Source organism: Notolabrus celidotus, chromosome 16 (assembly GCF_009762535.1).
Source record: "Notolabrus celidotus isolate fNotCel1 chromosome 16, fNotCel1.pri, whole genome shotgun sequence".
In the NCBI taxonomy this organism is placed as follows: Eukaryota; Metazoa; Chordata; class Actinopteri; order Labriformes; family Labridae; genus Notolabrus; species Notolabrus celidotus.
This window is the reverse complement of record NC_048287.1, coordinates 23,653,868-23,942,225: the sequence shown is the minus strand read 5'-3', so window position 1 is coordinate 23,942,225 and position 288,358 is coordinate 23,653,868. Positions and strand designations below refer to the sequence as shown.

The 288,358-nt window shown below is 40.0% G+C and overlaps 6 protein-coding genes and 1 long non-coding RNA gene across 11 annotated transcripts; 6 read left to right on the top strand and 1 right to left on the bottom strand.

Moving 5' to 3' along the window:
• Positions 1-19,408: 19,408 nt before the first annotated feature.
• angpt1 (angiopoietin 1) lies at positions 19,409-86,455 on the top strand. Its single transcript, XM_034705314.1, has 9 exons — positions 19,409-20,266; positions 48,036-48,191; positions 48,810-48,931; positions 49,964-50,196; positions 56,052-56,179; positions 58,600-58,701; positions 62,507-62,673; positions 80,413-80,543; positions 85,730-86,455. The coding sequence occupies exons 1-9, from the start codon at positions 19,859-19,861 to the stop codon at positions 85,891-85,893; spliced, it is 1,611 nt and encodes a 536-aa protein (XP_034561205.1). The 5' UTR covers positions 19,409-19,858; the 3' UTR covers positions 85,894-86,455.
• Positions 57,936-67,085, bottom strand: LOC117828279. Its single transcript, XR_004634378.1, has 3 exons — positions 67,012-67,085; positions 58,549-58,670; positions 57,936-58,309 (listed from the first exon to the last, which is right to left on the bottom strand). It is a non-coding gene; the product is annotated as an uncharacterized LOC117828279 (long non-coding RNA).
• Positions 86,456-101,829: 15,374 nt separating the features above from the next.
• abrab (actin binding Rho activating protein b) lies at positions 101,830-104,778 on the top strand. Its single transcript, XM_034705493.1, has 2 exons — positions 101,830-102,572; positions 104,295-104,778. The coding sequence occupies exons 1-2, from the start codon at positions 101,830-101,832 to the stop codon at positions 104,776-104,778; spliced, it is 1,227 nt and encodes a 408-aa protein (XP_034561384.1).
• Positions 104,779-108,932: 4,154 nt separating this feature from the next.
• Positions 108,933-113,618, top strand: LOC117827647 (zymogen granule membrane protein 16-like). 2 transcript variants are annotated; one of them, XM_034704276.1, is made up of 7 exons: positions 108,936-109,027; positions 109,137-109,827; positions 110,388-110,520; positions 110,962-111,000; positions 111,099-111,151; positions 111,445-111,571; positions 112,770-113,618. In XM_034704276.1, exons 5-7 carry the CDS (start codon positions 111,100-111,102, stop codon positions 113,089-113,091), a joined length of 501 nt encoding a protein of 166 aa, XP_034560167.1. In that variant the 5' UTR covers positions 108,936-109,027; positions 109,137-109,827; positions 110,388-110,520; positions 110,962-111,000; position 111,099; the 3' UTR covers positions 113,092-113,618. The 2 variants fall into 2 exon arrangements, with proteins under 2 accessions (XP_034560166.1, XP_034560167.1); XM_034704275.1 differs by having other exon boundaries at positions 108,933-109,275.
• Positions 113,619-115,658: 2,040 nt separating this feature from the next.
• Positions 115,659-119,217, top strand: LOC117827648 (zymogen granule membrane protein 16-like). 2 transcript variants are annotated; one of them, XM_034704278.1, is made up of 6 exons: positions 115,659-115,685; positions 116,454-116,590; positions 117,039-117,077; positions 117,176-117,228; positions 117,522-117,642; positions 118,366-119,217. In XM_034704278.1, the coding sequence occupies exons 4-6, from the start codon at positions 117,177-117,179 to the stop codon at positions 118,685-118,687; spliced, it is 495 nt and encodes a 164-aa protein (XP_034560169.1). In that variant the 5' UTR covers positions 115,659-115,685; positions 116,454-116,590; positions 117,039-117,077; position 117,176; the 3' UTR covers positions 118,688-119,217. The 2 variants fall into 2 exon arrangements, with proteins under 2 accessions (XP_034560169.1, XP_034560168.1); XM_034704277.1 differs by lacking the exon at positions 115,659-115,685 and adding an exon at positions 116,108-116,231.
• A 3,938-nt stretch (positions 119,218-123,155) lies between these two features.
• On the top strand, positions 123,156-125,976 carry LOC117828114 (zymogen granule membrane protein 16-like). The gene is made up of 5 exons (XM_034705112.1): positions 123,156-123,498; positions 123,725-123,763; positions 123,862-123,914; positions 124,210-124,336; positions 125,132-125,976. The coding sequence occupies exons 3-5, from the start codon at positions 123,863-123,865 to the stop codon at positions 125,451-125,453; spliced, it is 501 nt and encodes a 166-aa protein (XP_034561003.1). The 5' UTR covers positions 123,156-123,498; positions 123,725-123,763; position 123,862; the 3' UTR covers positions 125,454-125,976.
• Positions 125,977-136,577: 10,601 nt separating this feature from the next.
• On the top strand, positions 136,578-284,905 carry samd12 (sterile alpha motif domain containing 12). 3 transcript variants are annotated; one of them, XM_034705773.1, is made up of 5 exons: positions 136,578-136,759; positions 167,861-168,069; positions 180,922-181,051; positions 198,100-198,240; positions 278,990-284,905. In XM_034705773.1, the coding sequence occupies exons 1-5, from the start codon at positions 136,747-136,749 to the stop codon at positions 279,019-279,021; spliced, it is 525 nt and encodes a 174-aa protein (XP_034561664.1). In that variant the 5' UTR covers positions 136,578-136,746; the 3' UTR covers positions 279,022-284,905. The 3 variants fall into 3 exon arrangements, with proteins under 3 accessions (XP_034561664.1, XP_034561665.1, XP_034561663.1); XM_034705774.1 differs by lacking the exon at positions 278,990-284,905 and adding an exon at positions 220,809-221,002; XM_034705772.1 differs by lacking the exons at positions 136,578-136,759; positions 278,990-284,905 and adding exons at positions 137,457-137,532; positions 200,992-201,134.
• The last annotated feature ends 3,453 nt before the right edge of the window (positions 284,906-288,358 follow it).

Here is a 288,358-nt window from a genome sequence, read left to right as displayed (position 1 = left end):
CATTAGCTAGAGAGACCAATGTCATTTCTTGGATTTCGTATTTTCACAAATTTTGTCTTACTAACAAATATTATCAGCTAAGAAGTGACTATATCATTAGCCAAAAAGTTGCTTAAAGCTAATATCACTATTTGGTTACACAATGAAACAGGTGCTAATTCTCAGGCAAAGTAATGCTAGCTAGGAATTTTCTTATAAACCTTTGTCCCATTTCGCCATTCTTCGAAGTTAAACAATATTTGATAGCCAGTAAGCTACTGATAAACACTAGGTGACTTTAACTTAACTTTTGCAAGAGAAAAATATCATAACTTTTTCTATATAGCTTAATATCAAGGACCCCCAGTGATTGGAACATAACACAATTTTAAAATAGCTTCTAATACTACTAATAATATTAGCATGTAAGTAGTTGAATGCTGATGTTTTCTGTTGTCTTAATGGGTTACAGGTTATCAAATGTTGTTTTGATTCGATTTTTTAAAATTTGACCTTACATTCTCTCAAATTTCCAGTCAGAAGAAAATAGCTGCTCTGCTCTGTGATAAATAGTCATCTTTACAAACACCTACCTTCCTCCTCTTTTGTCTTGACATCTAACAGTGGAATATCAGACCTGGAAAGTGGCATTGACAGTCCAACTCCAAACCTCCTAATACGACCTGGAGCGGCTATCAGTGTGGGCTGATCTCCATGCGTGGAGAGCTTTTCTGGCAACAAAAGCGCAGCATATGAAGGTGTTTAGTACGAAAACATCTCCATCACCGTGGCAAGGCGAAGCAGTGCGGAGGAAGAAAGACAAAATGATCTAACATGTTAAGAGTAGTGATGGTTGGATGTAGTGTTGAAAGGCTGGCTGTTTTTCAATGTCCTGTGTGGCGTCATGTGATGGACACGCTACGGATGATAGAAAAGGTTCTGCCCTTCACATTCGTTGTTGATTATCTCTTTGGAGGGTCTGGGTGGATGCATATGTTCCTTGTTCTCACAGAAATCCTGGAACCTAGCGTTTTTAAGAATTATGAGAGAAGTTGTTTGACCAAGTAACATGATTCTTTGAGGTGTTACAATGTTTTACCAAATATTTTATCAGACAATGGTAACAGTTTCGTGTTTGTAGGTATCTCATACGGAGAAAACACACATTTTAATTGATGAAAACTCAGGCTTAAGAAGAACTAATAGTTTTTCTGTTGTAACTTAAAAGAACTTAATTCAATATGCAGTTAGAACTGGCTTCTTTCATCAAAGCATAACTCTTTTCACCACTCAGAACATCACTGTATGAACAACAGCACCAAAGAAACCCTTTCTCATACACACCCAAAAACCTGGGGTGTGGGACGTCAAAGTTTTCTAATAAAATAACTTCAAAAACACATTTTTATTGCGTATTAAATCATCTTTATCTCTCCACCAAAAGTGACGTTCTCTTCTGTTGGCTTGAAACCATTCAACATCACCCCGCAGAGTTCTGAAGAATATTCCCGATAAAAAAGTCTGAAGTCAGGATCGAGATGATTTAATCCAAACCACACTGTTAAACTCGAAATTATTTGAAAACCAAGATCATTTTAGAATTAATTTTTTAAGATTGGTAAGGAAAGATTGAAATTCATCACTAACAACATTTACAAAAATCGGGTTTTGTGCGAATACTCAATTTGATTTAGAAAAAAACGCTCAATTACATCAGATACATGTCATGAATTAAGTGTCAAGTCTTAAACAATGTATGCTTTGAAGATCATTTATAATTCAGTTGCCTTTGTCATTTTTTTTCTGAAGTGCGTTCTAACCCTGATTTTCAAATAATAAGATGTCTGTTCTGTGTATCAGAGACAGCTAAGTGTGACTTATTCATGTTACCAATGATAAAACAGATGAATGGCTTGTCAGTTTAGACACTAGCAAATATGTCATTTTAAATGTGTATTAATATGAACTGGATTATCAAATCATCTCCTCAAATCATCTCCCCTTTCTCTTGAAGCAGGAGGAAAGACAGAACATTAAAAATGATAAAAGCGCTGGCGATGCACCAAGGGAGAGACAGGAGATACATGATCAGAACAATGCAGGAATTATAATGAGAGATGAGAGATGAGAGAGAGAGAGAGAGAGAGAGAGAGAGAGAGAGATGTATAAGAAACGGCTCGATCTCTCGATCTCTACTTGAGAAAGAGTTTTGGTGATATTTGTCAGTCAAAGTATTTGTCAGACTGAATTTAATAGTATTGTCAATTTCAATAAGGGCTTGTTTTACATGTTTAATTAACTTTTGCCTTTAAGTCGATTCAAATCAAGTCCAATTTATTTATAAAGCTCAGTTAACAAACAGCAGAAGCTGACCAAAGTACATTACAATGCATTAAAGACAACGTAAAAACCAAACAGTTATAAAGAAAAAAGACAAGCAACAAAGAAATCACATCATACAGAAATGCAAAATCAGCTCCCGTCTAAACCATAACAATCAAGGCATTAAAAATTTGTCTTCTTAATTCCTTTTTTTAACTGGCATAAAAGCAGCCATATCGGGATTATGGTAGCAAAATAAAAAAAAAAATGAAAGACTGAATCAGGGATAGGGTGATTTTAATTTCAAATGATTGAAGTCACAAATTTACCCGAAACTTAAGCAGGAAACAAAACCATTACATCCATGGAAAACAGTTGACTTTCTTTTTTTCAGAGATTCTGTTTGCTCTCGATGCAGTTTTAACAGAAATAAACAGGGAACTGACTCCCCCTGCTAAATCCCATGATTTGATTTGATTTGTTTTGAACTGTCTTTTCATACCATGACAGGTTGAGGACAGTTTATACAAGAACACTTAAAAAAAACAAAACAGCTAAAGTAATTAATGCTTCACACTTTAGAAGATCTTTGGAAGTGAATAACTTGTGCCTCACTCTCATAGGGACACTCTTGGGATAGCAAGGAGTGAGCTGCTGCTGTCTGCCAGTCTCATTAAAGTGGGAAGCCCTGCACACCTCCAGGCTCCATCTCTGTCAACTGTCGGACCACTTGAAGCAACAAACACAACCAGAGAGATCTGTAAGTTGGTCAAACCCTGTGGTCACAGGGGTCATGTACCATGTGGTGGTGCTTTTGCTCCCCATTTGCTAAATTAGTTTCCATTTATTTGTACTTGGTAATAGCTGCTTTTGTGCGTGACAAGTTCACAGACACAAACTCAAATAAGCGCTAAGGACCCTCGCTGGTGTGTCCTGGAGGCGAGGCGAGAGGGCGCAATCATTGATTGTGTTTAGTGTTGCCCTGCTGACCCATACAACATAGTGACGTGATGTAAACCATTGGTGCGCTCCTGGCTTTATTTGATGTGACAGACCTCCTGTAAACATATATATAACGCTGCCAGGGTTGCACCACTTCTCCACCTATGTGGATGTATGTAATTTGCTGGCATGAAATTGATCAGGTCAAATTATCAGTCGTGTGCGCACAAATGACTCTGATTTAAAGGCATCAATTTATCAATGGTGACAGTTTCATGGGACATTTGTTTCTGATCAGCAGCGGAGGAATTCACCTCCATGAAGCAGCTCAAGTGTTTCACAGAGTAAAGTGTGCAGGGGGGAGGACAAGAAGGTCTGGTTAGTTGCACCGGCAATGTTTCTGACAGATCAGTGAAACAAAAAGCACCCGAATCACCAGGTGAATATCTGCCAATTTGTAAGAGACATGTTAGACATGCTCTCCTGCTATTTGAGCTCTAATAGGCAGCTAATAGGCCCCACTTTCTGTGAGGTGTTTAAGGTCCTCGCTACACTCTGTCACTCACTCCCTTGACCTCATTGTGTTACTAATGGTTGAGGCAAGCGTCGCCAGACACTGACGCAATGATGCCTCACACGCCGTTTCCAGAGTCAGAGAATCTTAAGAAAAGCTTCTCTGGGTGGAAATTTTCATTCGACACGATTCTTTGTTTTTCTTCTTGTCTTAATAATGCGAGTCGAGACATGTCACCAGTTATCAGAGGTTCCTGTCAGTCTAAGCAAGAGGGGCTATCATCATTAGAGATAGGAGTTGTTTATTTGTTCATATCGCTTTCCCATTACACACAATCCGGCGCAGTTGCTAAATCTGCGCAAGATCAACTCTGCAGCGGGAGACAAAAAAATGAATTGCTTTGGCTCAGTGCGAGTCAACTTTATGAGCGTGCACAGGGATGTGGTCATATCTGTTGGGTGCTGTTTCCCATATGGTTGTCATAAAAAACATGATCTTATAAGCTCAAAACATATCCTCTCAGATTGTATTAAATCAATTTTTGGCACGGGAGCACGTCTGGCACCAGTCAGCAGAAAATCACTTCAGCGCTATCACAGCTTAAGTGTGTGGTCATCAGCTGATGGATGTACAAAGGAAAGAAAAGAAAAGAAAAAAGGAAGAGAAAGATTCAAAATGGTAAAGGCAGTCACAACTTTTGTCCTTAAACATACTGGTGTTGAATGAACCTTTATATTCTGAATAAGTATGCAGGATATGTACGTGTGGGAGCAGATTTTGGTACCAAAAGTGTTCTGGTGTTTGTTGGTAGTCTGAGGGCCTGATTCACAAAAGGATTGCTTTTTTTGCGCCCATGAAACCCGTCCAAATGAGGCAATAAGACATTGCTTAATTCACAAAGCAACTGTCGTGGTCTAGTGCCTGGTTTATACATCTGCGTCTACCCTATGCATCAGTGGCCAACGCAGACGTGAGCACTACATACATGTGCGTCAATGCGTCTGTGTCGCACTGCAGTACTTCGCCGAAACACTGGTGGGCAGTGTGATCTCTATGATAATCGCATCACCTATTTCTGGTCCCACTAAGTTTTCTGCTTGCTTTTTCACAGTGATTCTGAGCATATATTGCAGTTACAAATTTGGAGGAGGTGCTTGTCATGCTTCTACGTAGGAAAAGGGCTAAGCAGACTATGGCGTAGACCAGGGGTTCCCAAAGTCTGGGTTGGGACCCCCTGGGGGGTCGCGAGACACAAATGGGGGGTCGTGAGATGTCTTCCAGGATGTTTTTTTTTTTAGTTATCTAAAAATAGTACATTTTACCCATTATAGTAAAGAATATTGACAAAAATAGTAGCTCAACTTGTAATAAAACCTTGAAAATATAAAGTGTAATGAGTTTTCTGCTTTTCTTTTTGCCAGATGACTCCTAAGTTTAGGGTTAGCGAACAGTTAATTATCAAAAGCATCAGGGAACATATCCAAATGCTCATGTAGGTAGGCCAATTGTCTGTAGACCAGCTAAATAAAGCAACATTACATCACTTTGAGGGACAGTGGGGGTCACGAGTCTTTGGCACCTATATTTTGGGGGTCACGGGCTGAAAAGTTTGGGAACCTCTGGCGTAGACTATGATGTAGGCTACGGCGTAGACTACGGCGTCGGTTCAACGCCGAAGTATAAACCAGGCTTTAGATTGTGAAAGACCTTTGTCAGTGGTAGAGTTGGCCGTCTCTCAGTGAGTAGGTTGTTGGTTCCGTCCCAGCTCCTGCATTCATCATGTTGAAAAGTCCATTGGCAAGACACTGACACCCAAAAAAGCCAGTGGTGTGTGATCGCATGTGAACAGGATTAGTTAATATTGATGGCCACTTTTTATAGCAGCTTCTGCCATCTGTTTATGACTGGGCATGAATTGGTCTATATGAGTATGTTCCTTTAACCATTTACCAAAAACATGTTTGGCATGGCCACCACAAAAAAAAAACTCTTCCATAAGCCATATCTTTGTCAGCCAGTATCCAATGCACTTCAAACTGATGTCCTTTTTGAGGCTGATCAGGCTGAAATTAGAGACGAAACATGATGATATCCAATCTGCTCTAATGATGACAGTCCCAGGTTCAGCTGAGATTTGCCAGAGTTTAGATTTGCCTCAGAGATTTTGTGTCAGAGCCACAACACAGTCTCAAGACAAGAAAAAAAAAGAGGGACACTTTTGTTTAACATTCAGAGGTCAGAACTGTTGTGAGAGGCAATGAGAAAATTAAAGCAAACAATACTTGAAGTACTGCAGGAATGTGTGAATTGATGTGAAAACGAGCACAAAGTCAAAACCAGTGATCACTACGTTGACACTAGACTGTTATTTAACACAGTTTATGTAAGATCCTTCTGTGTGGCAACATTTACTCTTTATATGAACTGAAACGATCAAAGAAACTTGAAGACACTTCCTCGTTTAAAAATATGAAAGTACATACTTCATTCAAAATATTTTCATACTTCATTGCATTCATCACAATCAGTGTAACCTGAGGTAAGTCAATGAGTCTGAGGTGATGACAGTACACTGTGCAGCAGTTCACCTGGCCTGGTGACGACAAACATATTCACTTTGATGACAAGTTTTTTTTTCAACATCAGCATTTTGTTATCTGAAAGACACAGCATAGATGGAGGATTTCTAGTAAGACACTATATGAACTTGTATGAACGTAAAATTCTCCACATCTGATCAAGTAAATTGATAAAAAAGGAAAAAACTACGCGACTAAATTAGCAACCAGAGAGTGAATGAGTTTCTACCACCAACAAAGACTGAGCAGCTGGTTAGTATCAGACCTGCAGAGTGAAAATATAAAAGTCACTTTGTGTTGTCGTCAGGTGATTCAGATACAGCAGACCTGCAGAGGTTGGAAGAAAACACAGGTCATCTTGTGGTTTCGATTAAAAATGAACATGCAAGAGAGTCAGAAATACATATAATTTTAAGTGTTTTCAACATTAACAATGTCTTTCTTTACTGCAACTTATCTCCTGAAATGCTGACTTAATTCTACACAAACATGAACTGTTCTCACAGTTAAAGGTTATTTACACAGCAGATTTTAAAACTGATTTTGCAAACATTTTCACTGTACATTAAACAGACCCAGAAAATCAAACATTGGAATTTATTCAATAAAGTTGATTGATCGTGTATGCAGCCTAGAAAGTTACCGTTTCGATTGAATTTGGAGCAGCAAAGGTTTCCTGGAGCACACTGCTGCACACAGGGATGTTGAGTGGCATGCAGACAGTTTTTGTGCATCTTTTCAGAAAAAGACATATGCAGTGTAAAAACTTGAATATGCAAAATTATTTATTCTAAAAGTAAGAAAGTACATTTTTGAGTCCTAATTATGTTACTTGCGCTTTTCTTCTTTTTTTGAAACTTAACTTCCTCCATTGTGTTTTCCCACCTGTGTTGATTGAGTGTCCCACCCTGAAATCATACTGGTCTTTCTGGAGCTTCGAAAAAAAGATCATCTCAACACAAAATTCTTCAGTAACTAAGTAAACTAGTGACTAGTTGTTGTTTTAATAATGACTGCAGCTTGGTCGCTACTTTCTGGCAATAATCAATCCTTGAGGAAACAAGGGGTAACCAGCAAAATGGTGCTTAAAACACACAATATTTTCATTTAAAAAATATGAAAACATTGTGGCTGCTGTAAGTACAAGTTTGAGCCTATAAATGGCTTATTCTAGTCTTCAGCTGTTGGATAGAGCCTAATGTCTGCAGAATCTAAGAGAAGAGTTTACATGATTCCTTTTTGTTTTCCATTTTGCCTTTTATTAGACCGGACAGCTATACAAAAATATGGGGAGAAGATTGGGGTAGAAATGCATTAAAGAGTTGTGGCTGGGAAACCAATGCTTTGAAGACTGTGGTCTCTGTGTTGAGCGCGGCTGTTCAACCAACTGAGCTAAACCAAAGACATGTTTTCATGAATGCCTGTCCACACTAGAGGTGTTTTTTCATTGTCCACAAGACAACACAGAAACAGTTGAAAACTTCTGCATAAGGAGGGCAGTAGGTAGCAATAATATGTAATCAATCTGTCACGCCAAACACCATAGAAGAACATTGTGCACATGAGCGTCTTCTTTGCATGCAGCAATGTTCTTTAACCTGTGTAGTGAGTGGCAAATTAAAAACCATGAAGCATCATTTATTTATCTGCCCTTGCGCTAAAGCATTATGATGAACAGAGAGGTTTCCTTCTAAACATGCCATCAAACCTAACAGTACAAACAAACAAACAAACAGATAGCCCACCATCTTAGCGCATGCACAATACAAATGAACAACAATTGCAATGTGCAGGCACGTCAATATATCCCAAAACCACAAGAAAACGATGAAACAGAGTTTTCAAAAATCTCCACCTTGGAAGGTGATTTTAAAAACCTCAATTTTCATTGACCTAAACCTCTGTTTACGATAGACTGAAGGCCAAAACACAGAGAAAACACCACATTTTGATAAATATACACATACCTACCACACCAGTTTTGTTTATTCCAGTTAAAAGACCCTCAGTGATGCAATAGTGACAATCATTGAACATTTCAAGTCCAAGAACTAACCCCCTGAGGTGATCCACATGTCGTATGGAATAAGCCACTGAGTATTGCTCAACCAAAAAGCAGATGAGAGTAGACAGTAAACAGATGCAGATGCTTCTGTTTGGGTCTGAGGCCTTGAAAGACTATAACTTTAACATTATGGGTCCCATGAGCTTTAGTGGCCACGTGCACTTGATTTTCATTCCCAGTTACATCACAGTGTATTACAGCTAATGCAGAAGTGTCTTATAATACTCAACACAAATGTTCTTTATTGCAGTGGTTACTGGTAAATTGACTCCACTTATATCATGCTTCTAGTCTAGTATTGTTTAATTACAAAATTACAAAAAACAAGAATGACGAAAGACAACAATTATATGCTGATGATGTATGGGTTTCTGTAGCCAATGCTTAACACCAAAAGCAATAGAAATTGAGTCCGTAGCAAGTATTTTTCTCTTGAACTGAGGTTGTTAGGACTTTATGACTTCCTGTATCATATATGCTACATACAGTTCTGACTCTGCTTGCTACATTCTTTAAACGATGCGTGATTTATTTCACAGACCTTAAGCTGCATTTAGTCACATTTTAAAGCAACCTTAAACCACTTTTCTGGATTTTAATAAATCAAACTGATTCTCTCCTCTGTGTAAGCTGCATTAAGTTTTTATCACGTCATCACTCCCAGATAACACAGGTTTGAAGATGGATGCTGCATCAAGAGCAGTATCATAACAATCCATCTTGTCTCAAGAGTCTGTATATTATGGGATTCCTGACACTGCAAAGACTTTATGAACATTCTTTGGATTTCAGCACACCAAGCGTCCGTCCATTAAGAGATTAGCATTGTGACAGAATGGACAAAACCCTACTCTGTCTGGTGTGTTAGCTGTATCATACTTCATAATTTTCACAAACAGAGCTGTGAGAAGGTTTAGGTGGGGCGGACAGTGAAGCTTACAGGCCTACCGTTGTTCAGCAGGCCTCTTATCATTCCTCAACCTCCATCCTTCATACTGTATGTTACAAGTTAGCTGAGGGGAGTGGGCAGCCTTTTCCCCATTTATCTTGACTTCATAGAAGGCCATGTATCATCCAAGAAGAAAGAGAGTGAGACAAAGACATAAAGGACTGTTACACAAAGGAAGTACATGTGTGAGTCATTGAATGTGATAGGAAACATACAAGACAATAAACCAAGGGCTAGGGGTCTTAGGTGGACGTATTTATTGCTCTCAAATGTATGATCTCATACAACACACACCTTAACACTGACTAATATCTGTTGTTGATTCCACAGGCAGGTTAAGTAAAGAAATAACCGTGCACTGATCTCAGGCGCCCTTTTTTCCCCATGTCAAGAGGACCGACCAGCCCCATTACCACAGAAGAAAATACAAGATGACAAATGGCAGCAAACTGGCTTCACATTAAGATGAAGAGAGCAAACACTGCTTGCCAGGGGTTTAAATTAGCAGACTAAGTAAGAAGATATAGCTCAGCTTACTGCGTCTACTCTAATGTATGACACTGGACAATGTCAGCTATTTGAGGCCTGCAAAAAAGGGGTCTGTATCAGCAACATCTTGATTAATGTCAAACAGTGGTCCAAGTAGTCAGGCTAAGTTAGTTATCGCTAATTAATGCGGCGGATCAGGTTTCGATGTTGGATTATGTTGTTGAGCGCTGACAAACAGAGAGAATTGTACAATGGTCACCATTGGACTCACGGAAATGCGTGTATCTGATTGGGAAGGAAACATGGTGATATCAGCAGTCATCAGCTTGTATCAGGTGTCAGCTTGCTGTTGTCTACAATACTAAACTTTATCTGATGTGGCACTAGGGGATGGAGAATGTATGCAGAGAGTATTAGCTAAAGGTTAAAGAATGCGATGGGCGAGGGCTGTACAGTTTCTGACTAAAACTTGGAAGAGACTTCGAAATTATTAAAACATACAGACACCCCAGACAGAGGAAATAATTTCCACATATGTTCAGATATTTAAGTCCCAAGATTCCTATGAGCTGTACATTTTGTCAAAGTGAGAAAGAACAGCCAGAGAACTATCACAGGTAGGCTATAATTACTTTTCCAAACTGGTGAATCTCCAGAATGATGACACTCTTACTCTATACCTTGCGAATTTTGCCCTTGTTGTAATCTGAGATGTGGATCCTCTGACTTGGAGATCAAGAGAGTACCATATTGCACCTCTACATACATTACTTGACTGCGTAAATGCAGCACATATCAGATTCATGTGTCTGTGTTTGTCTCTTAAAAGCATTTATTTTGTGTGTCCTGCAGAGCTAGACTGTTCAGTGTTTGCTCAGCTCTCCAGATTAGTGACACAACAGAGAGTAGCATTCCCAGAGTACTGTTGCAGATTCTTAAAGTCTAGCCAAACCTCCTGCCGACCTCCGCAACAAGAAAACATGGCAGCAGCAAAGGTCAAATTTGTTTGTACATCTGTTTTCACATGGGTTTGCTTTTGATTGTGAATTGAAAGCAGGGTTCCAGTGACATCACTTTGTTCTGACAAACTTAATCTCAGTGATTTTCTGAAAATTATTTAACCGCACATAAAACAAAGTGCAGTGCATGGTTGGCGTAGTAGTAAGGGGGTACAGAATTGGGAAAAATGCTGATCAAGAGGGATTGATGCAGTGCAGTGCACAATAATTTACAGAAGGTCTCAAGAACAACACACATCAACCCAACTTCTGGAATGGATTATGCCATAATGATGAATTGCTGAAGCACAAAGGGAGGACAAACAGAGACTCGAAACCGCAAAAGTTGTTGGAGGCCCAAACCTGAAATGGACCTGAAACACTCTTATATCTTATTTATTTGTCTTTCTCTGTGTTTCTATTGTAGCTGGTGTTTTGACATTTATTTTTCATGCAACCATGGTTCCATGACCCCAACTGTTTGATCAACACGAGAGCCGTTACCTTGACCATTTAGGCCCCCCTTTTCTTCTTTAGTGTCTTGTTCCCTCTCTGTTTCTCACATTGTTAGACAAGTAATGCAAGTGAGAAAAAAACCCAACAACTTAAAACTGAGAAGTGGAATAAAAGATTTCGCATCACAATGACAGGCGGAAACCTCCTCCTCACTTTTCCGTTCACCTCCGCCTGAACTTGGCCTCATGAGTCGAGGATGGGAGGGATTGAGGTGGAACAAGGATTGGGCATGGCTGCTTTGACAGGAGATAGAGGCCATGCTTAAAGTGAGTACAGACTTGGGAGCTTGGGGGGGTAATGAGGAATGGCAGCCACCTTGTGCTAATGGCTATGCAATGTCACTCTTCTAGTGGTCTCACCCTGATGACATCATTGGTCCAGGCAGGCAAGTGTCACAGTGGGCTGTTTGGGAAATCCATCAAATCATCTGCTGCTGCAGCGGAACCTAGTGCAAGTCACTGCTGATGGCTATTATAAATACACTGTTGGAGGTTTTCCTGTCCGCCATGTCACTAGCTTTTCTGGCTAACAGAGGATAACAAATCAAAGAGACTAAAAGTGTTTTTACAGCACTGTAAAGCTGTCCAAGGGAAGTCTTTTTGCTAATGCCAGGACTCTCAAAATGCTTACACTGACAGTGTTAGCATGCTAATGTAGCAGTTCCGGCATATTCAATGTTAAACATGTAACTTTGACATGCTGTTAGCCTTTTAGCACTTAACAAAAAGTGAATAGGACATTGATTTGACTTAATGAGAATTAGTTATTCAACATGATGAAATTACAAAGGTCCATTACATTTTATCACAAGGGGGACATGTATGGGTGTACCAACGTTTGTGGCAATGCATGAAAAATGTATTCAGAATTTTTTTATCTGGACCAAAGCAGTGAACCTATGAACTGATCAACACTTGTTTCTAACGCTCTGCTAGTAGCACTGACCCAAAGACTGCTATTTCACCCCAATAAGTTGAGATGCTAAAAGCCTGTGAGGAATTCAGGATTTAACCTCTCCAGTCCATCGCCAGAGGAAGTAGCAAAGCAACACTTGTATCTTGCTAGGGTTGTTTTTTTCAATCTTTTCTCAGTTGAATATCCACTTTTAATCTTAATCCAGTTATGTTTGTCTCCACAAGGAAACCCTTTTGAAGCTCAGTTGGGGTAACATTTTCGGAAAGGATTTCAGTAAGGAGGCTCAAAGAATACAGCTTATGGCCATATACACTTAGAGCAAGATTGCTCAAGTGGCTTTAGAGAGTAAGGTATCAGTGTAATTCTTTAACCTCTACACATTCGCCCAGACTACCCTTCACAGAACTGAAATCCACTCAACGTGCATAGAAATGTATAATTCCTCAACTCTCGCCTTTGAGCTGTTGAGTGTGAACAGTGAAGTCATCACTCGGCGAAATGCTAACAAGGCTATTGTGCGTGAGATTAACGTTCCCTTGAGGCCCCAGCAGACTGGACTGTGGATCTTTCAGAGGGGACTCAGAATATGACAGGTCCACCCTGAATTCAAAACAGGAGAATAATACATTGGAGTGACCCACATTAGCACTTGCAAATAGGTCCCTTCGCTGATGACTCAATGGTATAGATGCTGGCAGTGGTTCAGCATTACCATGACACTATGCTTGAGTGGGTGTGTGTGTACACTTTAATCACCATCACCATGACAAACGGTGAAGCTCTGGGGCCAGAGAAAAGGTGCCATCAGTGTTTTGGCAAGGTTATGCAACCGTTTAATCAAATTCAAATTTCCCCAGTTAAAAGAAACAGGCAAACAGTGAGAGTGCTCAAGCCATTCATACAGGTCTGAATGAGTTGCTTAGGTTTGTCTTTGGAGTCTAACGGAACGCTTTTGCCTTTTACATCCAGTGGCAGCTGCATTTATAACCCACTGTGTGTTTTCTTTGTGCCCTGGAAAGAGATAAGGGATAACAGTGCCAAATTTAATATTGTGGGTCACCTTTTTTTCTTCAATAATAAATTACAAAGGTACTATGTGTTTAAGTATATTTTCAAAAAAATCTAAATTTGGTTTTGTATGTTTATGGACTCATTAATCATTAGATTTATAAAACGTATGCATTAAACATTGGTTGAACCAACCAGTATTTCTGGTGATAACTAGCACGGCCTAAATGTCCTTTACCCAAACTCCTCTCATTTGAATTACAGTTATTAGAAAATAGGAACACTATTATATATAACTTTTTCAGGCAGCTATCGAAATCATATTAGGCGTTTAAAGCACACGTCACACAATGAAAGAATGAAGAAGCAAAGTCACAAGTTGGCCAAGTTCCCACATTATGTGATTATTTTAGATCACGTGTCGAAAGCAGTGTCCCTCAGATTGATGTTGAGTTACACAAAATGTCTCAAGTAAAACTAAAAGCTAGATTCCCATGAAAGCCGGCAGCCTCGAGGCCCCCTCACAACAGACGTGACCCGCGCTGTGTTTGAGTGTTACCAGTGAAATGATTGTTGTGTACTTCCTGTGCCTCACATATATCCAATGTACAACCAGATTCAAACAGACAACATGGGACCTCAAGGGTCAGCAAAAACTGTACTCTCATAGTCTTGAAAAACAAGTTTGTTTTCCCAGTCAGAATTCAGATGTGATATTATACCACTTATTTAACAACTGATAGATGTAAACAGCTCATGTTTCCATATAAACTCTGCTTCTCAGTGAAGTTAGGTGAGCCAATGCCTGCAATTCCCAAGTGTTGATTTCAATGTTGAAATGTTGTCTTTTTCAATGGAAAGTACAGCATTTTTTTTCTCTTCCAGTACACTGATCACAAAGAAAACAGGAACTAGTATTACCCCTTCAATTCAATATTCTTTTTTGAACAAGTCCATTAATATCTATAGGAATCTCAGTGACATCTGATGCATCCACAAAACTCCTCTCAGCTGTAATATTTCAGTCCAGAATCTGCCTTGAGTACGCTAAAAAATTGACCCTTTTGCGGTCGATCTTTTTACAGACTGTATAACTGTGCTAGCTTAACCAACAGGCTGCTAACTAGCTAACAGGCTATTTCCTTCAATTCAGTTGCTTAGGTTGATTCTCCAGTAAGCTGGTCATTTTTTTTGGACAAACTCACTGAATAATCAACATATTTATCAGTTATCAGACAAAATGAGCCTCTCCCCTATGGTTACAGGTAGTTTCTATAAGGTTTCTATCCATCCATAAAGAAAACCACTTCCTCGCATAGGACATTGAAGGCATCATCTGTATATTTACAGTTCTACGGATATGCAAGTGAAAACAAGGCATCACGTGTAATAGGTAGATTTAGACAAAAACAGCTTCTCTTATTTCTTGCTAGCTAAAAACACTGTAACTAGCATTTTTTTTCTGTAGCTAGCCAGCAAGTTAGTGCTAGCTCTCCTGATTGGCTGATGTTTCAAGCTGACATATTTAAGTAGGACTTGAGTAGTTGAGTTTTGCACTTTATCGCCGTTAATGAAAGAAGTAGATGATACTGGCGAAAGAATGTTACTCAACCCTTATGTTTTTAGCAAAAATGACAAGATGGCGCAGAGCTTTGGCGTTTATGTGAGTAGTAAGCTAGTTAGCCAGATATCCGGACCATTTGTTTCATCAGTTTCTCTGTGTCTTCTGTTTTGAGTTTTGGAAAGCTTTACCAAATATAACAAACACCAGGACAGTCTGCTTTCTATCAGCTCAAAAACAGTAGCAGTGCCAAACATCTGCTTCTACAAAGAGGCAAAGGAAAAACACATACATGCTACTTCATATCAGGCCTCTGAGTGTTATCAGAAAACCAATGCATTTATGTGAAGTAGTCAAAAAGTGAAATAGTGCTTAGACTTAGAGATTCAACCAGGTTAGACTACCTCAGTAGGTCAGCTAATTAGCTAGACAAGCTAACCTTAGCCGCTATAAGGATAGCCTTTACTGCGTTTACAGTTTGGTCTTGTAATTTTAGCCTCAAAATGTGAGATTAAAGGCATTCAACAATGTAAACCTACTCCGCTCATGTAGACATGATGACTATGATTGAATAATGTTGAGAGACAAGGTTTAGCTAACACCTCCTAGCTGCCCATAGAAATGATGTGTAGCTTTAATTTTGCACTCTCAAGGTTGCCCAAATCGAGGTGTGGATTATCTCCCACTGAGTTTCCTTTGGAAACAGTCACTGGCACCACAGATTTTAGGACACCGGCAAAGTACGTCAACCAAAGACCAGCGCTCCAAGAGATATTTGCACATGCTTTGTGTCTTGGCCAGTCTGAGTTATTCAAGGGGTTTGTTATCTTGGGTCTCGTTCATGCATTCATTCTCACTGCCCCTCGGCTCCCACACAGAGGGCCCTACTTTTTGTAGCCCCCTGCTATCTTTGAATACACACACTCTATCAAACACACACACTCATGCAGGATCATGTAGATATATTTAGTGTGACATGTAGGCATGAGCAGGCAGATAGAGACGGGAGAAACGTGCACCATGCTGCTCATGTGCCTTCCTACCGCGTCGAAGCAAGGGCATGCACTCGAGCACATGCACAGTCACACAGATTTGGATGTTTTGGACTAAAGGGGAATGTTGAAGTCCAGCCAGAATTCAGACAGCTGTGTCTCCCTGAATCAGACATTTTAAAATGGACTGTCCATAACAAGGACTTGACCTTTGACCCAGAGCCTTTCAGCACTGGGTTTCCTCACTCAGCTCTTTCTTCAGGCCTAATGATGAAGACACATTCCTTCTTCCCCTGCTCACACTTGGATATCATTTTTGTTTTCTTGAAAAAATAACAGCACAGGGTGTGTGTATGATAAAGACACATTATACATGTAGTGGAGATATATGGGGTGGATGAAAGACGGAAAATAAATCTTACTTTCTGCTCTCCTTGCAGAATCATAAACCCAGATTGGTTCCGCTTTTCCACTGTAGCCCTTTTTCTAGGCCATAGCGATGGAAAGTTACTATCAAAGTCCTTCAGTCTGATACGATCCTGATGTTTATAGCCTCAGGATGAGAAATCGTTTGTCATTTTTATAACATTATATCCTTTATTCCTAAATCCATCAGTTTTTCACATCAAAGTCTGTTTAAAGGTCAAATGAAGTACAACTGCATACGTGAAAAAATGTCAACAGTCTTGTGTAGTGTAAGAGTTTTTTTAAACATGACAAACCGCCTCAAATGATTCAGCCTTAACACTACCAGTCGGAAAATAAAAAAATGAAGGTGTGCAGTTAACCTGATATCTGTGACTCAACTCTGCTTGAGGTCAGTAATGTTAGCATCTCCTAGCCAAACACCTGTTGATTTGACTGAACTATTGGAAGGACCGGTGTATTATGGGTAAAGTAGGCACTGTGTTGCACTGCCTGTATTGGGGTGTAGATTGTTTAGCCTCTTTGACTCTTGAGGCAGCTTTATAGAACTGAATATGCTGCCTTAATTGAGGTAATTAAGATATTTTGGGGGATATTTTCAGCCTTTATTTAGAGATGGGACAGTGAATAAAGCAGGAAACTAGGAGAGAGAGTGGGGACAGACATGGTAAAGAAAGACAGGTTGGAATCAATCTCAGGTCACCTGCTTTGTGGACTATGCGATTTAACCACAAGACAAAACCGACACCCATAGTTCAGTTTATTTTCAAAAGTTCAGGAAGGAATAGAGACACAAAACAGTCAGTGCTTCAAGAATCCAGCCAATCCAGTGTGGGTTTCCACTCAGTCGTCAGCTGGTCTCTGTCACAACAGCTGCTGTATTTCCACGAATAGTATAAACTCTACAGATTTTAGTTCCCAGAGAAAACTGAGGACAACCACAGAAATGACCAACAAACAGGAACTTACAGAAAAGGGAAAAACCACACAGCCCCAGCGGGATCTATCTATCTCTTAGCTGCAGCAACACCTCGTTTGTATTTACATGTGGGACTGATATCTGTAGATCTGTGCATATGTGGATGATGCATTGAGTGCCTAATGGAAGGAAGGGTATTTCTTCAGGAATGGACAGTACTGATAAATCTGAGTGCATTTGATATCAAACTGACAGAGACAGATTGACAGATTAACATTACTCAGATTCACAGTGTGTTATAACAAGATGAACAACTTCCTCTTAATCAGACAAACTTTCTTGAGGATCATCACAACCAACTGTATTGAAGGAAATGGCTTGTTTGCTAGTTAAAAGCCTGTTGGCTAAGCTAGCACACCTTCATAAAGTCTCTCCAAAATCCACCACTGAAGTTACATTTATTGAACGTACTTGAGGCAGAAAGAGGAGAGGAGTTTCCAAAGCACATCAAATTTCACACCAATAGAAATTAACGGACGTCCAGTTGACTCGCCTACATGACTAGAAACAAGGCATTATCTACCACCATTGCCCTGTCTTTTATCTATGGAACACCGAATGAGTGTTTTTCGGTGGAAGTGTGTCCGTGACTCAATGGGAAGTGTGTGGGAAGTGAACCAGTAGTGTACAGCCTACTGCGGTAGTGATGTGAGATTCCACAATTTTACTGGAGCTTATTTTGTTAAAACGTAAGTAGGGTCAACTAGCATAACACACCTAATCAGTGACTGAAGTTTTGGCGAGTGGCAATGCATTATGGGTAACAAGGGGGTTGATTTTGACAAGGAAAATATTTAATCTAACGAAAAAGCCATATCTCTGCATTTTCTGTGTATCTCTCTTTTTGTATCACTTGTTATTCAGAAATGTTCATACGTTTGATGAACAGGGACTTATTTAACCCTCCTGTTATGTTTATTTCTCAGGAACAGCAATAATGTTCCTGGGTCAATTTGACCCAGGCATATTTAATTATCAAAAAGTGTCAGAACCCAAAAAAAATCCCAATAAACATTTATTTAATCTCATTATTACTAACCATTTAAATAAATATTCAGTGCAATAGTGTTCTTTAATCCACACAGATCATGGTTTAATGAGGATATCTCAGTTGTTTTTAATGAAAATTATTGTTAAAATCAGAAATACTTTATTTATCCCGGGGAGGGGGGGGGGGGGTTCAGTAAAATAAAAAATGTGTGTGTGTGTGTGCGGGGGGGGGGGGGGGGGGGGGGGGGGGTTGGGGTGAAATATGTCACACAGTTGCAAAGAAATAATTAGTATTTGACACTTCTGACCCCTTTTAACCTCTACCTTGACTGCCGGGTCAAGTTGACCCACAAACAGTATCTTTATCCAAAAAATCCAAGGGGGATTGCAAATATGTGAAATCAACTATTTTCATTTTATCTATTCATTTCACCTATTAAGCCAAGCAGAAGAAGTTTCATAACAAAAAAATACTTTTAAGATTTTTTAATTTATTTTTAACTTTTAAAAGGGTCAATTTGACCCGCTACATAAAAGGAGGGTTACGATTTTAAATGACACATTTATCGAACTATAGTAGGAGCTTATTAAAGGTACTGATTTGAGTTTACCTTGAATTAAGTATTGTAAGTACTTGTTGCCATATCAATAAAATAATGTTGAATGTAACATGATAATATAAAGAAACTGACCTCGTAGGTGCTTTGAAGAAATGAGACACTGCAGTTACAAGGAGAAGAAAAGAAAAAGACTTCCTTTACTGTACATGACCTCACTTGCACTGATGCTGCTTTCTTTTCTCAGCAGACTCATAGTTAGGAATTAGACTATAAAACAGTTTAAAGTTTACTTCCCTCCACTTGTAATATAGTGCCTTTCTTTTCACAGAATATAAAGTAGTAGAATAGTAACTTAAGAGTCAATAAAAGAAACACACGCTTAGTTTTTCGTGTCAACACACAGACAGAAAGGCAGGTCAACCACATGATCCGGCAGTCAGAGTGGCTGTAAACCGATCCTCATAGTCTAAGCACATCCTCTGTGCTGGGGTCCCTTTTCTGCCAGGCTCTAACACACACATACACACACACAGACACACACACACATTCAGCCGAGCACACATTCCTCTGCAGGCTCTGCGAGGGGCAGGCGCAGAGTGTGCTTGAAGCTTGGATCTGCTCCTCAGAGTGAGCGTCTCTCTCACTCTCTCCAAGTCGTTAAGTCTGAGAGCGGAGGAGGAAGAGAAGACAGAGAGACCGGGGGAGGTCTGACGACACTGACCCAGCTTTTCCCGGCATCTATTTTAAATGCACAGATTGATAAATGCGAGCGCACAGTCTGCATCTGGCTGTGGTCTCCTGGAGGGACATCAAGACTGAGACCCCGAGCTGTCACTGTGCGAGAGATGTGTGCAACTTATCCTGCCAGGACAAGAACTTGAAGGATACTTTTGGAAAGCTAGCATGTGTATCTATCCATGGTGGGAGTAGAATTCAATGCTGGAGGTCCCTTGTAAGAATGGATGACGCATGCTCTTCACTCGTGGTGTCTGATCCGGCTTTAAAGAGGAGAAGGAGCAACTAAAGACACAACAACTTACCAGACTTCACCTGCAACTTTCACCCAAAGCTGATATGATGCTTTTGTGTAACTTTGGCCGCCGGTTGCTGTCTTTAACAGCACTTCTGGTGATTGTGAGCTGCGGAGGAGGGGAGCAGAGGAGAGGAGCGGACAGCAGCAGCAGCAGCAGCACAGGTGGCGGCAGCAGCAGCAGCAGTAGTGGAGGAAGCAGTAGCAATAATTACAGCAGCAGCAGACGCTTCCATAAGATCCAGCATGGCCAGTGCACCTACACCTTCATCCTACCTGAGGGAGAGGGAGGCAGAGGAGGCTCATGCAGGGAGGCCAAAGCTGGGAGCACACCACAGCAGAACGCCAACTCCCTCCAGAGGGATGCACCACCACCTGAGGCGGACTTCCCCAGCCAGAAGATCCAGCAGCTTGAGCACATTATGGAGAACTATACGCAGTGGCTGCAGAAGGTAAGGAGGGGCTCAGGTGGGTGTGTGCGTTTAACAGCAATGTAACAGAGTTTACCAGAAGTGCTGGAAAACAACCAAAATACTGCTACCAAAGCAGTTTCGCAATGGTTCTGTAGAAAACATACATCTTCTCAGAATGAAGGGGAAACAAAACCAAAGACGTTCCTGTTTCTGAACTTTCAACACATTTGTGATGTCTGAACCAGAAGAGGTATAAACTTTTCACATTGCCTTTCTGATCCATCATTATGCAACATGAAGGGTTGTATTGCATCTGCAACAACTCCGCATGCGACTTGCTTTCATGCACTTTTGGAGTGGTTCACGATGTCCTATATTTGTCGGGGTATTTGTGTTTCAGCGGGTGTGTGGTCTCCCCACCGAGTGTGTGTTTGTGGCTTTCGGGAGAGATAACTTGTTTTGGTTTCTGGATGAGGCTCTCAGACTGGAAACCGCGGCTGTGTTTGCTGTTTTCTAACAGCCGACACGTTGTTTGTCAGGGTGTTTGTCAGGGTGTTTGTCAGACGGAGGGTTTATGTGCTTTAGGAGTTGAGAGTTTGTTTTCCTCTTGGGTGATGCTGTGTGACTGGTTTCTAACTGGGATATCACGAGAGGGACAAAAATTTCCTTGACAGTTTGATTACACAAGGATCTCCTTTATTAGAAAACATATCTTCACACTCATAATCGCAGGAATTATTGGATTAACTGAAATACATGGATGCCAGTTTTCTTTCTCCCTATTACTTTGACAAGACTTAGAAACACTGTATATTCTCTTATGCTCTTATGTAACTGTGTGCATTATCTGAATTGAACTTTTCCCAACAGCTGTCTTATTTTAAACCCTCATCTCTGCAAGTCCGGTCTCCGTCTGCAGCCCCATGCTGCAATCACATCTTATGTCTTCACTTCATTCTCTCTGTTGTTTCCTGTGTAAACTACCCTTTGAGTAAATTCCACACACATGTCCATTTGAGTTGCGCCGAGCGTCGGTCATAGAGCAGAGGTAGTTACATGTCAGTCACCCCGTGTTCTCCAGTGAGCTGTCTCTTTAATGGCAGGAAGTCAGGGAGAGCCCCCCAGAGACCCTCAGAGGAGGAACAGACAGAGACAGAGAATGCTCCCTTTATTTATTCTAGGCAAAGACATGTGAGTAGAACTTAGAGAATCTAAACTCAAATATAAGGACGATGTCTGTAACCTGTGATTCCTCAGTTAAATTAAAGAAATATTTTTTATTGACCTGATATGTTGTAAAAATAACTCCTTTTTAATTGCCCTGAGACAACTAAATTAAGATTTATTTATAGAACAAGTGAGGTGTTTACTATGTTCAAATATGGTTCTCCTGTAGTGTTAATGATGGCTGATATGCTTTGGCAGGCGCTCTGCTTTCCTAAGCTTTGAGTCTTTGTGTCTCCACAGAGAGCCAGACTATCTCTCTGAAACGAACACATGAATTAAATAAACAAACTTCCAAATTCAGCTTTCCTGCTCCTCCACTGCTCCACAATATTGAGCTTCTAAACGGAGATTAGCAGGACTGATCTGTGATGAAATGCTCAAAGCTTGTGGTTTGTTTTTTTCCACAAATGAAATGAGTGCACAGATAACACCTGATGGATTTGATGGATTACAGTGGAACAGGGGGATTAATCAAGCCTGAGCTTCATCAATACACCCTGAAGTCGATTCATTAGCGTCTCCTCCCGAAAACGTCTGGGCTGCTGCGCTGTGTGCCTGCTTCTCATTTCCGCTCTGAAAGTAAACTTTTCACTCCTCAGGTTGGGGGAAATGGTCATTTCTCATCAATTAACCAGGCGTTGGTCACGGCGTGCTACAGTTAGATGTTGATGGAGTTTGTAATTAGAGAGGTGTAGGGTGGAGGCCTCTCCACCCAGCTGCAGATTCAGATACTCTATCATAACCAAAGTGGAGATAGAAACAAGTCCATTATAGAGCTGTCTGTATATTTTCACAGTGTATCGATAAATGATTTTGGTTCGTAAAATGTGGAAACATATTTAAAAGTTTTGCAAAGCACATCATTTCTCAGTTCAGCAAAGAAACCAAAACCTGACAACTATTCATCTACAGACTAAAGAGACAACAAAAAGCTGGAAATCCTTGAATTTCTGTAACAACTTCCCGTTTTTTCAAAAAACATGACAGAAACTGTAAACGGAATAGTTGGCATTAATTCAGTCTGAGTAGTTAATCGATTAATCACAGTGTTCAAAGTATTTGAATCACTTCTTCTCTAGCACAATCCAAAACCTGAAAACGGTCCATGTTTTGATTTAAAAGCAAAGAAAAACTTCAAATTCTTGAATTTCCGCACCAACCAAATGTTTATTCTTAAAAATGGCTGAAATGATTAATCGATTACCAAAATAGTCGGCAATTAATAATGTTTGAATGATTAATCGAGTTTTCTCAAAGTCTTCCAATTTCTTCTACTTTGAAACCAAGAATCCTAAACCTGAGTTTCTGGAACAACCAGATGCTTCCCCCAAAAATGACTGAAACGATTAATCCATTATCAGAAATGCTGTGATTAGTTGTTTTTGTACTGATTCATCGATTAATCGCAAATCTTGGAATTACCTATTCTTTCCAATGAAGAGTAGAAAACCTGAAAATGATGCATCTGCTGCCTTCAAAGAAAAATAGAGTTTCACATCCTGCAATGTCAGGCACAACCAAATGCCTCCTCCAAAACTGATCAGAATGATCTACCAATTATCAATTAGTCTATGGATTGATTAATCGACTGATTGTTGCAGCTATGGCCTGAATCCAGATGAAGGCATTTCCAATTGGTATTTTGACTTTAAATGACTGAATATGACAAATGTCAGGTCCTAATTAGACTCTGTAACACTGACTTAATCACATTCAGGGAAGGAATGTGCTGTTCGTGGAAGGCGTCTAAGTTTAGGACATGGCGTACTGCTAATTTGCATCACAGACTTATGCGACAGAAAAAGTAATAAGCAGGGAAAAATCTCCCTCTCTTTTGGCATTAGATTATCCATGTTTCAGAATGCAAACCATGCATCTTTACTGATGAGTTTCCCTTTTCACAAGTCTATAAACCTGTGTGTGTTTCTGTTAGACCCCCAAAGCGATCCACGTGTCAAGAAAGGCCAGGGGTGAAATAACACCAGCTTTATCTTTGCTCACTGGACCTCATCCGTCTGTGATAGTACGAGTGATACTATGAAAACAGTGCGGCAGCGTTCATAGACTGAAAGTTTGACTAATGAGACCTCTGGAATGACTTTCTCCTCAGGTTTGAAAGGGGGACTCATGGAAACATCTGCCATTGCCACTGACACTATCATACTTCTTTCTGACATGTTTTGCGGTTACTGATTTAATTGACAGAATCCACAATTAGTTCATGTCAAGGTTAGTGGATAATGTTTTCAAGAAAAGTCAGTTAAATTGGTTGTAAGCCATTGACGAGTAGACTACAGAAAAACACAAATAGGCAAGTATAAGATTAGCACAAGAAAGGAATTGCTGTGGTCATTTTAGTTGGGACACTTGAACATACAGTGATAATTTGTCTAATTGCACAGCATCGGGGGAACATCAGGATGCAGTTAACATTTTTCATTGGACAGAAGATTAAGTGTTCTAGCAGTCTATCTGTCTCAATCACACCAGTGTTTTTTACTGCTTGTCCAAGCAGGAGCGCTCACCCTGATGAAAGAGAGGTTCTGAGCAGACTGAGCCAGATAGCGGCCCTGTGGCTCGGCACATAGTCTACTGTGGGGGGTGAACACAGAGTGATGCAGCAAACAGCTGTTGGGGAAGCATTTAAAGTCAGATCTTTCCTTCCTTGACCGAGGGTAGAGTATATGGACCCTGATAACATTCCTGACCAGTCAAAGGTGGCGTGTGTTTGTCCAAGGATTACTACCCTGGGCTGCCTGCAAGGCGAGGAGCCTTGGACAAGTTTGGCTCTGACCTTAAAGAGGAAATACCGACAGAAACAAGCTGCTTTACACATTACGCAATATTTACATTAAACCTTTTGATGTTCAGCATCTCTTCTTATAGAACGTGTATGGTACTTTAAAAAAAGACAAGGCTGAGAACTGGAAAACAAAACACCAATACTTTTGTAATTTGGGGTGCCCCAAATCTTTATTGGTAGTATCAGTCTAAAATTGCAGACACTGCATAAGAATGTTAAATTTGTTTGTGATGACCGGATTTTGGTATTGGAAGTATTGCAGTTTGGTTCGAGTACCGTCCATGAGTGTCTCAGAAGGCATTGGCTATACAGAAAAATGTGGAGATCAAAGGGGCAAAACACAATCCAACATAGTGAAAGAAATCCATCGGCTAACTTGTAATGACAATCAAACTCTAATGAATGTCTTTACACTGATATCTGCATTCCAGTGCAACAAACAGTTTGCTCTGAGATGCCATCTCTTAACTCCAACTCTTGTTCTTGTTTCCCAAGTTGCTAGTTGGACTGACGCAAGTCAATGTATGGACAGGGAAGTCTGGCTACACTGGAAGCACAGAAGAGTTCATTCCTCCTAGAGCCTCCAGCTTTGTTAAATGGTAGCTGATGGATTCCATGATTGGAGAAAAATCTAAACTTAAATCATATGTAAATTTAATCAATGTGGGAGGTCTTAGATTTTGAAATAACTTTGTCAAACATTGAAAGTTTGGCGTGCCGAATATGCAAAGTGAGGTCTACAACACTCAACATTGCCAAACCAACCAATTACAGGAAAACATGTAATGAAACAGAGTAAACTTGTTGGCTAAGGGCATTCATTGCTGAATATGACATATCTCAAAATGTATGTTAAGGTGTGATGCAACCTTTGCCAAACCCTGAAAGCTCTAAACATTGCCAAAAGTGTATTACACTTTTTAGAAAATGTGAAGAAACCATACAGAAGCCTCCTTTGTCTCAAAAGCAAGTCAATGCGAAAGTTTAAATAAACTGCTGTTTCTCGAGTGTCCACTTGAGGCTGGCTCCAAAAGTCCAGGAGACCCCCTTGACACGCATTAAAATGCCCATTTTTACAGCAAAATGTAACAAGTTTACAGCCTGATACAAAAAAATGGTTTTGATCTTTAAAGCTTATTTATTTCTTACTATTTTACACACTTTGATGGCGGTGAATTTTTCATATAACTCAGATTAAAGCTAAGAATTTCGCTAATTAGGGGTGTGCTTGATCTGACTGACGTGTGCATGTTGTACCGGTTTCTCGGGTAGCTTAAGGTCTGCCTCAGCGCCACCTTTTTGCTGGTATTGAGATTGATCAAAAGTTCGGTTGAGTCAGTATTTCCAATATGGTGACCACCATTGTGGGCCTCATCATGCCACTTCAGAAATCAATGGGTGACGTCAATGAGACTGTGTCCAGCAAACAGTTTCCCAATATGTGGCCGGTGCTTAAAGAGTACTAAGTAACTAGTATTCAGATCGGGTTTTTTTACATTTGTTTTAGTACTAATTTCACTAGCTGCTTGACTTTTGGTACTCTCAGGGGAAATGAGGATAATTTGGTTGTCGTAAATACTATATGAATGGATGGGTTATTCAAGATGAAGGAATGGTTGCATTGAGTTAAATGTAGTTAAAGTGCCCATCTCACAGCCTACTCTGAGAATATTCATCCTACTTCTCTAATATGTCAAGGAAAATACAAATTTGGCACAGAAAGAAGTTAAGCTAGCCAAATTGTGTCTCTGCTCTTGGGAGTGAAGTAATAACTCTTCTCCTTTCCCTCCTGGTGGAGACAGTAGAGAGTGGTTGAGAGCAGCGTTTCTTGAGAAAGGCGGTGTGTGCCAAACTAAGCTGCTCAACAAGGGGAGGAGGAAAAACTATCTGCGTTGTCTTATCCCTGTGAAATTCTCATCATTCTGCCTCTCTATGAACATTACTGTTCAGCACAAACAGTGGTTTGACCAGATACAGCAGCATGTGGGCAGCAGCTTGTTTCGTTTACATGCTGGGAGTTCATACGAGAATGGGTGAATATGTTTCTCTACTTAGCTCTATCAGAGGGCCACACAGCATGCATTCAGATCCAAGAAGAAACCTATCTATTTTAGGGGGTGACCGCTTCTATGAGAGTTTATTTTTCACTGATAAAGTGGGCCAAAACTAACAATCATACGATGTAGAAAGGCTAAGAAATGCCCAGAGGGATAAAAAGCGCTTCCTTCCTGACCCCAAAACTTGTAAAAAGGAAACCGTGGAAATTGCTTAAGGACACTACAATAACAGCTTCCAGAGGAGTTGTCTTGGTAGCACTTTCACTACGACTGAAGTGGAAAGGAAACAGAGCTTTCTACTAAGCATGCCCTGGGAATAAAGGAAAACATTATGGCCGTGCCACAATATTTCCAAATGGATGTGAAAAAAAATGGATCCCAACATTGTTAATGTTTCAGATTTTCAGGAAATGGAGCATTTAGTAGTTTTGTCACACTCAATATGGAAAGACTCTTTGTTTTGAGACCGCCCTTTTACCAGAAATCATATTTCAATGCAACCAGTGGCTCTAAATGTGCTAGGGAGTTTTGATATTGGCCAGACAGATATTGTACACCTTTGTACCTTTATAACTCAATAAATTAAGATGTATTTCTTGGTTATTTCCATGTGTGTCTTGAATCTGTCTAGTTTATCTTACGGCAGCCATAACTCAAGTATGTGCTTTCTTTTCCATCACTCATTTTAGAAAATCACTCTCTGGTGGGAACTTTATACTAGATTTATTTTGTTTTAATTACAAGTTGATTCACTTGGCTAAATGGAATTCAGAATTTATGGTATTCCTTCTGAAAACATTGTTGCTAGTTCGTAGTTTGGCACCCGCTGATGCATGTGTGGTATAAATCGAGGACTTCCCATGATAGGTTTATGTTTCCATGTGCCCTCGAGTATATTTAGTTCCATAATGGTGCAAATTTTTCTTCATTAGGTTGTCGTAGGGTTTATAAATGATTGTGCTCTGCAACGTGTCAATCAGGCAGGAAAGTCATTGGTTGAAGTGTACAGAAAGTTTTGTGGGAAAAACAAGCAAAACTTTAACATTTTTATAACCTACTGACTGGTAACAACAGTAGCAATTATTCATTTATAGTCTTACATGTGACTCCCTTTTTTATATGAGTCTGATAATAACTCTTCTTTTGGCTTTGTTTTTGGTCTCCTCCACCTCTAGTTGCCCCATTACATTAACAAGCTAGCTACTAGCTTTTTTGCCATCTTTTTTGGTTCAGGTCAGCAGGCTAATGATGAGGCTAATGCTTTCACAACTGTAGACTGTTTGCCTTCATTGGATTTAGATGATACATTGATTAATTTTTCCCTTGGGGCATTTGTACTGTCCCTACTTCATTACGGCACAGCCTCTTTTTCCCACACTGCAGGTTATGTATACTGCTTGCACTTGCATTGTGGGAAGCCAACACAAAGACGCCGACTAACATTAGCCAACTACCTATCAACAAAAGTAGTAATGGGTTTACTTGGAGCAGCAAGGAGGTCGAATACAGATGAGCATATTTCTCAAATGTTGGACACCGATCACAAAAATACAGAAGTTTACAGACTAGTGAGACAGTGAATGAACGAGAGGGGCCCCGCTCTGCCAAGAAGGGCAAGAAACTCATACAGCTTGAATGTACAAGACCAACTTGTGAAAGGGAAGGTGCTAGCGATGAAAAGAACAAAATTCCCTGGTTCAAGAGTTCTCAGAACTAAACCAGTTGTAGAACCAGGAGATGTTGTCAAGTCCTAGCACCAGCTCTTCTACTGATGTCGATTGGATAGAGACAGTGAGTAATGTTAGCCTATGGCTATCACTGGAGTGTGATGAGTCAAGCAGCTTCCAATTGCTGGATTGATTGGGTTCTGAGAGCAAACAAACCACCCTAGGGTTTGGAAGCAAGTTCAGACCACCTAGGTGATCTCAACTTGCTTGTTTGTTGTAGCTCTGCATCGGCTGTGTTCACATACGTCCAAACGACCAATTCTGAAATGCCCCCAGTTACTGAACAGCTTCTCATAATAATCTAGGTGTGAAAACACCTGAAAGTTACCAGCTAAAAATCCAAAATAATCAGCTGAAAGATGCTAAAATACTCAACAGAGCTCAAGTTCTCTGCAGAGTTACCTTATTCATTTTTGGTTCAATGTTAGAAGCGTTTTTTTTTTTGTTGTTGTCTCATTTGATCCATATATTCCTAAAAATTTAAGTTAAGGAAGCTTTAGTAGATCACGAAATAGGCTGCACTGCTGCTTAGATACTACAGTGGTTTCCAGATGTATAGTTTTCCATGGATTTAAAAATGTTCCATTTAAAACGGCTGAAACAAGAGCTTAAGCTGTTTAAAAGAGAAATGTAAATATTACTCTGGGCAGGCAAGGAGCAGTCATTAGTACTGAGAACGTAAGTTATGGTCAGAAGAGTTGCCAAAGGCCCAAGGTTCATGGTTGTATCACAGCCACTGTTAAGGCTGAGTGATTATCAGCTAAATATGAGATAGTACTAGCTTGGAGAGAGCCAAACATCGAACATTATGGTCAATCTGAGCAATCTGAGTGGGCAAGTAATGCATTGTTATCACAGTCTGCAGCCAATCACAACTATGTTTGAACAGTTGCAGAATCAGCTGTTATCTTGGGTGTATTTTTGTTCTATAATGAGTTTTGATAAACAGAACAGATGATAATATTACTCACCCATATCTGCAGCAATTTATTTCCCTGCACATTTCAGGTTCATGCAGGCTGTGCGCTGTAAATCAAGTTTTGATGGAGGTTGAGGGAACTTAATCGGGCCTTCAGAAAAAAATTCTTTGTTCTACAATTTGGACCGCAGGACGCCTACACTGCGTGACTTTACATTTATGTGTCAGTTAATTTTTTACAACTGCTTTATTTCCAGTAAAAGATAGCATTGAGAAAACATGCGTGTCTTGTAGTGCTGATTCTGGCAGGGAGCAGGAGAATGAAAAACGAATACAAAGCAAGTTTTAATGCTCTCGCTACACGCCTCATTTTATGTTCTCCTAAATATGAAGTTAAGTCGTTTGATCCTTTCGTATCTGACAGCTATAAATCCCAAAGTTAATTCTGTAATGTTTAAGAAATGGGGAGATAATTCCCAGAGCCTCCCCACATGCTGCCTCTGAGCCTCAGCTCTCCCTGCAGTGTCTCTTCGATTCTCCCCTACGGATGTTGCTCTTTGAGAGGATGTCTTTGTCTGTCAACGCCGGGGAGCCTTCCAGAGGTTCAGGAGGACAGAGCCGCTTCACCTTCTCTGGAGTTCCGCCCTGCAGGTCGAGTGTTACTATGGTTTTAGATTGAAGAAACAAAAAGAATCACAAAGGGATTGTTGAAAGATATACTGAAATTTAAAGTGAAGGGCCTGCAGAATCATTTAGTTGTGGGAGATGGGAAGCAAACAAAGGTGAAAGGAGAGAAAGAGGAAGGTAAAGACAGAGTGGGAGATACTGGGCGGAAGATAAACAGTTTCTCTCCCTCGCTGCGTGGGCCAAATAAATCTTCACATGACTAATGGTTGGCTCCATTGTTTTTGTTTTGTTCTTCTAGCGGTGGGATGGAAGCCACTTGTTCTTAAGGCCGCCACGTCACATCCAGGAATTACCTCACTTGTTTATCTAATCTCTTTTTCATCCTTTAGAGTGGGCGAATATGTTATAAAGTATTAACTTTCAATTTAAACCCACATATCTTGCTGGTAGGCAGTCTGATTACATCCTGTCTCTGTTGTGTGTGGGTGGTTGGGGATAATTCATTGCTTTAGGCCTCTGTTTGTCTTCTAAGACACACATGCTTAACTTCACGCATATTAAGACAGAAAATATAGACGCACATGCATGCCCAGATATAGTGCACCAACAAATCAGCATCAATGTTTTGAAAACAGACACTTAATCTGGTCCAGTGAAGTGTTTAGCTGCTCTGGGATCAGAGCCAGGATTCTCACATTCTTTGTAATACCAGGACTGGACTTGGCACAAGGTCTATAAACCTGAAGGAGAGACTCAGTGAGGTGATAAAAAACAAAACATAGTACAGTAAAGGTCAGAAAGCCTCATAAAATCGTTCACACTGTTGACCTTTTGCCACTTTTATTTGCCCTGGTGACAACTATTAGTAATGTTATGGCAGTTGATGGATAACACCTGCTACGCACTGTGTTCACCTGTTTTTGCATGCTTCTTTTTGTATTACAAGTTGTAACATCCCAATACTAGAATCCCTTTAAAAGATGTCACTATCAAAGAAAATAAATTCTACTCTCAGGGGCTTTGAATGTTGTTTTAAGTAGATGCACAAAAACGAGCTGTTGCAGTTTTATTTTGACAAAAACTTTCATTCATCTTCTTGCATTTGTTTGGCTAATATGTTGGCACACTGTCGCTTATATAGACATCTACATTTTTTATGTAGCAGCAATGTAAGCATTCATTTTGCATATTTGTTTTTTTAATTTGAATCTGTATCCAACAGTTATAGCCTTTTGGCTCAGTTTTGGTCAACTCCAGGCAATATTTGTGTCTCTTTAAAGCTCCTGTGAGGAGTGTATTGCTTATTATAAAACAAACTGAAATTTACAAGAACACATTTGTTTGACCCACAAAACCATACGAGGCCATCAGCAACAAGATGACACCTTCCATAGTGTAATTTTGAATGCCTGTAAGCACTGCGATAGGCTTGGTGTCAGATCAGAGGCCTTAAAGTACACTGAAGAGATGTCTCTTTTGTCTTTTCTTCCCACAGCAAATATTCACAGCAAGTAATACATTTGACTGTAACCATAAAGCAGGAAGAGGTTGTTTTTCTCAGACACTGCTACTGTAGATTAGCAAAGAGATAAGAGGTGTCACGTCATCAGCTGGGGGCGCAAAAGTTTACACAAATGGAAAGTTCCTCTCAGGAGCAAGAATAAATGTTTGACTATGTTCTCTAGCTTGTTGCTAACTGTGTCTATATGCTGATCATTGCTGGATAGATAGCGTCCATGGGTTTGGATGATAGCTTTTGCTAAGGTTTTTTGCTTAGCCAAAAAAAGATGCTAACTTTGGGGTTGCTGAGAAACAGACTGAACCAAAACAGTTAAATCAAAGACGAGGAGTGTAAATAGGTCCAAAATCCCAAATTGCTCAGTAGACCAGAGGGGTGACTGGGGGTCAGTTGTAATAATCGTTTGAGTTTTTCATAAACCAACCTCTTTAACCAACACCCAATCATTGGACTCATCATAAATAAATATACCAATCATCACTTTGAGGATCAGTATCCACACCAGTTTTGATTCGGTTCCTTACATAGTAAATCTATCAGACCTGTACATAGCGTACTTTGTGCAGCATTAATGACTATGAGCATAAAAAGTGTGCAATGCATATCCCTGGTGTTGGATTCAAATGTCTCTGTTACATAATAAATATACAATTTTCCCATATAGGTTTAAAGAACACCCTACGTTAAAACAGTGTGTTTATATTGTTGTGCTTGGCTTTTAGTACTTGCATCAAGCTGATCTGTACAGGGGCAAACTGTACACTGTAAATGACAGAACCAGTTACACATGACGGGGGCAAGTAATATTAAGCCAGTGATTATGTGGTTGTAGTATGTTGACCTTAAATGTATTCATTACAAGAAAAGCAATGCAAGCATTTTCCTTGCCTGGAGTCATTTCACTTATAGCAGTAATATGTGCGGCCTTGGCTACCACAGGCCAACAGGAGGAAGTTATGGAGGCAATTCTCCACTCAGACTGTCTGTTGGGTAGATTCAGACTACTGTACATTCAAAGAATGACCTCTGAACGTGTGTGTTTTGGATGCTTATTATTGAATGGTTTAGTTTTAATACCAAGCCTTCACCGAATGTATGTATTTGCATCAAAGCTCCAGACAGAGTAGGACTAAAATGTGCCTCTGTACTGTGACCTAACAGGACCTCACTCATAAATCCGTCATTGTCAAACAGATGGATGTGGTTGTCTTGGTCTGGGTTTACAACCAAAGTACAAATTGTCCCCAATGTTTATTTAAAACAACATTTTTGCAGTGCTTCTGACCTGGCGAGACCAATCATTGGGGAATGCGCATGGTTCCTCTATATATGTGTGCAGATGAATCTTTGTCACACTAAAGTCCATTTCTGAATATTTGTCTGTGCATCACATTGTTTGACGTACACAGGAGTCTGTGTTTGGATGAAGAGATCTTGAGCTTAACTGATCGCCTGTAAAGGATCAAATGTTTCTTCTCTGGATGTAGACAGTCATGAGGTGAAGCATGGACAGGAAAAAGGCTCTCACATTTTCTCAGTGACTGTCAAACAGCTCCACAACTGAGATGACTTATTTATGTAGGCTAACCCCTGATGTAGCCTCTCCCTGGTTCCCTTAAAGGTGACATATCATGCAAAATCGACTTTTTAATGGTTCTCTACCTGAAATATGTTTCCCTGGCATGTCTACAAACCCCCTGAGAATGAAAAAAATCCATTCTGCCCCTGTTTTGATTTCTCCACCTTTCTATAAATGTGTGTGAAACGAGCCGTTTCAGACTTCCGTGTTTTTGTTACGTCACAACAATATCCGGTCTATCACGGAGTCAGAGCTCGGAGCTTGTTCAGCCCATAGACTGTATAAAATACAACTCAACCCCTACTCCGTTTTTCATTACCTGCACACATGTGCTAACAAGGAGCTTAGGAGAGAGGCATGCTAGTTGTAGGCTGTCTTCATAAACACAAAGGTCGGTTTTACTCCCCACATCTGCAGATTTGAAGATCTTGTGGATGATTTTTATTTATCATGGAAAAGTGCTAGCGCTAGTAAGCATAGCCACATAGCTACATGTCGTAGCTGTAGCTGTGTACCAAGACACACGTCGACATACTGACAAATAAAACAAGTAACACAGAATCTGTGACCAATCCTTCAGAAAGGTCCTGCTGCCTCTCTGGCAGAGGTCGGTTTTACTCCCCAGGCCTGTAGATTTGAAGATCTAGTGGATAATTTTTATTTATCATGGATAAGTGCTAGCACTAGTTAGCATAGCCACATAGCTACATGTTCGTAGCTGTGTACCAAGACACACGTTGACATACTGACAAATAAAACAACAAGAAACACTAAATCTGTGACCAATCGTTCAGAAAGGTCCTGCTACAGGCGCCTCTCCGTCAGGATCAGATTCTGGATCAAATTCAGAGGGTTGAAGTAGCGTGGTCTGTGAGCAGCTGTGTATATTCAGCCAATATGTAAACATTAGATCAACGTGCTGGAGAGCCAAGGCCACATCCACTTCCTGAGGGGGCGTGGTCAGAGGGAATACAGACCGTCCTGAACAGGGCTGAAGAAGAGGGCTTTTCAGGCATGCCAAAATCTGATTTCAAAGTGTTTTTTTGAGCATAAACTTTAAAGACATGTTTTGGGGACCTCTTAGACCAATATATATTGATGAAAAAAGCGTGATATGTCACCTTTAACAGATAGCCGTTTGTGATTGCTGCTTTGAATATTATTGTTTCTGAGGCCCACATATAAAAAAACAAAACAATTTGTTGAAGTAAACCGACAGCAGAATTGCATGACTTTAGTGTCACCCATGTCATGTGTCTGACAACCCCTGTCGTCTCATTTCGCCACTTGCTGACAATAAACACTTTTAAACATCCAAATTTATGTATGAGGTTTGGTCCTGGTTTACTCTGATGCAAAACAAACTGTTAAAACGTCCAAGCTAATGCTAACCATGGTCTTTCTTACAATTGCTTACACTTCCAGGGTTTGAGACTCATTCCATTCCACTTCATTCCATCTTAAGTGATGCATGATGTCCAGAAAATGACAAGACCCATCACTGACAGTTATGTCAACTCGGACAAAACCAACTCTGAACAAGGTCCAGGCAAATACTGGAAACAGACCGCACATTTTCAGTAACATAAATATTCAACAGCAAAGCTGAATTTTTGCTTTAATCAATGACACTTGAACATGATGTCAAAGTATACAGGTCAGATACCTGCAAACTGAAGACATGTCAAAAAAGTATCTCTTTCAGGTCCATGTAGAAGCTATTCTTGAGCTTTTACCAAACACATGATCTTGACCACTCTGCTAAGTTGCCGTAGAAGTGCAAATGTTCACATTTCCATTTTACACTTCGGGCACTGTGAGGACTTTTTGTTTATGTTGGCCTCACAGATGAATTTCAAAGCTCATTCTTATTCTTGGAAGCAGCTGTTGACTAATAAAAAAATCTCACCCTAAGGTCCATTTTTTTATACAACTACTGCTATTTAAATTACTGAAGCCAACATAGCAGACTTCAGAGCAAAGGAACAACATTTTATTCAACAAAAACTCAAGAACAAGACAATGCAATGGAAAAAAAGCAGCATTTTCATCACATGCTACCCCTCAGATACACCGCAGTAAAGTGTGACTGAGTAAGACAGTTTGTGTTGGGTGGAAATGACTTTGATCTTAAGCATTGCTAATGTTGCGGTAGAAATTCCTGTTCAATGTGCAAATCTGTTTTGCTTTCTTGTCTGAACATAATAATAGCAGCTTAGTGTAGCTGTGTTTGATTATTTGATCCATCCCCTGCCTTTGACTGTGTTTATACACAGCTCTTTTGCACTTCAGCCTCAATGATGCAAAAATAAACAGAAACCTGGGCACATGAAAGGCCAGAGACAGTACATACAGTGCACTTTGTGTGCTCAATGCTTGTCTAAATTATTCTCCCCTCCTTCCTTTTGTTTATTTACGATAGTGGTAAAAAGTACACTTCTTTTTTCCCTCTCAAGTTAAGACTGCAGATTTTCTGGGGAAAGGACTGGTAAAAGTGAATTTACTGACTCAACTTATTTTCTGAAGTAAAAGTGAAAAGGCACATAGACTGTATAATTAATCGACGTAGTATCCGTAATGTCACCCATGGCTTCTGAAGCCCTGTTTTAAAGCCGATCGTTGGCAGAAGCCATAATGGAAATGTTGAACTCAACCTAACTTCTGTCAAGCTAGTGTGAGGTAGAGAGGCGGGCTTTGAGCCTCCTAGCCAACAGCTACAGTGTTTCCGCCTGTCAATCAAGTCAGCTGTGCCTCTCGTTCTGGAAAACTTGAACATCTTGTAGTGTGTGCCAATCAAGAAATGAGCTATTTAGACTAAACACATTTTTTTTGTACCAGGCTGTAAACATGTTTATTTCTGTTGTGAAGATCGGCTTTTTTGAATGGGTGTGTATGTGGTTTCCAGTACTTCCGGAGCAAGCCTCAAGTGGACACTCGAGAAACTGCAGTTTTTAACACTTCCGCATTGGATACAATTCTCACGGCCGGAGGTTGACAATTGGTTTGGCACAATATTACTCACAACTAGGGATGTCCTGACTAATTTCCCCCTCATTTAAACTTACATTCAAATTCTGACTAGCTAACCGGTTTAACTGTAAAAAGAAAAGTCAAAACTGAGCACAAATGACTTAACATGGCTAAACTCAGGATTGCAGACTCTGAGGGTAAACAACAACAAACTAGTTTTCAGGGTGTGAGCTAGCACCACCATCTTTCAGTCTTCCTTGCAGGTTAACCTCCACATGTGTGCCTGTGCTGGTTATGCTTTGCTCCAGTCTTTCTATCCTCTAATCAGTCCCTCCAGGAAGTTGCGATTTTCGCGATTGCAACTATCAACGCAAATTCAACCAATCACGGCCTTGCAATTTTATACAATCACCGCAACTTTCCCGCAAATTTGACCAATTACCTTAACCTCAGCCCCTGAAGGTCATCGGTTTTGTCATCAATTTCACTTCCTTGGAACATAAACGTAAGTCCTCACTTGATCGGCACTTTTCAACAGCAAAACACGCACGGAGAACGGGTGAAAAGCGAGGACAGCTGGCAGGACAAGTGATGATGACAACGTTGTTATTTATAGATACTAGAGTTATTATTTGAGGGGCTCAGTGTTAGCTTGGTCTCTACCTGCAGCAGGTGTGCTTTATGAACCAGCTCTCCCTCCTCCATGCATCTGTCTCATCTTCATTGATGATTTTTACCCCCCGGTGTGCGTACGTGACAAAGACACAACCGGGGGACGTCTGTTTACTATTTGAGGTTTGACGTTGTTGCCGCCATTACCGTAAAAAGCTCTGCGTCTACAGCTTGATTTATTCCCATTTGTTGATACATCAGACACTTTTAGTAAGTTTTGATAAACTCCTTGTTGAAAGATGCAGATGCATTTCAGAGTGCCGTGAACTGACTGTTTGTCCTTTGCGCCTGTTACTGCAGGTGCATTCAAGGACCGTCGAAAATGTGCAATACAGTCCTTTCGTGGCATTTTTCTGTGAATCAAGAGAATCCAAATACAGTCACAGTGGCCACATCAAGAATGTTTTCTAAAAACAACTGTAATTAAATGTATTTACTTGCCCCTGAGATGTTATTGGGGGAAAAAAAAAAAAAACGCAACTTTCACCGCAACTTTTTCAAAAAGCTGTCGCAAAATCAGGCTTTTTGGGCCGCAACAATCACAAAAAAACCCTGTGAAATCCTGGAGGGACTGTCTAATGAAAGAACTATATACAATCACAACAATGGGCTCAGTTAGCTCAGTGGTTAAAGTATGGGCCCCATACAGAGTTTTTTTAACAAGGCGCATGGGTTCAAATCGGACCCACAGTCAATGTCATCCCCTACTCTCTTCCCATTTCTTCTTTTTAGACTTCATAGCTACAAGGAAGCCCTCTTCTTTGCTTCCCCTCACTGCTTTGTAAGCACCTTCTTCCAAAAAAAGCAGCTCTAAAGTCCTACCATAAACAATGCAGAGTTTACCAACATCAATTTCTATTTTCTTTCTCTCGTTAGTTGGACACCTGGTCTTCCTGCACATCTTTGTTGATTAAATGAAATGACAGTTCAGTCATTTAGGCCCATATACATTTACATACGCACACACTGTACACTGTGTTAATATATCACCACACTTAAGAGTGCCTCACACAGTCAAGTGTTTTGATTTATGGCTAAGTTCGTGTTCGCCACCAGTAAAAGCAACAGTGGGAGAGCAGAAAAAGACTTGTAAGTAACATAATCCGTACCCGATGTGATAGCGTCAGTCTGTCTTCGGTGATAGAAGCAAAGCAAAGCCGAGATTGTAGGAGAGAAAGGGGGGTAAAGAAAAAACACAGAGAGATAGAGAGATACAAAGAGCGGCAAAGTGAGAAAAGCGTATCAACGTGTGGTGATAGTAACCCAGGATGACTACAGCAATGGTTTATAAACTCTGGAGACCTTGCTTAATGGGATGTTAGGATGTAAGATAAACACAAATGTGACGTTGAAGGAAACAGCCTCTGTCATTAAACATCCATTCATTTTGATTAGAAGAGACACCCAGCTTGAGAGATAGTGATGCTGGCACACGAACTGGAACGCTAAACTTTTTTTTTCTCGCTTATAGGTTTAACATACAACAGTCATGGCTGAGCTTAAAACAACACATGTCCTGTTGCATCTATTTCTGCTGCTTTCTGGCAAAGGAATCCCCCGCTGTGATGTAGAGAGGGCACACTGGAATGCTATCTCAAATATTTGGATGCAAAGGCCTCCTCCGTGGGATGCTGGGTTTGTGGGATCCCTGTGTGCCTCTATAAAAGGGGCAGACTGACATTGCTAGTATTATTAGCACAAAAAAGCCATCAACAGGGACATTTCAGCATTTTTCTTATCCTCATGTTGGACAACTTAATAACTAAAGACTGCCCCTCTGCTGGTACTCACTGTTCAAGACCCCTCGCAGGTCCGTGTTTGTTTGGTTGTTTGGTTTCCGTCATGGATTCCCATGTCTTGGATGAATGAAAGTACTTCCTCTCCCATATGGTCAGCTACGCATAATTAATTGGTAATTTCCAGGCTCATTTTGATATTAGAGAGCAGGACTGTAAGTGGAGAGTTTTGAAAATACACTTTCATGTGTTAGTTGTGCTCTGCGGTATTTATTTTCATTTAACTTAGAAGGAAACCACTTGACGTTGTGATTGTTGTATCTACTTGAGGTATTGGTCAAACATGAAAGAAACTTATGGCAGTGTTCAAGCAAAGGTGGTCTGGGATGGAGTCTAAAGGGTTGTTACATTCTGTGTTGGTGGGGCACTGCACCATTTAGCTCCCACGTTTGACTGTATGAAGAAAATCAGACCATTTCACTGGAGTTAACATTTAGCTTTGATGCTATGTTACAAGAATACTGATAAACTACATCATGTTTTTTATAACTGCAAAAATGCCATTACATTTTATGATAGCTGCATTAACACTATGAACTAAAAGCTGAATATGTTTGATATCTAACCTGCAAACAGCTGTCGGTTTTAAGGTTTAAAACATATTGTTTTGAATCTTTTTAGGTATTTCTTCTACCAGATTAAGTTAATGATGATGCTAACTAATACTCTGTTGAATTAATTATGTACTAACTAGTTGACAGCTTTAAATACCTCGGAGTAACATTGGACAATCAACTCACTTTCAACCAGCACACCAGTGACATTCAAAAAAGGAGCCATCAAAGACTGTCAGCCATCCATAAACTGAAAGGACTCTATGTTGCCCCCCGTCTCCCTCTGCTGCTATCAAAGCATGACTCAATCCATCCTCCTGTACTGCTCTTATATGTTAAAAACAAGGCCAAACTCACACACATAACTACCACAGCTTCTAAAATCATCGGTCTCCCCACACCAAACCTCACAGACTTAGACAACAGGACCATCATACGCATCGCAACCCCAATAGAACAGGACATCACACATCCACTAAACACCCACCTCATCCCACTCCCCCTCAGGACGCAGGTACAGAGCACTGAGGTGCAGAAGGGCTCGCCTCGGCAAGAGCCTGATCCCTATTGTTATAGCGAGCCTGAACAAAAGGCCTTGCTGAATGACACAACTCTGTCTGAGTGTTGATGTCTTGGTGGACAGTTTGTTGAGCCTACAGTGTATGTTCTATGTTTGTCTATGTCTGTGGAGATGCAGAAAGGTGCTGTGGAAAAGAATTTCCCCAAGGGGACAATACAGTCTAAAGTCTAAAGTCATTAGCTGTTGGTTAGCACAGTCAGCTGTTGACTGCTATCCAGCTATAGGCCAACTCAAGATCCCCCAATCCTTGCCGTTTGAGAAACTCAGCAAATATGTGTTGTTAGAACTTGTAAAATCGAATAATTCTGCTTTTTATTCTGGACAATGGAGCACACTCTTGTGTAAAATACCTTTCGAATACAGCTTTGTTTACATTTTTAACTTGTTGGTTTTGGAGAAAATATAAATGAAACTCTCACTCTAACTTGAGTTATATGTGAAACTACTGGAATCAGGTCCTGTCTAGACCTATTCTGAAAATTAATTTCCGGAATGAATTTTGATAGTAAAAACAAGCAAGTGCCCTCACCGCTGTACCAGTATCTATAAAAGAAAAGCAAACATTTCTGTTGGATCTGCTCATGGAAGCTCCAGAGAGGTAAAGAACTAGAGTTCAAGGCAAAGTATTTTTCTCAAACTCTCACTTTTGATACAAAGAGAAAGTTGCTTCTATTAATAACGAAATGTCAAAACATAATTTGCAAACCTCTTTTACTTTTCAGATAAATTGCCATTTATCTTTCATAGATCAGACATAAAAAACTCTCTGATTCATCTTTCTCGGATACTTGTCATCAATCTTCGACAGTATTTCCTGTAGACATAACACTGTCAAACTGTTGATTTAGAAGTTCTCTGAAGTTAAAGGCTACATTCATGTAGTAAGATTTTTATTAGTGACTATATGTTAGTCTCAGTCAGAAAAAGGACAAATGGGAAATTTGTGCCTGAGGGTAAAAGTTATCTTTATAACAGCAAAAGCAAATCGCCAGATTAAATGTTTTGAAATATATTATTTATTCTCCCAAAGGAAATTTAAAAAAACATCTGATTAAGTGTCTTTTCAATTCTCAGGGCTTTATTCTTGGTAATTTGACCTTATCTTAAAAAAAAACCCTAAAACTTCCAATTTGACTCAACTATAACCGCATTTCTGTCAATTTCTGTTTCAAAATCATGACTTGGAACCACATTCTTCAAGATTTACTCACACTTTCTAGGAACCAAGCCTTGTTATTTCAGTGTGGCTTACTATTGTTGTTCTCAGTGTAAATTGGCCAGTTACAAAGCTCATTAGTCATTTGAAAATTCATCACATCAGAGTTTTATGGTCATGCTTTCCACTATTTTTCACAATGTATGTTTATTTTAAATGCTTGACACTTATTAATTATTTAAAAGTTTCTGTGCCGTCACTAGTATTTGACAGAATGTGGAAAATCAATTTGTTTAATCAGCAAATGAATGTTTGAAGTTCTTAATTGCTTTTCCAAAGAAACAACCAACAAATCAACCAACCTAAAAAACCCAACTATTGGTCAGTTGCTCTCATTTGGTCTCTCTTGTTGACAGTCGAATGTGACAGGAAACCTTCTAAGGAGGAAACCTTCTAAGGGTGGATAAAAAAAGTTGGCCTCAGAACCCGTCAAATGTTTTTGGACATCACCAAGATAGCCTGATGATTTGCCCAGTGATTAATTCAGAAGAACACTTAGTTTGTTTGTTCAAGTTTGCGCACAAATGTCTTATGTCCTTGGAAGTGCACCATCCAAAAGTCTCAAAGAAATCAGAGAGACAAACGTTATAAAGAAGACAGCATAAAGTAGAGCAAACAGATGACTATTAGAGGACTGAGAGCTGGCAGTAATTTTTTCTCAGAAGGCAGATCAACAGTATTTCAGATAAGATAAAACTTTATTCATCCTGGGGGGGGGGATTTGGAACGAAATTTGTACGGAGCAAAAGAATATTATAAAACCACCCATCCCACTTCTCACAAATTTGGTCACTTATATATTTAATTACATGAACTGTGCTACTTTTATAACTACAGAAAACATATTTCTTTTAGATAAGCCTTTTATAATTTCCAGTACATTTAATTTTCAACATGTCTAATCTGTTTGATATCACTGTTGCTATCTTCCTTTGTTTTTTTATTCTTGTTTTAAACTGTCTGATTCAAAAAGTAGGAGTAATGAAATGTTATAATCCTTGTTGAAGCATTTAGAGCACTTGAACTTAAAGGACCTCTGCCAAAGCTGTATGCTTAACGCAAATAGACGACATCCTTATCAGTTGCTATTCTAAACATAGATATTACATTTCCTTTTTGCGTAGCTGACATTTTGTCTTGTAATAAAGCATTCATATTGCTGAATAAAGTTCAGGTTTGAGTGCAAACTTCCACGAACATACAAAAGAGGACAGCCTCTTTCGTTAGCTTCAACTATGACAGCAGGATTCCATACAGGGATGGATGTTAAAGATACGAACATAGGTAATTACAAAACCTGTAAACATACTTTATTTTATTTTAAAGCTAGTTAATAATAGAGGAATGCCTTAAAAGGTCCTCTCTTAAAGTGATGTCATGCTGTAAGAAGTAAGCTAGTAGGATCAGATAGACATGGTTACGAATGCAGCTGACGTTAGCCCAGATAACTACACCTTTAATCTGCTCCTTACACTCTGTCTCTTGTTGTGATTGTTTTTTTTATAAAGTGGTTTAGCCTCAGAATGAAAGGAACTTAACTAAGACTAAAACTAAACTTAATTTAACTTGTTTAATGCTTCCTTACATTAAAGATTCCAACATTTACCAGCAAGTCAACCCTGGAGTGCCTATCTTGGATAGCTCAATTGTGATAGTAACACACTCTGTTTGGGGGAAACAAATACCCTGTTTCATTTTCAAGTTTTTGTTATTTTTGTTCCTCTTTCCTAATATTTTCGTCTGTCTGTTGGCCACTGTCTCTCAGTTTTGACATTCTAAAGAAATGTGGCAGCAATTGAGTAAAAGCCTGGATGTTGGCCACCGGGGCTAATGTCACAGAGGTCAACTGTGAGTTGTTACTCACCTAATCTTGACAGAGTGTAAGACGGAGAGCCTTAGAACTGTTTTCAGTTGGATTTAACAATAAACCAGCCATCTAGACTGAGTAAGACATTCCCATCCCTTCAGTGAAGAATGGCAGAGCAGTGAGTCTGCGTAACACCTCCTAAAGCCCTACAAGGGTGAGTTATTAGCTCAGGTTACAAAGAGGGGTGTCAAATTCACCTTTCATTGATGGTGGGCGATAAGAAGGTGTAAGTGTATTAGCTGGTGGCGGTCCCAAAGCTTTTTATACACCAGGAGGTGCTGATTTGGGGGGATGGGTCACTGTGGGTAACAGCCTCCCATGCTCCAGTCCATTAATGTGGACAGAAATGGGTCCTGGCCTGAGCGTAAGGGATGCATCCCAGAAGTCAGGCTGCCCTGGTAATACCTCAGAGATAAGCAGAGATGAGACAGAGCTCCAACAGTAAGTGTTTTATACAATCCAGACCCACCATTTTCAAACTCTACAGTCTCTCTCAGTGATACCACTGCTGCTGTTTGGAGAAGATCAAGACCTCCTTTTGGACTGGCTAAAAGGGAAATGTCAGAAAAGTGGTAAACATGTTCTGTAATCAGCAACAATGATAGCAGGGAGTATCATCATGAAGGATTATCCTGTTTCTGGCTCTCAAGTTGTGACAATTTAGAAACTCCAGCATGATAATGTTCAAAATCAATCTCGGCTGATGGGTTTTGTGCCTTTTTGTCTGTGATGCTTTCCATGAAATTCATTTGGAGACCTAAACACTTGAAGTTGTCTTCTTCTCTTAAAACCTGCATCCTGCTTTACAAGCATGTGTGCAGCTTTTTCTTTCTGTGTCCTGGACAGCCCAAAGCTGTTTGTTCAGTGATCATTAGTCAATTGTACCTCATTAACCGTCAAAAGGACTAGTCTGTAATTGAAGTAGGCTACATTGCTAAGTGTGTGTGTGTGGACAGTTCAGGTAGTAAAGGCAGCATCATTAGTAAAATCACAGGAAGTCCACAAACTCTGCTGGATGCAACCACCTTTTAAACCTTTATGTCTCAGTGTAAAGTGGCACTGAGGGCAACATAAACTTGTGTTTATGTGACTCTTACTGAGCAAGCAGTGATTTTGTAAAACCAAAGGCGGGGTAAAGGGGTTTCTAAAAGCAGAGACAGGTATTACTGCACCAACTGGAATGTCTCTAACAGAGATCTAGCATTATATTGATGAACAAGGGTTTCATTTAAATTCCTTTGTTTCTGATGTGTTTAACGTGCAAGTGCTGAAGGTAGGTGATAAAGTTAGTTTTTTAAGTAAGACTGAAAATCTTAAAGAAGTAACACTTTCTTTTTTGAATGTAAAAGTCTGATTTAGAAGCAATAAAAGTCCCCATTCCTGTCTCAGTGCGTACATGGCCTCTGCAGCTATACAGCCTTATTCGGTCTGGTTCCAACTGCGGCTTATGGTGGCTTAAGTTGGCAAAGTAAGGGTAAATATTGTTGTATAACTGACACTGCTGACTCTGTGACTGTTTTTCTCTTGTTATACTTGGTATTTGGCATTATGTCAAATGTTTTACTTGCAGCCACTGTGACTGCTGTGCAGCAAACCTTAAAGCCCCACTTGAAAGATGTCGACGGTACGACTTTGTTAAGTTTGAAACCATGTTTTGACTTTTCTGCATATTGTTTGAATCTAATAAGACACTAGAATGGTTGGAACTGTAGCTAGACTGCTCTTTTTTTGTTTAACCCCAGGTTGGTGGGCTTCATGTAAAAGCTTACCATAAAGCCTTTAAGCCAAGTTTACTGGTCTGAAACCTGTTTCTTGTCAATTTCCCATTTGTGAGAAGATTTTTACAAGTGTCAGTATCTGACCTTTCTGTAGCCCTTTGACTCTACCTGTTGATGTCTCCCTGCACTGAAAATGGGCAATAAAATGTGACCACTTGATCAACTAAAATGGTCAAGTTACAAATGGTTGCTGACAATAGTAACTGTTGGTAGTCACCACCTGGAAGGCGCTGCATGTAACTGGAATTGAGGTTAGAGACCATCCAAATAACCCAACACCCACACAGACTTATTTTACTGCTTCTCGAGTGGTGATTTTACATGATTGGGCGTGTTTGTGTAATCTTGTTTCTCCTTGGTACTTTCCATTTATGACCCCCACCAGGTCCAGTCATGAGTCAGCCACATTCCCTGAGAGACCAACCATAGAGTGATTACTTGGTGTAGATTTCCTTCCTCCATCTGTCCTGTTGATACCTTTTCTCCCAAGGTGACTCCATCTGTCCTCAAAGAGTGGACACAATAATCTCAGCAAAGGATTTAACTGTGGTGTAAAGCCGCGGTTGTACGAGGTTCAAAGCGGTGAAATTTGAAGCTTTCAGCCCACACCTCAAATGATGTAGAAACAACCCACACCATCCACAGATTTCAGAGACTTTACATCTCTAGATGGACTGAAACACATTCATATTCTATGCTTCATTATCAGGCAGAGTGATCCATCATTACTCAAGCTCTTTGGACTCCAGACTCACTGTTTTCTTTCCAAATCCTAGGGCCAGACCATTGGAGGTTGTGTGGAAAGTGACACTTATATCAGCTTTATGTAGTTCATAGTCAGGGGAAGCTGTATTATGCCTGAATTCTGGCCTGAAAAAATGATACGTTTCACTTTAATACTGTGGCCAAGAAAGGATATTGCAATGAGAAACTAATTCAACTTGGCAGATCTGTGCAAATGGCTCGAATCCGATTTTTTTCTGTTGCAAAGAGATCAATCTATGATATGACTGTTTTATTAGCTATCGAGCAAGGATTGATTGAAATGTCCTGATTAACATTTCCTTTACCAGAAATATTGCTTTTCTTGGACAGCAAGTTAATACTATACGAGAAATATCCAGCATGTGACCTAGCCAAGATTGTGCCATCTGGAACTATATGAACTTATGAAAAAGGTCTGAAATCATTATAGAAGCTGTGTCCAATTTCACCCACTACTCGCTATAATGCAGTTGCGGCAACATAGATGCTATGTATTTTGCACTTGTTTTATCAGCTTTGCTACACAGCTCTCCACCATTTGTAATCCCTGCTGTTTATATGTTTATTGCACCTTGCGTCCGCATCTGTTTGTTTTTGAGGATATGCACAGCCGACAAATCCAACTGATGCTAGGCATGGCAGCCATCGTGCAATTGCATACCCATAGTTAACATCAAGTATATCACCTAAGACCGTTTCTGTACTAGCCTTTAAGCATGCTTGATTTTGCTGTAGAAGTGAGCTTTTTAACATTGGTGTTAATGAGGCTCTTTAGGATTTTTGGAGCCAGCCTCAAGTGGACACTTCAGTTTTTTGCACTTCAGCATTGGGTTAATTTCTCAGCACGAGAGTTTGCCACTTGTTCTCAAGTTGCTAGTTGGATTGTTAACAAAGGCAGGGCATGGAAAGAAAGTCATGGCCGGAAGTCCGACATCGCTAACCCTTGGCTGCAAGTAGCAACCCTAAAAGTTGGTCCTCACTCTCATAGGCATATCATTGTAGGACGACGGCTAGCTGATGGAGTTCAAAATTGACATTTGGTAGAAACAAAGTATTCCACTCATTATTGTAAAAAAAAAAAAAGGAATTTGCAGTTGATGTGAAGTTGCCATCCTATACCTAACTGTGTGCATTGTGGTGGAAGGGGAAAAAAATACAACAACCTAATTAACAATGCAGAGAAAATGACCATTTACAGTCATCAAGATCCAGCCATATTGGAGAGCTTTTAAAAAGGTCAAACACTTTATTGATCCAAGAATATTGAAACCATAAAAAGTTGCTCTTCTTATGGCTATTAGGAATAGCTTTCAACAAGTTTTATCTATGCAGTTCAAGCCTGCTTTTAAAGAAATATGAATGTTGTTGTCACTTCGTTTGGACTGTCAGTGGGGGGAAACAATTGTACATCAGCTAACAAGATAATTGCAGTAATCTGTCACTAAAGAAAGACGGATAGCTGCATTGAGACACTTCTGTCATCAAATGGAATGTTTTGCAACTCACAAAAAAGCTATTTTCTCCACAGACTACTTCCTCAGTCTGTCTTAGCAGTTGATGTTCCTCAGTTCTAGTTCAGGATGGGAACTGTTTGTTAGTAGGGACACTGATATAAGGGATACCATGTAATGTTTGACAGTAATTTGGCATGGCTGATCTGTTCCTGAAACATGGCTGCTACAGTCCATTTATGATCCAAAGCAAAACTCAGGCAATATTTCAAGATCAAGTTGTTGAAAAATCTCCCCTCTAAGGGATAATTGAATCATCTCAGTGTGTGTTCAGACTTTGAACAACCAGATACACAAAACTACAAAATAATACAAAAATCCAATTGAGTCAGATGTATTTATTAAACAAAAGCATAGTTCAGACAATACACAGCCAAGTCTATAAGCAAGAGGACAAAAATAATGTCGAACACTGAACAAAAGGACACAAAGAAACAAGGTGAACAAAACTGCAGCCTGGGTCTCAGTAAGGAAAAAGAAAAGCTTAGAAATAAGTAATTCACTGACATAAACTGCAATACACAGATGTTCCATGTAGTTCATCAATAAAATTAAAAAAAAAAACTGACACAAGCCTTTATCTCCATCTTGTTTTTCGTTTGTAGGTAAAGATGAAAGAGTTCTTTCCAGACAAGCCACAGTGAATATCTGTTCATCTCTGCCTCTACCATCTCAAGCTAACCACCTACATCTGGCAGTGCCTATATTGAATAAACCTATTCTCCACTTGAATGCCACTCAAATGATGGAAAAAATGTTTGTTGTAAAAGTCGGCTGTTGGAATCATAAATAAAGAACAGCTAGAGTTGACAGGGTTGACCTGCTAAACACAGGCTATAAAAACACTGTACATGGCAGTTTTGTGTTGAAAGTTGTCTCCTTAATTCTCTTGTTGCAAGCTTTGGGAGCTGCAAGTCCAGCTTTAGCCGCTTAAGCTAACAAAAATGCTTGGTTTGAATTCATCTCCATTTGTATTTGTATGATACTTTGTTTCTTGATTTAAAAGCTACCCATTGTCAGCGGTAATGATTTTTAAACCGTTTTACTGTTTTTTATAGTGTTTTTGTAAAACACTGAATAATGTAGGTTTGTGTGGGAAGTTGTCTCTTTGATTCTCTTCTAAATGGCTAAGAGAGCTGCAAGTCAAAAAATTCTATCTAACGAAAATGCTTCGTATTTTTAATTACCTAAATTCCCAAAAGTTACATGACAAGTAACCCTTGGACAGTCAGCATTTTACAAGTATAACAGCTAACTAAAGTATTATGAAATACAACTTTAGTGTGGTGCTGAACTCCAATCCAGTCCAATTATAGCAACTTATGCTAATCAAAATTCTAGCTAACGAAAGTTCTTCATCTGTTTAAAGAGTATGGTTAGACATGACAGTTTCTTGACTTATATGAGACCAAAGTTGGCTGACATTCAAGTGTGATGTTACACAGAACTAAATTATAAAAGAGAAGTGTTGGAAGAGTCGTATTTAGATTTGTACCAACTTCAGTTTCATTGACATGTTCAGCTTATGTTCATCAAATGCTGACATTGAATGTAACTCATTCTGATATCCATACAACACCTTTTTACATGATATTTTCCATCTCGATAAATCATGTCCTGTTGCTTTGTTTTTGTGTCCAGATTGAGAACTACATCAAGGAGAGCATGAAGACAGAAATGGCTCAACTGCAGCAGAGCGCCGTCCACAACCACACAGCAGCAATGTTGGAAATGGGCACTAACCTTCTCTCTCAGACAGCTGCTCAGACACGCAAACTAACTGATGTCGAGACACAGGTAAGGCCTCATTACACATAACAAATGTAGATGTGTCTCATTCTGTCTTTCCGTCTTTGTCTTTCTAAAGCGCACACACTTCCACTGAAAGGATCCATCCTATGGGCCATTAACTAAACTATTCCTCCTCCAACTTCCCCTAAAAGGTGAAAGCAAGCTCGCCAAGGACAACACGGATGCTATATAAACTCCTGTCTCTTATTTGAGTTATTTGGCTCGGCTCCCTTTTAGCTTTTATTTGGCGAAGTTTGAGGAGGAGGTGATGGAAAGTTGTGAAGTTAGTGTTGGGTAATTTTTGCTGAAGTACTAAAAGGATAACTGTTTGCAAAGTTAAAAAAAGACAATCATAGCAGAGATTAATATCTGTTAAGTATTTCCATGTGTTGGGTGAACACTTGACAAAAGGAAAACAAAGTTGATGGTTTATATATGCTCAGAATGTTCTGCATGTTGCTTCCTCTAGGAGTCTAAAGTGCCCTAAATGCAGCCCTGTGTTTTTGGTTTCCTTTTCAGGGTTTGGTGCACATGTGTATGAAATTAGCATGCTTTACTGCAGCTAACAAGAGACATAATGTCGTTTAACCATTTTTATACTTTGTGTGTTTCTTACCATGACAGGTCCTGAATCAAACATCCAGGCTGGAGATCCAGCTGCTGGAAAATTCTCTTTCCACTAACAAGCTGGAGAAAGAGTTAATGGTCCAGACCAATGAGATCAGCAAGCTGCATGACAAGAACAGGTAAACAGACACCACTTCAAGCAAACATAACCATAAAACTACAAGACCGTAAACATACTGGAGAAAATAAGACAAAGACAGATTGAAGGAAATAAAGATGATCAACTCACAGAAAGCAGTTTTCACTCTAAGTACTGCTAATGTCTGGGGGGATTGCGTAAATAAAACAAATGCTTGCTACCAGCTCTCATTGACTACCATGTAGCTTGTCCATTTCCAACACAATAATTGGAAATATATACAGCAGCATAGTAAGAAGCCCATATTTTCTGAATCCATGAGGCTATTCTTTCCATGTTGGACCACTTTGCATCAGTTGCAAAACCAGACAATTAAAATGTGGCTTATGGTTACATGTCTCATGTCTCCAAAACTTCTCCTTGACTGTGATTTGTCAAATGAGATCACATTAGATGATGTATTTTTTAAAGGGGTTCGGTCCAGATCTCTTATTGCAGTATCCATGGGGACTTCATGCAATCACTTTGAAAAAAGAGAGAACCATTTGGAGGCATAATCTGTTGTGATTCTGACTTTTTAGATCATTTTGAGACGCACAGAGAATGGATTTTAAGGACAATTTACCTAATCTGCAGCAATTTGGATAAAATTCCATGTTGTATGTGTCTTCTGTGTGCTTCCCCTTTCCTAATTATACAATAGGAGGAATCACAAGAGTAGTTAATGGATTAGATGGTGTCTTATATCTTCTTTCAGGCACTTATATTTTATAGTGCTTGGTGGAAAACAGGAAGTGAAAATGTGTAAAGTGTTCTAGTCTTAATAGATTTGATTTTTAAAATCTGACTCATAAGGCCAGTACCATAAATGAAAAAAGGGTGCATTACATAACGAGTAAATCAACAAAAACTTCAGAACCAAAATTTCAAAACAGTACTCTATCCAGTTAAACCTGTGAAAACAAATCTTTTTCCAATGGATTTGGATGCCCTGAAGGATGATAAAGTATTAAGTATAAACTTCTCTATCTTACATAACAAACTTCTTCTGACCTTCACTCTCTCCCCTCAGCCTCCTGGAGCAGAAAATGCTAGAAATGGAGATGCGACACCGTGAAGAACTGGAGTCGCTGAAGCAGGAGAAGGGGAGTCTACAGACTCTTGTGGGAAGCCAGAGCGGGGTTATCAGGGAGCTGGAAGCTCAGCTGAGCCGCGCCACAGGGAACAGCACAGCCCTGCAGAGACAGCAGCAGGAGATGATGGATACCGTCCATAATCTGCTTAACCTCTGCTCTAAAGATGGAGGTAAGCTACACGGAATCAGTGCTTACATACCGAGAGGTTTGGAGCTTTATCAGCATTTCAAATTGTAAATATGGTCTTACTCAACATCCATCAAGTAAAGGCACATTCTGACAGTTTTCTCTCCTGAGGCGGGAGATGGAGAATTCAAAGTCTATTAGAAGAATAAGCAGATGTTGATCACAGACAATCAGTCAGATCACCTAGCATAGCCGCAAAGACTTAATAGAGTTGGACCAATCAGTGAAACATAACGAAAGGTTTGGATGGTGGCAGAAACAAGAAAGGCATTGTGTTGGGATTCGTTACGTAGCGTTGCGGTATGGTAGGTCACGTTATGTTACATTACGTTACCTTATGTTAAGTTATGTTATGTTATGTTACATTAAGTTATGTTACGTTAAGTTATGTTACGTTTCGTTAAGTTATGTTACGTTAAGTTATGTTACGTTTCATTACGTTTCGTTAACTTATGTTAGGTTAAGTTATGTTACGTTAAGTTACGTTGTTATGTTAAGTTACATTACGTCAAGTTACGTTAAGTTCCGTTACGGTAAAGTGCGATACGATAACATACAATATGATACTTAATTTAATACAGTATGACACGATTCAATATGATACTATTCTATACTAACTCATATGATACAATATGGTACTATACGAAACAATATAATACAATACACTTGAATAAATAAATACAATAAAACAACGGAAACAATGTAAATACCACTTGTTAACAGAGAAGCACATACCAGTGGAAACCATCAACAACATTGAGAATGTTTTACATTATCCACATTGCATTGCAAATTCTGCCATCATTTACATTAACTGACATGTTTGGGATTTGTTTTAATTTTGGTCACTAACACTAAGTGACCATATCCCATTAGCCTCAGCTAGAGGCTACTTTTTGAGAAGTGCAAATTTGCAGATGTTAGCATGCTAACTTTTGTTAAATGAAGATATGATGAACACAGTAAACCTTCTTTGTTCTATGCAATCAGCATTGTCACAAAAAGCAGGTTAGCTAGCTATGGTTTGCATTTAGCCATGTGTACTGCTGTGTTAGTGGTACAGCCTCATGGAGCTGCTAGCATAGCTGTGTAAATCTTAACCCTGTTACCCAATGAAAACCTCAAACCAAATCAAAAACATGCATTGTGTGCTGGCTTGGCCTTGACAGGCAAAGAAAGGTTTATGTTTATGTGTCAGTGGAGGTGAGCAAACACTATAGAATGATCCAAAATTTGTCCGCCCCCACTAGTGACGACCCTTACCCGAGATAAAGCCTGCTGACCCCTGCCAGACCACAATGTGCAGCAGAGGGTTTGTGGATTGGCTGAGTACGACCTGAACTATGAGGCAGCACTCAACTTAGATTACTTACTTCCTGTGGTCTATTGTTACAGATAGAAGATCTTTTATTTTACAATCCTCATGAAATTATGATGACACCACTTCTATAAACTTTACCCCATACTGAGAGACACAGGGATGCGCTGGCTATTAAATTCAGCATCACTGAGAGCAGCGTGAAGAAGGAAACATGGTTCTTATTGTAACCTGGTGTGCCCTTGTTAAAGAAGTTTGGTGCCTCTCGTAAAACAGCATGGTGCATGTCCTTTAGCAACAAATGGTATTCACGCTCTCTAACTTTATAAAGCCTGTGGGCACTGCCGTACTAAAATGTCAAACATGATACTGGTTTTAAAGGAACTTTTTTCCTCTCAGTCAAAACTAGGGATTCCTCTTTTGGCCCTGCGTTTGACCTGAAAGCCTTTCTTGTTCAGAGTGAACTCATTTACCCTTTCTGAGTCATTAACACCACATGCACTGGATCCTCACATTAGCTTTTAATCCCATTGGTCACAGGAGATTTAAAATTAACATCTGTGACAGGGGATTGGTTGCAACTTCATTCCTATTTGTGGACTCCCTGAGGAGATGTTTGGAGACCCCACAGGGGTTCCCTGAGGTTTCCCATCAGACAGGAAACAACAAGGATATGACAGGAAGTAGGAGTTATGAGTGGACAACCCCAACCGATGATTAACATGGGCTCTGCATTTATCATGCTGCTCTCTTTTGTGATTTTAATGTTCCATGTAATGAAGGTCGCAGGCGGCCTCTGCTTGCACTCTTTCTGTTTAGTCTGGATTTGTTTATGTTGCATTAAATTACCGGAGGAGCATTTTGGCCTGAGTGGTCACTGTGTATCATCTTTCCATCTTCATTTGGCAATTAAAGTGTGTCCTGATGCATCACTGATGGCCCTTTATTTTACTATCTTTGTAATCTGGAAAGTTTGATTGAATTAACTAAATATTATCCTTCTCTAGTCTTTATTCCGCCTCTGTTTCTGCTGTTTTCAGTGTCAGTAGGGTCAGTGGAGCACCCTAAAACAGCCCGTCCCCCCTTCTGTGATTGGTGACTGACTTAATGAGAGCTGATAGAAATGGAACGTGGCCGCTGCTGCTCTGTGGTTGGTCTTTTCCTCTTGCATGGTGGCACTGAAGGTTGAGGCTGGCCTGCAGGTCAAAGGTGTGCCCTTTTTTCACCCCAGCCTGAATAAGTCAAACTGTAATAGCTCCTTGGGGAGACCCTGTCCAAAGGAGGTGAGGGAGTTATTAGATCTTACTGCTCATCTGACGCACTGCCCCTGTTTTTCAGTAGTATTTAGAAAAACAGAAGCAGCAGAGCTCTGTTGTTTGAATGTTCGGAGGAGGGCTGTTGTTTGTTTGAGAACAAATAGTAGTTTTCATTTGAGGAATGGGTCACCATTTCTTGGTACTGAGTGGCGTCTGCTGGCATTAGTTACTGTTATGAAAACTGAGCTTTCCTTTAAAACATGGACTGGAATCACTTTTGGCATTGCTTTGGGGAAAAGGACAGACACTTAAAAGAGAGCTTTAGCACTAAATCTCCATTTACCTCCATTTGTCCATATATGGCTTTTCCTAAGTGAGGGTTTCATGCATGTTTTCACCAGCTGAACTGGACTGGTTGAGGTTTTGTGTGATATTTTTTATGTGGCCAGTGCAGCAGTGGAGCTCTTGTTTAGGTTGTAATCATTACCCAAACCTCATTAGGGTGCAATGAGCCACACACTGGTATTAACGGTAATTGACCTCAGCTTTTGGAACCCTGTAAAAGTTCCTGGCTGCAAAATATGACTTTGTTCTACAGTGTTCTATTATCCCACTAAAGGAATAGCATTCATCATTCTTTCAGCCGCCTGCTCTCAGAGAGGGGAATTATAATGGGGAGTTGAATAGCATCAAGCATGCTAAACCAATTCATTAGACATTGCTACGCTATCCAGATCTCGTTTTTAAGTGCTGCACATTATTATTTTTCTGCTTCACCGAGCTGGGGAATGAGTTGACACCTATTGCTGCAACGGCCCTGTAAAGTTCACAGTTATTGGGAGTCACACCAGTGAACCTCCCAGAACTATAGGTACCCCCTCCCCTTTATTTTCACAAGCGGGCTAAAAGAGGGTGTTTGCACTGGACTGTTTAATGTGTTTCTGAGCAATTGAATAGGGCAACTTTGTGAGTTCATTAATTGCATTAAATTACAGGACTGAATCAATCCATGAAGACATTAAGGCTATGGTTCTACGTTAAATCTGTATACACGAGAGTCTCTCACACATTGCACCACAAGTTTCACCATCAATACACCTTTATTCTAACACAGTGCACCCTGAAGCAGTGTAATATTAGCATCCCAATAAGTGATTTCACATCACATTACTGTATTGAAGGAGTGCTAGAGGCATGGCTCACAAACACACAACACTGTTCTGCCCTGCCAGCTCCAGTGCTGCACATCTTCATCAGTCTTTCACATTGCTTCTGGACGACCTTATGCCATTTTCGTGGCACAGATGGAAGCAGCTCTAGTGTGTTTTCTGGCTGATCAGATGATCACCAAATCACTTGACAGTCATCAAGCAGAATGAGGTGTGCTTTGGGGGGATATTGAGTAGACACTGGAATAGACATAGAGATGCTGATTTTAAGGAAGTAAAAAGAAAGGAACCTCTTAATTTTTTCTGGAGCTGTATTCCTTCTTAATAAAAGTACAGCATCCAAAGGGAAATGTAAATCATACAAGAAGTAATGTTCAAAATGTATGTTCTTTACCAACCAGTACATAAAGGATGTCAGTCCATGACTTTCAATATGAATCTTGGGACGCATAAATCCCAAATTTTCACACAGCCCTAATCCTCTTCACATGTTAGGTTATGGCTACACATCAGTGTGGTGAAATATATTGTGGGAATCATTGTATAGTGCTGTGCATCCTTCACAAATGAACAGAACCAGAGAAACTCATTGGATCCTGCACGGAATCACTGAAAATCTCAGCGGCATTAACAGAGTGTTTATAGTCACATGGGAGCAGTGATGTCCATGGCAGTCCATTTAGCTCCATTACTCACTGCCTTTAGTTCTAGTATTTGGGATAATTTGGCAAGGTTACTGATTTATGCAAACACCACGGCCCTGCTGATCTTTTCACATGAACCCCCTACTGAATACGAGTCCCCACTGAACCACAAAATATTTTTCTGTAAATAAATATCGGGACATAAATAATATTTGCAGAGCTGGGCAGCAAGCTGTTCAAGGAAGCCGCTCCTACACTCCGCAGATATTCTTTCTCCACCAATAAGAGATCTCAGAGTTGGTTGTGAAATATACTTCCACACTTTTACAGATGAACACCAGAAAGTTCCCCTCTGAGAGTGATCTCCTTGGCCTCTAAAATGTGCCCTGCTGTCTGCCGGTGTGGGGTAAATTACCGCCTGACAGGCCGGCTCTTTGTTGCATTAGAGTCCGGAGTGTGAGGGCCCACTCTGTCAACCTGTCACAGCAGGAGATTCTTGTCGCTGACACTTAATACTTTGTCAAAATCCTCGGATTGTAAACCTAAAGAAAAAAAATCTGCCTCCTTCCACCGGGAAGTCCTGCACTCATGGACGGGGGATCAAAGCGAAAGGGTGAGGATCGCCTGACACATTTCACTTCTCCCAGACGTCCTCTTTGACTCAACAATCCCAACAATCACAACAACGGTGTGAAAACCGAGATGAACCTCTCTGGAGAGGGTGGAGAGAGAAAAAAAGAAAAGCGGAAGGAATTTCCATCAATATAACAAGGGCTTGGAAGGTAAATAAAACCACTTGTTATAACAGGAACTTGAAATTTATAGCTTGTAGTATTTTGTCCTCAGCCCCTTGCTTGGTTTCAAAATAGTGCCGCCTTAATTATCTGCAGATGGAGATGGATGCAGCTGGTCTGTCAAAGTCTGAAGCCGTCTCTCAGAGCAAGAGATCATCCAGTCCATGAACTGCTTCCCTCCTGATAATAAGTTAGCTGCCCTGAGATTGTATCTGGCCGTTACAAGATACTCACAGTGAGACTTCACTGACAAGCTTCTGCATCAGAGTCCTTTCAAATGTTCCCCTCTGAGATGTTGAGCTCTGAAATATGATCAATTGACCTGTTAAGGATGTGTTCCCAATTTGTGATCTCGTAAAACATTATGGGATCATTATTTCCATATTTGTGGGACGCCAAAGGGTTCATGATGGGTTACCAGTTCTAACAGCATGAAGTATTTTTCCAGTGCTATTCTTATAACTGTATCAGCTGAGCCATGTTAGCTGTTTCCACCTACTTTCACTCTGTATGCTAATTTTTGCTAATTTCCTCCGGGTCCTAAAAACAACTTGTAATTTTCAAGTCTCTAAAAGGCTTTCTTAAAGCTTGAATAAACTTTGTAACCTTTATTTTAATACTATTAAACTGCTTCTATCATTTATTTGTTACCTACAGTTGTGCCAAACAGCACAAAGGTGGCAGATGAAGAGAAGAAGTTCCGTGACTGTGCTGACCTCTACCAGGCCGGCATCAATAAGAATGGAGTCTACACCATCCAGATCAACCCACAGGAGACCAAAAAGGTTAGAAGCCACAACCTTGAAGGCAGCGTTCACTGTAATCTGAAATTATCTACCTTCTTTTTTTAGGTTTTACACGGTTTCACTTTTTTATAAGTTGAGGTGAGACTTTCTAAGTTAGCTAAAAGACCTTGAGCCACTACTAAACACCAGCCACTGATGAGTGTGGACTATGGGTGCTAGCTGCTCCAGGAATAATGAAAGCTGAAAATACACTTGGCAGCTTTATAAGTGCTTCAGTTTAGCCATGGGGATCAGGTGTGAAAGGGTACACTGAGCTGATCGGGATGGTGACAACGTGTGCTTGAGTGTGTGGATGTGTGTAGCTTGACCTCTGCTTGCATTGCAATGATTGGAGCAATGATTCAAAAAGTTATGAGACTGTTGGGATAATAGCAAACAAATGTAATCAATTTATCTCAATTTTTATCTCATCTTTTCTCCTTGGAAAAAGATTTCTGGTTTAGAATTTACCATGAGTGCTTTCTGAGAGCTGATATTGCTGGAAAACTTGCTGTGACCTTTTATTACATCTGTGTGAGAACTTGTCGCTAAAGTTTCAAAAAGACAGTTATCCTAAGAATTCGACATAGCTTTGGTTATGTTGTTTAAATCAGTTTGAAAAGTAAAGCAAATTTTCAATGGACATTTAGATGGATATATTTTGCTGCTATATTGTATCCTGTTTAAAAGACTTAGCTAACAAGCTTAGCTAACTGGCAGCTCCCACTCTGAAAATGAAAGCTAGCTAGCTGTCCTGCTAAAATACTTTTTTTCTTCAATAACACCACATAGCTTTGGTTGTCTTAATTGAACAGAAAATAAAAGTTAAGTTTTTTGTAATTTGACAATTTGGTGGATCCAGTAGATTTTGTCCTTTTAGATAGTTAGCTTAACTAACTGACAGGGCCCATTTTCAGGGCTCTCCAGACTCACATATTGGGCGTGAGACACACACATTTCAATCTGTTCACACGCTCACACGCCACACTTTGTATTTCTCATGCACAATAATTACTAGGACAACGGCCACCAAGTTGCGCTGCTTTTCCTTCAGAAAGAGTTTTCCACGCACCAGCTAATCAAAAAAAAAAGACAGGAATATAGCTACCCAACAGCCAATCCAAAAATGGCATCACTGTATCCGGGTAAATTAATGCAACAAAAGTTACATTCCCAAAAAAAGGATGCACATGCGCAATGCAGACTGACCGCAGATTTGCAGATTAAAAACGAGGTCTTACTGTCCCCCCTGCTGGCAAAATCTCACTCTTAACTGAGTTCAAAACTTGAGAGCCCTGTATTTTAATTTCAGCTTGCAATTACAGCTTGTTTTATTGTGCTGACCATGTAAAGCACTTTGTAACCTGGTTTTGAAAAGTACTCTATAAATAAAATTATTATTATTTGGAAATTTAAGCTAGCTAGCTTTACTAGTCTAAGACAACTTGTTTTTCCAATAGTCCTGAACAGGTTTTTGTAATGTCAGTATGACACAGTTTGATACGTGTCGTTTTTATGAATATGTATATATATATATATATATATATATATATATTATTTGGAGGAACCCGTTATGCTGTCCTGTTTTTTATCATTTTCAAAGGTGAGCTAACTTAGTTAACTAGCTAGCTGGCACTTTTAGAGTGAGGGCGCTCTGTCAGTAAAGCATTAAGGCACAATTTCAGGGCAGTTAAGAAAGTAAGTGATCTAAAAAACTTGAAACACAAAGGATATATTGATTTTCTGACTTTATTAGCATAATGACTTTTAATTTCACATCATTTTTAAAGGTTAACAGGTGTGTGTTTGTGCGTGTGTGTGCCTCTCAGTGAAGCATGAATGATGAGCTGGTCTCGGAGAAAATCATTCTGTCAGGACTCCTTCTTTAATTATACCCAGGTTGTGTTCATGTGTGTTCAGCTGTGTGGGCTGGCTGAGGTGAGAGACCTTCTCTGCTCCACCCTGGGGTCTCCTCCTCAAAACAAAAGAGAAGCACTGCAGATAGAACACCAACCTCACATTATCAGCTTACACACACTGAGGTCCAAGGTTAAGGGCCACATTACGCCCAGGACCTCCTCTTTGATCCTGCAGAAACAAGGCCGTCTGATGAGGAACATCTCCTGGGAGCTGGTGAGGGATAAGGAGACGCTGATTAAGTTTAAGGAGGACACAGATATGTCGCATTCCAGGAGATGATTCATGATAAATGCTGGGAAAAGGAGTGTCCTAAACTAAATGATTGTCCTAATGACCTCTATTGTTTGCTAATGCCGCTGAGAATGACATTAAATTGGAATCTTTTGCTACATCTTCCGAAACTTTTGAAAATTCACAAATACCTTTGGGTGCTATTAGTATTCCATTACCTCTATGCATGTTTTCCCACCCTCCTTTGCTCTCTTGTTTCATTTGTGTAGGTGTACTGTAACATGGAAACAGCCGGCGGTGGATGGACGGTCATCCAGCGCAGAGAAGACGGCAGTGTTGACTTTCAGAGAACATGGAAAGAGTACAAGACGGTGAGACATGAGAAATGTGTGCTGACACTTGCCCTGCATGCACACACTCATTAATATCCATTAAAAGTAAGATGATAATGGCGACAACACATTTGAATCCATTAAGCATTAAATGTGAAGCAAGGCAATGAGCAAAACATGCTGTTTCAAAATACATTTCCATAGGGGGTTTGACAAATTGCTTGCACTTTCTGGCCTTCATAAACATCCTGAAAACTTAGAGAGTGAGATTATCTGATCCAAAATCCTTTGGAATGCTGCAGCCAAATATTTCCCTTCCTAAGAAAGAGCTTTCTCTCGTTTTATCGTACAAGCAATATTGTCAAGGGTGTCTGAAACCTCAGCCGAGGCTTTGTGACATAGTTTTCCTCCCTCCTTTACAACAGGAAATGATTACCACAGTGTAACACAACACATTTGTTTAGTCTCTTTTGCAACGTGCCAGGTGTTGCATCTGTTTGTCATCAAGGAGAGATTTTTGCATGTTTGTAGTGGGAGTGTTAATGTTTTCAGCCCAAATTGTGTTTGGATGGTAAATTGAAATTATTATTTCTGGCTGATGCATTGCTTGTGTTTGCTTTGAAAGTCACCTGTGTATACTTATCTCTATATGTCAGTTTATTATCACATGGACTGTGTTCATTCTGTCCACTGTAATCTGCTTTCTGTTTCCAATTTCATTGTTTCATCTCTCTCCACCTCTCATGATGCACAATATACAAGTAAGGGAAAGGATTTCAAAGACTCTCACGTTAGATAAATAAAAGCACTTAACTGGAAACAGAGGGAGCAGTGAGCGATCGTTTAAAAAAGAACAAAAAGGACAAGGTGAATGAAATACGATTTAAGATATATGAAATATTGCACCAAGGAGACAGATATGGAAGTCTTCCAGCTTTGAACAGGTGTTACAGAGAGCAAGAGGACAACATTTACATGATTATCTAACAGCTCAGATTACTGCTCCTCTCCTTGAACAGACTCAAGGTTGTCAATGTTGTTTTATTGTGTTATTAATATTTTCATGCTTGGTCTCCTGAGGCTTGTGTTCACAGACTTCATGTTTTTCAGAACGTATAAATCTTTCACTGAAAGCTGAGTTTCTTTGTCTGACCATGTAGAGAATTTTGCAACTGAGATAATGAGCAGACAGTGAAATGTGACCTTAAGATTACTTTCACATATCAGACCATATAAAGTTTATAACAACCTTACAAGGAGACCACACATCACAGCAGACCTTAACAATTATATTCTGAAGAGACTCGTATATCCATCTAGCATGGCTTGGTTCAGAACTATTATTTTCCAACTACCCCAAAGTGTAGTTACAGTATAGGGTAGCCAAGGGGACTATTGGAAAACTCAATGACTTGTGTAATTATCATCAATAAACTTGACTTTAATCGTAGTCGGTCATAACACATTTACACCACCTCTTACAGTAAACAGGGTAAAGCAAAGAAGTAAGAGAGAACAAAAAGGTTCAAATATAGTCGTAGTAGTAGTAAAAGAGGCAATTAAGTTGAAACAGTAATAGCACTGTGAGGTAACAAGCTCTGCCACAAGTAATGCATACATTGAGCTTTAAGTATTTTAAAGTGTTAAAAAAAGCAGGTCAACCAGTTGAAATATTTATGGTATCTACACATAGTGAAAAGACAGTTGAAAAGTTAAATGAAAGTGACAAGAACACAGTCGAAATACTGTAGTTACATATGCCTAAATTGAAAATCTGTTTAAATGTTAGCTAAATAAAGAGTCTTACTATGTACATATTAAGTGTTGATAAGTATTAAAACATTAATAACATGTAATAACAGTTGAATTAGTTAGCCAAAAACAGTTGGTAAAACTAGCTAAATCTGTACAAAACAGTCACAAAGATTAACTAAAACCAGTGAGAAAAAAGTTGAAATAGCTAGTTTAAATGTAAAACAAACATTTGAAATAGCTAGCTAAAAGCATTGAAAAAACATTGAAATAGCTAGCTTAAAGCTGTAGAAAACAGTCACAAAGATAAGCAAAAGACAGTAAAAAGCAGTCGAAATAGATAGCTTAAATCAGTGAAAATAGCTAGCTTAAAGCTATGGAAATCAGTCAAAGGACTGCAAGCAATGAAAAACGGTTAAAAAACATAGTTAGCTTAAAGCTGTGATAAAACAAGTTAGCCTAAAGGGACTGGCATGCTGTGTAAGTACTCAGTATAATAAAATCATCAAACATGGATTGGTTTTGGTCACAATGTAGAATTTTGCAGCATTTAGCAGAACTGACATGGTGGAAATGATATATAATAGTTCTAATTAGTGTATATTCACCTGAATACAAAAATAGTGCTGGTTTTGTTAACTTAGAATAAACCCTCTGTATCTACAGAAGGAGTAGTTTCATAAAGGAGGATGAGCTGGGGCGCAATTAAATCTAGAATCTGACCACTAGATATCGTTAAATATTCCTATTTCCACAAACTGTGATTTTAAAGTAATAATAAGTTTTATTGCTGTTGAACTCGTACTTGTGAGCTCATATAATACTGCAGTGAGGGTTAAGATAAAATAGTTGAAAATCACTGTTGTAGTATGTCTCTATGTGCAGCAGTTTCTGATTTACAATGCTCCAGGTTTACAAGTGTTTTTTTTTTTTTTTTGGTTTCAGGCAAAGTGATTCTAGCAAGTGTAACTGAAACGCGAACCAAGCACTCCGTCCAACTATATGACTAACCATCTCCTCATCTTCTCTGAGCTGATAGATGTAGATCAGGTTTGCGTGTGAACGATTGCAAAGCACCGGAACTATACGAAAGAAACCTGTCAACAGATTTTGACTCCAAGCTTTTTAATCCAGCCAGGGTGCTTGAGATAAACCGCGGTCACATTAGGAGGCATTGGCTCGAACTGAAAGTCAGTAAGAGGGGAACATCTCATCAGGAGCGAGATCGATCGTAGAGAAAGAGAGAGAAATAAGGAGAGAAAGCAGTCACTTTCTCTTCCACCCACTCGGCAGGACATGCCTAAGGCCCAAGGAATGCCCCATATTTACTTTCCCTCCTTCCCATTTCTCATCACCACACACGCTCAGCACAAACACAGACTTCACCCTGACTTTGCTTCCCTCCTCCTCCTTCCTCTTCCCCGATCTCAAATGGAGCGGTTCAGACTGTTCTGTCAGAGCTGTAAAGTCATCCCACTTTGTGATATTCCCCTCTGCAATCTGCTGCTCTCGCTGCTGTCAGAAGTACTTTGTCTGTGACCGGGAGCCCACTCTGATCAAATAAAAACACTTGCAGTTGTTTGAAGGAGTGTCTGTGCGTGCAGCACATATTTTAGGAAAGAAGTCTTTAAGTAAAAATGAGTTTAACATGTGTGACTAGAGCGGAAGACAGAAATGGAAAAAGGTGTCAGCTGGTACCACTTAAAGGTATGCTAGTCTAACCACACGAGGGATCAAGCCAAAAGCATGCAAAAAAAATATGAATAAAAACAGCATTTAGAAATGAAAAGCTCTTTTCTTTTTTACTTAGATTTACAGAAAATAAGAATAAAGCCAAGTACCTTGAATAAAAGGAAATCTGCTGCTTCCACAGTCAAATAAACAACCATATTATCTTTTATCAGGGACCATTTGTTCTGATCTGATTCCTGACTAAATCAATAAATAGATTAGAAAATTCTGTCTGGTCCATTTCACAATTCTCTAGTTGTTTAGCTTCTTGGATATGACAGGAAATACCCATGGATAATCTGTAATCTAAGATTACCAAAAAGGATCTCCTCATGTTTATTGTGTTTCCCTCTCTTTGCAGGGTTTTGGGAGCCTCTCTGCAGAGCACTGGTTGGGGAACGAGTATGTCTACCAGCTAACCAGCAATAGGCAGTACGCCCTCCGTGTGGTGCTGACAGACTGGGACGGACACCAGGCTTTCTCATTGTATGACCGTTTCCAGATTGGCAGTGAGAAGCAGAACTACAGGTAAAACAGCCCATATTGGTACAAAAGAGTGGGATAATTGTCTTTTCAGGCCAAGGAACGTACTGACAGCTTTTCATGTTGGCTGGTGAATGTCTTAAAGATTGGATATTTTTCGCAGAATTCATGGTGATTTGAGCTACACTTGCATATTTACGAGGTATCATTATAACACATTTCAAACAAAGGCGATTCAGACACAGAGCAACATTGCAAAGACAGTTAGAATAATGAGTAACAAAAGCATTTGAATATTATAAAAGATAAAATTATGTCATTTTTAAAAAGTGGTGATAGTTGGACTGGAACCTGCTTTTGTCCAGTTGTCAAATTAGCCACTTATGTCCACTTCAAGATGAATCATTGTAACCTTGTCAATCATTAAACCTTGATTCTCACACCAATTTATGTTTGTCACATACTTTGATGGATGAACAAGAACCTCAAAACTAATGACAAACACAGATACACCTCTTTGCTTTGTGCTTAGTGCAAATTAGCTAATGTTAGGATAACATGCTATCAACATCATACTAATGTCATTGAGATCAGGATAGCATGATGTTCGTGTTCTCTTCAAAGCACTGCTGAGCTTCAGTATGGCTTCACATAGCCTCTAGTGTAGGTTTAAAGCATTGACTTTACATACGTGTATACGGATGATGCACTTCTATATCCTCCAATTGTAAAACAGGGAAGCCAGATCACTGCATTAGTGGGGGCTGACATACTGTGTTTGTGACATATTTTGGCACAAAGGCATGCACATGCAAGAGCGATCCGTTACTCTGCTAATGCAAGATCCCATATTTGTCAACAGAGCTGTCAATCATGTCGTCACATTCCCTCGGTTTAGCATCTCCTAAAATTGAACACTCACACATTAATCAGCGTGATGAGAACTAACTGTCATGACAGAGAGCATCTTGGAGAAATTTGTGACATAATTTTCTACTCTGACCCATTTCCCATCTGTTAACATGGAGGAGGCGGGGTTTATGACCTACGCTGCAGCCAGTCACCAGGGAGCTCTAAAGTTTTGCCTGCTCTCTTTGGAACTGTTGTCTCACCCATGTTTTTATTAGTGGCCAGCATGATGTCATTTGGTTTGTGGTTGTTTGGAACTCATGGCATGGCATTTTATAGGTCACATTTATTTCTTTGAAACCTTATGTACCTTGGACTTCCAGTGTAATGTCATATCGTGACAGGTCCCTTTGGTAACCGCTAGTGAATGAAAAGATAGCAATGCCCCAAAGCAGGAACTTCACGCTGACTTTAAAATACAGATAAGTACCAGGAACCTGCTTACTGATGATGAAAAGATATCAATAGATGAAGTGAAGAGATAGACTTCTTGCAACAAGTGGAACAGCAGCCTGTTAGCTTCCAGAAAGGCAGCAGGTTTAAGACACTTCCCAATAGGTTTGATCTTCTGAAACCAAGAGGCTACATCATCCTTTCATCCTCAGTCTGCGGTGTAACACAGAGTCAGCACAGTCTGTGAAGTGAAAGCATCAGACGCTTCAAGCCTCCTGCGACTACACAGGATGTTTCATGAAACAGTATCAAGCGTGGGTCACGTTTTGGCAGCAGTTACTTCACAAGACACAATCTCTGCAGAGCATGGGTAAAACTGAGGGAAACTGAGCAGAGGCCTATAATACATGCTTCAAGTTGTAGTTAAAGCATGTAATATAGCATGAACTGTAATGCAGTCTTTGTGGAAACCTGAACTGATTCAAATAGAAGCATATTTGTTCTATTAGATTTGCTTGAGAAGTAGCAAACATGGCAGACACGCCTTCTGTGTACACATGCTTCTAGCCACTTGTCTGTCTCTTTAGCATTTGTCACCACTGAAGAAAGGAAATAAAGTAAGCAAATAACACTTCAGTCAAAAACAAGATGTTTTTACGTGTGAGTCATAAACACAGCCAAAACTGTGAACCTTCCAGACACATCAATCACTCCATAAAGTTATGTAAGTCTGCGGTGAGGCTTCTCTCACTGCACATTCCCTCTAAACTGAACATATCACTTGTCATCATCTCCTCATCGCAAACTTGACCTTGATTGACGCTTTGTCTTTGTGTCTTGCGGGGGCGAAGGTTTCTATTTTCCTTTGAGGGGGTTAATGATAACAGGCCTCAAACTATGGCAGATGCTTGGCCCTCTCAGATGTGGAAACTACTGCAAATTCCACAGACTTCCAAGCAATTGCTGGCTTCAAGGGAGAAGCTCTGACATCTCCAATTCGGCAGTTTTCACTGGATGACTGGTTCCTTCTGATAAGAGGTCCCTTCAGTTGCGAAATTGCTTGTGTTCAGCTTTGAATGACGAAATGAGGGAAGAGAATCTGATGCCTAAAAGCTTTTACCTCAACCTTTCCGTGCCTTGCACCAAACCACAGAAAACAATATGAGTGTCAAGTGTTTCCCTGCAGCAGGAGGCAGTTTGGCTTGTTGCCATATCTAGTTTTCAAATTGTCTTGCGATGACAGGGGGGTTCACTTTGCAAGGTTTTCATCCTGGTGAGCTTGTACCTTGAGTGAGCTTTGTGGTTTCCTTTGAGGATTTGAGAAACGGATTTTAATTAGTCAGAAAAGATTGAGTTGTGTTTTGTTGAAGATGGAGCAAATGTTCACCTCGTTACCTTTGGTCTTTTTATTCCTAGCTCAGATATTTGAAGGTACACACACTCTTACCCCTTTTCCACCAAGGCAGTTTCAGGGCCGGTTTGTAGCTGGTGCTCAATTGAGAACTAAAAAGGGGTATCTGATTCCTGACTTACTAAACAGATACTTGAAATCTGGCTCATATGTTTTTCAGGTTGGTTATTTCACTGTTTCTTAGTGGAAGGAAATTCTGTGCTAATTTAGTCTTTTCAAATATTTATCACGATCTAAATACTTCTGTAACTATCTTTTACACCTGCATGGTTAAAACTGTCTCCTTTGGAACAATGATACCTAACTTCCCATGCAGACCTTTTGTTCTTCAGAATTAAGGAAACAATAAATGTTTTTGGTCCCGCTGAAGCAGGCGAAAGGGCATCCCCAGCCATTCCAGATGCAGGCTCTTGCTGTGCAGGACATGCTGATCTCTATAAATAGATTTGCTCTTGAAAAATAGTCGTGGTATGATAATCACACATTGCTCTTCTGAGTCCCGTGCCAAAACAAACCAGATGGCCTGGCCTCGGACAAACCAACACTGCCACGCTCTGTTCTTTCTGCTCTGTCACTTTCCTGCTTCGAACTGTCAAACTATCTGTGATCAGTTCTGCAAATCATATACATCACCCTGAAACAAGACAAAGTTTGAACTGATCCAGCTTGTGTTTTGGTTGTTTCTTTTTTTTTCCTGTCATTTGTCTGGATTCTCGGAATGCAGTCTGCGTCAGCTTGAGTACAGTCAATCTGCCTGCTGCTGCACTCTGTCTTAAACACACTATAAAACAAAAGTGCACAAACAAAGCCACAAACAGCAAAGAACCACTTGGAAACCAGGTAGAACGACTGTGTAGTCTAAATCACACGACGCACACGACTCACCATGTATCAAACACAATGCTGAGCACTTTAAGCCAGTTTGTCCTGCTTCCAACTTCTTGGTTTCATATACACACTGAAAAGGAAATTACTCAACTTGCAGAGAGGGAGGGAGGTGTGCAATTATTCCTTTGTGAAATATAGAGTCCTAATCCTAAAGTAATGAAACCATATAGACACAAAACACATTTATTACCAGCGCTCTGAGAGTTTGGACCCGCTATTCCTCTTTATTCAGCCGTCCAAACCCTTGTTGGCTTTGTAAACTATAATGAAAACTTATATCAGGATATTAATCAAATTATTGACAGACAGAATCATATTTTCAAAGTAAAGATATCATGTTAGTGCTCAGGTAGAATTTGAGAGAATGGAATGGAATCTTAAATGATTACGATTTTAATAGAAGCGATTTCATTTTATAGATAGTCTCTAATCTTATTGTCTACATCTCAAAGAAAACTAATTTAAACATCAATAAAATCTAGTTTTTACTTGATGCAATAATGTTGGGAAGGCCTTAATCCATCAAAGTCATTCAGATTAGTTTACTACAGTTTAAAGCCCGGTTAAATACCACTCTTACGATGGAAAATCCTGCCCTTTGGATGTTTCTCTGTGAGTCATTAATGTTTGGGAGAGAACAGTGCCCCATTGTACCAGCTCTATATGTTGTGTCTTAATTTGGGGTGCGAAATCCACATCAAACCGCCAAATTTGGACAATATTTGAATGCACTAAATACAGAAGTTACATCTTAACTAGCAGAGCATAACGTCCATACTAACCTTGTTGCAGAAATGGCTTTTTTTGACGTCCTCTGACCAATCAGTGAAAGGCCCTTTTCTTAATTGTGTGTCTGAAACAGTGCTAACTCCCATGCCTTACTGTCTATACACAAGCTAATGGTTGAAAATAGCATCAGTTAACTGTTAAAATATGACATAGCCTAATGCTAAGATGACAATCAACATCATACACAGATTAGCCATACTTTTAAGACCACTTGCCTAATACTGTGTAGGCCCTGGTCTCAGACCTCTGAAGGTGTGCTGTGGTGTCAAGTACCAAGATGTTAGCTGGAGATCCTTTCAGTCCTATGAGTTGCAAAGTGAGGCCTCCATGGATAGATCTTGGTTGTCCAGCGCATCCCACAGATGCTTGATTGGATTAAGATCTAGGGAATTTGAAGGCTGAGTCATCACTTTGAACTCCTCCAGGCTGAAGTATCCATCTATCGTGCGTAATTTCTAAAGTGCTCCAAAAGAGAGCTTTGAAGTAGAAGCTGATCAGAAGGCCTACAGCCAAATCTACTTGAGCTACATCTGCTCAATGTAAGCTGACATAAGAACTGTTGTTTTAATGTCGAACGAACAAATCCTGTGGACACTATGAGAAATACATTTGGATTGACTGGAGCAGCAAAATTCCCACTGAACCACAACCTCATAATATTGTGAAATGTGCTGTTTTTATTTATTTTTTCTTCATTGTGAGTGAGGTCACCATAATTGCAGAGGTTACTGTCTTTATAAACAGCAGGAAAAGTCCCCTGCCATCATAGTTGAATTAGCTGCTTGGATACAGCATGGGTTGCAGAAAAGAAAATAATAAAATCAAATATAATTTCATGACCTGTGCAAATAGTTTTAATGATAGCCATCAGATCAAAACACTCACTTAATCACCATCATTCATCAAAATGTATTCGCTATAAAAATGGCTTTAGTGTTATGTGTCACCAAGAACAGATGGGTTGTAGTAAATGTTGACTTAAGCAACACAGAGAACACAACAGAAAAGCGCCACAGAAAGCTAAGAGGTCGTTTGAAGAAAATACAGATGGAATGAAAGAAATAAAAATAATGCTGAGTCTGAGGGAAAGTTATTGCTCAGAGTAAAGCAAATTGCACAAAACTGGATTATGTGACTAACAAGACGGAGCCACAAACTAATTTGAATCACACACAATGCCAGCATATTTAAATAGTGTCAGAAAGATAAACACTGATGATTGATGATACTTGAAATAACAGAGGTTTTTTTCTTTTCAATTTACACTGTAGGTGGCTTTGTTCAATTTTCCTAAACACGGTATGTTTGACAGTTTGATGAAGGCTTTGCACCAAATAAATACCACGAGTTATTTTGTTTTCTGACCGAGAAAAAAACATCTGAATTTGTAGAATTCTGAGGTGTACAGTGTTATTGCGAACATTTCATGTGCTATACAAGAAAGGAGGGGCTCTGAGGCAGAGTTGTTATCCCTCAAAGGCTGACTGAACTGAACTATGAAGTATAAGTCGGTATCGTCTTTATAGAGACGTAGCTAACAGTCATGGGTAACAAAAGAAAGTGTCTTAGTAAACAGTAAAGACAGCTGATAATGACCAAAGTACTAAAAAAACTGGGAAGTTGAAATTCCATAATTATAAAGTATATAAGTATATAAAACAGTGTCATCTGCATAGAGACCTACTTGACAAACATGGGCAGCAATAGAAATGTTCTAATAAAAACTAAACGGACCGTTTTAATGGCCACTATATTCAAAGAAATTTCATTTAAACTAACGGAATATTTGCAAGCCTCATGTGGCTTACTAACTGTGACAACCCCCCTCCACCTCCTCCCATAAGAGCTGTTGAGCAAATGTGTGTGTAATCATGGTTTAATGGCAGACTGAGTCATAGGGGTAGGAAACCTTAAGTGGCATTTAGTAAATTTCTTGGTAATAAAACAGTAGTTGATATTGTGACAGACTTGGGACTATAACCAAAGGGGTTATAAAGTCTCATGACAGAAAGGAAAGAAGAGAACAAGACACAGTGACTGATTCTCGTGTTGATAATGTTTGTGAAGAACATTATACTTAGTAGACTGTTCTAAGTTAATTCTGGACCTTTGGTAACTTGGATTTAGGCTGTGAATAAATCTAATATCTAGGGCAATATTGTGATTATGACCCTCAGCCCCTCCAAAGGTTTGATAAACCAGGAAGCGGTGCAGCTGTAACATTGTGGACGGCAAGCAGAAACAAACCTCCTTCAGTAGAAATAACTTCTTAACTTTGAGTTTCAGGTTGAATGACAAGTTCAGCTTCAAAGCCCACTTCAACAGCGATAACTAAATGGATGGCTACAGCTTACAGGCCAATTAATATTGTGAGGACAAGGGTCTGCTTAAATAGTTGGTATCCCATCCTACGACTGCATATTTCATTCACCTTTGAAAGCCACCACTTCACCAAAATACTTGTATGAAGATGAGAAAACCAAACAAGGAGGAGGCTTTAGGACAGACAAACACTTTCATTCTGAAATATATCTGGACAGTTTTTGTCTTTTTTTTTATTGTTGCCATAATAATCAACAAATTAGCATAAAGAAAGCACATTTTTCAAGATTACTCCAGTGTTGATAAGAGTATTAAAAAGTTAAACATATCCCTTTAAGGTACTTGTAGAACAGATAAAAACTAGGTGATTCATTTGTGATGAATCACACATTATTCATGCTATTAATTGTGATTAAATATTTGAATTGATTGACAGCCCTTGGAATATCATATTCAGTTTTGCTGAAGATGTTTTGGGAAATAGTGCTGTACTCAGCTACAGATACCAGTAGTCTGACTGTGATTAATAATGTGCTTTTTGTAAGGTTAAAAGTATAGATTTTATGCTCTACTAGACATGGTCAGTAAGTATTTTTAATGTACCATAAAGTACTAACATGCACACAAGAATGTACTGAAGCACACTCAGATAATCGTCATTTCCAAAGTTTTCTGAGGTTACAGCAGTTAATTATATGCACAGACACATGTTGAGGCTTATGAGGAGAAGTGTTTTCATACTTTCAAAGCCTTTGAGCTGTTAAAAAAAAACATGTTTTTAGTACAAGCCATTACATCTTTATTCAATATTCATTCTTGTTCATTCAGCCAAGTTCTTAAAGCCAGTCATTTCTCTTTATGCTAATGGACCGATTTCCCCGTGGAAAGATCTTTTTTAAGATTCTCTTCATGAGAGGCACTGGTGAAGCTTTGGCCTTTAAAACATTCTGACCTTCTGTTTCCAAGAATTAAACCAAGATAATCTTAGATATCTTGAGTTATGTCTTGAACCTCATCCCTGGAAGCCTAGTGTTCCACAGTTTCAAATGATACAGACATGAATCATCAAAGCTAAAGACTCAAACACACTTACTGGACAGAAAACTAGGATCCACAATAGGATTTGTTGGAAACAAACAACCTGTTGTAGATTTAAACGTTATCTTTTACAAAGCTGTGAACTGGGAATATGTCTTGGTGATTGTGCTGCCATCTCGATTTCAACTGCAGGAAATCTAAAAGTTTGGAATGAAAACGAAACAAATTAGTCATAACTCGCAAACAATTCCAACCCAAGGTCCAACTAGCAGCTCTTTCCAAAGCTTTTAACCAGATTACACGGTATTCATCGGAGGATAAGGTCTGCTCAGTAGGCATGGAGAAAGAGATTTTATATTGAATTCAGATATCAACAGATTCATCCATCGTAACCTAAGAAATGTAATCTGCAGACGAAATCTGCAAAATGATTGAAAGCTGGGAAACAGAAAGACAAAACGTTGTGCTCGATGTCCAAGTCAAGAATGAATTTTCGTGGTTAAATGGGCAGACGTTTTCAAAGAGAAGTGTCCCAAAAACATAATCCCCAATGATCCTATCATCAAAACTAAGACTAACATGCAGATTTCTATCATATAAGTAAAACCTATCTTTCCTGGTTGTCAATTGTCCTCTATTGACAAGACAATCTCTGAAAATGTATAAGATCAAAGTTTGAGGTAACATACCTGGAATACACTCAAGTGAAATTGGTATATCGCATGTTTATGTTTGTACACTGCCAGTTGTGAAACATAGATAGCAAAGTGTCCAGAAATGCTAAACTAAAAGACAGTGTTAGCCAAACTGAGGTTAGCTGGGAAGTTAATAGAGCTCCAAACTGATTAATGGTATCCAATCTACTAACTCATCTATGCGCCAAGAGATTATCGTTGAGGTAGAGGTTGGCATTGAAAGGACTTCATGCAGACATCAATGCCACAATTTGGCTACTGCAGTGGCATGAGCACCTACAGAGAAATCTATTATCTTGTGATTCACTTCCGAATAAGGGGTCATAAGTTTACAGGAAAAACATCATGATAAAGAGTAGTAAAAAGTAAAAATGCTACGTTCTCTCAGTTTATCCTCAAGAGGAGAAAAAGACATTTAAATATTTTTGAATGGGGGTCTGACTGATCTAGGTTGTTCAGAAATCAAAATGCTGATTGGTTTATGCGACACAGCATCAAGCAGACTTGGATGTCAAGTTGACATTTTTGGTTCTAAATGGATATTAGCTGCACTTGCATTAAGACATCTGTCTAAAGACGTAAATAAATCCTCATCAGATTACCACCGATGGGAGCTGACATATCATTGGTGTGTGCACTACCTGCTTTTGCTCTCCACTTGGACAGTTTTTCCTGCATACACTAAATAATAGATTAAAAAAATCCAGACCCCGGGTTCAGATTCTACACATTTATTTAAAATCTGTAAATAGAAATTATTAAGCAGATGACTGTACCATTTACTACAAAGGACATTAAGAAAATCTATAGGCACTATAGCTTACCCATATCCATCTGCACATAATGTTCCCATCAGTGTACTGTCGCTATGGAGCCATATGACACCCAGTGGCAAAAGAGACCAGCCAAGAAGGTCTTAGTTAGCCAGACACCTCTGCAGACTTTGCAGTAGGAAGCGAACCATTGGTCAAGGTGATTAACCTCTGCAACGGGCCAATCAGACTGCAGTTCAGGAAGCTAATGACTGCCAGGTGTGCAACAGCACGCGCTGAATAGGTTGTCGCCCTTCATGTGGAAGATGAAAGAAAACAAGCAGACCAAGCTTTGGTGTGTCAGTCAAGAGATGAAAAGTGACATTTATTTTAAGAAGTGCTGCAGCCACTTTCAGGATAGCCTCAAGAAACATTTTGTGAACATTATAGTGACCGTTTACACCACTTCAGTGTTTTATTGCTGTTGTATTCTTCAAAGAGTCACTTGAACTTTGCACACAGTTACATACATTCCATTAGACACTTTGGTTTAGTGCTTTTCCCCTAACTCCTCCAGGGAGTTTCTTTCATAAAGTTATTGTATGACAGCCATATCCTCTGTTTAATGTCACACAGTGTGATGTGAAATGGGAAGTGTCAGATTTAAGTAAGACTGCAAACAGGCGACATTATTAACAGATCCAGGGCCTGAAGCCAGCCCCAGACTGCTGATCTAACACATCTCTGCTGTGTGTGGGGACAAAGGGACACATTTGATCATCTCTGCTTTTTCAATCAGACACATTTCTACAGATTGAAGGCTTATTTATGTATGCATGAGTTATTGAATTAGCTCATGGGCATTTCCAAGTTATTTTTTAAATCGGGCGTCGTTGGCCTAGCGGTCTAAGTGTGCGCCCCAAATACAGAGGCTGTAGCCCTTGTTGCAGAGGTCGTAGGTTTAATTCCAGCCTCAACCATTTACTGCATGTGCTCCCCCACTCTCTGCTCCCCACATTTCCTGTCTCTCTTTAGCTGTCCTATCTATTAAAGGCAAAAATGCCCTCCAAATTATAATTTTTTAAAACCAATCTTTTTAAATCAAAAACTTCAACGCTAAAAATTTTGTAATGTCAGTAAATATGTTGGAACATGAAGAAGTATGACAAACATTTGCTCTTTTTACTTGTTATTCTATGTCTTTTAATTTATGATTAACCTGTATTTATGGATGCTCACTGCTCGTCATAAACCTGGACACTTGGGCACTCTTGGAAAAGAGACTTGAATTTGCCCTGGTTTAAGACACATTAGCTTAGAAAGCTCTATTAGTTATAAAGTGTAATGCCTCCATTGCCATTTGAGCTCCATTAGGCTTCCCTGATGTCTAACCTGACCCTGCTAAAATCATTTCCCAAAGACAAAGTCTGCAACAATAATACTTTAGAGTGTAGGCTCAACATAAATGAAACAAAACTTACAGCAGACCCTTAGGACGTTATTTAACCCGAATGGCAGCCCCAGGAGTTAAAAAAAACTAAGCCAATGCAAAGTGCAAAAGCTGCAGTTCCTTGAGTGTCCACCTGAGGCTGAAGCCAAGCAGTCCCCTTTAGATCCCATATTAAATGCTAATTTTACAACAGAGGGAAACATGTTAACGACCTAGCTAAAAAAAACAACCTTTGGATAAATCTTGTCGTATCTGTTGATTTATCTGCTTTGATTTTCTCAGGGCTTTAGACATTTGCATAATTAGGGGCAAGCTAACACCAGAGCGTTGGGTGGCTGTTTTCCAGGAGGCTGAATGCCCTCCTCATTTCTACCTCTTTGCCTGAATCCAGGTTGATCAAAAGTTAGTTTGAGTTAGCATTTCCAATATGATGACTGCCATCATTGGGCTTCACAACGTCTCTTCACTTCTGTGTTGGTTGCTTGACTACTCCCATGTTTCATACACACTTTGGGACTATGGGTTGACCCAAATACACTTCACTTTCCCCCAGTGGTATTTGGTCATATGGATACTACTGGTTTTGTTTTCCAAAGCTTTGATCCTTCTTCATCTGAGACACTTCTAGCTCACCCAATACAGTATGTGTGGATGTTTAATAACATTGAGTAATTGCCATTTGAAATTAAACAGGATTGGGTCCAAATAGAAAACCCTGAAAGGACAAATGCCCTGAGGATAAGCATAACAGCAACAGTTTAAAATGGGTGTGACTGTCTGCTGAGGCAGATTAAGTGTATTATTCTAATTGAATTGGAAACAGTTGATTTGAAGACAGGCCTTTTCTTTGTCAAACTCAAACTGAATTTAAATTTTCCTCACTTTTAGCGAAACCAAACACTCTCAGGCTTATGTGATACCACTGTTGGCAAATGGAGAAGCACTTTTACTGCTTTGACTTTCCAAATGTATTGAAGATCAAAAACAAGCCAAGCGTTCCCAGTGGATATTAGTGGAATTAGATGGCTGGACACCAACACCCCTCCCCAGACATGTCATTGAGTACAATGATCCCTCTCGCAGCCCAATATTGTGTTTACTAATGAGCCTTGACCAATCACATTACTAAGTTTCTCTTAAGGGAACAATCAGATTAGCACGCTTTACCAGTTAAATCCCTGACCTAGCTGATGAGCAGATGTCTGTTCCCTGATACATTTCATTAACACAATTAGTAGACGCCATCTCTGTGTGCATCTGTTTCTTCTAAAAATCTAAGAGGCAGGCCTCAGGAAAAGCAAGTCGGTTACTTGAACCATTTTTGGATTACCCCACTTAGCATTTGGAAGGATCCTAACAGGGAGAGTGCACACGTCAGTCAAGTTTTGAACTGTCTGTGTGTAAATATGTGGCTCATGTGGTAAACAAAGCCGCAGACTTTTTTAAGCCGTCTGTCAAAGTGTCATCCTGTAAATCCCTCCTGATGATGTGCTTTGGATGGTTCGTCAGCGCAGCAGACCTGGTAAGAGCCCTGGAGGGTGGAGAGTTACTGTGCAGCGAAGTCTGTTCTTCATCAGAGCACGAGCAGACCTCTTCCTTGACACTGCATGTTTTATTCTCCAAATCAGGAATTAGCAGATAGAAGTCATGCTACCCGTAAGTGAAGCAGGATGTGAGTTACTGTTAACTGGAAAACCTCTCTAAAGACATCTGTCGCTTTGTAGGCAACACGTAATACAACAGCTTGTGAGAAACAGGATGTAGTGTGCATTTTCTTCATTAAAAACAAGTATGGACAATGGTGTTTAGAGTTTCAACACTGATTGAAAGAGTGTGTGAAGATGTTAACTGGTCATCTATGTGTAGACCAAATTGTACTGGGTTGGGCAATACTGATATATTTAATCCTCTGCTAATTTAAAAATACATTCCTATAGTTATTTTTTAGATGAACTATGTTAGCAAGTCTTTGTGTCCCTAGATCATCATGAACAAAATCAATAACATCTTTAACTTAGTATTTCAAGCTTTTGACCAGTACTAGAAGGTGCCAGAAAAGTCATTTACTTAACTAGCTTTCATTTACAGAGTTTATTTGATACGTTTGACTTTTATATAAAACCAGTCAGGAAATACCCTGAAACGTGTACAAGACATTATTGGTAAAGAGATAAGAGCTGCTTTGTCCAGAGGGGGCGCCAAAACCAACATAGACTGCAAGTTCCTCACAGGAGCTTTTAACATAATCAATGTTAATCAATCAATCAATCAATCAATCAATCAATCAATCAATCAATCAATCTTTATTTGTATAGGGCCAAATCACAACAAACGTTATCTGAAGACTTTTACAAACATAGGAAGTAGGGCTGTCAACGAATATTCTAAATTCGAATATATATTCAAATATAAAAAAAAACGGAGATTCGATTGTGAAAATTAATATTCGACTGTGGAAAAAAAACACATCAGCGGCTGCTTTGCGAGTGGGCACACTGCATGACGGGTCAGGGACAGGTCACAGGAGTCACACATGCACAGCGTGAAGCAGATGGCAGAGAGAAATCTTTCCGTCCCCTGATCCTCAGTGCGCTCTGAACGTGTCTTTTTCTCCGCTGGGAACATAGTGAATAAAAAGAGATCGGGCCTCTTCACATGTGGACTGTCTTGTGTTTTTGGCAAATAACCTGTACGGCCTAAGACCCTACATTGACAGTGGACTAAAAGAGCCAGACAATCAGTGACACTGGGATAAAATGCAGTTTTTCCTCTCTTTTTCTATACAAGCGCCAAGAATGTAACTACTTTTTTGTTTTTAACTTTAACTTCAGTTAATGTTAATATTTGCTTGAATCACTGAATGAAGCCTGCCTATATTAGGGGCAAGAGTCGGGACCTTTAATTGCTCGCACAAGTCTTGTTCAGCACTAACTCAGCGCATTACGCACAGAGAGGGGAGGGGGGCTAGCGAGCGAGCGAGATATCTACAGTCTTAAAAGTGTTACGGTATAGACCATTAGGTCATTTACTTGTTTTGTAATGTGTAGGTATGTTTTAGCCATGTTAAATCTGAAATCCCCTTGTATTAGTTTGTCCACCTATTATTGACAGAATGCGCAAATATAGATATTCCAATGGTTCGAACCTATGTTTTTTTTTTAGAGCGAATATTCGATTGTCATTTTGGAGCAATTTTGACAGCCCTAATAGGAGGTCTAGACCACTCTATGTAAAATTATGAACAGAGACCCAACTTCAAGGCAGGATAAGACTCAGTCTGACCCCACCTTAATCCATCATGAGCATTGTACATCGCAGTATTTAGCTAATTACAGTGGCGAGGAAAAACTTCCTTTTAACAGGCAGAAACCTCAGGTAGAACCAGACTCATGTTAGACAGCCATCATGCCTCGACTGAGTTGGGTCTTGAAAGAGGGATAGAGGGGAGTAAAAGAGAGAGGTGATAGTGATGAGACGAGTAGTGGAAGCTGTTGCTGCTGGAGTCCAGCACGTCCTTATCAGCTGGAGTCCAGAACGTCAACAGCAGGAGGATGCCTACGGCAGCTCAGAGGGACCTATGAGGGAGCTCAGGGACTCCAGATAGGTCTATGGTTAGTAACTTTCATCGGGACAGGCAGAGTTAAAGTAAGTGATGGGGGGGGTTTGGGGGAAGGGAGTGAAATAGGATCCCACAATGTACACTAGCTAACATTTTTTGTCAATAACATTTCACCTATCAGTGCAAAATTACCCGGTAGTGCTTTGTCCAGAGGGGTGCCAAAGTTAACACAAACTTGCTTTCAACCTTAAATTAATATGTCATCAAAACTGTGTAAAAATCTTGTCTTTTAGTTACAAGTGGAAGTTGCTGGTTGAAAAAAAGGATCAAACTTGTCTTGGGCATTAGGAATAATCCCTCTTTTGAATAGAAATCAACATTCAAATCAGCCAAAGTTGGTGTTCACTGGTCTTGAACCACTCACAAGAACCCTTTCCTTTATACACATGCAAGAGCTCATGATGCACTCAGAGGATCTTATGCAAACCTACCATGTCCACTGGTCACTTGGTACCTCTTATTAGATACATGACTCACCTTTACATGGCAGGATTACACATATTGGTTTAGTGGCACCATTATTTCCCCACTGTGACCTGCACTCCATTTACACAGCTGTCCAAATACAGAAGTCCGTCACGTTACAGGACTTTCCTTCCTGGGGAGTCCACATGTCTCTAATTTGAGGTGTTCAACCTGATGCCTCTCAGCTTGGAGCTCTGCGAGGCTGGAGGTGCGTAACATCTCCTGAGAAGCAAAAAGTATTGTTCTTGCATTTGTTACTTTCTCATCGGAAAACTCAAACTGGGGTGCATGGTTCACGACACGCCCATGGTCCCCTGTTGTAGAGAAATGTATTCAGGAAATTGCTTCCACTGAGAGACCCATATTTAACAAAAGAGACCTGATTGGCTTGGTAGTGCAGTCATGCTATCAAAATGTGCAATCTCTTCAGCTGGGAGAAAGTGAAAGTGAGGGAGTGTGAGAGAACACAAAGATTAAAAGAATCAAAGAGAAAAAAAAAGCATGTGATGCAGCAGATCAGAGGAAGGTGTGTTCTGTTTCATCGTAGCGGAGCTGTCACACAAATGAAGGAACTGTCAGAGAAATCCCTGATCATACCGCAAATGCGTTCAGCATAGGACTCTCCCAGGAGAGAATCTGCTTCCAAGTAACTTATTAGTTTTCAGTTGTATGTTAAGTGTGGGAAGGAATTCAGCTTGGGAGGGAGAGTTTATCATTCCCATAGACATGCTTGGACAAAAAATATAGCAAGTAAGCCTAATTCTAAGTGAAACATTGGTTGGTGGTTCCAAATTATTCTCTGAAGTGGTTTAGCTGATTATAGTTACACTTTATGTATGCATCTTTGCACTGTATAGCAAAGGCATCCTGCAGCATATCTTTTCATGGTTTCCAGAGGAATATAGTTGCAAAGTTCCTTCCCCTCGATTGAAAATTCATGGAATTTGGCGATGAAATGGCAATGGGAAGACTCGAATTCTTAAAATAGTGTAATGAATTACTCAAACACACATCGTTTTTGATTAAGTTGTCAAAAGAAGTTCCTGTTTCAGAATTAAGGGTGTAGTAGAAACATTTGTACCATTTAACTTTGTGTACACCTGTTATGAACTCTTAACTATGCCTCTCAATATGACCACTTCCAACATGGCTTTCACCTTGGAATGTATCATATATTTAACCAAGAATATTCAGTCATGGGGCGCTGGTGGCCAAGTGGTCTAAGCGCCCCACATACAGAGGCTACAGTCCTCGTTGCAGGGGTCGCCGGTTCGATTCCCGGCCGGTCGACCATTTCCTGCGTGTCTTCCCCCTCTCTCTACTCCCCATATTTTTTGTCTCTCTTCAGCTGTCGTATCAAATAAAGGCAAAAAAGGCCAAAAATATAACTTTAAAAAAAAAAAAAAAGAATATTCAGTCATTTTTTTGTAAATGCTACCCAAAATCAATATTTAAGTTCTTAGAGCTCTTCCAGGTGTTCCTTCTTTGGAAGTATTCCACCTTTATGCATCTAGCTACCTTAGATGTAACTTCTTGGTACAAAATTTGGAACTGCAAGGGTTTACTGAATTTGCATTCACAAGATTTTCCTAAGCTACATAGCATTTCTGACTTTCCGTCGGCCATCTTGGTTTTGAGACATTTATGGTACACTTACAACAGCTGGCCAGTTTTAGGCAAGATTTAGGGCCCGATTTGCCTCCCTCTATTTTGGGGGGCGTGGCCTACTTTAAGTCTTTTCATAACCAACTTTTTTTTTCTAAAAAATCCTCAAGTGTGTGATGTCAATACGACTATTTTACTACATATCAAACATGTTTAATATTTAATATTCCAGGTATGGCCACCTCTGAATAACCAATGAGAAGAGCAAACATCCCTTGGTTACTTCTTTCTTAAATGATAGAGAGACACTCCATGTCAGTGTTTGCGTACCAAAAATACAGAAATTGTAAGTCCAGGAAATAAAAGTCAAGAAAAGTTACAACCATTGTAAAAATGTTGGTAAGACCCAAGTATGGCAACATCTCTTACTTCTTTCTATTTTTTAAGATTTTTTTTCCTGCTTTCTAACCAAATTTTTTAACCAAGTTATTTTGTCCATGAACTTTGATACGTGGTTGCTTTGATGGTTTTGTTTTACCTTTTTAATGTCTTATGGGTGTGGTTTCCGTATTAGTCATTAACTGGTTCCTACGACCCCACGCCCCACGCACACGCTTTTATATTTTCTTTATGTGCCTTGCATGTTTTAATATTCTTGTGTAAAATAAATAGAGATGCCCTTTGTAGACAGGTTCCCCCATTACTTTATAACACAGCTTGGATCTGGTAGACTCTTCCCAGCGTGTACTCTGTAGTTATTTCTTACCTACAGCTTTTATCTCTGGAGACATAAAATACGGACAATCAGGACCATGCATAAAACACATATGGACTAGTGGAAAAAAGCAGTGGCGTGCATGGTTTTATTAAAGGAATGTTACATCAGGATGAGAGAAAAAAACAGCAGGAAGCCCGACTTAAACAGAAGAAGACATGGAGAAGTATTACATACTTGAATACCAGACTTGAGATTTGCTCTTCCTCTCAGCTACGAATGGATGATAGATTAAGCAGGCTGCATATAGCTGTGTTACTGTATATAGCTGTTGCAGGGTTTGTGTGTAATGATTTAGTCTGCTGATGTTGTGTAAAATATTGTACTGTGGCTCTGCAGATGGAAATGTGATTCACTGACATTCCTTACACTACATGCTTCCTCCTCATTCTCTCACTTACCATCTGTAATTTCTTCATATGCTCTCTCTTCCTGTCTTTCTTTCTTTATTGTTTCTTTTATACCCTGCTAATGTTGTTCCAGGTGTTCTTCATGTACTCAATCACAACAAAAATAAATATCTCTCATGAGACATTTCGTGCAGCATGTTATGTCTCCTTGCCGTCTTTATTGCTTGCACTGCTCACTCCACCACACTCCTCTCTGTTTCCTCCTCCTGAAGTGTTTCCATATACTGACTCCCCCATTTTTTCCCTCTTCTGATGTCTTTCAGGCTGTTTCTGAAAAGTCACAGTGGGACTGCCGGCAGACAGAGCAGTCTGGTAATCCATGGGGCAGATTTCAGCACCAAGGACATGGACAATGACAACTGCATGTGCAAATGCGCTCTCATGCTAACTGGTGGTAAGTGCAGCCTAAAGAGACCCAATCCAGTCTTGCCCCTGGTTTAAGAATAATTCTTGTTTGTTTGGGCTTGAGAATTCATTTTGTAGCTTTAAAAAAATCCAAGGCATAATCAAAAAACAAGGAGAGAATGCTACATTGAAGCGTAACAGATCCAGAAATGTGAGCGGCAAGATAATAAGACTTGTGGTAAACTAGCTAATAGTTTAGCTATGTTATGTAAACAGCTTTAAATATGAAGTTAATCAAACATATAGTAGACAATCCCACATAAGACAGAACTACTGTTGGAAAAATAAGCAAAAATTGAAACAGGACATTGGTAAATGAACAGTTATAGATTTTAGGACAGTTAAAGCTGCTGTTTGTAGCCACTTTGGATGCAGCACAACAAAACTGTAAATCTACAATAAATAGTATCACAACCTTTTAAATGGTAAAAAAAAAATGCAGTTCATACAACAAACAATCACATGAGGAACCTCAGTCTAATATCCAAATAACGAGAGCTCTGTTTTTGGTCTCCTCCACCTTTTGGGCACTAAACTTGGCTCTTTAGCTGCTAAGTACTGCACTGTTTTTTGCTTTGCTGTATGTTTTTATATGTTTGTATATGTTTGTCTATCTTTTATACAAAGTCTTTGTAGTTTCAGTTCAGAGTTTTTATACATTGTAAAAAGATTCCAACTCTGTTTAGAGAACAGTGTAGTTTCAGGCTTTAAAACAAAACAATGGGCTGAAAGGAGCTAAAAGGGGTCAAGTCAATTTAGGTTTCTGCAGTGTTGGGAAATATTCTCAGACTGTTCCTCTTAGAAAATGACAACTTAAACATAAAAATAGTTATCAAATCCACTGTTGAGCTCCTGTGAGGAGTTTTTATTATAATTTTTTTTCAAAGTTATGTTTTTGGACATTTTAGCCTTTAATGACAGGACAGTTGAAGAGAGACAGGAAATGTGGGGAGTAGAGAGTAGGGGAAGACATGCAGTAAATGGCCGACTGGCCGGGAATCGAACCGGTGACCTCTGCGACAAGGACTGTAGCCTCTATACATGGGGCACTTAGACTGCTAGGCCACCAGCGCCCCTTGTGAGGAGTTTTTAACTGGTTATAAAACAGGCTGAAATTAAAAGTGGTGCCAAAATTAATTTCAGCCGTGCATAATTGCTCCCAGATCTAAACCACTAACTTGGGGAGTACAATGTTAATATGTTTTGTAGAAATCAAGGGTAAACTACCCAATAAAAGGCCCAGGATGTCATAAACAGACTGACCCTTTTAGCTTTTGTGTCTATATGGCAACTGAAACAACAAAATAAAATACAATAAAACATTTTATGAGAACACGTTCACATGATGTAACCACATGAACTTTCTCTGATTGGCATTATGTCCAACCGCTCAATGTTCGTTGCCCAGTCATTAGTTCAGGTCATTATGATCCCAACCTGCTCTTGCAAGACGTACAATGGGCTAACGTAGCCACTTAAGCGTCTATCTGCACCTATTAGGCCATATTCTGTATCCCCTCCCAGTTGCACTATGGTTGGGAATAAGTACATTGTAAAACTCCCTGGGCGCAGCACCAAGTGTCAGAGATATTTAAAATGACTCTGCTTCTCCTGCTGTGTAAGTGGAGCCCAGTGACCCTCAATGTCACCTCATGGCAGCTCCATTGCTGACCTGGTACTAATCAAGCATTTCTAAGTGCAGATTTGAAATCAGAATTACCTCTTATGTCACTGTGGATGCATTTGGGTTAAAGGGAACTGGCATCTGATCACTGGTCAACACCCCCTGCTCTGCTTGATTCATGTCCTGCCTACGGCCAGCCACAAAAAAAAAAAGGCAAAGGCATGACAACATGTAGCCTGAGTCAAGCTGGTCTGAACCCAGCTCTATGACAGTATATATACAGTATATCATTTGATTTATGCCCTGCATTTACAAGAGCACGGCTGAAATCAAATGATGTAAGTGTCTGGAAGATACAAAAGTGAAATACTTCTCTGCTACATTTATGAGGGAAACTTTATCATGCTGTGTTAAGGATAAAGAGGAGGACCCACACATCCTGTAATGTATATATTTACCCAGCAACGGAACATACAGTAGGGATAAGACACTGACTGTGGGAGGAAGGAGGGATTCCTCAATCATGAAAACAAACTGCACTAGCTGAAGCTTTTTCAAAATGAAGACATCCCTGCTGTTTTTACAAGTGGAGTAAAAACCTCTGGCGTGGAAATAAAGAATACACTGATCGTAAATCCAGAGAGATAGCTGCTGTGTGTGCTTCATGTATACGATTGCCGGCGGTTGTGTGGTCTGTGGTTCATCAAGGGAGGGTTTAGCAAGTTGGACACATGCTGTACTATGCTTGGTGGTTGAGGAGGAAAGGCACTGCCACAGTCAAATAAAGGAGCAGGTCTCAAAATGCGCAACTAGCACGCATCATCACTTAATAGTATCAACAACAGAATTTTACAACCTGCTAGTGGTGGCAACTGTTTCCAAATTGAGAAGACTTTTTCCTAAACAAGTGGCTTACACACATTGAGTTTCACAGTTAAAATTACATACATGTCTTTCTGGTCCACTGGGGGGGCGACAGAAAGGAGCTGACAAGTTGGCATCGGAAACTTGTTTATTTTCATCTCAAGCAGAACTAACGAGTCCTTGTCCAATTTTTACTCTTATTCAACCTCTTTTTTAGCCTACACCAACAATTGAGGGGAAATTTGTTTTTATAGTGGTTTCACTTGACAATATGTCAACATGCTGCTTGCTCACTTGTGTATCTTTAGTTTTGTAGTAGAAAAGTCATGATGGCTGGGTTTATTTTACAGTAAAGTACTGTTTTAGGGCTGCAAAGAGGAGCCGATTTTAGCTGAATTATCTTGACGCTAGCAAACAACAACAATGTCTTGCTGGTGGAGAGTGTTACACACATTTAAGGGCTTTTTCATTCAGATAATTAAAAACTGAAAAACACAAAATCATACAGTTTTATGTGAAACACAGTCAGGGTTTATTAGACACTCTTCATTAGACCATTAGACACATGCGGGCAGAAGGGGCTGTGAGCTGAGCTGCCACTTCTGTTACCTCATGTTTTTTAGAGCCCAGCTTGTTTCAAGGATAGAAATCCTACAGAGCCGGGCTTTACAACAACAATATCTGTAACATCCAATCAATATTGAGTCAGGAGTATACTCATGTCAAATGTCTTTAGCTGACATTTTACATTTTTTGCCATTGGCCAATAGGCTATTTAAGTATTGCATCGGAATCTGTATTTCAACATTGAGCATAGCATTAGTTCAGGCAGGCCATGAAGTCAAGCTCGTCCCACAGAACATCAGGTTATCTTAATGCCAGACCCTATTAGCTGACTGCTCAGCTGGGTACATCTACCATCCAATCAGGAAAGGCAAAATGTTTCTTCTAATTAAACTGTCAACCCACCTCCCCCCCAGCTCCTCCTTTCTGCTGTGTCTGATTTTACCAGTGTCATATGTATGTCACTGCTGGGGGTCTTTGCTGATGCTCTCTGTGCCTTGGCTTTTTATGTATGAATTTGAAAGAGTAGGGAGGTGTGCTCTCCCCACCTCAGGCTTTGGCATTTCACTTAGACACCTGTAAGGCAGGGAGCTCCTAGAACAGAGCCATACCGCCAAATATAACTCAATGCATGAAAATAATTCATTCTTTTATTGAGAGTGGACCTGACTGAACAGTACTTTAGGGGGCTGTCAAACCAAAACAATCTGCTAAAACATGCTAAAAGGGGAATGCTAAGTCGTCACTTCAAATGACCTATTTTCAATGGCCCACAATTGTTTGATCTATTTCTTAACTGACAATTATTGAGTATAACAGCTTTAACCTTTCACAACTTTGGTCCATCTACACAGACCTCAGGTACAATGTCCCTTCTTAAAGAGCACCCAAGCTCCATGATTGATCTTGTTGAATTCCATGTCCCCTAAAAAAAACAGCTTAAAAGTTGGACCAAGTGAACTCACAAACTTGATTCCCACTGGCATCAACATCTTGAAATTATATGATGCTGTTGTGGAAACGCAAAGATCAGTTTTCATGCTATGCTGTCTATGAGTTTTACGATGATGCAGCAATCAATGTGAAATTTATATGTGTGATCCATGCCAGCAACAAGGGCAGCAGATCGCTCCTGATTACAGGGCTCATGAAATGTCATACAGGGGGTGGTAGTGGTGGTGGTGGTGGTATTTTGATGGAGGAAAGAGAGGAGCGCTGCCATGTGTCGCTGAGAAATTGACACATGCCATACCTTGCATATGTTCTAGATCGGAGTGTATCAGTGTGCTCACTAGTTCAGATTGGAGAGTTGACACATAAATAAGATGGAGCAGAAGTTATGTTTGGGAAATCTCAGAGATCTGAATATACAGCATTGCTTTGGAGGGCTTTATTTAGATTTCAGTTTGATGCTTAGTCCTGCCACTCAGTAAAAAAAAGGTTAGTATCATGTTGTAACATGTTATCTTGTAACCTATTAGCCGAAGAAAAGAAAAGAAAATATAGAAGTTCTGGTCAATACATCACTGATTGTACTTTTAATCATTGGCACAAATATAGCGAAATAAGCATAGCATATAAGTTCTAAAGCTTTTGAACCCTTGATAACAAGCCATGGAATTTAAAAACACTTCCAAAAGAAATAGCTAATGTGTGCCTCACATTATAAAATATCATTTCCCTGAGTCTAAGCATATCTACCTTTTCCCTAAATACCAGATATAACTTGAAGGGATTGTGCAATGTGTCACCTTTGGAGCAGAATAAAGTTTCCCACTGTTCTGTCAGCGGGCCTGAGCTACTGTACACGCTCTCTTTGCTTTAAATAGAAAGAGGTATCGAAAGTGTTCTGCAACAGGTACTGGCACGCCAATGAACCCTATGACTGTGACACATTGAGCAGATAGCAGCGTCTGAACCGGTGCCATGGCCCTACTGGAGAGGCCATGGGAAACTTTTAGCCTTTACCAAGGACAAAACGTGTAAATAAGCTGAGTTTACAATACTTCTTAAGCCTTATGTGTTCTTCTTTATCACAATACATGACATGCAATTTAATTAACTGTATCTTATAATGATAATTTCGTAATCTTAACATTGCTCTGTCCTTATTCCTTCCCCAGGTTGGTGGTTTGATGCCTGTGGCCCGTCCAACCTCAATGGCATGTACTTCACCCAAGGACAACACGTAGGGAAGTTGAACGGTATCAAGTGGCACTACTTCAAGGGTCCCAGCTACTCGCTACGAGCCACCGTCATGATGATCCGCCCCTTGGACTTCTCCTAGTCCTTTGAACTCGTGAACTTTTTAGCATCTAAAGTGCTATGTATGTAGCACATTAGAGAGACGCTTCCCATTTTATCCTCGTGTCTCATCTCAATTCGCTGGCCATGGGAGTCGTCCTATAAATCATTTTGTTCAACGTGCTTCTTCCCCAGAGCAACTGTACCGCTGCTGCTGCTGCTGCATTATAACCTTTCCCCTCCATAGACTGACAAACACTCATGCAGGAGGAGGGGGGACGGGGTGGGGAGACGGAGCAATGACAGGATTCTGTCCCAAGGCACATTTATAAACTTCAACTTGTTTGAGGGAGAATGCATTCAGTTGCCTTTTCTCACGCCTGGATTTTTAAGCTTGCTATTTGCCGGCTTGTAACCCCAATTTCCATTTTTCTGGGGAACTGTGTCGTGAAAGTACGGAGAACTTGAGCTCTCAGCAGCGATCAAAGAGGTGCACTGACTCTGAAACTGCAGGACAGAACTTCTCTGGAACAGGAGACTTTTTTTTTTTACTGAAATGTTGCTCCCAGAATGCAGCCCATAATAAATAATCTGATTGTATTAAATGTGTTTCTACTATAATTTTTATTATGCTAACTGTATATCCACAGTATGATGAAAGTGTCTTTTGTACTGTACAGCGTGTACTGAATTTGTCTGCATTATGTTTCAACACTCTCAGTTTAAAGTGACCTTGCAATTGAAGTGATTTGTAATTCTTTAAGGGTCATTTGAAGTATCTGGTGGCAATTACACACGGGCTGTCTTGACAGTGTGATTATTTTTAGAGTTCAAAATGTGAGGTTGTTATTGGATTAGATTTTGGACTGAAGTCTTTTTTTCGCCTTTCGTATTGGCTGAGAAACAGCAAAAACCTGCCAAGGTCTATACTTTGAGTGATCACCTTACTTCTGCAGAATATGAAAAACAAAGATATTAATACAGACACAATTAGTGTTACCAAACAGTTACAGTTCTTTGTTGGGGGGGGGGGGGGGGGGGGGGGGGGGGCATGTGCCTGAAATGGGTAGGGCGTAATTACAGTGATCACGTACTGCATCAATGTCCTTCCATGTTCACAAAGATGTAAATGCTTATATTAAGCGGGAGAACGCCAACAAGGGCAAACGTGCTGGAAAAGCAGATACTGGCTGCAAATTAAGAAAGTTTGCAAATTCAAAAATGCACTCAAAAATCCAAAACATGCACTACTTATAGGTCTGGAGTCCTTCAACATTGCTGGCTTGGTTTGCAGCAATGTTCTGTTGCATTTGTTTTTCAGGGTTTTTGCGTTTCTGACTTTGTAACATATTTTTTTGCAGTGCATTTTCAGCCTTTTGCACCAAATTGTATTGTTTTCTGCATCATTTGTTTTGTATACTTTCGTATTGGATTTTGAACACATTTTTGAATTTGCATCGTTTCTGAATTTGCAGCTCATTTCTCCTGATGGAAATATTTTCAGCTGTTGCATCAGGTTTGCTCTTGTGGGCCACCGAAAGACTGTTGTGTTAAAGGTCCCATATAATGAAGAACACATTTTTCTTACCTATACCTGTATTCTTAAGTCATCCAGCCCAACAACCCTGAGAATGTGGAAGTGAAAATGCCTCTGCTTTCTGTTGCCCACCTACACGACATAGATCGGAAAACAGAGCATCTGCAAGGAGAGTTGAATTGGCTCCTGGAGTGACGATACCCATAGGCATGCATGCAAAACCACTCCCAATCTTTAACCTTAAATTTTAACATACCACTCAGAGACACTCTGTTGCAACCACGGCTGCAACATTCAGATTCTGGATCATATGTGTAGTGTTCTAGCCCAGGTTCTTCTGGAGCGCTCGCTATGTCTGTTTTGGTGTTTTTCTACCTCTGCATCGATGCGCACTGGTCCGTAGTCTCCCTGTCAGAAAAAAATCAGAAAGCCAATCAGCGCAGTGCCTCAATATTAAAGCACTATCATACCATGCATGGGTAACGAAGTTAGAATCTAAGAGGCTGCAGAATCCCCCAAAAGGCTGCAAATTTTCTGAACAAAAAAAACTTGCTTAGAAGACAAACAGGACATGTTGTAAGCGACTAAGAAAACCATTATTTGGATCCTTTAATGAATCTTATTTCTACCCGTAAAGGACATCATAAACCCCTTTTTATCTCAGTTTCATCACATGCTGACCTCTTGCCTTCATATAAAGAGCAGACCATTAACACAAATAACATCCAAACTATTTTTCACAGACATTAACATGACACAGCTTTAATATCCAGCCAGTTTCTGTTTCCCATCAATGCAGATTTAAGAAAAAAAGGAGCTGGGATTTGATGTGAAGCATGAAATTAATGATTCCACCAAGTGATCCGTGTGAACACATATTTCATAACTTCCAGCTTACAACAATAGACTGTACAGTGGAGTATTTACAAAAGGTACATCTGGTGGGAAGATAAAGTATATCTGGAACCTGTAAAACTACAATTGACATGTTTATTAGCATAGTAAAAATTGTATAATTTAAAGTGTGTGTATGTAGAGCAGCTTTCCTGAGGAAAGCTCCTCTTTCTCTCTGTATTTTACTCTGCCAGGAGTACAATGGTGTTTTGAAGTTGAGCATAAAACATGCGAGTTAGGATAATAACCCTGGAGAAATGTGCCTTTGATAACTGTGCTTTTACCTCATTAAATTCCAGATTTGCAGATTTATTTAAACATCTTTTTGTAACATGTGGTAAGTGTTGTGTTGCTAGATTAAATAAAGGAGCATGTGATGCACTAATGTTTTCAATCTGCACTCAGGCTCTACCTTTTTGCGCTAAACTGATGTGATGAAAGATGCAGGTTTTAAGGTCGGGCTTCCAAAAGTTGGCCCTTGTTACGTCTTTCTATAATCCGACATGCTTTAGCTACAAAAAGCTTCCTTTTGTGATATTATCTTGAACATTATATGTGCTGTATGCCATGCAGAAGAGCTTATTGCACACAAAGACATGAGATAAGTCCTACAGATAAAAAGATGTGCTTTCTTTCACCCGGTTTACCAAACCAGATGGTGCAAACATGAAAACTGCCTCTCTGCTCAGGCAGTGTGTAAAGTATTGTCTCGAGTGGTGAATCGCTCGCCCACTTGCTTGGCAATGACAGATTGCAGAAGTGTCAAACGATGCTGTTGGGACCCGTAGTGTCTCTCCATAGTTGACATTCCTGGGCCTAATCAGAGGTTAAACAAATTAGTGCAGCCAGCAAACTGCTGCGCGTCCTTCAGCGCCCGCACTGACCCGACACCCCGCCTGGAATGTGTTCTTTAGAGAGTCTGCAGTGTGAAGAGAGTCCCCACAAGCTGGCGAACACCTATGTGGGTCTTAAGAGCTGTCCTTTGTTGGTGTGAGGATAGGATCTGCCAAGAACCACTTCTAAACTTGGGGTAAAGTTTTGTCTCCAGTGGACTTTCAGGATGTCCAGCAAAGTAGCGTTTCACTTGTCTCTTCCACATATGCACGTACGCACACACGCCGCTAAACTCCTTGCTCCCACAGCCAGGTCGCTCTGCTGAAAACGGATCCTTTCCTGTTAGCTGAGGAAGAGCTAAGGGAGAGCAGGACGATGACACCCACTGGGGGAGGTCGAGGTCTAAGCTCCACACAGACGGACAGTGTTGGACCCCAACCAGATCAGATATGGAGTACAGAGCCTGCAGTATGAACACTCAGGGCTATTGAAACCTCCTGAAGAGGCCACCTGCTCATAGTGAATGAATAAAAACATAGACAGAGGAAGTAAAGGTAAATATAGAACAGCTTTCTCTGGACTCGTCAAATAATCCGCTCAAGCTGTAGAACTTTCAGTGTTCAATGATATTAACTTCAATAAAAACACAGAATAAACTGTCTTGAATGATGCGTTCAAAGCAGGGGTGATTCTAGGATTGGATGTTTAGGGGTGCTGAGCCGGGCAAGATAAATTTCACTGTTTTGAATATTTTAATGCAATTTCATTCCCACATTTATAAAAGAAAAGTATAACACTTTTTTGGAAAGTCTGTGACTAAACCATGAAATCTGATGAAGGCTACTTAAATGCTGAACCACAGCAAAAGAGAAATGGATTGGAATCATAAAAGAAACATATGGTGACCCTCATTTCTGAGGGAAGACAACTAATTTTGATACAGCAGCTCCTCAACATAAACATAAACAGTATGTATGTTTCTTAAGTAAACCAGCCCCCTATAGTGAGAACCAAAAATACCAAAAATATACATTGGAGTTATTTTTTGGACTTTCATTTGAAACGCAATGCACAACATGTAAAACGTGTTGGAGCTGCTGTATTTTTGTTGTTAAATATTACATTTCAACAAAGTACTGTATGGTTTTTAAACTTTTCTAGCTTGTTAAAAAGGTCATACAGTAAAAAAAAAAAATTAAAAATCTCTCCAATTGTAGGAGTGCTGGGATTCAATTGAGAGGTGCTTCAGCACCCCAAAAAAATGGGCTAGAAACGACCCTATGGTTCAAAGTATAAAAAGTTTTATTTTTTTCTCAGAGCTAAAATGTCTAATAATTATGCCACATTTATCAAGAATTAGCGTTTAGCCTGATTTTTATGATTGACTTCACTTTATTAGTTGTTGGTTGGCTTCTCTTTTTGATTAGACCTTTTATCACTTCATTTGTTGTGTCTTTCTGACCCTGTTTTCAGCTTCCCAGTTTCCTCCAGTTAAGATTTTAAAGGCTGTTTGGCTGTCTTTGTTGAAAGTGCTTTAAGCTAGCTGCTAGCATTGTGGGGGAAGATGAAAACAGAGTTTTGGCTTTCTGTGACAGTGACATCATTTTGCTGTTGTTGAAATTAATGACTCTGTCTGAAAAATGTTCATACTTCGGGGAGAAAAAACAAAATTTGGTACTTAAGAAATCAATGCTGGAAGAGAATTGACCACGAATAAAGCAGAAATTTTAGAAACCACAAGAACAGAAGAATTGTGCTAAAACGACCCCAGGGAATTAACTCATAAATGTGTGGGATGTAACTTAAACTGAAATCATTACGGATAATACTGACATCAGTGCATGCAACAACTCACAGGCATTCTTTTTGCTCTTTTACACTCTACTGTGTGGTCTCTGCAGACTTGCTAAGGCATCATTCATCATTTCTCCTTAAAAATGGCAAACTGAGACAATATCTATTTCCAGTGTAGATTATTAAATCTAGAGCAAAGATGAATGCAATCACCAGCTTCTCAAGACACTTCTTTTGTGTTGTCTTCTTGACTTGAATAAAAAAATGTTTCTGTTGGTGTATCAGTTATCAAAGCCACAAATATTTGATCCAACTGTTGAGAGAAAAACCTGAAGATTATTGAGTTTGTGATTAAAAAGCAATCCTGTATTGTGTCATTGTGCTGGTTTTAGCAGGGAGGCCTGTGGTTTAGATAAATAAATGGAGTAGAGTGAGAATGTAAACGTGACTTTAGGTGGGGAATCCCTCATGTAGAAAAATTGAAAGGCAGCTGGGTGTGATTGATGGTCTGTGGGAGTTAAGATGACACTTGGTGTACACAGAGAGTGTAAAGCAAAGAAAAGCTGCAGGCCCCGGCAGGAGCCGTTCAAACTGATAATAACATGAAGGCTTCTCAGTCAGATGAAAAGGTTTTTAAATTGTTGGATGTAAATTAACCATCTCCTTTGGATGTAAGTAAAGTCTGAAATTTGCTAATACGGATCCCAGAGAGGCTTTTAAATTAGCAGACATCCTGAGAAGTTCAGACAAGTGAGCTTCTATTTGCTTTAAACATTCAATGAAGTGTTATTTTATTTGTCCGTTCCAATGCCTATTTTTATATCGGAAAATCAGCAAACGCACACGGGAAATCAGCATGAATGTCAGGATCAGTTGGATGGAAGAATTAACATGCAGGTCCTTTTTTGGCCTTTTCATTTCATAGCTCCGTGTCTATAAGAGTATAAGAGTCGATGTAACAAGTGAGAAGTGTGTGGCCAATTATTGCTCCAGAGGCTGTGCAGCGGTCAGGAGTAATGAAGTGTGATTTCTGACCAACGCGATGCAGGCCAAAAGCAACATGTTTTTATAAGATCTCTGGTAACAAGATCATGTCTCAAAACAAACAGTCCATGTGTCTCACTAACACATTCAATATCGCTATAGCGCAGAGGATCAAGCTTTTAAATCCTGATGGATGCACTTAAAATCAACCTCATTTGTCCTTGTCTCTCAAAGTAAGTCTTTCAATCAAACAACTGGAAGATCCTCTGTTCTGCATCCTCCACACACCAGATCTCAGGAGGTAACAGTGTCAGATCTGGTTCATATTTGGATTTGGGATCTACCGGGGTGAACTAGTTTCTGTACGGTTGAAACGCCGGTCTTGTGGTGTAGCTGTTGGCCCTGTCACCTTACAGGAAGATGGTTTTCAGTCTGAACCTGGTGGCCGGGTGGGGCCTCTCTGTATGAAGCTGAGGTTCTCCTGTGAGTGAAGACTCCAAACTACCTGTGAATAGGGGTGTGAATGTGATTGGGAATGGTTGTCAGTCTCAGATGTGTTTTCTTAAGATTGACTGGCACCTTCTCCAGGGTTTGCCCCACTTTTCGTAAAGTGTCAGTCAGGATCAACTCCAGCCCCCATGGCCGTCTAAGAATCTGTGGTATCTCTAATGAGTGAATAATTTGAAAGTTCTTTGAGTAAAATCTCTCCATGGGATCAAAAAGATTCAGATTGCATTCACGTTTGAGTCTTGCGTACAAGATTTTAACCGATTTGGCCCCATCCCCAATGCGTCAATTTGAAGCGTCAGAGAAGTTTATAAAATCCACAAGAATATCTTTATTGAGGAACTGCTCTGTACTCTTTCGTCACACTGCTTTGGGCAGTCAGCTCTTCTCGGTGAAAGCCACAACTCACTAGAACGCCTCACCAGATGACGCTACAAACTGGAATTTTATGAGCAGCAGCTTGACAGTCACACTGAACAATCTCTTTTCTCAATGTCTTTTTTTAATGCTTTTTTTAATTGTGACCTGCCACGGGACTGCAGATGTACTGGCTTTTGGCTAACTCCAATACTATGCATCAGATGTCAGCATTTATGACATTGGACAGGGTGGCGCCGGTTTAGCCTTGTGGTTAGGACATGCGCCCCATGTACAGAGGCTATGCACAGCCCAGGTTCTACTCCAACCTGGGGCCTCTTTCCAGAATGTCACTTGGCATTCTTTCTGTCCTGGTTTCCTGCTCTTACCTCTGTCCTATCTTCTGTAAATAAAGTCAGAAAAGCCATAAAATATAACTTTATAGATATTTGTTGTAAATGGTCCCTTTACAAATAAAACAAAACAGATACAAAATAAATACAGTGGAAAATAACGTCTGTGTGCACGGTTAAAATCCATTTTTGAAGCCATTTTTGAAGCCATCTTGTGAAGCGTTTACTTCTCAGAAAGCAGTCTTGCAGTTCCTGATGAAAGCACCATTGACTGGAAGTAGAAAAGAAGAAATAATCAAGAATGAAGTTCAAAAGATAAATAATGTAAAGCATGATTTTCAATGTGATGTGTGTAATGTAACATTCCTGAACATGTCTGATCATTTTAACATTTCCCTGTGCTTGTTACTATATTTATTGCATGACCAGAAAAAAATCACATGTAATTTAAATGTTCTTGACTGAAACTAAATTATTTGGCAGCACATTCTGAATCACGGTCAATTACGATAAAATTAGCAGTACTAGTTTTGCTACAGTAGCACCAGATGCAGCATGGTCAAAGAGAAAAGAGGGGTCTTCCATACGAGTTAGCCTGCTCAGTGGTTTTCAAAGTTGGGGCTGCCAGGGGGCGCTAGGGGGGCCACGGAATATTAGAGGGAAGGGAAAAAAAATATTTTATTTTTTTAATAATTTCCTATGCTAAACAAATGTAATATTTATTGAAAAGTGACTAAAAGTAAAAAATACATTCTAAAAGTTTATATTTTGTAACATATTTTGAAGCATTGTCTGTGGGTTTGCAAAGGGGGTCCCTGGCCAGGATCTAGACTGTTGGGGGGCCTTGGCATGGTAAAGTTTGGGAATTCCTGAGCTTGCTTATTAATAGTTCACACAGTATGAACAAGCTAGCAAGGCTTCACAAAGGGGACAACATTAACATTAGCCTCTATCTTTCCTTGGGTTGTGGGGTTGTTAATATTAAGTGTCTCTGTACACTGGCAGAGGGCGCCAGTGAGCCAGTTAAGTGTCAATTTACAGGCTCTTCATTGATAATTGTCAAAGTTATATAGTTACATTAAAAAAATAAAAAAGTTAAAACACAAGAATGATTTACCAATGAACAAACTTTACCCAAAGCAGCAATCATTGTACACATATTCATTACGATTCTTCTATGCTAATTTTCATCCACCGGGACATCTAGGAATTTCATGTCATAGACTTATTATTTTCATATATGGGGCGGCTGTGGCTCAGTGGGTAGAGTCGGTCGTCTATCAGTCTATCAGATTGGCGGTTCAATCCCAGCTCCTGGGGTCACATGCCAAAGTGTCCTTGAGCAAAGGTGTGTGAATGTATACGAATGAGATTAACACTGATGGTCTGTCACTACATAGCAGTCTCTACCATCAGTGAGTGAATGAGTATGAATGGGTGAATGTGATGAGTAGTGTGTCAAAGCGCTTTGAGTAGTCAGACTAGAAAAGCGCTATATAAGTACAAGTCCATTTACCATTTACCATATAATCTATAAATTTGGGGGGGGGGTTCTATAGCATTCTTTCATTTTTGTGACAGAATATCATGAAATTAGACTCATTTATATTGAGTGAGAGTTTGTTTACAAAGGATGGTAGTTCTTCATTTACTTCCAAGATCAGTGTGCAGAAATCAAATAACGTGTCATCTGCATATAACAAAATAATGCATTAATACAGACCTCATGCAGATCATTAATGGATATCAAACTCATGACCTCATCTATACTTTGTGTTAAGCTAGACAGTTTTAGCGTCTTAACACACAAAGCTAACATTATCCTGGCTAGTGCAAAGTATGTTAGCATTTCTTTTGTTAGCATGTACAGTCTCATCTTCATACTCTTAAGGTTATTTCAAGCCATCAGCAGTTATCAGTGACACGATCTCAAACATGAAACAGTCATGTTTCAAGCTCCCTCAACACTCCAAAGACCTCCTCCTTTAACTTTCATCTTTCCTCTTCAGCTTCCATCCTCTTTATCATGTAAAACACTGTCATGAAGCCTGTCACATAAATCCAAAGCAGGGACCTTCAGTTTTCCTTTTAGCCTGTAATGAGTCAGTCTGGGCCCCCGCAGCGCTCTCTGTCATCCTGTCGCTTCCTCTGCAGGGGGCGAGGCTTCCTCCCCGGCCTTCCCTGACCCCTGTATTGAGCTGCAGCTTTAATTTACTGTCTTTCCCATCTTTATTATCAGGGCCAAGTGGCACAGCTAAACAATAACATACAGTGTCCTCGAAAGGAAGTATTAGTGGATTACAACAGGGGGTTTACTCTTCCAGCGCCGGGACAGATTTGTGCGGCTGGCTTTTTTTTTTTTTTTTGCCGAGGTCAGCATTGTAAAATAAGACACTGGATCAAAACTGTGGTTTATTGTGGTTATTTTAGATGATTTGTCAAGAGCCATATGTTTGGCGGTTACTGATGTTTTCGTAAATTAGTGTGGAAATGAAGAGACACGAAATCCATCAAACTCAAGAGACAAGAAGTGAAAAACATCCTCTGAATCCCCCACAACAGATGTTTCATTTAATCTTTTTTATTGTCCTGCAAATAAACTTTGACCGAATTAAAGCTACCGCTGCAGTCAAGATGTCAGCTCTGAACATCTCACATGTCGGGGTCTTGATCTGATTATTGCAACAACAGAATTCCAATTATGCGGAAACTCACCCCCAGCATGAAACAGAGTCGGCATGACATACATAGAGGTCAGAGACACAGCTCGAGAGATGCATTCCTGAACAATTAATGTGCAATAACACGAGCAGCCAAACAAAACAATCGGAGAACGAGCTGTGGAAGGTAAACAAAGTGGCAGGAATAGTGCAGATGTTGATAAGGAGCAGGACACACAGGTGTGTTCTCTCCAGATCTGGACCTCCTCTGCAGTAAGTGGGGTTGAATCTCCTCAGTAACCTTTCATTAAGGAAACGCACCGACTCCCACCTGCTGCCTGTGTGCCTTTTTAGAGACTGGAAGAGAATGAGAAGTGATATCTGCAGACATCGAGCCATTGGAGTAATGACTGCTTTAAAAATAGAAATCAGCAGATGGTAAACAGCATTTTTATGGACTTAATCATCGCTTTGTGCACTCATGGATTCAGTTTTATTGCTTCTTTCTGACAAGTGTTCAGTATTTTGTGCTCGTTTTGCTCCATTTATTTTGCTGTGTAGAATAAAATGCCTCTTTGAGCTCATAAATCCTAATTTATACACTTAAAAATGAAATCATAAAGACTCAGAATGTATATGTATTGATGAATATATCAAATGAGAAAACAGCCGTATTCTCAGCCTAATCATTGCAGAGTGAGGTGAGGAGAATTCTGAGTGCCCCTGTGGAGCATTTAAAGGCTCTAACAGTGAAATGAGAGCAGCCTCTACTGGTAGACTGCCAACCTTACACTTACTCTACATGGCTTTAAAGTACTGAATACTTTCTCTCTCTTTTTAGTCTCACTGAATTAAGCTAGGGATATATGTGTGTAGACAAAAAGTGAAGTCTAATAATGAAAAATATTTTAACCCTTTGATTGCTGACTGCATAAACAAAGTGTTAGGAATTAACCTAACACACTAAGTCACTTTTGAAAACTCACTATTTTAAACCTTTTTATTGAAATTATGGTTTATTACTTTGATCCTTGTTTAATACTTTAGTTGTGTAATAATATTGTATTAATTTATTAATTAACTGTCTTTTTAATTGTTTGTAAAGTGCTTTGTAACTTTTTTTGAAAAGCGCTATATAAAAAAAGTATTATAATAATCATTAGTTTAATTATCCCCTCCGACCTCCACCCCACAATTTATTTATTTATTTATTTATTGCACGTATAAAAGAACAAAACAAACATTGCATGTTCAATAACACGAGCCAAGATATAACAGATACAATTTTAATAATAAAAATGAACAACTAACATAGTATGTGCAGGAGGAGCCAAAAAACCCTAACAGGCTTGTCGAGTGGCCCTCCAAAGAAAACAATCAACACAAAGACAGAGCATCAATGTAGAAACAGATTATCTACATACAAAACAAAAAAGATTAATAAGAGGGAGTAATATTTAAAACAATGAAGAAAAAAAAAGAAGGGAAAGATAAAAAACAAACAAAACACAAAAGAACAGAATATTTATTTATAACTTGGGAAAGTAGGGAGATTATGTGTTTGTAAATATGCATTGAAAATTGTAGCATGTTGCATTACTTAACTCTCCTAATATAAATTGTAAGGTTTGTTTCTTGAATGAGTTGGAATTTGTGTTACTTGTTATATGACCAGGTAAACTGTTCCAAAAGTAAGGGCCTCTGTATCTGATGGAAAACTGAGAAAATGTGGCCCGAAAGAAAGCTGGATGGAGTTTATTTGCAGACCTTGTTTGGTAAAGATGGATCTGAGCGTTAAACTGAAATACATCCTGAAAGCTTACTGGGAGTAAGTTGTAAATGTATTGAAGGACAAAAATATTAATTCAATGCACATAGAGAAAACATTCTGAATGAAATACTCAATAAAAACAATACCTAAGTAGAGGAAACGCCATGATAAGGAAACACCAAGAAATGTTAGAAATTAGAATAGAAAGCTACAATAAGATCATAAAACACTAAGAGATAATCTATAAAAAATCCCCTAGAATCAGATACAAGTTAAATACATAAAAAAATACTATTAAATCAAAATATTAAAGAGACAATAGGAATACAATTAGAGTAATAGAATACTACAATTAATTATAAAAGTCAATAAATAAAGTCACATAAAATAATATAGATTAAACTCAGTTAATAAAAGCAAGACTAAAAGGGTAGGTCTTGAGTTTGCATTTAAATGTGTTTATATTCTATGCAGCCCTCAGATCTTCTTTTCTTATCATTGATTCATGTCAGGTGTTGTGTTATCATCTGTTATCTCAGTGACCTTTTTTCTTTATTTTATTTTTTTGTAGTTTTCCCACGTCTTTCCTGTCATTCCTTTAGGTGTCTTAGGGTTAAGTTATCTTTGGTTGATACCGTTGTACCTCTGTACTTCCTGTGGTCTTCGTCTTGAGTTGGTTTTCAGTGTTTCTTGGTTTACTTTGTAGTATTTTTCTCCCTTTGTGTGAAGTCTAGGCTACTTCCTGTGTTTTCCCTCCTTGAGATTCTGTTACGCCTTAATTGCGTACACCTGTACCTCGTTAGCTCACCTGTGTCTCGTTACTCGTTATGTGTATAAAGTCTCTGTGCTTCCTCCTGTCTATGTCAGAGCATCGTCATCCTTTACCGGTGTGGATGTACTTTTCTGTGACTTAAATGTTTTGTTTGGCTGGTTTCTAAGTACTTTTCTTTGTTTTCCCTATTTGGCTTTTGTTAATTAAATCTTCATAACCTGCATCACTTAGAGACGTACAGCGAGGAGATGTGACAAGCAACTAAATGGCATAAAGAAAATGTATAAAAGTGAGACTATAATCCCCCTAATACACTAGTCCTTCTGTGTATAGTTTAAATAGAGGAGAAAAAATACCTTAAAGTTCTCATCATATGCAAAAAAAAGTTTAATGCAGTGAGCAAATTTGTCCTTGTGGTGGAGCTGTTCCCACAGGCCACACACAGACTTTGTTTGAAAGGCGTCCTGCCCTGATGCCTGATGAGTCACTTCCTCCCTCCCTGACTGGCAGCCAACAGCTGCAACTTCACGTGTGTGTGCCAAGTTCTATATATAAGCAACCCTCCTCTGTAAACACACATAAAAAAATAAAAAAATAAAAATGTTTTATGTGGATTCACATATAAACAGCTGCTAAAGAAGTCATAAACACCTCAGTCAGGGGTCAGTTTCTCACACCAGGGGTCTGGATGTTAACAGTGTTAACGTTGGGGTGCATAGTACTGTCTGTGAATTGTGATCTCACCGCCAGCTGCATTGTAAGATTAAACCACTTCATGCGTCAGCAGGAGAGCCCCCGTCTCCTCCAGGTATCACATTCCTCCCTGGTCAGGAGGTCCATGCTTCTTTTCTCACCTCAGCTTGAGTGTCTCCTTGTATCTGTGACTCTCTGTTCTAGCTGTCCAGAGTCATTTGTACTGACGAAGGCGGGCACACCAAAGAAGTCTGCCTCATGCTGAAGTGTAGTTTGTGATGTTTCTGTGTTAGTTAGGATTAAAAACCTCTGGAGAAGATTTGTGGAAAAACTTCCTCCAAGTTAAAACTTTGCAACCAAAACTTTTGAATTATCTTTGTAAATTAAGACGATGAACACTAAAAACATGAAAAATACACTATTGGGCATGAAAATGACCCTTTCAATACCTTTCTTTTGATATAAAAAGTAGACTGCATCCTTTATGCCACTCAGCCATAACATTGCGAGTGGGTGGGGTAGGTAAAGTAGGAAAATAGGGGTAAACTGTGATGGCTCAACAAATAGGTCAGAGCATCTCTAAAACTGCAGCTTTTAGGTTGTTCCATACTGCAAAAACTCAAAATCTTCCAAAGTGAAATTGTCTCATTTTTAGTCAAAATGTCTTATCCAACTTGATTTAAGATAAATTTACTTAACAAGTAACATTTGAGCAAGATAGAGGGACTTGTTTTAAGAAAATACATCTTAGATATTTTGATAAGTTGAACAATCTTGAAATGATCTTGTTTTGAGTTATAATTTAGAAGAAACAAGGTTTATTTAACATTTCATACATTTTTCAAGCGGAGATCTTATTTGTAGAAGAGGGATAATCTTGATTTAAGACAAACCCTTTACTTGATTTAAGTAACTGCATTTTATTGGAGAATCTATCAGAAAACAGCTCCATTGATAAAAGAAAGAAAGAAAAGTTGTTTATTTTTAAGGGTGGGTTACAGTTTTCAGGCATTGTTTCTTCTAAATCAGATAAAAATATAAATCCTCAAACTACATGCACACAATGAAATACCTACTTTTGAGCATAGCTGGCTTATCCTAAAAAACAACATGACTGAATATTATTATATCCAGCTCACTGTGAGAAGACATTATATCTCAAAATGCTCAAATTAAACTTTGTAATCTTATTTCAAGTACAAGATGGTCTTAAACCTAGAGAAGTGCCGCTATAATACAACTCAAAATTAGGTGAATATATTTCAAATGAAGAAGTTGACATGAAATGTATTAGTGCACAAATATTTTTGTGAGTGAAAAAATACTAAATACTGGTAAAATACTGCTTAAAATAAGTTTTCCCTGATAGTTTTCTAAATATAATGTCTTATTTTAAGAAATCTTACCAAGCAAAGCTTCACTTGTTCTATTGGCAGATTTTTTTGCTTATTTCAAGGTAAAAGTACCTTGAATTAAGTTTTTTTTTTCTTTTGTTTGGAGGGGCATTGTTTCCAGTGCAAGTCTGCAGGGGGCAGTACCAAAACTGTTTGGTGAAGTAGCAACAGGGTCACTGGCAACAAAGCCTCTCTGATTATAGACTGTATAACAAATGGACGTAGTCTCTGTGCTTGAAATACTGACTCAACCTAACTGGTTGATCTAGTATGACACAAAGACGTGGAGTTGAGGCGGGCCCTTTGGCCTCTATGCTAATAGGTAAATAGTCCCCGCCTGTCAGTCAAGTCAGCCATGTCCTTAACTAGGCAAAACTTGTAAGATCGCCTTTTTTGAATGGGTGTGTATGTGGTTTTAAGTGTTTCTGGAAGACCAGCTCGACAAACTGCATATTTTCACATTCCCGCACAGGCGTCCTATTTTAAGACTGAAGGTTGCCACTTGGGTCTGATCCAACAGAAGAGCTACTGGAGCTCAAAAAGCTGAAAAAGTAAATTCAGGTTCTGATGGAAAGGTGAGACAGTTGAAACGTTTTTTGCCGAAGAAACTGCAGAAACAGAATGTGCCTTAAATAAAGACCTATATTCCAGATTTTACGGTACCCAAAGGGAACATCTAAGCATCCACTTTTGCCTCAAACCACAACAACAGGCAGTGATGGGAAGCAAAATAGCATATTTACTATTGTTATGTATTGAAATACACTGATAAGATACTTGTACTTTACTGGGGTATCTCATTTTCTACCTCAACACCACTACCCTCAGAGAAATGCTTTGCAAGTCAAGTTAAGATTGAATGTTTTGGTAGCACTGAAAATGGTAATGCTCAACAAAGCTTGTGGTCACAAATGCTACACTTTAGTGGGAGGTTCCATTATGTCTTGAAAAACAACTGAATGGAGGAAATATCATTTTGTTTTTGGATGATATGTTGATTTTTCCGTATCTGTTGATGCTTTAAAGTTAGTCAAGGATTTTGTACATCAATTTGAATGTCTGTGAACTCTTTATATCTCCACACACCCTAATTAAAGTTATCACCGTCTGCTCCACTGCCCTGTTTACCTCCAGTTACCAGCTCTGTGATGAAACATGAGTCCAGAGGGGTGACCAGTGTCAGGGAAAGACGATCAGCTTGGTAGCCTAGGATGACTCAAATACTTTCCACGGTCATGTTGGGGTTTACTCACCCTAATTTAGAGCGGCAAGCGCTAAGGCAGGACGCAGTCAAGGGAGTGAAAACTACAGGGAAACAAATATTCGTGTTGGGAGAGGCTGAATATGTTGAAGCTAATCTGACAGCTATCAAGGAAAATAGCTTAGTGGGATTAATTGAGCCTATATTGAGACACTAGTACTTATAGTTATGTCTGACAAACAGTCTGGACAAGCCTCCCAAAGGAAACCATCCACCAACAAGAACATCAAGAAGCTCCGCACCATTAGCATGGTGTGCAGCCTGACGAGCAGCTGGCAGCTATGGGTGAGTGAGAACGAGACGAAGCAGGCCAGTGAACCAAGCGGCTGGTCCCCGTCTTCGCTGGGTGGACCAACAGAGGCACCAAGAAAAACATGGGTCCCAAAGAACCCTCCCCAGACTCAGACTCAACCAACAGAAACACCTCAAAACCATGACATCATTTCAGTAGAGGCTCAGAAGACACTTATTCCTGAGAAAGTGACTAACGAGGCTCCAAAGACTAAGGAATTCAAGGACTCAACTGAGCCAACTGTTGCGCCTCACATCAAGGTAAAGCAAGTAGTGAAAACTGTGACCAGTGGGGTTCAGGAGAAAGGTGCAGGCATCGAGCTCCTCACTGAAAAGATCAAGACGGAGTCCCTACCCTCAGACGAGGAGATCGACAGGCTTCTGAAGAAGAAGAACTCGCCCACACGCCGCAGAAAATGCTCCAACATGGTTTCATCTCTGACCAAAAGCTGGAAGCAGGTGGAGAAAACTGGTGTTACAGAGGGCGGTGCACACCTTGGAGCAGATAAAGCGACAGGGGGCATAGAGGAAGCTCAAACATACAGGACATGCATTTCAAAAGAAGAGACAGAAGAAGACTCTGATGTGGCTGTTAAAATTAAAAGACCCTCAGTTCCAGTGTAAGTATGATGGATGAGCCCAATTATGTGTTAGGACAGGAAGTTGCTTTTATCCCATGTGATTTAAAATTGTGGAAAAACAAGACATGGAGTAAGGATGAAACATATCTTGAAAGTCTGATGTACAGCTAAAGACAGATTCCCAAATAGATTGATTTAATGGATGCAGACGAGAGTTGGAAAGAAAACACATTTGATGTTATCTTAAAAGTCCTTTTTATATTGGTATTTTTGCTGTTTACAACACTTCTAAATTGTCTTGTATGCAAGGTTTTGAAATCTGATGCAAAAAACATTGCAAGTTTAGCCCCTGTGGAGGATTTGCAGCCGCTCAGTTTCTAACCTCATTATACATGAAGTGATGTGAGTGTGTAGTGATGTTATGATAATGAGGTGTTGTGCTGATTGGCTGTCTGGATGTTGTCTGTGATGAGAGAGAACAGACCAGTGCAGATGGGTTTAAAGGCTAAAATACAACAAACAAAAAAATGGCGAGTGCACCAGAAGAATCCACACCAGTACACTATGAATATGATCCAGAATCTGACTCCGAACAGCATGTCTCTGAGTGGTACATACACATTTAAGTGCCTCTGGTGTGTGACTTTACGTGGCAGGCCCTCATTGTTGAAGCAGCCCAGAGGTGACAACAAACAAACTGGCACAAACTGTAGCCGGCACATTGTTGTTAAAAAGAAAAAAGAAACAAACACTGTTGTCTTTAGTCCTCTGGAGCTGGGACAGAATATGGACATTTACATTGTTTTTTGCAAACAACAACAGTTGGTGTGTCTGGCACTAACCTTTTGACATATTAACTCTGCAGCCAGCAGCTAAAACACAATAAAGTAGGAGGAGTAGAATCACTCAAGGTGTGGGAAAAGGAGTTTTAAATGCAAGCATATGCATCACTCCTGTCATCTCATCACCACAGGAGCCAATGAAAATCACCTTGTTGAAGCAATGTTTACCAAGTATGAGTTACAGAAACAATGCAGACTGAGTTTCCCTGAGTGAAGCACCCCCAGTTAAACACTAAAAGTTCTAAGTTGAATTCTTACATAGAGTTTGTGGGGGTTTAATGAAACCCGCCTGCCAGACATAAGGCTTTTACTGCTGAAATAGTCATGCCTCCTCCGTCGAATGCAAGACACCACTAGATGGCTACGCTGCCAGTGTACAGCCCGCTGTCTGAATGTAGAGAGACAAGGTCCAAAATATCTGGTGAATAACTTCAATAATGTGGACGAAATTAAATTAATTTTGACTAGGGCATTTTTAAATGTAGGAAATTAACACATCCTTCAAAAATGACAGTTTCTTAGGTTTATTTTGATGTACTTGTCGGAGGTTTGACTGACCCGAAGCCACAGTCTTAGTGAATGAAATCATATTATCCATGCCTTTCCAAATTAATATTCACATTTTGGCTTGATAGTGTCTATTTGACTGCAGTAGGTGCATTATGTCCTGACTAGGGTCCCAGTGTGTGAATAAGTCTTTCATGTAAGGCCTTTAAAATTCAACAGTGCTGCTCATGTCCATTGTCAAACAAAAATTACATTTAAAAATCCCTTTCACCCAAACCATAATATTTTCCTAAATCCAACCGAGTGTCTGAACAGCCTGAATCATTTTCAACTCCCCTTACGAGTTCAAAGGATAAGGCCCGAGTGCTGTGTCTTTCTAACGGTCTGTGATGTTATCATGGGTCTCTCCCAGGTTCAAAAAAGAAGCTGATGACGCCAACAAGATCAACGCCCTCTCCAAGAAATACAGCGCTGTGGGAAACCTCAAGAGCCGCTGGCAGAACTGGGCCTCAGAGCACACCGACAACCAGAAACTCAACCCCTTCAGTGAATACTTCGACTATGATTACTCTATGTCACTCCGCCTCCAGAAGGGCCAGGAGGGATACGGTCGCCCCAAAGAGGGAACCCAGACAGCCGAGAGAGCGAAGCGAGCTGAGCAGCACATTCACCGCGAGATAGACGACATGTGTTACGTTATCAGGATGATGGAAGATCCAGACAGGGATGGAAAGACCCGCGTCACGTTTGGACAGCTGTTTGACAGATACGTGCGCATCTCGGATAAGGTGGTAGGGATCCTGATGAGAGCGAGGAAACATGGGAAGGTGGCATTTGAAGGAGAGATGCTGTGGCAGGGCCAGGATGATGGAGTGATCATTACTCTGCTGGTTTGATGTGAACGTCTGGGTGAAAGGTGAACTCCAAATCCTCTTATAGATACTCGGATGGTACAATGGGACTTGAGATATAGCCTCAGTCATTACAAAGCCGGGCTAAGATGGGGATTTAAAATCACCTGGGTTTTTTTTAGAGGACGCCTTCAGAACAATATCAAAGGAAAGAGGACACCAAAAAAAATGGCGAATGAGCCCAGCTTGACTATTCAAAGTAGGTTTGTTTAGCAAACCCCCAAAATAAAGAGGGTTGAAATAATGATTTTCAGCTGGATTTATTGGGAATGTCAAAATCACCCTAGAGGATGGCGACAAAACACTCACAAACAGGATAAATCTTCCACGGTCCTCTTCCTGCAACAAGGCTCGTTACTGCAAATACTTTCCCTGCAAAGACTTTCCTATCAGGTTAAATACTGGGTTTAACACTAGCTTTCAGCTGTGTAACGTTGGCAGACACTCATCTATTTTCTGTTTTGTTTGTTTCAGGCATTTTTTTTTTGTCTTATTAGATAGGACAGCTAAACAGAGACAGGAAATGTGTGTAGTAGAGAGCGGGGGATGATATACAAAGGATCAAACCAAGAGTCAAACCAGCAACCACTAATAAATGAATCAGCACATGGACAGAGATGCTCACTGGCACCCCCATGTGGCCCTTTGAATACACATGAGGGCTAGGCAAAGACTTCAAGGGGTGCTAACATTTGAACTATTTCACAACATCCTGTATGTTGTCATCAATATTACTGTCAGTAGGAACTGCTCAGACTGCTGCCTCCGTGACCCAATCATGGATAAGCTGAAGAAAATGGATGGATGGATGGATGGATAGAGTAGAAACTACTTTTGTAATAAGGGAAAAAAACCTTCCTCATCACATCAGGAAATTGGACAAGTGTACACACACACACACCTGCCCCATTAACAACTTTTGTAGATGATTCAGTCGTACAAGTCACATCCATGTTCAAAAAGTACAGTACAGCAGAATGTATTACATATTGAGTTTAACAGATCATAGCTAGTCAATCTTTGGCTGCTCAAGCGGCCATTCAGACTCTCTTGCTGCTCCTCCTACACGTCTTTTTGCACTTTCTTTGTGGCTTATGTCAATGAGACACTTGGTGTTAATGTTTTTAAGAGCTGAAGCTTTGCGGTAAAGTGAAGCACAGCAATTCAGACAGGGATTGGGTTTCACTGCCTGAATACCTGCAGCTCAGCACTCATTATACTGTTCCCGGCACAATGCAGAGGAACAGAGCAGACCACAGCACTTTCAGCTCTCCTGGCCTGTTAGACGGAGCCTTTTATGATTAATGTAAAGAGTTAGAATGACTGTCTGGGGGAAAAAGAAAACTTTCCTTCTCACACCGGATATTCCCATGTTAGATTTTTTTCTTTTAATCACACAGCACAAAATCTAGCAGCTATTTTTAGCATTTGACAAATTAAAAGTGAAGGTCATTTTGATGGCATTGTGCTGTAACGCTTACTGAGTGAAACCAAAGTTGTTGGTTGTAGGCCGAGCAAAACAATGTTTTTCTTGCTTTATGACTTTTTTTCTCTGAATGAAAATATATTGAAGCGTGTACTGAATGATGATTGCAGAGCAGAGTGTATGAAGGTGTACATCCAGAATATGAACAAAGAGTTTTAAGTCATTTATCATCCTCATAATAAATCCATAACACTCTTCCCCTGTGACACAACATTTTAACACCAGTGCACTGTCTGGTACATAATAAATTAAAATGAGAGATGGGGAATGGAGCTCTATGATGTTGGATCTCTCTGCTTTATTGTTGCTGCTTTATTTTTCTGACAACTGCTTCAGACACATAGGAATTTCCATAACTGACTCAGTCTCAAGGTTCATACATTAAACAAAACACTGTCAGTTTCAGGTAAATATTTAAAGCCCCAGAAATTATATCAAGTTAAAAAAAATGAACAAGACTTTGCTCCGTAAGTATTGTCAAAATCGCTCCCTGCAGCTGCAGAAAGTGCTGAGGCCCTTCGGGCACAACAGAGATGGGCTTTCTCTTTGACAGTGGTTAAACTGGTGAAACTGGCGTGAACTACCCAGCTGTTCCCAGCTCTAATGTGGTGCTGTCACGCTGACACGTGTGTAAACATTTCCTGTACTTGGTTGGTCTTTCCTAGTTTGACTTGCTGAAAAACCTTTTATTCTCAAGACTTCCTGTGAACTCGGTAGAGTTCTTGACTAAGTTCACGCTACAAAACGTGAAACGTAACAAGTTTTAAATACTTTTTGATAAGTTCTTGGAAGAGTCCTTACATGAACATTCAGGTGTGAAGTAAGCAAGATAACAAAGCTGGTTTCCTTGAGTGAATAAGATTTTGTCTCATTTTCAGTTGAACCTGACGAATGAGCCAGGGTATGATGGTGTGAGCAGCAGCAGCACCACCAGGGAGTTGTGACTCGAGAAGATATGGTGCAGATGGATTGCTTTGTAAAATAAGTAAACAAATAATTAAAAATAAAATTAATGCAGAAAAACAAGAGTCCAGTTTGAGCTATAAATTACATTGACATCACTGAAATGCATGTTTCTGAATGTACAATGCAAGCTCAAGTACTTCTTTACATCACTGCTTAACAAAACAAACACAAACAACACTGGAGTCCAGGTTTCGGAGTCCTGATTCAGGACCTGTGACTAAACTTGTACTCAATCACTGACTGCACTCAGGCCTGGAGTATGGAAAGAATGACTCAGACTTATTAAGGTTAATTTTTTTTTTTAAGTGGCCCCAATAATGTATTAAGTTCCAACACGTGCACTCACCACACATGCTTGGCAACATTTCTGCAGGGTGACGAAAGAGGTGCAAGAATGGTGGGTTTTGCTAACAAAGATTTGAAAGCAGAGTAGATCAACATGTTTGATATGTAAGAGAACCATCAAGGAGATCACAGGGGTAGCCTCAAAAAAATGTATTGTTATATTTTTGGGCTTTTACACCTTAATTCAGAGAGGAGAGGACAGTGGATAGAGGAGGCAACCAGGAGAGCATAGGGGAATGATATGCAGGAAACAAGTGGCAACCTCCAGCCGTGAGAATTGAAGCCAATGCGGGAGTGTTAAAAACTGCAGTTCATCAAGTGTCAACTTGAGGCTGGCTTCGGAAGTACCGGAAACCACATACACACAAATGGCGGGAAATGGTCCACAGGCTGGAATTGGGCCCCGGCCGCCCGCTATATAGGCAACGCAATTCATCCACTAGGCTAAATCCATGCCCATAGCCTCAAACTTTATCAGATATCTGTCCAGGTTGCACACAGAGAGACGCGAAAGTTAGCTCACTTTGACTGTCGATTACATTACTGCTAGCAAACTAACAGTAATGTTAGGAGCTAAAGTGACCCAACCACTGGGACCGCAGGTACTTGACATTATTAGACACCTGGAAGGTTCACATCACTTCAGAAAAGTTGAGTGTGTCTCCCAATTAGGAGTGGTGCAGTGGCATTCATGCACGAGGCACGGTGCTGTAACTTCATTCAAATTTAAATTTCCAGCCACGTATACAGGATCAGTGAGAATCTGATCCAAGGGCCAAGCTAAGAACCAAGCAAGCTAAGAACCAGCTTGCTTTTCTATGGCAAGGGCTGGATCCATCTCTTGCTTCGAGGAAACACTTTTTCACAGAATTTTCAAGTACAATTAAATATATTATTCTGAATAAAGACAGTTTTTTCCCCCTGAAATACACATGGAACAATGGGATCATCTTATGTTCAGGTTCTACACTTTTACATGCCAACAAGACAGTGCCTGAAGTACCAGATTTTTTTTTACTTTTATGCAAACGCCACATGCACATTGCATTTAGGCAGCTGATCCACAGGGAAAACGATAGGACTCGAATGCTTGGGCTGCCAAGTTTGCTTATCAAGAGGAGCATGGAATACTTTTCCATTGATTTCAAAAGAATGAGAGGAAAACATTTAAAATCTAACTCCCGTACTGACGGGAAGAGGAGGATTAACAGTCAGCCAGAGCGTAATGTGTACGAGCGAATCCACAGCGTGCAAGCACAGCACCAATTAATGCTACCTGTCTGGAAAGACTGGTGGTCTGTTTTGAGGGAGGTGATTATCAAATACATTTTGATTCCAGTATTGAATGTGCCGAAAGTTATTAAGCAAGAATTGAATTAGTGAATTATCTTGTGCGCATGAGCTGAAACGCTTGAATCAAACATGTAAATGAAGATGGTACATTCTTTTTTCTGTTCTTTTTAAACACAACAAAGTTCAGAGTTGTGTAATTTTGGCCACAATAACCCTGCCCCCAGCCCCTGACGTAAGCGGTTCTTTCTTCTAGCTCGACGAGGACCTGGTGCCACTCTGGAACTGTTTTCTCTGGCTGAGGGCCAGGTCTTTGGTGGTGGAAACAAAAAGAACTGGTTCCAGATAAAGCACTGGCTCCAAACCAACCCTGGTTCTGACCTTGTAGAAAAAGGGTAAATAAGGACACAGCAGGGACTTAGAACCCAGATGATGGGCACTGGACTCAGACTTAAGTCAGATTCTTCTTTGAAGACTCGACTAGACTTGGACTGAAACTCTGAGGACTCAAGACTCGACTATAACACTAGTCCTAACAAAAAGCTCTGCTGTGGATTTACAACATAGTACAGCTTGCTGTGAAGTTTTCAGGTATCTTGATCCTCTGCATCTGGTTAACTTGACCATGCTTTATGCGCCATCATCACATCACATCTTGAGAACATAATGTGAGACGTCCTTATAGTCGATGCCCATGTGTTGTCTCCTACAGCATCAGGTTAGAATCACATGCAGCATAATTGGGTAGAACCCATCCAGGGACCTCTGCTGACCCCCTTTAGTGTCCAGCATGCACGTCCATCCAGGAAAATGGTCCCTGTGTATGACAGGGTGGTTGGACAGGCCAAACTGTCTAAAGCCTTCCATGCGAGAGCCCTCCTTATTTTAATATGACATTAATATTGACCTTAGAGGTGGATGGTTCAGGAGGATAAACTGGATCAAAGGTGATGACCTCCTTTTTGTTTAGCATTTGGCCATTTGGCCTAGATTAGCTGAATAGCACAAAGTTCATTTCACAGAAACAAACTCCTGAGCAAGAAACTACCACAGTAATGAATGTCTATGTTGTCTGGTCACACTCACAGAGATACAAACCTTCCAATCAGATTGAACAAGTAGCTTATGCTACATTCACATACACCATTCACATAAGAACAGTTTAGACCTATATGCTTTTGATCACAGATAAAACAGATTACACAGGTGAAACTCAGTTTTTATTCCCATTTTAATTGTGCAAGTCATGTCAGGTTGTAAGCTTCATTAGGGCCTAAAGTTTAAAACTGATATAATTCAATTTGTAATCATATTTTATTCAAGATGCGTTCCATAAAAAGAGCTTATATTTTATTTTTATAAGATCATTCTTTACTGACATTGTCATCTCAGCCTGATTGACAGATCCTGACACACCTTTTCATAAATCAAACTGTGACGTGCCAGGAAAACACCTTGTTTACCGATTGCTGACACTGTTTCTCGGATCTCGAATCTCAAATGACAGGTATTGTTTGTGAGTGACCGCCTATGTCCATTACTATAAAGCTGTGATGCTGCATGCAGAGGAACAGATTTGCGCTGCTCACAGAGGGAACTTCAGCCTGGACAACATCACTGAACACTTTGAACCTTGATCTGTGAGTACTAATGCTTGAGCTTGAATAGTTAGAATTTAGAGATAACTACAAGATGTTGTCATACAATAACCTGTGATAATTGGTGTTGTTGTTGTTATTATTATACTTAAAGTGCTTTAAGAATATAAAAAAAGGATTTTTATTTGAGTTTTGAGTATTGAGATATTAAACACACTGACCAAATAATTTTGAAAAAGTATTACATTTTTACAATGATATTTTTATTTCTAACAGTCAAAGCAAATAATTTGTGTTCAGGTTTTTTTATATTTTATGAAAAGAAAGACTGAAAAGTTAATTGAATTAAAAAATAAAAGAAATTAACTACAACTGTAAAGCGTGTGGACAACAACAACAAAAGCATTGGCAATACAAATGATAGTATTTATAATAATAGTAATAATAATGGGGCCTATTTAACAACTGTTTTATCGTTTAAAGGTATTTCTCAGTCACATCCAAGTAACAAGAAAGCACCAGGTAAGAATTGATCCACCTTTCTGCAGGTATAACTCACCGAATAACTGCTGGGTAAATAATAAATCCATCAATGTGCCTCTTTATCTTCTGTTCCACAGAATGCAGTACATTGTCTTGGCCGCTCTGCTCTCCGCCTGTGTGCTGGCTGATGGTAAGTCATGTTTGAGTGTAATGCTGAAGAAGCTGAAAGATATTTTTTGAAGTCCAATGTAAAATTTACAAAAAAGAAAAAACACAAATGTTTGGAGAAAGAGTGAAAGGTACAAGTTCCTCTGTACCATTACACAGCTGTATGTATACTGCACCAATTACATACTGTAGATAACTATTAACTGTAATTAAATGTCAATTTTATTGATGACATTCTGTATCAGAATTAAAAGGTTAGGTCATTTTTCGTGTCTAAATGATAACGACATGTGTTTTCATCTTTTGTGTTCACAGTCCAGCCTCAGTACTACTCCTTCTCCGATGAAGTGGGTTCAGGAAATGGCTTCCCGTACAGTCTGAAAGGACAAGGCAAAATCACAGCTGTCAGAGTGTGGGATGTCTACGGCAACTACATCGCTGCGTAAGTCTCAAACAGATCTTAACTGTACTTACTTTTTCAATCACCATGTTTTTAAGTATTTTTTTTTATTTTGAGGGGGGGTAGCTTGCTCAGGAAGGGAGCTCAGTACAGAACAGTATCCCCTTATATATTGAGTGCACCATTTTTAAACTTCCCTCTGTTATGTCAAGGCTCTGATAACACTTGGTTATGGCCCTGTCACACCTTGACGATTTAGCTAGCGTTTTCCCTACATATCATAATGCCTCTAAAACGCTGACATTCACTGATGTTTTTTTCAATTTTGAGCATATACATAGCATATTCATAACTTATGCTCAACTATAGTCCATTTGTGCAAAGTGTGCAGCAGCGTACTAACACCAACAAGGTGTTTATGACAATGTATACGTTTTGAAGTTAGATGCACTTGCATTGGTGATTAAAAAACGTGTTATTACAAACTCTGCAGTCTCTCTTTGTAAGAACATGATGAGCTGTGGAGAGTGTCAGAGGAGTGAAACCAGCAGGAACAGCCTCTGGACTTTACAAGAAGTTACACTTATTCACTACACTTTCAAAAATTTAACATTTTGAACTTCATTTAATTCAACAAAAGCAGCTTTAATCGTTGAACATCACCAGACTCTGACATGCTCTGACATTCTGTTTCAGAGGCTCCGCTATTTGACACTGAGTGAGGGCTCCAAGGCTTCTCACACTCATACACGCAGACACACAGCTCTACATGTGTGTGATCATGTGTCAACGATCGCATAACTTACCTACAACTTATGGCAGGTGTATGTTGGACGTATGATCCATACACTGCACAACATTTTCGACTTACTCGCCGTACTACGATGTAAACCAGCGTGCTTTAGCGTGCTCTTAACTTATACAAAACTTACCTATAACTTATGCGACGTACACCAGCGTACTTGTTTTGTAAGCCGGCATACGCTGGCTAAATCGTTAAGGTGTGACATTGGGCCATTAAGGTTAGGGAGAAGTTATGGTCTCCGTTAAATACAAAAATCTATTAAAATACTTGAGTATAAACATTAACAGGGTGAACTAAAAACTAAACAAACACTGTTCCCATGCTCAAAGAGTTCAAGAATTCCCTCAGTGCAACAGTTTATCAGTACGCTCTAACAAGTCTGTTATCTTTTTTAAAACAGTGACATAACTTGTTCCCTGTGCTCTGCTTCTTCAGTTTCCAATTCTGCTACGGCTACATCTGGTCTCCAGTTGTTGGTCGCCAATATGGGTTGCCCCAGGAGATGAAGCTGCATGACGATGAATCCATCATCCAGATCTCTGGGAAGTATTCCCACTTCGTGCAGTCAGTGGTGTTCACCACCACCAAGGGCCGCACGCTGCACGCAGGCCAGCCCTCAGGGAAATCCTTCAACATGTATGCCCCCGTCAACAGCATGTCCCAGCTAGTTGCATTCAGCGGACGCTACCAAGGATACATCACCTCTTTCCAAGCTCACTGGGGCATTCCGCCTTCCAACAGCACCGCCTTGTATTGAGAAGGGTAACAGAGGAGTGAGAGCATGTTTGCCTCATCAATTGCTGTCAGCACATTGATGTCACAAAACGTCATGTTCAGATTGTACATGTTGAAAATATCCTTTCTCAGTAAAATAATTGTTCTTTGATCAAAAAAGTATTTTTAAGTTGAGAGAACTTAAATGTTGTTTACTAGAACCCTTTAAAACTTGTGAGGTGTGACTTTAAGCTGCATACTTGGGCAACAATGTGAAGTAACAGAGGGCATTATTTAGTAACTTGTACTGTTTGAAGGATTAGCTCATCCTGAGCTTGTTTTTGTCCTCTTGATTTTTATGTAGGAGCTTTTAGCATAGCAAAAGAAATGCTGTCACATACAAATGATCAAGATATTGATCATATTGATTGTTTTTGATACGTCACTTTAATCCTGATTTCATTTTCTCCTTCCCTTAAGTTGATCTTTTTTCTAATCATTGTTTTGCACTTGTTAGAAATGTCTATGGGAACAGATGTTGAATAAAAATGTTGTTGTTAACTGAAACTACTCGATTTGTCTGTGTTTTTTTTTAACTTTTTATGAATATTTCAGTGGAGGAACATTCATGCTGCTGGCATCAGACCAGGTCACTGAAAGTAGAAAGGTGACATTTGTGAGATAGATAGACATTTGATTGATACTACTTTCATACCCACTAATAGGAATGTCAATTTTAAGTAATATCTGTGATCGATCTTTGGAAATGTTAACTAAAAATCATTAAATAAAATGTAGACGTTTTCCATACCAAAAACAATGCCAAATGCATTTTTTTCCCCAAATTAAATTTTCCTTAGTGACACAATGTATTTAACTGACAGTATTGAATAGCTACGGATCATATTGAGGTGTACAGAATGTTAAAGACGCTAAATATCAACGTGTGGAGCAGGTCTATAAAAATGATCTCTGCAGACATACAGTCATATAAAGTGATGGCAGCAGAAAGCACTGTGGCTCTTCAGATACAACATAGCTGAGCTTTCTCACCAACAGTGGTTAAACTGGTGAAACGGGCATGAAATACCCAGCTGTTCCTGACTTTAGTGTGATGCTGTCACGCTGACACGTACATTAGCATTTACTGTACTTGGTTGATCTTTCCTAGTTTGACTTACCGAACAACCTTTAATAAGACTTCCTGTAAACTCTGTAGAGTTCCTGACTAAGTTCATACTACAAATACTTTCCCTTTGCCTATTTTCTGCATGCAGGTCGTCTAGAGTAGGGGTTCCCAAACTTTTCAGCCTGCGACCGTCAAACCCCCCCCCCACATTTGCTCAAAGTGATTTAATGTGGCTTCATTCAGCTGAAAATCAGCCTACCTATATGAGCTTGTGGCTGTGTTTCCTCTGCTTTTATGAATTAACCTACTGCTACTGATGCTTTTGATAATTAACTGTTCACTAACCCTAAACTTACGAGTCATCTGGCAACAAAGAAAAGCAGAAAACTCATTACTTTTTCTATTTTCAAGGTTTTATTTCAAATGTAGCTACTATTTCTGTAGATATTTTTTACTACAATGGGTAAAATGTACTATTTTTAGATAATTTTAAAAAAGCATTTTTGGGAAGACCTCTCATGACCCACCATTCATGACTTGCAATCCACCAGGGGGTCCCGACCCACAATTTGGGAACCCCTGGTCTAGAGTACCTCTCAGGATTAGTGAGTTTTTCTATTGGAAAAATAAAACACTTAGAATTAAACTGGCCACATTGCAAAAACAAAAGTTACGTGGAAGACTCGATGCACCCAATTTTCATCACTACTCTCTTGCCAATCAGTTATAATCCATTTTAACAATGGACCCGCCATTGTCAAGCAGATCACACATGGTTAGATGTAAACCAAACCATTTGCAAAGAAATTCAAACTTCAGACTTACCGTTTCTCAGCCAGACCATAAAGCAGCACCCTTGTTTCAAAAACCAAACAATATCAACAACTCTGGCAGGCTGGTGGAAATTTCACAAAATCACCAACTTCACTTATGTATCTTTGAGATATCTCAACCATAAATCTAAACAAAGCAAAAGGATGTTCACTCCTTGTAGCTCTAACCATCACCAAAAAAACTATCTTTAATTTATTATTATTTAATGTTGCAATTAAACATACAAAGAGACTCACTCACAAACACACACACACAGAGAGAGAGAGAGAGAGAGAGAGAGAGAGAGAGAGAGAGAGCTTTTTAACTTCCTCAATGCTTAATATTACATTACATTGTTTGTTCCTGCTAGTCACTGTTTTGTCTCCGAAATGTTCACTTGTTGTCTTGTCTTCCACTTTGCTTTGTATATTGTGTACGGTATTGTCATGTCTCTCACCTGTCTCGTATGGTTATGCAACACTTCAATGAAAAAAAGAAAAGAAAAAAGGATCATTGAGTTTCATTTGGTTCTGAGACGTAACAAGTTTTAAATACTTTCTGATAAGTTCCTGGAAGAGTCCTTACATGAAACTTCAGGTGTGAAGTCAGCAAGATAACAAAGCTGGTTTCCTTGAGTGAATAAGATTTTGTCTCATTTTCAGTGTGACCTGACGAATGAGCCGCGGTATGGTGGTGTGAGTAGCTGCAACAGAGAGTTGTGATTGGGGGAGATACGGTGGAGGTGGATTGCTTTGTAAAAAAAAAAAAAAGTAAACTAAGAATAAAAATTAACATTAATACAGAAAAACAAGAGTCCAGCTCGAGCTATAATTAAAAATAATAATAAAACATTTAATTTATGGGCGCCTTTCAGGACACCCAAGGTCACCGTACAAATGTAACAATAATAAAAACACACTTAATATGAAGAAAAGCACTCGATAAAACAAACAATATACAATACGAAAAGAACAATGACTGGAAGGGTGAAATGCAATTTTAAAAAAGGTACATGAGAGGTGTTTACAGAGAGTAGGGTTTTGAGGCGGGATTTGAAATTTGGAAGAGAGTCTGATTTTCCACTGATTTGTTTAGCTGCCATTTCATGCATATCAAATTGCATCAAAGATGTGGTCATGTTGACGCAAAGCCCTCTCAAGGAGGAAAATGTCAAGCATTCACATAAGAACTAGTTTTGACCTATCTGCTTTCGATCACAGATAAAAGAAAAGATTAGACAGGTGAGACTGTTTTTGTTCCCATTTTAATTGTGCAAGCCATGTCAGGTTGTAAGCCTCATTAGGGCTTAAAGTTTAAAACCGACCAGATTAAATTTGTAATCGTATGTTGTTCAATATGTTTCCTGTAAAAAAAGCTTATATTTCATTCTAAAGAAGTTATTTGAAGAACATAGTTTACTGACTGCTGACATTATTTCCTGGATTTCAAATCTCAACTGACAGGTATTGTTCGTGTGTGACCGCCCAGGAATGATCCATACTATAAAAGCAGTAATGCTGCATGCAGAGGAACAGATTTGCGTTGTTCATGGGGGAACTTAAGCCTGGAGAACATCACTGCACACTTTGAACCCTGATCTGTGAGTACTAATGCTTACACTTGAACTTGAATAGTTAGAATTTAAAGATAATTCAATTGTTTTGCATATAATAACCTGTGGTAATTGATGTTGATGATATAATTAAACTTAAAGTGCTTTAAGAATATAAAAAAAGGTTTGATGGATGATATAAAAAAGGATTTTTATTTGAGTTTTTAGTATTCAGACAGTACTGAACATACACACCAAACCATTTTGATTTTTGATTTTTTTCAATGATATTTTTGATTTCTAACAGTCAAAGCAAATCATTTGTGCTCATGTTTTTTTAGGAAAATAAAGAGTATGAAAAAATAATTTAATTCAGAAAAAAGAAATGAACTACAACTGGACAACCACAACAAAAGCATTGGCAATACAAATGATTGTAGCTATAATAATAGTAATAATAATGGGGCCTCATTAACAACTGTTTTATCGTTTAAAGGTGTTTCTCAGTCACATCCAAGTAACAAGAAAGCACCAGGTAAGAATTGATCCACCTTTCTGCAGGTATAACTCACCGAATAACTGCTGGGTAAATAATAAATCCATCAATGTGCCTCTTTATATTCTGTTCCACAGAATGCAGTACATTGTCTTTGCCGCTCTGCTCTCCGCCTGTGTGCTGGCTGATGGTAAGTCATGTTTGAGTGTAATGCTGAATAAGCTGAAGGATGTTTTTTGAAGTCCAATGTGAAATTTACAACAAAAAAAAACACACAAATGTTGGAGAAAGAGTGAAAGGCACAACTTCTTCTGTACCATTACACAGCTGTATGTATACTGCACCAATTACATACTGTAGATAACTATTCACTGTAATTAAATGTCAATTTCATTGATGACATCCTATATCAGAATTAAAAGGTTAGGTCATTTTTCGTGTCTAAATGATAATGACATGTGTTTTCATCTTTTGTGTTCACAGTTCAGCCTCAGTACTACTCCTTCTCCAATGAAGTGGGTACAGGAAGTGGCAGCCCGTACAGTCTGAAAGGACAAGGCAAAATCACAGCTGTCAGAGTGTGGGACAGCAACTACCTCTATGCGTAAGTCTCAAACAGATCTTACCTGTACTTACTTTTTCAATCACCATGTTTTGAAGTATTTTTTTTTTTTGAAGGAGGGGGGGTTAGCTTGCTCAGGAAGGGAGCTTCTTAAACTCTGCTCATTTCACGTCTGACGTGTCATTCACACAATCCCCTTACAAATGTACCCTCCCCATAAGTTGAATATTACACATTTTAGCAAGTTAAAAATGTTGAAACGAGATGAACAGTATCCCCTCATATACTGAGTGCACCTTTTTTAAACTTCCTACTGTTATGTCAAGGTCCTGATAACACTTGGTTAAGGTTAGGGACAAGTTATGATCTGCATTAAATAAAAAAAACAATTAAAATACTTAAGATACAATATTTTTGTGTTATATGTTACAAACAGACATTTTGATCATTTTACATATATTTAATCCTGACAAAACAGCAAAAGTCACAAAGGGACTATTTTCAGCTTTGGATCGATGCATTTTTCACCCAGTTTCTCGGCCCATCTGGACTCGGCAGATGGATGTCCACCACTGGGCGTGGTTAGATTGAATATCTATAGATCAAAACAGTAACAGGGTGAACTAAAAACTAAACAAACACTGTCCCCATGCTTAAAGAGTTCAAGAATTCCCTCAGTGCAACAGTTTATCAGTACGCTCTAACAAGTCTGTTATCTTTTTTAAAACAGTGACATAACTTGTTCCCTGTGCTCTGCTTCTTCAGTTTCCAATTCCGCTATGGCTACATCTGGTCTCCAATTGTTGGTAACAAAGCTGGGTTCGTTCAGGAGATGGAGCTGCATGACGATGAAGCCATCATCCAGATCTCTGGGAAGTATTCCCACTACCTGCAGTCAGTGGTGTTCACCACCACCAAGGGCCGCACGCTGCAGGCAGGCCAGCCCTCAGGGAACTCCTTTAACATGTATGCCCCCGTCAACAGCATGTCCCAGCTAGTTGCACTCACCGGACGCTACCACGGAGGCCTCACCTCTCTCCAAGCTCACTGGGGCCTCCTGCCTTCCAACAGCACCGCCTTGATGTGAGGAGAGAGGGGTAACAGACGAGTAAGAGAATGTTTGCCTCATAAATTGCTGTCAGCACGTTGATGTCACAAAACGTCATGTTCAGATTGTACATGTTGAAAATATCCTTTCTCAGCAAAACGATTGTTCTTTGATCAAAAAAGTATTGTTAAGTTGAGAGAACTTAAATGTTTTTTTACTAGAACCCTTTAAAACTTGTGAGGTGAAACTTTAAGCTGCATACTTGGGCAACAATGTGAAGTAACAGAGGGCATTATTTAGTAACTTGTACTGTTTGAAGGATTCGCTCATCCTGAGCTTGTTTTTGTCCTCTTGATTTTTATGTAGGAGCTTTTAGCATAGCAAAAGAAATGCTGTCACATACAAATGATCAAGATATTGATCATATTGATTGTTTTTGATACGTCACTTTAATCCTGATTTCATTTTCTCCTTCCCTTAAGTTGATCTTTTTTCTAATCATTGTTTTGCACTTGTTAGAAATGTCTATGGGAACAAATGTTGAATATAAATGTTGTTGTTAACTGAAACTGCTCGATGTGTCTGTGTTTTTTAACTTTTTATGAATATTTCAGTGGAGGAACATTCATGCTGCTGGCATCAGACCAGGTCACTGAAAGTAGAAAGGTGACATTTGTGAGATAGATAGACATTTGATTGATACTACTTTCATACCCACTAATAGGAAGGTCAATTTTAAGTAATATCTGTGATCGATCTTTGGAAATGTTAACTAAAAATCATTAAATAAAATGTAGACGTTTTCCATGCCAAAAAAAATGCCAAATGCATTTTTTCCCCCAAATAAAATTTCCCTTAGTGACACAATGTATTTAACTGACAGTATTGAATAGCTACGGATCATATGAACGATGATGAATATCAAACGTGTGGAACAGGTGTATAAATATGATCTCTGCAGACATACAGTCATATAAAGTGATGCCAGCAGAAAGCGCTGTGGCTCTTCAGACACGTCAGAGCTGAGCTTTCTCACCAATAGTGGTTAAACTGGTGAAACGGGCGTAGTTCCCAGCTGTTCCTGACTCTAATGTGGTGCTGTCACGCTGACACGTGTATTTACATTTACTGTAACACTGAGCTGTAACACTGAACAATTATTGATTAATCATTAAAAAAAACAGACATACAGTCATATAAAGTGATGGCAGCAGAAAGCGCTGTAGCTCTTCAGAAACCACAGAGCTGAGCTTTCTCACCAACAGTGTTTAAACTAGGGAAACTGGCATGAACTACCCAGCTGTTCTCGACATAGTGTGATGCTGTCACGCTGACACGTGCGTTAGCATTTACTGTACTTGGTTGATCTTTTCTAGTTCGACTTGCTGAACAACCTTTTATTCTCAAGAATTCCTGTAAACTCGGTAGAGTTCCTGACTAAGATCAAGCAACAAAATACTTTCCCTTTGTCTTCTTTCTGCATGTAGGTCATCTAGAGAACCTCTCAGGATTTGTGAGTTTCATTTGGTACTGAAACATAACAAGTGCTTTAACTTAGTCCAGGTAAAGCACTGGCTCCAAACCAGCCCTGGATCTGACCTTGTAGAAAAAGGGCAAAGGAGGACTCGGCCTGGACTCAGTATCCAGTTAATGGGCACTGGACTCAGACTTAAGTCAGATTCATCTTTGATGACTCGACTCGACTTGGACTGGAACTCTGAGTACTCAAGACTCGACTATAAAACTAGTCCTAACAAAAAAACTCTGCTGTGGATTTACAACATAGTACAGCTTGCTGTAGTATTGAGTTAATATATATTTGAATTTACCCATTGTGGGTCGAGTAAAGGACTTTCTTATCTTTCTTATATGATGAAGCTTCATTTAAAACCATTATTTTTGCAAAGTTAAGGTAAAACATACAGCTTCAAAAGATCCTAAATTAAGAGCTGTTCGGGAGTGGAAAGAGCCGGCTCTTGGCTCTTCTTCGAGAGCCGAGTCAAAAGAGTCGGCTCTCATAAAAGAGCCAAACTTCCCATCACTACAGCAGGGGTGGGGAAAAACATATACAGATTCTCTGCAAGGGAGTCCTACCAACATTATACTCTGCATCTACACAAGGTACACTCTCTGTCAGAGCTTTACAAAATGAGCAGCAGAAGTAAACAGGTGATAACCCTGGCACTCTTCTTTGGAGGAAACAGATATCCCCCCCAAGCAGACATTCACATCAAAAATGGGGAAATACAGCGATCTTCATCTTAAATATACGTCAGGCAAAACTGTCTACAGAAAACATTATAAAGACAGAGCCACTAGGATAGCAGTGACTCCTGTGACAGACATTAAGTCAGCTTTTGAGCAGCTCATGATAAATAGTAAATGGTAAATGGACTTGTACTTTTATATATCTCTTATCCAGTCTTCTGACCACTCATGTCAGGTTGTAAGCCTCATTAGGGCCTGAAGTTTAAAACTGATCAGATTCAATTTTTAATCATATTTTATTCAAGATGTTTCCCTTTAAAAAGAGCATATATTTCATTCTACTAAGTCGATCAGTGATCTGCGCCCATATGTTCTGGACACTCGAGTGAAGAGAGGAACAGAGCTGTCAACTGATCACCACCTGGTGGTGAGTTGGATCAGGTGGTGGGGGAGGATGCCGGACAGACCTGGCACACCTAAACGGATAGTGAGGGTTTACTGGGAACATTTAGCGGAGGACCCTGTCAGGCTGGTTTTCAACTCCCACTTCCGGCATAGCTTTGTCTGCGTCCTGAGGGTGGCGGGGGACATGGAGTTGGAATGGACCCGGTTCCATGCTGCCATTGCCGAGGCGGCTGTCCGGAGCTGTGGGCGCAAGGTTGCTGGTGCTAGTCGTGGTGGTAATCCCCGAACCTGCTGGTGGACACCAGAGGTAAAGGGTGCCGTCAATCTGAAGAAGGGGTCCTACAGGCCGTGGCTGGCTTGTGGGACTCCGGAAGAAGCTGTCAGTTACTGGCGGACCAAGCAATGGCAGTCACAGAAGCAAAAACTCGGACGTTGACTGAGACTGACAAGACTTACCATCAGCCTCAAAGAAATTCTGGCAAACTGTCCCATGGCTCGGAGGTGGGCTCCTTCATCACTGGGGCCGAGGTCGCTGAGGCAGTTAAACAACTCCAGAGCGGCAAGGCCCTGGGGGTGGATGAGATCCGCCCGAGTTCCTCAAGGCTCTGGATGTTGTAGGGCTGTCCTGGTTGAAACTCCTCTTCAACATTGCATGGAAATCGGGGACAGTGCCTCTGGAGTGGCAGACACAGAGTTGGTGGTTCCCCTTTTTAAGAAGGGGGACCAGAGGATGTCTTCCAACTATAGGGGGATCACACTCCTCAGCCTCTCTGGAAAGGTTTATTCCAGGTCCTGGCCGTCGAACACTGGACTAGTTCTATACCCTCGCGAGGGTGCTGGAGGGGGGCATGGGAGTTTGCCCAACCAGTCCACATGTGCTTTGTGGACTTGGAAAAGGCTTATGACCGTGTCCCCCGAGGTATCCTGTGGGGGGTGCTCCGGAATACGGAGTTGATGGCCTGTTGCCATGGGCCATTCAATCTCTGTGTTGTCGGAGCCAGAGTTTGGTTTGCATTGTTGGCAGTAAGTTGAATTCATTCTCAGTTGAGGTTGGACTCCACCAAGGCTGCCCTTTGTCACCGTTTCTGTTCATAACTTTTATGGACAGAATTTCTAGGCGCAGCCAATTGGCGGATGGTGTTGAGTTCGGTCACCTTAGGATTCCATCTCTGCTCTTTGCAGATGATGTGGTCCCATTGGCGTCATCGAGAAGTGACCTCCGGCTCAGACTGGGACAGTTTGCAGCCGAGTGTGAAGCAGAGGGGATGAGGATCAGCACCTCCAAGTCTGAGGCCATTGTGCTCAGTCAGGAAAGGGTGGCTTGCACACTCCTAGTCAGAGGAGAGTCTTTGCCCCAGGTGGAGGAGTTTAAGTATCTCGGGGTCTTGTTCCCAAGTGAAGGGAAGAGGGAGTGCGAGATTGAGAGACGGATCGGGGAAGCGTCGGTAGGGATGCAGACACTGTACCGATCTGTTGTGGTGAAGAGACAGCTGAGCCAGAAGGCAAAGCTTTCGATTTACCGGTCAATCTACATTGCAACCCTCACCTATGGTCACGAGCTGTGGGTAGTGACCGAAAGAACAAGATCGTGAATACAAACGGCCAAAATTAGCTTTCTCTGCAGGGATTCTAGGCTCAGCCTTAGAGATAGGGTCAGGAGCTCAGACATCCGGGAGAGGCTCAAAGTAGGGCTGCTGCTCCTCCGGATCAAGAGGAGCTAGATGAAGTGTTACGGGTATCTGGTCAGGATGCCTCCCGGACGTTTCCCTGGGCAGGTGTTTTGGGCATGTCCGTCTGGGAGGAGGCCACAGGGAAGACCCAGGACATGCTGGTGAGATTATATCTCTCAGCTGGCCCGGGAACGCCTCGGTATCCTCCCAGAAGAGCTGGTGCAAGTGGCCAGGAAGAGGAGTGTCTGGGCTTCCCTGCTGAGACTGCTGGCCCCACGACCCGAACCCAGATAAGCGGAGGAAGATGGAGATGGACATTTCATTCTTAAGAAGTTATTAGAAGAACATTCTTTACTGCTATTGTCATCTCAGCCTGATTGACAGATCCTGACACACCTTTTCATAAAACACACTGTGACGTGCCAGGAAAACACCTTGACTGCTGACACTGTTTCTCGGATCTCGAGTCTAAAATGACCGGTATTGTTTGTGTGTGACCGCCCAGAAACGACTATAAAAGGTGTGATGCTGCATGTAGAGGAACAGATTTGCGCTGAACCCTGATCTGTGAGTACTAATGCTTACACTTTAGCTTGAATAGTTAGAATTTACAGATAACTAAATTGTTTTTTCATATAATAACCTGTGATAATTGATGTTGTTGATATATGGGCACTTAAATTGCTTTAAGAATATAAAAAAGGTTTGATGGAGGATGGCAATACAAATGATTGTAATTATAATAAAAGTAATAATAATGGGGCCTCATTAACAACTGTTTTATCGTTTAAAGGTATTTCTCAGTCACATCCAAGTAACAAGAAAGCACCAGGTAAGAATTGATCCACCTTTCTGCAGGTATAACTCACCGAATAACTGCTGGGTAAATAATAAATCCATCAATGTGCCTCTTTATCTTCTGTTCCACAGAATGCAGTACATTGTCTTGGCCGCTCTGCTCTCCGCCTGTGTGCTGGCTGATGGTAAGTCATGTTTGAGTGTAATGCTGAAGAAGCTGAAAGATATTTTTTGAAGTCCAATGTAAAATTTACAAAAAAGAAAAAACACACAAATGTTTGGAGATAGAGTGAAAGGTACAAGTTCCTCTGTACCATTACACAGCTGTATGTATACTGCACCAATTACATACTGTAGATAACTATTAACTGTAATTAAATGTCAATTTTATTGATGACATTCTGTATCAGAATTAAAAGGTTAGGTCATTTTTCGTGTCTAAATGATAACGACATGTGTTTTCATCTTTTGTGTTCACAGTCCAGCCTCAGTACTACTCCTTCTCCGATGAAGTGGGTTCAGGAAGTGGCAGCCCATACAGTCTGAAAGGACAAGGCAAAATCACAGCTGTCAAAGTGTGGGAGGCTTACGGCAACTACATCTATGGGTAAGTCTCTTAAGATCTTACCTGTACTTACTTTTTCAATCACCATGTTTTGAAGTATTTTTTTTATTTTGAGGGGGGGTAGCTTGCTCAGGAAGGGAGTTCAGTACAGAACAGTATCCCCTCATATATTGAGTGCACCATTTTTAAACTTCCTACTGTTATGTCAAGGCTCTGATAACACTTGGTTATGGCCCTGTCACACCTTGACGATTTAGCCAGCGTTTTCCCGACGTATCAAAACGTTTCTAAAACGCTGACATTCACTGATGTTTTTTCAATTTTGTGCGAATAAATAACATAGTCATAACTTATTCCCAACTATAGTCCATTTGTGCAAAGTGTGCAGCAGCGTAACAACGCCAACAAGGTGTTTATGACAATGTATACGTTTTGAAATTTCAACAAAAGCAGCTTTATTGTTGAACATCACCAGACTCACTCGCCGTACTACGATGTAAATCGGCATGCTTCAGCGTGCTCTTAACTTATACAAAACTTACCTATAACTTATGCGACAAATGCCAGCATACTTGTTTTGTAAGCCGGCATACACTGACTAAATCGTCAAGGTGTGACATTGGGCCATTAAGGTTAGGGAGAAGTTATGGTCTCCAAAAACAATTAAAAGACTTGAGTATAAACATTAACAGGGTGAACTAAAAACTAAACAAACACTGTCCCCATGCTCAAAGAGTTCAAGCATTCCCTCAGTGCAACAGTTTATCAGTACGCTCTAAGAAGTCTGTTATTTGTTGAACAGTGACGTAACTTGTTCCCTGTGCTCTGCTTCTTCAGTTTCCAATTCTGCTACGGCTACATCTGGTCTCCAGTTGTTGGTCGCTATTATGGGTTGCCCCAGGAAATGAAGCTGCATGACGATGAATCCATCATCCAGATCTCTGGGAAGTATTCCCACTACCTGCAGTCAGTGGTGTTCACCACCACCAAGGGCCGCACACTATACGCCGGCCAGCCCTCAGGGAAATCCTTCAACATGTATGCCCCCGAAAACAGCATGTCCCAGCTGTGTGCACTCACCGGACGCCTAAACGGAGGCATCACCTCTCTCCAAGCTCACTGGGGCATTCCGCCTTCCAACAGCACCGCCTTGTATTGAGAAGGGTAACAGAGGAGTGAGAGCATGTTTGCCTCATCAATTGCTGTCAGCATTTGATGTCACAAAACGTCATGTTCAGATTGTACATGTTGAAAATATCCTTTCTCAGTAAAACGATTGTTCTTTGATCAAAAAAGTATTGTTAAGTTGAGAGAACTTAAATGTTGTTTACTAGAACCCTTTAAAACTTGTGAGGTGTGACTTTAAGCTGCATACTTGGGCAACAATGTGAAGTAACAGAGGGCATTATTTAGTAACTTGTACTGTTTGAAGGATTAGCTCATCCTGAGCTTGTTTTTGTCCTCTTGATTTTTATGTAGGAGCTTTTAGCATAGCAAAAGAAATGCTGTCACATACAAATGATCAAGATATTGATCATATTGATTGTTTTTGATACGTCACTTTAATCCTGATTTCATTTTCTCCTTCCCTTAAGTTGATCTTTTTTCTAATCATTGTTTTGCACTTGTTAGAAATATCTATGGGAACAGATGTTGAATAAAAATGTTGTTGTTAACTGAAACTACTCGATTTGTCTGTGTTTTTTTAACTTTTTATGAATATTTCAGTGGAGGAACATTCATGCTGCTGGCATCAGACCAGGTCACTGAAAGTAGAAAGGTGACATTTGTGAGATAGATAGACATTTGATTGATACTACTTTCATACCCACTAATAGGAATGTCAATTTTAAGTAATATCTGTGATCGATCTTTGGAAATGTTAACTAAAAATCATTAAATAAAATGTAGACGTTTTCCATACCAAAAACAATGCCAAATGCAATTTTTTCCCCCAAATTAAATTTTCCTTAGTGACACAATGTATTTAACTGACAGTATTGAATAGCTACGGATCATATTGAGGTGTACAGAATGTTAAACACGCTGAATATCAACCTGTGGAGCAGGTCTTTAAAAATAATCTTTGCAGACATATGGAGTGAAGGCTCAGGCAGAGCCAGCCCTAACACACTTGTTGCCCTAGGCAAGATTTCAACTGGTGTCCCTTGTCTTGTAACCAACTCCACAAATGATCACATCATATATACATACACTTAAAGACAACTGACACACAGTTTTATATTTTACAGGTTTTATTTATTTAAAAAAAATAATTACCTCTAATAGAACATGAATAAATTGGTAATAACACTGATATTTAGCAGGAAAAAACATATGCAATTTCAAAATCCATAATGTAATAGTAGTAGAATTTTTTCAGTCATCATATAACACAATCATTTTCACAGTACAGACACTTTCAACAAAGCAACAGTAATATATTAACTGATGACTGAAAAGGCATAGTCAGAAGCAAACTGCTTATTTAAGCCTAGCCTACATTTTCTATCTAATTAAGCTACCAACTTCCAAAGTGTAAACAAAAAACAAAACAAGTAAATCATGAACACTTCATGACACTAGACTTCAAAAACTTCTCTGAAAAACTTTTTTTTCTTTAACCAAAACTGAATCACAAGCTTTTAAATGTATACTGGCATCATTCTGCATTTTAAGCCCAAATTAAATTATCTTCAAATGTTCTTCCTCACTCATTTAGGGTGCAAGCGGCGGCCCCTATGGATGGCTGGCACCCCTAGCATTGCCTATACAGCCTATGCCACGGGCTGGCCCAGGGCTCAGGTCACAACATGTGGATTTATTGCAACAGGAGAACTGAACTGAAACATATTTCAGAATAACAGTGTCTAGTTTTCTGCCTACTAGTTCTTATTGAGAAAAATAAGTATGTGCATGTGGTCAGCTGTCAGCCAGGAGCGCAACTGGATCATAATCAGTCCAGCGGCAGAGAAAAAAAGCACTTGTGGAGACCTGTCGCACAGCCGCATCCCCAAGCTGACCATCTCCTTCACATTGAAACATGCTTTAAATGTAAAACACCTCCCTGATAGCTGAATGAAATATAAGATCACGTTTGTTCCACGTGATAGAAACTGATAACAAAAATGTGTTCCAGTAAGTTCTTAACAATTAGTTCATTGATACTTGATTTACTGTTTACATCCCTACCCACTAATTATAAAAGTAGAGCAAGGACGTGACTAGCTTGGCCCAGAATGCCAAAACAAAAGGTGTGTTGGTGTTTAGGGCCTGTGTCTATTATTTTCTTTTGCGCTGGCAGCACCCATGACCTACATTAAAGAGCGCTTCTCATCTGCACCTCCACCAATCTAGCTCCACCACACCCTTTTACGTCTCTTTTATCTACCCTTTATTGAGGAACAGTGAAAACAAAATCAGAAACTACAAACTTTGTTGGTTTTGTATAGAAAATAGATGCAGCCAGCACATTGACAGCGTTAGTGGACACAGGCCCTCACATGCTGCAAGAATGACAGAACTATTGATGTTGGTCTGTAATCGAGCATCAAACATTTTGCTTCCATAAATGTATTTGTGGGATTGAGTTAGCATACAGGCATACCTTCCAGTTTCATTGTAGCTATAGCAACTATTTAAAGTGAGAGGCAGTTTTAAAGAGCAGATGTTGGGACAAATGACTCAGAATGTAGCGTGGATTAATGGGCTCCATATGGCTCATTCTTCAGCTATGAAGAAGTGTCTTTGTGGATTGCTACGTTGTGATTTAAGTAAATAATTAAGCATAAACTGGCCAACTTACCAAGTCAAAGATGTGAAAGTAGTTCAGCTAACTACTTTAACATTAAGCACCCTTCAATGGCCGCCCTCATGAATCTGATTCTGTTCTTTTGTTATAATAGCATCACTTCTCTTGATGGTTAAGTTACCTTGTGTTTCTTCTCTTGTGTTCCCTGTTTTATGTTGAACCCTTGCCTCTTGTTCCACCATTGACTTCCTGTTCCCCAGTGTTTCCCCGCTCACCTGATTACCCTAATGAGCCTCACCTGTGTCTCATTATCCCCACTCCTTCTGTGTATTTAGGCCCAGTCTGCCCTCCCTTCTGTTCCAGCTCATCTTGTTCTGTCTTGACAGCGTACCAGCATTCCCTTAAGTGTTTAAGTTTTGGACTTTGATTCAGTCTGTTGATTTGGACACCTCTGCTTGTACTGATTGATTACCCATGCACCTAACCTGATTGTACTGACCCTGATCGTTGCCTGTGAGTTTTATATTTGGGCCTCGTGGTTCAGTCTGACAATATATGACTTGGTAATCAGTGATAATTGTTCAGTAGCTTGTAATACTAGACATTTTGAATAATCAGATACATATCATTACCAATGGTTGATGGACAAACTGCGAGCCATCCTGGACAACCCCTCTCACCCTCTCCATGATGAGCTGTGGCTGATGGGGAGCTCGTTCAGTCAGCGCATCATTCCACCACGGTGCAAGACTGAACGCTTCAGGCACTCCTTTGTGCCCACTGCCATCAGACTGTTGAACAGTAATGGAGGCCACAGACTGCACCATGCTGACCACTGACCCCCCCCCCCCCCCCATGAACAGATCCATAACATCCCTGCTCTGTCTGTCACACTCCATCATCCCATCCTGAACTCTCTCTTGACTGCTGCTGGCATTATAATGTATAATATACTGTATTATATAATTATCTTGCTATATTATATTTTGTTAAATTACATTACTATTCTAAGTACAACTCATGGTCATATTACATACAAATATTCTTCTATTTATTGCTTAATTTGTCATTACCAACCATAATCACACCATGTCAACCTGTCACTACTGAAACATTTTTATTTATTTATTTTTTTTAATACTGCCTGTAATTACTGCTATTTAATTTAAATTCCATTTGTAACATTGTATATATCTAAATTGTATTCTAGCTTTATTTATCTTTTTTATTTTACTTATTTTTTATTTTTTATTTTTATTTTATTTTATTTATTTATTTTTATGTTATTTTGTTTTATTTTTTTGTTTTATTTTTTTATTTTTTTTATTTTGTACTTATTTTTTTAATCTTATTTTGTACTTATTGTACTTATTTTGTACTTATTTTGTACTTATTTTGTACTTATTTTGTACTTATTTTGTACTTATTGAAACTTCTTTCTTGATTGTACTTATGTCTGGGTTGCTGTAACAACTGAATTTCCCCCCCGGGGGATCAATAAAGTAATATCTTATCTTATCTTATCTTATCTTATCTTATCTTATCTTATCTTATCTTATGTCCAATGCACTGTACTGACAGAAAGGTTCTTAGATTGTTTTTTCAAAGTCCAAGCAAAATATTAAAAAAGCCACAACTCGAAGATTAGGACTCCTCTGTTACCAGGAGTTTTTACATTTCTGTTGTGTACAGCACTATCAAGCAACAACAGTTTACTAGATAGATAGATAGATAGATAGATAGATAGATAGATAGATAGATAGATAGATAGATAGATAGATAGATAGATAGATAGATAGATAGATAGATAGATGGATAGATAGATACGACTTTTATTGTTATTGTAAAAAGAAGTACAACAAAACTTTGTTGTTCAGCAGCATTTCTGCACTGCAGCATTGCAATCCGGTAAAAAAAAAAAAACATAATTAAATGATTTATAAAATATTGATATATATAATAATATAAATATATGTACAATTGTCACTATTTAAATATACCGATAGTTATTGTACAGAGTGTGTTAGCAATAAACTGGCAGAGTTCAATGAAATGTATGAATAAATTAATAAATAAATGTATTAAAGAGCTTTAAAAGTCCAAAGTAAGCCAGATTTACACCCTGCCTCCAATTTTTACAATAAGATATACAGGTGGCATGAAAAAAAATACATTTTACACTATATTTTTCAGTTTTTGTAAGTGAATAAACCGCAATATATAGTTTTTCTTATGTTTTATCCATGAGGCCTCTCAACACAGTCAGTTTTTCTTTGTTATGAGTAAAACATAACTCCTTACACTTCTTCTGTACATGCATAATATTCCAATCCAATGGCCCCAACAGGGATTAAGAAAGTGTTTGAACTGAATTGAACAACACTTTTGTATCTCGTCATAAGATTTCTTGGACAAGCTTGAAATTCACCCTTAATTATGCAGCCACCTTCTTAAAGGAGTCTGACATTATTGCTTTAATTCATTAAAAACATTACTTTGAATGACAATAACAAACTTAATTGATGCACTATAATTATGCTCATTTTACAGTTTCCACTCATTCATCAAACCCCTGGCTCATGTCCTCTCTACCTCTCGTTTTGTTGATTACGCTTGCGTAAACTTTTGCCTCAGAACATTTTCGTCTTCAAAGACTCATAATGACGAGCGGTAAGATGAAGATAATCCTCACACATAATTACGGTACTTTCTTCTTGAGTTACTGAAAGAGGAATCAGGAAAAAAACAAACCAGATAGGCTGAACTTACTGGCAGAACAAGGAACAAGACAGAGAAAACACTCACATGTTCATATCAAAACCACGCCTGGGTGACCTGATAGTTTTATGCACGCACCAAAAGTATGTCACAACAAAGAGAAGTCCTCATAGTGTTGTGGACATTAAGAATTTACAAAGCCACAATTAAATTCCCATGTAAACTCTTCTATCATACCTGCAACACCGGTGCTGCATGTCTGTAATCGAAGAGGGTGCAGTGACCTAGCTTGCACTGTATTTTGTCTTCTCATTATTGCATTCACTTACATCCTTCGCATACAGGAAGAAAAGTTGGGTTAGTCTGATAACACACTGAGTAAGCATTAAAACACTCTAATCACAGTGTTTCTACTTTCACCAGTTAGTGAGGGAGACAAGTTGACAGTCCTCTATTAGGATACCAAAAAGGATTTTCAAGTCTTTACTGTAACTGTCAGATGGAGGGGGTGATAATTATGGTAGACACTCTCTAAAAATTAGCCTCTGTTTTGTGCTAGCACCAATAGAAGAAAAATAAACTTAACAGTCACTAAGCTGACAGCATGGAAGTGAGAATTCTTCAGTTGTTTGCAGGCTTTACAGCTTTCCTTTTCTGCCCTGTGGTCACAAACAGAAGCACCAAGCATTGTTTTTGTCTTATTGTTAATCCATTGATGAATGAGAAGCTTATTTAAGAGATAACTGTATAATAATTTACAAGACATCAGAGCTTAGCCAGCTGGCTAGCAGCCTACCCCAGATGTACTTATGTCAAATGGGTTGTTTACCTTTTAGTTGCCCCAAATATGCCTCCACTGAACTCCCATACAGTTCAGTACAAAAACTAATTAACCCTCCTGTTGTGTTTGTTTCTTAGGGACAGCAATAATGTTCCTGGGTCAACTTGACCCGGGGCATATTCAATGATCCAAAAGTGTCAGAACCCAAAAAAATACCAATGCACATTTTTAAAATCTCATTATTAACTCCATTACTAACTACTTAAATCAATATTATGTGCAATGGTGTTATTTAATTCTCACGGATCATGGTTCAATGAGGATAACTCACTTGTTTTTTATGAAAATTCACGTTAGAACTTTTTTTAATGTACATTGGAAAGACCTAAATATAAATACAGTAGTTTTACATTGCTTAGATTTTTGTTTATTTTATTTTAAATTTTGATTTTAGTTTTTTTATGAAGTGATGTTGATAAATTAACAGGAGACACCTCTTCTGTCACATGCTGCCAAAATTTTGATGCTGTATTTAGCTGGTTTGGAAGGCATATATTTCCTAAAATGGAAGGAACCTCTGAATTCCTCTAGCCTTTTCCTCCACTGTGACATTAGGGCCTGGGTTAAAGAGTAGTGGAAGTTGCTCTACCTACTTGTCCCTCACTGTTCCAAGGGCTGACAGCTTGTCTCACTTCGATCCCAACTCCTGCAGTCAAATGGCAAAGTGTCCTTGGGCAAGGAGTTTTCATTTTATAGGTTATTTAGGCTAATTAGGCCAAGCAGAAGAAGTTTCATAGCAAAAAAACACTTAACATTTTTTGGGGGGATTTTGGAGCTTTGAAATGGGTCGATTTGACCTGCAACATAAAAGGGGGGTTAAATTAATAATATATAAGCTGCATTGGATCCTTGAAAATTAGAAGCGATTTGACTGCTCCCTTTGATAGCTTGGATGCTAACAGAGCGGGCTGGAATGGTTGTGCTGCAGATCAAACATTATTAACCCCTAAAAATGCAAGTTTTAACTTTTAAAATTAGGTTTAATTGTCTCACAGATACAAACATAACAAATACCTTAAAACACTTACATTATAAAATAAGTTATTGGGTCATTAAAAGAGATTTGAATAAAATAAACAACAACTGGAAATTACAAGCTCTTGACAAGACAAATTAAAGGGAGAAAAATATACTCAAGCTCATCATACTAATAATAAACATATACAGAGGGCGAACCACCAAGACAACAATGAGAGTCCTTACAGGCAAACCTTGACCCCCATGTTTTTTGAGCTGGAGGTACAGTCCTTTGCTTGGGCCAAGCAGCAACAGCCTGCCTAAACTTTCTCAGCAAAGAATCTAGATGAGAGTTCCAGAAGCAAATGTTGCACATATTTGGGTCCAAATCAGCAAAGAGATAAAATGTATTGTTCTGTTCACAAGGGGCACCAAAATCTACACAATCCAAACATGTATTTCTTTATTGATGCTCTATACTTAAAGAATACTTTGCCTTTATTTTCATAGATTAATCAACCAATTCATGGTTTTCAAAAGGTTATCCTCTGTCATTCCTTTACTGACTCAGCATTTTTTTTTAATCAGTCAAGCTTCAGTGTGTGATGGTAGAAATGGACCAATCTGAATGGCTGCCTGGTAACAAAGTGTGTACCCCAGATATTAATTTTGTGTCCTGTCTTGTTATGTCTTTATTACAAATGCTGTGTCTGAATGTGAAATGTATCTCTATGCAGATGATACTCTTCTGTTTGGTGTTACTGTCTGATCAGCCAGTTTGAAATTACATTTGGTATTATTGACAATGAAACAAATTGTGAGCCACGTTACAAGAATCCAGTTTATCAGCGTTTTCTGAACTACCTGTGACTGTTAGAAATATTAAAAGAACCAAGAAAGTATAAAAGTTCTTCTCATTATGTCTTATGTGAATATAATGCTACACTTGGATGACACCAGAGTCAATCTATCATTTGCCCTCAGGTTTATTACTTCAGATAATAACACTGACCCATGCGTTATCCTGGATGGTTGGACTTCTCAGTCGGACAGACATTATTGCCATTTGTACTTATTTATTTACAGCACCCTTATTGGAGAATTGCCTTCCTCTATCTCATCTTTGCTGCTCTGGCACTGCAGCCCATAATAAACACGCTCCAGTGACTGGTTGATGCCCCAGAAACCCAGAGCCAGAACTGATTCAGGAAAAACTGCATTTGCTGTGAGTGCAGCAAACACAGGGAAAAGTCTGTACCATCAATAAAAAGCAAAATTTTCCTCTTTAACTTATTAGGGTTCTCATTTAGAGCTCTGCCCCTGCTTGTCGTGTCTTTCCCCGATGCTGCACATTTTAAACAGTAGGATTTCTTTTTATTTGCTTCACCCTGTCTGTCGTTTTAATTAACTGTTAACTAGATGTTACTGTAAAAGAGTCTGTGCCCATGCAGCCTAGCTCAGAAGCTTAGAGTTCCATTAACTTGACCAGATTTAATGTACAGGTTCTACAGCTGACTGTAACTTCTTCTATCCTAACATTTTTTCTTGTACAGTTTTGTTGCTGAAGGAGTTTTAAAGATAATTTCCTTGGCCTTGTCATGCCTTTATTGAGAGATAGGACAGTGGATATAACCGGACACAGGGAAGAGAGAGTGGGGAATGATGTGGGAAAGGTTTGGGGCCACAGCGACTGTAGGACTGTAACCTCTGTACATGGACATACGATTTACTGCTGAGCTTGATCCAGTGGCCCTGATGTATGTATTTTATGGTGAGCAGGTGCAGGGTTCTCTATGAGGAGAACACTCATGTAAAGTTAGAATGTTATAAATACCTAGCAACTCAGTCTGAACCATAATGTAATGGGGCGAAGAAGCAGTGACCAGCAGGACAGTGATGTTGTGGTTAGCACTGCCATCTCAGAGAGAGGTTCCTGGTACTAAACCTGATGAAGCGATCCTGTGGAAGAGTCGCACATCGGTGTGATGGTTTGCACTGCTGCTTCATATTAGATATACTCTATGTCAAATTATTAACAAAGACCCAACACCAAGACAGGTTAAGATCCAGTCCCCTTTTACTAACAGGACTCAATCTTATCTTATCTTATCTTAATCCACCATGAGCAGAGCACCTCGCAGTACTTAGCACTTTCTCTGTTGTTGTCATTGAACCCAACTTTTCAGGCTAATAAACAAAATGATAGTTATTTAAACTTTTGATGGGTCATAAGCAAACTGGGTGCGTTGTATTTTTTTTGATAAGGGGTTTTGTTTTCTTATATAATTAGAACTTAGAGCTGGGGTTGGTAGTCTCGGTAGACTAGTATGAATTTGAATGTAGAATGTCCTCAGGACTCGGTCTAACCTCTCCCCCCTACCCCTGGGAGCTCCTCCAAAACGACGCCCCCGCTCACTTGCACGAGCGCCGCTGATTCATGACCATATGATCGTGACTGATTCAAAACTGGTCCTCACCAAAACATTATCATAGTGAAAGTTAAAAACACAAACATGGCTGTTGTTAGTACTCAGAACTGTCAGGCTAGCATTATCCAGTTGTACTGGTGACACAATATCAGGAGAAAAGTCATAACACATATAATACTGTAACAGCTCTACTGTTTGTTAAACGTGTTCAGTGTAGATGCTCTTAATTCCTACAGTGTTGACAGTCAGTGAAGGCATCAGGAGAGGTGTACAGTGTTTGAGATGGAGAGAGGAGAGACAAGAGGAGAAGTTTTTCATTCATTCAAACATTGATTGTTGCTTTGTTGGTTGTGGTGATCACGGCCGACAGTGACCGGCTAGTAAAGCTCAACGTGTTCACAATTCAGCTAGCCATCCGTACTGCGTCCAAACGGACGCTACGATACCTATATATACATTTTCTGTAGGACTTACTAAATGTCATTAATTCTTTTGCTTGTCAGAGCCCCCGTGGTGAGAGCTTTTCAGACACTGATCCGGACTACAGTCCTGAGCAAAGCACCTCATCGGGTCAGAGGGGACAGGCCCGAGGTTGAGCGAGGGGGCAGTCAGTAGAGTCAGGGGAAGCAGAGGCAGGGGACGGGGAGTGCAAATGTACGTGCAGGAGGCGGGCATAACCGCAGTACGGGATTTCATTGGTTTAAAATTTTGAGACCCAAAAACGGTGAATGGTTGGTGTTTTCCCAGGTTTACTCCGGCTGTAGATAACAGCTTTTCTTCACTCTTTTTTAAGAACACATTATGTATTGATTGCCATCGGGACATAAAGATCATTTTAACCAGTATAACAAAAAGTGTATCTAAATCTGACTACCAACCCCAGCTTTAACTTGTCAGAAAAATCAGCACTTGGACATAAATAAGCATTATACTATAATGACAGAAACCATATTTGAAAATAATTATTGGGTGTGTATTTTAACATTCAAATAAGGCTTCTTTTAAAAAAAATTGTGAGTAACGTGCTAAAGCAAAAAAATTAAAGCCTCAAGCGGCGATGAAGGGGCCCTCACACACCTGGAGCCGCCGCCTACGTGAGCCACCGCCACATGTAAACCACCGCCTGATATACTGTAATCCACCACATGATGTGAAAGCAAGATCTGAGAGTATATACTGCCTTAGGTGGTGCAAATGTTCCAAGTTTTTGACTGATATAAGCCAAGATGTGCCTTGTTGGCACTGAAATAGAGAAAAACCCTAGGACGAGTTCTCAAAAGTATGCACTCTTATTCTGGCGTCATTCTTCACATTAAAATCTGTATGTGCGTTGATGCACTGCCTGAAAGTCAGCATCGCCTGGTCTGGCCACCAAAAAGTGTTCTAACCATTCCCGGTCTCCCCTACTTCCAGAACAGGAACCGGATATGGTGAAGGGACCTACTTGATGGCATGAGCTATTACGTCTAAGAAAATGTACAATATCCCCATGCACTCACAATTCAGTGCATTGTTTTTGCTAAGTTGCATTTTAATGTCTAAATTAATTAAACTTGCCGTCTGCCTTCATTTACCAGAAAGCGCTGAGCCTACACTTCCCAGGATCCTTTGAGGCGAGGCAGCAGCTGTGCGCTCCGGCTTGCCCGCAGCAAAGTGATGATAACACGCCAAACAAGGTACAATGAGAGCGCGTTGAGTTTTTTACATTTCGCCTGCTTTCCTATGCGAGTGATGCCCAAATCTGCGGAGTAGCACGATGGCTGTCGAAGGTGAGACGCTTCTCTTTTCTCTTTTCTAACCTGTTCGCGGTGGCATTTCCGTTCATGTCTCGTGGTAAAGGTAACACAGCACATAGTTGCATGATGTAAGGAGGTGTTTTTTTGTTCCATGGCTCAACCCAGACACAGCCGGGTCAGCTGTGAGAGCCTGTGATTGGGTGATGTTGCAGCCTCTGCTTTGTCCGTATCACGTCCACTGTCCTGGTCATCTGTTGTGACACTTGACAATTGAAATGACACCGCTGCCTTGGTAGCCTACATGCTCATAAACCATAAAGATTCGTGTTAACGCGCAACCCTCTTTCTGTGTGTTTGTTGTTGCGGTGCGCGCGTCTGGTCGTGAGCTCTGCGCGTGGAGACGAGACTGGTTAACAGGTCTGCGACTTCTTTTGCACAATCACCCCTGCTATGCCGTGCACTTTGTTTTCTCTGGAGCACACTTGAGCCTGTAGGTGCTGAGATTTGCATCAGGGACTATTCTATGTTAAATTAAGGTAGATTTTCCCACAGATTATTCTATTTCGTGGCGCAACAGTGCACCGTTCGTGCGCTCATCCTGTTCCACGAGATAGCTCAGGTTTAGGCTGCTCATCTGGCAGCAGGTGGAGTGACATGTGGACCGAGAAGTCTCCTCGTGATTGTCAATAAAACACTCAGTGAAGCAGCTCCCTCCGGACGTGACAGTGGCAGGCAGTGACTCGGGATGCTCGGTCAGTCTCCACACCTTATCGGAGGCATCTTGTGGATCCAGAATCCAATGAGAGGTATGTCAAGGAAGGTGAAAGGCGTAGGACTATCTTTTTCTCTCCCTCAAATGCTTTTCATGCTCAGTCCAGGTCAGTTTGTGTTTGCCCGTGCAGGTATGACGAGTATGAGGATGTGGCACTCCTGCATACCTACCTGAGATCAGGTTAAGTATCTCTGACAGCCTTATCAGGACAGCTGATCTGCAACTCTGTCACCTCCTGCTCCTCCTCTGAGATTCATTAAAGTGCACTTTTATTGCGGGGGGCGTCATGTTGTGTTCGCAGTCAATATTCAGATGCTGTGGAATTGATAGGAAAAGAAATGGCTGCACGCAGAGCAGTTTTTGTGTTCCTGCAGCGTGACTTCTCATGTTCTCCCATGTTAACAACTCCAAAAATAGACTCATGTGAAACAGCAGTCTCCTGTTTTGCAAAATGAATTCCTCCCCTTACAGATTTCAGCGCAGGATTTGTATGGAGAACAGGGGCTTGAACACTTTAAATGCAGCACTCATTCTTCTCTCACCAGGCTATAAATCACAGCAGAGAAAGATAAGAAAAATTGTAAGTCTTGCAAGCTTCCCCGGAGCTCTCAAGTCCTCACTCTAACAAAAAAACATCTCTATTTGTGCTCTTTCTGGGCTCAAGAACTGTCTTGTACAAGTTGTTCTCGCCTTGCTTCCAGGTTGTTGTCGCTTTATGTTGCTGTCAGCTGACCTACAGGTGTACATGTGACACCAGCTGTCTCAGAGCTTTAAAAACGTCTTAAATGATACAGCTTAACAACAGCTCTGACACTGCCAGCTTTCCATCATATCTGCCTGTTAAGTTTCATTCATGCATCTCCTGAGATTTGTCACTGAGCAGTAAATTTGGAGTGTTGAAGCTGCCTGCAGATGCACACTTTGTTCCAGAGCTGAACGAGATCTCCGTTATTCAGTTTTATGTATTTCTCATACTGTCTTTTCCATCAAGTAATCAAAAAAAAAACAGGCTGGTGTTGAAAATGTGTCTTCTTGCAAGATAAAATGGTTACAGAGCATTTGTTTGGATTTTTATCCTCTCTGCAACCATTGAAATTCCAAATTATGAGACTTCATCATTTTTATTGCGCAACTCATAATTGTCTCATCCATATCTCACAGCGTTATCGCCTCCTACAACTATAACTGTAGCACACCAGAGACAGTATAATATACATACTATTATACTAAAGAATGTATTCATTTGTATATCTGACAATGACAGAGCCGGTCAATAATGTCAGAATGAATGACAAAAGACGGCAATGCAGAAATCCATGAGCTGTGTGTGTGTGTGTCTGGGGTCGTCCCTCTGACCATGAATAGGCTTTTTATCAATAAAATGGTTCAGAAAATGATAAAACATTACGCAAGACAATAAGCAATTTCATGCAAGTTACAATTATACACCCAAAAAAGTGTCCTAGCCCTTTAAAATTGACATTTTGTGTAAATGATCAGACTAAGTCCAAATTGACTTAAAAGGTAAACCTTTTTCACATGTAGACAAAACATTTTGAGAAAGTGCTTGATTAAATTAGGCATTTAAAAATCGATCAATAACAAAGCTTGTGCCAGAAATCCCATATTCAAACATTTTTTTATCTAAAAATCATGTAAATATATACTTATGTGAATACTCATATTAGCAACTTACTGCATTAACATATATAAACCATAGATGATCAACTGGGCAGTGTAACATTTCAGCAAAAACACATGTGAAAAAGCAAAAGCACGCCAATAACGGGGATTGACAGGACTCCATTCCTAACTCTAATGCTAACCTAGCCTGCTAGCATAAGCATAAGCATATTTTCTTAAGTACAAAACACATTAAAAAATAAACAAAATGAAATTAGGAAAGGAAAATAAATGTTTTGGTGAAATGTATAAGGTGCATCTGCAGCAACCTGTTGCAAAAACAATGCCAGAGTTAGCAACAATGAGGCAACTAACCATAGAGAAATATCGTTGTAAAGGCACAGTGAGGAGTTTTATTTTTTTTACTGGTTTAATGATGCTTCTTCATGACCCAGCTATTTCTTTTTGCTGAATTTCAGAGTCTGTGTTCGGGTTGAATATTCCCCAAAATAAAAGTCATGTCGATATTCAGCACTCACCTGAAGTGTCCATGTTTAGAGCTCCTTTGGTGAAGTTATGCAGTTAGCAGTACGTTGCCAAGCAGGAGGAGTTTTTTTTATTTTCTTTAGATAACTTTCCTTTTACAAAATGTTTAGTCCAAATATTTTGTACTGGACCAGGATTAGCTAAAAGATGTACGATATCCGTTGGAGTAGATGGAGAGACTCTACAACTATAAGGCTTTGCTAGGTAAAAGAGCAAAATGGCAATGAACTGGATTTAAAGTTACTTTTTGAAGACAAAAAAGATCAAATGAATGCAAACTTGTATTATTCTGACACCTATTTTCACTCCAGTGCGCTTATCATAACACCGGGGCTGTGTACTGTTAAACCCGTATGTCTGCTCACCTTTTGTAAGCCAACTAACTGAGTTAGTTTGTCGTTGTTACATTACAGTTGATAATTATATGTAGCTAAATGTCAAAACATTACCTCATTGTTCTGCATTTTACAAAAAAGTTGTTTCAAACAAAGGAAAGTAGTATAAAAAAGATTTGTATTCCATTAGTTTACTTCCACAACAAACCCACCTTTATCTTTACGACAGTGGATGATGGTGCTTATGGGAAATGCAGTCGTCATCCTGGAAAGCGCTGGATTTCATCCAAAGGGCAGAATCAACACAATACGAAAACTCCTCACAGTCTCTTTAGTAAAATAGTACGATGCCATAATTTAAACTTTGAAAAACAGTGTAAGTATTTTGAAGTTTTTTCTGTTCAAATCGATTCACTTTGTCATTTTTATACTCCAATTTTTGAAGCTTAAAGCTCCTGTGAGTAACTTTCAGCTTGTGTTGATTTTGACGCCCCCCGTGGACAAACCTGTATCTCTTTACTGATCTTATCCAGCACATGTGAAAGTGTTTTCTAACAAAAATGCAATCCCACTTTATCGTAACCTTCAAATACTATTCATGAGGAATCCATGCTATGGGAATATGTATAAAAAAGGCTGTTTTTGTAGCGTGCAGATAATCAGTTTGACTGACACCAACCTCAGTCTTCACATTGATGGTCTCATTAGTTTTTGTGGCTCATAAAGAGGCGTCATTTTTTATTTCATTCTGTTTTTTACCCAGCTAAAAACTCCTCATAGGAGCCTTTGAATCTTTTTGCTCTTCGTCTTTGCTGCAAAAGGAAACTCAGCATTGATATACAACTTGTGATCTGACCAGCTCTGGCAGGCATAAGACGACTCGGTGCTCTCACTCGTGATTCACTGACTTGTGTCACTGAGAGACATGAGTTATGAGTCACGTCCCCATCCGCTGAAGCTGCTATAACTAATGTGTCTGCCAGAATTATAGAGGAAAACTACAAAAAAGTGCTCTTCTCAACATTCAAGGTCATATTGAATTTTGCAAGAGCAGCCAAAACATCCAGTGGAGCCTGATACTGTGACTGAAATACAATATACTTTGAAATAGTTTCTCCATGAGGACTGTGATGATAATGCTCTGCCACAGAGAGATTCAAGTAGGATGGGAATCGGGGGTGAAAGCTTAGCTCTCTTACTGGAGCACTGATTTACAAGTTTGAGGCCACTATTACTTCTAAATCTCTCTACATTAATGCAGGGAAATTATTACTTAGAGTTTGTTTCATGAGAAAGTAAACAAGAGCAAACAAAATAGACTACATCAGCCTGTTTTTGTGATCTAGGATTAAATTAATTACCTGGTTGCGTCATGTTTATGATGTTTAGGGTTTTATCACTTTTCCCCAAAAAAACAAAAACATTTCTCCTCTCAACTTCTCAGTTTAAAGGCCAAAACAGGTTTCATTATTAGTCAATGTTTCTCTAAAAGCAAAGATTCAAGTCCAAAAATGACAGTTAATATAGCATCGCTTGGTTGTTTCATCCTAAATATCCCACCAATCCTATACCATCTTAGCTATATCTTGTGACCCTACAGGGTGAAGAACCACTGGGCTACATTTAACTATGTGTAAAATTGTTCAGACTGGGGCCCATGAGTCTATGTTTACACCCTCACAATGTGAGATTGAATACTTTTCCAGTCACTGGGACCACTTTTATCAAAATAAGTGATCAACAGATATTGGTTTTTCAATGGCTGATGCCTATAATTACAGAGCAGGTTGGCTGATTGCCAAAATTTAATGCCAATATACTGTTGTTGTTTTTACCATTTGATAAACAGAAAGAAATGTTACAAATTATGGACGGCAAAATATTTAAAAATCACTTTAAACATTTTTAAAAAGTAACTGTGCACTCCAGCGTTGGCACATTTCCCACAATTCCACAACACTGTAGCTATGCCAGTAGAATGCCGAATGGTGAAATGGACACAAGGGTCCACCAACATTGCTCGACAGCGGCCACACTGTGAGATAATGTATAGTGAACAGACTTTTGCAAGGGGTTGAACTCCCAACACAGTGAGCAGGACCGCTTTTGTTGGGGTCCTGCTCATCATGTTGGAGTTAGATAATCTCTTACTTGGTGCAGCTTTTTTTATGCAAATATAATTAATAGCGAAATAATCAAAGTTTATCATTGAACACAAAGTAGTTATATTTTAACTAATTTTTTAACTTATCAATCAAATACAGTAAACTTGATTGAGTGAAGTAAACTGTTAGATTCAGCTTACTTATATATCGTCATGTAAGCATTTCAAGTATCATCCCGCTTTGTTGTTTCCATCCCCTTCCCTCTCAGATTATTCTCCATAATGGGTTTCATGGCTCACATTATCACCATTCTAAATTTGCCTCTGTAAGCTAAAAAGTCCTCAATCTAATTAAAAGTGCTTTCGTTTATTTTCCCTGTGTGAGAGGCAAAGCTCTCCCCGCGGGTCGGACAAAGCTCACTGCAGCTCCATCGCTTCTTATTTCAGAAGTGACTTTTGAGAGAAATCACAACAAACCCTGCAGAGTCACTGTTTTTCTGTTCCACTGCTCCACAAACCCCTCTAAGACACAGAATATAGGTCAAGTATTTAAGAATTTAGAACACATGAGAAGACAATAAGCTCTTTGAGAAACTCGCACGTTGGAGTGTGCCTCTCTGCATTTGAGCTTTATTTTGGGAGGCACGCTCACTTAGACGTGTGTTAAAAAATTCAGTGCACGAAGACACAAAGCTCCAATTCTGCAGAGCTTTGTGTAGATTTTACTTCAATCCGGACGGTTTAAATTCTACAAAATCTGTGTTAATCTGCATCTTTGACATTCTTTTTCATCTTAATGCATGTCCTAGCATTTTAAATCCAGCCTGGACATGAAATTCTTATAGATACTGTTTTTTTAACCAGTAAAAATTAGGCTTTCTTGACACAGTTCTCTTACCTGCAAGGTGTATGCATGAGGATGCCAGACAGTAAATCTGATGCTCTTTTTCAGCCATTACATCATTAATTAGTGACAGTGTAATCTCTATTTCCAGAATAGGTATTTCTGTGCATGATCTATGTGCTCAAGACTATATTTTATAATATATTGGAAGTGTTTGGTTTGTAGTCCTAATGTTGTCATCAACTAATGTTTAAGTGGGCTTTGGCTGTATACAGGAAAAAGTCAGTATGAGTGTAATCCACTGTAATGTAATCATGGAACGTGGAATTTAGAGATCATCTAACTATGAATTAGCTTCAATGGATGTCTTTAAAAAGATGGCTGCATGCAAGTGCAGATTAAAATATTCTCTTAGATATTAAGTTTCAACACCACCTCAATTTCCGCATCTCAAGTTTCAACCAAGACTGTAAACAGAGGCAATGCATTGTAGGAGTCTTGACTGGAAGTCCATTATTGCTGATTGCTACTGGAAGCCCTAAAAAACTGGCCAGTTTTTAAAGAGGCTTTACCGTCATCAGACAATATCAATGGGCTGTGATTGGTCGAATAGGGGTAAGATATTCACCAAATAGCAAAAGGATTGGGAGTCAAGCACGCAACTAGTGTAACAAGGACTGTTTTTTTTATGTAGCCCCAACCATCGTGACTAAAGGTCAGGGGAAATTATTTGAAAATGGCGATGGAAGAGCAGATTTTAAAACTGTTTTACAAAACTTGACCAATCACAGTATGAGGCGAATTTGAATGAAGGAAAGCTGCTATTGGAGAGTTAGACCTTTGACATTATCGATGCAAGTGCAGAGAAACTACAATGCTTGGCACAAATCCTACAGGCATTCTGAGGTTCAAGTACTCCCAGCTGAAGGTCAGACCAAAGTATTAGATTGATCCTTTGTAGCATACATATTTCAGATGTTAACACACAAACCTTTAGGAGTGTAAGGAAGTATCTGACCATCCAACAAGCAGCGCTGACGGGGCAAACAAAAGTACAGGATGCAAGTAATGGGTTAGAAAAGTAGCTTCTTCATCAATTTCAATGAGAAACACCTCATTTGCAGGGCAGGGTCATGAGGAAAGTTGAGCCTGGCTTAATTTCTTTCACAGCAACATCCAAAGTCATTCATCAAAGCACTCGGCGGGAATGCAATACAAGCAGATTACCTGACTGCATGAATAGTGTAGCATTATGTTAATTCTTCTGTTTACTTTGAAAATGCCAGGACAGGAGGGTGCAAATTATTCTTGCTGTGATAACTTTCCAGAGTTGCCTCAAAGGCATGTTAACTATTGTGCAGCTTTTGCATCTGATGAACCTTCAAACTTGACCCACTGTATTTTGCATCCAATACATGTCGCAACAAACCCCTGCTAACAGAGCTGCAATTTATAACCCAGTGTTTCTTAAGATAATCGGTCTTGAGCCTTGTTCACTCATGCACTGCACTCCTAAAAATGTTTGTTAAATTCCCAAGTAGGCCGTGTGTAAGGACACAAATACCTTGAATGGTCCAGTTTACCTGGATCAGAAAAGGACCTTTCCTTGCAAGCACAAAGGGCAAAGTCCATTTGAAGTCTGATTGAGCTTATGCGTGCACGCAAAGAGTGATAATCCTGAACATTTGGGGCAATGGCATTGGCCACACAAAACATAGCTTTTCTGCTTTTATTGCACAAACGTCCTCATACATTTTTTGGTGACACTAACCCAGAAACAGCCACCAGAGTCCTTCTAATCCTGCATGCTCTACCCACTTTGGACTAAAACATTTTCTCACCCTGTTGGACACAAAGGGAAAGTCTGGGCAACCTCATGATCTGGGGTTTTAGGTGGACAGTTGACGACATAGAGACAAATAGACGTGTAAAGAAGAGATCATCCCTGGGAAATCAGACGAGACAGTTGTGTATATATAGCGTCTAAACCACTAGGTCACCAGCTCGCAGTGTAATTGTCAGTCAGAATGAAATGAAATGCCACTTTTATGACATATTAAGCCAGCTATAAAAAGGGTGAGGACCCCAGGACATTAATGAAGAACTAGATTTTGCTCAAGCACACATACATGTGACAGAATATCGCCAAGAACTGAACCCCATGTCCGACCACCGCAGTGTTTACCCCTGTGGCAGAGGCTGTTCATTTTACTCCCCCTTTCTTTCCACCGTGCGTCAAGCCTCCTTATGTGTCCTGCCCTGCACGGCCTGCATGTGCACCCATTCAGAAAACCCCCTTCAAATCCCTCCCTGGGATCTAGCCCAGGAATAGAATTAGTAGAATAAGCCTGTTTATGTGAGTAGGTGGAACAGGATTACATCTTTTGTCAAGATGATGAGGAGTTACTAAGGTGAGGGAGCATCTTCTTTCCAATCTCACTCAGCAGGATGTGGGATTAAGATACAAGAAGGTGGGGCGACTGTCAAAGGAGAGTGTTGTTGTGTAATCGTCCCTTGGGTGGACCTATAGCCATCTTTGATGTACATCACTAAAGTGCTGCTGCCTGGAACGTGGCATGAGAGCTAAGCAGAAAATAAAAATAGAAAATGAAAATGGGAAAAACGTGGCACCAAGCAAAGAAATGTCAACGTCCAATATAGAAGACGCTGGTCAAAAGACTACAGTAGAGCTGCATCTTCCGTCTTATTCCTGGTGAAAACCAGTCCAAGAAATGTCAGGAGTTCATTCATTACAATTCTATTGGATCTGTCTCTGGCCTGTGATCTTTAGCTGGCTTGGCTTGCATCATGGAGTCTGACTGTCAGCCTGAGAGAAAAGAGTCCAAATGAAAGGTAGAGCCAACGGATTTGTGACGCTCTGGTGGATAGAGCCAACAGACGCTTTGCTCTGCAGCAGCTCTGATCGACTTTCACTTAGTTTAACCAGATTATGTGGGAGTGGACTCTCACATTTACTCTAGCATAAGTAAAATATCAAAGAAGTTTGAACCTGGGACGACAAATCGAGACTGTGGAGTAAGATTTCTAATGTTTGGCTTGTAACAACAATCATCTCCTGTTACTTCTTCCTTGTTTCCTTGTTTTCTATGATACTGAATTAGATGTCAAACAGCTCACACTTTAACTTGTTTTATGATATTTGCTTGTTTAACAAATCTTACATCTAATGTGAACTCAGTATGTTCCTACTTTTGAGCTTTTGAATAACTGATCAAGACATCTGAAGCCTTCCACTGAGGCTAAATAATTCAGTTTCACTATTTCAAAACAAAAACGATAATTTGCTTAACCAAGATTTAATATGTTGATACTTTTGAAATTTTAATCTCTTTTCATTTTCAGTCTACGATGAGATGACACCAAATTCCTAGCTGAACATGAAACAAATAGTAGCCAGTTAGCATTGCGTAGTGCAGAAAGTAGAAAGGAGCTAAACTGATGTTAAAAAGTAGGTGTCTTTCTTTCTTTCTTCTTCATTTTGTTTGCTTTTGCTTCTGTAATTTTTGTTGGGATTACACAGACAGTATTATGAGCTGCTTGGTGAAATATTTTTACTATTCGTACATGACCATGTAGCCTGGTTCTCCAGCTTCCTGTTTCTAGTCTGTTTTTGTTAGTAAAACTAACACGCTGCTGGCATTAGCTCCATATTTACCGCACAGATATGAGATTGTTATAGCATCGTCTCTTCTTATTCTTCATATCAAATTATCATACTACCTAAATTCCTTTTCAACAGTTATTCATCATTATTAACCATAGAACAAAAATACTTGTGTGAACTGACACGGTAGGTGGGTGAAACGTACAGATGCTAGGCAAATAGTAGTCGTTTAAAAAGAAAGTCAAATTCAGACTAATTGATCAATCCAAAGGTAAGAAAACATCTACTGCCATTACATTTGAGCCCAAAACACATGATCACAGTTCCTGCAGGTAAACCGTGTCAAAATTGCGATTACAACGATAACACAGCTAGCACCACCAGCCTTCGGCCCTCCTTACAGGTTGACGTCCACATGTCTATGTTGGTTATTTTCTCGATTAAAATACTACCAAACCACGCCATGCCATGCTATCTGTTCTCTTTGTTTGTTTAGATCCAGGTAGTAAAGCTTTATAGAAATATGGCTATAGCTGTTAGCTGGTGCTATAACCCTGGGTACTGGAGGTTGGCTTAGCTACAGCTCAGACACAACATATGACCGGCATTTCCCGCCAGCAGTTAAAAGAATATGATTAACTTGTTTACTGACTTTAACTCTGGTGCCAATTAGCAAGCGTGACATCATACTAACGTTCAATCAACTAAATACCCAGTCAAATTACTTTGCTGTAGGTTTTAATTGTTCAGCTTCTTTGGATTCAGAGCAGAACAACATTCTCAGATTTATATTAATGGAACCTTACATAAGGAGGAGGTTTTGGGAATTGTAGTTGTTTCAATATTCATATCACACCTGCTCTGACTGTATGAATGTGTCACCGGTAGCCTCAGGATGCAAATGCAATGTCTCAATCTACTTGAACTGTAAGCTGGAAGGAAGTAGTTGAATGAAGGTTTTATGGTGAGAGAGGTGTGGATTTCGGTTGTCTTTGTTTCATGCAAATCCCCTGCTGTACCTGACCTCTGTTCCAGACTCTTTTAATGCACTGCAACATTACTACAGTTGACAGGGTTCTTGCCTGTGTCATCAAACAGGGCAGAACAAACGCAACGTTTCTGTCTCGACCTTCCTGCAAAGTATCGGGCAGATTCCACTCAAAGGAAGAGATAAATACAGCGGCATGTTCCTGTCATTTATCCACCATTGTACACCACTTCCCACCTTTTGTACAGCTCTCCTTTTCTTGATTACAATGACCTTTGTGCTCTTTGGGAATATTCTGCAGCACTTGGCACCCTGTTGTGTACAGAAACTTGGCAACGTGTCAGCTCCAGCTCCCTGTTGACCATGGAGTTCTCTGGGCTGTGTTCTGCTGACTGATTGAAGCAGCAGATCTGAGGCAGTTTGTGTGTCACTGAATGGGCACAGATGGAGGCAGTCAATGTCAGGTGGAGACTGTCATTATGTGGCACGGTGAAGCAGGGCGGCAGAGCTGAGTTTTTTGGTACCTTTTTAGATGGAAAACAAGGAGAATCTATTTTTAGACAGAAACTATGCTTATGTTTTGAAATGTTGAAAATGTTTCATTAATTCAGTGTTTGTACAGAAGTAAAACAAGCTCTCAGGAAGGTGATTTTCTTATATACCCACTTCAGGAAGTGTTCAAGAAAGACAGCAGATAAAATAAGCAGTTTAAAGCAGTTCGCTGGAATTCTTCAATTAGTCTGTGAAGCTGCTAATAACAAAGCTATTTGTTTAGAGAACAATAGAAAAAGGTTTGATGTGCTCAAAGCATCCCAGATGAAATCAGCGTAAAGGCTGCAAACATCAGAAGGCGTCAAAGCTCCTGTGAGTGTAGCGGCTGTGTACTCTCTTACGTTGTGTGATGAACCAGGCATGAACATTCACTTTTGGCACCAGCATGTAATTTATCCAGAGAGTAAAGGAGTACATAAGCTCTGTTGTAGCCACTCCTGCAGAAATAATCTCCAGCATTTACCAAAACACAGAAAGAAACAGTTAAAGCTGGGATTGGTAGTCAGATTTAGATCCACTTTTTGTTATTGGTTAAAATGATCTTTATGTCCCGATGGCAATCAATACTTAATGTGTTCTTAAAAAAGAGTGAAAAAAAGCCGCAATCTACAGCCGGAGTAAACCTGGGAAAACACCAACCAATCCCTGCCTTTAGGAGCCGAAATGTTCCGATCTGCCCGCCTCCTGCGCATACAATTCAAGTTTGTTTGTGTTTTTAACTTTCACTATGATAATGTTTTGGTGTTTTCCTCCAGCTGAGTGAGACATGAGTTGACGTAGTGCAGAACACAAACGATGTGCTGAGGACCGGTTTTGAATCAGTCACCATCATATGGTTGCAAATGAGCGGCGCTCATGCATGTGAGCGGGCGGGGGGGTTGTTTTTGGGGAGGGGTTAGACGGAGCCCTGAGGAAATGCTACATTCAAATTCATGCTAGTTTTCCGTGACTACCAACCCTAACTTTAAGCTAATTCTCAGTTAGTAAGCTGTACCAGGGAGTTCAATGATGGAGCTACAATTTAGTTAAAAAAACATTAGCCATGTGAAATTTCTCTACAACAAATCAATACTCTCACAAAACTGTTTAATATGAAATTCAGTGATTCTTATGATCATACCACACAGAGAGAAACAGCACTTTTGCCAGGAAAACAAACCAGGAACTTATTCTAGCTTATTTTAGCAGAGCTAACTACAAATTAGCTTGCCACAGGTACGGGATACAGAAGACTGGCAGCGATAGATGGGGCTCACCCCTCAAGTCTGCAGGGTCCCCAACAGAGGGTGCTTCTATAACTGTTGGAAAGCTTATAAATAGTATTTACACAATAAGAATAGCAAAATATGGGAAATTAGTGGCAAGTAATGACAATGGACAGCAATTGGAATCATGAAGTTTGAGTTTGCATCTGTTTAGGCGCTCACCTGTGGACAAATCAGCAAAAACTTCTTACCTCATTCTTGTCATGAACATGTGTAAGTAGTGTTTTCTCATCCTGATGTCCTCTAACAGCCAATCATATCACTCACAGGAATCTGTTCTATGGAAGTGTAAAGAAGGCTCTTTCAGTAGCATGCTGTAGCTTACTGTATCCAACAGTGATTATAGGCCTACTAGATATCCATAAAAATGATAAGTCTCATTGCTGATGATCTCTCTTGCATTTGAAGGCCTCACAGAGGTATCAGTGATAATTTCAATCTGTTTCATGACATGCTAAAAATTAATCACAGGAGCTTTAAGTTTGCCTTTAAGATTAATGCTTTAAAATGTAAGCATATCCACAAAAACAGTAGTATGGGTCAATAGTTTAAGATTGAGTGACCAAGTTATTAATCACTGATGTGTCCTCATGTTATGACTAATTGAGTGTCTTATACTAACACTGTGCATTTCTACTGAGCCCTTTAAAAAGACTCGGTGTCAGAGGGCTGAACTGCATGACTCATACTCTGAAAGTTTACTGAAAAGCTGAGTTTATTGCGTCAGTGAGAGAAACAGTTTTGTAAAGGTAGTCAGCAGAGGCTGAATAAAAAGGGCAAGACAGGCAGGCACAAAGTCCACAGAGAGACGCAAAAGGTCACAACAAGTCAGGTGGGCGGGAACCAGACGGGAGGACTTTAAGCAGCATAATGGATGATGGGGATGAAAAGGTGGAGTTATACTTCAGCAAATCTAAATTTCTGGATCAAAGACTCAGACTCAGGGAATCCATTCAGGCTGCAAAGAGTGTATTTCAAATTTGACCTGTAATTCATGGCAGTATGGATGTAACCATATTTTTGTTTGTGCTTTATTTGTGTCTTTTTAACAAGAAAATAATAAGTTATTTATTAATCCCTGAGGGGAAATTGACACGTACATGCTAGGGATGCAACGAAAACCTTTAGCCAAGGGTTCAATACCTGGAGTGGTTTTTGGTCAGACTGATTAAGGGAAGTTAGATGATACACAAACAAAATTTAGAATGTAGGATGTAGGATTTAAAGTTGATAACTTGCAAAAGCTGCTTCATCTTTGCCCTCCATGTGACATTGGTTTGATGTGAAAGGCCTGTAAGCAGTGTTTAGCTGCTGTAGGGAAAAACATATTTCATATACTTAAAATTTCACATTTCATATCATGCACCATGATGTGCAAACCAGATTTTCTATTGCAAATGCAAGCAATGTAAATATTAGAGCCACTTATATAACCAATAATAATACATTTCTTAAAAAAAAATCAAGCACACTATAGCCATTTCATATTTCTCCTATTATGCTGTGCTCATCCACTACACAAACAATACTCTACAAATATGATACACTATACAATTTTATACAGCTTTGTTTTGAATTTTAATCAAATTATGCTAATTATCTCAACCTAACAAAAACAAGAATTTGAAAACTAAAACTTCACAAAATTCTCATCTTAAACATAAGAACTGCTTCCTGTTGGCACTGTCAAAAATGAGGGATTTAAGAAGCGTATCAAAGTATTAAATCCCAGATACATGCTAAAAAACTTTATGGTTTCTCCATCTTTTACTCAGGACCAAAAATCTGCCTTTAAAATTTAAATGAAATAATGATTTGATAATAATTGATATCGACTGATGTGAAAAATGTTATCTTAATAACATCTTTTCCAATATAGCTCAGGTCTAAGATTGAGCAATTTTTATACTTTGCTTGACTCATGTTAAGGACTTCAGCCAATCGGAGAGCCATTATTTGGCCTTTCAGGAATGCTCTTCTTTACAACAACATAAAATCAGTATGTGAATCACTGTTACTTCTACATACTGTATATGCACAACACACTATATAAAATGTGATTGATGATACTATATAATGGGAAACCTTTTAACATATTTTCTGGAAAACATAATTCTGAAAGCAAACAGGGTGCCCGGTTGGTTCCAATTATAGTAGAGGGAATTTGGAGCAGGTACTCATGTGGGTGTGGAGGTCAGGTGATTTTTATTAAGAGACCAAAGGGGCCTTGAGCCACCACAGGACAGTGAGGTAAAGGCAAACTTTGCTGTGACAGTTCAGTTGTTCATTGGCAGAAAAATTATTGAAAACTGTGTGCAAACATGGGACGATTTATCCTCCTAACTATATTTTACAGTTGGCATGAAAATAATAGATGTTAAATCTGTAGCTCTTATTGTTCTGTGCATGCTTTGTAGACATTGTAATTTTTGCTCTCTTAGGAATGCTTTGGTGGAACCATTGTGTGATCCAAGCCAGCAAAGACTATGAACAATAATTGAATTGTAGTTGTTGTTGCAGTCATAATTGGTAATGCAAACTTTACATGAGGCTCAATGTCTTTAAACAAACCATCTTGCTCTATTAAGATCCAAAGAAAGCTTAAACTTTTCCCTCCAGCTGCATTAGCTCATTTTGCGGTCGCCACATTGAGGAAGTTTGTGCCTCTTATCAAATATTTATAGAAGTTACTCAGCTCTAAATTAAGACAGTCTATTTTTGTCATCTCTTTCTACTGTCTGGCTTTGAAGCAGTGCACGTTCACATCTTTGTGCCTGAGATACATGCTTCACTATGAGCCAAAGTGAACAGCAGTTATATTTAGCTCATATGTGTTTGTACCCTAAAGTGGGTCATTTCACTCTTTTTTTTTTTTCTTCCTGGCTCTGCCTCTCGGACTTATTTTGTCTCCCTTTTTTTCATTTCCACTTTCTTTCCTCTTCTACAACTTCTTCTTTTCATCCTCTCTCACTTCATCTCTCATACTTTTTTAAGCCTCCCTTTCTCCCCACAGCTGAGAAATGTTCAAAGCTGAGCCCATCTGTGCCTGCTTGACACCGGACCTACCAATCACAGCTGATGTAGCCGTGGGGTTGGAGAGGGCAGGCTGTGAAGTTTGAGCACTGTTCATGTCTGATAGGATGTCAGGGTAAATTAAGAGCCCTATAGAGAGTTTAACTGGCCAAGTCACTTGCTCCATGACTTTAATTTAATAGTTAGCCAACACTTACTGTCTTATTTAAAGACATATAAGAAAAACTAAAATGTGTAAAAATTAAAATATATATTTAGAAATAGTTTAGAATTTGTATTTTTATTTTTATGGATGCCTCTATCAAATTCCCTCCAATATAAGCAGCAAGTATGCCAGACAGTTGGCAGTCAAATAGGATAAATGATTAGCTCCCTAAAACAATAATTGTTTATTCTCCATTAAAATCACCCTGACAGCAACATTATATATTATTAGTAATGGCCAAAAGCAACTGTTTGAGAGCAGCAAAGAACAGAATTCAGATAAATGATCATGTAACAGTTGCAACAACAATAGTGCAGGGCTAGCAAATAATAATAATATAATGATAATAATCTTTATTTATAGAGCACTTTTCAAAAACTATGTTACAAAGTGCTAAACAATGCCTCAAGGGCATGTGCAAAATAAAGAGCATTTTAAAAAGCCATACAGAAAGTGCAAGTGTCATCACTATTAAAGGGACATGAAATCATAAAAAAATTGAAAACAAAGTAAAAACCAAATAAAAGCAAAATAAAAGCAGGACCCTGTGCAAGACACCTTGATCAAATAAAATCAGGAAATGCTCTTCGATAAAAGTATGGTTTGAGCGATGATTTAAAAGAGAGCACAGAGTCCGCCAACCTAACTTCCTCAGGCAGTTTCTGCACAGCTGAGGGGCTCAGACTGCAAACGCCTTGTCCCCTCTTGTTTTAAGACAAGTTTTTGGGACTGACAATAGCTCTTTGCCCGAGGATCGCAGATTGCACACTGGAGTGTAAGGTGTTAAAAGGTTAGAGTAAAACCAATAAAATCTTAAAATCAATTCTAAAACGTACTGGCAGCCAATGTAGTGAAGCTAAAACAGGCGTGATGTGGTCGTATTTTCTGGTTCTAGATAAAAGCCTGGCAGCTGAGTTCTGTACTATCTACAGTCTGTCGAGGGATTTTTGATTAAGACAAGTAAAAAGGCTGTTACAGTAGTCTAACCGAGTTGATATAAAAGCATGTAGTGTCTTTAAAAGTTAAAAAAGATTGTATGCAAGAGTTTAACATTAGCCAAAGCTAGCTAAAACTGTTTTCCATTAAATCAAGTTTTATCTGTATGAAAACAAAAGCTAGTTAAAAAAAAAACCACTCAAAATGCACTTTCATGATTACAAAAGCATTTATCCAGCTCTTAAGTAGAAACAGTAGATAACGTACTGCAAGCTAAACTGGTGCTGAGATTAGCCTAGCTTGTTTGTAGGTGTTCTGCTTGTTTGCCGTTTAGAAACACTTAAGTTTACTCAGCCAGGTTAGCAAAAAGTATGGTCTTGAAGGACAATGGGTAACATTTGTACACACCACACACACATTTGTAGGTGTAGGGCATTTTGAGCTGAATACTTTTTTGTTTTGTGTGTTAATAAAACCCATTCCAGTGTTTTCAGTGTATTTCAGCCATATGGTGTTTGTACAGAATTTTCCTGAGAGACTACTTTCTCACTGATTACATTAATGCCGGTTAGAGCCATAACATATCTACAGATGTTGTATCTTGTTAGTAATGGATCATTAAATGTATCATTTAAATTATATGACCAGGCTATGATTATGCAGTAGTGTTGAATTTAACCCTTGTTGCACAAGTCTGCAATTAAAGCCTGATTTATTTAGATTTTAAAATCTATAATGGTTCAGATGGATGAATGGCTCAAAATAGTGTATTCTGGGCTGAAAGGAAAATATACTTTTAATTGGGCTTGTTGGTTACTTTTACATTGATATGACCATATAAGGACTGTAACAAGACTGCTTTCTTAATGCAATAAAGTACAGAATTTGTAACATCTTTATGCATTGTGAATTTTTTTTTTATGTGGACAACTTTATCTACTTTCGCGATGATTCTCTGCTATGCATGCTGCAGTATTTAGAATTGAAGGCTGCAATTACATGATGAAACCATTTCTTTGCATCCTGAACACTGTTGTCTTCAAACTAGTCTTTATATGGGTGTGTATGAGCACAGCTTTATGCTGACACAGATAATATCTGTGACCCACATCAGTCTAGTATTATGGACCTACAGAAATGTCAGTCTTATGTAAACACTGGATATTGAGGCGTGTTGCACCTTAAGTCCATTAAAGAAGTGTATTTTAGTAACTCATTCATTAAAGTTTTGCTCTTAAAGACAAGTAAGTAGACCCGCTTAGTGTTTTTTGCTGAATATTTCCTGAGCTCATCTATGCTGTGGCCTTAGAAAAGTTAAAGCTACATGAAATGCCTGAAACTGCAGGTCTATCGTGACTCATGGGTCCTTCAGGGTAACAGGCTGATGCCCTACTTACTCCAGGTTTTGAAACACAAACTGGTAAAGCATGAGCAGCTTGAAGTGGAATACCTGCTTATAGCTTACATAACCATGTGCTCTCATTCCTCTAAAGCAGCAACACCCTCTGTCTGACACTTTAAATTAAAGTGAGGACAGTCACAATGTGTTGTTGACAGAAGTTATAACAAAGCAGGGAGCACTTATTTTACACAGCTGCTCACTCTGATCAGAATAGAATATTAACTTGTGTACTTATACCCTTTGTTTTCAGCTTTGCTTAAACTCTACAAATAATGCTAAGCTGTCATTGAATGGTGCAGTTAAATTTTGACTGCACTTGTGAAGCTGCTCAATAGCCAGTACAAAAAAATAGTAATTAAGGTGGGAAAATAGAGAGCAATAATGCAGACGTATGGGAACATAGGGATGCTAGAAAAATCATGCATATGCTCTGAAAATCGTATGTTTCTAACTGAAAGTGCTATAAATCTTATTTGTTTGTCCATCTCAAGGATTACAACAAAATGTGCCTAATTTTCATGAAACTTCAGGAAATTTTGGACCAGATCAAAGCAATCAGATTGATGGTAGTGAAACATTGGTGTCTCAATAATAGATCTGACTCACTGACAACTTATGTTTCTTTTCTCATGAACATGAACTCATTAACTCTGTTTTTTTTTGACAAAAAGCTGCCATGTTCATGATGTAATAACAGTCTCAGCATTTACAGCCCTGAATGTTTGCTCTTAAGTGATGGTCATAAATGTGTTGGTTTGCACAACAGATTTACTTTTTGAAGGATCTAAATTTTTGTCAGCCAGTCATTTCAATTTTTTTTGGGGTGGGCGGGGCCTTTATTGATAGGACAGCTGAAGAGAGACAGGAAATGTGGGGAATAGAAAGTGGGGGAAGACATGTCACAAATGAATGGGCCTGGAGTCGAATCAGCGACCTTTGCAACAAGGACTATATAGCCTTTGTATACGGGGTGTGCTTAGACCACCAGGCCACTGGCGCCCCATTCAACTAGTTATTTAACAGAACAAAATCATTATAGTTTTGGAAACACGGCGATCGGCAAAACATTAAGACCACCTGCTTTTTATTATGAAGAACCCTTCTCATCAGGGAAGGGTAAAAACAGCCAAGATGTTAGCAGTAAATCCTTGTAGTCCTGGATGCCTCCATGTACTGTACTTGTATACCCAGCACATCCCACATCCTCTGGATTGACTGAGATCTGGAAAATTTGGAGACCAAGTCAACACTTGCACAACACTCACCAGGCCACCGCCTTCTTCCATTGTTCTATATGCCACTTCTGATGCTTACACGCTCGTAGAAGGTGCTCTCACCCCAACCTGTTTGCAGCTGCACAGCCCCATACACAACAAACTGTGTATCTGAACCAGCATGAACATTCTCAGCAGTTTGAGCTCCCATGCACTTCAGCAGGTCCCGCTGCAGGTTAGCAAAGTAGAGGAGGAACGGTGAGGGAAAAGTAGTGAACACAAACACAAGGGTCATCCAACTTTCTATAGCTCTAAGTGTCTGCTTCAAATCTTTTATTGGTAAAAAAAAAAAAAAAAAAAACACATTGTGAAATTAGCCACAATCTGTATTTAAATGAGGAGTGATCTCATTAGCGAATAATCAGAGCAAGATTACAAATCCAAGCAGCCATTTGGTGCCAGCGTTTGGCACTTGTGGCTCACAGTTTTGATAGCAAACATTTGATCACAGCCAAAACACAGTGTGAAGCATATTGAGATGAAACACCCAGCCAAGCTTTGAATTGTGCCCTTTTTAGCAGATAAGTCATTTGTTTCCAACTGAGACTCCATGAGAGACTTTCACTCTGAGTTTAAAAAAGAAAAGAGGAAGGAAAAGATTGTCTCTGCACATCACCTCTTCCTCTTGAATTTAATCTGACTGAGCAGCGAGCTCTTCCTACAGGCTTCTGTCCAAAAAGTCTTCCACTGCAGGCTCTGCTCCTCTCTCTGTCTCTCTCTGCCCTTCAAAGATATTCTAATTAGTACTTTTGTAAGCATTTAACAACGATCTGACTGTGTCCTCTGTCCCCTGCTGATGGAGACACCCTCTCCAGGGTCTTCAGGGGAGACAGTTGACCAGACAGATTCTCCTCCTCACTCTTTCCCACAGTCCTCTCACATTTTGTCTAATTTGTGGTGGAATGACTCAATCAACATCCGGTGTAGATCTGGACAGTTTGGTGACTGTGTTAGGGTAAGAATCTAGCGTACAGGCAGCTTTTCTTGTAGCCTTTATGTTCAGGGTTGTGACTGATTGTGGACGTGTGCAAAGCGTGCAGAAAAGCGTAATAACAAATGTTTGTGACCTGACTGGAGAGAGAAGACAGATGGAGGAAGCTGACCAGCTCTGTGAAAAAATATGTGCAAATCATCCCTCCGCTGCTCTGTTATTTTCAGTGTTGGGACTGATTTGTGATTTGGCTCGGAGCCACTGTTAACATATAAAAAGAGTAACAGCTGCGTGCATGACTGAAATGTCATTTTTGCTGAGATCCTTCCAGTTTCGGTGCCAGACCACCTCTTCAAACTCCTGAGAGCATCTTTTGGCACGGTTGGTTTGGCTTTTTGGAGAATGAACGCACCCACGTCCTTCCTGTCTTGTATACATGCCTATTAGCGGATTGTGACTAGTGCCATTCTGCTAAACACCCTGGAAGCGAAATGTAAAAACAGAAAAAAAGTGAGTAGAGGTCTCATAGCTGCGGCGTGGAGTGGCTCTAATCTCCACAGTCATCTGGCCCAACTTACCCCCGCCTCTGTCTCCAGGCTTTGTTTCTGGGTCATACAGTTGATTCTGTTCACAAACAATTCATTCTGCTCCACTTTGAGAGTCGGCCAAAGAGAAAGAGATCACTACAAGCCTGAGCGCCCACACAGAGCAAACTTCAGTTTTGATTATGGACCCACTACTGGTTTCACTTTGAACCAGCTCAGCCTGTGAAGCTCTGGCTCTGCAGAGTTAGCAGAGAGAAAACAGTGCTTAGCTTCACACATTAGCCTGGCTTGAACCATGCATTTTTCAGCTCACTGGATCTTTGCCATGGGTGCAAATTTATGAGAATATAGGGAGGCATGTCAGCTTAGATAATCTTATATTAGAAGTTCCTCACCTCCTTTATCTCTGTTGAGCCTAAAGTTAAAATAATTCACCTGGTTTGTCCTTTATCTGACTTCCTGATGACTCAGTGCATAAAATACTGAGCAGACATTTGTCTATAACTACAACTAATGTACACAAGAAGTGTGTAGCGAGTGTAGAATTTTGTAGAAAGTTCCTCACAGGAGCTTTAAAGCTTGAAGTTAGGGGCATGACATCAACTCCACATTTTACAAGGGTTGGGTACTATTCCGATTCTGGATCTTCTAATCGATTCCGGTTCTTATTGATTCCTGATTCTGATTCCTTTATTTTTGGAGAGTATAAAAATAATGAATACTAAAAGAGCAAAACTTAGCCTGCCTTTATTGTTTGATTATTTAGGCTTTCAAAAGTGAACTATCAACTGTGACAAGGATTTTTCTTCCTTCATTAAACATTTCTTGTTCTTATCAGGATAGATCAAGGAAATGTACAAATAATTATTTAAATAAATGAAATAAAAATGTAACGTAAAACACATTAGAATATTAACTTATATCATCATACATGATGCATTTTGCATACCTAAATGTTGGAGACTAAATGGTTGCAAAGAGGTGTAATCCCGTCACCACAAATCTTCCACTACACAGAGACTTTCCTCCTCTTTCTCCTCATTCATCTCACCCTTCATCTCTAAAGTGAACAGAGTTTCTGCACAACAAGGACCCCTCATAGGACCCAGTTGGAGGGGAGCTTTGTGAACTCGTATCCAACAAAAAATTATATTTAAAATATTTGTAGACAAGCTTAAACATCGAAGACAGAGTTTCCCTCAAATTTACAGTGTTGAAATTAATGTTATAATGGATGTGCTTTCTCCCTATGCTGTGTCGGGATCTTTTTTTTAGTGAAGCTTGGCCAGACTTAATATTGTTTGTTGCGGTCGGCCATGATCCTCTCCTCGCGACTTTGTTGACAAGTGACGTAATGTTACGGCAACATAGCAGGTCCTGGCAGATGAAAAAAACGTTCCGATAAGAGGGACCAAAATGCACCTGCCTTATCAAATCCACGAATCTAAGAAATTTGGAACAGGTTCCAAATTTCAGGTTCCAAATTTCAGGTTCCAAATTTCAGGTTCCAAATTTCGGTACCCAAGCCTACGTTTTACCCGTATCCAGAATAGCCTGAAATTAGCTGGAGTCAGTATTTGGTGGTACCTGTCCAAGATAAATTTCCCTCAAGGGACAATAAAGTTTATCCTTATCCCTAATTCCGTTTTACCATTTAAAAAACATCTCCAAACTCCGATCATTCATATCCCAAACTGATGCCGAGAAATGAGTCCATTCATTCGTATCAGCCCGGTTAGATTATTGCAACTCACTGTACACAGAGCTATCCAAACACTCCATAGCACGGCTTCAACTCATCCAGAACACAGCAGCTAGAACCCTGACACATACAAGAAAATATGATCATATCACCCCGGTTCTCAAAACACTTCATTGGCTCCCCGTTCAATACAGAATCACTTTCAAAATCCCATTATTAGTCCATAAAGCACTCAATGGTTCAGCTCCCGGGTACATCTGTAACTTGCTCACAGTGTATAACCCAACCAGGATCCTTAGGTCAGCAGGTGAAGGTCTTTTAAATGTACCCAGCGTCAAATCTAGGTCCGGGGAAGGGGCCTTTAGTTACACCCAACATACATCAGACACAGCAATCAAACAAACAGCAACAACTGCTGTTTGTTTGATTGCTGTGTCTGATGTATGTTGGGTGTATCTATTGTTTTCTGTTTTTATTTATTCTATTTGGAAAAAAGTTTGTATGTTTTTAATTCTCCATGTAAAGCACATTGAACTTAGGTGTAATGAAATGTGCTTTATAAATAAAATTGCTATTGCTATTAATTCCAATATGGCCACCACCACCTTTGGCCTTCGTGACGCCACTCCAGAAAACAATGGGTGATGCCTCTGAAACTGTACACATTTTAAATGGGCACTCCTCTAAAAGAGAGAGCATTGAACAACTCATAAAATATTCACTAGCTAAATAGATAGTGGGATAGTGTTCCCGCCTTTCAATCAAGTCAGCTGTGCCTATCATTATGGAAAACTTGTCCTCTTAATATCTTGGAAACTGCTGCATCATGAAAAATTCACCCCTGTACAGTGTGTGCCGAAAGAGAAATGAGCTATTCAGACTAAAGTCATTTTTGTACCAGGCTGTAAACATGTTTATTTCTGCTGTAAAGGCTAACTTTTTTGAATTGGTGTCTATGTGGTTTCCGGTACTTCCAGAGCCAGTTTCAAGTGGGCACAGTTTTTAACACTTCCGCATTGGCTTCAATCATTGCGGCCTGAGGTTGCCGCTTGCTCGTGCAGAGTCTTCTTACGGCTGGTAAAGATGCAGCTGTATTTAATATAGAGGTTAAATGTTTCAGGTATTATATATTCTTCAGCGGTGCACACGTCTTTGAAAGAACAGGATCATGCAATATAAAGCACAATCTTTACATCGCATGCTCCTGCACACACGAATACTGAACACAATGTTCTCATGAGCTGGTAATGGCTCCATGTTCAAAACCATGTACAGTCATTAAGAGAGTTATGTAAGCCTAATCCAATTCTCCATTTATCTCTGTATTAGAGAAGCATTTGGCCATGCAGGCGTGGCGCTCTTCTGTCATTTCAATGGTGCCCCATTCACTCTTCTCCCCTCTCTCCCTCTCCTCTTGTTTCACTGGATCTCATTGAGAGAAAACAGAGAGAGAGGGAGAGAGGGAGAGAGAGGGAGAGAGAGGGAGAGAGAGTGAGAGAGAGAGAGAGAGAGAGAGAGAGAGAGAGAGAGAGAGATCCTCTCTCTCCCCTCGCACGGCGCATGTCAGAGATGAGAGAGGGTAGAATGTAATGCTGCTATTTATAGTAACTGTTGCCGTAAAAAAAAAAAAAAGAGCACTTCTGTATCTCCTAGCCCCCTTCATCCCCTTTGAAGGATGGAAACAGTCCTTCTTGTGTGTTCTGTTCCTAACTTTCCTAACCCCTCTTATCATCTTGTCACCCATCTCTGCTTTTATCCCGTTAGCCTGCTTGTACCATTGTTTAGATGCTTTTAGCAGGGGATGTATTATTTATTGCTCATCCAGTGGTTGTTGCACAGCAAACGTGAATTGAGTCAGGGCAGAGAGAAGAGGAGGAGGAGGAGGAGAGGGGAAGGAGTGAGCTAGGAGGAGAGAAGGGAGGAATAAAGAGGCAGTGAGAGAGAGCGAGGCTTCGTGCTGTGCATCTCAAGTCAGCTTTGTTTTAAACACAGCCCACTCATGTATATTCTGTTTGTGTTTTAAATCAGTATCTGAATAACTGTGTAACACAGATCAACACAGGGCAGTTCTGCAGCTGTGGTGTGTCCCTGATGACACTAATATTGTGCTGTGAGCTGTCCATCTACGATTAAACTCATCACTTTGATCTGATCCTGCTAACTTCTTCATTTGACTCCAGAAAACAGAGTTCCTCTTTCATTTTTCATGCGCTCAGCGCAAAGTACATCTGTTAGAACGTTTTGTACAGAGGTGGAAGGAGTTTTCACATCTTTTATTTAAGTCAAAGACCCAGTTAGACACTCAATTACATGCAAAGTCATGCAGTCAAGTAGAAGAGCAGAAGTATTTTAAGGAAAATGAAGCAGATTTATCCAAATAGATTCACTACCTGATGCAGAGAAATAGTTCCTTTTGACTGAGGTTGTTGTTTTTTAAGGATGCAGCACTGCTTAGGAGGCCTTTACTATCACAGGTGGTCAATATGGAGCTGTTTTATAGCAGCAGAACGACTTTGTCTTTTAGTCCAGAGATTTCCAATCTAACCTGACCCAAGAGAGAGAAGGATGAATTAGGTATGGAATAATAAAAGTTCTACTCCACTGAATTCATTATTTTCTTACATTTTTTATTATTTTGTGAATTATTGGTGGACTTTTTCTTCTTTCAGGCTCAAACAGAATTCAGAGATAGCTGTCTCAGGAGTTCAGAGAGATAAATCTGTCTTTAAGATGGAGCTGCGAACACCTTACAGACATCTAAACTGTGACGCAATCAAGGGGCAACCTCCGGTCTAAAAATATGAGTCCAATGCGGAAGTGTTAAAAGCTGCAGTTCATCGAGGATCCACTTGAGGCTGGCTCCGGAAGTACCGGAAGTCACCCACACAGGAAAGGGAAAAAGACAATCTACAGCAGAAAGAAACATGTTTACAGCCTGGTACAAAAGACGAGTGTAGTCTGGATAGCTCATTTCTCGATGTGCTCTCCCTGTGAGGGGGGGGGGGGGGATTTTTTTCTAACGCTGCAATTTTGAAGATATTGAGATTACGAGTCTTCCAATGAGAGGCCCAGCTGACTGCAGGAACACTGCAGCTGTTGGCTAGGAGGCTCAAACTCAGCCTCTTTACGTCACACTGGCTCGACAGAAGCAATATGGCTGCCGCCGACATTGGCCTCAAAACCGCTCTTCAGAAACAGATGGGTGACGTCACGGATACTACGTCCATATTTTATACAGTCTATGGACCCAATCTGATGCATTTTATTCGACTCTGAAACATTAGCCACAGAATATTTGACCGTCTAGTCTAATTAATAACCATGACATGCATCATATTTTTTTTCATGTGAGACAAAAATGATATGATTTTGTTTCCTTTTCTTTAAATTTATTAAAATAGAAGTATAAACTATCCTATAAGAAAAACCCTGAATATACTATAACCTCATTAAAGCTCCGGTAAGAAGTTTTTAGCTGCTGTTAGCACAGAGCAAACTTAAATTAGAAATCATGTCTCATTAGGACGTAAAGAAACAAACAATTAAGGCCATTAAAATAAATAATCACTTCTGCATAGTTATTTGGAGTGTCTAAAACTACTGATAGGAGTAGTCAAATTTATTACCTGCACCAACCAAAACAGCCCCCCATTTTTTACATCTTTTTTTACTTCCATAGCAAAGTTTTCTAAAGATTAGGTGTGGATGTAAAGTAGGGTGAGATTCCACATTCAGATTTCTAAATTATGTGACCTGCTATTCATCTAGCTTTGACTCGAGTCATCTCTGACAGTGTAAGTGCAGTGAAATGATTTTAAAAGTAGACCTGACACAATTTCAATACACTTCAGAGCAGAGTGAGCGATTCAAGGGCCCGGGGGAAGTGGTTTGCTTGAAGTGTTGTTTTTCTTCCATCGAGTTCCTCTGTGTTGAAAGGTACAGCGTGTCATCGCTGGAAGACATGACCACCCACAGTAACTTGACTCCTGTTTCTGTCATTCTGAGTGACGCCTTAGATGTCCGTATTGTCTTGTTCTAATCACTCTGAACTGTGTCAGAGTTGGTGTAATTGCTCGGCGACAGAAGCCTGACACAATTGGCTGTTTTCCTGGGCTTGTTTGGCCCGCTGGCAATAATTCTGAAATTTTGGTTTGGCAGTTATCATCTTGTAAACCGAGCCAACACCAAATTGTCCGTCAGGGAAATCTGTGACATCCAAATATTTATTTATTGAAAATGATGGGATGCTTTATGTGCCAAAACATGTGCCTCTAAAGAAGTTGTGTTTGTATACTCAGACTTACAGAACACCAGTTCCCTCCAGTACCAGTGTGATAAAAGTGATGCTATCAACTAGAAATGGCTGTAAATTACTGTCCTGTAAAGGATTCCTAATCTCAAAGTAAGCTTAGCATATTAGTCAGCAGCTACATCAGAAACAGCTCGGCTCGTAGTTACTCGACAAGCAGCCTGTCCTAAAGACCTAGCCTTGGGTAAAAACATATTTTTGACCCAACTTTCTTAATTTTTTTATTTTTATGGTTAAAAATTTGAAAACCAAAGAAGCTTTAAAATGTGTGACAAATACTAACATGATGCTAGCATTGACAATCTGTATAGTTTTTTTTTTTGCTACCTGATATATTATTTTCAAATCATCTTTCGTTTATTTAATTAATAAATTTACTTATTTATTTTGTTGTTAGTGAGTGAGTGAGTGAGTGAGTGAGTGAGTGAGTGAGTTAGTGAGTTAGTGAGTTAGTTAGTTAGTTAGTTAGTAGGTTGGTTGGTTGGAAGGTTGGTTGTTAGTTATTTACTTAGTTCTTTCGTTTGATGTTTAGTTAATAAGTTGGTTAGTTAGTTACTTGGTTTGTTTGTTGGTTGATTGCTTAGTATCTTAGTTAGTTAGTTAGTTAGTTGGTTGGTTAGTTAGTTAGTTAGTTAGTTAGTTAGTTAGTTAGTTAGTTAGTTAGTTAGTTAGTTAGTTAGTTAGTTAGTTGGTAGGTTGGTTGTTTAGTTAGTTGATTGTTTTGTTGTAATTAGTTACTTGGTTGGTTGGTTGCTAAATATGTTGGTTGGTTGGTTGGTTGGTTGGCTGTTTAGTTAGTTAGTTAGGTTTTGGTTGTTTACTTAGGTAGTAAGTTGTTTGTTCAGTCAGTTAGTAAGTTGGTGAGTTAGTTAGTTAGTTAGTTTGTTGGTTGGTGGTTTAGTTAATTAGTTATTTCGTTGGTTTGTTGGTTGGTTGTTAGTTAGTGACTTTGTAAGTAAGAAAGTTGGTGGTTGGTATTAAGTTACTTAGTAAGTATGGTAGTTAGTTATACTGGTTAAAACTTAAAATACAGAAGCAGCCTTGATATATGAGATGGGAAAACACTAGATGTTAACATTCTGCTTGCTTTAACTGATTCATTGTTTGCAAGTGAGTTGCTTGTTACCTTTGCCTGATTGTTACTTACAATTAACTCTCCATTATTTCACATCTTTGTTTGAAACATAGAATAAAGAAGCAGCTTAATTTTAGCCTGTTTGATGGGAAAAACTTTAAATGCATAAATTCTTTGCTAGCTTTACAACAGTGTTTGCTAGCATGTGCCTTAAATGAGGACTTCTTTGTCACCCTTAAACAGTAGTTTATATCAGCAGCCATAATCCACACTGTTTTGTCTGGGTTTTTGTTTTTGAAGAAGACAACAAAGAAACGAGTCAATAATTATGCAATTGGTTCAGTCCTTCTACTAGGGAACTTGCTAATACCCGGCAGCAGTGTAGGCTCTATCAGGAAACAATTCTACCTCTTACATGTTCGATCTAACTGCTAAGTGTTTTTCAGAGGCCATTAACATCTGTCAGCATGTCTTAATCCAATTATGTTTTCCTGCAGATCTTCTTCTCTGTTGTCAAGTTCATTCTTGCTCTCCTTTGACTATTAAGCAAAGCCTTTTGAAAACTGCCTCTGTGACCTTTTCAAGCTGCAGCAGTCTCAGGTGTGATGAAAAGAGACTTCAGCTCCCATTCATCACGCATGATCCATGTGTTTTCAGAACAAGAAGGCAGATTGCATGATGACAAATGGCCTATTTCAGTGACACCTCACAACTCACTGCTGGCTGTCGCTTCTGTGCCGCATCACTGCCTGATGAGACTAAAATAGTGCCTCTGCCTGACACTTCCTTTGAAAACAGACTAAATATATAAACTTGGCAGAGGAATTAGGAAGGTAGTACCAAACACTTCTTTATAAGAAGGATTTCAAGCCTTCTGCTGATATGAGACTTTTGTCCTTCATGTGCTGCAGACAGCCTCAGCTGAAACAGAACAACCTGCTCTTGAATTGGAATTGATTTAGTGCATTTAAGGCCTAACTTGATATTCAAGTCGTCTGCCGGAGCTCAGAACGTGACAGACATTTCTCAACATGTGAAGAGTTTTAAATGGGCCTAAGGCTGTTAAATCTCTCATCAGTTCTATTTCCTTGTTTCCTTGTATTGCTGAATTCAAATGAACACAGCAGTAATCGCTTTCGCTGAACAGATGCTTCTCTGTGGCTGAAATGAAACCGGCTGTTGTAGTGCGCAGTTATTAATCTTCAGCTGCAAGATCCCAAGGTCACAAACTCAATTATAGACGTCAAATATTTACTAAATCTATGAAAACGTACTGTTTTTAATTGGTACTTGTGTATTCTGCATTTGGTATTTACCATTTATACATGTTTGATGTAAAGTAAACTGCTTCCCGACTCAGAACTGAATGCTCATTCTGGGCTTCTGGTGAATTTTGAGTTGAGAAAAAAGTCCAAATACTCAAAGTAAAGATAACATGCATACTTCTGGATTCACTACACTAAATCCACTTGATTTGTTGGTGTGGTGTTACTGGACTTTTTTTTTTTTCTCTCATTGCAATACATAAACAAGAATGACAGAATTCCTCACAACCAATAACATGAGAGATGACGTTTTGGGGCAGGGGGGGAGGGGTCTGTTTTCTCTTTGGCAAAAGTATTATTAACATACCTTGACAAAGTGCAGCCAAAATGACACTTTATAATTCCCAAGTTCTGGGCTTAGATGGTGTGTTGTTACCAAAATATCCAATGCTGTGATGTAGCTTCTATAGCGAAGTGCACCCAGCTTTTAATATCGTAATGTCATTGTCCAGGTCCAGTAAAGCATCCCACATCACTCCCGTCCTATTCTCCTTACACTGGCTGCCAATTAAATTCAGAATACAGTTTAATAAGATCCTCATATTAACATACAAAGCAATCCATCATCAAGCACCCTCTTATATCTCCAACCTTCTCCACCTTTACATCCCTAGTAGACCCCTCAGATCCTCAGATCTGGGTCTGCTTGCTGTGCCTCGTGTCAGGCTTAAAACTAAGGGTGACCATGCCTTTGAGCATGTGGCTCCATCTCTCTGGAACAGTCTTCCTCCCCAAGTGAGCTGTGCTGATTCGACTGAAAGTTTTAAAAAGCAGCTTAAGACACATTTGTTTGTCATGGCTTTTCAACCTTCCGTCGTAATTTGATGTCATTCTGTCTGCTTTCTTTACTATCTTGTTTATTGCTCATTGTATTGTCTTGTCGACATTGATTCTCTGTAAAGCACTTTGTGACTATGTCTGTGAAAGGTGCTATACTAAATAAAGTGTACTTACTTACTTACTTATTGTGAGAGAAATTTGCTGTATAGTGTAGGGCATTAAGCTTTTAATATTTTAATATTGTACTGTTCATTTCACTGTGAAGGTAACCATTTTGTTGTATAGTTGTTATGTATTGTTGTGTAGCTGTTTGTATGATGTACTGTTAGTTTTGAACAGAGGCACTGTCTCTGTCACCTGGCCAGGGACAACAGATGTAAATAAGCTAATAGCTAACTCTGGTACAGCTAAATGGCCTGTTGAAATATACAAATAAATACATAATTTTGCAACATCATCAAACCTGCTTAGTACGACAGCTAACATTAGCCACTATCAGCTACTGGTCAAACTAAACCTGGCAAGGCTTCAGTTCTGAACCAGACAACATTTCCTGTCATTGCTCTTGAATCAAACTTCCTGTATGAACAAAGTTACATTTAAGGTTCATGTATGTAATTGGTAGCAGTAAGTTGACTATTCAGCCGTCAATTTGTATCTTTATCTTAATTTGCTGGTTGCATGGTACATGGGTATTGAGTGTTGAATGGTGATTGTGCTTCAATGGCTTACCAACTATGTTTATCTGCTGCCACATAGTGGAAGTTTTCAGTACAGCACTCAGTTCAGGATGAAAGGTGGATAGGAAGTCCTTTCAAGTGTTGAGATTTTACCATTAAAAGTTAAAAAAGAGAGAGTAAGAGTTTTAAAATTCTGGATATAGAAGAGTTTTAAATTAGTCCTACTTTCATCACACGTCCTTTTACACATTTTTCTATGTATTTCGCCTCTTTGTCCATACAGCTGTTCACTCTAACCTGAGCCAGAATGGCATCGACCACCAGCTGTGCCCGGAGGACTTGACGTCCCAGCTGGAGGAAGAGGAGGAGTCAGTGGACGGGGGGGCTGTTCTGCTGGATGATGACAGCCCAACCTACCAGGACATCAGCCCCCCTATGTACCAGCGCCGGTCACCTCCACATCGGTCCGTCTCGGAGTCGGAGCTGTCACGGGTAAGAGTTTTTGTCCAACAAGGAACTAGAAAGTTCAAGTTACAGTTTAATAGAGTGGGAAATGGAGTAAACTATATTGCAGTGCTGTTGAAAGTCATCTGATGCATAACTTTAACTTTTAAATTGTCCAGCTTCAATAGTTTGTCAAAGCACAATCTGATAATTCTCTTAGATGACAGCGTTGCAGTTCTTAACCCTTTTGCCATAAGATAGCCATGCCCTGAATTTAAGTCCTGTTGTTTTACTGCAAATTAAATGATAATTTACAAATCAAACATTATTCTGTTGAAGAAAGACATGGTACAACCAACTGGGATCATAAACTTGTATGGAAATTTAAATACTAGGTGAAAAAATAAACTGAGAAGTTAGCTCTTATTCTCAAAGTCTTCTATTCATCTATATTCATTTTGCAAACAGTGTATGAATCAATCAACCCTATGTATTATTACTAACAAAGACCCAACATCAAGACAGGATAAGATCCAGTCCCATCTTACAGACAGGACTCAGTCTGATCTCATCTTAATCCACCATGAGCAGAGCACTTTGCAGCATTTACCAAGTTACACTGGCAAGGACAAACTTCCTTTAACAGGCAGAAACCTCCAGCAGAACTAGACTCATGTTAGAAAGACATCTGCTGAGACTGAGTTGGGGTTGGAAAGAGGGATAGAGGGAGATTAATGTGGTGAGACAGATAGTAGTAGTTGTAGCAGCTGGAGCAGCAGGCCGTCTACGGCTGCGACTCAGAGGAACTTACGAGACAAGGGAGCTAAGGGACTCCAGAAAGATCTGTGGTTGTTAACTTTAATGGGACAGGGAGAGTTAAAGTAAGTGATAGACGGAGAGAGGGGATCCCAGTGTGTCAGTTGCCCAGGCAGTCTAAGCCTATAGCAGCATAACTAAGACCTGGTCCAAACCTGAGCCAGCCTGAACTATATGTTGTTGCCCCCTACTGGCTACTAGAGGAAATGCTGATTTAAAGCACTTCCACACTGGCCTGACTCTTCACAACAGGTGGTTTACATCCTTAACTCTGAAAGTTAACATGGCAAATTATTCCAATTTAATGTTAGCGTCATTTATCAGCAGTATTCTAGCTTTTCAGTCAAAATACAGCTGTAAGTATATCTTAACAGAGGTGCTAGCCTAGCTGTAGGCACTTTATCATGACTCAATGTTAATCACACCTAAAAGGAAACTCAAATTGAGGACCTGTGATGGTTTTATTGATACTATAACATTATTACTTGTCACTTATTTGATAACAATTGTTGTTGAAAAACTTTAGATAATACTTTGTAAACTGAGTGCCTGTCTCACAAAAAACAAATCAACCACCCACTTCTAGTCTGTGAAATAATCCCCTGTGTTTCACACGTCTGCTTTCCAGAAAAAAAAAGTGAACTGAGTATAAACAAGAAGAGACAGGCTGTTGTTTCAGGCTGTTTCTACTCTTTTTCAGTGATTCTGATGATAGATCAAAGCGCCCATCATCAGCAATGCAGAATAGACTCCTTACTTCCTCTCCAGAAATAGACTGTGTATGGGACAGTGGGAGGAATGATCTCGACTGACACGCACACAGACACACACAAACACAAACACAAACACACACACACACATTCTCACATTCTCTTTTCTCCATGTAAAATCTGTCGTAATCAGCTGTCAATCAAAACAAGTGGAAGCACTTAAAGTCTGACAGAGTCCTCTATGTAAACCCTGGATGAGCTTTTGAAATACCAGACTGACAGGCTGGGGTTCAATTAGAACAAACACACATTGTAAATACACACACACACACACACACACACACAAACACACAAACACACACACACACACACACACACACACACACACACACACACACACACACACACACACACACACACACTGATGCACAGTTAGGGAAATTCAATATGCTCTGTTCTCTCTGTTCTCTCTTCTGTTTGAAGCTGCAGTCGGGGTTGATTTACATAAGAGACCTACAGGATGTTCAGTAGTAAGTGGGATCCTTAAACTAAACTTTCAATCTTAGTGTTTGTCTCTGGATTGTAATTCAGAGAACAAGTTTGTCTCTTTGAGGTAAAATTAAAAAAATCCATAAAGACCGTAATGACTAATGGTAATACAACAGCCACAGGCTGGTTTGTATTTATTACAACTCAGGGTTTTAGCTTAATGTGGAGGAGGATCAGACGGTTTCTATTTACAGATTTAACTGTGTTGAGTTTGAGCAGTTATAAGAACGAGGATTGAGAGCATCTACAACCTCAGTGGTCATATATTTCTATGTATAAAGGAATACTAGAGTTATTTAGATGTAAAGTTAAACATAAACACAAATAACTAACAAACAAACTGCAACATCTAAACACTGGTGTTGGATCTGCACCCAGTGTCTTTCTATTAGTTAACAGTGAAAGCCACAGGTATCACTTTCTGTACTACATAAAAAGGAAATGATAATAATAATAATGAAAAAAACTTGAGATTGAAAAATAGAATAGAATAAGTTGGGTAGAATAGTATATATTGAATAGAATTAAGTAGAATAAAATTGATTTAAAGGAATATAATAGAATAAAATGCAATATAATAAAATATAATATGATAAAAGGTCAAGGAATAAAATAATACAAAACAAAATGGAATAGAAAAAAACATAATGTAATAAAATGGAACTAAGTGGAATTAAATGGAATAGAATAAAATCAAATGGAATAGAAAAGAACATAATATAATAAAATGGAACAGAATATAATATAATGGGATACATTAAAAGGGAATAGAATAGAAAAGATAAGAGGGAATGTTGCGGCTGACTGACGATTTAACCAAACAAAAACCGACACGCTGCGGAAGGCTAAGCACGGGAGTTTACCTGTGACGCGCACTCACAGAAACACACATCCACTTCTAATGCTCGTTAATGCTCTTTATTTCTAACGATGCGCAACTTGAACATTCTGCTTCATACAATACAAGACAGAGTACAGAACGGCAAAACTAATGTGGTGTTAAGCGTAGCGGTCAACAGAAAGTGTCACTCCCGACTCACCCTTCCTCGTTAACAAACCAACAGACTACAGGTGCGTGGAATTATTTGTAACCACCGCGCCCACACCCACAGTGACGTACCCACCACTCAAGTGCCAGCAGAGTGCACACACCCCCCTCACATCAATATACAGCACTTACCAACACGTCACATATAAAACACACACATATGGCTCCTACAGGGAATTTAATGGAATATATTAGAATATAATAAAACCAGAATAAAATGGAATAGAGTAGAATAAAATGTAGTATAATAAAAGGGAATAGAATAGAATGAGATGGAAAAGAAGATAATATAACTAAATGCAATAGAATAAAATGAGAGAATAGAATGAAGTGAAATATATAAAAATAGAATTAGAATAGAATAGAATGAAACTGAATTCATTAGAATAGAATATAAATGGAATAATAACAGAATATAATGAGATGGAAGAGAAGAGAAGGATTTGGGACATTACAGATATAATGATATATAACAATTAAAAAGTAGTGTTTACATTCCTACTCACAAACTTGTAAAGATTTATCTTGCACATTAAGATAAATATTAAACCATGTTTTAAGGTGGATTATTGTAGCCGATAAAGAAACTTTATTCTGTAGAGTATTAAAAAGCTAATTCAGCTAAGATGAGGTCTGCAGGCACATCTGCAACACCAGGGATTTAAATATAAAGGCATTCTGAACAAAACTGAAGAAGTGTTGATCACAATGTTAAATCGTTTTTTTACTCACATGCTGCTGAATCTGATGACATAATATGACTAGTGTTTTATAATGAAACTGTTCATATAGTGGTTTATGATTTAACACACTTTCTCACAGAGTCACTCCTGTTAGGTTATACATCTGTCCTGGTGGTTTTTACATGACCCCTCACCTGGGACTGACGCCAGAACACGCTTCTAATCTGATTTCAGGTAATCAGATCATCAGTGTTTACTTTACAAAGAGATGAATCTGTAATTCTACTTGATTGGATTTTTAGTTCAGCCGAAGCCTCGAATACAACAGGCATTAAAGTGCTCTTTGCTCTCTAGTGATTTCTTTAAACATCCATGGCAAATCATCTAATTTCAGCTGTAATCAATGTCAAGCCCAAGGTGCACATGTCTTATTTGGTGTTAATGCACCCTGCAGTGCATTATAGGTCCTGATGAATCCCAAGGTCAGGCTGTGCTGAGGAGTCTGATGTTCTTTCTTTGATGAGCCTGAGCAAAGTTAACACAGGCGGCTTAATATGAAGGCTTATTAAATTATCCAGCATGGCGTGATATTATGTGTCAGATGATACACACACACACACACACACACACACACACACACACACACACACACACACACACACACACACACACACACGTATCTTGGTTTCATCCCTATTCCTGAATGTAACAGATTAATTAATACAGGGAATATTCATCTCCTGCCAGCTCAGGCCGAGGGAAACGGAGAGAGTGAGCGAAAAAACAGAGGCAGGAAGGGAAAGAGAGTGAGCTGAGAGAAAATAGAGAGAAATAAAAAGGCAGGATTAGAAAAGAGAGAGACAAAGAGGTGGAATGAGAGGAAAGTGAGAGGTACAACAAAAAAGTGCAGGGGAGTGAAAGCAAGGTGGAAAAAAGTAATAGACAATAGAGAAAAGAGATGAAGAGACAGAGTGAGGCAAGGACAGAGAAAAGGGAAGGAAGGAAAATAAGTGAAATGGAGAGAGAGAAAGGGAGACTGGTGCAGGGAATCAGGAGCAAGGGTGGGAGAAGGGAGAGAGCGAGCAAGGAAGGGAGCAGAAGGAGATAGTGGCAGGAATGGAGAAGGTAGCGAGTGAGTGAGAAAGGAAGGAGTGAGAGAGTGCAAGGAATGAAAAAGGGAGAGAGAGACTGAGAAAGGGAGGTGGGAGAGTGAGCGTGGAAGGAAGGAGGCAGTGAAATAAAGGAAGGAAGAAGGGAGCCATAGAATAAGGAGGAGAGAATAGAGAGAATGAGAGAGAGAGCAAAATGGAGGGAGAGGGAGAGTGAGGCAAATAGGGAGGTAAGGAGAGAGGAGGGAGAGAGGTGGGAGAGGGAGAGAGGGAGGAAAGGAGAGAGGCGGGAGAGAGAGTGTTTAGTGCTGAGCTGTTAATTAGCAGTGCGGTGCAGATAGGATGGACGACACAGGGCTTCTTCACTCAAACAGTCTCTCACTCCTTCAACATGACATTAATGACGCTGGTCCTCCTCCTCCTCTCAGCGCTTTTTTCTGTCCAGTCACTCTTAAGAGGAAAAGTGGTTGCAGTGTTTAGTTTGGACACTAGAGGTCAGTGTGTAACAGTGGATCTGACTGATGTGATGCCAGGAATGCAGCGTGATGAAACCTTGTGGTTTATCTGGTATACATAAATGAGGTCTAATTTGAATAGAAAAACATGCAAAGGGTCTCTCACATTTTCAACATCTGTTAAGATTTTACACATATTTCAGTGATGACCAGGTTAAAATTGGGTTTGTTTGACTTTTGCTGATGTAACCTCCAGATAAAAATGTTCAGAAAGTCCCAAAGCTTAAGAGTGAGGTTCCATGAGGAGGTTTCCACTACTGGACTCCTTTCTTCTTTACTGCTGCTAGCCAGACTTTGCATGTTTTGTCTATAACGGAAAGATGAGAGTTATTATTTAAAAGATAGACGACAGGACTTTTCTCCTGTTAGGTTTTTAATTGCAATAAAAAACTATCTTCAAAAACTAAAATATGAAAAAATAAAGCCCTTGATGTTTCTGTATTAATGCGCCATCTACAGGAGTAAACTTAGTGTGATTCTAAGGGCCTTTAGAGTTAGAGTGGTGGGGTCAAAGCTAATGTTATTTCAGGAGGCCCAAAACCCCTGTTTCCATGTGTTCCTTGGAGTACAAGGAGACTTATTCCAAACTTGCATCCTAGTTATAATAATAATAATAATAGTAATAATCTATGTTTCTAGAGCAATTTTCAAAATATGTGTTCCTAAGTGCCTTACAATACATCAAAAGGACATGTGCAACATTATGAATATTTTAAAGGACCATCCAGTTAGTGCATGAACCATTACTATTAAAAGAAAACATAAAAAAATAAAATAAGCAGGACCCTGTGCAAGACACTTCTGATCAAATAAGGAAATCAGGAAATGCTCTTTGTTAAAAGTACATTTTAATTAATGAGTAGTTAAGTAGTTCAAGTTCTCCTCCAATTCAGACGTGACCTCTATCCCCCGCTTTTATTCCTGATGTAAGAATGAATTTCTTCAAGTTTATTGTATCATAGATATAACATAGGATGGTCATCTGAACACTAGTTAAACCCATTTGGCTTTACAAGCTGACCATCAAGCTGATCAAGCTATCATGTAGGAGATAATCCATTTTTAATGTTTTTGGACACCATGAATTTCCTCTCTCTGGAGCATTAACCAGTGGTAATTAAAGGGTTAATCATACGATTGGTTAATATTTAGTTCATTTTTTATTAATACAGTAGTTGATTAAGATATATGTTTTGTAAAAGTAACATTTCATCAATATGACATATTTATATCAGGTTAAAGCAGTGACCGATTTGTCACCCATAAGACCTTCAAGACCTTCATTTGTTAAGGTTTACAGAGGGTTAAACACTCCATTTTATCATAACCAACGCTGTGTTCAAATATTAGCAAACATTGTCTCCTGAAAGAGAAATCACACCTCCAGTCTCTTTGAAATGGTGCCGTCATATATACACAATAGCTGTCCCTTTTCTCTGACTCACTTTGCACTCTGATGCCTCACACTGTCTGCCTTTTTTCAAACATGATTCTACAATGAACCGGGATTGTTTTGAACGAAACAATGTTTCATCCAGGAAACAATACGTCTGCTAATGAAGGCTGCCCGACAGCTGTAATGACTCTGAACAAAAGCTACAGCTCTTTTGCTGTCAAGGACCTTCTGAATATTTGTTCAACCCTTGTTCATATTTTTTGCACCATAAACGAACTCTGCACACTTCTTATTGTGCGGGGAAATATCTGAGGTTAGGGTTCAATTTGGGCTATTTCTGTGAAGTAAACAAGACTCTGGCAAATCTATTTCACATTATAAGGTCTTTATAGCCTGTTGAGAACTAAATACAGGAGATTATTGGAAAAACAATGTCATTATATGTGCTAATTACTGCAGCAGTTAACATTTTTAATTGAGTGTGAAGCCGTTTGACCTCGCAATCAGCCTAACAATCTTGATCCAAAATGAAAATCACGACACATCTCTCCTCGGAAACAAGTCCTCGCTGCCAAATGTGCTCTCTCAGTCACATGGTGTTTGCTCTCGAACGCCTCGCAGTGCTTTTGATTCCCAGTTCTTTTTTGTATTCCAACATTGTTTCCACAAAGGGGCCATGTGATTGCCTCTTGATTAATTTAGCCGAGTGCATTCACATTGGATCTTTAAATGCTTATCAGTGTTGGCGCGATTACATGCTTCATTATGTAAGTAATAGTTTTCCACTGTGAGCCGTGAATGTGTGTGTGGATGTTTATTCCCTACTCTGCTTCATGCTTTGGTAGTGCAGTTTTTTTTTTGCTCCCTCTGGGTTTTATTCCTCATCTTTTTAATTTTTGAGGTCGCCCTTGCTCTGTTGCTAAGGTAACATGGAGAATACTGGGCTTTCAGTTATCAATTAAAGCCAAGGACAACGGTACTACACTGAATTGGCACACGTGATGATTGTATTGTGAGTATGTGCGCTCATCTTTGTGTGTTTTGTTGGGGTTACGTATGTGTATATGCGCCTGTTTCCAGACGTATCCCTCTTGGAAATAAACCGGGCTTCTCCTCTCAGCCCCTCCGCTGTCACTCAAATCTCTAATTGGCCCAGAGTCTGTTGAACGCAGCTCTTTGAGCGTGATTCTACTCCTGTTTTCTTCCCTCTGCTATTTTCTTCTCCTTCACCCTTTGGCTTCGTTTGGCAGGAAGGCACCAGCTCACCTATTGTTCCGGATCCGGGGGAACACAGCTACGGGCTAAATCAGTGGCGAATGTAAAACACAGATGGTCATTGACTCACAAATGGGTTCATGAAAAAATGAGAGTCCACTCTGGATCTTATCTTTCCTCCTCTCCCTTGTTATTTCTCTGCTTCATCTGTCAGTCCAGCCTCCTCTCCTACTACTCCTCTTCCTAACACTCTTTCTCCAGCCAGGCCTCCCATCCTCTCTGCTTCTCTTGCTCTCTTTCGTCGCCTCGGGCTCCCAGTCGGGGTTAATTAGCATTGAGCTGAGCTGTGTTTAATGGTTAATGTGGTTTTGCGATACCTCACCCTTCCTCTCCCTGCAGATTCAGGCTGCCAAGCTATCACATTAAGAGCCTCGCCTACCTGCCTATACCTGCGTGCTTTGGCCGTCTGTCACTTCTCCTACCTGCCGAGGATACACACCACATGCCAAAAAACCAGCATCTTCACCCCCCTCCAATTCCTCCTCTCTCACCACCAGGATGGTAGATGTAAAGTGAGTGGGATGGAGAGAGCCAGGTAGTGCCATATAATAAGAGCAGGAGATGGTGAAGATGAGATGTGAAGAGAGGAAGTGAGAAAGACAATGTGATAGATCTGACAGGGACCGGGCGAGATTGAATACGGGGGAGAGATGAGAGATGATGGTTGTGGAGGGGGAGGAAGGAGAGAGAAGGAGGCAAAGCAGAAGGAATGAAATCCTGCCAGTACCTGTTTATGCCTTCTCTCGCTCTTTCTTTCGCTCTCTCTCTCTCTCTCTCTCTCTCTCTGTGTGTGGTTGGAGAGGTAGAGGAGGCCTCCATTGCTATGCCGAACCACACGGCAGCCAGAGAGGAGAGCAGCGGGCTGGAGTGGAGGGGAGTGGATGTGAAATTTTAATCACCTCTCTCTGTTTGTAATTTTAGGAGCCCCTCAATCAGAATCAAAAGCACTGCCAGCACTTTCAAGAGGGATACTTTGGCAGGAGACTGCTCTGCCTGCAGCTCAAGGATTTAAAGCAGGCTGGCGTCTACAACCATAGTATAGTGAAATGCAGAGATCTGCATGTTTGAATATGACACAGGAAGGTAGCTGGCTGAATTTTGTTGATTTGCCAAGTCCAGGCTGTTTCTATTTATTTTTATTTTTATACATTTTTGCACAACTACAAATTCCTTACCTCTATAAAACTTTAAAGAACCAAAGTTGTTGATGAGTACAAGTTGGATAGACAGTTCCTGTGCTACTTTCTTTAAGTTTCAGGTAAAGTTACTGTCATTTTGACATAAGTTTGGATATGAAACTGCTATTGTAGTCTTTGACCCGGTCTAGTTAAGTCTGCTCCCATAGTTTTATTCAGCTAGAGATAAAGCTAGCTGTAGCTCAGCTCCCAGCCAACAAAAGTGCCAACAATCGGTATAAGTGAGATATGGATATGGATATGAAACTGATATTGCAGTCTTTTTATCCCAGTCAAGTTAAGACTATAAGTCTGCTCCCATAGTTGTATTCAGCAAGTGAGATAAAGCTAGCTGCAACTCAGCTCCCAGCCCCCAAAGTGCCAACAAGGAGTGTAAGAAAGAAAATAACAGCTGTGGAACTACTTATTTAGTCTTATTTATATTGATTTTAGTTTATCATTGAATGGCTGTCACTGTTTAATTCAACTAGCGTTATTAAGTTAGCAGCAGCTCAGCTCCCTGCCCCTAGAGTGCAAAGAAAGAGTATTGAAGAGACGATGATTGCTACCATGAAACAGCTTGTTTAGTCTGTTTTACAGGTTTGAGATACTCCTAGTATAAATCTGCTACAGTTGTATTTAACTAGTAATATAAATTTAGTAGCAGCTCAGCTCCCAGTCCCCAAAGTGACAACAAGGCAGGTTAAAAATAAAATATTTGCTTTTGTGAAACTGCTTATTTAGTCTAATATTTATTGATTTTAGTCAATCCGTGAATTCATCAGCTGTCAAAGTTTAATTCAATCCTTGGTATAAAGTTAGCAGCAGCTCAGCTCCCAGCCCCAACGTGCCAACAAAGAGTGTTAGAAATAAAGTAATTGCTTCTGTGAAACTGCTTATTTAGTCCAATGTTTAGTGATTTTAGTCAATCCGTGAATGATTTTGCTGTCAATGTTTAATTCAACTCATGATATAAAGTTAGCGGTAGCTCAGCTCCCAGCCCCCAAAGTGGAAAACAAAAGTGCTGTAGAGACAAGAATTGCTACCATGAAACTGATTGTTTATTCTTTTTTACAAGTTTGAGATAAACCTAGAATAAATCTGCTCCAGCTATTTAATTAGTTATATAAAGTTAGCAGCAGCTCAGCTCCCAGCCCCCAAAGTGGAAACCAAACTGCCGGAGAGACCATATGCTACAGTGAAACTGTTTGTTTAGTATGTTTGAGATAATCCAACAATAAATCTGCTCCCACAGTTTTGTTTAACTTATAATGTAAAGCTAGCAGCAGCTCAGCTCTCAGCCCCCAGAGTGTCAGCAAAAAGGGTCAGAAAAGAAAAAATTGCTTAAGTGAAAATTTTTGAAATTTCCTGGTGATACTTTTCAGATGAATCAGCTTTTGCTAAAAAGCAGCAACTCAGCTTGCGGCCCATCCTGGAGAAACATTTATTCTGAATGAGAAAGTGATTGTTTTTCCATTTTTACTTGTTTAGTTGAGTAAAATGGAGGCTGGTCACACATATCAGGGTGTTATGACACATCTGGGGCATTTTGACCTGGCAAGTGTACATGCGAAGAAGTAACAAAAACATACATCCTCAAGGCAGGTATCGTAAGATGTATTTTTCAACACCTTTGCACTTAAATCCCAAGAGAGGCACAGAGTTTTGACCTGCTGCCACATATTGTAAGGGTTTGCATGAGTGTATAGTTACAATGCAAGAATCTCTCTCTTGTGCTACCATCTTTTTGCCATTATTCTGTTTCCTCAGAGGCCTCCGAGTTGAGCTCTGTGGGTTCCACAGACAGCAATATTGTATTTGTAAGTTTGAAACTCTGCAAATAAACTCAACCACCATGTACTAGTGTTAGCAGTACTGCAGAGCTGCAAGAAAAAGTGGTACAACAAATCCTGCTGCAGAAATACCACTGATATAAGGTTGAGGTTGATTTCCCTGAAAGTTCTTTGCGTCAATTAAACAGCCCGAAGGTAACGTTGAAGAAACCACAACAAATCGAGTAAACCTGAGAAGATAACTCGGTCAACGCAGCATCATTCTTAGCCAGATTGGAGCATGCTCACTTCAGCCAGAGGCAATATGGTGTTGTAGTCATGTTGAATAATCAAAATCTCAGCATGGGCCTTAGAAATTCTGGTTCCAGGCATTAGTTTCCTTGTGCAAAGTGACAGATTTCAGAGTGCATTCCTTTTCTTTAACTATTGTCTAATAATAAAAACTACAAATCACTAAACCCAGAAAACAAATCACTCACAACAGTAGCTGTCAACCAGCCTCCAGTAAAGGCAGAAGTCCACTCTTGTCTTGTTTCTGTCATGTTTTTATGTTTTGTTGTTTTGCACCAGTGGCTCTGAGCAGTTAAAGGTGAGCAACCTGTCAATAAAAGCTGCTATAAATAATGCAAGAAACTTTCAATGAAGGGCTTTTTTTTCCCACAGAGGAAAATTAGTACAACGTGTTTGTCAGCCTCTGGTGAAAAAAGAGAAGAACTGAAAGCAAACAAAAACATTAACTCGGTATAATTACTCCCAAACTGCCAGGATGCTGGGTCGTCAATTTACACGTTATGGTTACACAAGACTGTTGGTGATTCAAACTGCTTTTAAAAACAGGTTGATATTTCCCTCTTTCACAATATCTGCAGCAAACATAAACACGCTACGCTCATTATCATTCCTCCTCTTTTATTGGGCGTTTTTAAGACCTGCATATTGATGTGTGAAATCAAATAGAGCCAATTTTTTACAATTAAGCAGGCGCAGAAGTTTGTGATAAGTTGAAGAATTGGAATACGCAGAATTTATCAAAACATTCAGTCTTTCAAGTGTTTGATGGTATAAGTTACTCATCACTGACCTAACTGACTTTGACTTCTGTGTCTCCTTACTTTAAAACATTAATACTTTATTGATCTTTAAGAGAGTGTCACACAGCAGGTGGTTAATATTATATGACTAAATCAGTCAGCTGGAAGGTGTCTCATGAGTGCACCATGACCAGTCCTGAATGAGCACACATCCTCTGATAGAAAAGTGAAAGGACTTGTGCATCAGTAGTGCTTTCAAGTAAGGGTTAATGTATGATTAGCAGGTGGTTATGGGAAATAGAATCCTGACAGGGTGAGACGAGACCCTGACACTTCTTGCGTTTCCCATAACCACCTGCTAATCATACATTATTCTGCTTATTATACGGCTACTAACTTAAGATACAAACACGTTAGCAAAATACATTGAATATAAGATTTCTTTATTGATAAGTCCCAGTAATACCATGGCAGTTTGCGTTCCATGGCGATGGATTCTTTTCTGCCCGTTTTCATCGATTTAACATTAAACTGCCCTCATCCAGCTGTGGGATCAGGTTGACACTGGTGTTGCTCATGTTAGTGAAAGTTAATAACAGTTGTCAAGGGGTTCTGACCAAATAGAATCAAGCAGCTTACACAGTTGGAAGGTCAGTAAGAGAGTCCGTTAATAAGCTTTAACAATACATGTACATGCATGTCAAATTATAAACAAAAGCAAGCTTTTAAAATATGAGAGTTATTTAGTATTTGTTTTAGCAATATAAGTTTCTGAACTTGAATGTTTCGGTGTCTCTCAGCCAGGATACGTGAAGCTGTCCAAACCTGTGGCTCTGTGGACCCAACAGGACGTGTGTAAATGGCTGAAGAAGCACTGTCCCAACCAGCACCAGATCTACAGCGACTCCTTCAAACAGCACGACATCACAGGTACTGTTATACACTTACTACTACTGCAAAGACATATAAAGTGGCTTTCATGAAAGATGGTCTGCCACATGTTGCTTTCTCTGCAGTCAAACTGTTTGTTTTTATCCAGCATTAAAATAGGGAATGCGTCCCAGTTTTTGTACCCTGGTTTTGATCTCAATGAGGACACACTATGTACATTGAGAAAACGGGGTATTCATGTTTCAGTATGCTTGCATGATCACGACCATATCCAGCTTTCAAGTTTGCAGCAGCGTCTTTCTTTTGATCTCAGTCTCTGTGCTCTCCATGAACAGGAAATGAACACGCTATAGGATCCTGATTTCGAGAGTACTCCATGTAGTACATCCATAATTTGTGTCAGCATATATTGTCTTTAGATGAAAACTCAACCCATTTTTTGTGCAGCAGCTGTCGTAAGGGAATTAGAGACTGATGCTGCGCTTCGTCATAAATGGGAAATAAGATTTTCATCCATTGGACTACAGCTTGGAAGACTTTGATGTGACACTCTGGCTTTCACCATTTTGATCTTTATGGAGCTTGTTCGGTCTTTCTTAGTTGGCATGTTGCTGTAGCAGTGACCTGTCAGTCACAGCAAGCCACACTCTAAATCAGTGGTTCCCAAACTTTGTCTGCGGGGCTCCCCGTTTGTGGGTGAAAATATTTCCATGCGCCCCACAGTTTGGGAAGCACTGCCCTAAATGATCCCCTGTTTTGTTGCCTAGTTTACTCTAAATGGGACCATCACTTTCAACATAGACCTCAAGCTGTATCAGGAGATGTTATACTGGAAATAGAGACCTTAAACTCATTGGGAAATTCTTCACCAATGTAATAATCAAGTGAGAGGTGGAGTCATATTCTTGGCCTAAACTGAAGCACTGAACACTCATGAGTCTGAAGACATTAATAGCGAATCTCTGAGGGCTTGAGGTGGTATAAAAAAGAAGAACGGGACTCAAGCATGACTTCTGGTGTTGCCTGGAAACAAGATGAACCACATGGTGTTAAGAAAAGCTGACCTTAAGTTTGTATTTTTTCTGACTTTCTTTACAGTACTCAAATTTTAGCAGATTATTAAAAATCAGAAAGGTAATAATCCAACTCCTTTGCTCCATGCTTGCTTTGTTTACAATTAACATTTGAACATTTGTTTACATTTGGTCAGGGCTTTACTTACTTTTTTACATCTCCAAGTTTGTGCTAGTCCAAAAGGAAAGTCTGCGCCCTCACACACTTGATTATGTGGAACAGTGCTAAGCCTTCAAAACACCCCCTGGAAATGCACCTACAAGTCCATGAGTCTGTGATGGACTGGGATTGGGCGTTCTTCTTCTTTTGCATCCTGTTGAGTTGCCCCCTGCTGGTCATAAGAAAGAATGCAAAGCATCTCACCACTCCTTGAACGCAGTCTGTGTAACAGTCATGTTCATATCTCACAGTGTTCACAGGAGCTTGGCACTGACCTGAAATGTTGCATCTCTCTGAACAAAACAACCTTTTTGAATCCAGTTTAAAGTAGAAACTTATAACATCAGGCGTCCTCTCCTCCTCAGCTCTCTGCTGCTTTAGTCATTTCTCATCCTGATGAAGCCGGATCTCATTTATAACATTCCAGGTGCGCTCTGCACCCACTGCCTGCCACCTGCAGCCCCGCCACCCGGCCTACCCGTCTGTCCATCCCTCCCTTCCCACTGTCAACTGTTACCCCTGACAACAGTTACCACGTCAATCATTCCCCTAACAAGGCTCCTCAAGGTCACCCGGGCGCTAATGACACTCTGACTGGCATGGTAACAGACGAGCATTAATTGCAGCACTCTCTGACTCTCAGAGCACGACTGATCACATTAATATGTTTGTTTGTTGTCTGTGGAGGACCTCCTCCACTCGGCGGCTGGTCGGGATGAATCGCTCGGCGGTCATGATGAGCGGCGTGATGACTCATGCTCCCTGTTTTACCCTCTGATGTATTTTGACTGTTTTATATGTTTGCACAGAGGGTTTTTTAGATTTAGCATCCTCTGCTTAATGGCCTGAAAATATGAATCTTGCAGCTCTGCAGTTCAAGTTGCACATACATCACATCAGCGGCAGCATAGAGGTCCAGGAGATTACCCACAGTTCATTGCATGCTCTCTGAACTGAACCCACATTAGGATCCATCTTCTTTTTTTATGATTCATATCTAATAACCACTTTTCACAGTTTGGCAGTCAGAGCACTCAGCAATGTACAAGTCTGGAACTCAGCTCACATAAAAGTAAAGTCTAATAAAAAATAAACAGTCAAAGACAATATATGACTTAAAATGTTAATACATGTCTTCAACACTGTTAAATTAATAAGAAAAATGTCAATTAAAAAAAAGTAATAACGAAATATAACAAAGTCACCAAAAGCACTGAAAAGGTGGAATAAGTATGACAAAAAAATTAGGTCTCAAGGATGTATAAAACTTGACATTATTGAAATGTAGTTGTAATATTACATAAATAAAAAAATTAATTCACAAGAATTAAGTCATCAGGGAAAAAGTTATAAATTTACACGGAAATTTTTTTAAGAAAAAGTGAAGAATTAAGCAATAAATCTGAGAACAAAGCTGAAAAATGAATGAGTAAAAAAATTGAGAATTAGCAAGAACATGGTCATACATTTACAAGATACAATGTCCAACTATTTCAAAATAAAGCCGTTAGATTATGAGAAAAAAAGTCTAAAATTTGTAAGATAAAGCTGTACATTCCCAAGAAAAGAAGTTTTACATTTCCAAGAATGATAAAAAAAAAATTAAATTGAAAGAATAAATCTTAAAATGTACCCAGAAGAAAAATCTTAATTATCAAGAATAAAGTCATACATGTAAAAGAAAAAAAAGAAAACATTTGCTAAATAAAGTTGTGAATTGACCAGAAAAAAGTTGAAATTTGTTTACTTTTTCCTCATTTATGCCTTTATGCTTGCAACTTTACATTTATTAAGATATACATTTACCCAGAAAGAACTTGCAAAAAATAAAGGAATAAATGTGTGAGAAAAAAGTCATAAATTTGACAGAATAAACCTTTAAAATGTCCAGAAAAAAGTTGTAAATGTACAAGATCAAAGTTATAAATTCTCAAGATTTAATTTGTTAATCAACCAGCTTAAAGTTATGACTGAATGAGAATGTTTTATTACACATTTATCAAACTCTAAATGAGGAGCATTAATCATCCTGTGAAGTCATTTTCTACAGCTGAGGACAAGCAGGCACTTCAGAATAGTCTCAGCTCCTTTCATATCCTTTTGGATTGCTGATACTTCTGATGATGAGGAGCTGCTGACAGATTGAGAATTTAATTATGAATAGCAGAATAGAATAGTATACTAAAGTACAACACGACAACATGCTCCACTTCCATCATTGTAGTGCAGGCAGCTGGCTGCTCTTCTGATCTTATAGCCTTCAAAGAAACATACGATACATACATATGATATTCTGACTTTTTTTCTCATAGATTTTATTTTTGTAATATTACCAGTATATTCTCAGATTTATGACTTCACTGTTATTTAATTTTTCTTTTATTTAAGGATCAGTTAAAGCAATGCTGCTGTACTAATTATATATTGCATTTAGTGATTATCGGTCAGGATTTCTGGTACAGTAATAGATAATTTGAAGTTAGAATTTAGTTTAAATACAGAAAATGGACTTTCGTGCTTTTTGTGCATACAGTGTTTGCTATTATAGAAGTACCTAAATAATGTCAGTGCAGTTATCCTCTCATTTATCCGGTTGTTTGTTCTCAAGAGCTCCATATATTAAGATTAATAAACTTATATTAATCTTACTTTAAATTACATCATCACTGCCGTTCTAACGAGCCTGATTCATTCAGTTAGCGCCTGTAAATAGATTATGTTCTCTCTTGTTAGTCTTTCTGTGATTAAACCATGAGAACTTAGCTTCTTAATGGTGAATTAACTTAACGACCTGTGTTTGTTATTACAGTTTAATTATTTTTACAGGATCAAGAGAGGGAAGGGTTAACCAAATATGCATGCGCATACATTACACACACACACAAACACACGCACACACACACACACTTTTCCTGCTGGCTCAATTAGGCGATAATGACATGCGCAAAACCTGCGAGTAATTCAGTTTGTCTTCACATCGAGCATTAATTAACAGAAGCCAATTAAAACGGGCCGAGCCACAGCGATTGGGCTCACAAGGCAATTTGCATCCCAATCAATCTTTGAAATATTATGCAGATATTTTCAGTTCCTACAGCCTATTAGAATAAACAAGCGGGGAAACAAATGATGAATGGAATAATGTAGTGAAACAATCATGCAAAGACAAACAAACAGTGAATATGAATACCTTTATAAGTGCGTGCATGAGAATATCTATTTGTTCAGTGTGCTTGTCACTAGAGCTCTGAACTTTAAAGACTGGTAATGTGTGTGTGTTTGTGTGTGTGTATGTCTGTGTGTGCATGAATAGGCCTGATTTTATTCTCCAGACCATAGCGTGTCTTTACAGTATTTTCCGTCCGATCCATCCATAACACAGAACACTCCAGCCTCTTTTTCGCCTGCCAGCGGTACTCAATCTCACTTGTCTGTGCGATGTAGTCATCCCTTCATAAAGTAGCAAATCAATAAACGGTCTCTATTCCAGATCATAATTCAAACAGGCGTTTGTGTCCTCCCCCCATTGACATAAAACAGCAGCGAGGGAAATGCATTTTTACTGCGTTTCAGGCCCGCTGCAACATTTTTAATGCAGAATGACTTCAGTATGCAGCAGCTGCCTCCCTGCGAGGCTCCTGAAACCTCAGCCAAAGAAATCAATGTTTCCCATCCTCCCTTCTGCTGAAAGTGCCAAGAAAGCCTTACACTCCCTCAATCCTCACCTCCCACCCCCAGCAGAGACAGCGCCCAATTTGACTTTAACACCCAGCTGCCATTAAAAATGCATTAAAGCATATTAGGGCATAATTAGATATTAGTCCCTAATCCGTTGTAATTACAAGGACGGAGCTCTTTTTGTGGGAGAATACCACGGCGAGATAAATTAGTCAAACACACAATTTCCGATACCTTAGATGTAATCAGTGCACGAGATGTGGTGACATTGGTAATCAAAGCAAGAGGGTGGAGGAGAGGAGGGACAAAAAGGGTGAGTCACTATTAAGTTATATTTTCTGTCAGACAAGGGCATTGCATCACAACGTGGGAATGCAGACGCTCTCCAAAGGCTCACAAAGAGTGAATTAGACGCAGCTGTAGAGGCTGGCTGCAGGGGTGGGTTTACAAATTTCTGAACTGGTAAAAATGTCTCACATTTTGAGTTTGACTACTGGCAACAATAAACTGCTCAGTATTAACAGCTGCATTATTTATTCAGTATCCATTCAAAGCACAGACCCTGAATCCACAGCTGGCTGCTGCTGTGTGAAGGTTCAATAAGCTTCCACTTGGTAATCAGAAGTAGAGGTTGACCATAATGATTCTTTAAAAAAAAATACTGTAAGCCTTGTGGTAAAGTCGGCTGCCCATGTAACGAGGCGCTGGGGTTTGATTCCAGCCTGCTGCCCCTTACTCGCAAGTCATTCCCATCTTCTCTCTCCTGGTTTTCTGCTCCATCTACCATCCTGTCCTCTCAAAATACAGATGTAAAAGCCAAAAAATATAACTTAAAAATAAAAAAAAGATACAAATACTGTAAAGTTTGGTGGATGAGACATACATTTTTTTATCTACAGTAAAAATTGGGATCCGCCCTTTAATCTAGCGGACTAGTATACCACTATAAAATGCAGAGAGGTTTTTTATTGTCATAGTATTTCATGTTGCTCAAAGAAGCCAGTGAGCGCTTTGTTTGCAAAGCATGCTGGGATATGTAGTAATGCACACCAGTGCGGTGGCGCCACTTTTGAACAACTTGTCTCCTTCTTTAGGTCATAATCATGCATTTAAAGAAAACCAATTTACTATTTTGTAAATAAATCTAGCGCAGCACTGGCTAGTGGAGGTGGGACGGCCTAATTCATCCAGATCCATGTCTGATCCATCTCCGACCTGTCACAGCACCAGATCTGATAGGTTTCTATTCTAGTAAATGTGTTAACTTCAACTAGATCCACTCTGTTGTGTTCTGGCTCCGTCTCTGTCTCTGATTCGGCAGGTCGGAGCCCTCGGATATACGAAAAAGTTCTAATTTTGCTGGATGTCAGAGCTCAACACATAAATCTCAGCAGATTAAGGGGAACAGGAAGTCAAGCACCGAGCAAAATTAGATAATTCCGTTTACTTTTCAGAATAAAGTCTGTGTTATCGCCAGATCGTATTTCATTTAACTACAACAACAAACTGTCATATTGAGAGGAGCCAGGCTTGGAGTCAACAGGGCAGAGGTTTTCAGAGGCCAATAAAGACAACATGGATGAGGAGAATAGTCGGATAATCACTGATTCAATAATTAGCGCAGGAAAACCTTGGTCACATGACTCCAGCTGTACGGCGGTCCTGCTCCGTGCTGCGTTCTGAAACGCAGTCGGTGAGTGTTGATGGATGAGAGTGGACAAGGATCTGGTGGAAGTCTGATGTAACACGAGTCATACGAGGGGGTCCACTTTCAAACTGGGCTGAGCTCAACTGCAGTAGAGGTAGCTTGCAGGATCGCAAACTCGAAAAAGATGCACAGAAACTACAAGTTATTCAAAGCAGAGGCAGTAGACATGCTATTTTTAAATCACCAATAGCATTGGTAACTCCATTTATGCTCTTCAAAATAAGTTGTCATATTGGTGCATGTTGTTTCACAGATACACAATCACTGATACACCTGTGAAAGACCAATATCAGCTAGTAATATAATTCGATTTGCACTTAAAATATCGCTCTATCAATGTAAGAACATGAAACAAGTCCTCTGCCTACATTGTGTGAGGACATTCAAAAAGAAACTGGAAGTTAGGTCACCGTAAGATATAGTGGAGGCATTAGTGGAAGGTGAATTGTGACCTGAGCATGAAGAACACCACTCCTATCATCAATCGATCTGACTGTTTTCCCTCACACAGGAATACTCAGCTAAATGAATAACCAGCCTCATCAAATGTATTGATATACGGTGGCCTTAGTGTGAATAATTAATAGCCTGTAATATTAGCGGTTTAATGAGGGGTGGCCTGTATCGAGCAGCTCACACTAAACCACTCCGTCTCTCTTTTAAATGCCCTCCTGTCCACGGATCCATCTTTTCTTTCCACTTTAAAAATAACAGTGGCGTGTCACTCGCCGTGTCTCTCGCTGTGGACAAAATGTATTTTTGATGAGCGGCAGAATGAAATGAAATGTGACAAACTCTATTTTAAAAGCAGACAAGGACCTAGCAACAGGCCTAAACAGCACTAGAGTGATGAGGGAATGTATTGTGCAGGCTCCACAGACTGCTGTCATAAAAGCGCTGCTGTGTAATAGAGGAACAGGCGTGTAGTAAACGAGTGGAAGGGACTAACATGGCTGCACATCAACTTTGGAGGCACATAACAGCTCCACTGGCGGCCATCGTTTTGTGTAATTTCCAAAAGTAAATTTGAACTGCTCGTGGATGATGAGAGTTAGATGTTTGGGGGACGGTTTTGATCCACACACAGAATGAATTGTGGGTAATGATGCCAGTGGCAAGATGGTTATAAAGCAATGGGTAATATAAACTTAATTATTGTCCTGCCAATTGCATGTTTTGAAAATGCAGTCCATATTGAGGGTTTGGAAATTAATCTTCAGAGACTGAGTGACAAGGAAGTACACATTCTTTCTTGGTTTGATACTTTAATTCTGTATGAATTTAATCCTAAATATCTCATTTTCTTCTCTCCTCTCTTTGCCTTTGTAATCATATTAAAAAAGAAAAAAAAGACTCAAAAAAAGGAGAAAAATGGCCTCTTGATATTCAAGTCATCACTGCTCACGTCCCCTGTTAGCCCGCTGTAATGATCATAGCAGGAAAATTAGAGATTCAGCCAGAGACGACTCATCTCATCACCACTTGGAGGCCATGTGATTACTGTCTCGATTACAGTAATCTTCTCACACCGTGCTGAGTACGTCCCACTCGCCTTTCACCAGCAAGACTTCAGCTGTTGCTCTCCAGATAAGAAAGAGTGAGACCAGGCAACGCTCTGTGAGGAGTCCACTTTGCAGTTTTACTCGTTACAGCACAGAGACTCTTTTTAAGTGTGGCACATCTCTCAAAAAATGCAGGATGTGACCGCCTGCAAGACAATTATCCATGTCCAGATTGCACTCAGAGCTCAAGCTGTATGTGTTCATTAAGATGATATACAGGTAGAGTTTTTATGACTTAGTAAAAGCTAGATGATGGAGTTGAAATCGATTGCATGTCTGAGAAAATTAATCGAGCTGTGTCACTTTAAATATGTCAGCTTGGGTTGGGGACAGAAAGACTGAGTTTTAAATGCAAAGCATGTAGCAAACGGGATGAATCTCACAAATAGTGGTTTTTTTAGGGCTGTCAAAAACAGTTTAAAAATGTTGAAGACTTCAACTTTTAATAACCTTTTTTGTATTCCATTATTTTGCATTTCGAAACAGTTTTAAGTCCTTATTCACTGTGAAAAGTAATTCTAACCAGTGTCTTGATTTTTGAATCGAATGAATGCAATGGTGACCTTGTTGTATTGTTCAGATAAATGCTGCTCTGTTCCACCTGTGTAAATCTACCATGTAAAGCAACTACCAATGTCTTTGTGTTCTCATTCACCCGTGACGAAAACTCAACACATCCAGCTGTCTTCATAACGACCTCACAATACCACTTTGACTCAAGAAAGTGACTTAACTCCATGTCAGTCATTAATACTAATTCCCCGACATAAGAGTCCCAGAGAGCTGTCTGCAGGTTGTTAGCTGCGGCTAACCAACAGCGGTGCTGGATAATGATCAGCAAACTGAAATAGATCAGTAGTGGTTAAATCAGCATGAGGCTACCGCTGCTGTGACAAGTACAGGAGTGAGGTGGCTTATTATCTGTGTGTGGGTGTGTTTTCGTGTGTCTCCCTTTCCCTTTCTGGCTGGCTGGTCTGGTTTAATTACGGAGACTGCACCCCGTTCTCTGTAGGATCATAACTGGCCTCCTCTGCTTCAGTCAGGAAATAGCATTAGCATTGGATCACAGGTGCTGAGCGGCTGCAGTAGCCCTTTAGCTGCAGGGCTACAAGCAACTCTGTGACCGTGACAATCAGTTACAATTTACTTTAAGGACTTCAAGCTGAGTGATATCACAGTGAAGACTGCCCAGTGCAGCTACAGTCTGTGATTTACTGTCGTTAGCTAGTTCAATCCAAAGCTGTTAGCCTTTTTTTCACTCTTGAGGGAAATCCTAGCGCACATGGCTGAAAAAGTATACTCACTACTCAGAGCTTCAGCACTCACAGCACTTGTTATTCTGTGCTTGACAGAGTGTAGTGCAGGTTTGGAGTGCAGTTGGCCAAATGTAGCTTGGTGACATTCGTCCCCAGAGGACACACATATGGGCGCACAGCTGCGCGGGAGATTTGAGAAATATGTGTGAGTGGTGTGGGAGATTTACCTGAGGATATGCAGTCATAGAATACATTCTTGCACTGTAGCACTAGCTTTCAGAGCAGCTGCCAAAACATGTCAGGGCCAAAAAGTGGGATTTTTTTAAATGAGAGGGAGAGGAAGGTTAATTTGCTGCCATTGTGCTCCTGTCTCTACCCCTAATTAGCATAGCTTTTTAGCTCCATGGGGAAACAAAGTGGTCTCCTGCAGGATAAGTGACATTTCGGTATTTTAATGTGCAAATGGGACCAGTTGGCAAAATTTCACCAGTGTACACATGCTGTTATATTGGACTGGCCTGCACATGATTTCGTATTTGTTTACAAAGGCACTTAAAGCCATTAATCAAAGCGGGGAGTTGACATGCACGCCTATAGCTGTAGATTAATCTGCTTCAGCCCAACCCTGCAGCTCATCCAACACTCATTAATTTAATGTCAGGGGACACTGTGTTCATATGTGTACTCACATCGCTGCATTTGTAAAACATGTGTTGACATGAGTGCCAACATTTGGTTTGTGTATCATATGGCAGATCACATTTTTCAAGTCGCAACAAAATGCAGTTGCAACATGATCATCAATCCTGATATGTCGGTCCCCTTTGTGCCAACAAAACAGCTCTGAGCCATTTATGCCTGGACTCTGCCAGACCTCCAAGGGTATCCTGTCATACATGGCACCAAGATATGAACAGTAGATTTTTTTCACCCTGATGTAAGCTTACTGGTTGTCCTTCCTAGGATCACTTTGTGACAGTAGTGACTGCTATGCGGATTACACTGTACCCTACCCTACCATACCTTATCCTACCCTACCATACCATACCATACACTACCCTGCCATACCTTACACTACTCTACCATACCTTACACTACCCATCCCTACCTTACACTACCCCAGCATATCCTGCCATACCTTACACTACCCTACCATACCGTACACTATCTTACCATACCCTATACTACCCCACCATAACCTACCATACAATACCATACCTTAAGGCTGATTTATACTTCTGCGTTGAATCGACAGCGTAGCCTACGCCGGGGATCCGCGTAGCTCCTGTACCTATGCAGAGGCCTATTCACGTAGCTGACGTGCTCCTCCTTCAAAATGTAACTACACGTAGGATCAACGTGGATCGCAAGCCCTGTGATTGGTCCGCTCAGCGGCTTGTATTTCCCGCATTTACAGCACTTCTGGGATCCCGGACATCGGCCACACATCGGCCGTGTATTTCCTCTCCTCCTCTCTATTCTTCATGTAATCATGTCTGTATGATAAACAGCAACATGTATCTGCTGTAGATTAACATAACACCCTCTGAATCGCTGTGGAAAAGTAAACAGGAATTGTAGCAGGGCCGGAAGCAGGCGACCGGCTATCAGAGAGACCGCACTGCCCTCAAGCGTTTCAGCGGAGAGTTGCTGCGTGAGACGGACACATCGACGCACAAGTATGTGGTGCTCATGTCCGCATCATCCCCTGCTGCGTAGGGGAGACGCAGAAGTATAAATCAGCCTTTACACTACCCTACCATACAATACCATACCCTACACTACCCCACCATACCCTGCCATACCTTACACTTCTGTACCTTAAATACAACAATGAACCAGTAGCCAACCATAATTCCTAGTGAACAAACACTATCAAGTTACCTCCATGTGTTATGAGTTCTTTTAAAACTAGTGAATACAAAAAAGACCTGATATCAATTTCCACAAACTACTGAACAATCAAACAACTGTGAACCAATCTTTCTAACTCAAGTACTGGTGAAAAATATTTGGCCAAAAATTGAAACACATTTTCAGCTATAAATAGAAGAAAGAGGGAGCATTGAATAGAAAATAATAACAGAAAGACAGGCAGGTGTCTGAGAAGAGATTGAAAATGTAATCCTTTTAGTACTCTGTCATAAAAAAACTGCAGTGATAGGAGAACAGATAGAGTTAAGTGGATGGACTAAAAAGTCGTTGTTGCCTTCAAAGACAGTGATTGTACAAATGTTCAGAGCTAGATATCTACCTCAACAACCCTGCTGTGTCACTGTGTAAGTGTTTGAAATGTGTGTTTTGGGTCAAGAGTTAATGATTATCTGCCAAGTCTTCTTTCTGTGTTGAACTGGAAGAATAAACTAAAGTCATGCTCTATCACAGGGCTGGAATCTCCGTGAATTTACCACATAGCACTACACTAAGCTGACACAAGGTTAAGTTTGTACCACAACATAGGCAGGCCATTTGTGTTGCATGTACAGCTGATTCACTATTTTCTATCTCATCCAGAAACTCTGCTTCTCTCCAGGCATCCCGCCTTCTCTTACCTCATTTACTTCCTCTTCACCAATTTACTCTTGTCCTCGTCCTTCTCTTCCTCCCCCACCACTCTTCATGGCCATGCTACACTGCTCAGTGTATTAATTGTGGTTTGAAAAAATCCCCAGCTGAGGCATGCTGGGATTGTCGAAGCCAATGGCTCAGAACTGCAGGGCAGGCGAGTGAAAGCTTGGACTTTTTTCAGAAGCTGTTCCACCCTGCTGATACTGCCTGGCCGACCGGAAGGAGAGGAGCGTTGGCAGCCAGCAGCGTGAACTGGCAGTTTGTTCGCAGTCGTCGGCGTGCTCATATTCCAGGCATCAGCAGTACTGCCACTGCCTACATTAATACACTTTAAACTGTGTGAGGAAATCAGGAGGGATCTATTAAAATCACTACATGAACACATCTTTTTTTAGAATACAAACTCTTTTTTAAAACCGCATTCGGATGATGCCTTCAGATGTCAATGACCCTATAAGCGTAATTGCTGTTTACCATTCAGTACATAAAATAACACATTATTTTGAAGGTCTCAGAGATGCAAGCTGCAGAACAGTGTTTGGGGTGATAGGCTTTCTTAATATGCTGAGGGTATGATGACATAGTGCTCATAAGTACACTAGGTAGGAGGCTGCTGCTAGCATTAGGCTAACTTAGCCTAACTTAAAAGCGTTAGAAAAGGAAAAGGCTCCTGTCAAAAACAGCTTCTGTCATCCTGTTTTCAAGCTCTGTGTCCTGAGTCCCAACATAAATCTATAAAAAACTGATATGTCCCAGATTTGAATAATCCCGGCCACTGTTTAACCAAGTGAAATACCAAAACAGTGCGCCATGCTTGCTACACTGATTTGTTCACATGTCAATCAATGTTGTTGCCAAGGCTGTTTCCATTTAAAGTTATATTTTTTGGGGGCTTTTTGCCTTTATTTGATAGGATAGTGAAGAGAGACAGGAAATGTGGGGAGCAGAGAGGGGGGAAGACATGCAGGAAATGGTCGACCAGCCGGGAATCGAACCGGCAACCCCTGCGACGAGGGCTATAGCCTCTATATGTGGGGCGCTTAGACTGCTAGGCCACCAGCACCCCGGCTGTTTCCATTTTAACCAATTATAAAACATCCCTAATGTACTGCCAGTCAAAGCTCAATGCTAATTTGTCTGTTCTGTGTGAGTCCATCTCAGCGTGCGGCTATTGCTTAGCTAGTCCGGCTTATAATGCTAACATAACCTGCTGCGTAATGGCAGATAGGCTAGCTGTCAGCATTTCCAAAAAATCTCCAGGAGAGTAACAGCCCCCATTCAAAAAGTACCATGCAACGACTGTGCTGTTTTGCACGCTGCAAGTGTCCATTTTTAGTCACCCATGGTGTAGCAAGCCAACATACAAAGCCATATTAAGATGAGCAAACACAAATGGTGGGTGTAGGCTTGAAAGTGTGACCTAACTCAGTGAGGTAAACTTTGACGGGATGCTCACGAGGGCATCTTTGCCGACAACCTTGTGAAGCACAACAACAGCTTTCATCCAGTGGACCGTACAGTGGGAAGCATTTTACGTGTGCTAAGGCTATTGCAACCAACTTCACGGCCCTTATGCTTTTAAGTTGCAGAAGGCAGATCATGGGAGACACGGTTTCTCATCTGCTGAGGAACTTTCTTTCCTGTTACCAATTGTACCCTGAGCTCATACATGTGGGTTTGAAAATATGGAGTCCTGGAGTCTCAGCTGGTTGCCTAGATTTTGGCACTGCCTATTTTTTAACTTGAGGGATAGTAGGAGGCAGATTTTCTATGATTTTAACAGAACACCAGTTTCTGTTTACGTTCTTTATCCCAAGCTAAGCTAACAAGCTGCTGGAGCTACCTTCTTAGTTAGCCCAGAGGGATGACATTGGTGATTAGCTTTGGCAGGAAAGCTAGAGAACAAAATGTGTTTCATAAATAATATGGTGTCTCATTTCTGTGAATGGTATTTGTTTGGCACAAGAGGTCTGATATATGTTACACCTCTCTTGGTTACAGTTTAGTGACAAAATTAGCTTTTTCTCTATTGCAGGTTAATATGTGGTATTTGGATGGTCTTTGTTTTAACTTCCCAGACCAACACAGGCAAGATTAAGCATATAATTATGTTATATTATTGGTTTTCATTTTTCTACACAGATATCGATGAGGTCTGTGAGACTACAAACAATGAAAAGGTGTCTAAAATACAAGATTTAGAGAAAAAATCTTGTCTGCATCAACAGTTGAATGCATCACAAATAAAGTCCTTCCATGCTCATAGATGGTGAGTGCACCATGAGTGTATTTCCCGGTCTGAGTGCTGTGTTGTATCTCTTGTATCTCTTGTATCTGCCGTTATTTAAGATCGACATCACTGAAGCAGAGAAAAAGTGATCCTCTGTTGCCATGCCAATCTATCTTTGGTTACAGAACACGGTGCCAAGTGATAGTTGGTCAATATTTATAGTCTCATAACGGCGTGCTTTATGTGCACAGGTTTTTCTTCCACCAATTTATACATCTCCCTCTTCTCCCTGAATCCCCGCCCTCCGCCCCGCCTTTGATTCATCAGTCCACTTTCTCTTTCCACCTCGCTAATCTTTGTCTTCCCATCTTCCACATTTAATATGCTCCTCTCACTTTGAAGCGTTTATGGCTCTACTTAGCTCCCCAGTGTTTATGTAATGGGTACTTCCAGCAGCCATTTTGTGATGAAGCATCTTAACTATGTTTGGCATTTTAGCCCCATCTGGCCTTCGCACTAAGCGGAGAGCTGCTTTTGTTAAGACAGGGAGAAAATTGGCCTAACACAGTCGACATTTTACCACCAACACTTAAGGGTGCTTAGTTTTCCCAACTACATCCCTCTGTGATGTGGTGGCAAAGTGACAGCGAGGCTCTGGATGTCCTAACGATGTGGGATAGATCATGAAAACAAGTAATGAAAAATGAAATGATAAAGTCCGCCTTAGTTTCTGTTGCTGCTTTGAGAAAGAAGAACTCAGTATGAAGAAACTCAGACGTGGAAACTAGAGAAAGTCTCTCCTTCCCAATTCTCAAAGCCAATGTTGGTACCAGCAGATAAAAGGGGTTTACATAATACTGTGTATATATTGGTATACATTTTGCAAACTTTGACTTACATTTCAGTCTCTTCTACCACCATACTGCTGTTTGATATTATCACATGCTAATTGGCTACCGTATCAAATCTTTTCATTGAATCACATACTTACACCAATGACATCATTGGCACCTATCATGCATTGTCTGTCTCATTAAATATTAATACTGACATCTGTATTAACATAGCTATCTTCTCTGATGGACAACATGTCACACCCCCTCCAGGAGACCATAACAACAGTAAGTAGCTTGATGAGTGACAGACTTCTTCACCCGCGGTGTATCACAGAGAGATACTGCAGGTCTTTTCTTCCTGCAGTGGTCAGACTATAATCAATATTATATATATATATATATATATATATATATATATATATATATATATATATATATATATATATAACTGCTAACTCAATAAATAGAAGTATATGGGATCATAAGGCTAATCGTAATGATTAAAACTCTTGCTAATTTTGTCTCAAGCCTGGAAAAGACAATGAGATAGTCTCTTTAAGTAATGTTCATTTTTAATTTTATGTCATTTAAATTGTCTTCTACTGTGTCTTGACAATGAATGAACATGCGGTGGTCTCTGACCCTGGACCCTGCCACAATAATAAAATAGAAACTTCAAACTTAAAATTGTGGAATAGATTGTGTCATATTGATAGTACAGATGCTAACACAGAACATGTCTTGGAACACACTCATTTTGGTGAGCTTTGAACTGCTCACACTCAGGGAGGATTCCAGGCTTCTGAAAGAGTTGAGATCTGTGTTTTTTCAGCAGCTGAAGTCAGGTTTACGGCACCTAGCACGCATTCAGCACGCCTTATGTTGATAGCAGCTCTGATGTAGTTATCTTTGCTGATGAAGCCAGCTTTTGTGAACATTTGAAGGAGTTTTATGAGCGAATCAAGACAGAATCTAACCAGCATTAAAACGTGTGGTTTATATAGAGATATAGTGTTTTGAGAATGAAAAATAATTCACATTTGGTGCTGTTGGATTACTGTTTCTTTAATCGCCTTAGCCCTTTTAGTTTAGAGGATGTTAAAACCATGTTACGTACATCTGTTACTCTAACTTATATTTGATAACTTGAACCATCTGACAATAATCCTAAATATATGTGATAGACGGAGGAGAAGGATGTGACGGACTAGCATCGGTGAAATCCTTGGATGTAAATTATTTTCAATCTAGTCGTAAATCATATGTGTTCGCTACAATGCTCTGTAAATAACCTGAAATACTGAAAAATAAAAGGGCTATAAAACAAGCAAATAGAATGTGATGGACAAACTCTCATGAGCCTATCAGGACTAATCTTTCAGCTCTCAGCCAATCACAGCCTGTTTCTTCGCCCATTCACTGTAAGCCAAAGGGGCAGAGTCGGGCACTTGGGGTTTGACCTAATGCCTTGTAATTACCCTGAATTATCATCCTATCTGCTTACAGCCCCTCATGTTACAGAAGCACTCATAACAAGCGTTTACACTATACTCTCCTCTCATTGTAGAAGCTGAAATCCCCCCTCATAGAAACTGATTGGATGATTAAATTATGGATTTTATACAAGGATTTGCAATTAGGGAAGGCGCTGTGAGGGATTCAAGAGAGATACAGTCCTCCTATTTATGTAAAATGTGTGCGGTATTTGAGAATAATATGCTTCAAATTAAACTGAGCTGAGCTTGATGGAATATTTCAGACACTCACAAAATAGACAAAGACTCTGGAAACAATTTGTTTTTATGTCAGAATCAGTGTTGTCACCGTAAAAAGCTCTCTGGTGTGAGCACACAATGAATGATTTGTGCAGCGTCCATATTTGTTTGTGCGTGTTCCTCCTTTCACATAAATGCTTAATCTGTACCCTTTTAGAGTGTCTCCAGCTGTGCATATTGAATTGTCAGCGGCTTCCTGCTCCTCCTGGCCCTTAACCTTTACCCTTTGTTTACTGTTCAGGGCGGGCTCTGATGAGATTGACAGACCGAAAGCTGGAGCGAATGGGGATCATGCAGGAAGCCCAGAGGCAGCACATCCTGCAGCAGGTCCTCCAGCTCCGCGTCCGGGAGGAAGTCAGGACCCTCCAACTCCTCACACAAGGTAGACTCTTCCGCACCCAGCTCTTCTTCCTTCAAACTCAAAAACAAACATAAAAACACACCACTCACAATACACTAAAACGCCCCATAAAGCACAGGATACATTGCAGTTTGATAACAGCGCAGGTTTTTTACAACACACGCTGTATCTGTGTCTCTCCCGGGGAAAGATTTTTCATGAGTAAGTCAGCTTCTCACACTCTGTTAAATATTCATTTCATTTACAGTGCAGCATTTATGTCCATGCCATCTGTAGCCATGGTAATCACTGCATGTTTTAAGGCTTGCAGGAAGTGATGAATCAAAAATGATTACGCAACAACAAAAGGCGCATGCACATTTTCCTCTCTGGTATCTTTTGGTTGTAGAGTGATCACAGGCTGCTCTAAGGCCTAGACATAACACTACAGTTTAGCAGTGAAATCAAGTTAGTCTAATAGAAATGCTACAATCAAAGCAACCACAAAGGATGATAACTTAGCACTAACTTACCTGTGCAGTTAAACTTTGATGAATTTAGACATGCACATTTTGCTCAATGTAACTCGGGGAATCCACAGGATGCGTGTGCGCCGCGTTACGGCTGCGACACGGCTCTGCTCCGTCCCGGGGCTTTCGCCCTGGTCCATAGGATGCGTGTTTGGAGCGGCGCGCACTCCGGAGCAGGAAACTCAAGATCCCTCGAGAACTCCAAAACGCGCGAGAACAACACAGTATAAACTTTTCCTCGTCCATGGTGTCGGATATCTTTTGAGACTGACGTCTGGCCCGATGCCACAGGTTATGACGTAATGTTGAAGAAGTGGTGAAATTTACGATCTTGTGTTTGCACATGGTGTTTATATTGAAAGTGAGCGGATGTTGCATACGATCCTCGTGCCTGACTTCCGGGATAGTTCGATCATTTCTGTGTCGATTGACGCGTGCTGGGCGCGGGGAGCGGCGAAAATAGACTCCCCGCGTATCTCTGGCAGAGCGGCGCGGCGGAACGCTCCAGAGACGGAGCTGAGACGCGCCGCAGCGCGCCCTGTGGACTCTAGAGCATTGACTTGAATGGGAACCTATTTGCTGCGACGTGCGCGGCGCAGCCGTAACGTAACGCGACGCATCCTGTGGATCTTGGGCTTAAGCCATTATAACAGAGCTGTTCCTTCTGGAAGAAAGGGTTGAAAAAAGGGGGTTTCAACTTTTATATATTCTCCAAGAGCAGTGGTTCCCAAAGTGGGGGTCGCGAGACACTGAGAGGGGGGTCGCAAGATGCCTTCCAAAAAAAATAAAAATTTGAATGATCTAAAGTTGCATATTTTATGAATTAATAATTATAGCTACATTTTAGATTTACCATGTAAACAAAAAAATTATCTATTTTATTCTTTACTTTGTTGCCACATGAACCCTGTGGAAATTATACTGCTTGTAGCCTTTTTGAAAATACAAAGACATATGTACGCTATATACAAATACGCAACATTTAACGGGGGGTCTCCGGTCTCTGGCACTGTAAATTTGTGGGTCACGGACGAAAATGTTGGGGTTACCATTAGTGGGCAAGCTAACAGGTTTCTAACAGCTAGTTTGAAACATCAGCTGCTCTTAGCACCTTACGCATCCAATCAGAAAACAGCAAGCTGTGCATTCTACATACTTAAACTGCTTCAGCCTCCCTTCTCAATCAATCAATCAATCTTTATTTGTATAGCGCCAAATCGCAACAAACGTTATCTCAAGACGCTTTTACAAACATAGGAGGTCTAGACCACACTATGTCAAATTATGAACAGAGACCCAACTTCAAGACAGGGTAAGACTCAGTCTGACCCCACCTTAATCCATCATGAGCATTGCACATCGCAGTATTTAGCTAGTTACAGTGGTGAGGAAAAACTTCCTTTTAACGGGCAGAAACCTCAGGCAGAACCAGACTCATGTTAGACAGCCATCATGCCTCAACTGAGTTGGGTCTGGAAAGACAGATAGAGGGGAGTAAGAGAGAGAGGTGATAGTGATGAGACGAGTCGTAGAAGCTGTTGCCGCTGGAGTGCGGCACGTCCGTATCAGCTGGAGTCCAGATCGTCCACAGCAGGAGGACGTCTACGGCAGCTCAGAGGAATCTACGAGACAATGGAGCTCAGGGACTCCAGAAAGGTCCATGGCTTCTCTTGCTGCTTACTCTGCAAACAACTTCACAACCCACCTCCACTCCAGCTCCTCTTGTCTGCTGTGTCTCATTTTACCATTGTCATAAGTATCATCACTGATGCTCGCTCTGTTCTGTACCTTGGTGTCTTTGCTGCTGCTCTCCCCACCACAGGCTTTGGCATTCCATGTAGGCATGTGGAAGGGCAGGGAGCTCCTAGAACAGAGTCATACCACCAAATATAACTTAATACATGCAAATCATTCTTTGACAAGAGAGGTCCTGATTTACAGCATAAATATATAAAATATATTATAAATACAAACTGAACATTCTGCATGTTCATGTATTTTACCCATCAACCAAATTTAGCCTCTCACTAAGACATATGTAAGCTCCAACAGCTTTCACCTTCACACCCTTTACATATCTTTTGTTTCTTTCAGATTTGAGTTCCTTCCTTACACATGTTTCCTGTTACAACAGGAACCATCATCATCCTTCATTTATCAGAAAGCCCATACCAACCACAACATCCCATCCTGTTGTTTTCCATCCTCTCCTCGTTCTCTCCTTCTCACCTTGCGACTGTCAGCTTCATCGTCTCCTTCTCAGCAGTTCTAGCAGCCACCCTCCTCCTTCTCCTCCTCCCTCTCTTCCTCCTCCTTCATCACAGCTACCAGCAGTGCTCCACATCAGCACCATCAGCACCGGCCTGCCCACAGACTCTCAAACAGGGCTTTTGCCGCAGGGGCTGAGAAACAAATTCTGGGGATTTTTCTCACTCCGGGAAATTCTTGGAAAACATTTGGAGAGTAATAAAGAAGACTCCAAACCCCTGCCGATGTTTCAGTCCCCTAGCATGTGGTGAAATAGTAGACAGAGTTTAGCTGAGTGATGACACTTTGCTGAAGGCTACTCTCTCCTCCTGTCCTCTACCTCCTCGTGCTTTCTGTCTAGTCTTCTCCCCTCTCTCCTCTCCCCCTTGTATCCTCCCCTCTTCCCCTCCTCATATTGATGACATGAGAAGAGACAGTCAGACAGCGTCGGCTCTGACTGGCCACTGGCTGTCTGGAAAGCCTTTTTGGGCCCCGGGGAGAAAGGACAGATGGACAGAAAATACAGATTTTGGTGGATGCAGGGTTTAAAAATGGAGGAGAGAAGGAACGGAGGAGTAAAGTGTCTTTTTGGTTTGTGTTGGAGAACACTGGATGTACAGGCTGTTTTACATGACATGAATTTCAGATAAACCTAAAACTCACAGGAATTTATAAAACAAGTCCAAGTCAGGTTAGTGTGTAGTAGGGAAAGCATTAGTGAGCAGTTTTTTAAATTTCTGACTACTTCAAAATTAAAATTGGTGGTTGTTTTTTGCTTCGTCAAACAGGGGCGTGTCCAGAATATTCTGGTCGAGGGCCCCATCGGTGCAACATTTTTTTGTATGCAGCGAGGAATATTGTGTTGTATGTAAGTCTACAGCCAGATTGAATAGTCTTTATTATATTGCGCCAAATCACAACAAACATTATCTCAAGACTCTTTACAAACAGAGCAGGTCTAGACCGTACTCTATCTTATATTATTAACAAAGACCCAATATCAAGACAGGAGAAGATCCAGTCCCATCTTACAGACAGGACTTAGTCTGATCTCATCTTAATCCACCATGAGAAGAGCACTTAACAGCATTTAGCAAGTTACAGCGGCAAGGACAAACTTCCTTTAACAGGCAGTAACTTTGAGCAGAACCAGACTCATGTTTGACAGACATCTGCTATAACCATATTGCGGTTAGAGAGGGATAGAGATGAAGAGAAAGAGCAAGATGACAGTTGTGAGATGGATGGTAGTAGTTGTAGCAGCTGGAATCTGGAACGTCTACAGCAGTGACTCAGAGCAACCTATGAGACAAGGGAGCTCAAGGACTCCAGACAGGAGTTTAATGGGACAGTAAGAGTTAAAATAAGTGATGGGGGGGCGAGCAGTTCCCCCGGCAGTCTAAGCCTATAGCAGCATAACTAAGGGCTGGTCCAAGCCTGAGCCAGCCCTAACTATAAGCTTTATCAAAAAGGAAAGTTTCAAGTTGAAGTTTTACTTTCCCTCTCACTTGCTCAACCACACACTAACTCTGCACCTCCAGACATAAGTGACCCCAGGCATGATGAGGCGTTCAGGTACATGTGAAAAAAAAAAGCAATAACTCGTCACTCAACAACCAATGATGATACGTGGTTTTACTTCCTCTTTCTCAGGACTGTATGTGCCGCTGTTTAAAAAGTGGGCCTGTACTTTTGTGTAATATAAAGAGACAGTCTGACAGTGGTAGATGAGAAAGAGAGGAGACATTAAGCAATGATCGAGAGAGGGGGCAGCAGACAATGGCAGGCAGGGGTTGTGCAAAGTGAATATTTACAGTCTGTGGTAGAATTCATCGAACAATGATGAAAGAATCTGAAGGCTTCCCATCCTTTTTGCCGGGTAAGAATTCTGAAGGTGTTTCACCTTGAGGGGTTTGTACACAAAATATTCAATGCCTACACGTCTGGTGCTCGTAATTCTGGGAAGATCTTGTACAAATTAACAACAGTGTGCACAATTCCATCGCATGAGTACAGGATAGACCAGAGTGGATGACTTGCAGATGACCAGCCAGCTCTCTCTCCCTCTACCCCATAAGTAAACTTTGTTAAGCGTTGGCCTGTCACCCCAGGCCCCACCTTGGATGTGCCCCTGTCATCAAACTGTCCTGAAAGGAGTTTCTTGTGTTTATCATCTTTATGGATCAAAGTTATTTATATGACCGCACGGTGATGAAGTGGAGCTTTGGGAGGAGGAAGAGAAGGAACCAGGGTGTTTACAGTCTCCTGAACTGTCGCCCCTGGAGACGCTGTTGGCATCGGGGTAAAAATTGGAAAGAGAAAAGATGATGCAGCATTTCTAGCCCCTAGGCACAATTCTCTCGGAAGTTGCTAGAAGGAAATCCAGCCGTAACCAGTGAGAAACTTAGAGAGAGAGAAAAGGAGAGAGTTTGAGTGGGAAGTTGGCAGGGAGTGGTGATGAGATGATGAAGAGAAATTAAGGAGGGGGAGGATCTGTGAGAAAAGAGAGAGAGAGAGACAGTAGGTGACAAGAAGGTAGGATGAGAAAGAAAGGGAGCGAGATAAAAAGGCAGTGAGAAGAGTGAGCAAGAGATGTGAGAAAAGGAAACCCTTCTTCCTGTTAGATCTTATGAATAGAGGAGTATCTGACACACTTCTTTAAGCTCCTGTGAGGAGTTATCAACTGATTGTGAAACATATTGAAATGAATACTGATGCTACTTTATGACCCTTTAAAGCAAACAAGACCACCAGCAGCAAGTTTACAATTTCTATGTTGTAATTTTTGATGCCTGAGAGCACTGGGAGTGGGTAGCTGTCAGACCAGGTGATTGACAGCACGCTGAAGAAACAACCAGTGGCACATTTGGCTATTAAAAGAAAGAGGGAGGATGTCTTGTCTTCAGAAACCTTGGAATGTACAAAAAACAAGAGCATTGTAAAAGTAACAGACAAGAGTTTCCAGTAAGAAATCATCACTTCATGGCAGGGCCTTTTCCTCTGCCAGCTATACCCATGAGCTAATGCCAATATATCAATTAAAGGTGCCGTGTGTAGAAATGGGAATATTTAAAATGTGCTCATGTAGTTTCTTGACTTATTTTGAGTAGCAGATTTCTTGATTCAGTTTAAAAATGTTGCTTGGCTAGTTGGAGCCGCTCTTCAGTTCTGACGCGTGTCCACAGTCATTCATAAAAATAATCCGTGTACTCACAGGTCCGCAGTTCATTCTCTGTTTATTCCAGGAGTCGAAACTTCCAATAGTCCATTTAGATTTCCATATTCTTCCACAAAAAACAACTCAAAACAGGCTTAAGTTAGGTCACGGTCAAGAAACATTCATCATGACACTCCAACTAACCCAAATAAAGAAAAAGCCCCTGCCTTATATGATTACTGGCCCCACCCATAACCAAAATTCAGCAGGTATTTGTACCGGGGTTTTTTTAAGTTATATTTTTGGACTTTATTAACAGAGCAGCTGAAGAGAGACAGGAAATACAGCGAGCAGGGAGAAGAAGGTCAATGCTGAGAGTCGAACCAGTGACCGCTGCGACGAGGAGGACTATAGCCTCTGTACATATGGCGCGTATAAACTGCCAATCCAATGGTGCCCCATTAACACTAATTCAATCATACTTCTGAATATTATAGTCCACTTCTACCAAGTCTGTTCATCTAACTGCTGCTAAATCTACTCACTGTACCACTAATTGTAAACATGATAAACAGCTAAAAGTTTCACCACATTTTAACTGTCTTTCAATTATAATTTGCCATCAAGAGCGGGCCCTCCCTCTTTAACACAGCAGTCTGTAAGCCAAGGTCCTTGCCCATTATCTAATCTCTGCTTTATCCAAGAATGGATCTCATGCAAGGCTTTCTGCAGAGACAAGGAAAGTCATGAGGGCTAGAACAATAAAACTGGACAAAGAGAACCGTGTCCTCCGGGAATGATGGGAAAAGTAAGTGTTTGTTGTGCCTGGAAACGAAATCTAGGTCGCTGCTACAACAACATGAACAAGGACTTGTCACACTAAAAACTGAGGAACGTGAATGTCATAGTAATAAACATATATGGTTGGTTCTTTTAATAAAATAAGAGGTATAATGGACTGTTTTTCTATGCAGAGCTAATTTATTAAACATTAGTATATGCATTTAAAAAAGAAATAGAAACACAAGTCTATGTACTTAAATTACTGGTAAATATGTAGTTTTTTGTATTGAAGAATTAGCTTGAATTAGCATTATTTGTGTCTGGGATGACCCCATTAAGTTTAGTGTTTTCATTTGACTTTAAAAAGTTGAAATGTTTGAATAATAAACTTTGATGAAAGCTATCTTTGGAGCCGTAACAATTTGGTCTTCTGGTTGTGAGGGTGAAATAAAGTAGTCCTCACAGTTGTCACAGTTGCCCACTCCTTGTGTGGTATGAGGAAAGAAGAATAGGACAGAGAGCGGTGCACCATCTAGACAGAAAGACGAGTAAGATGGAACATGAGGGACAGAGAGAGAGAGGGTGCAGAGCGAGGTGCTGGAGCAAGCAAGGTACACAATAGAGAAAAGGACGAGCAAGCAGATGAGAGAGGGAGAGAGCGAGGTGTTGTAATTACTGCAGTGTACCCAGACAGAATTAGCTCGACGGACAGTGATTAACCTTTAAGGCTTGCTGGGCCATGGGAGGGAAATAATTAGATTTACCCCCCCTCTCTCTCACTCCCTCTCTCTCTTCACCACGGGAACGGAGAGAGAGGAGGCTCATCACTTATTGCTTACAGTCAACAGAGACAGACCGGTGCTCTCCAAACAGAAAGTGATATTCAAACAACAGCCGGCTCAGAGTGTGGAGTGGACGGCCTGATAAAGGAGTTTGGGAGTGAGTGCAGAGTGCAGAGTGCAGAGTGCAAAACAAGGGTGCTTAGTTCACCCTCTCTCCTCACTAGTAGTGCACTGCTGCTGCTTCTTGAAACACTGAATTGTTCTACATCAGTCTGATAATGACTCAAATAGCTAGATTGTGTATCTGTGACAACAAGCTAACATATGGGGCCAATTTACTCCATTCAGTTATTCTCTTATTCTGTGTTACCTGCATCTACATCATGTACTACGTCATGTGTCGTCAGTGCACTGGAAGGCGAAACCAACTACAAAGACCTTGGAGGGAGCTAGAATCAAATGCTAAGCAGTTTTGATGTCGTTCACAATTATTACGCCAACAGTGTCTGTCGCTACGTGAAATATGTGATTCATTGTTTAGGATGAGCAACACCTGCAAGAAGTTAAAAAGGGGATTCTGTTACGTGGTTGAACTATTTCAGCCCGTTTGGTTCTCCATCAGATTAACATTTTTCCGACACCGCTCCGCCTGAACTCCACAACGTACTCGTTTTTAGAAGGGAATGATCCAAAGTGACTAATTACCTACTCATTCAAACAGGAAGTTCTGACAAGTAAGGAAACACTCAGAAAACAGTCAAAATTGTGAACAATCTCAATATATTTAATATAACTGGACACAGTCTTGGAATGTCAAATTGGTTTGCTGAGTGTGGCTAACACTAGCAGAGCTTGCCCCACCTTCCCCATGCCTGGGCTGGTTATGCATTGCTCTGGCCATGTGTTTATATGCCAGTTTAACCAGACATACAACTTTAACCTTATACTTTGGATCAAAATACTAAGAAACTGCGCCACTCTACAAGAAGGCATCTGTCATCTGTGCTTGTTTACATCTGAGTAGTAGAGCATGATAGCATTATGGCAGTAGCTACTAACTAGAGCTACAGCCCTAGCTAGTGGAGGGTAGCTGCACTACAGCATAGACTCAACATATGACAGTAATTAAAGTACTTAAAATTTGTTGGACTGTTTAGTAAATCTGGTGTGGACTTGCCAGGGTGGGGACTCAGTTGTTGACTAAACTAGTTGTCTGAGTTAACTGTACTAATACACAGAGAAATGCCATTCCAGGCGATGACAGACTGATGGTGATGGGATAACAATGTAGTGAGATTATATATGTATGAAGTTATTTTTTTTGTATACTGTTTATTTTATAGAGGTGAGGAAAGCCTGATGTTTCCCTACACATGAATGATTCCTAGTCCATTCTCACCAGGAGAAACACAAGATATCAATTCAACACTGGTATATCGGATCAGTACTCGGTATCAGCAAATATCCAAAGCCCAGGTTTTCCGTATGGGATCAAAACTTGTAAAAGTTGGATCAGTGCTTTTCACAGTCTATAATTTGAAACTTTTGTTATGTTATTCAATTTCTAAATTAGATTAAAGAACTCAATGCATTATAATATAAAAACATAAAATCTTGTGTTTGACAGTTACGTATAAAAAAGTTATTGAACTGCTCTCGTCAAGTACAGCAGTGCCTCAAATGTGAGGAAATGAAAAACAAGATAATATCAACCAAAACCCTTTTATGAAATGTCAACACATATAAACTAAAACCAGAAAAATATGAAAAGGGAGGACGTTTAATAAAGGATCAATACATGGAAGGAAAAACCAATAAAGCCGAGCTTTATGAGGTGATTTCGAACATGATACAGGGTTACAGCTTCTGTCTTGTGAGGCCAGTGTTTTTCTTGTGTGTGCTTCATTGTACGATGATATTTAGACTTATAATAATGTGTATCCATAGGAACAAACATGGATCATTCTGCACCTCAGACAAAATGTAATTGTCAGGGTCGTCAAACAAAGCAACTGTTGAATTAAAGTGAGTTACAGCTTCATATTAACCCTTTGACATCATCAAAAGTCAGACTTGAAGACAATGTAAGAGCGGGAATGAGAATGCTCCCGTTAATTAGGTTGTTTTCTCGATAATGCCATTCAGCCATTCAAACTGTGACTGCACTGAATCCTTATAAATTAACTCTAATACAATGATTTGGAAGGCACTAAGCTGTCCTGTTTCTCCCCTCCTCATAAAAAAAAAATCTCATTTTACTCTTCTTCTGTATTCAATTTCATGCTTATAACCATTTCACACTTTTCAATAACAGCCCCGTGCCAGTAAATATGCTATTACTGGCTTGTGAAATCATCACTCTTAAAAAGAAAGTTGAATTACACAGCTGAAAAAGCTCTATGAAAGTGGTTTTCTGAGTACATAGTGTTAATCTGTGAATGTAGACACAGACTTGCTGTTTATGCTTCATTTACTGTAACAGAGTCTCATTCTAAAGAGAAGACGAAGTCAACTTTGAGAGAAATTAGACATGGATGCTCTTAAGTTGTACATTTTGTTCATTTGTGACTGTCAAAGTTTAAAAAAGTTAGAAGTTAGTGAGATCATGGTTTGTCTTTTTTTAACTTTGAAAACTTTAAACATGTTGAGGGGTCATTTTCATGTGCTTGTACCTCATAGCTTGTTAGTAGTTATTTTCCTTTCCTCCACATCCTTATGCCGAGCAGTTGTGGCAGATGGCTATTTACTAATTAGTCTGGTTGTGCTTGAAACTTTTGCCTGTTTAAAAAAAAGTTTTCATTGCCGCTACTGCTGCTGCTGCCGCCAAGTCATTTCTCATTGATGGATTAAAGTTGAGTCTCTCTTTATAATATCCCAAAGAGTACAGCTCCGACAATGACTGAGGGCAAAAACTTGAAACCAGAGTGATCAAAATATCAGCCATTTGTCTTTCTTTCCTAAGCTGGACCTAACTGATGGCTCTCTACCAATGTGTCTGGTTCTACTCAAGGTTTCTGCTTTTTTGAAACATTTTCCTCTGCACTGCTGCCAAGTACTTATTACAAATATTCAGATCTGAGGGATTCAGATTTCTTGTATCTTTCTGCCTCTCTTACTAATTCTAGACCAATTCAGTGGCAGCAGATGGCTGTCTACCAATCTGTTTGGTTCTGCTAAAGGTTTCTGTCTGCTAAAGGAAAGTTCAGCCAGGACCACTCTCATTAAAGAATAACATTACTTGCATGCAATAAGATATATATTTGGCAGTAGAGTTGCCTGCCTTTCCACATGCGTACATAGACTGCTAAAGCCTTAGGCGGAGCAAGCACGCTGCCTGTCCCGTACATGTGCATGCATGAAAAGCCAGGGCAGGGAGAGCAGCAGCAAAGACCCCCAAAGGTCCACACCAGACAAACTATCCTTGCCTTTATGTGCTTGCAATGAAGTTTACATTCTCAACCTATGCGACGGCAGCAGATGGCTGTCTACCAATGTTCTATCATGGTTTCTGCCTTTTCGAGAACTTTTCCTCAGCACTGTCGCCAAGTACTTATAACAAAGATTCAGATCTGAGGGATTCAGATTTCTTGTATCTTTCTGCCTCTCTTACTCATTCTAGACCAATTCAGTGGCAGCAGATGGCTGTCTACCAATCTGTTTGGTTCTGCTAAAAGTTTCTGTCTGTTAAAGGAAAGTTCAGCCAGGACCACTCTCATCAAAGAATAACATTACTTGCATGCAATAAGATATATATTTGGCGGTAGAGTTGCCTGCCTTTCCACATGCGTAAATAGACTGCTAAAGCCTTAGGCGGAGCAAGCACACTGCCTGTCCCGTACATGTGCATGCATGAAAAGCCAGGGCAGGGAGAGCAGCAGCAAAGACCCCCAAAGGTCCACACCAGACAAACTATCCTTGCCTTTATGTGCTTGCAATGAAGTTTACATTCTCAACCTATGCAACGGCAGCAGATGTCTGTTTACCAATGTGTCTGGTTCTGCTGAAGGATTCTGCTTCTTCAGAGAACTATTCCTTGGTACTGTTGCCAAATGCTTGCTCGTGTTTTATTAATGAAGTGTCTTTTTTATGGGAATTACAAAGGATATTTTGTATAGGATGTCTTATCATGGATGTGAATAATAACATATGGACTTTATATACTTTTAAAAAATTGTTGATGTTAATTTTGAATTTGTAAACAAATTGCAGAAGTTTTGAATGAAGACAAAGATATCAGGTAAAAATTGAAAAATCTTCTTTGAGCGCATTTCAATCTCGACACCAGTTTAAGTGTTGTTTTTTAGTACAATCAAAGAGGAACATCTTTTTCTCTGAGCTTAAATCCTGGATATTTCAAATTCATGTCACAGTTGTTCTCAACAGCCTTTGTAGCCCCGCAGGGGCAATAAATGAGGGAAGCTTTCCTGTTGTGCTTTAGCAAAGCATGGTTCCCTTTGCTCCAGGCACCCTAATGAATTATCTCTCTCTGCTTCATAGCTCCATAAAGGAAATCTCTTCAGTCAGAGCTCCACTGAACAGGATATCCTCCCCTGTCTAGTCTCATAGTTTTAACTGCTTCAACATGTAAAAGTTTGCTGACATGAAAACCTCGAGGGACGAGGGAATCTTTAGCTAAGCACAAATAAAAGCAAGAATTGCACACTCGTTGGTTCCACGTTTCCTCTGGCTGGTAGATTAACACCTTGTTTTGCAGTCCAGTGATTGTGGGATAACAAGCAGCCAAATCAATAACTTTTAACAGGCCTGAAGAGATTGACAGTGCTAGCTTGCTTTAGACGTACCAAGGCGCCCTTTGAGCAGGCAGGATTTGTTAAACTATCCCACCATGTCTGCTGACTTAGCCTTTTGATCTTCCTTCTAGCCTTTTTTTTAAACTTGTGAACAATAATTAAACTTCCTTATCTTGCAGATGTCCAACAGCACTACGGTTTGCATACAGAGTTAGCTTAAAGTCTACATCTGCCCAACAAGATGACATTTTAAACATAAAGGCCATGTTTTCACCGACATATCCAATCTACTCTCACATTTTCATAGCCTTAAACTTGTGGGTTTGGACTGAAATGAAGACTTTGGTGCAGCATGGGTGTATTTGCATCATGGTTCATCTTTGAGGTTGCCACCAGTTTGCCAAAAAGATGCTATTCTGGACTTTTTTTAAGCGTTGCTGTTCTTTGATTTTGGTTACAAGGAATTATATAAAACGCCTCATTTCATAGTGGTTCAAACTGCCAATTAGATTCTGGCTAACAAACTAGTCTAGCAGTTAGAAAACACTCAAACAGTCATCATTTATTGAACACAGCTTAAAAAAAAGGATCACAGAGTCTGCTGGTAAAAAACGTCAAATTGGTTTGCAGAGTGTGGCTAACAGTAGCAGAGCTAGCACCACCTTCCCTGGTTCTCCATGCAGGTTAATGTCCACATGCCTGTGCTGGTCACATATTGCTCCAGACACAGCCTACAAACAACTTTATCTTCATCAGGGAGATGGCAGTATGACAACATATGACCAGCATTTTGGGTCTAAAATAATATAATTATTATTATTTTGTTCATCTACACATAACCAATTGGTGTTATAGAAATAAAATGTTGAAACTCCTACAATGTGTTCAGTCTGTTCTCTGCTGAACAGGCAGCGTACACATTGGGGAAGTCTTTGTTGAAGGACAGCCGAATTCCTCCGCACACATTCTGAGCATGCTAGCAAAAGTGTGTCCTGTTAGCTGTCATGGGTGAAAAGAGTATCTTTACTCCAAAGTCTTTATTGAAACCGTTCTCTCTGAAGACTCCTGGATCTCAGGGTGACTACTACTGTCCTTCCTCTGGGCTTTTCATTGAATCAGATGTCTTGCTCCAGTCTACATTTGGAGAGCTGAGAACTCTCATTATCCGAGTTCTCTCCCCAGGATCGTGCCCTCTGTGGCGGCTCTTCCTTCTTAAAACCTCCCTTGACTCCCTCCCCTCTATCTTTCTCCCTCTCTTTTCCTTGCTGCAAGCGAAGGTCAAATTAATTCCTTTTCATAATTTCCTGTCAGCGAGATTCCTCCCTCGGAGACCCCTGTCTATGGCTCGGTGCCTGAAAGATGTGATTAAGGTGGAGACAAAGTGAATACCTGTGTCTGACAAAGTGAATAATGTTTCTTTTCCCCCTTATTCATATAGATATAGAAAGTGTATGGTAATATCACACTTAATAAAGTCTCCCAAAGTTTCATTTCTAGCCTTGCTTCCTTGAATATGAATGCAGCGCCGATGCCTCTGGGTGACTCTTCGCATTAGGAGCTAATACAGGCTCACATCCACAAAGGAAATGTAATTTAGGAGCAAATGGCTTCACTGCTCAGACGACAGAGTGAGCTCTAACCTTTCTCATTAACGCTGCGGGTCTGCGAGGGTCTCAAAGCCTAAACGTCGACATCCACAATGCAGCTACACACCTCAGACGGTAATAATGTTATGAAATACGGGGAGTAATTGCATCTCCTGTTGTGAAAGCAAAAGCTTCTTTCATTAAGGGCTTGAATTGAAACTGGTCTCTGTAATGAAGGTGGAGCAGATGCCCCATATAGCTGGCGTGGCGTTCATTCAATCAGCAAATGGAGTCCAGGTATATTTTCAAGAAAGAAGGAAAGGGAGAAGAATATGAGGCTAACTAATGCGGCATATTGAAAATAATCCCCCCTCTACCCTGTCAAAAAATACTATTTTATAACCCCAAGCTATAATTCTCCTTGACATGCAGTGAAGACTCCCCGCTCAGGGCTGTCCAATTACAACCTCACTCCGATCGCTTCACACTGGACTGCCGGTCGGCCATTTTCTCTTTTTTTCCTTCAGGAAAAAAGAAAACAGAGAGAGAGAGAGAGAGAGAGAGAGAGAGAGAGAGAGAGAGAGAGAGAGAGAGAGAGAGAGAGAGAGAGAGAGAGAGAGAGAGAGAGAGAGAGAGAGAGAGAGAGGAGAGAGAGAGAGAGAGAGAGAGAGAGAGAGAGAGAGAGAGAGGAGAGAGAGAGAGAGAGAGAGAGTTGAGGGACGTCAAGGTTAGGCGGAGCACATTTCATCTGGCTTCATCCAGGGAAAACCTCGGGAAGCCAGGAGTACAACAAACCCACTCCTCTCAAGGACAGGGAAGCAGGATGCGGTCGAGTACTAACGCCTTGTGTAGACGTCTTAATGAAGCCAGAGCAAAGACGGCACAGCTGGAATTGGAAAGAGGGAACAGAGGGTGGAGAGAGGATCGAAAGGAATAAAGGGAGATAATATATATAGATAAACAAGAGAAGCAGGAAGAAGAAGGTAGATTAGCTCCCGGCACAGCACCAGCACTGGAGTCATCTACAATGTGTGTTTGTGTGTGTACACCCAGTTTTCCGGCCTTTGACCCTGTGGCAGAGGAAAACAGATTGCTTTGACAGGTCCACTGACATGGCATGAGATGTTCTTGCACTTTTGCCAGAGTCTCTGGAGAGTCCTTGTCTGCCAGATGTCCACTAGGGTTTGAGGCATTACTGTAACTTTCGCCCCATAATGTGTGTCTACTGTAAAGGCAGATTTGTAGAAAGATTAGTCGTCGATTTACTGTTTGTATTTATGTGATCTCAAGCCGCAAAAGGCCAAGTCTTTGCAGAGTCTGGATCCCGTCAGTCATGTAAACTTAATGAAGTACATAAATCTTGCAGATGTAGACTCTACGAATGGTATATTAGTGTGAAATCACAACCTGGACTCTATGTAACGAGAACGACCCTGCCGGTCGATGAAACCCAAACGCTCAATAGTTTTGCTCTTTTATGCCTTTTTAAACCAGAAGCAGCAGGTTAGGTTTCACTACCCAGAGCCACATTCATTAGTTTATAGCAAAATGAGAAGCCATTAAAAAGTCATTGTATCGGTGGCCTGGCGGAGCGGCTGGTTCCACTCAGTCTGCTGCCGTCTGACCACCTCCGGACATCCCGGAGCCCAGACAGCACGGACACGCAGGACTCCCGAGCACTCGCCTTCAGCTTCCCAGCACTCGCTCATGATCTTACCAACCTGGATCAATAGCTGTAGGACACTTACTGTACTCTGAGATTGGCCATTACCCCATAAACATGCCTGTGCACTGGCTCCAGACTTACTGAACAAGTAATGGAGAAAAAAGAAATGGCATAGGAGAAGTAATTTTGCCTTCTGATCAGGGCCACTGAGTAATTTTGAGGTAATGGTGGTGGTAGGAATATCAGTTAATGCATTATCTCATGTGTTAATAAGATATTGTTGCCTGGAACATCACTTTAAAAAAGATAAGAAAACACCACAGTATTAAAAAGTTGCTACTTTTCAAACTTACCTCCATGAATTAGATCACATGAAGTTTGATTCAGTCAGGGATTTAGCACAGTTTGCAATCAAACTACCCCCAAATTCCACGCGTGTGACAAAACATGTTTTAAAAAGCAAGGACATGATAGAATGTGGGTTTTTTTTTTTTGCCTTTCTTGGATAAAACAGCTTGAGGGAAATGTGGGGAGATAGTGGGAATCGATCCTGCAACCAGTGCGCTGAGGACTGTAACCTTGGTACACCGGACACCTGCTCTGCTAAATGAGCCAAACCAGGTCACCCTGAAATGTTTAAGTTGAAAAGTAATGTGGTGTCATTAATGCTAAGAGATCTATTCTTTCAATTAGTCAGTGAATAAAGGGGGGGTTATTTTAACACCTTTACTTTTAGATGGTTCAGTTCAGTTCAGACGACTTTATTAATCCCCGAAGGGCAATTCAGTTTACAGTTTACCCTGCCTTATTGAAACAATCTAAGGCCTGTTGTGAGGCTTCTGTGAAGAAGCACAACCACAGAGTTTAGAGGTGTAGAATACATTATATTACAACGTTTCAATATCTAAGAAGGACCAGACCTCTGTTGTGTGTAATGTTTGGTGGAGTATATACATTATCTAAACTGGGTTGTTGCAATACCTGAGTTTTGAATTTTGACACATCAATAGTACAAATAGACGGAGTCCTGAGGAAATGCTACATTCAAATTCATGCTAGTTTTCCGTGACCACCGACCCCAGCTTTAAATTATGGTATTTTTTTGCTCTATCAAAAATCAAAATAACTGAGACTGTAGTTTTACACTTGGAACCGAAAAGCAATTAACATTTTGACAACCTTATATCAAAATGTTTCAGATCATGTTCATACCAAGAGAAAGGGGGCCACTATTAGGGCTAACTAATGCTGCTAGGGATTCTTTTATTCAGCAGACACGACATATTTGTTTAATTAAAGGTAACATGAATAAAACTTGAATTACTTACTAGGTCCGTGACCACGAATTATGCCCAAGTCACATCAGATAAGTTATCACACCCAATGGACAACAACTCAACTCATCATCAAACTGTCTCTTATGATTTGATAAAGAGACCTTTTGTGATAGAAATAACATATTGTGCTTTTGCCTCTATTTATAGTTTCCCCCAAAATAAGTTGTCACAGCTTTAGCTCCAGCTTTTCATACATTTCTGTTCAAAGTGCTGTGTGTTTAACAGTCTTAGAGCTCCTGTGCCTTGGTTTTAAATAATCTGTTGTGTGAAGGCACAGAGGAGGACAGAAGTGCTTGAAGATGTTTTGAATTTGAAATATTAAAATCACACTGAAAATGTTTTTAATATTAACAGTACAGGTATATCCCTAGTGTAGATACTGTAATTACCAACATAAGCGGGCTTATACCCTTGAATGTTAACGCTGTATGTTTATGTGAGCATCAAGCAGGCATATCCGGCTAAACCAGGAGTCAGAGTGACAGACATAATACGAATATTTATTCACTGAATCATCTCAGAAAGCCGTAGCTCTACGAATGCATAAAGACGAGCATGAAGGAGAGTGAGGGAAGGCTGTCCAATAAAAAGAGAGATGGATACCAAGGACATTTTGAGGGAAATGGGGTGCAACGAGTAGGTACATAAAAGGAAATGATGTATATTATGCTAGTCTGGGATCACTGTTTGTGTATCGAGGATTTATGGAGGTGTACATAGCAACAGCCTGGCACCGCACCTGATCATCCATTATTATGGTAACATCTCCCATTCAGGGGCAGCCATGATTGATGGGGGGCTGTTAATGACTTTGGGTTGAAATTATCATTACTACAGAAGTGACATAGTGTTTCAAAAAGGGACTGTTTGCAATTGGTCATTACCTGAAAAGAATAAGGTCATTTGTCAAGTGATTACTATTAATAAGAAATCAAGGGAACATGGGGAATTACTGTATCATGTGTGGCAGCTTAAGCTCTGCCTCTGTACTGTATGAGCCTTTTTGAAGGGAACAGTAAAGGTTATCATATCATATCAAAGATAGAAGAAATTCCCCTAGAGTCCAGACACTGGTGGTGGTGGTTGATGATCCTAGGAATTGAAGACTTGCAGAGACCAGGTGGAGATGGGGAGGTGGAGGGGTGTGCACCATTAATGCAAGAAAGAACTAGCAGGAGAGAGAGACACATTTAAAAAGACAGCAGAAAGTTGATAGGCTGACGATAAGGGCGTGCCACTGAGCTATTGGATGACGCCGCTGCTGATTAACCAATGACAGCTCCGGAGCATGCAGCTGGAAGCGGGTGAGCTATTGAACGAGGGAGAGGAGAGTTAAACAACTGTGATTGCTTTTATAGTCTTCCTGTCTGAACTTTCGCTAGAGCTACATTTTATTGTAGAATACCATACTTAAAGCTGGGGTTGGCAGTCTCGGAAAACTAGCATGAATTTGAATGTAGCATTTCCTCAGGACTCCGTCTAACCCCTCCCCTCCTCCCTCAGCGCTCCTCCAAAACGATGCCCCCCCCCCACCGCTCACATGCACGAGCGCCGCTGACTTGCGACCATATGATGGTGACTGATTCAAAACCGATCCTCACCAAAACATTATCATAGTGAAAGTTAAAAACACAAATAAATATGGCTGCTATTAGTACTCACAACTGTCATTCTAGCATTATCCAGTTGTACCGGTGACACGATATCAGGAGAAAAGTTATAACACATGTAATACTGTAACAGCTCTACTGTTTGTTAAACGTGTTCAGTGTAGATGCTCTTAATTCCTACAGTGTTGACAGTCAGTGAAGGCATTTGGAGAGGTGTAAAGTGTGTGAGCAGGAGAGAGGAGAGACAAGAGAAGTTCTTCATTCATTCAAACATTGATTGTTGTTTTGTTGGTTGTCGTGATCACGGCCGACAGTGACCGGTTGTTAAAACTAAACGTGTTCACGAATTGGCTCGTCATCCCTACTGCATCCGGACGGACGCTTCAATACATCTACATTTCTGTAGGACTTACTAAATGTCATTCATTCTTCTGCTTGTCAGAGCCCCGTGGTGAGAGCTTTTTAGACTCTGATCCGGACTACAGTCCTGAGCAAAGCACCTCATCGGGTCAGAGGGGACAGGCCCAAGGTTGAGCGAGAGGGGCAGTCAGTAGAGTCAGGGGAAGCAGAGGCAGGGGACGGGGAGTGCACGCCGGGGAAATGTACGCGCAGGAGGCGGGCAGAACGGCAGGACGGGATTTGAATGGTTTAAAATTTTGGCACCCAAAAAAGGCTGATTGGCTGGTGTTTTCCCAGGTTTACTCTGGCTGTAGATAGCAGCTTTTCTTCGCTCTTTTTTAAGAACACATTATGTATTGATTGCCATCAGGACATAAAGATCATTTTAACCAGTATAACAAAAAGTGTATCTAAATCTGATTACCAACCCCAGCTTTAAAACCATTGTAAGATCAATAACCATGGCAAAGTATGTTATATTATACAACACCATAACATCCCATACAGTATTATGTTATATTGTAGAGTATTATATGATATTGGATCATATTATATTGTATAAGATTGTGTCCTGTCATATCTTTTCCTGCCATTTTGTGTTGTACCGTGTCTTATTGTACCATTTTACATTGTATTGTATCAACATTTTCAACCCATTTACTCATTATTTCATTCAATTTTGCTTATGCTTCAATTTTAGATTTGCTTGTGCAGTTTTGAGTTCATGTTTTTGGCACGAGCGTCTAGTGCCTTAATCTTGCACTGGTAAATTTCAACAAAATGTCAAGTGTTGCCGTGTACACAGAGTGTTTCCATTCTAATTAGTGGAATTGTATTCGTATAAGCTCTCAAGATTACTGAAAAGACATACATGGCAGTGACTCACTGTAAAACACAATTTAAAAAAAGGTATTAAAAATCAAAAGCAAGCCTTGCATAAGAAACGCAGATCAACCCACCCGTTGTAATTGGTGCCATTAGTCTTTTTATGCTTGATTGCCTGCCAAAATGTCAGCCTATCTATTTCCCTCTCGTCGCATTCTCCTTTCCTTTTCCCCTGAACTGTCAGTAATTAAAAGTTATTGTCTACTTGTCTCAATGCCAAATGGGAGATTTAGGAACATAAAAACTGAAAATTGAAGAAAGAAAGTTTTTCATAATGTTTGTTTTTTAATTACTGGTGGAAAGTTCTGGGTAGACGTGCTTGTTAGTGTGAAGCACACCCTCTGTGCAGGTGCTCATTCCTGCATAGTACACAGTCCTGTGCCTACTGTGTGTTTGGTCATGACGAAAGCAATTAAATATGACAGAGAAATAACACCATGTCCAAGGTGACTCACACTCAACATTGCATGTTGACCCTGGTAGAAAATGAACTTCCCTGCAAACTTAACAAAAAGGTATGGAATTTAATTTCCAGCAGTTTCTTGACATATTGAAAGTGACAAATGGAGTTTCAAATAAAACCTCCATGCTTTTGACTGCTGCTGACCCTAATCAAGACCAATATCAATGAAAGTTCACAGTAACTACCATGAATATAGAACCACTACTCTTATTGCTTTTGCCATGCCCTTTCAGCAGTGCCATTGTTGATCTATAGATCTACTGAGGAGAGCATTGTGTTCTGTCCAATGTAATGAAAGGCAACTTGCTCACTGAAAGCATGCTTGCTCTTCTTCTGCATTTTTAGACCATGATAAAATTGACATCGGAGTCCTCCTCCTACCCAAGAACAGGATGCATGTTTGAGATTTCCTCTGTTCAGGTGACCTCCTGTTTGCTTCCTGCACACATCAATAGAAATTGTTTTTGGCGATGGAACTTATTTGGATTTCCAAATGAATGGATATAAAGATAATAATAGGGGTGCTGGTGTCCTAGCGGTCTAAGCGCCCCACATACAGAGGCTACAGTTCTCGTCGCAGGGGTCACCGGTTCGATTCCCGGCCGGTCAACCATTTCCTGCATGTCTTTCCCCACTCTCTACTCCCTACATTTCCTGTCTCTCTTCAGCTGTCCTAAAAAATAAAGGCAAAAAGTCCCAAAAAAAATTAAAAAAAATTTAAAAAAAAGATAATATATAAAGTCATTTCAGGTTTCAGTACTTAATTTTGCAGTTCTGGACTATTTTGTTAATGAACAATACCCGCAAAACCAATTACAGGCAGATGGCTGTGACCCAATCAGTCAGGTACGGCTCAAGGTTTCTGCCTGTTTAGAGGAAATTTTTAATGCATCACTGTTCATGGCGGACAAATGTCGGTTCTCTGTACATTTAAGTGTCACAAGATCATTTTTATCAACCAACTTTTGCTTTCGCATCCTGGCCAGCAGCTACAATGCACTTACCTGTCAGTTAATGCCCTTAATTATGCAAATTAATCAGAAAGTCTTGCCCTCAATACCATCAGAAGTGTAGTACAAGTGTATCAAATAGAGACATAAGCAATAGTAACCAATAGTATTTTCTTAAAAAGCTGTACAATGTTTAATTCAACTGTGGAATTTGGCATTTTAGTATCTGACTTACTGGGGTTTTCTTTGGCTCTTGCAGCCACCCTCAAGTGGACACGTGTAGAATTGCAGTTTATTGCACTTCCACACTGGCTTCATTTTTCAACACCAGAGGTTGCAGCCTGGTTATTTATTTGCTTGGTTGCCCTCTAGTAGCAGCATTAGCAGCCAAATGGCATTCAATTACCCTTTAATGGTTATCTTAGACTGTATTTTTTCAAGCTTTGGACTTTAAACAAAAATAATTGTAGCTGAACTCCACTTTTTATCCACACCACCACCACAGTACCTCAAGCTTGAGAGACTTTTTTAACTTGTATTTTAATTACTCAATAAATATTAAGAGGCAAGGGTAGCCAGAGGGATGAATCTTAAATGAGGCATTTTTAAGTAGGTCATGATAAAAGCCCCTGCGCATATCTATGTATTTCTCTCTTTTAATGACACTTGTGAGCTTCTGCACTTACATATGTAGATGTTGTGTATGCACAGATGTGAATTATGAGCTATAAACGGAGAATAATATCTGCAATCACACTTCTTCACACGTCTTTGCTGTCAGTATACCTCAGAGCAGGTAGTGTTTTCTCTAAACTCTCCCATGCCTGTTACCCATGCTAATATGTGCGTGCCACAGGATAACAGTTTTGGGCTGAACTTGCCCTCCATTAAAGATTTAGTTTGTTCACAGAGGGGAGTTATTAGAGGCTGGGGCCCCTTGCTCCTCAGGAAGAAGTTTCACATCACGACCAGTTTGTTGCATTGTCAGGAGATTAAAGCCCGTTTGTTGAAAGGTCTTTTTGCTATTCCACATGATTGATCTCTCTCCACCCCCCTCCGCCCCCCACCCCTCTTTCATACACCAGCGATGAATGCCAAGCTGCTCTCCTTGTCTCTCCTTTCCTCTCTTGAGTTTCTTTTTTCTCCTACTTTGTGCCTGTTTTATCTATTTACATGTCAGCGACGCATGCATTGTCTCTCCACTTTTGTCCTTGTGTTCCTCCCACATTGCCGTTTCATTTTTACAAGAGCAGTGTTTTTCTCAAGCTGCAGCGAAAGAATTGTTGTCCTCTTTCATGTTTACTTTCTTCCATTTTTGTCCTCTTTCTCTCTTCGCTTCCCATCGTCTCTCTGTGTAGCTCTGCCATGTTCTGTGTCTGATACCGGTCACAATCCTTTGCCCCTGCCAGTCGCTGTGCTTGAGGGACATTCCTGATATAATTACAGCTTTTGATTATCCTCCAGACTGACCCCAGGATGGCCTGGCCCCGATGCAGCAGCGGTCTGCCAGCCGCTCACACTGCTGCAGCTAATGAGGGACGCTCAGAGTTCCCCACTGCTGGCTGACTCCTTGATTTATTGTCTCACTCGGCTCATACCTGCGGCTGCATTCCTGTGTATTAGGAAACGATAAATAATGAAGTTTACTCCACGACCAGTGAACCTTTCCTGTGGTCTTTTGCAGACAAGCCTTCTGAAGCTAAATAGCAGCTCATATCTGGTGGTAGGTGTGTAATCTTTCATGTAGAAATTAGGTTCACAACAGCCTCACATGTGGCTTTGCCCTTTATAACACTTGCATGACATCAAGGTGTGACATATAGCACGTTCTGAAAGTATAGATGTGAACATGGAACACCTGAAATGAATTTTATAATGAGATGCACAGATGGTTACGAACACTGGAGAGGGCTTTGGTTGGCTGGAAGGGGGAGACGTTCTCAAACATTAACTGCTGCAAGGAACATCTCTTAGGGGGTTTGTTTGTAGATGACAGTTCTTCTGCATCATATTGTATCAGAATAACAATATTCAAACTACACTGTTTTTATACCTATGTGTATTTTGACTGTACTTAGACCATTTTGGGTCTAGTCAATGTGTTGACGTTTGGTTCCGGCTGCATCTCTGATCCGGCACGGCAGAGCCCTCCGGATCAGATACGGAGGAATTCTATTTTAGATGGATGCCGGAAAATGACGCATCAAACAGAGCAGATGGAGCGGGACAGGAAGTCGGGCACCAAAACAAAATTAAAACATCTGGGGGTTTTTTTGGGGGGGGGGAATTCTGTTTATTCATTTTTCTTCATTCTTATTCGGACAAACAGTTTACAAAACACCATAGAGTACAAAAACAAAGAACAAAACCATGCCATGACAAGGAGAGTTGCACCCACAATTCTCAATGTAACATACACATACATATAATAATAATAATAATAATACATTTTATTTATAAAAGCGCTTTAAAAGGTTCTCCAAGCGCTTTACATGAAAATACAATTATACAATAGGAAGCAAAAGGAGAACAGTGCAAGAAAGCAAAGAAAAGCAAGGCAGCAAAATAAAACAAAACAAGAAAAAAATCAATCAATTATAGTTTAAAAGCCTTTGTAAATAGGTGTGTTTTGAGTCCGGATTTGAATTTGGTGAGTGAGGGAGAGAATCTGAGGTGTTACACCTTGCTCACACATCTATAGGTGGCTGACATTTGAAAACAGATGAAGTATGAGTATCAATAAGTTAAATATTGCATTGACCAGTCTCTAGATAGGCCACCCAGGGGTCCCAGGTCTTGTGAAACAGCTGTGGGCTACCTCTGATGGAACAGGTTATTTTCTCCAAAGGAGCACATGAATTGCCCTTGTTAATCCATTGAATAATGTTTAGAGGGTCTACATGATTCCACTTAGATGTAATAAATGTCTTGGCAGCTGTAATGGCCAGGCTCACAAAACCCTTTAAGCTTTGGGAGGGGAGCTTCAAGTCGGTCAAATCCCATCTTGAGTTTTTTAACACTTTGTGTTATCGATAGATCATATTTCACGTAACTACGATACTAAGCCGTCATAATGAGCTGAGTCAGACCTGGAGTCAACAGGTCAGAGGTTTTCAGAGGCCGATAAAGACAACATGGATGAGGAGTGGAGTAGAATAATTGTTGACTCAGTAATTATCATGGGAAAACCTTGGTCACATGACTCCAGCCGTCCGATGGTCCTGCTCCGTGCTACGTTTCGAAAACACAGCCGATAGATGTTGACGGACGAGAGAGCAAGGAGCCGGACCGCAGCAGATCGGAGCCGGACCGCACACGGATCTGTCTGAAGTCCAATGTCAGTCCAAGTGATTATCAACAAGCTGCTAATACAGCTTTTTTCCCACTGTAAAGATTGTTGACTTATTGACCGTTTGTCTACAGAGAGCAGGATGACAAGCATAAAAGTTACAGTACAACACTTTTTTAAAGCAGTTACCTTCCCTGATCGACTGATTGCATTAACACAGACCTCGGATGTGTTTTTTGTTTGCGTCTTCTTCTTGTCTCACCCTGTTGGGATTCTAATTCCCATAACAACCTGCTAACCATACATTATCCCTTACCTAAAGTGAACCTGGAGTTTTACCTCTTAACTGTGTATTTTGACTCTTTGACTGCGGTGTTGCCCACTCTGCTGAAGTTAAAAGACCTCTTCCACTACTGCCAAAAACCATCCAAAATCATCATAATGAGATAAAACAGAGTAATAGAGCATATCCTCGTATTTGCCAAACTAACCCATAACATTAGTCATCCCTCAGTCAGCCAAGCCAGCAGCCTCTGTATGCGCCAATCCACAGCCGTCAATCAAAACATTTCCATTGGAGTGATTGGCTCTGGTTGTCAAACCAGTGAGCCATAAACTTGTCAGTTCAGCGGAAGCAAGGAATAATATACTATCCTTCCAGTGTAGAGTGTTATTGATATACAGCGTACTCCTCTTTTTTCCTCTCCTGCTGAATTATTTCCACTTCCATGGACCTGCAATGCAAACACTGCAGCTTTTATAGAATCATGTGTGTGCATGTTTGTCTTCTCAAACACAGGAGTGTGTGTGTGGATACAGGTATGTTAGAGTCTACATGCATGCATAATTTTAACCTTTATTTAGCGAGAACAGGTTTACTGCATCCCTTGTGCCCCTGTGTTTAACACTTTTCTTCACACTCCCTACAGAAAGCAGATGCATGCATATCCAAGGTTATAGTTTGCTTTCCTTAAAGAAAATAAACTGTTGTTTTGTATTCAGCTCCATAATATCTCACATTTTCATGGATGAGGTTTTTGCATAAATCTGACTTTTCAACGTCAAACCTGGAAGAACCAGAGGTCGGTTTGACTGCGGAAAACAAGAAAGAGGGACACTCGATTAAAACTGGTCACGCCCATGCACTAACACACTGTGCTCACAACTGCATACAGAAACACAGAAACCTTCACATAAGCAGTGACTCTGTAATGAGCCACCACCTAATGATACAGCCACCTGTGACACTTTTAGTACAGTTGTAATTTTCAACTTAAATGCAGTCACTGGTTTTAGTCACTGACCTGAATCTTTGTGAGTATATATTCAGAATGTGAGTAAAAAACAGTGTGTTCTGGCCTGTTTCATCAGAGCAGCTCCCCTCCTTTGCTCATCTGTCATGTACACGCTCCTTGTAATTAAAACAGCTCGTTGTGTGTGTGCTGATTATAGGGAGGAAACATGGTTGGTGTTTATAACCTTGGCAAATCAGAAGAAACCTCAGTGACCTCTGATATTCAGCTTGATACACACACAAACACACACACACACACACACACACACACACACACACACACACACACACACACACACACACACACACACACACACACACACACACACACACTCCCAGGTCCATAAACACACATACACACAGATGAGTGCTTGCTGTCCTAGCCATAATTATGCGGATGGAGAGAAAGTAAGTGGCTAGCGAGCAACACTTTAATTTGAATTCCTCCTTTCGCCCTCCATGTTTCACTAATAGTTCTATCTATAGTAATTTGTTCCGCCTCAGGCAATGACTCATAACAAAGGCATTTGGGTGTTAAACAAATGTACAACACACGTGTATGTATGCACACACACACTTGCACACACCCTCCTTTGTCATCGTCTCAATTCTTTTCTCATTTAATTTCCCCTCCTTACACTTTTTCCTCAATTCCATCCCCACCTCCACCTTTTCTTGACAATCAGTGGTACAGCTTTTGGCTGCAGAAAGTGCAGAATTATGGCACGTCGTGTTTTAAGTGCTACCTCAATAAAAACGGGTGCAGAAAAACCATAAGACGTAGAATGAGGCACGTTCGCAGACCGTGCTCTGCTATGCCAGTCGTTTACTACCCTGGCACAGCTAGAACATGATACAGTGCACACTTGGGGCACATGACACCTAAACTACCCAGCAGATATTTATGAGGGATGTATTATTTTTCATTATGCACACATTAAATCATCTTGTGAAATATAAGGCCAGTGTGGTTGCTCTTTTTTTTTCACTAATGGGATCCCACCCCAGTGCCTGAAAACATTTGCAAGAACTCCTGTTTTCACTTCAGAGTTTTATTTGGCCATAGCCACAGTGGCTTGGAAGTAGTTCACTTTTGATTGCCCTTAACTCTTACACTGTCTCTTTAACTGTGACACACAGATAACAATTTGCTACTCAACCAGAGGAAATAAAAGTCTTTAGGATATCACCACTAAAAGTGTGTTTCCACCACAAATACCAGGAACTTGAAGTCCAAAGAGAGTTCTACTTACAGGTCCCTTCAGCCTATGCTATCTCGCCTAAAGACCCAAACACATCCTGGAAATTGATTGACATTAGAAAAGCCACCACCAATGAATTTTTTGGCTGATGTAAGACCTATCCCAAGGTCCCTGTTCTTTGTTTGGAAACAATAACCACATCAGCATTTAAAGTACCCCACAACCACAGTACAGGACATCCATATTCCAACATATACCACATTTCATGCTCCTGTTTCCCGCAAGCTTTTAGAAGTTGAAAGCACAGAATAAATGCTTGCTTTAAGCTCTGTTTGACTCTCCACTCTCCAATTCCAAAGGGAGAACTGTCTATTTAGCTGCTAAAGCTAGCTTACAACTAATGGCTAACCATGTCTATTCTTTGGTTGCAACACTTCCATTCTATACCCTCTCAGAGTGCCGCTTTAAAAAAACACATTCAACCAAAAGTATGCAGAGCTTTTAAGTCCCATGAACTTTGTTTAAGGCACTAAAAGGTTCCTCCAGCTCATTGGTGTTGCTGTTGTCATCTAAAGACCACTTCAGAAATGCCAAATAAATTGTTTTTAAAAACCTTCACCTGTACTACTTGGCCTGCAAGACTCCCTGTTCTTTACTGTCTCAGAACAGGACATAGTTCCCTTTAAAAGTGCCATGTCTCTGCAAAAGCTTCCCCAGTAGAAATGTAGCTTATGTAATGATGTAATCTTTTATGGAAAGTTCTATGTCAGTGTTTTGGTGGCAGGAGTAATACCTTAGCTGGAAATTGGAACAGGAAAAATGTCATCATCAAAGTTCCCATAAACACAGTAAAGAACATCCAGACAGATTTCATGGCTTTGTTCCAATAGCTACCACATCACTCACTGGCTTCTCAGTTCCCACAAGCTGTTAAAGAATTATCAGCCCAGGTTGAGTGTTTCTCTGCTGCTCTACAGGCATAAATATATCTCCTGACAGGATTCTGACCTGTGCTGGTTTCATATTGATTGGGATATGAGATGCACTGTTCCTTAAATGTTATGCACAAACTTCACCGCTCCATCTCATCTGTTTCACGCCTACATCTTACTTACTAACCTTCTTGGAGTTAAAGGTCGTTCTGCAGAAACAGCACCTTGTTTCCCTGTCACACACGAACGGCATAAACGTGTCTGAACGAAGATAACTGACAAGTAGGAGTGAGTGAGTCACTGTTTGTTCTGTTGAGCACATTGTTGATCTGTGCATACTCATTTGGACTATGGACCCACAGGAATATGCATCGACTATCCCAGAATAAGGATGTTAATCTTGGATCACTGGCCTGGTTTCTCTCTGTGTCTTATCCGGGCAGTGATATCAAGTCTCTCAGAGTGGGATATACGTTTCGTCTGAACTTAGAATTAGTTTTAGGGCCTGAACATTTTTTATATTTCATACTTAATGTATTTCTATATCCATCTCACTTGTTACAATGTTACAATGTTACAATGTCATTTAGCAGACGCTTTTATCCAAAGCGATGTACATACGAGAACAAGAACAACACAAGCAAAGATCTAGACAAGAAGAAACAAGATCAGTAAGGGTAACAAAGTGCTTCAAGTCCATTTGGATGCAGATACTGCCAAGCAGTGTGAAGGCAATGCACAAAAGTAAGTAAGGATTTTATTTTATTTTTTCTGTAAAATAAGGAACATCTACAATGAAGCAACCAAACCATTTAAGACTTTCCGTTATCATCATCAACAATTAACATCACCACAATAATGACCAAAGTACCAAGTGATGGGTCACTCCAGACCTGAACACAGATTCCCAGAGTAGAGCAGGACAGTGCGAGTCAATTGTAGCTGGACGGCATGGTCTGCCACTGGGGACAACAGTGGAGAACAGTCTAGCTAAGTGCATAGTTCTTCCTAAAGAGCTGGGTATTTAGCTGTCTTTTGAAAGTAGAGAGGGACTCTGCAGATCGAATGGAGTTGACCAATTCATTCCACCATTTAGGGGCAACAGAAGAGAAGAGTCGAGCTAGTGATTTTGAGGCCTTGTGTGCTGCAAGCACTAGGCACTTTTCAGAGACTGAGCATAGCGGGCGAGAAGGGGTGTAGACCTGGATGAGGGGTTCCAGGTAAACTGGAGCGGTTTTGATGACTGCTTTGTAAGTCATGATTAGATTTTTGTATCTGATGCGAGCTGCAACTGGAAGCCAGTGTAGCGAAATGAGCAGGGGAGTGACATGAGCTGTCTTTCGCTGGTTGAAGACCAGACGTGCTGCGGCATTCTGGATCATTTGCAGAGGTTTAACTGCATGCAGAGAGGCCTGCCACTTCTTTGTTTTGCATTTTGAACTGTTTAGGTAAGCAGTAGGTGTCACTCATAATGGTAAAAAGACTGAATTCTTGGCAAATCATAACTCAAAAACTTACAAGGTTGTCACAGTTTCAACTTTCTAACCTTAAGTCTTTTTGTTTGGTTAGTCTACATACAGAGGTTAAATGTATCATTCATATTTGTCACTAGCATTCTTAGTTGTCAGTGAAAAGCTGGGCTCTTGTCACTCTGTTTGAAAAAAGACGTAGGTACAGAGAAGTTTCAAGAGATACAGAAAAATGACAACCCAGAATATTTTCAAAGATAGGCAAACTTTCTTTGACAGGGAAAGATAAAACTCATTTGGACATAAAATTTCTGAGAAATAATTTTAATGGGCCTTCTTGTCTCTTACATCGCTAAATGAAGACGTTGCATGATTGAAATCAGCACATTGCCTCTGGTTGGTGATAGAGCTGCTTCTTCTTTGGGGAGAATTCCTCGTGAATTTTATGTCCCTGACAGCAGGCAGTAAATTTATGTGTGTGAATACTTAAATTTAATGACATTCACATCTGGTAAACAGGGGCCCTAGAATCCGACATATTTCACATCGCTGCTGCTATTCTTAGACACCTCAAACCAGCTGAGTCCCACCTTGTTGCAGGCTTCCTGCGCTCCTGATGTGTGTGTCCTCTAGGAGTTTCAACAGAAGATGAAAAAGTTGGGATGTAATTAAGGTGTTGGAATGAGGAGCTGGTTATGATTCTCTCAGTCATAATTTGCCAGGTTATTAAAAGGTGAGACTTACAGGCAGGTTTATTGTTATTCAAAATTAAAAAGTGCAGTGTCAGTTCCTAACAATCTAATTCCAATCCTTTATCTTACGACAGCGGCTGTGTGAGATATTATCATTGCTCTGCTCTGCACGCCTTAGAGGATCTGCTAAGATACTGCGGGAGGTGCATTAGAAAATGATGTGTGGAATTTAAATAAAGTTCATTTACAAGAAGGTTTTAAAGGAAAATCAGGGAAAACACATTTTACAGCTCAGATTAAAAATTCAAGTAAACTAGCTTCAAAGCGATCTTGTCTATTGTGTCATATTTATCATGGATCCAAAGAGCTTCTTGTCCTTGAAGGCCACCATCCCTCAACGACAGAAAGAGCGTTGCATTTAAGAATCAGACTGCTAGATATCAGTAAATGTTTACGTTTCTACACACTGTACCTTTGGTGATCGTTCAGTTAGTACTGAAAAAGAATTGAGTATATTTGGTGTAATGGCTCTCTTCTGAGAGCTTCCTGCCCTTCCACATCCATACGTGGAATGTCAAAGCTTGCAGATTCAGTCTTTTATTTGTTTTGTTTTTATTTTCATGTAGATTTCTGTTGATTTGTACAGAACTGAACCATAACCGAAACAGAACCGGACCGGTACCAGACCAGCACACAACCAGAACCAAACTCAAGCACACAGAACCAGAAGCAAACCAGAACCGGACAAGAACCAAACCAGAACCGAACCAGAACCGAACTCAAGCAAACAGAAACAGAACCAGAACCAAACTTATGCAAACAGAACCAGATCCACACTCAAGCAACAGAACCAGAACCAAACTCAAGCAAACCGAACCAGAACCAAACCAGAAGTGAACCAGAACCAAACCAGAACCTAACCAGAACCGAACCAGAAGTGAACCAGAACCGAACCAGAAGAGAACCAGAATCGAACCAGAATCGAACCAGAACCGAAACAAAACCGAAACAGAACCGGACCGGTTCCGGACCAGAACCCAACCAGAACTAAACTCAAGCAAACAGAGCCAGAAGCGAACCAGAACCGGACAAGAACCAAACCAGACATGAACCAGAACCGAACTCAAGCAAGCAGAACCAGATCCAAACTCAAGCAAACAGAACCAGAACTAAGTCAAGCAAACAGAACCAGAACCAACTCTAGCAAACAGAACCAGAACCAACTCAAGCAAACAGAACCAGAACCAACTCAAGTAGAGTAGAACCCTAACCCTGTCAGAAGGAACAGATGTAACCACGATACACATCCTCCCCTCCATTACCTGTATCCTATATCCTCACGTGATTGGCCGCATGGCCGCCATGCTGACCAATCAAAACAAAGTTCTGCTGAGCACTGTGAGAGCTAAGCATTAAAAGGAAACGTGGAATGTCAAAGCTTGCAGATTCAGTCTTTTATTTGTTTTGTTTTTATTTTCATGTAGATTTCTGTTGATTTGTAGACATGTGTGTGCATTCTGAGTCATGTCACTTAACCTAAGATAATCCAAAGATAGTGCAACGCAACAAGTGAGGGATAACATAGTGAACAGGTGGCTTCAGGTTGAGACAAGACCCCTCTACTACACGACCTAAACAAACCGCTTCAGGGTTCAAGTGGGAGCAAGCTGGCATGTTTTCATCCACATCAGAGTGCAATTTATGTGTTCACATACTGTATGTCCAAACTAGGGATGAGACATGGATTTTGAATACTTGAATATTCTTTCACTTTTAAAAAATCTAACAGTTAATGGGAATATTATCTATTTTAAAAGTACAATTTATCATCTTTTTCACCGGTGCTTGGTTGTAATATGCTATTCCTGCCAGATGGTGGCTATAGAGCGCCCTAAAACTATTTGCTAACAGCATTAAATAACATAATAAGAAGAATGCTAACAGCATTAAATTGCAAAAGAAGAAGAAACACTGGTCGCTTGGAAATATGTGTGTAGTGGTGTGAGATTCAGAAATAATGATTATAAATAATCGCCTGATTGATGCCAGTGATTCTTAAATAGTATTTTGGCTTGAAGGCCAAGCAAGGAAACAGTCCCTGTGTGGGAACAACTCCTCCAAAAGAACCAGATGTGAAAGCCCTTACATACTGTTGACCTTTGGCCAATCAGAACCAAGTATTCCCCACAGCCAGGTAATAATGAGAATTAGAGCTACACGAAAAACCAGGCTAGGTCGATATATCAACATATTTGGTTCATTCCAGGTATACTGTATTATTGGACTATTGGTTCTTTATAAGCAAACTGTTAAATTTTCATTATTTTTCACAGCACAGATATTTATTTCAGTTACATGAGGGTAAGTGGATGGTTACAGAAAACACATTTATTGTTTTGATTGCATATTTAGCTGCCATCTTGATTGAGTCTTTATTGAATGCATACTTTTAATGATGTTCCCAGCATTTACTGATGATAATCAACTTTCTTTCACTTCTGATGAACTATCTGCTAAAGATTTGAGTGTTTTGTTATCATTCAGGAGTTAGGCTAAATTATTTTCCATGCCTTTCTCCACAAAGGGAACACCAAATTGTGACAAATAACGCAACAGGGAGTCACATTTTTCAGAGAACACCCAGATAGATGATCGTCATCAGCTGTTCTTTTGTTCAGCTCTCTGGATGTGATCCATCCTTGTTTACCATCACATGGGAATTCTGGGCAAATGTCAGACAGATGCTTCAAGTTCAACACAATGGACCACTTTATGACAGGAGGTCATCATTTATTCATCCATACACACACCGTCTTGTGTGCAAAGACCTAAACCCTGCAACTATCATTCACAACCTTTTATAGATGCGGTGGAGATGCATTAGCTAGATTTCCTTACTGGCGGCGCTTTGTAAATTAGCCCTTTGTCAGCTGAGGTCCACCAACAAGTGACCTTTTCAAACATCCAGCCTCTGTCAGAATAAAAGCATGCAGCTGCATACTTTAATTCTGACGAGCGGCCAACCTCGCTGACTTATTCATCACCTCCATATTTACAGCTTGAGCCGTACACAGAGCAGGCACTTACAGTCAATCTGTTTGACTCGCCCGTCTTTGCACAATATTTTTCACCGTTTGCAGAAGAACATGAGATGACGTGTTAGACTCCTTCCCACACATTCCATCTCTTTTTCATAATCCCTCCTTGCTGTGCTTTCTCTCGCTTGCTGTCACTTGCTGTCTCCCTCCTCTCCTCTCCTGTACTTTTGAACTTTTTCCCCCTTAATCCTATTTCCTAAAATGGCCCCGTGTCTCTCGCCAGAATTAAGGCCCTGTCGTTCGGTTTCCAGCCAAGTGTGAATGAAGAGACAGGCAGGGAGAGAAGAGAGGGGGGAAATGAGACAGACTGAAGGGAAAAGACAAAGAAGTTGATGATTAAAGTGGTAACAGTGCTGACAATATTATTCCTGAACCAGACCGTTTGCTTCAGGACTTTCATACATTTAAAATCTCACTCTTTGCTCCTTTGTTTCTACTTCTTTTATAATCTGCCACTGTTGTATCTCCTCCTTTTGCATCTCCAAGTTTCCCTGAGTCTAATTTGGTGGTTCACTCTGACATGTCATTATAGACCTGTAGTAAGGGGGTATTTATCTGATATCTGTTACACAAGACTGTCCTCATTATAAAGAAAGGCCACATGGGTCATTGGTTACATTTCCTTATCAGCAACCTCTTTCTCTCTCTTTCTCTGTGCCAGTTTTTCAAGCTAAGCAATACCACTCTCATATCCATGGGTGAAATATCAACAGTTAGGGATTGGCTAGCCTAGCTTAGCATAAAGACTGGAAACAGTGGAAACAGCTAGCTAGAGGTATAATGTCAACTCTAAATGACATTATTTGTATTTTGTTTTATCCATACCATAAGTATGGTACAATAAGTATAATGGAAGAAATATAAGATTACATTTTACAGGATTGTTATAAATCAGACTTTCATTGAAGTGCCATCCCTGCCTTCACTGTCAGGTTGCTAGCTGACCTTGAGGTTTTGTTGTGAAATATGCTGTGATGTTTTAAATAGGGAGCTCTAGCTCAGTTGTTCTCAAAGTGGGGTCCCCTGGGGGTCCGCGAACCATAGCGTGGGGGTCCGTGAAATAATTTGAATGAATTTCTAATTAATTATAAAATTGTGCTGCATCATTACAAAATAGCATACACCATTGTTATGATACCATTCGGTTGGCTCGAAGGGATATGTGAGTCTTGCTACTGTTAATTTTCTGAAAGCGTTTAAGATCAATTACTTGAAAAGTATAAATGCTGTCATGTTGAGTCAACAAGGAATGTAATGACCCTCTGTTTTAAAGTATACAAGTGGGATTTACTTGATTCAAATTGAAGTGTTATCTGTTTATCACTATGGTACAAGTCTGAAGTATTTACATTGATTCGTTTTACAATACAAAAAGTTCCAGAGTGCAAATGGTAATAAGCATTTGCCTTAGTGATGGGAAGTTTGGCTCTTTTCAGAGAGCCGGCTCTTTTAACTCGGCTCCCAAAGAAAAGCCGGCTCTTTCGACTCCCTAACAGCTCTTAATTTAGGATCTTTTGTAGCCGTATATGATTGGGGTTAGGGTTAGGATTAGGATAAGGGTTAGGATTAGGATTAGGGTTAGGGTTAGGATTAGGGTTAGGGTAAGGATTAGGGTTAAGGTTAGGGTTAGGGTTAGGGTTTGGATTAGGGTTATGATTAGGTTTATGGTTAGGATTACGGTTAGGGTAATGAAATAGGGTTCGGGTAAGAACCAGAACTAAACCCTAAACAAACAGAACCAGAACCAAACTTATGCAAACAGAACCAGAACCAAACTCAAGCAAACCGAACCAGACCTGAACCAGAACTGAACCATAACCGAAACAGAACCAGACTGGTACCAGACCAGCACCCAACCAGAACCAAACTCAAGCACACAGAACCAGAAGCGAACCAGAACCGGACAAGAACCAAACCAGAACCGAACTCAAGCAAACAGAAACAGAACCAGAACCAAACTTATGCAAACAGAACCAGATCCACACTCAAGCAACAGAACCAGAACCAAACTCAAGCAAACCGAACCAGACCCGAACCAGAGGTGAACCAGAACCGAACCAGAAGTGAACCAGAACCGAACCAGAATCGAACCAGAACTGAAACAGAACCGAAACAGAACCGGACCGGTTCTGGACCAGAACCCAACCAGAACCCAACCAGAACTAAACTCAAGCAAACAGAACCAGAAGCGAACCAGAACCGGATAAGAACCAAACCAGACATGAACCACAACCGAACTCAAGCAAGCAGAACCAGATCCAAACTCAAGCAAACAGAACCAGAACTAAGTCAAGCAAACAGAACCAGAACCAACTCAAGCAAACAGAACCAGAACCAACTCAAGCAAACAGAACCAGAACCAACTCAAGTAGAGTAGAACCCTAACCCTGTCAGAAGGAACAGATGAAGCCAGGATACACAGCCTCCCCTCCATCACCTATATCCTATATCCTCACATGTGATTGGCCGCATGGCCGCCATGCTGACCAATCAAAACAAAGTTCTGCTGAGCACTGTGAGAGCTAAGCATTAAAAGGAAAAAACTGGGAGCAGGCTCTCTCTTGATGCAAGCCGGCTCTTCTAATTCACTATAAAGCATCGTCTCTCAGAGCCACAGCTTTTGATCATGACACATCACTAATGTGCTTAATCTGTGTTACAATTATGAGGGGGTCCTTGGACAATTTTCTCACCTGTAAGGGGTCCCTGGCTCCAAAAAGTTTAAGAACCCCTGCTCTCGAGGCCCTGGCAGGTAGACTCCATATATTAAACAAAGCACAGCGTTACATTGTATTACCATACGTTATGTTACCTCATGTTATCTTATGTCACGTTGCGTTACATTACGTTACGTTAGGATACATTACGATACGTTACGTTATGCCACTTTAGGTACGTTACAATACGTTACGTTACGATACGCCATGTTACGATATGCCATGTTACATTATGTTACAGTCTGAAGCGATACAATATGACACGATAAGATATGATGCAATGTGAAACAATATAAGACATGACATGATACAGTACAATACAACAAAAGATGCATGATATAATACAACATGATACGATATGACATGATACAACTCTTTACAATATAATACAACACAGTATGAGATGATACCATAAGATATTAAACAATGCCATACAATTTGACAATTAGTTATACGATACAATATATGATATGGAACAAGACCAATGATATGATACAATACAATAAGACGATTGGATACGATATGATGCAATAAGATACATTATGGTCCAAGGCATCTTTATGACAGCACTGTATTGAACTTATTGTACTGCTATGGAATAAGGACCTGTTGTGCAACACCTGCAGATGTTTCATGCAGTACGGACTCGTAAACATGTTTTCGTATGTGAATGCCTACCCAAAATTGTGTGCATAAACACCTTCATTTTCTTGTTTTTCTGTCACAGTGCACAGGGTGAGACAGCAAGAAATAGTTAGAGTCAGATGAAGAGCAAGAAGGGACAGACAGATGTGAGCGAGAGAGAGACCTGGAGAGACTACTTACACTGCAGCAAGCTCAGGGGAAATCTAACCAGGCAATATCCAAACCAAAGCGCTATGCTCCTGCCACCTCAGCCCCACACAATTACAATACTATCTGACAAAGATATTGAGCGCAGATCCCCTGCTATTTCTGGGGATGCGTGTACCAGCCCAGAACCTGGTTTTATATAAAAGTACCAAAAAAGGCATTAATACTGACTTATTGAAAAGAGAGGCCATGGAACCAGTCAGAGCGGGCAAACACGGTAAGAATATGTTGACTCTCCAGAGTCCTGAAGAGACAACATAGATTATGACTGTCCTCTTGTCTGGGGTGGAGGGTGTGTTTTTGAAGAGGTGACCTTTACTTTCACAACATCTCTTGAAAGGCTCATTTGTGACCTTATACACGCAGGGGTCTAAGAGAACAGCTACTTGGAAGGCTGGATGAGAAAAAGACTGATAAACTGCTGCCTTGTCTTCGCAGTGGGAAACAAAAGATCAGGAAAGGTTTGGGCTGACCTTTAAGAACCAGATGACCGAAATACATGATGGACTGTTCTTTTGAAGCTTTATTCATACATAAGTGGGTTGAGAGACTGTTTGTTCTGGTCATTGCAACCTACCAACTCTCATAAACAGAGGTTCTATTATGGGAATACGGACCATGTACTGAGCACAATTAATATGTTTTCAGAGTTGGAACCTCTTGTGTTGAAAAGTAAAGCTGTGCAAAAATGCAGGCATAGTAATGGGCATGGCTGATTTGACTGACAGTTGCAGCTAGCTGTTCACCAGGTGGCAACATCATGGCGTCAGCTCCACCTCTGTGCTGGTCTCTATAGGTTAAGAGGTTAAGTGTCCGGGTGTCATTCTCGACGAAACACTACTATTCCAAGCTCACATCAATAATGTCACTCAGGCTGCATATTTCCATCTACATAACATCAATCGCCTCCGCCCGTCCCTCACACCTAACAGTACTGCCATTCTTGTTCACACCCTGGTTACATCTCACATTGACTACTTTAATTCCCTCCTCTTTGGTCTCCTTCTCAAATCCATCCATAAACTCCAACTGGTCCAGAACTCTGCTGCTCATATTATCACCAGAACCCCGTCCATTTATCACATCACTCCCGTCCTTCAGTAACTTCACTGGCTCCCGGTCAAAACTTGCATCGATTTCAAGATTCTGATCCTCACCTTTAAGGCCATCCATAACCTTGCTCCTCCAGACCTCCCTAAACTTCTGCATATCAAGACACCAAGCTGCAATCTCAGGTTCGCTTCTTCCATTCACTTCACTGCAACAGCCGCCCGCTTGACCACGATGGGATCTAGAGCCTTCAGTGTGTTTATTGTTATTGTTGTTATGATCATTATTATTAGAGTATTTAAAAAATTAATTAGAGTCAGCATTTCCAATATGGCCACCGTCATCTTTGGGCCTCTTAACACTTGGTCAGAAACCAATGGGTGACGCCAATGAGATATGTCCATGTTGTATACTGCCAAGGTTCTCAGATGTCCAGATCATGGTGGATTTTAATTGTAATCAAAAGGCAACTTCCACTTAAACTGGCTTATGAAACCAATAGGATTTTTCCATGGAAGAGACACTGATATGACTCAGCACATTTATTGATGGTAGCCAGCACCTTAAGAGTGTTATTAGCTATCACTACAACCAAGGTTTTTATTCTAGATTAGAACCAACAGAAATAAATACCAATAAAAACAAAGTGTTTTTTAACATTATCTGTTGTTGGATTATTTTGAAAATTTAGTAAAATTGTAGTGCGTCACACAAAAATTGCCTTCTCGTTTTTACTTCCATGATGGTATTGTGACTTAGGATGTCAATTATGTTTTGCTATTGATAAAATAGGAATAAGTAAGTAAGTAAAATATCTTAAAAATAGTATTTTGGGGGGCGCCGTTGGCCTAGCGGTCTAAGTGCGCGCCCCATATACAGAGGCTATAGCCCTCATCGCAGAGGACGCAGGATCGATTCTAGCCTCGACCATTCATTGCATGTCCTCCCCCGCTCTCTACTCCCCACATTTCCTGTCTATCTCCAGCTGTTCTAGCCAATAAAGGTTGAAAATTCACAAGAACATAACTTAAAAAAAATATATAATATAAGGTATTTTATCTTACATGCAATACTGTCAGGAAGAAGTTTTCTCACAGATAAAGTATCTGAGGGTGGTTTCACAAGCTCTTTTGGGAAATAAGACTTAGGAGTGCTTTAGCACACCTTGAGGGTTTCACCAAACACAGTTAGAGGAGGATAGTGAGGAGGATGAATCTGGCTCATGAAGCACTGGGGAGATACCTGCTGAATTGAGATGGTGTCAGCGTTCTTGGTAGCATTAAGTAAGAATGAAATGCTCCACATGTGGAGTTCAGTCTTTAAATATCATGACATACATCTTACGCCTGTTTTGGATTAATTTAGTGCAATCTCTGGTTGATACTCTGAGAATGCTTTTTAATATTCTTCATTTAGGACAGCTTTTTCTCAGGTATATCAACCTTTTCTTTTAAGTATTTTGTTTGTAAGACCCTCTCTTTGAACATTTGCCAAATATATCTCTCTTTGAAGCTAACCTGATGCTTTGAAAACAACCCTTTCGTCCATGAGTCATATCAATTACCTTGTTTCTTTTGACAGTGCTCCCGTTTTAATGAGTGTCCACATCACATGTTACAAGAAAGAGCTTTAGCCCTGCGTTCTCTCACACTCACCTCAGGGGTTCCTCGAGGATACTAAGCTAAGTGTTGTCCTCACGTTACCTTTTCATGGTCATGGCAATCAACTCAGCAGACATGGGCAGAGAGGGAGTTTTTTTTTCTTCTTATGACAGGTTTTGTCTTCTCTCACTTTTTCCAAATGAGACCCATTTAAATTACCAAGAACATAGCCAACAAGTGCAAAGGTTACTGGTGCTAAGACACTGCAACCTTACTTGCAGTAAGGTCATGCAGAGTAAGCAATAGGATGCTAATAACCCTATTAATATGAATTCTGTTCTAGTATTTGTCTCAACCTGTTGCTCTCTCTTGTCTTGCTCTCTCTCATATGGCCTCTCATTAATGCTAAGCGCCTCTAGCTGACCTTACTGTTGCTAATCCCGTCAAGCCACACTTTGACTACAGAGGTAGATACACATCTTAAAATACAAGTTTTGAAACAACAGTTTGTCATTCTTGATGGGAATGAATAAAGGATGGATTTTCATTATTGGATAGCATACGGGACTTTGCTGCTGAAATGACTCCTGTATCTAAAAGCCTTAACCGGATAGCTAAATGAGCTAATGTTAACTTCTTGAAGAGGCAGAATTTTATAAATGGGACCTTTCATGTGAACCTGATTGCAGTATACATCCTTAACTTTTCTTTTACTTGCCTTAAATATCCCTTTTTGGTTAGCCTACAAACTTGTATTACTTAGAAATGAAAAGGGCTGAATACTCGGTTTACGTAACTCTATCTTAGGCTGGCTGAGGTTGTTGGATGTAAACTCCTGGTATATAATTATAATTTCACAACCATCATAACCATTTTATACAGACCAATATAATCTATATTTAAATCATTAACACGATGATGGAATAAGAATTCAATAAGTTTCAAGGTGATGGCAACAGTGACAGCACTGGAACTACGTGTTCTCTCTTTTTTATTATTCTCTTTCTTGGTCTGATGGCTCCACTACAAGCCTCAGGTCAAATCTTCCCCCCGCTCAATGAATTCATAATGTAAAGCCACTTCATGATCAGTAAATGGAATGTGTAAATGTAAGACTAATATATGATTTAGGGGGGAGGATGTTATATACATTCATAATCAATAATTTACAAATGTAGATGTAGTAGAGAGTTGTATTTGAATATGTCTTGGTTTTAGTCTCTGGGGCGGTAACATTATGTTCATATAATACAGAAAATAAGCTTTTATTTAGAATAATACAAGCTTAAATGTAAGTCTCTAGTTTCTCTCTCTAGTACAACCTAGGGACATGTCCATATCTGACTTCACTGTTGCCCAGTGCATGCTGGGATATGTTCTATAGGTCACTTCAGCTAAAGACAGCAGAGTCAATATAGAAAATGGATGGGTGGCTAGATGACTAATTGATGTATACCACAGAGTGCAAAAATAGTAAATTAATTAAGGTGACACCACCAAAGAGCATGTGTGAGTAGACGTTCAAAGAGTGGATGATAGAGTTCTGGTCACAGTACTTGCTGGTTTTGCCCTACTCTCTATTCTCCACATGTCTTTCCTCTCTACAGCTGTCCTTTCTAGGACAAGCAAAAATGCCCCAAAATCACTTAAAGTGAATAACTAACAAAACCATGCCTCTAATATAAGCCTTCTTCAAATAAAGGCCTGGTACCTTCGTCTCTGCTCAGCATTGCAGGAAAAGTGATGGTTGCCCTTTATTAGGACACTGCTGTTTCTTCATCTGACAACATCTCTATAGTTGCGGGCTGGACATGTTTAGACACAAAAAAGAGACAGATGAAGGTAATTGTTCATTTCTAAGTAAAGACTTTTAAAGGTTATGAAATGACGGCATTCATGGTCCAAAAGAAATGAAAACACTTGATGTCAAAAAATAATGAACAGACAGTGTCAAGTTCAATCTATTTCTTTTGGACCAATCTATCTGAACCTCCTTCCTCTGCTAATTATGTTCCTTAAGAAAAGTAAAATATTGTCCTCTTCTACTGAGAGAGGACTGTGTGCATTAACACAGTTTTTTTGGCAGCAAATCAATGCAGATTAGTGTATTCAGCTCTGTGTCCAAAGCACAAAACCGATTTTTTTGTTGCTGCGCTCAAAGCACGCTCAGATGGAAATAGTTAAACTTTTGGAACACAGCTGCACTTCACTTTTACACTCAAAACCGAGAAGGGGCGGGACTTCTCATACCAGCATTGTCAACAGCAATGGCAGTTTTTTCAGGGTACAATTTCCAGGTCTAGAGCTGCTGCTAGTGCTACGAAAACATTCTCTATAAAAATTTTTTACCAGTCTTTGCGAACATTGAATAAAAGCAAATATGAAGCATCCAGAGCAATTAAAAACAGACTTCACAGACTTCACAATCACTACTTTGAGAGACTGGTATGCTATGGGACAACGCATGACCTGGCAAGTTGTGTTAATGGACACAGGCCCATACATTTGTGCAGTTTTGAGGCATTTCTAGAAAAAAACAGTTGTTTTTCTTTGAACAGCAGCCTGTCTTAACTCTTATATTTAGGTGTACAGCAACACTTTTATGGTAGCTTTGAGACAATGCAAATACTTTTCCTTCCAACAAATTGAGTCAGAGTTTGAATGGATGTGTGCGTATATCTGCCAGTGTTTTCACCAGAGTATCTTGCACTGTAATAACACTGTTATGTAGCTCATCATGGCCACTGGTGCCCTCTCACCCCCACTGCAACTCCACTCACTCACCATCCTCTTCACTCCTCCTCTGTGCACCCACCCCTACCTTCATAATCCCATCAGAGAGCCAAGGCACTCCTGGGTGAGCAGGTCGATGGAGGGGTTCTGTACCTGGAGGCACACCTTCCTCTGGCCGCTATGAAAGTCGGTGAGAGCAGGGAGCTCAGCGTGTTTAAGTGAAAGTCCTGTTAACCCCCATTACCCTCTGCAGCACTGTACTGCAGGATTAGCAGAATACAAATAGCCCCTCTTGCCCCCCCGTCCTCAACATCATGACTCTCATACACCATCCGCTGAAAGAGTTGCTGACTAGGAGAAAGAGTGAAATATGATTTGGGGCGGTGCAGGTGTTTACTGCATGCTAAACAGAGTCCTGCTGCTCATTATACAGGCCCTAATGGTGGGAATGCATTAGCATTTTTTTCTGAATTGGGGGAGGAGGGTGATGAAACACGGCATCGAAATGTTACCAGCGCTTGATACCATGTGACCTTGGCTTGCAGAAGCTCAGATCATGGTGTGAAACAAGGGAAATGCTAGAGGGTTTGGAGGTTAATTAATAATTAATAGTTCAATGCTTCTTTGTATTGCGTTTGGTTGTGTGAAATCAAAAAGCATTACAGATCAACGGAAGCTGGTCTGCTCGGAGCCAGAAACTGCCCACACTGATCAACTCTGAAAGAAAAACACTAGATAGTGTGTGTATCAGTGGATAACAATACAGAGGGCTCTGTTTTAAGAAAGCAAAGGACACATGTACTACAAATAAAAAGCCATCTGTCATCCACATTATTTCATCAAATCAAGATACCTGAATATGATCTAAGTCTTATAAACTTTCAATCAATCAATCAATCTTTATTTATTTAGCACCAATTCACAACAAATGTTATGTCAAGACACTTTTACAAACATAGGTCTAGACCACTCTATGTCAAATTAGGAACACCCAACATGAGACACCATGAGCATTGCACCTCGCAGTATTTAGCTAGTTACAGCGGCGAGGAAAAACTTCCCTTTAACAGGCAGAAACCTCGAGCAGAACCAGACTCATGTTAGACAGCCATCTGACTCGACCGAGTTGGATCTGGAAAGAGGGATAGAGGAGAATAAGAGAGAGAGGGAGTGGTGATAGTGATACTTTGAAGTGTTCTAGTCAAGACCACTAAAAACAAGTCCAATTCATTACTAAGACTAGAATGTTACTAGACCTGGACAAGACAGAGACTTTAATTGATGCTTTTTAAGGCTGAGGCAAGACCACACTGCATGACACAAAATAAAAATCTGTTGCAAAAGGCACCTTTCAAATTTAAAAAATCAAGACAAGATAACACCTCACTGCAATATATTGATCTCCTTACATACAAAGAAACAAACAAACACATATTTGTTGTCCTAAAATAAATCCTAATCCCCTCTTTTACAAGACGACCAAAACAATTTCTAATCATCTCAATATGTGACCTTCTAAAAAGTGTCTTAAGGCAGGTCTCTGGACCTGGATCTTGATGCCCCCTGTGGACAAGTAATACCTCTAATCCTTTTATTGGTTTTGTCCTTTAATGGAGCGACGCCTACGAGCTTGTTCAGGCAGACAACTCGAGCTGCAATGCTATACATGTCACATGTCCCACTCTCATAACCATCATCCAATCCTGGCGTCTGCCTCTCAAATTGGCGGTCTATTTAAACTGGGAAAATTTCCCATCTCTGCCAGTCAACGCCTCTGCTGCCTGCATGCCTATTGCTGAATTTTCTTTCATCCCCACCGCCACCCCAGCATCCACCTGCAGGCTCCGGGGGGGTGTTCAGTATGTTTTGCTCATCACTCCTCAATGTCTGCATGTAAACTTATCTGCAGGGAGTGATGAGGCCGGAGCCTGGGCGCCAAACTTGAATATGTATTGCTGCTACAATAAACAATTTAAACGTGAGTTGTCTGACTGAACTTGAGTAAGATGTGTTTTCTAAAAATCTATCCTGATGTCTTTTAACAGTCAAATCAATCAATCTCAATCAATCAGTCTTCATTTATGTAGTGCCAAATCACAAAAAAACGTATTCTCAAGGCACCTTTACAAACAGAGCAGGTCTAGACCGTACTCTATGTTAAATAACTGACAAAGACCCGCCATCAAGACAGGATAAGATCCAGTCGCATCTTTCAGGCAGGACTCAGTCTGATCTCATCTTTATCCACCATGAACAGAGCACTTTGCACTAGCAAGGAAATCTTCCTTTTAACAGGCAGAAACCTCAAGCAGAACCAGACCCACAGAGTAACCCTTGGTAAAAACTTTGAACATGGAGTTCGTACAGTGCTCATTGATTTAAGAAATGAATAATTTACAGCCCTAATGTAAATTACGAATTAAGTTTCATCTTCAAATACTAGAGGAACAAAACAATGACTATTAGATGTAGGCTGAAGCTTGAGCTTAATCTACCCACCATTTTTACATAACATAAACTGTAAGGCAACCAATTAAACTAATAAGTAGGAGTTACACCATCACAAGTCTGAACAAACAGAGCTCCAAACATAGATTTTACATTGCATATCACTGCCTTATTTTGTACCTGCCTTGAGTTCATTTTTCAGGGCTCTGTGCATTATCTGTGCAGTTTCAAGATGAACAGGTGCATATAAATTGAAACAGCTCTTCTCATAGATGTCTTGTGTAGCTTGAAATGTTGGAAAAGTGAAAGTTAGAAGTCCACTCAAGTCCACAATTCAGGTTCAGGTTCATTCTGGTACTCTGTTGGAGAATTAAGAGGGGACCCTACAAGAGTTCAGTGTTGACTTTAACTTCAGTTTTCCAAAATAACTGTATTTAATACTCAACATTCCTCATTGTAGTAAGCTACTCTTCAGATATTCCCCTTCAAAATAAAATACAGGCTTACTAGAGACTTAAATGACCTTTTATGAGATAAGATAGACTTTATTGATCTCTCATTGGGGGACATTTTTTTGTCACAGCAGTTTTCAGCAAGAGACAGGAGAGAACGGCAATATACTTACACATTTTAAATAGTATAATTAAAGATTAGAAATAAGAATATAAAAAAGTAAATTAAATATAAAGTATATAATAAATATATACACTATAAACTAAAGACACTTTCTACTTGTGCATAGTTTAGTTATTGCAAAGGGCAAATTTCACCAGGTTGCTAAACACACAGTATGTACCATGATGTTATGAAACTTCATAAATATTTTATAAATATACTCCTTTATTCTTTCAGTATTACAACTTTATTCTCATAAAGCTACCATTTTATTCTCATCAATGTTTTTTCAGAAAATGTCATATCTGAAATATTTTTCTTCTTTTTTTCTTCTTTCTTCTGCCCTAATAGTCCATCATACTTTCCGGGATTAGTGCTCTCCGAAGTTTTTCACATCCTACACCTTTGTTGCTCTACTTTTCTTGTTTTCAACTTCTATGATAATCACAGTCTAACTCTTTTAATGGCTTCAACTGATTGACTGACTAATTTTTTTTTTTTCAAATACTGTTTTGTCAGTGCATGTATGAAAGCTTTAACTTCAGACTTCTGTTAAAGAAGCAAAAGGAAGTGTGTTTATCTTGCTGCATAGTTCTGCAGCTTTATGCATGTCGAGAGCAGAAGTCTCATTGCAGGAAACTGATTGATAAATCCATTTTTTTGGGGGGGTCTTGCCAAGACGAGAAATCACAGATGTATGATTCATCCTGAGGGTTGCTTTATTTATTTAATTATTCACTGTGTATTTAATAAACATTCCGTCATGCTGTCTTGGTTAACAAACTTAACCTTCAGCCTTCAATCCAGTTTGAACACGATGTTGGAGTGAAACCACAAAGAGTGTGACATTTAATTTTCTGTCCACACACCCGCCCTCTGCTCCTCTCTTCACCTCTACCTTCCTTTGACGTGCCTCTCCTTGTCTGCTCCTGCGCACTGTTTTTTAGTCCCTACTTCATTTTCGCTCTCCATGTCCTGTTCTCATCGCTCACTCTCCTTTCCCTCTTTTCATTCCATCGTCCTCTTCTCTTCCACCTGCTCTGTCTTGCTCTCTCTCGCACTATTTCAGGCCAATATGAAACCAACCAATATGAGATTTCTCGGTTGATGGAGAGCTACGGCCACTCCGTCACAGTCTTGGAGAGTGTGTCTGTGTCTGTATGTGTGTGTGTGTGTGTGTGTGTGTGTTTCTGTCTCTGCTGTCGTGTGGGCTCAGGTTATTGTGTGAAAGGAAAGTAAGTGTCTGATTTATGTGAGTGTGTGTGTATGTGTGTGTTAGTGTGTGTGCAGCTCTGCAGGCCGCTGACTGTCAGTCTGATTCAGTTTTTTTTATGTGTGGCAGAGATGCAGGAGATAACTGTGTTTTGTGTGTGTGTGTGTGCGTGTGTGCGTGTGTGTGTGCGTGTGTGTAGGTGTGTGTGCTACTGTACTGCCCAAGCTTGTGTTTCAGCAGAGCTTCAATTAAAGTGAACTGGCTCCCTGGAGAGGAGCGGTAGCTGCCATGCTGCACACACACACACACACACACACACACACACACACACACACACACACACACACACACAAACACATACAAACACATACACACTGATTCACAAACTCTATTCCCTGTGACTGATTGAATGGTTCCTCGCTGTACAACACTGCTTGACAGCACACAGCGTGATGGAGAATAGCGAAGCAGACACACTTTTAAACCTGCACATACATTAACACGACCTCACTTTTGCACATTTTTAAATCCACTTTAAATCTGCTACAATTACTGTGACTCCGGGAATACCTATATACCTAATTCTCCTGCTGAAAATTGCATTTCATAGCAATTCCCCACCCCAAGATTTGCATGGCTGCACCTCCAGAACAGAAATTGTTAAACTTTGTCATTGTTCCCTCTGCAGCATCCATATTGTTGCCATCTCAAGTCCAATGTGTACATATATTTTTATGGTTATTAATCATCGTGGCATCCCATTTTTACCGGCTTATTCCCTCAGAGCGCAGACAGAATGTCGCTGTCGTGCCACAGCAGCTCACCTCTTCCTGGGGAATAAATGTTCTCAGGCCGAGAGCATCTATGGCTCTTAATACGGCAGCTGTACTGAGTCTGTTTCTCTCCTGAGGTCATAAAACTAAATCTAAATGTTTACAGCCAAGCACAGACACATAAGTGGAATGTGTCCCAGTGGGCTGCATGTTGTGACCCGGGTTTAGTGGGTTTCTATATCAAGAGAGAGGAGATCCTTTCTTTTTGTTAAGTTTTTTATTAAAATGATTAGTTTCATATATTTTTTGCCTCTGAATTTGTACTGAAAATAAAAAAGGAAACTCATGGAAACTGAATTGTTTTAGTTTAGATGCAGTGGTGGCTTAGTCTGTAGAGACTTGGCTCTGACACCACAAGGTTACTGTTTTAAGTCTCAGTACGAACCAAAGAATGGTGGTCAGGTAGCTGGAGAGGTGCCAGTTCCATGAACCCCCCAACTGCTTGAGCAATAAAGTATGTCCTCTTCTTCTCAATAAATAAATACTTAAATAAGAATGATAACTGTAAAACGTTGTAGTAGATAAGATTTGTTGAATATTATGCTTCATTTATTCATCCAGTATAACATGTCATTGGGCATAGGCAGGGCACACCCTGGATGGACTGCAAGCAAATCACAGGACCAAAAATGATAAAGTATAATTGTAAGACACTTTGTAACATCTGGTTTGACAAGTACCAAAAAAATACACTATCTTATTGTAATAAAAATAAGAATAAGAACAAAGTTATAATGATAATAATGATGAAGTAATACCCATACTACTAATTATAATACTTTTGTTATTATGTTATTATTGTAGTTGTTTTTGTTGTTTTTATTTTTATTATAACGATAATATTTTAACAAAAACACAATAATAATGATAATATATTATTATTGCCATTATTATTGCTATTTATTATTATCTTTGTTGTTGTTGTTGTTATTGTTATTATTATTATTATTATTATTAGATAGCGTATTTATTATGCACTTGTCAAACCAGATATTACAAAGTGCCTTACAAAACATAAAATAAAAAAATAAAAAACCCCAAAGACATAACCTCAAAACAATATTCTAACCCTACTCTAACCAATAATGACAAACACACAAAATATCACTCAACTCTTCTTTTTTTTCAAACCACTTTTTGCAGGATGTAGAGTGATGAGGTCAGGTATTGATTAAACCACAGAGAGTGTGATGATTCATTAATTTAATGTTATTCAGACATTAAATGTCAGAAACATTCAATCTTGTTCGTGGCCATATTAGTCTTTTACCGCACAAAGCCCTGGCTGTACAGTTTCTTCACCTACTCCAGTATCAGCCATGAGTACAAACATATCAAAAGAAAATTATCCATAGAAAAAAAACTCCTCTTCCTTATTGACTTACTTCTCCCTGCCAAACTCTACCTGCAGAGCTCTCAACAGAGACACTTCTGATTGAGTGCTGAATATCTGATCACTTTATTGCAGTATTTCCAACCCAAACGCAGGAATTCAGCTAAAGAACTAACTAATCCCTTCACTGATAACCTCACTTTACTATGTAGGCCATGAAGAAGAGGCATCAATATAAGAGTGAGACTATTTCAAAATCTGTTTAAAAAAAAAACCTTACAGTACCTTTAAGTACTTCATACAGTTATTGGCCTTTGATTGCTTGGACTGTTATAGAACCACATGTTCTCTTCACCTGGGTTTATTACTCTGCACTTTGCCTTTTGTCAGCACATTCAGTCCATACAGCTGGATATCATTTCTCAGTACAGTTCTCAGTGCTGAGAGGGATGAAGAGAAAAAGGAATTCAAACTGTTTTATAATCAAGAGCAGTTTAATGACTGCATACTCTGCAACCACACAGTAAACATGTTTACATCCCTGCTATCTTTGTCAGTGTAGTTCGTAGTGACTCTCTGGTTATGTACAGCTCAACATATAATAATCTGCAGTTTGTCAGCTCTACTTTTCCACGCTGCTGCACAAGGAAGAAGTTGCTAATTAGCTTTCCCCCTTTTACCCTCTCTTTGCTGAGCTGTGATGTAAAACAAACCAAAGCCACGTCGCTTGCTCCTTAGTCGACAGCCACCGAGTGTTCCTCCACTTCACTTGTTTACACACGATAACGCTGTCACGGTAGCGCTGTGAGTAAACCTGAAGAAAGGCATCATCAGTATCACATGAAAAGACAGGGTTTACTCAAGTCAGCGCTCCTTAATCTTGACATGTGAAGAACGACACTAATTTCCTCTCGTCTTTTCTCCTCGCCAGTGCAGCTCCGTTTTTGATGATGTAAACACCTCGGTTTATCACGCCGGCTTCCAAATTGCCTGGAGTGGCTGCTTCTGTAATTGCAGTTTGGAGCAGAGTGCATGTTCCTGTGTGTGGAAAGAAAAGCACACACAAGTTTGTGTAAATAATCTCACGAGTGCTCACACTTGATGCTGCGGTGAGAAGTGTGTCGTAAATGATCCCTAAACGGTCACCCGGGCTTGTGACTCTATCGCATCTCTGCACCTTGATTAAGATCTTTAGGCTGTGACAGTAATTACCTGCCAGCTACTCGTCTTAAACACACTGCAGACCCCAGGGGAGGAGAGGAGGGGGGGGCACTGAGGAGGAAACGAGGCAATAGAAAGAGGAGGGGAAGAAAAGATGATGATGACAGAGCAGTTGGAGTGTGGGTAAAAACAACAGCTAAGGGAAATAGGAGTATTTCTTGATAGTGTTAAGTGAAGGGAAAAAAAGAGTAAGTATAAACAGAATCATAAAAAAGGAGGGAAGGAAGGGAAAAGGAATGGATGGCAACTGCTGGTTCTGTATTTGACAAATTTTAGAAGTGAATATGAAATATACAAATAAAGCTATTTTGCTTTGACAGTAGATTATTTTGTCAGCGGATTCGAATGAACTAAGACTCAACTTTTCTTCTCATGTTTTAAATTCCTCTCTCAGCCTGCAAAGATCTCACATTTACGTATGAAATGTAAATTTTTCCACAAGCTTTGGCGGCTAACCTGTCATAAAATCATTTCCTGCCAGCGACTGTCAAGATTCAAGATTCAAGAAAGCTTTATTGGAATATAAGGAATTTGACGTGGTGAATTGAACACTGGTACTTAACAACAAAACAGTAAGGACAGAACAAGACAGTAAGGACAATAAATATATAAACCTAAACACAAATCTAAAAATTCAAAATAAAAATTAAGATACTATCTGTACAAAGAAAGGTATAGAAGTACTTTTAAAGACAGGAAAAAAGTTAAATTAGCCTAAGCCAGAGTGCACATGTAGTAGATGAATATAATAATAAGATATGTTCTTCTTGCTGATTAAACTCAAAACATTGTACATTTTTAATCATTTCACCAAAAGATGAAGGATTTTACTCAGCTAGCGAGCTAAAGTTAGCCACATCTTGGCTAGCACTAACTGGGCCACAGACATTTTTCATGAAACTGCTTGACCAACAGTTTTATTTGATTTTGATTACCTGGTGGGCTTTATATAAAAGCAGAGGACTTCTGGGATTAGAACTTTAGTGAAACATTCATACACTATGAACACAAAATATATCCTGGTCCTAGCCTCAAAATCAGGTGAGCACTTAGAAACTAACTAACAAAAGCATCTCTACTTACAGACCCTTATTGCATCCTGTAAATGTTTTAACTGGCATGATTCACCTGGCGTGAGAAGACGTCCATGTTTAAATCGAATTTCTCCAAAAAACTCAAACGTTACCACAGAGGCAGTCCTAGCCATAGCGTAGAAACCAGCTAAACACGTATAGAACTAGCTAACCTTTTCTTTTTGTTGTAGAAGTAGACCTTTGAGAATTATTCAAATTTTGGTGAAGCTGTAGAATATGAACACAGAGCAAGTCTTAAACCTTGCCTAAAAAAAACACTTGAGCACTTTGAAACAAGCTAACAAAAGCTGTTGTCCTTGTAGCCCCTCCTGACTTTGTGTAATTGTGAAATAAAGAATTACATAATTCCAATTTAGGTTCGTCTCTTCTGGCTAACTCTCCAGACATCTTGTAACTCTGACAAACTCAAAAAATATGTGTAACTTTTTAACTGGTTTTGATCATTTAGTCTCCGTGGAAAAATTCATATTTCACTTTAAAAGAAATGTTGAACAAAGAGGTAGTACTCGTCCTAGCCAAAAAAATGAAACACAACAGAGTACATGGGAACTAGCTAACACAAGCTATTCTCTACACGCCCTCCTGACATCCTGTAAATTTGAAAAATGGAGCTTCTGACAGATTACTGTGAAAACAACCTCTGACAACTTATTGTTAAATTATCATTACAAGGTTTACTGGTTTTCATCATCAGGTTTCAGGTAATGGAGACAAAGAGACTTCTGCAGCCACCTTTTGTAAACCTTTTAAGTCACTCCTTATGAAAGGTTAGCTTATGTAGCCATTGCTCTGCACAGTGACTCACCAAAAAAAAAGTCCTACAAAACATGAGCCAGTTCTAGTTCTTTTCAACGGATTATTCGACTCGTCCTCTATTCAGGGGCCGACTCTCTGACTCCAACACTGTTTTATTCTTCTGAAAGTACACTCTTTATAAGGACACGACTTCTGTGTTAGCTCACGGCCTGCTAGCCCGGTCAAACTCATTTCCGGCTTGAATGTAAAGCTAAAAAGAAAGCACGTCCAGCAGCCCAGACTCAATCTTGGACAATGAAAGGAAGCATTTGCCTGCAGATTTGAACACTGATTACAATGACAACAAACAAAGCTTATAGCATCTGGGTCAGCTCTGACTATAAGCTTTTTTTATTTTAAATATCAGCTGCTTCTGACAGATGGTAAAATGGTGAAAATTAGTTGGAAGAACACCACTGAGTAAGCTGTACAAAGACCTTATATGTACTGTTGTATTCAACCAGGCAGTGTTAATGCCTGCCTGCTGCACCAACAAATGTCAGGCTGTCTCTGCAGAGGATTAACAAAGGATCTCCACATCTCCTCTTCCCTCCTGTCTTCCATTTACATCTCCTCCTCCTCCTTTGTTCCTGTATTGTCAGCCATTGTAGCTCCCGTCTTATTTCACCTCTTACAAATCAAGGCCCACATTGAGCCATCAATCACACGAGTGCAGCTTTAAACGGAACAAGGAGATAAAGAGGCAAGGGCTGTAATGCCTATTTGTCCATCAACTCCCTCTGACTGACTAACAGTCTGAATCACGGTTAGCACGTCTGCATCGGTGAGTTATTTGGTTTGATTTTTGAAGCCGTTCTGGTTAGTCAGTTGTCAGAGTGAGGTGCGAGGGGATTTGCGCGCTACCTGCTCGTCTTCCAACCACTGATCCGTAAAGACAAACTAATTTTCTCCTCTGCTCGTAATGAAGAGTGAAATCTTTTTCTGTTTAACTGCACTGGGTTTCGCACGCCGTTGTCTTTACTTCTGTCGTCGCTAAGAGGAGGCCCAAAAGATTCTGCCTAAGTGCCTCGTGCCCTCTCACAGAGAGAGATGATTAATTTAAGGACCCATTCAAGCATATATTGTTAGGTGTCTGCCTTTCAGACACGGCCTCATGGATATGCAGATTGATAGTTGCATGCATGCTTTGAATGCATGGAGTGCTGACTTCTATTAAAAATGCTTTTTCTTTTCCCAGTAATTACCAATGCAAATTACAAGCTGTAATTATATACCACCACAGTGTTAAAGTACCTTATAACATTAAATTAGATTAGCTTGTTTATGCTCTTTGAATTAAATTATTCCTCAACCCAAAGGTATTTATTCTGTTTACACACTCTCCTTTCTCTACTTAGAAGTACATTTTCAGGGGTAATAACTTACATGAACTTATTTTGGGTTTAGCATATCTTTATTAGGATATTTAAATTGTAAAATACATTTTTCACCAGGTATTACACATTTACATTTTTGCATGTTAAGCCATCAACCCGCACAAAATAATCTTCAAACACTGTTCACCTCAGCTCACTAGTAAACCCTGTCTTCTGGCAACTTTCAGTCAAATGATGAGGTGGTTGTCATATTCACAGACTAAATGTCATCAGTTAACAAAGTCACTTTTAAACTGTAACAACAATGTTACTTCACATCACATTGTAAACAAATGAACATAACGTTTTGGTTTTTTTTCAAGATTTGTATTAATTTTTCACATCTTAACAAAAGAAACAAAACAATAACAATGCTCTTTACAGTGGAAAGATTATCGGAAACAATTGTTGGTCAAACATTCAGATTAAGACAGAAATAAATAGAAAAATAAAAAATAGAATAAATAAACACTCCACCATCATGGCTAGGATATCTTCAAAAACAGATAAGAGAATAATAAGTAATATTGATAATAGTTATTATATCAGTAACAGAATAATAATAGTAACTAGGAATGTATATTTGACAGCAATATTAGCAATAGCCACACTATTACCAAAAAAGAAAAAAAAACATAACAAAAAAAACCCAACAAAGTCCTATACATCGGAGGGTGACTCCAGTCGAAGACATAATACCTTTTTTTACAATTTCCTGCAGGGATGGGGGCAGATATTTTATATAAGCTGACCATATTTTTTCAAACAAGTGATCGTCTCCCCTCTTTCGTGCAGTTAAACTTTCAAATGGGAAACTTTGTATATTTCATGCTAACATAATGTTAAGGTAGACAACAACATGCACAATAATGCTTCTAAAGTACTCATCTAAAAAAATATAATTATGCTTGTAATGTTAGCTGATGTTTACTAAGGGCCTGTAAAACATGTTTTTTAACTTGAAATATCACTCAACAGTCTATCTGGCTGCTCGTCAGTCCAGATGAAATGACCACAATTTGTGAGACTGTTGAGGTTTACATGACTTGTAACCTGGTTCCCAGTAACAGTATATGATAACAATATTTGTGCTTCCCACCCTGAGTGTGAGATCACAAGAAGACGGCTGCCAGGGGAATATATTGCTTTCATATTTTGTCCAGCTAGTTGCTAACTTTGTCAGTCTTTATTTGTCTGGTATTTGGAGCCAGGTGCAAAACAGAGAGTTACTGCTAACAGCTGTCTGCTGCTACAGTAAACATGGTAGATTACAGTGGTATTTATATATCTTATTTATCTAATCTTTTTAACTTTAACTGATTTTTTGATTTGGCTTTCTACCCTTACTTATTTTATTAATTTTACTTTATTTTCAAGTATTTTTTATGGTTATATATTTTAATATTTTACCCATTTCTGTTGTTTTCTGTCTCTTTATTCTTTTGTGAAGCACTTTGGGCTGCATGCCTTATATGTATGAAAAGTCCCCCCAGTGTGTTTAAAGATGAATGTGAGTGAAAAAGAAAAAACAATTGTTCTTTAACCTGTCTGATTTCTGTTTCTCCTCTCACACACTCATGCTCCTGTCCTCTGTAATTTAGTTATCTCCCACCTCAGGTTACCAATTAAGCATCCTTGGGTTTCCTAAAATTACCTCATTCCTTGCAGAGGGAGCGATTATCATCCAGTGAGTGCTTGAGAAGAAGACTGATTTGCATTTCCGTCAGATTTACCCAGAGTACATTCACAGACACAGGACAGCCAGGCTTGTTAACAGAAGGATATGTTACAGCTCTTCATTAGAGGACTGGCTTTTATCCTACCTAACAGTATTTCCTCTGACCCAGTTGATACAGCTCACTATTATTCAAACTCGGGTTAAATGGCACTAGTAAATTATTCAGTGATTACTTTAACCTGAGGTTTTGCAGTAACAAGGCACTCAAACTCACACCAAACACACTTCTTTGATTCCTCTCCTCTTCCTTGGTGTTCTAATTGTTGTTTAATTTTACTCTAACCATCTGGCACACATATTAGCTCAACTAATTTCACAAACACTACACTGAGTCTTGTTCTTTGTACGCCTCCCACTTTCCTTCAGGCCTTTGATACTTCCACCCATCCATACTTTCCTTCACATCCCCACCCTCCCCGTGTTTCTAGGACCTTCCATCAGTCATTCCTCCATCTGTAGCTCTGTTTTTTCCCCCTGATGTTGTTTTTCTCTCCAAAGCAGCCTCCTCTCTTCCGTTTTTTCTTCCTCCTCGTTCCACTTGGCAAACAGTTGGTATATTATTTGTGCCCGTAGCAGGTGTTTTTCTGAAGCTGCATGTATTTGTGCCTGGTTTTTACTACAATATTATCCACAGATGAGTTCAGGAAAAAAACTTGATGTAATGATGTTAATGCTGCAACCACATGCTGTAAAATAAAAAAGGGGGAATTGTTACTTTTGCAGGACAACCTGCTCAAGCTGATGGATTGGTTGCATTAAAATCATCCTGCAAAATCTGGTGTTTCCCAGGGTGCTTAAAGGTTCAATCCCTATCCTCCTGTTCATCCTTTTGCGCTCATTTCCTTCCTTTCAATTGGCTGGGATAAATGTAGGAGGCGACACCACCATCCACTAACATGGCAGATGTCTCTCACTGTGCGATTACTCAGCGTCAAGTAGGCGGTGAAAACAGGTGACACGTTTATTTGTGGGGCGTGCGAGAAGAAGAAGGCTTTGATGATTAGTCATGATTTGTGCAAATGTTCCCTCTCTTCACTTCCCGAAGAGACCAGTCTTGGATTAAAATAACAAATTGTTGCCACACGTTGCATTCAAGTACTTTGGCAAAAGCTCCTGTATTTTTTATCCCCTCCTACACCATTAAGCTGCACAACTTGACTGCAGTTATCTATTCACACACAGAAAAGCCTACCTGCAGCTCGGAGGAGAGATTAATATAATAACCGTCTCTCTCCATGACTGCCTCTTCAGCGCAGGAGCAGAAAGATTGGAGCACTTCAAACCAGCCTCTTTGTAGTGCACTCATGTAGAGCTACAGTCATCTTTCCTGCTACAGGCCTGCTTTTGTCTGGAGAGGACAACTTCTGCAGTGTCTACTAACCCCATTCTGAAAGAAGTTCCCCCCGATTTAAAAAGGTCAAATGCGTTTTGGATTTTCCTTTCTAGGGACAGGAATCGATGATTTCTGCAGGCAGCAGGTTATTATCCATGTGCAGCTGTTTAATGGGGCTACAAAACTCAATGAACATCTCAGGTAGGAGCGTATACATCGTACCTATGTACTACTAATGTAGCTGACATCACAGTTGCCTGCCCCAACTCCAAACAAGTGTATCCCTAACACACGAGGAGACATTGATGTGTCTTAGAAAGTTTGGGATGCATGGACTGGATCTGCATCAATACATTTGTTAGTTGATCATCAAAGTAAGTAAGCAAGTATTTGAAGATTTTTTTAGCATTCTTTTACACTTACCTGCCATGCTTACCTGTAGTAAGCATAGTGAGTTGCACCAGCTGAGATAGTTCAAACTCAAACATGAGTTACATCTTAAATCTTACTCCTAGCCCTGGTCGTCATGGCACATTGTTTTTAAAGATTGGATAACTTAGTAATGTATTGATGATTTAAGTTAAGGACCAAGTTTAGTTTGAACTCCCACTTTAATATTCCACAAGCAGTGATAACTTCATCAGTACCATTAAATCACAATCATTTCACTACTGATTTGTCACTGTAGTAATTTTACCCAAGCTGTAGATGAAAGATAAAGGCTTCAATTATCACCTAATCAAACACTATATGGACGGAAGTATTTGGACGCCTGACCGATACACCAACAGGGACTGTGATGAAATTGTATTCATAAAATGTAATATGGAGTTGGTCCCCCTGTTGCAGCTCTTACAGCTTCCACCCTTATTGTGAGGCTTTACACAGAGGTTGGAGCGTTGGAGTTGTGCCCACTCATTCTGTAGAGCATTTATGAGGTCAGGCACTGATACTGGACAAGAAGGCCTGACTCGAAATCTCCATTCCAGTTCATCCCAAAGGTGCTCGATGGGGTTGAGGCCAGGGCTCTGTTCCTCCACAAAGAAATCATCAAACCATGTCTTTATAGTCCTTGCTTTGTGCACTGGGGCACAGTCATGTTAGGGTAAAAAGAGCTTTCCCCAAACTGTTGCCACAAAGTTGGAAGCATAACATTGTCCAAAATGTCTTGGGATGCTGAAGCATTAAGGTCGCCCTCCACTGGAGATAAGGGGTCAGGTTGAAACACCTGAATTCAGTCATTAACAGGTGTGGCTGGATACTTTTGTCTATCTAGTGTATTACACATACCTTTATGTTGCTCTTAGTCAATAAATGAGAGACATGTTCAGTTGTTAACTTGTTTAGGGGCAATTACACACGAGAGGCAGCATTGTTACCTACACTCAAATAAGAAAAATGCATTGCACATCACATTGGGTTCAACCACTTCACTGCCACAAATGTTCTAACATTTTTCAGGGCCCCTGTCAGTCATGGATCCTTGGGATTGTCCTCCCAAATATAGCACCCCTGCTTCTGCTTCAAGGACTATAACCTCTGTTCATGGCGCTCATCTTAACCACTCAGCTAAACTAGGGCTCAAAGCTCTGATAAGTTTGTTTCTGGTCTAACTTTTGGCAGCACTGGTCTGTGAGCTTCCTAGTTCTTACACATCTCCACCTCTGTGCAGCCTCACAGTTCCCACACCCTGAAATTTGAGGAAAAATATACAATGAAGGATTACGAAGCAGAGATTACTCTCCTCAGTTCAAAAAGAAGAAAGGACTTCAAGCACCAGAGATTCCCCACAGATCCTGTCTCTCGTGTTTTAGATGTCTGAAAACAATCTTCTGTTCCTTGAGATATCGTCATTTACTGACTGTGTGTCTAATGCATTCAGCAAACAATGCTGATGCTCACCAGCAGTGCAGCAGGCGCACTATCTGCTTCACATTAACCTCCCTCTGTGCTCCCGATGTGTGTTGACTCAGTCAGATTGTTAAACTACAGGTAGGCACTCAAGACTGTGTTATCAAGAGAAGAGACACCACAGAGCATCGCTATCCTGTCGCGCAGGTGGAGCACTGTTTTCTCATGCGGTGTAATGTGCGTATAATTTGAACACATATACACACCTATGAAGCTGTGACTGCAGGGCATGCTGCAACATGGAGCCCTGATATAACAGCATTGATATCTAATAAATGTATATAGTAGTAGAAATTCCCCCCTAGGTAATAATTCACTACCATCTCCAGAGACTTACCCCTGAACTACAGCACATGTGATGATTAATATTCATCATATGGCTGCTCCATTGCCTGCAGATGCCCCCTCTGTTTCCTCTGGGACCTACACACCCTGACGCTAACATTATTTCCATTTACACACAGCCAGTTTGATACGATGCGTGCTCGCCTGTGTGCCGCGCTGGGGTTAAAGTGTCTCGCTCAAGGGCGATGTGCCGTAGCGATGGCAGGTATCGTCCTGCTGGGATTCCACAGAGCCTCGTCATGTATTCAGACCCCCAGCTGGTAAATACACGTTTAATACTACAGAGTCAGCAGGGGTGGGCGGTGTGTGCGGAATACACGATCACGTCAGGTGATTTGGTCTGATACAAGCGTGGCCGTGAGGGACCCAGAGGAAGATTTTCAGTGTCAGCACATGAAGGCTGCACACTGCAGAACACAATAAAAGCGCACTCCAAACTCCACCGAGGAGAATCAGATATTGCAGGGTTCTGTGGGCCAAATATTACAGCAATCTTTTATTTAAAGATGAAGGCTGTTTGTTTTTCATTCTTTGATGCCATTTTTTAATTTTTTTTGCATAGCTTCGAGGCTTATACTAATGAGACTAGCTTTCTGGAATAAGTGCAAGTAGTTATTTTAAAACCTGTGAAAAACACTTAAATGAACAAACCCTGTGTTAACTCTAATAGGCTGAGTTTGACTTTGATAAATACTTAATGTATTTTTATATAACTCACATTAAACAATCATAACATGTTTTCTTCGTTTTTATAATATGAGATTTCTTCTAAACTTTCTGAATACATTGGAAAGGGAACTATAATACAAGGAACAAATAGCAAGTTATGGTATCAGTATAATGATTTACGATCAGCTAAAAGCTTATTGATCAGACTTTTATTACTCTTAATTATTTACCCTTAGGTGTTAACTCTGGATGCCCTTAGCAGAACAAAACACACCAATATAAAAACTTTTTGACTTATGAGAAAAAGTGACAATAAGAGATGCACTTTTTGTGAAAATTAAGACTGATGGCTCATGTAAAGTCAATGTAAAGACGTGAATAGGTGCGAGTTCTGGTGAGGTGGCATAAATGACGCAAATGGGGCAGTGGGAATGGCACTAAGTTATATTTTGGGGGCTTTTACACCTTTATTCAGAGAGAAGAGGACAGTGGATAGTGTAGGAAACAGGGAGAGAGTGGGTGAATAACATGTGGGACTTGGACCGCAGGCTGGATTCGAACCCAGGCCACCCGCTATAGGGGCGTACAACTTAACCATTGGCCTGAATATGCGCCTGTTTTCACAAGAGTTAAAATACTGAACTCCAGCCAATCTTTGGCACCATGACAGCCAATCAGTGCAGATCCTCCGTTGATGTATGAATTTTAATTTTAATTTTTAATTTAACTTTTATTTTACCAGATAAAAGACCCATTGACCTCTTTCACAAGGGTGACCTGGCCAAGAGAGGCAACAACACACGTCATAGTAAACAAAACAGACAGATAACAACAACAACAAACATTAAAATCTAAAATACAGGCAATTTGATAAAATAAAGTGCAGATTTTATGGTACAGTAACAATTTAAGTGCCCAAAAACATAACACAAAAAAAAAAAAAGAATAACCTCTCAATAAAATCTACAAGCACTCTACCTGCTAAATGCTCCTTTCTTAAATGTGTGTGGTTAACTTTAATGATCTGGTTGATGTTGACGCCGATGAATAACAAACCACTATGATGATAGAGGTGAAAATGGTCCAAAACAACAGGCTTAAAGACACTAAAACGCAAAACTATGCCTTTTCATTTAAAACATTGATTCAGATTTTAAAATCGGGTGTATTAATCAATGCACCATTGATGGCCGTTGCATTTGTGTTGGTTCAGCATTCTCTGCCCATTTTCAGCCGTCACTCACAAAGAACACAACAAAGAGCACCAACACTCACACCCCCTCTGACACTGAGACAACATGTCTCTTGGCTCTGCACTGCCACAGAACATCACGTCTATTGACTGATGGAAATAATGTCCCCGTTTTTGCCTGGAGATACTCACACCACTGCAGTTACTGTGCTGTTGCTATCATTATCTGTATTCCACTTTCTTCCCACACACAATAGAAATCAACAAGTTCACTCCTGTTCTCTCGGGAAGTTGCTCAAATGCATTGTGGGAAATATATGAAAAAGCCAATTCAGACAAAGACGGGTCAGAAAATGCACTTTGCATGTAATAACCCACAGAAGCATGGAGCATATCATACAGTGTGTTTATCCGAGGTTTGTGTTTTATATTACTGTTTCATAAATGTTTGCTTTTACATCCAATAAGGTTTATCTGTTTTGAATTACCAACTGTATCTTTGTGTTATGAAAAAAGAAACCTAATTTCCTCCCTGAAAACGTAATTTCCTCCTCGCTGATACTACATATATTTAAGTTAGAGAGCAGCTCAGGTCCTCGGCTTCGTTGTGAGATCTGTGTGGGAAGCTTATTTTCTTGTTTGGCAGCAGACAGTGTGAGAAACTGAATCTCTCAGATTGAGTTGTATTTTAAAGTCTTTGGAATATCTTCAAGAGATTAAAATCGTAGTTAAACTCGTGGACACAAAGATATCTTTCTGTATTGTGCCTTGTTATGTTGGAAGTTATTCTGTAAAAGTCATTGCCTTTAAATGTGAACCAAAATGTCTTGAATTATTCAAACAAATGCATCTCAAAAAATGTAATTCCACAGTATTCACACACTCTCTAATGTTCCTGAATACATGCATGTTATACACATACCCAGGAGCCCTTACACACCCAAAGTTACACTCACAAATACTTGTACAAGCTCAACTAGCTTGCATCCGTCGGTGGAACCAATTGTTTGTAAAATTGACTTCTTATTTAATTACCAGACGAGCAAATTAGTTTAAACTTGAAATCCCAGAGCCACTCAAGGGGAATTAAAGTGTTTCCAAAAGTTTTCAGCAGAGAGGAAAATGAAATTTTCTTCTTTATGGTGATTGGTTATGTCGCTGAGAAGGAAGGCTCGGCACCTCCACACACTTTTATCTACTGAGTAAACAAAATGTCTCCCCAAAGAGAAGTGCAGGTGCTTCATCACTTCTTTAATGCTTCTCTTTCACAGGGTAGATTGAAAAGAGAATATATGTTTTCAATACTTTGGGCAAATGCATCCAAAGGCTAAAATGCAGCTTCTCTAAGTTGTCACTGTGTGGAAGAGGACAATGGTGCCTTCAGGGACAGTGCTGATTCCAGAGAGAGATTAAATGGAGATTGAGGAAAACATAAAGAAAATGTCTTGGGTGTTCTCAGCACTTTGTTGATAATAAATCAGCTCCAGTCTTTTTATTTTTTCAAGTTACACAGTACTGTGACTTGAAAATTTTGCAATCATGTTAAATAAGGGAGGCTGAACTATGAATACATTTGAATTTCAGTGTGTAATTTTCCTGACTGTACTTACAGCCATCACCTCTAAACAACCCAAGTTCTTTGATTGATTTGGCCTAGTTGCAGAATGACTTCATAAGTTTCATGATGTAAAATTAGTTATTATGGACATTTTGTATCATAGCCCTTGTTTGTTTCCCTCTTAAGAAGGCTAAGCACAGGAACCCCGTTTAACTCAGTCGTTAAAACGTGACATGCACACAGAGGTTATGGCCAGAGGTGGGTAGTAACGCGTTACATTTACTCTGTTACATGTACTTGAGTAGTTTTTTCCAAAAATTGTTCTTCTGAGAGTAGGGGAGAACGGGGTTGGTTGTCACACTTTTTACTGTTTTACTCTTTCAATAGTCATTCCTACATTAAATTGAAGCTTAAGGTGTTTGCTTGAAATGTGTATCCCTCTCATTTTCCAACTCATTGTAACAAAGAGGCAATTAACTATCCGACCTTGGAGATTTGCAACTGGAACTGTTTATACAATAATTTTCCACCACAAAATGCTGAGTAATGCTGCTAACCACTGGCTTACAACTCTGCAAGCTATTACCTGACTAATTTCAAATGTCAATAAACAAACTTAGATAATGCAACCGCCTTTGACACAAACATCAAAGAAGTCAAAACATTGTACTCACAGTCTAATAGTGTCCAAGACAGCAATTCTAAGATATACTGTAGTGACCTGTGGGCTAGCTCCCAGCCACAGCAGAAATCAGCCAATGATAAGTCCTTCATTTGCGCCACCATATTCAATCTGTTGCTGACTAGATTACTACTAACAATTTCTAGTAGTTACATCTGCTAAATCTGCTGTGCTAGACTGGAAAGCTTGACTTTTTTGGCCTCCAAGTCACATAGTGTCTTTTAAAGGCCTCTCAGTGTCTCTGCCTTAGACTTTGTGATGGATGACTTCAGAGTTTGGACAGAAGGCCTCCTGCAGAGCTGCCCTCACACCACAGAGCCGCTCACAGTTGGCAGAAGAGCAGAAACCTGATAGAGAGAAATAAGATCCCATTACTGCGCTCACAAGAGGGAAGTAAGAGTTTGTCAGTGTGTGAGACTTGGCGCCATGTGAGGTCATCATTATTCACCGACAGATCTCAGGGTTCTGTTGTGAGAGACACAGAAAGTGAGACCGGGAGACAGACAGGGAAGAAGAAAAAAGTACTGAGCTGAATACAATACGATCCCTTCCTCGTCGTGAGCCCCACTTTCCCACTCCTTTCCTCCACTATGCTGTCGAGTCATCACATTTCTGCGGAATATGAAATTCGCCATGCCATGAAAATTGATGATCCCCTTTAACCTACACTGCTGAAGCACTCGGCTCCAAAATAGCAACCAAGCCCTTTTTGTCTCTGCTCTTTGAAGGCCCCCCTCATATCTTATGTTTAAGTGCTGTTGACTTTGAATGTACCCTGTTCCCATCTTGATAGGCCGCTGTATCAGCTGAGCGTCTTGAGGGGGGATCGTTTCCTTCAAGTACGCTCAAAGTACACTCAACAAGCATATCCCAAGGGCAAATTGAACAGCACTGTGGTGACGTTAGACCAGCTTTACTTACTTTAGTGGGGTATCATTGGCTTAGGAGCTTGTTCTAGAAACATCAGTGTTGCAGTGGTGCTAATTTCGTTCCGGGTTCATGACTTGGGTTACACTGTATGGATAATTTCTATGTAAATGTATATCTAAATACAAGAATGTGGTAGCGGTAAGTGGGTTTTGAATTAATGGAACACTTCGAGACCAGGGTCTTAATATATGACTCCATGAATTAGTCATTACCCTCGCATAATCAGGTATTAATGTCATGAATAACATGAACACACCATATACACTTCAGTTCATTTTATCGAGAACAGTCTGATGTAATACTCTGGAGATTAAATGTTTGTGAAAATAAGAATCCAATTATAAAACATTGTTTTTTTAGCTCAATGTCTGAATGTGATTTTCCTTGCAGTCCAAGTAGCAATCAGTATGTGAATGGTGGAGGCATTCAGGAATGAATTCAATTAAGTGCATTTGTTTGCTCAATTGTTTTTTTAATCACATTGGAGACAGAGAAAATAAGTGTGTGGTGTCCTCATATTTCTCATGGATTTCATATGTGAGAGCCCTCACAGCGCTGTCAGCAAAAGACTCAGTGACAATTTTGCATAACGTTACCCACATTGGGTCCAAGTAGTTTGGACATAATCAGGGCAGCTATCAGTGGTGCTGCCCTCCATATCCATCATCCCTCTATGTTTCCATCACAGCAGGTTTTGTAGTTTTGGGACACTTGTTGAACTTCAAAGCAAGTCTTTTGGCATTTGGATTACTACTGTGTGAAATGACACCAGATCTGTGTCCAGTCTGTCTCAGATGCGTCACGGCACTAGATCTGATAGGTTTCTATTAGGGATGCACCGAAATGAAAATTCTTGGCCAAAACCGAAAACTGAAACACCGAAATAAATTATTATGCCAATCATTAGTAGGGAGACCGTGGACAGTTGCAACATTTCACTCCTTGGATTTGAGATTAAGCCATGCATTTTTTGTTTGTGTTGCACAGGCATTTTCTAGGCTCTTTATCCTCAAATGTGACTTTGAAAAAACATATTTTTTAATTCTTTAAAGAATTAAGCTTAGAAGATGTATGCCACTTTGTCATGTTTACAACTGTTTAGTACTTTAATGAAAGTTGGTTGTGAAGACAGAAAGGGTAAATGTTATTTATTTGTAAATGCACTGACTACCCCTGCCTGTAAGAGCCACAGTTGGGCCACCCCGTTCAAAAAGCTCTGGACACGCCCCTGCCCCTAGGCCACTCTGTTCTCCTTCTCCTGCGCTGTGTGCATCTCCGTCTCCAAGCGGGTTCTCGGCATCAATCACGGCCTGGATCATTTCTCGTGCACGCTGCTTTATTCCCACATCCAAGTAATGAACTTTATAATGCAGATCAAGTACAGTCATGATGAAGTGCAGAGGATCCGAATAGATCTCAGTGAAACGTGTGCTGACAGACTCTAAGAGTGTACTTTTCATTGTTTTAACTCCCTGGTCCGTCTCAACCTCTTTGCTTAGAAGACGCTTTAGTGCTGTGATTAAAGGAATAACATCTGCTACAGATGCATCAGAGGAGCTGATCTCTTTAGTTAGCTGCTCAAAGCGGGCAAGAAGAGAGGGCATGTTCTCTACTAAGACCCACTGGTGTGAAATGAATGTTGCGGGGAACTCGTGATCTGTGCTGCAGGACTTGCTTTTGTACAAAGCAATCCAGATGCGTTTTTTTCTTGTGTTATCACAACATTCTGTTTCGGCTGAAAACCGAAAATGCACTTTTGGGCCATTTTCGGTGCATCCCTAGTTTCTGTTCTAGTCAATGTGTTAACCTCCACTGGATCCTCTTCGTCTCTGATCCGGCAGGTTGGAGCCCTTTGAATCAGATGCACAAGACCTCTATTTTTGCCAGATGCCGGAGCATGACGCATAAATCTGAACAGAGCATATCAAGCGGGACAGGAAGTCAGGCACCAAAACAAAATAAAAACATCCGGTTAAATTTCAGAATAAAACACTCTGTGTTATCACCAGATCATATTTCACTTGACTACAACAACAAACTGTCATAATGAGGGGAGACGGGCGATGAGTCGGATAATCATTGATTCAGTATTTATCACAGGAAAACCTTGGTCACATGACTCCAGCTGTCTGGCGATCCTGCTCCGTGCTAAGTTCTGAAAACACAGCAGGTAGGTGTTGACGGATGAGACAGCACGAAGCCGGACCGGGATGGACTGGACACAGATCTGGTGGAAGTTGAGTGTTTGCCTGTTTTTGGTGTGTCTGTTTTTCTTTTTTCAATTTTCTGTTCTGCTGTGGACTGGACCCACCTGAGGGATCTTAGATGTTTTATCAGAGAGTTTAATGTGTGTTTTTGTCAGCAGTGAGGGTGTGACGTAAGTCCCACGACTCTACCAACAACATGTGCATGCGTTGGCTGCACCTGCGCAATATGTCAACGCCCAGGGAGGCGGTCTTTTGGCCTTATGTCTTATAATGGGCGGAAATGAAGACACGTTGTTTATTCTATATGTGGCCAATTGTTTTTCCATTACCATTTTTACAGAATTGTTAATAGTATCAATGCAATCTTAACAATAATCACTCATAGGAGCATTTACAAGAAAAGAGATCATAGCAAACTTTTAAGATGTGTAGACAAATACACTTAGAGTTCACGAAACACAGACTTACTGGAAAAGCTTAGACCATCCTCATTGTGCATTTCATCACTATTCATACAGAATATGAATATGAAATGTCTGATGAAGCTTGCATTTCTGAAATGTTGTCATTGTGTATATTTGACATGAGCTCATACCCATTTTCATCTTCATGATTAAATATACATTTATGAAGATATCATGCGTATAAACAGGCTTATAAATATCACCAGTGCATATTTCTGTTTTGTGCATTCACTTTTTATGCACATGGGACCACATTAGGATGACTGGGTAGTTCTAATAAGTAGATTCCTCCATGTCAACATTTTGCTCTCTTTTGTTATTTGCTGTCAGAGCAAACTTCAACTCCCATAATCCTTCTTGATTGATGAAAATGGAACAAATGTGTTACCCAAGATTAGAATGAGGTTTTCCGATGTTATTTTAACAAATCAAGCAACATAAATGAGATTATAACGGGACAGGCTAGCCAGTTTCGTGCAGGCTGACTTTTTTTTTTCCTTTTGGAACTTCCAGAGAAAAAGTGAGTCTCTGAGGGAGCTGGAGATTAAGAGAGAGATATGAGGAGGAAGAGAATATCACATCTTAAATATATGGGGAGAGGGGAAGAATCTTATAGAGACTCAGACAAGGGAGAAAAGTATTCTCTGAGAACACAATGGCGGATGGCGTGCTTCCGCTAAATAAATTATCACGGGGCTATTTTAAGCTGAAGTGTAAATGCAGTAATCCTTAGAGCCAGAGCTGCGAAGAGCCAACACAGCAGCCACATCAGGGAATACAGCTCTGCCTTTATCTCTCCCTCCTGCCCCTCACACACACACTCACACATCTCCACCCTATCCCAGCACCTCTATCTTTTCTCGCTTTATCCATTCCCCTCTTCTTCCTTCTTCTCTTTCTTTTCTCCCCTCTCCTTTCATATGGTAAAAGCCTCCTCTCTGTGTCAGAGTATTTTGCTTATCACTGAGCCCTCTATAGGGACTCTGCTGAGTTCCTATTGTAATAAACAATAACAGACTTCTGAACAAGGCAGGGAGGGGAAACATGTAAGTAGGACGCAGTCAGAGGATATTCAGGCTTCACTGGGTCATTCTGCTACGTGAAAACAATTCTTTCTTAACCGATATTTAATGTAAAGGCGTGGTTTTTTTTACAATCAGGCCCAGATTACGTTAAATTTATAGGGGAGAAGACCCTCCTTTGCTTCTGTGCAATAGCACATAATGCAATGTCGTTAATCACCAAGGTTTCACAAGGTTAATGACCACATAGCCAAGCTCTCAAACTGTGTCCCTTTCCTTAGAGTCAGCAGCAGGAACCTGAGAGCCTGTTCATAGTTCACCCACTCACCATGTTCATAGTTCACCCACTCACCATGTTCACTTCTCTTTACCTTTTTTCTGTCTTATATCGCTTCATCTCTTACTCCTCAACCTCAACCTGTTTTTATCTGTCATTTTAAAACTTGTTGGGGGAAACACTGAAGATCCTACAGTCTTCAACCCTCTAAAATGTTGTATTATTCTACATTTTAGAAGCTTTTGGTGTGTAGTTCAAGAATCAATGTTATTTTCCAACAGACTCAGTTGTCTTTTTTTGACAATAAATTAGCACCCATGTTGTCTAAACAGCAAATAAACTTGCACCCACTTGAATGCAAACTGCTGTGTCGGTGTTGGAGGTGTGATCAGGCGCAAAGTCCACATCAAATTGAGTTAATAGGACAGACGGCTTAGAGTCGGAGGCTGAGGAGTATTCTTTCCTTAATTTTCATACACCATGATACAATAGGGGGCTGATCTCAGAATGCCAGAAAAGGACACCGTTGTCGGTATTTCCTTACATACTGTACCTACTTCACCTCCGCCCTACATCGCCAACAATCTCCAGGCCGAGACCGAATACATGGAAACACACAGACACATCAAAACTAAGAGTTTATTTAACATGTAATGTTTCATGACCTTGAACAACAAGCCAACAGATATTTGTAAAGACTAAACAGTATCCATTGCACATGTTGAACATAATACAGTCAATAGTGTCTTGTGCGTAAATGTATTTGTCAATTTGGAAAGTCACTGTTGTTATAATGAAGATATTACAGTGACCTGTGTTTTCTGAGATTTAAGGGGCACGATGTGAGGAGAGAAGCTCAATATGCCAGCCAAAGCCCAGAGTATTTAAGTATAGAGGCTGAAGTCCACCTTGTAAATACTAACACACCTGCCTGCAGGCGCACCTGACTCTTAAAGGAATGAGACACACTGATTGGTTTGATTCATGTTACACCTAAAACACAACTCTGAATAATCAAATAATCAAGGGATCTAATCAAACCTCTTTGCCCCATAAATAGCGCCTAAATTGTGCATCACTTAACTAGCTAAATGTGGTTGGTTACACCCCAATGTACTTTGCCCTATGCCCTATAGACTGTATTCTTTAGATTGTTCAAAGATAAGGAAGTATACTGCAAAAAGTTAAAATGTTACTAAGTGTGATGGTTTCAGAATGGTCAAAATATCTCGTTACAATTCATATAATCCACATTGACCTGAATAAGTCTGAATAAATCTCCTTTCAAGATTGTATTTGGGTGACATTAAACAGAAGGAAAACTAATCTTTCACATTAAAGAAGCTGTAACATGACATATTTTGAGTTTTTCTATTAAACTTTTAAATGCACAATGAGGTCATGGTGAATACTTGTGATATAGTGAATGATGTGCATACACGGTTTGGGAAAAGTTTGGAAATGTACAACTTCTACTTCAACAGTTTTGTAAAACTAAGTCCTGCTCAATTACCTCCAGCGTTGCTCTGTTACGATGCAGATCAAAGAGACAGGAATAGATATCTGAATACAAGCAGCGTGGCAAAATCTCTTCCAGATCTGTCATTGGGTATACATCACTGCTTAGGTGCTTTGACTTTCTCTGCAATCATTTGACTCTCAGAAGAATATTTGCCAAAATGTTGATGAGTTCTTAAATTTTTGTAGAGCCCAAGTAAAGTACCTTTCAGTGCAGTTGTATCCAGTCCAGGCAAACTCTGCTTTTAGCTGGAAACGAACATTTTAGTTCATCATTATCAAACACTGCAATCTCTAGCATGCACTAAAACCAACAGTCACCAAAAAATGTTGCTAATAGTACCCGTAATGCTTAATAGTAAAACTAGGTTGCAAAGTTTCCCCCATAGACTTCTATAGGCATACCCACTGAAGTTCCAACATCTACAGCCATGCTCTCACCCACATTGACGTGTATACAAATATAGATCCAAGCAAACACCGGCATACATGCGCTGGAATAAATGAGATGCTTGTTTTTACTGTTCCACTTTCTGCTCCTCTGCATAGCGATCTTTAAACCCTGAAGGCCGTGACAGCTCTGTGTCGGGAGAGAGATCCTGCATGATAGAGCGGCTCAGAAAAGAAATAGCACTGAGCTCGGTTTGACAGTCCCACGCTGAGCGACTAAAGAAAGCACAGAGTTAAAGTGTATATGTGTTTGTTGGTGTATATTTCGGCAGTTGGTACCAAAAAAAGGCACGGTAACAAACAAATGCAGCTTGACACAAGTTACCAAAATACAAGCACTTTGAGAACTACCATCACTCGTTCTTCTTCTTGCTCTGAATAAAGTAGACTTATTCATTTAACCTCACTGGGTTTCTCTGATGAGGAGCTCCGCTTGAAAGAGAAAGACAGAGAGAGTGAGAGGGGAGAACTTCCCGTCACTTGTTTATGTTGTTAAAACCAGGGCAGGGAGTGAAGCAGAATAACATGACCTATTTTGTGAACATGCTGGGAGACAAGGCTCTCTAAACCTGAGCCCAGCACCACAACGGCTCAGGACTCTGCTCTGAGTAAATATAATACCAGCATGAATGCGTCCGTGTGTGCAGAGCCAGAGTGGGATAACACTTTGGGTGTCAGGCAGTAAATCTCCACAGACAGCATGGTAACCATTAGCTGTTTTCATCAGTGACCTCTTGAAGACTCTGTGAGAACCTTACTTTAAATTTGCTGCCCCCTGTGGACACAGCACGTCTAACTATCACAAGTTTTTTTTCAACTTGATCCAGGCTGCCCATTTTATTTTAGTGGAGAAAAATCACAATCATTGGGGCCTTATGACCCATTGCATTTTTTTTTATAATTCAATATGTTACATCAAGTATTATTCTAACTCCTTTGACTTGTTTTGTATTTTAACAGATCCATAACTAAACCAACAGTTTTACAGTATCAGTCAGGACAACTCTCATCAAAAGAACAAATTATTGCATGCAGTAAGTTATATTTCGCAGCACGGCTCTGTTCTGGGAGCTCCCTGCTCTTCCAGATGCCTAAGTGGAATGGCAAACCCTGAGGTGGGGAGAGCACACATCCACTCACTCTCATGCTTATACATGAAAAACCAAGGCAGGAAGAGCAGCAGCAAAGATACAGAACAGAGCGTGCATCAGGGACAATACATATGACACTGGTGAAATCAATCACAGCATAAAGGAGGAGCTGAGGTGGAGGTGGGTTGTAAAGCAAGGCTGCTGCTGCTGCTGCTGCTGCTGCTGCTGCTGCTGCTGCTGCTGCTGCTGCTGCTGCTGCTGCTCTCCCTGCCTTGAGTTGTGTAATAAAGCTGTTTGCACAAGAAGCAACTCCTGGGGAGCAGAGCCTTCAGCTGCTCTGCTTCCCAGCTCTGGAACTCTCTCCCACCTGACCTCCGTAATACTGACTCACTCCCACATTTTAAATCCAAACTCAAAACCCATCTGTTTAAACTGGCTTACTCCATCTGACCACAACTCCACTGCCCATTCACATAACAATTTTTAAATTGTATTTTATTTACTGTTTGTTATTTAAACTCTGTTTGTTTTAATGTTGTAAAGTGACCTTGAGTGTCAAGAAAGGCACCTATAAATGAAATGCATTATTATTATTATTATTATTATTATTATTATTATTATTATTATTATTATTATTATTACCTTTCTGTCTAGACATGTTTAATGTTATTATAGAAATAAACAATAATGATACATTGATTTGACAATGGATATGATTGGGTTGCCAGTTTTCATCAATGTTTTCATTTAAATAAATCAACTGTGACACTTGTACGTTTTACAAAGATCACATAGTCAACTTTTTGCATCCTTTTTTTCTTCTTAGTTTTCACTTCTGGAAACTTTTCAGGCTTCTGAAAAACTCTGTAAATGAAACATTCAAAGAAGTAAAAATCTGTCTTTCTCTGCCCAAAACTCAAACGGACACATAAGCTGTGATAAGCTCAGACATGCTTTGTATAAAACGGTCAGAAGCCAAAAGGTTTGAGTCTTTACCAAGTAACTTTCATTCTGATCCACAATTTTGTGCATTTCTTTCTCTTGTTAGTGATTCATGGCGGTCCAGTTTGTCAGATTTTGCTGTGACATTGACTCTACCCATAACAGGATTCTGCTTTCTATAGAATCTTCTCTCTCTTCAAAGAAGATTGAGTGTTACTCAACCATATTGTGGACTGATAATAATCAATGTCAGGTTGTCCCAAACTTTATTTTTCAGACACATATTTCTTCAAGGCCGTGACTTTATTGTGACAGCACAACACAAAATTTAATTGTGCTTCTGTTGTGGTTTTTTCAATACATGTAGGTTTTGATACAAGAAGTATTTTATAGTCAGTAATTCTACAGTAAAGACCAAAACTCAGTTCCACATCTTGCAATACTGTCCAAGCTTTTCACTTTACCAAAGCTTTTCCCCAGATGAAGAGGGATGGAAATATGTAGATCACTTTCTGAAAGTCGAATCATTTTAACACAGTAGATATTTTACTTTTAAAACAGATAATAGTCCGATTGATGGATTGTGTTCAACTTCGGATTCATGTGCTTTTTTTCTGCGTGATTAATGTCCATTGTATTGAAGCATACCCAGTGTACAGAAGTCTCAGTTTGGGTTAAATCCTCTTTATCAGAGTGGTCTTTGGGTTTAAGACTGAAAGACTTCGACTCACTTCAGTGATGGAGACTTTTCTTTTCATTGAACCAACCACCAGTTGGACTGTTTAGTGTCTTTGTTAAAGTAACTTGATAACTATAACAAATATTGCAGAGATCTTTGATTTCTATAACAAAACTTTCTCTTTATGTATCCTCTCCTCTGTCTTTTATTAAAATTATAAACTGAAATGTTAGATGCGCATAACACCATTTGGTTTGGTTTGGTTACCAACAGAAATATGAACAAATACAAATTTTAAGGGAGCTCACTCAGCCCACATTAAGTGACACAAGGTATTTTTCTTGCTTTTGGATACATTGGAACAAATGCCTTTTTATGCTTTAATCAAAATGAATGTGTAAACTGTTGTCATATGATCTTTCTATTTCTTGCTGGACATGCATTTTACTTATTTTTTAGTCTTTTATATTACTCTGGTGCTGATATGGACCTATGGGTCTGAAATAAAGTATATCTATGTAACAGCTTCCATCATAAAGCTTGTAGGCCTAATGTTCAGCAAGGTCTATAAATATGGGAAGGTTTCCTATTCTAAAATATTGTGGCTTTATGAAAATCCAAGATGAGTATTTAAAAAAAAGGCAGAATTAAACATGTGTAGTAGGTAGGTAATGTGTGGGCAGAACCTTACCCATCTAACCCTGTGCTGACATGTACGGTAAATGGCAAATGATGGCATGCTGCAGACTGTTTTAAGATCACTTCTTGGGCTCTTGGAGAAACAGAATATATGACATCACACTCTTTTGCTAATCAAAATATGCAGTCAATTTACTGATAAAATGACGGTCTCAATTGGGTATAGTCCAATTGGACATAAATCTGCATGATAAGAATTTACTATAATAACAGAAACCATGTTTGAGAAAAATTGTGTATTTTAATTTTAAATTTTAACCCATGTTCCAACAGTTATCATGAAAGAGGTGTGGTTTATGTCCTACACTGCTCTCCAGCAGGGAGAGCTCTAAACCATTTGGCTTAACACTTCTGATGTCTATTTTAATAGATAGTCTACTACAGTGTGAGCCCACTGCACTTGATTCAGTTTGCCTAAACTCGTCCAGCTCAGCCTGGATGGTCACCTCCTGGCATGAATTGAGGATCCATTAAGTGTCCCATAAAGGCATTTTCCTCAATACTGAAGTTTTCTTCAAATGGATAATTGTGACAGAATGAGGGAGAAAAGCTGCTCACCTGGTCTTTCATTTTCACCAGGTTTTGAGTAGCTACACAGCATCTTGCAATACACAATGAATGGGGGCTAATTGTTGCCTATTTCAGTTCACTTTCAGGGGCACACATGTCTGCTGGCGTCAGGTCTGTAGCTTAGATGAAGGAAACTTACCAAAGTTTGTAGACCAAAAAAGTACTTGTAGGTAGCATGTTGGGGGTTTATCACCATTTTTGACCCAGAAAAATTCAGTACATCAGCAGCTCTATCCTTTAAAATCGCAATTTGAAGGTTCCCAGTCTGTCAGGGACACCGGCAGGTAAAGCCTGAAACCAGCCCACAGAACAGATACGTTCTTCAAAGCTAAAAGGACAGATTCAGTGCAAATCATCTTCATACTCGTTCTTACTACGAGGCGAAGAGAGGGTGGCAGATGCTGCTGCATGCTGAGGTGTGTGCAGATTAAACAAGCAAGGCTGCACTGATTACAAATGCACAGAGGGGAGCCATGCAGAGAGAGAGAGAGAGACGGATATGAAGACAGGAGGAGAGAGAGATCTTGATGATCCAGATATTTTACTACCTGTCTTTGAAAAGCTGCTCGCCTGTTTGTACTGGCAAATAACATTCATTATTGGTACAGGAGGCACCACTGCAGGAAACACGCCTGTTTCTTGTGTCAGTGTGTGTTTATGTGCGTGCAAGCGTTCATGTGTGTACGGGTAAGAAGTGAGTTACACTGTGGAATTCATAATAGTGCATTCATAATAGATGAATAGATAGATCCCTTTGTTTGGGACAGGAACGTGATGAGTGAGCTTTGTAATTGGTTAGTTTAATAACTGGAGACAAACCGAGTGTTTTCTGTCCTTCACTCACACACACACACTCTCTCTCACACACACAAACACACACGCAATTACACACCAGAGAAACACGTCTAAATTGTAATTCTCTGTCAGACTCAGGAGCTCACTCACACACACACACACACACACACACACACACACACACACACACACACACACACACACACACACACACACACACACACTCTCTCCGCACTCATGTCAGTGAGGCATTCACACGCTGGTCTGTTTAATTTAAGTTTGGCAGATTATAGTAATTATGTTAAAGAAAAGATTTTCCAGAGTAATTTGCCCTTTTCTGTCCTTCAAGAGTGAAACGGCGGCAGCTGATGGATGAACACACTCCTTTATTTCACACTTAAACTCAACCGTTCAGACAGATTGGGAAATATGTCGGTATAAAGGTTGTGAAGGATGCTGTTTTATTGTTCTGCATGGTTTTACAAACATAATGATGTCTCTCAACGAGGAAAGGAGTGTTTCTGAACAGCAGGAATCACTGACTCTACAACCGTTAGTGATTTTTGTGAAACTGAGTCAAATTCATAAAGAACAAGTCTGCAAAGATGGGGAGCTAACCTAGCCTGCAAAGCTACAATTAGCTAGTTAGCTCAGTTATCAAGGCAGCTAGTGTAGCTACAGTAATGTCGAGTTTGGAGTACATGATTTTGGTAAGGGAAGGAAGATGATCTAGGCTAGATGAGACCCAGAAGGAATAGGACCGATGTGTTTAACTTTTGTTTTAGCTAGCTAGATATACCAAATTAACTTCTAACTGAGTGTTTACAGTTTATTTGTTTGTGATGAATGACACGCTAGCTTTATGCAATTTCTTGTCTGTCGTGGTAGTAACTCGCCGACACACCACAAAGGCAGGGATGTTGTTGCCAGAGCTTAACAAACTTTTCCTCTGTCTAATATTTCTCCCTAACGCTTTGTCTGTTGTTGTTGTCTAGTTAGCTTGGTTAGCCAACAGCTGTAGCTTAGAGTATCTTAGAAAGAGGTTTGACAAGGCAATGGGGATGACAAAGACATAGTGGAGATCAGGGGCAGTCAGTGGAGTATTTTGGGATCAGTTAGTGACCATCAATGCTGGTCTTGTGGGGATTGGAAGGGCCACAACCTGAAGGAAAACTACCTTGTTAAAGTATTTCCTGTCGATAAATCAATTTAAGTTTGTCTGCTCAGCCTTGTTTTCTATTTAATGCATTTTATGTATTTATTTTTTGCTTTTTTGAGCAAGTCTTTTTATTTATATCATATTTATGTTGTATTATTTTTCGAGTCTGTATCTAAATTTGCAGCTCGTGGTCCTAATGATTATCTTTTGGCCTTTTGCATTTGTCCTTTCTGACCACCGCACTTCACTCATCAGAAAAAGGTTGCTTTTACACATAACCACAGACACAACAGCTAATGTCTTGTGTGTTAAGATGCAGAGATAAGTGCGTGTGAGAGAATGGGTTTGTGGCGACGAAGAGCCCTTTTGATGATGACATACATTTAAAAATAATACAGAACATGTCAGTGAACTGCCCCTTGAGGCATGCTCTCCATTGAGCACCAGGATAATGTGTGTACATGCGTACAAGTGTGAGTGTGTGTGTCTATAATGGGGAGATTCAATGTAAACCATCCATGAAATTGAGACTCCAAAGAAAGTTTCTACGTCAGTATGAAGGTGTAAATGCAGCTATTTGCGTCTAATCGTGCAAACCATCTTTGCATTTCAAACCTTGAAGCGTTGTGCGTGTATGACAGTGTGTGTGTGTGTGTGTGTGTGTGTGTGTGTGTGTGTGTGTGTGTGTGTGTGTGTGTGTGTGTGTGTGTGTGTGTGAGTGTGTGTGTGAGAGAGAGAGTGTGTCTGTTAGAGAAGCTATATCAGAGCTTTGAGCATTCTCACCATTGTCCGGACACAAACAGCACAGGGGGATTTGAGGAATCTTCTGAGCATGATGACAGCTTGTCAAGGCTCCTCCTACGTCTGTAATGAATTTCAGCCTTTTGTGGTGTGTGTGGTCCTGCTGCACTGATAAGCTCTGGCACTAATACAGTTAACAAGTAGTGGATGTGTGTTTGTCAGAGCGTGTGTGTGGGCTGACATGGGGGTTCACATGCTTTTGAGCAGAAATAGCTTGATGCATCGCAGTGTTTGCCAATAACAATTATGATGATTATGACGTGATTGAAATAGCTGTTAGTGTGTGTCTGATTATAGCTGGACCAATAAGTCGAGTAATAATTATACAGAAGTACAACTTTCAGAAGTTGAGTGTTTACATTTAATGCTACTTCATGCTGTTATTACACAACATTTTAATGAGAAAAAAACATACTCAAGCCTGAATCACAAAGACTATCTGCAAGTGCATAAATTTATACTTGACAAATAATGAAATTTGAAGTCCAGGTCCATCTTAAGTGGACTTTCGATTGGATTGATTCAGTTAATTATCATAAAGCACTAATCACCACCCTTGTAGCATTAGGATGATTATCACCAAAGCACGAAGCCTAAATAAAATGAAAAATCCCTTTTTTTACCCTTACAGCTCACACTCCTTGTTGTATTGTAAAGGTGTTAAATGAACATGCACAAAAAACATTTAGTAGTGCATGTTAAACTGGGCACACAAGTTTAAACCAACTAATTAAGGGATAATGTATAGTGAACAGGTGGTTATGCAAATTAGAAAGGTTGAGCAGAACACACTAACTCCTTATTAAAGACAAACATTTGGTTTAAAGATGATCCTTTAGAGCGCCGTTGACCTAGCGGTATAAGCGCACATCCCTAATATGGAGGCTATAGTCCCCATCACAGAGGTCAGAGGTTCGACTCCCGGCCTCGGCCATTTTCTACATGTCCCACTATCTGCTCCCCACGTTTCCTGTCTCTCTTCAGCTGTCCTATCAAATAAAGGCAAAAATGCCTGAACATATAATTTAAAAAAAGGATCATCTTTTATTCAAAATTGATTTATTTTTACAGCCAAAAAAACTTCCTGATTTCAGTCTACAGATTCTTATCAGCCTCCTTGATGTATGAATTAACATCAAACTAAATATTTCAGCTAACAGCTAAGTTGAAACTTCAACTTGTTTGTGTTATAATTAGATTTAAACTGAACATTTCCATTGAAGGTAATGTTCCACACAGTGATATCAACTTCTGCAGCAATATTTATGTTGACATTTCTGTCTTCGATTAGTTCCCTTTTTTTTTTCTGAGTTTTGGCATTGATAAACATTTAAACATAAGTGAGGCAAATGTCAACTTTCAACACTCATGATTTAATGATTGTATAGTGATGGTAGCTTGGAGATGCTCTCACCAGCTCTTGTGCCATTTTACAGATGTAGAATGCTAACATTTGTGCGACAGTGTCAACAGGCAGGGGTGAAATGTGCCAGACTCCTTATCTCTGATCAATTTGATTGGACGTGTCTGTTAGGTTGTCCCTGACCCTGCTTTTGCCATTGAGAACCAGTTGCCATTGAATCATTGGGGTTTTGACCAATGGGAATTAAGCATTTGGCTCAGCTGGGTGACATGTCATAAATCACCATTCACAGAGACTAAATCTTTGTTGAACTGTAGCCAGTGAATGCCCATATTGAATACAGATAAATTGTTATGAACTTTACTTACAAATGTTTCTATGAATAGAGGCAAAGAACACAAACTTTCTCCACCACTTGAAAAGTTTTCCTCTCTACTCCTCTTTGGCAAAGTTTCCAAACATTAATACGAATCCTCACCACTTGTTTTGCCTCTGTGCGCCGAGTTTCTGCGCCTGCAGTTAAATAAAGTAACATATAAAACCACAAATCTGTTTCCTTGCACAGAGCTCTGCACCCACACACACACACACACACACACACACACACACACACACACACACACAAACACACACACAAGCTGTTGTCAGAATCAGGGCTGCCATGTATCTTTGTGCCTTGTCATCACATGCTCCGGCTGAGCTCTAAATGTCACTTGTCTCTCTCCGCTTCATCTGCCTGACTCATCCTCCCTGTCCTCACTCTGCATTTCAAATGCTTCTGTGTGTGTGTGTGTGTGTGTGTGTGTGTGTGTGTGTGTGTGTGTGTGTGTGTGTGTGTGTGTGTGTGTGTGTGTGTGTGTGTGTGTGTGTGTGTGCGACACTGACATGTGCTGGTGTGTATGCGTTTGATGGACACACTGCTGCTCTCCACCTCCCTTTGAACGTTGCCTGCAAGCACAATGATGCTCCCTGCATTGATTTTCTCGTGCCATTCTATAATTATGTCTCTACTCTTTTTATTCGTCCTCCTCCCTCTCTCTCTCTCTCTCTCTCTCTCTCTCTCCTTCTTTCATTCTTTTATCCCGTCTCTCTTATCTCCCCCTTCTCTCCTCTATTTTTCTAATTCTTTCCCCCTGATCCATTTTTATGCCTCACTGTTTCCATGCTTGTTATCTCGGCCCTTCTCTTTTTTTTTCCTGTTTGATCTCAACTTCTTAATTTCCTCTCTCATCTACGTCACTTGGCTCAGTGTCGTTGTGCTCCCCCCACCTCCCCTGCTCTTACTGTCATTGTTTCTTTTTTTGCTCTGATACTGTTGTCTAATTTTCTCTTTTATGCCATCTCAGATTTTCACATGACCTTAATCTTTCTCACTGGAAGTTCTTGTTTTCTCACCTGCCTTGTTTTCACTCCGCAGTGAAACACTGCAAAGTCTGTGACTCTAGGCTGAAAATATAGCAGTCAGGGTCACACTGGTTTAATTTCTGTAAGCTGTCTATTTACTGAGGCTTGATAACGTTGACTATAAATCGATACGTAAGACACACCTCCGCCTGTAAAAAGTGAAACCAAAATACTGAGTTGGCATATTGTGCTGGTGACGTGTAGAAGCGATTTGGCTTGTAGAGCCATTGAATTGACGTCACACCCCTTCTGCGAACCAAAACACTCAATCAGCCTCCAAATAAAACAGCAAACATCCCTCAAGTCAGTACAATACTGCAGCACAAAGTCTCGATTTGAGTTAAAGTGGACACTCACGGTTGTGGAAAGTTCAATACTGTTTAGTAAGTGTTGTCTCTTGTAAGGCATTCAAAATATGGCATCAGTCATATCGTAAAAGCATCTTATCTCCATACTAGAGATACTCTGATGGTATCGAAGTTGTCCCATTCCAGAGAACAAATGTGCTCCAGATATAACATGTTACAATGCTGTGGTTGGACAATTCCCAGTTCAGATTTCATCAAATGGGTCATACTTTAAGTTATCTGGGCAACTCCATCTCCAGATTCTGTGGTGTTTACTTTTTGAAATAAATTAGAATTTTTAAGACAATTTTGTTTGATAGTTATGTCGTAATTGGTGCATTACTTACAACTTAGCCTAAAGAAAAGAAATACCTTTACAGCCACAACAAAATTCAGCAGCATCATTGTACATCGATAGACATAGTACATGGATAGATAGGAAGACCTACCTAGAAAAACAATGTGTTAGCAATTTAAGCAAATGTTTTGTTTTCTATACCGTATTTGTTTGCTTTAAGAAATGTTGCACCAATGTTTAAAATCAATTGTTGGATGAACTGATAATACATTTTCTTCTAAACCATCAAAAACGTCATTTGCCACCTTTGAAACATACGTACATCATTCACTACAATTGAAATATATGTACATCATTCGCCATATTTGAAACATGCATATATCATTTATCATATTTAATACATGAAAACATCATCCGTCACCTTTGAAACATACGTATATAATTCACTCCGACTGAAATATATGTACATCATTCACCATATTTAAAATATATGTACATAATTTGCCAGATTTGAAACATACTTACATCATTCGCCAGATTTGAAACATACTTACATCATTCACCAGATTTGAAACATACTTACATCATTCGCCAGATTTGAAACGTGTACATAATTCACCATATTTGAAACATACAGTTGTGCTCATAAGTTTACAGAGAATATGAATGATAAGAGAAAAAGAATTTTTTCACTCGTGGTTAGTAGTTGGGTGAAGCAAATTTTTTATCAAACAACTGTAACTTTTTTATATCATAAAGACAACAGAAACTACCCAAGAAACCATAAATTCTGCCAGGTTATGTAAACTTATGAGCGCAACTGTACACCATTTGCCATGTTGAAATAATACATATATCATTCGCCACATTTGAAAAATGTATACATCATTTGTCATATTTAAAATATACATTCATCATTTGCAACATTTGAAACATAGGTACATCATTCGGCAGATTTAAAACATACGTGCATTATTTGCCACATTTAAAACATAATAGGTTGGCTTACTGGGATACATAGTTAAAAAAATTCAACTTTAAGTCATGATCTTTCCTAGAACTAACCAAACTGTCTCCAGTCACTCCTTTCATAATTTTTGGATTTCCGAAACTCATAAAATGTGAAACCTATTATTGCTTACTTAAAAGCTTTATATTTAAAATCAAACTAGACATTTGATATTCGTACAGAAAACATCAGAGTTACCATCTTACTTTGAAGCTTGGGGTCAGACATACATCTTCCATTATTATCAAGTTTGAGTGAGGATATGTTGTCTTTCTGTCCTCTTACATGTTCTCTCATTAACTTTTTCCGACCATTCTGTCTTCTGTTTTTTTCAGCTTCTCTGGAGTGCACTCCATCTTCACCATAGCCCGATGGGGACACCCACCAACCTAGCTGACTTCCACCTAACATGTGACTCCTAGACTTCTCTGTGAAACAACCATCTCTCTACGTGTCACACCTTTGCTCTCTGTCCTCATCCTCTCCGAAGATTGAGCTGGAAAAAAAAAAAAACTCCTGCCTACTTCCCAGCCACTCCTGAGAAGCTCCCACAAGTTCTGACTTGCTGTTTCCTCGCAGTCCAAACAATTCCTCACTGCTTCCTGGAATAGGACCAATAGTTTCCATTACAGACGTCCCATCTCTGCTCATTTCTGACCTTTGCAGCCAAACCTCTACCAGAACTCTCACGCTATGACTCCTACACTCCTCCCAGACATCTCTACACTCCTCCTCCCTGTAGAGCCAATAACTAAGAGCCAAGCCCCTCTTAATGATCCTCAACCAAGAAGTCGACACTTTCCTGAAAGAACACAGAGATAAACTCTATGGCTTTACCTCCTTACGAGACAGGATGATTTATTCTTAATTTATACCACAACAAATCATCTTTAATTACAGTGAAGTTGACCTTTTCAATCTGTGGCTTGTGGACCAAATCAGGCCGCTTAGCAACATCTATCGGTCCCTTTTGAAAAAAATATAAATCACACAAAGAAATTAAAAATGTATGTTCAAATTTTGCACAGCCCTACAGAGCTAATGTAATGTATTTATTAGTCAAATAATTAAGTACTTAAGATCATACTTTACTTTTTGGCTAATTGCCCAATCTAATGATTTTAGTGGTTCTTATCAAAGACATGCATTTTTGCTATCAAGCAGAACTTAACTATAAAAAAAAAACATCTTGTCAGTTAAACAAAAATCCAAAACTGTAATTGCATCGGCCTACAGTAAATAGTATCACATATAACCCACCTCCACATCCAAACACAGTCTCTTGGTCCATTCGTGGCATGTAAGGTCCTCATTGTAGCATTATAACCTGTGTTTTTTTTCCCCATGGTGCACTGCTGAGCTTCCCTTCTAGAGACTTCAAGCAGTGGCTACAGAAATAATATCCATAAGAACAATATAAACATCTACTTCCCTGTTCCCACAATGCAAAGTAGTTGCATATTTTACAAAACCAGTCGTGTGTTTTTGTGCTCTCTCTCTCATCCTGTAAACAGTATTCGCCTGGTGAAGTATCCATACCTCCTCTCACTTCTTCATATTGTGGATATCTCTCTCTTAGGAGGTAGACAGTAAACCTGAATGAACTTCACTGTGAAAACAACTAACAGTTAGTGTGGAAATAAACATTCAACCTGGCGTCACATTAGGTATGGTTAAGTTGGCTCCCGGCGAAATGAACGCCGCCGCTGTGAAAAGCAATCTGAGAGAGATGAAGCAGAACCTGAGGAGAAGGAAAAAAACAAAAAGACGGGATGAACTGCATAAGGAAATTCCCTTGGTGTCTCTAAACCGCCATGCCAGTAGGTAAACTGAAACAAAAGACAAAGGGAGTGGCAAGGAGAAAAAAAGAGAAGGAGCAGGAAAAGCAACAAGGGCTCTGAGATGCTTTCGACTTGAAACTCTTTACAGCTAATGAGGGGAAAGAAGATGAAGAAAAGACATCACATATAACAAAAGAAGAGCCTTTTTTCATTTCCCTGTCCTCGCCGTCTCTTTATTGCTTCGTCTGCTCTCCATCTCACTGCTTTGAGACTATTTTTAGATGAGAAATATTGAAAGTAGTGTAGGAAGGAGATGAGCAAAACAGCTTGTGATGAAAATGTTGTCTGTCGGTGTATTAGGGAGAAACACTGTAATCTATTTATCTCTGTTAATGTGAATAATGGCCATTCACTGTTGATATTTTCTGTATTTTAACTGCACTTAAAAGCACATGTGTCAGTCAGGAAACAAAACATCTGTTCCTCATCTATGCCACTTTGTCTATAAGTGTAAATACATGATAGTCGCCAGGATAATGACCCTCTTATCATTATCAGAAGCTGGTTTTAATGTATCAGAGTGATATTCATCAAAAGCTCAGATGTAGCATGAGCTGTTGTCATGGTAACAACATCTTTCCTCTTTGGACGGGTGCTGTCAATCAAAGGGGCGTAAAATAGCTGGAGCATTTTGGGGGAAAACGGGGTCAATGTTGACCCCCTGACAGCCATTGATTTTTAATGGGATTCCATTTGTACACGGGGTCCCTGTGTGTCCAGCCATGCATTGTTTGGATAGCGGCTGTAGCCTGTAATGCAGCAAGGACCAACGTGCAGATTGAATAGTATTGATCAGGACATACAGTCAGTCCACCAGGATTACTAAAGGCCTCCAGGAGTGTGTGTGTGTGTGTGTGTGTGTGTGTGTGTGTGTGTGTGTGTGTGTGTGTGTGTGTGTGTGTGTGTGTGTGTGTGTGTGTGTGTGTGTGTGTGTGTGTGTGTGTGTGTGTGTGCTGACAGTCACATAGGAATGGAGTTGTTCGGGCTAAAACACAAGTGGCTATTTCACGGTCGGGTGGAGATGCTGTGTCCATGTCTGTCAAGGCCACAGGAGGAAGAAGAGGGGGGGGATGAAGCTTCCGTTAAGTTGGGAATTTCTCCATTCTTCCGTTTCAAATTGGAAACTGTCAATATGTAAACTGGGAGGAATGGTTTTCAGTGGTTGGGGACTGGTGAGTTAGAGATCTGGAATCAGTCATGCAAACATCTCATAGCTGGAGAACCTAAAAGTAGAACATCGCTCTTTTTGTCAATATAATGAATTAATATGGATAAAAAGAATACATTTTTTACTGGTATGGATCAACCTCTCTCTGCTTAAAAATAAAGATTTAAATGGCTTGATCCATCATTGAAAAACGCCCTCATGACTGAAAATGGCTGAGGTATATCTCAGCACATCTTTGTCTGTCATTCATTATGTACAGATCATAAATACACCACTAGTCCCCACCTCTAAATCGCCACCAAACCCAGAGGGCTCACCTGCAGCTTGAGTCAACTTACCAGAATTGAAATGTATTTTTTTGTATTGCTCTATTTAGTGAATCATATAATGGGATTGACAATGTGATGAATACATTGATATCGTGTTGCTAACTAAGAAAGAACTTGTTCCTGATTACCAGCACCAACATGTTAAAGTGAAAGTAAACCTTAAACTGTAAAATTATAATATGTAGCTACACCTGGCTCCTCTAACACCCTTTGTTTTACAGAATTACCACTCAGCAAGTTGGTCCTTTGTATGTCATATGAAACATGCTGTCCAAATTGTTGTCTTAAGGCTATCTGCTTATGTCAGCCCTGACAAAAGGCTTAAAAAGGCTTAATCTTGTAGCATAATGAATAACACCACATAGACATACCAAAATAACTGATTATTTCTAACTAATTTAACCTCATATTGACATTACAAAGGACATCTGACATATTTGGAAGTGGTTTTGTCTTTAACGGTTAGGAAATTGGTTCCACTTTCATATCCATAAAGCAAGATGCTAGCTCAGTTTAGCTAAGTTTCAAAAGTGACAAAAACCTGCACCTTAAGAACTCTCTAATGATTTAAACCTTTTATTCTACTTTTTTTTATTGTGTTTGTTTGTTTCTGTTGGTCAAATATGTCTGACTAAATCTTAACAAAAGAAAAAAAATGTAGCTTGAAAAATGCTGAGTCACTTTATTTTCAGAAGTAAGATGCTAACATGAGTTAACAAAAAGTTTTGTACAGCAGTCAGTTTGCTTAGCCAAGCTTAACGCCAAGCTATCTCCTAAGTTGAGAAAATCTTCCTACCTGTTAATTAGAAGCGGTTTATTCCATCCTGAAGTTGGGTGACAAATTACTTTATCAAATATATTAAGCTAATTGGAGCAAGATGGCTGGACAATGACTTTTCTAATATGCTAGGCTAAGTTAAAAAGCTGCTTAATGTGGCTTTAGATTTAGAAGATAGGGATGCAACGATCCTACTTTTTAGGTCCTGATACCGATATCGATACCGATACCTGGACTTTGGTATCTGATACTAGCCGATCCAATCCTGGCGGTCAGAAATATAACTTTGGCACCCCGCCCCAGTATCATTTGTGTGCGGGAAACACATTAAAATTAGAATCATGACACAAAATAATGCAAATAAACATGTTCAGGTAGGCTTGTGGTTCAAGCAGAGCAGTGTCAGAAACATTTTTTACGTGATGGTGAACTATACCTGGGTTCCAAGTGCTAAAGCAGAGGGTGGAATCCCTTTATTTCAAGGATCCAGAACAATTAAATCCAATAACCTGTCAGTGTTTTCACACTTTGAATCCATTAATAGAAGGTTTCTTGCTTCTTTGCAGTAGGCTACAGCTGACATAAACTTCTACCTTTGGGCTTCCATTATATTTTTCAGCGCGACTGCCATCCGTCGAAACATAACCGCTGCACATGTTGCAAGTTTCCTGCAGAATTGTTAGGAAAAGAAGCATGCACCTAAACTGTAGAGCATCTGTAGTTATCCTCCATCATGCTCCACCGGGCAAGAATACACAGACCATCTGGCGCTGATGACGTAGGAGACGCAAATGGCTGTTGTAAACACAGAAAAGCATAGAACTGAGACGAATAGATCGCCGTATGGATCAACACTATGCATCCTCACTGGTATCCAATCTAGCTTTTTGAGTCCGATCTGGCCGATATCCGATACCAGGATCGTATCGGTGCATCCCTATTATAAGACAAACAAAACAGAGATAAAGATTGTCTTATGTAACTCTTGGCAATGAAAAATAAGCTTATTCTCCCAAAAATGTTAAAGTACTTAGAAATGTAAAGTGAGAGCTGCTGGCTGTGATCAGACACATTGACATTTGTTAAGAGGAAGCTGGCAAAACCAATGTCCATTCATCCCCTGATCTAATCTGCTGGGGAAACACACCAGGCTGACTGCTTGTGATCTTCCTGTATAAGAACCACTTGCATTGAGTTTCATCATGTTTTGGATATTGGCCCTGTAAAGAAAGAAAGCACTGTGTCTGTTTTCCACCCTCAACGGATTATTGAAAGCTTTTGTATCAGAGTGAAGTCTTTTCCTCTCTTTGAAATTAATTTTCAGAACTTTCATGCCAACTGTCTCAACTTTAAAATAAGACCTAAACTTACTTACAGCCTCTCCACTTCACAACAAATGTAGCAGTGTGTTTTAGTGATACGTATGCCAGGTTGTAGCACTATAATAACCCTGGATGTAGGCAGTAAAATACTGGTTCTTTATTGCTACTCTCCAGAGTGTTTGAAGGGAGGAATATATTTTCCTCTAGAGGCATGAGGGAAAGTTTCCACTGTGTTTTGGCTCTGATATCCAGGTACAACCAGCTTTAGATCTGGCAAATGTGCCAAAATGTCCGAGGACTTGCCTGAACTGGCTCAGCTTGTAGTCTCTCGGCACCTGAGAGAGGTTTGGCACGTACTCACAGACGCTGATCAACGGTGCACTGTTACACAAGAGAACGCCAGACTAAACCTCACATGATATTGCACAAGAACTTTCACACATGCTGGCACACACCTAAAATGCACACAAACTCAGACTTTGTGTGTAAATACACATCAACAAGCACAGGAAGCATCATTCTCAACAGATAAGCAGTACACAGTCACACCGGCTGGCACGCTTTACGACAGTTGTGCATAAACGATTGCCGAAGTAAACATTGAGGCGACACTTCAGTCACAATCCAAACATTTGACACATAGAAAAAGTTTCTCTGCCGTGTTGACAGCATGTTTTGACGGGTGTTTTTGTAACCAACAGGCATGATCAAGTCTCTATCCCCAAGCTATCTACTTATAAGGTGCCTAATGATGGATATTAATGATGATATTGATACCATGATGAGTATATATAATAAACAGATTAAACTTCATGTAAACTGAGTTCTCTGTTTATTCTGTGTTCTTAATCTCCTCACACTGTGCAGGGAAGGTTGTGTGTACAGCTACTCACAGGCAGCAGATGTACACTGAGTTTGCAGAAAAGATAACCTGACAGATGTGACAGATGCTGGTGCTGTGAAGGTGTGATGATGTAGCTCAGGATGGTTTCCTGCAGTAAGCATGGAGCAGCTTCACTTCAGGCCTCTGGACCCTGCAGGTGAGTCAGTATAATCCACATCTGAAAATGACAAAGTACTCAATATCTGCAAGGGGGGTTTATAAAAGCTTTACTGTAATGCCAATGATATTGCAGATATTGATAAAGCTGCTGAATGTGCACTTGTTAACAAGGTCTACATGGCCATGGACAATCTTGCATCCTATTGGTTCTCTTCTGTGTATCACCTGGCATTCTTTACGAGGCATTTACTTTTGCCTAAAATAGCAATGACAGCACTGTGATTTTTAATGACTTCTATGAAGGTTTTTCTATGTATTTCCGTTATTTTCCCCTCTAAATCTTTTCGATGGCTCGCATTTAATGGTATTACAGTAATGGTAACGGTTCATCTTATATTTGCCTCTAATGTAGAGGGGGAAAAAAATCAATCGTCTGTCCAATCAAAATGAAAAGGTATCTGATGCTAAGCTTGCTATCGCATTGAAACCGGATAAACCTGAAAACAATAGTGAATACATCTGTCCATACATCTGTAAATAAACAGATGATGCCTGGAGTGTTCAACGCACTACAGAAACCTAATGGAAACAACCTGTAGCCATGGGAAAGAGGAACATTTTTTTAAATTTCCACATAAACCACTTCTTAACTTTTTAAATCATAAGTAGGGGTGCAACTGATAAAAAAACTCACGGTTCGGATCGTATCGCGGCTTTGAGTCACGGATCGGATCGTTTTTCGGATCAGCAATAAAAAAAGAAGACAAGACAAAAATAACTTTGTCCTCCATTTATTTTGTAAAACACTTGTAAACTTTTGCCCATTAAATTAAAACAACATTCAACTCAAAATGTCCAATTCACGCATTTAAATTATATGAAAACAACTTAAAGTGCAATTTAAGGCATATCTTCTTTCTTTAAGAAGAAGGGGCGTGTCTGCAGCAAGGGGCTCCTCATCTCCCACTCCGCTGTGATGAAATGAGCAGTCATAGTAATGTAGCTTTCCGTTGCCCTGGAAGTCCACCCATCTGTGGTGAGCACAACATACGATACCCGGGATAATTCCTCCACAATTTTTGTCTTCTGCTCATACAGATTTGGCACAATCGTCTCGCTGAAGTTGGTGCGCGAGGGAATTTCATAACGGGGCTGAAGCTCATTCAGCATTTGCTTAAACCCCTTGTTTTGCACAACAGAGTATGTCCTCATGTCTGCAGCAATAAACACCCCATAGCTTTAGCCCGGTCGGAATTTGCAGCAAAGGGTGGCTTAATTGCTGCAGAGATGCCAAAATGCTCCCATACATGTGACTTAAAAGATGCAGGAGGTTTTTCATGTTCCTCTGCTCCTCCACTTGCCATGACTACCGCTGCGCTTGGTGAGTGAGTGTGGATTGAACATGCGGTCATCATGTGAACACGCGCAACTTTTTTTTTATCAACCAATCCGCGGACCACGTCCGTGTTGAACCGTAGAGAGGCATCCGTACGGATCACAGATCAACGATTATCCATTGCACCACTAATCATAAGTGGGTGCTAAAGAAGCGGTTTCACTATCTGCTTGGCCGTTGTTTACTTCTGCTTTCCAAAACCGGAAATCCAGCAATACCTGGCCAGCATACTACAGAACAGATCCAACAGAACAGTCAAACTACATATTACCTTCAAATGCAGTATGCAGTACGTACTGCTAGACAAACTGAGAGCTGATGAAATAATGTCTTATTACCATATACCATACCATCCCATCTTCATCCGATTATCCAGGTCCGGGTCACGGGGGCAGCAGTTTCAGCAGGGAAGCCCAGACACTCCTCTCCCCTGCCACTTCTACTAGCTCTTCTGGGAGGATACTGAGGCGTTCCCAGGCCAGCTGAGAGATATAATCTCGCCAGCGTGTCCTGGGCCCTCCCCGTGGCCTCCTCCCAGACGGTCATGCCCGAAACACCTCCCCAGGGAGGCGTCCGGGAGGCATCCTGACCAGATACCCGAACCACCTCATCTGGCTCCTCTCGATCCGGAGGAGCAGCGGCTCTACTTTGAGCCTCTCCCGGATGTCTGAGCTCTAACCCTCTCTCTAAGGCTGAGCCCAGACACCCTGCGGAGAAAGCTCATTTCGGCCGCTTGTATTCGCGATCTTGTTCTTTCGGTAACAACCCACAGCTCGTGACCATAGGCCTTCCGGCTCAGCTCTCTCTTCACCACAACAGACCGGTACAGCGTCCGCATCACTGCAGACGGCGTCCTGATCCGTCTTTCAATCTTGAACTCACTCTTCCCCTCACTCATGAACAAGAACCCAAGATACATAAACTCCTCCGCTTGGGGCAAAGACTCTCCCCCGACCCAGAGGGCAAGCAACCCTTTTTCCGACTTAACACCATGGCCTCAGACTTGCAGGTGCTCATCCTCATCCCCGCTGCTTCACACTCAGATGCAAACTGTCCCAGTGCGAGCTGGAGGTCACTGTTCAATGAAGCCAATAGGACGACATCATCTGCAAAGAGCAGAGATGGAATCCTAAGGCCACTGAACAGGACACCCTCCACCTCACACATATTACTATATGTGAGGCTTTATTAAATCCTTTATTATCAGTTAGTAGAGACATTAAATACAAATCAGCTGTCTTGAATCCTACAAAAGTATATCAAATTTGTTGTAATGAGTTAAACATGTCAGGTCATTTTGTCCTTATATCAAGTGTAATGACATTTTTTGACTAATGAGATGAAAGATTGGAATTTTTTGCTGGGTTGAATTTTGTTAAAAGAAGCATCTTCCTGTTTTGTAGGACCTCATTTCAAGGAAAAATTATTTAGTTCTGAAAACTCATTAAATAAAGGTATTCCAATTAATCCAACAATTAAACTGATCTTTAAAAAGCATTGGAATTGATGTTCACAAACTCTACACACCCTGTTCTCCTGCTCCACAAGCTGCAGCGGTGAGGTAGGAGGAGGAGGAGGTGGTGGAGGAGGGGGATAACCAGCGTGAGGGATGAAGAGAAAGTAAGATATGACAGAAAATCGCTCGCACTCAGTCCCCTGCCGCCTCTCCTGAGACCTGCAACACACAAACCTCAGCACTCCGGGCTCCCACCTCCTGCTTGGACGAGATCTCCGCTGTTTTCTTTGAGTCTCTGTGTATCTGTGAGATTTCCCCTCTCCTGTTTTCTCTCTTTGCCCAGTCTCTCTTTTCTCTCCTTTGGTTTCGCTGCTCTGATTCTCTGATTCTATCCGTCACTCACTCTGTGTG

What these genes read in the sequence shown, in the direction of transcription:
- LOC117827647 (XM_034704275.1), top strand. Translation starts at nt 111,100, where the DNA reads ATGCAGTACATTGTCTTGGCCGCTCTGCTCTCCGCCTGTGTGCTGGCT. An exon ending in CGCCTGTGTGCTGGCTGATG is followed by an intron (nt 111,152 to 111,444) that starts GTAAGTCATGTT and finishes TTGTGTTCACAG; the next exon opens with TCCAGCCTCAGTACTACTCC. An exon ending in TACGGCAACTACATCGCTGC is followed by an intron (nt 111,572 to 112,769) that starts GTAAGTCTCAAA and finishes CTGCTTCTTCAG; the next exon opens with TTTCCAATTCTGCTACGGCT.
- abrab (XM_034705493.1), top strand. Translation starts at nt 101,830, where the DNA reads ATGTCTGACAAACAGTCTGGACAAGCCTCCCAAAGGAAACCATCCACC. An exon ending in AAAAGACCCTCAGTTCCAGT is followed by an intron (nt 102,573 to 104,294) that starts GTAAGTATGATG and finishes GGTCTCTCCCAG; the next exon opens with GTTCAAAAAAGAAGCTGATG.
- LOC117828114 (XM_034705112.1), top strand. Translation starts at nt 123,863, where the DNA reads ATGCAGTACATTGTCTTGGCCGCTCTGCTCTCCGCCTGTGTGCTGGCT. An exon ending in CGCCTGTGTGCTGGCTGATG is followed by an intron (nt 123,915 to 124,209) that starts GTAAGTCATGTT and finishes TTGTGTTCACAG; the next exon opens with TCCAGCCTCAGTACTACTCC. An exon ending in TACGGCAACTACATCTATGG is followed by an intron (nt 124,337 to 125,131) that starts GTAAGTCTCTTA and finishes CTGCTTCTTCAG; the next exon opens with TTTCCAATTCTGCTACGGCT.
- samd12 (XM_034705772.1), top strand. Translation starts at nt 137,472, where the DNA reads ATGCTCGGTCAGTCTCCACACCTTATCGGAGGCATCTTGTGGATCCAG. An exon ending in CGGAGTCGGAGCTGTCACGG is followed by an intron (nt 168,070 to 180,921) that starts GTAAGAGTTTTT and finishes GGTGTCTCTCAG; the next exon opens with CCAGGATACGTGAAGCTGTC. An exon ending in CCTCCAACTCCTCACACAAG is followed by an intron (nt 198,241 to 200,991) that starts GTAGACTCTTCC and finishes TCTCCTTCTCAG; the next exon opens with CAGTTCTAGCAGCCACCCTC.
- angpt1 (XM_034705314.1), top strand. Translation starts at nt 19,859, where the DNA reads ATGATGCTTTTGTGTAACTTTGGCCGCCGGTTGCTGTCTTTAACAGCA. An exon ending in CCTCTGCTCTAAAGATGGAG is followed by an intron (nt 50,197 to 56,051) that starts GTAAGCTACACG and finishes TGTTACCTACAG; the next exon opens with TTGTGCCAAACAGCACAAAG. An exon ending in CGCTCTCATGCTAACTGGTG is followed by an intron (nt 80,544 to 85,729) that starts GTAAGTGCAGCC and finishes TTCCTTCCCCAG; the next exon opens with GTTGGTGGTTTGATGCCTGT.
- LOC117827648 (XM_034704278.1), top strand. Translation starts at nt 117,177, where the DNA reads ATGCAGTACATTGTCTTTGCCGCTCTGCTCTCCGCCTGTGTGCTGGCT. An exon ending in CGCCTGTGTGCTGGCTGATG is followed by an intron (nt 117,229 to 117,521) that starts GTAAGTCATGTT and finishes TTGTGTTCACAG; the next exon opens with TTCAGCCTCAGTACTACTCC. An exon ending in GACAGCAACTACCTCTATGC is followed by an intron (nt 117,643 to 118,365) that starts GTAAGTCTCAAA and finishes CTGCTTCTTCAG; the next exon opens with TTTCCAATTCCGCTATGGCT.